Source organism: Mirounga angustirostris, unplaced genomic scaffold, assembly GCF_029215605.1.
Source record: "Mirounga angustirostris isolate CCGP_5_RB_7025 unplaced genomic scaffold, mMirAng1.0.hap1 SCAF_16, whole genome shotgun sequence".
Taxonomy (NCBI): Eukaryota; Metazoa; Chordata; class Mammalia; order Carnivora; family Phocidae; genus Mirounga; species Mirounga angustirostris.
This window is the reverse complement of record NW_026991724.1, coordinates 42,435,610-42,710,413: the sequence shown is the minus strand read 5'-3', so window position 1 is coordinate 42,710,413 and position 274,804 is coordinate 42,435,610. Positions and strand designations below refer to the sequence as shown.

Sequence of the window (274,804 nt, the reverse complement as noted above, 5' to 3'; positions counted from 1 at the left end):
CCGCGGTCCCGGCCCGAGAAAGAAATACGAGCAGTTGACAAACGGTTCCCACATCCTCCCATCTTACTAACCAGCGCCGCCAGGGTTTCAGGCGCTGGGCCGGGCTAGTTCAGCCCGGGCCAGAAGCGCTGCTCCCGCTCCGGGACCCGGGAGGACCCTGTGCGTCTCGTGCAGATGGGCCCCCAGGACTTCGAGTGACCCCCCGGCCCCCCCAGCCCGCCCCGGAGCCATGAGGCTGCGCATCGGGGCCGCGGGGCGGGGGGTGGGCTGCCTGGTGGGGAAGGCGCCGAGTGCTGGAAGCCGGGGCTGGTTGGGGACTGGTCCTCCCGCCTGGTCGCTGTGCGCGGGCCCCCAAGGCCAGGCCAGGCCGGAAGCAGGCCTCAGGCTAAGCCGGTGGACCGGTGAGCCCCAGATGTGGCCACCCAGACAGGCAGTCACGAAGAGCTGCGAGGACACCCCCTTTTTCCAGCACCTGCCTTCAGGGGCTCGGGTGAGGCACCAAGGAGGCTCCTGAAAGCACTTGGGCTGCCACAGGTACTGGGACACGGTGGGGCCTTGGGAACCACACTGGGAGGGAGGGGCGGTGAACGACAGGTAACTAGGGCTTTGTCCCCCAAAATACAAGCTACAAAGTCCGTGTATATTTCAAACAGCTTGTAGGGAAAAGCAAACCGTTATCTGCCATGACCTGGTGGATTCGGGAAAACGACTTGAGTGGAAGGGTTTTGTCTCTTTGGAGGCACCCCCCTCTGCTCAGAGAATTTCAGGAAGATGCCCACGGTGTGGCAGGGAGCGGGGATCCTGAATGGGGGATTGTGTTGGCGCAGCTTGACCACAGAGGACCTCTGGCCTCAACATTGCTGAGAAGCCTGCAGTGTGGCCCATTCTCCTCAGTGGGCGTTTGAGCAGGGTCTCCCCCGGCAAGTCCTTCACAGCGCCCCTCGGATCTTGCGGAATTCCAACCCACCCACCCACCCAGCCAGTCAACCAACCAACCAAGCTCAGGGTGCGGGGGGCAGGCACAGGTGGATGCATACGTTTGGGGGAGCAAATACCCAGAGGAGCCATCCCACGAGAAATGAGCTCCACTCTGAGAAAAGAGGAGCAAATTAAAATCGACAATGAAATATCACCTTTCACTGACCACATTATCTAATATTTTAAAATGGAAACATTGGGGCGCCTGGGTGGCTCAGTTGGTTGGCTCAGTTGGTTAAGCGACTGCCTTCGGCTCAGGTCATGATCCCGGAGTCCCGGGATCGAGTCCCACATCGGGCTCCCTGCTCCGCAGGGAGTCTGCTTCTCCCTTTAACCCTACCCCCTCTTGCGCTCTCTCTCTCTCACTCTCTCTCTCTCTCAAATAAATAAATAAAATCTTTAAAAAAAATGTTTAAAAATAAATAAATAAAAATAAAAATGGAAACATTGGCAAGACTGTGGTGAAACGGCATATTTTGCTGGTATGAATGTAAGTTGGTACATCCTGTCAGGAAGAGCAATTTGGTGGTATTAACAGTGTCATGAACAAAAACACTGTTCTACACAGTAATGCTTCAAGAATCTGTTCTAGAGAGGGCGCCTGGGTGGCTCAGTCGGTTAAGCGACTGCCTTCGGCTCAGGTCATGATCCTGGAGTCCCGGGATCGAGTCCCGCATCGGGCTCCCTGCTCGGCAGGGAGTCTGCTTCTCCCTCTGACCCTCCTCCCTCTCATGCTCTCTGTCTCTCATTCTCTCTGTCTCAAATAAATAAATAAAATCTTAAAAAAAAAAAAAAAAAGAATCTGTTCTAGAGAAGTAATCCAAACTGCAAATAATGATGCAAGCATAAAAGTGTTTATCGTGTTATTTATGTAATCTATACAGTCCTAGGATGTCTAGCCTCCTGAAAAGGCCTCTCTGCCCTGAGTAGTTCTTAAATAACTGTTTCATCCCCACCTGCCCAGTTAGAGCTTTTAACAAGATTTTAACAGTCTATTGGAGTCCGCTAAGTAACAATATATAGGGTCAGCTAAAACACATTGCTTACCCTAATGGTAATTAAGTAATTAATAACAAAGACCCACCAACAGAAATGACCCAAAAGGCTTGCTTTCTCACTCGCCAGCCTCTGCTGATGCCTTTTCCCTCCTCCACTGATGGAGGGATGTTCTCCGTGTTCACCTCTTTCTTTGGCCCTTTTCTTCCTCGGTCCAGTGGTGTGCTGATAGTTGATTAGCAAGCAGTGCTCTTGGGGGAGAATTGTACTAATCAGGAGCCCTGGTTTATAGCATTTACCAATACCATTGTGGTGAATTTCAAACCACCAACATGGTATTACTGCAGAGAGCGGGGAAGAAATGGATATAATCAGCTCTCAGAAGCTCGTATGAGCTGGTTCTAACTACCTGGGTTATGCTGTTAAAGTTTCACAACGGAATTGTGGGGCCTCTGGTCCTATCATCCTCTCAACCAGAATCTTCCCATTGTCTGGGGATGGGGACACACTCAGGAGGCTGGAACAGGACATGTTCAGGCTAGTCTCACACTAAGTCCTAAACCATAGTCTTTTCCTTGTAGTTCTCCAGAGGCCAATCCTACCCAGACTGTCTACACTAATGGTGGTTTAAAGATTCCCCCTCCTGTCTCTCCTTGTAATCTGGCTTCCATCAGACCCCCTTATCTGTCTGTAGTGTTTGTATTGTCTGGACCCCAATTACGGACACGAGTCGGGTTTTCCCGGTCTTGGGACACACTCATGCCAATCAAGTGTGGCTGTTTACCTTGGGTTCCTAGGGAAGAGGGATGGCACACAGCCAAACACCATATGGGGGTTTCTGGGACCCACTCTTCTTTCTCTCCCTCAGCCTGCAGCAATCTTTACCCCTATAACATAGTACTTCCTGGGGAGAGCAGCGGGAAGTCTTTCCCCTGAAGCCCACTGCTACCTCTCCCAGCTCAGCTCCTAAGGGCCAGTTTCCCCACAAGGTGTGCGGGCTCTCTGATGCCCCTCTACTGGCGGGACATCTACTGGGAGCTGTGCCCAGAGGGATTTTTCCATCCTCTCCTTTGAGGCCCAGCTCTCTCAACCAGATTGAGTCCGCCAATTTCCCCTGGTCCTGGTATCCCCTTTGGCCTCTTCAGGGGAAGAGAAGGGTCAAAGCATTGACATCTAAAGCCATGGACAGGCATGGTTCCCCGAATCTAAGAATTAGGGTTAGGATCAGATAATTTCAGCTTGCTTCCTTCCTAAGGGTGGGAGTGGCCACCTCGGAAGGACCTTCACTTCCTTGCCCTGAAACCTTATCCTGCATCCAGGAAAGGGAATTTATACACAAACTTTGTATGTGGTGGTCACCCCAGCGACCTGCAGTTCCATGGGGTGGGACATTTGGGAATCCTCATTTCTACAGCTTTGTTACTACATTCTTGAGCAGGAGGTTGGCGTTCATGACTTTTAGTGCTGCTGGAAGCTGACGCGGGGACTAACTGGGAAGCTGGGAGACACACAGGATCCCCATCCCACCACCTCTTGCTGCCATTGGTAAGAAGTTTCTGTGAACACCAGACCTTAGTGTCTTACTGCTTTCAAAGGTTTCTACCCAGGCTGGCAAGGTTGGCACGGTTTTCTAAGAAGTGTAGTAGCATGGTGCAGAGTAGGGATGCAACACACGTTTACAGAATGAGCGAATGGCAGTGTGCACAATGCCTACATTTTTCTGAGACTGACTGGAGTTTTTTTTTAAGATTTTATTCATTTGAGAGAGACAGAGCGAGCACAAGCAGGGGGAGGGGCAGAGGGAGAAGCAGACTCCCTGCTGAGCAGAGAGCATGACTTGGGACTTGATGCCAGGACCCTGGATCATGACCTGAGCTGAAGGCAGACACTTAACCATCCGAGCCACCCAGGGGCCCTAGGTGAGATATTTGTAAGTGAAGGGGCAAAGACAAAACTGTCATCAAGAACATTTCTTGTTTTGCCTGCTCAGCACTTTCTCCTTTCTCTGGATTTCCTCGGGGAGCCTTCCCTCCATCTGAGCCACCCAGGCGCTCCAGTGGATTTCTAAAGTAAAAGCCTGAAGATCTACTTGGAGTATTTGTACATTCTAGTAAAAATTTTCTGAGTCTTTCCCTATGTAAGTCGTCACTTGTTGCTAAGATTTAAAATTTTTTAAGCTGAGAGACATTTAACAAAACCCTCAAATTGTTATTTTACCAGGAAAACGTTTTATCTTTGGGATATAGTCAAACTTCAGAGCATCATCATAGTCCTGTAGTTCAACTCAGATGATCTTTTTATTGAGAACAGTTCAAAAATTTCTCAAATAAACTTTTGGCTGGAATTTATTTTAAATTAGATGCAGGGGGGAAAGTTCCCTGTGTGCAGAATGCAAATAATGTATTCCCAGTATGAAAGGGTCTATAAAAATACTTCTCTAAATATATCCTCCCGCAAATGGTCAAATGGAGATTCCAGGAGGCCTTTACCCCCTCCCCAAGTCACAGTGACTAGAAACATATCGTTTTTTCTTCCCTAACTTCTTTGGGTTTTCTTTTACTTACTTTCTAAGTTTCTATTTTCTGTACATTACAAAGGGCTAGTAGGAAGCTTAAATTTGCCAATGTTCCTTGGCCACCCATGGGCAATTTCCAGGAAGAGGAACATCTATTATGAACCAAATGTTTTCTGGAACTTCTAAGTGAACCATTAATCTACCGGGAGCAACTTGGCTCTCTTCTTAGTTCTCTGGAGGCTCAAATGAAAGAATTCTTCCTAAGTCACAGCCTAGCAACAAGGATGAACAAAGCGGACTTCATCAATGTTGGACCCAGGAATCACTGCAACACTTTTCCATGCCAACTTATATTTTTAATCTTTATTGCCTTTCTGATTAAAATCATAAGTATTCATTACAAAACTTGAAAGTCACATAGGCACAGAAGGAAAATACAGACTATATATATATCTCTCTCTCCACTTTTATTACGAAAGTTTTCAGAGAAAAGTTGGATAGTACAATGAACAACGTATATAGTCTCCACCTAGATTTAATAAATGTTATCTTTTTCTTCCTGTATTGTGTATTTTGCTGAGCCATTTAAAAATTGTTATGAAGCTTCATCCCTAATATTCGAAGAATAAAGACACTGGCCTACATAAGTACAAGGACATTATCATACCTAAGAAAATACTTCCATTATCACTTTATCCCATTTTCAAATTTCCAATTATCGCAAGAATTGCTAGTCATGTATTTTGCACTTGAGTTCAAGAATGTCCCACATTCTGTACTTGTTTCCTCCTAATGTTGTTTAGCTTGTTCCTCTACACCCTCTTTCCTGTCAGCTGGAAGTTGGGTCTAACTGCTGCATTAGGTTCAGGTGAACAGGTTTTTTTCTGTGCTGTTGTAGTCTTCGTATCATCTCACTGGGAAGCACACGTTAAGGTGTCCCTGATACCAGGTTTGAGTATGTGATTACAGCGGGGACAGATCAGTCCATTATCAAAGGTGGTTGTTTTTTCCTTGGTGAGTTATCTGTACAGCAACATTTGAACACTGTAAAGATTCTGTTCCTCAACAGCCTGTTACTGAAGGTTTTGGATGATTACACTGATGTCTGCCTGATTGATTACTTACGTGGTCAGGCTCCATATTAAAACACTGAATCCTCTCGTACATGCCAAGTATGCAGACTCATCTTTGGGACAACAGACTAGATAGGTAAGCTTGGGTCAGCAGACTGTTCCCATTAAGGCTGGAAGATGGTTTGTCAGACTGTATTTCAGGGTGGAGCTGCTGGGGAAAGGCCCCTGACGAGCTCTGCGTCTGGCTCCCCAACTGAGAAGACAACTCGCACGGGAAAACCACAAATACCAGGCCACATCTAAAGCGTGGCCATGCTCCAGGGGCGTGCAGGCAGCTTGGATCTGCTTAGTCTACATGGGCAAGACCCATGTATCGGACCTGCCTTGCTGATAAACCCTGATTTTATAAAAACAGGTTGAAAATGGACAGAACCTGCTGGAAAAGGTAGTAATAGAGTTGTTGCAGAGATAAAAACCACTGGTCTGCCAAAACAGAAACCGATCTCTGCAGATCAAACTGGCTCTTACTGCTATTTATGTACAAATGGGAAAAAAATAAAATATACAAAATGCTGGAAACCATTTTGACAATTGAGTCTACAAGGGCAGGGTTAGGTTTTAGGAATGGAATTTCAAAATTGAAACACGATCACCAGTGACCAACCAGTTAACTGAAACATTTCTGAGAGGTGGAATTCCAGAATATTTCACCATTGTCTGTTACACAGTTCTGTAATTTTGAGATTTTTTTTTCTGGAGGAAAATGGGACATCTAAAAATCTAAAGGCAAAGTGAACCTCACGGGCTCATATAGCTGTAGGTGGGGCTTCAGTTTGCCCAGTGCTGTATTGAAGGCTGGAAGTCAGTCCATCCTGCAGGCATCAAGCGGCATGCTCCTGAGGGCTGAGTCTTGTTCAACATTTTTCTGCAGGCTTTGATTACATGCTGAATTTACAAATGATACAAAACAAGGAGCAAGAGTTAATAAGCTAGAAGGCAGAGTAAGAATTATACAAAGTGAAACAAAATTTAATGAGTTAACAATTTGAAATTTAATTGACTGTAGCCACAAAACCACCAAAGGCTGAGGTATCAAATGGGGTGGTGGTGGGGGAACAGCTTCAGGGGTTTCTGTTATCTGAAAACTCAAGGCACATCTGTGTGAGGAGAGTACCCTAAGGGCCAAGGCCCTCTGAGGTCCAAGGCGGAGACATGGGTGCTGATCCATCCAGGGCTGGTCTGGCCACTTCTGTAGGCTGGAGTTGGACCCTAAATGGTATACTCAAGAAGGGACTCTGATGAATCGGGGGTGGGGGGGTGGGGAGGGGCAACCCAGAGAAGACTGCAGAATAAGGAAGACTCTCCCCTGCTCTGGAATCTCAAATCCAAAGTTCTAAGTTCCTGGGGCTGGGCAAAGATCACTTAATGTTCTCAACAGAAGGCCAGTTGTTTACAATCCAAACTTAAAAAGTAACACTGCCATAAAAGCTTTATTTTAGAAAGTACTTATCTATGGCAAACAGTGGAGATCATTTAACTTTCACATTCATTATGAGTTAACTCTTTAGAAGGAAAGAATTTCTCATGCCTGCAGTAATACATAAACCCAGTAAGGCAGCAGAGACGTGAACTATGCAGGCATGTGTAACAAGTATGCAGATGCCATTTATTTGGTCCATAAGTACAGTATAGTCGTATTTGAGTTCTACAAAACATCAAATATAAATAACCTGAAACTGTAACAATACACAAAAACTGGCTTCTTACACAGACATACCAGGCAATACAAGCTGAAAACTTGAGTAAATTAACATTGTTTTACATTAATATACATAGTGCCAGTTAACATTTAAAAACACATTTCAATGCATAGCACTTGATACTTCTTTGCATCTGTTTCAGTCAGTTAAGAGTATGAAAATGGTTAGATCTAGGCTAAAAATAATTCTTCTTCTAACCAAAAATAAAGGCATAATATTTATAACCAGGTATCAACTTTACTAAACGACAATATTTTAAAACTGTTAAATGATACCTAAGGGTATTTACATTAAAAAGGCAACATGCATCGTGTTGTTTCATCTCATGACTGGTTATGCACACACTTTGTTCAAAGGGCTTTAAAACTATATTCCTACTTTCAATACAGCATACTGCAGTGTTTCTAATTGTTCTAGCAAAATGAATGCTTGCTTTCAAAGGGAGCAGAATCATCTTCAAGTCACTGGTGTCAATTTTTTCCCTTTGGAACAAAGAACATAACAAATAACCTGGTTCTGCCCAGTAAGAGGGTTCTGTTTAGAAGCATTTCTGTTCAATCTAATGCTATAACATCATCAAGCTCTTCTGTCTGTTCTGTGCGGGACCTCTTTGCACTGACATTCTCTTTCTCATCTAATTTCCTCTTGCGACTTCTCTCTTCTTCACTGATGTCAGCATTATTTGAAGGACCTTCTTCATCTGAATCAACTATGAGCACATCATCTTGCTCTTGTGCTTATTTCAGAAAAAAAGGAAAAAATGGTTACAAGTGTGGGAGTTATGAGTGATTTACTAATATTTTATGAAAGTGAAAAGCTGGCATTTCTAACATACACCAAACTTAAGAATGGTAGGCTACCGTTAGGGAACCTTCACTTTATACATGACACATTTCTGTACTGTTTTAATGTTTTCTGTAACAAGCACCGATTTGTTTTCTAATCTTAACAAAAAATTGTAACAAGCATTATAGAACTCAAATTATTATAGCTCCTTGTTGCTATTTCTCCAACAGAAAAGGGGAGGGTGCATATCCTAATACTGGTAGTGGTAGTAATAGTAATAAAACAACAACAACAACAACATATATATAGCACTTACAATGTGCCAGGAACTGTTCTGAGCACTTTGCATATAACAACTCATTTAATCATCACAACAACCCTATAAAGAAGATAACATTATTATCCGTTTTCCAGAAAAGGAAACTGATGTACAGAGATTGACTTGCCCAAGGTCACACAATAGCAGAGGATGAGGCCAGGATTCAAATCCACGCAGTGGGCTCTACCGTGCATGCTCATAACCTTACACCACAGCTGGTTTCGTGTACCACCCCCAACCCACCCTCCACCCCCCGCGCCAAAGCAAAGGCAGAGTACCTACCTATCTTACTCGTTGCTATTGCCTCCCAAACCTACCCACAGTAAGGGATCAATCAATTCACATTTCAAATTATGGTTTCTGAAAAACTACCACAGTCCCTTCCTCACAGGAAAATGATAGACTTTTCTATTTTTGGAGAGGGAAAAAGGTCATGACCCCATGGCTCAGGTGGACCACACTCTAGCTAGTCTCAAAGTCCATCTTTAAAATTCTCAGAGAACGTAAGAACCAAGAACAACCATATTCCAAAGAACACCAAAGACACAGGGTTAAAGAAATGGAAACAAAGAAGTAAAAAAAGTTGGTAACTTTTAGTTTCCTGAGTAAAGAATGAAGGGAGGGGGGCTGTTGTGGGATGTGGGTAGGTAGAAAACATCCAAATCTGAGCACACAGTAAAGCACCAAGCACTAGTACTGAAAACCCAGGGAAACAGAGCCTCTGATGCACTTTACCAAAGTCATAATGGTTCTGAGAGACTGTGAAATGCTAAAAATCCTATACTTACAGCATCTGTTCACTCAAAATAGTCAGATGCATTGATTTGTTTCCCCTAAATAAAACAGGTACCCAAAATCCAAAACTACTACTACAAAGGATGAAGTATCTTCATGCACTAGTCAATTCACGGACATTTCCAGTTGTAAAAACCCACTAACAAAAACGAACAGTTCCTATTTTCCATAAGAATTTCCCCTAGTCTTTAAAGTCTTCATTGGTTCATATATTCAGAGCTCCATTAAAACAATCAACGCCAAATCAATACACACCTCTAATCGTCCTATGGATTTCTGTTTTATGGTCAAATTCATAAAATAATCATAGTTCGTTTCTATATAATGGCCTGCCTGGTGGATAATTAAAGTGCTGGCTGGCTGGGGCCATGACTCACCAGTGGATGTGGAAGGCTGAGCTCCATCGTCACTGCCATTGGTTATGCTTTTGGCAGCATCTTCGGCTTGTTTGGGCCCCACTTTTTCTGGGGCATCACCAACAACTTCAAATTCAACATCCTTCCCTAGGTCCTCACTGTTAAAAGAACAACACACTGTAAAACTGGGCCACCACGACTACTGACAAAAGCAAAGGAACAACAGAGACACTGCTCCTCAAAGCTCTAAGTGCAAGTACGATGTACACACCAAATAGATCCTGATTTTCAAAGAGCTAATAAAACCAAAAATAAGACTGCACATAACAAATTTTTGGGATAATTCAAATGGTCAATACCAATGCCCCTTCAAATCAAGGAAAAGGTCTTTAAAAAATATTAACACAACTTTTACTGCTAGAGCAGAAAATGGAGTTCAAAACTCTGTGGCCCAAACTAGCTCTTAGGCATTATTTCTTCAGCTACCATGTTTAAAGATTTACACACTCTACTCTGCTCTTGACCAGGGCCATTTGGTGTTTTAGGAATAGGGGGGTTACATGGGCTCTGGGTTTCCCATCTTTACCAGCAGCACCCTGCTTTGGTAATGAGTTCCCAAAAACATGTATGAAAGTTTAATGCATGAAAGTCAAGCAAAAGACTTACATGTTATAAGGGGGGGGGGGGGTTCTGTTCCCAGAGAGCTAAAAAATATGATAAAAAAAACCCTAATTATGCCTCCTCTTTAGACACCATCTGATATATTTCCATTTTACTGTACATGTCCTTCTGTTGTTTTTTCTTGTATAATTGAACACAAGCACACCACCGGCATCTAATGGTGTCTGAGGCTAGAGATCACTCCCTAGCAATATCTATCTTTGACTCAACTGTCTAACTTTGTGAAAGTTGTACTTACTACTACTAACTCACATTCAGTTTTTCCTGTCATTTTACGCTTTTTATAAACCAAACAAGTACATAAAATGTGATATTCTCCAAACAACTACACAAGCTTGAAGTTCATAGAGAGATGGCAATATTGGCAAAACTGGATGCAGATGGCAACCCCCTTCATGTTTGTTAGATGGTGCCCAAAAGTCTAAGTCACTGTGTAGTTTGGGTCTATCAATGGGAGCATGCACAAAAATGCACCTTATTCAACAGCTAACCATACCAAAGTGGAGGACCATCTCATTCTAATTGTTACATATACGTAAATATTCTGTAATGCAAGCACATGAATGCTTTTTATAAAAATAGCAGGACATTAAATCGAAAAGAAAAAAATACATGATTCAAAATTCTCTATAGGATAATTTTTAAATGTCTTGTTATTGTTATACACCACAAATGAAATATCTGTCTAATGGGAGGAAGATTTCTTCTAATGAATCTTTAAAATAATAGAAGTTTTTATTTTAGTTCAATTATCAAAATGAATTCACTTCTGATTCAAATGTCTGGATTTCTACCTTTTCTAGATCTTTCTGATTAGACACTATGATGACTTACCCTTAAATATTTTTTGCCTATCCCTTTTGTTTTTGAATTCCCAAATTCTTCCGTAGGTCAAGCCTCAGGGAACTTAGTAGCCAACTCAAGCAAATATACTGCATGGTTTCAAACAAACAGTAGGGCTTAAGGGTAAGAAAACATTTTTTCTTCACTTTAAAGTTTTTATATTCAAATAATTTCTTACACTTAAAATATTAATAGTTCCTACCTATGAAGGATGTTGATCAATAAAGTGTAGTCCTGAAGGAAGTCATCTGCTTGAAGCCGGCTGCCATTTCTAATTCCAAATTCTGACAGCTTTTTGTGATTATTAGCTAAGAAATTAGAAAGGAATTTAGATACTTCAGTTATATATTCCACTGGAGCAATCCTATTAATTTAAAAAAGATTAAACCCCTACTATGAGCTGAATTCTGGTTGCCCCCTAAAATTCCTATGTTGGAAGTCCTAACCCCAGCATCTCAGAACGTGACTGTATTTGGATGGTGCTTTTTAAAGAGCTGAGTAACTTGTAATGAGGCTGTTAGGGTGGGCCCTAATCCAACCTAACCAGAATCCTTGTAAGAAGTCCCTCAAGAGAAACCAAACCTGTGGACATTTTGATTTTAACGACCTGTAGCCTCCAGAATTATGAGAAAATAAATTTGTTATTTAAGTCACCCTGTCTGTGTATTCTGGAATGGTGACTCTACCAAACTAATGCACTAAAATATTAGGCACTTAGAAATTCAGTCCTGAATGAAGAATACTCCAACTATTAAAACTGCTTAAAAAGAACCAAACCGTGTGGAGTTCTGACAACATTCTCCCATTCAAACCAAATTAATCTGGAATCCTGGAGGAGTTGGAAGACAACTTTTAGAGTTGTTCAAAATATATTCTACTTGCAAAGAGGTTATCCATGACAACTCCAACAAACTACTTTTCAGCAAATTCTATAATTCAGAAAATGAGAAAACTTTGTTGATTTGAATGGATTTTCCATTTTTCAACATTTCTCAATGATGAGCCTACGGGACCTCCCCTATCACTCCAATCTAGTTTTAGCTTCTACATGTCATTTCTGCACAGTGCCTAATACCCACAGCATTTAATAAATCTTTGCTACATGGATTATAAATATTCCAATGAAGAACAATTCTTCCAATCAAACTTTTGATGTCACCACCTCCTCCTATTTCTGAGTCTTTCTGCCTTAATTACCCTTTCTCTCCTGCACGTTCAAATGCTCTTCTCTCGACCTGTAAAAGCACTCAAGTATCACTTACAAAACTGCTTCCTCACTTTGCTCCCAGTTTCACCCCCTCTTCACGACAGACTGCGCTTTATTGAGTATTTGCTCCATGAGGGGCACAGAGTGTATAGAACCTGTTGACCTATGTAGTGCCTGGCACATACTAAGTAAACTGTATTTTAAATTCTAGTTATCATTAAATTTACGTGATTTTTCTATATGATCTAGTAATCTTTTTCTTTGTTGGTTTTTATAATTTCTTTTGTCGCTTATAAGGAAAATGCTTAGAAAGGATCCTCCCTCCTTGAATCTGAAACCCAGAAACTACTGACAGTTTCTAATTCTTTTATAGATTTTTTTTAAATTTTATTATGTTATGTTAGTCACCATACAATACATCATTGGTTTTTGATGTACAATGTTCCATGATTCATTGTTTTCGTGTAACACCCAGTGCTCCATGCAGTAAGTGCCCTCCTTAATACCCATCACCGGGCTAACCAATCCCCCCTCCTCCCCCTTCCCGATTTTTTTTTTTTTTTTTAAGTAAACTCTATGCCCAATGTGGAGCTCCAACTCATGACCTGGAAATCGAGAGCCGCATGCTCTACTGACTGAGCCGCGGGGATGCCCCTGCAGGTTTCTTATTTTAACTTTTTAATCTACCTGGAATGCCTTCAGAGAATTATAATTCCTACCCACACTTCCATCCTCAAGTCCTTTCTCACATTCTCCACTCACTACAAACTCCTCAAACCCAACATGTTTGAAAAAAAAAAAAAGTTACTGTGCATTCATTCTATCCTCGTCAATTAGCACCATCTCTAAAGCCAGAGTCATGGCGGCAGTCCTGTATCAGCCCAACAATGCCACTTTTCCTCACCTGGCCCCTGAACTCTGACTCCAAATCTCAACCATGACATCTGCTACTGCCTCAGTAAAAATCCCTCGTTACCTTCATTTTTTCCTCCCTAAATAGCTCCCCGCTTCTTCTTTCACATGCCTAACCGCCCCCCCGCCCCGCCCCGGCAGACAATGCTAGAAGTTAATATATTACTTCCCTGCTTAGAAGCCTTGGTGGTAGCAGGGCACTGAGGGAAGAGGATGACAAACACATGTCACGTGTACGCCACAGAAAGCCCTCTAGCTGTGCCACCACTGCTAACCCGCAGCACCCCACTTTCCACTGAAACAAATAACCGGCCATTCCAAAAGCCGTTTACGTTTGTAAAGGCTGCTGATTCTGTGCAAGTGCAGATACTGCCTTCTCTGCCCAGAGGGCCTTTACATCTTTAGGAACTGGCCCAGGAGTCCTTTCTCCCGTGACCCTCCTCTCTTTACAAGGCTCTAATTCTTACCTTATACGTCTGTTCCTATAGTTATTTCTTAGATTGTACTAAATCCACTTGTTCATCATTTCTCCTCTCCTTCCAGGCTCTAAAGTACTTCAAGACAGGGACCATTGCCTTATTCATTCTTGAATTATAAACACCTAGGACTATACCTATAACACAGAAGGACTCTAAACATATTTGAATAAATGCTAGCCCCCTCAGTAGCACATGTATTTTGTGGAAAAGGGCCAGAGATTTAAGCCACAGAGATTCTTGACCTGTTTCCATTTTTAAAGTCCTAGCATTTGAAAGAGCTGGCCAGAACCACAGAACCAAGGAGAGAATGTATAGTCATGGATAAACTTTCTCTGTGTGTATGAAGACAGCTGGCTAAAATGGGGCTTAATAGTCAACTAGATTTCTTAAAATAGACTACTACCTATCCAAAACACGGCCTCGAATTACTCATGACCTAGTATCTCAAACATTTTCTTGACAAAATCTACAGTCAAGAATCCTGACACTAGGTTTTAATGTAAAGGCTTGACATTTGAATAACCTCATTAGGATAGGGCAAAGTGTCCTGAATAAATGACCAATGAACAAATGTGTGAATAAATACATCATGTACTTGGGGAAAACTGCCCCCAGGTTTTTAAAGTAATGGTACACTGACAAAATTGGGGATGTGGAGAAATCAACTAAAACAGGAGCCCAAAGAGATGAGCTGCCAAAGTGACCAAAGAGGTATGGGAACGTAGACTAGTGCAGTCTGAAGGGGACATAACCATAACTAATTCTAAGAAAGCTGAAAAAGAATCAAATGCATCATACTTTTTACAATAAATGCATTAAGGGATGACTTGCTTGCATTTTTAAAAAAAGATTTATTTATTTTAGAGAGAGAGTGCACAAGTGGGAGGGGCAGAGGGAGAGGGAGAGGGAGAGGGAGAGAGAGAATCCCAAGCAGACTCTGTGCTGAGCGCACAGACCAACACGGAGCTCAATCCCACAACCCCAAGATCATAACCCGAGCCAAAACCAAGAGTTGGACGCTTAACCAACTGTACCGCCCAAGTGCCCTGACCTGCTTAAACTTTTGAAAAGGAAAGCCTAGAAAACCAAAAGTGGGCACTGATTTTCAGCATTACTTTCTGCTCTATAACGGGCTATCAAGGCTTCTTTCTCTACTCTTGGACAAAACACCTAATAGCCTTAAATTACCCTTCCTACCGTAACAGCCAGAGCAATCTTCTCATTACTGATTCAGCTCCCAGGATCCATGATACAGGCAAGGTGGTTCCTTGTTAGTGAACAAGAGCATCATGGTCACTGTAAACCTGACTATGCACTGGGTTCTTGAGAAACAGTCCCTGAGATACCCTGACAACACGGGAGTCCCCAGACCTGGAATTGCAGTGATCCCAGCAAGGCAGTGCCACCTAGGGAGAGCACTTCCATGACCAAATATTGCCCCCATCAGCTGTGATACTGAGTAACATGTATAGTAAATGGACAAACTAATGTTACTTTTTCATGTATACAGTTTCCACCCAAATGAGGGGAGTGAATAAATGCAATGTATGATACCTTCGGTCTCTCCTTCTTCTGAAGATATTAGGATTGTTCCTTTCCCATCTTCAATTTGGACATCTGGTGCTACCATAGCAAATTTTTCTTTCACTATCTATAAGAAAAAAAGATACAAAATATTAATTTATATATAGCTAAAGACCATAAAAAAACTTAAGACATTTTTTCCATAAAGGCTCTTACTTTCCCCTTCCATTGGAAAGGGGCAAAGTCGTTCGTCAAGATACCTCAGGGCATGAAGGAAAGCACTGGAAATTCACCCAATTACTCCATGCCCATGTTGACCACTGATGAAGTTCAGATAAAACTTCCTCCAAATGGGAGATTGCGAACTCTTGATTGGCTTAGTATTTTTTCTTCCCTACAGATGAGGTACTGAGCTAGACACTTGGCATATTTCATCTTAGTCTCTATGCCAATCCTCTATTTGCAGATGTTTTATAGATGGAAAATTTCTCATTAAAACTGATTCTTGGATAGTCTTCCTCTTCCCAAGTTCCAACTCTTTCAATTCCAAGATGGATCAGGAGTGATGATAATCTGTCAAATCCTAGCTGCTCTTAAAAATAACAGGAATTCTCTAAAGGTCTGATTATCTCACATATAGCTGGCTTGCTTTAAGCTCAAGAATGACTACATACCAACTATAATTATTTCCTAAGAGAGCAGGGGGGGCCAATCACCCTCTGCTGGCCAGTTTACCAAATCCTGCTGCTTCTCCATCAAAACATAAGCTCAAATCAATCTGCCCTATGCAATCAGTTCTCGGAGAAAGGCTATTCCCTCTCAAGCAGTCTAGGCAGCAAGGGTCTATCGCCCCCATGTCATATAAATATGAAACATGATGATGGGGATTATCAGAGAGCAATCTGAAATGATCCCAAAAGTGGGAAGTGGCACCCATTTGGGCCATTTATAGAGAAACTAATCTAGCCAACTTAGAAGGAACCTAAGGATTAGACCACATCCTAAACTTCCATTTCCTTCACTCCAGAGCTCTACTACTGGTGAATCCAGATACCCAAACGCAACATTTCATAAAAGGCCAACTTAACACACCACAATCAGGGATATCGCCTGTCAGGAAACACAGAATTTACACACTATCTGGGAACAAAGTGTCTCTTGCTTGCCAAGAAACGGCATCACCTCTGTACCACCTGTGGTGCATATTCCATCCAAATTCATCTATTCCTTTCTGGGATGTGAGGCACATACTCTGGAACCACAGACCAAAAAATCCAGTAGCAACCCAGATAGTAAAGTAACGTAGAATATTAGAGCAACACACCTTAGTAGTCAGAATCTTTCAGAATAATTATGTGGCTTTTAGTTTGTTATCACACTATCAAGCAGAAGGGAACCTAGGTTTCCTGTTTTTAGAAGAGGAAAATGAACAAACCTTGTGGAAGAGAACCAGCCCCTGCACTTACCTTATCCTGTAATGTGAGAACAGTCACTTTGTGGACATTCAGCCGAACAGTCACCTCTGGCTTGCTGGCACATACATAACAATTAGGGTTAGGACGATCCAGTGCACAAGGCACAAGAAGCTTCTTTCTTGGGTTTGGTTGTTTATTCAAAAAAATCTTTGGAGGAGAAAAAATACAAGCAGAAACCACAAATCAGAGTTACAATACCACACAACCTGAAGTCTACCATCTTGTTTACTGTACAGCCAATAAAAAAATAAGTATTCCCTTCTAGATGGGAAAAAACATAAGGAAAATCATGGCCTTTTTAATAAGAGACTGATTTTTCAACTTTCTTTTCCAATTAGCTACCATGTGAAAGGCTGTGCTTACTGAAAAGAAATCTTGTACTAACGACTCTAAACTATTCTGCAAACTAATTTACAAAAGTAAAGGCCTACCTATACTCATCCCTGGTATCATTAAAACAGCTTTTGGGTGTCTTCCCAATTAAGGTTGTTCTTATCAATTTTAAGCCAACTTCTCAACAGCAATACACTTATTTCTCCAATTAATGGTAACGCTTTCACAGATGTTATGGAACCAATAGTGCTGCCTTTCTTTTCAAGTTGTCTATGATGATTACGATATTAACGTTTATATAATTATGAGAAAAAATAATGTACTTCAGGCAATATTAGCACCTATTTACCATTTCCCTAGTACCCAAACAAAAAATAAAAGCCAATGCAAATTTTTAAAATTGCACTAGAAAAAAAATGCACTGAAATTTAAAAAGGCCCCAACCTCGTATTTCTACAGAGTTTGGTGAACACTAGTAAGATTAATACAAACAAATGTCAGATGAACACTAGAAGCAGATATACAAATTCTCATTTCTTGATGACCATGTTAAGTGTGGCACCTGCTAAGATGACTTAATTCTAAAGAGGAACCCCATGGATTCCCCAACTTTAACAAAGTCAATCCTGTGAGAGGCAGTAAGTGCTAGGAGGAGGACTCCTGTAACAATAGTACTGCTAGCAGTTAATCACTGTACTGGCAGGGCCAGAGGCAGGGTCCAATGGGAGAACAGATTTGATTGATCTTAGGCTTCCCTGGGAAGGTAACTGTGCTAAGGGAAATCAACAGTCAGGAAAACAAATGCTAACACCATTAAAATACAGGCTAACACTATTACTCTGTCCTAAAATTCACTTTGTAAGTGTGAACCAAAAAATCCAGACATAAACATCATTAACCCAAGAGAGGGACAAAGCTAAGTAAGCAAAGAAACAAGAAGGGTATTATAGGGAACAGTAGACATTTTAATAAATTCAACGACAGACTGGCAGTAATTCTATAGTCCTTCACTCCAAAATTTCATGAAAACAATAAAAAGTTTGTTTTTTAAAGGAGACTCCACACCCAGCATGAAGCCCCAGCGTGGGGCTTGAACTCATGACCCTGAGATCAACACCTGAACTGAGATCAAGAGTCAGACACTTAAATCGAATGAGCCATCCAAGTGGTGTTAGTTTTAAAAGATAAACCTAGTCCAAATCTCACGCAACATAGCAACTCTTTAACAGGAGACTCTTGCGTAGAGCAAGGACCTAGAAGGGGAGGTGAATTAAGAAGAAAAATATCTTTCCCACAAAAATAGCAAGAAAAATTATCTTGGCCTTGGTGCTTAGGGGAAGTGGGGGGGGAGGAATGGCACATATCTTCCTTCATATTTCATTACAGTAGGACAGGGCTCATGCGGATTTACTGTCAGACATAGGAGTTGAAAAACTAAAGCTAAGAATTTAAAAGTAGTCCTGAATTGGTAAGATGCCAGGCACCCAGATCAAATCCTCTTTGAAGAAGTACACCTTCGATAAGTCCTTCAGAGTTACCAGACACAGGGGTGCCTGGGTGGCTTAGTGGGTTGAGCATCTGCCTTTGACTCAGGTCCTATGATCTCGAGATCCTGGGATTAAGCCCCATGTTGGGCTCCCTGCTCAGTGGGGAGTCTGCTTCTCCCTCTCCCCTGCACCATGCTCTCCCTCGAATAAATATATATTTTTTAAAGATTTATATTTTATTTGACAGAGCACAAGTAGGCAGAGCGGCAGGCAGAGGGAGAGGGAGAAGCAGACTCTCCGCTGAGCAGGGAGCCCGATGTGGGGCTCAATCCCAGGACCCTGGGATCATGACCTGAGCTGAAGGCAGCTGTTTAACCGACTGAGCCACTCAAGTGCCCCATAAATAACATCTTAAAAAAAAAAAAAAAATGATCAGACACAATTTTAACAAACACTAATTCAAAAAAAAAAAAAAATCATAAGCCAACCAAATACTGTGAAATCTAACAGAAATGATAGTAGACTCACCCATAAAGAGTTCAGACACTGACATTATCAAAGAACATAAACTAGGTTTAAAACAAAAAAGGAGACTAAAAAGCATGAACAAAGGAGAGGACTATAAAATGACAAAGCAAAATTTAATAAAACTACAGGGAACTTTTAGAATTGAAAAAAACGTAATAGAAGGAACCACACAGGGGCGCCTGGGTGTCTCAGTCGTTAAGCATCTGCTTTCGGTTCAGGTCATGATCTCAGAGTCCTGGGATCGAGCCCCACATCGGGCTCCCTGCTCAGTGGAGAGTCTGCTTCTCCCTCTCCCACTCCCCCTGCTTGTGTTCCCTCTCTCGCTGTGTCTCTCTCTGTCAAATAAATAAATAAAATCTTAAAAAAAAAAAAAAAAAAAAAGGAACCACACAATTAGTCCCTCTAAGAATTCAGTAAAACTGCAACTATTGAAGCAAACTAGCTTCTGCTTCCATTTCAGACAGAAATAAGAGAAGGAAGTGTTTTCCTTTTTGCTATAATTTCCAGGAAGCTTACTTACACATAAACTCACAAGGTAAGTGGAACATGGTTTTTCCACTGCTTTAATCAATTTTATTGTTTTAATTTTTTAAATGATCTGTTTAATGTGCTTTTTATAAGTTACTTTTTTTTCCCCCTAAAGTACATGACTATACTATTAAAAAGAGATTGGACGGGGGCGCTTAGCTGGCTCAGATGGCAGAGCATGTGACTCTTGACCTCAGGGTTGAGAGTTCAAGCCCCACATTGAGCACAGAGCTTACTTAAAAAAAAAAAAGAGAGAGAGGTTACATAAAGAATGCAAATAGAAATACTCACTGTTCTACACTGGTCTATTTTTCCTGATAAAATCTTCAATCCTTCCAATACTATTAACCCAGCAATCACTGCATTAGTAGTAGCGATAGCAGGAATAATGTTCCCTGCCATTGCTGAAAAACAAAGATGAATATGGTTAACTGTGAAAAAAGAGTAACAGAATTTTAGGTAATACAACTAAAGTATAACATAACTTACATTTTATATCAAATCTGCTCTTCATATTCATACTGAAAATATGCATCCTGAGGTTCGCAGCAGAGGTGACAAAATCCATTGCAGATGGGTCATCCTGCCAATATTTTAAACAATTTATTAAGTCTTCCCATAAACTTACTGATTTGGTTGGTATCACCTTCAAAACAGTACTTTCACACGTCTTGTAACACTGTAGACAGTCAACTAGAACAAGAGATGGCCTTGAGGAAGAAGCTAGGGTCTCATTATCAGATTCTTGGATCCAGGAATGTAGCCTGACAAGAACGCTAAGACCCACCAGGCTTCTAGGACCTCAGTCCTGCTTACAGAAATACAGCAGACACTAAGTGTATAGACCGCAACACCAATTCCATTCACTGACGGTGGCAACCCTCTCCTAGCCTGATGGCAGTCTGTAATGAAAGGTTGTTTGGTAACAGCAAAGAGATAAGGGCTTTTTAGAGAAAAGGGCTTCATTAAAGACTCAAACGTCTGGACTACACCTTTTGGTTTTCCTTCTCCAAATTCCCTTCATATACACCAGTCTCCTGCATTTGCGGTTTCTTTTCACATATGGCAATATAACAAAAGTTTTCCCTTGACAATTTATATTCTTCCTGAGATTGTATCTTGGTCACTTTAGATTTCAGCAAGATTTTCTGCTTCACTGAGAACATACTATCCCAGCCTATAATTCAGAAGCACCAAAGTACAGAAGAGAAAGCACTGACAGGATGTGCGTTCTCTATTTATTGGCTGGCTGGTTAACCTCAGGCAAATGAAATTCCTTAAATCTGTAATTCCTTAAGTAGGGAAAATTATATAAATATTTTATGAGGTTGTGATGAGGATCAAGTATGAATATTTAATAGTACCCAACAGTGTACATTAGGTACTTCCCTAGACAACTGGTTCACCATATCCATTAGGTGTAGATTTTAATCAGAGGGTAACAACTCCCAGTTTCAGTTTCATTATCTAGCCCCTGTGTATGGATGAAAACGTCCCAAGTCACTATTAGAACACCAACAATGAAAATATGTATTTATTAAATAGGTTAATATTTATACATAAACCCAAAAGAATAAGGTTTACAAGAATCCCCAAAAAATGAACTTACTAACTCTATTTTGGATGTCTAATTCAACCACAGTTCCAAAATTTGCACAAAATTATCATCTCAGCTTAGTAAAACTGACCAAACCTTTCCCCTTACAACTCACAGCAAATCTCTACCATCACTGAAACATATAAACTTTAACACAGCTAAATCACTTGTAGATGTAGAAAACACTGATTACAATTAAAAATCAGATTAACTCATTAAATTTCAAAATATGACATCTAACCACAAAATACTATTAAATATTATTTTAACTTGGTAAGAATAATTACATTTAATTTTTGTATTTAGAGGTCTCAGACCTTTCACTATTTCAATAGAAAGGCAATTTTATTACTTCCAAGGTTATTTAGGCTCATGAGCTGTTGTCTCCAAAAGGATTTTATGACTTCTATTAACAAATCTGTATTACACAAGAAAGTTTTTAAGTCAGTGAAACATTTTACTTCAATAAATTCACATTATTTCTCCAGTCCAATTATGTTCTCAAAACATAATTATAAACCACAAATCCATAACCAGAATCTGAAATCAAGTTCTGTATTACTTGAATTCACGTAGAGAAAATTCATAGTTCAATGTAGTAATTAGAAATGAAGACATCCAAGCAAACTCAACATTATGTCCTCAAATTCTGGTAGAATAAATAATATCCAAAAATTACTAGTTTCTGGTTACAGTTCAAGAACAAAAATATGCATGTGATATAGAATTGCCACATATTTTCAAAACAAACCTTGTCCCATATGAGCTCAGCTCCATCCCCTTTTTCTGCTAAATGAACTCTCAAAGTCTCAATGCTCTTTGAAAAAAGACATGCATAGCTCTTTACATCTAGAACTTGCTGGTCTTTCAGACCTAACTGCGGTTCATTTTGTTGATCTGATGCATTGGTTTCTTCTCCTAAGGGAAAAAATATTAGAAATTTCACTATTAAACATCATCCCTCTATTTTATTTAAAAATTCAATGCTTGACCAGTAAGAAAATCAAAATGAGGATCCGCCAAAATGGCGGCGCTCGGGCGTGAGGCTGGGGCTGACTTGAAGGATGCAGGTGTGGTGCCGGTGAGAGCTGGGGAAGTGCCCAAGGATATCAGAATGGCAACATACACACATGGTCAGCCCAGTCTTTCTCTAGGAGATGCAGAATTCAGAAGAACCAATGGTCATCGAAATCATAGAAAAAAAATTTGAATATCTTAGAAAAGAAAAGCAGTATAAGCCAGGAAAATTGTGTTCTGAGAAGTTCATTGATTGGCATAGTATGTGGCGTTTTAATTCCTGTGGTTTGGCTTTTTCTAAAAATGGACGCCTGGCAGTCAAGTATCATACTGTTCCACTGCCACCAAAAGGAAGGGTTTTACTTTACTGGCTGCTGCTTTGTCAAACAGAGATAAAAGCTATGATGATTCCTCTAGTCCTTCAGACGGTATTTGGAATATTTAATGGTCTACAGCATTATGCAAGATTTGGAAGTACACTTGAGAAAACTACATGAAGATTAATCAAAGTGAATGGATACTAAATCAGCAGAATGGGTTTTTTTTATGATGAGGACTCAGGCATTGCTGAAGCAGTTAAAAGTAACTCTGGACAGTTTGTTTCTGTTCCTTTTGCCTGGTATACAGCAGGTACTCAATAAATATTCAGTAATTCAGTAAAAAAAAAAAAAAAAAAAAGAGAGAAAATCAAAATGAAACAAATTCCATTAAGATAATTATTAGGATACTACAAATATTTGTGCAAAAAAATGGCTAATAGGAACCTCATAAAATCACTAGAGAATTCAAAGATACAATGTCGATAAGATAAACATTATGCCCAGCACACAGCACTCAGTAAGTGGAAGATATCAGAAGCATATTTTTTTTTTTGAAGATTTTATTTATTTGACAGAGAGAGACACAGCGAGAGAGGGAACACAAGCAGGGGGGAGTGGGAGAGGGAGAAGCAGGCTCCCCACTGAGCAGGGAGCCCGACGTGGGGCTTGATACCAGGACCCTAGGATCACGACCTAAGCTGAAGGCAGACGCTTAACGACTGAGCCACCCAGGTGCCCTATCAGAAGCATACTTAAATTTAGTCTGTAAAACCCAGCAATTGCACTACTGGGTATTCACCCCAAAGATACAAATGTAGTGATCCGAAGGGGTACGTGCACCCCAATGTTTATAGCAGCAATGTCCACAATAGCCAAACTATGGAAAGAGCCAAGATGTCCATCAACAGATGAATGGATAAAGAAAATGTACATACACATACACAATGGAATATTATGCAGCCAGCAACAACAACAACAACAACAAACCAAAATCTTTCAACGACGTGGATGGAACTAGAGGGTATTATGCTAAGCAAAATAAGTTAATCAAAGAAAGACATGTATCATATGATCTCACTGATATGAGGAATCCTTAATCTCAGGAAACAAACTGAGGGTTGCTGGAGTGGTGAGGGGTGAGAGCATTTGGGTTGCTGGGTGATAGACACTGGGGAGGTTATGTGCTATGGTGAGCATTGGGAGTTGTGTTAGACTGTTGAATCACAGACCTGTACCTCTGAAACAAGTAATACATTAGATGTTTAAAAAAAAAGATAAGCCACTCTGGGAAACAGGATGGAGGTTCCTCAAAAAGTTGAAAATAGAGCTACCATATGATCCAGCAATTGCACTACTGGGCATTTACCCCAAAGATACAAAAGTAGGGATCTGAAAGGGTACGTGCACCCCGATGTTTATAGCAGCAATGTCCACAATAGCCAAACTGTGGAAAGAGCCAAGATGTCCATCGACAGATGAATGGATAAAGAAAGAGGTGGTATATATATACAATGGAATATTATGCAGCCATCAAAAGGAATGAGATCTTGCCATTTGCAATGACGTGGATGGAACTGGAGGGTATTATGTTGAGCGAAATAAGTCAAACAGAGAAAGATATGTATCATATGATCTCACTGATATGAGGAATTCTTAATCACAGGAAACAAACTGAGGGTTGCTGGAGGGCGGTGGGGTGGGAGGGATGGGGTGGCTGGGTGATAAACACTGGGGAGGGTATATGCTATGGGGAGCGCTGTGAATTGTGTAAGACTAAAGAATCACAGACCTGTACCTCTGAAACAAATAATATACGTTAACAAAAAAAAGAGAGAGAGAGAATATAGTAGGAAGGGAAAAATGAAGAGGGGGAAGTCAGAGAGGGAGACAAACCATGAGAGACTATGGACTCTGAGAAACAAACTGAGGGTTCTAGACGGGAGGGGGTGGGGGAATGGGTTAGCCTGGTGATGGGTATTAAAGAGGGCACGTACTGAATGGAGCACTGGGTGTTATATGCAAACAATGAATCATGGAACACTATAGCAAAAACGAATGATGTAATGTATGGTGATTAACATAATAAAATAAAATAAAATTTAAAAAAAAATTTAGTCCGGGGGGCGCCTGGGTGGCTCAGTCGTTAAGCGTCTGCCTTCGGCTCAGGTCATGATCCCAAGGTCCTGGTATCGAGCCCTGCATCGGGCTCCCTGCTCCGCGGGAAGCCTGCTTCTCCCTCTCCCACTCCCCCTGCTTGTGTTCCCTCTCTCGCTGTGTCTCTCTGTCAAATAAATAAATAAAATCTTTAAAAAAAAAAATTTAGTCCGTAAAGACAAATAGTCATTACTGTAGAGAACTGCTCCCAACTGACACCCAAATCTCCTGGGACCCTTTAAGTTTCAATGTGCTAATCACTGCAGTGCATACATTAATCGTAATGTAACTTATCTAAGGCATAGACATAATGTGTGGAAGGGGCGGTAGGATAAGGAAGAAGTCACTACTACAATAGTTTTTCTCACATTTAAAATTATAAGTATGTCCCTAAATTAAATCCTAAAGAGATAATCACACAAAGGTACAAATATGTGCATGTATTCTTATCACAACACTATCTGAGGGAAAATATGAAACAAAGGTTAACCAATAAGGGACTAGTTAAATAATACTGACTGGAAAGAGCAAGTAACAATATATAAATGTGTATGATTCCATTTATGTAAAGCACATAAACAACTGCCCTTTATTTCTGTGCACAGATAGAGTTGACTACCAAGACATTCATTCCCTAAATGTTAATAGTGGCTATTTCTCTAGGTGACAAGATTTCCAGCCATCTTCCTTCTTCATATGTTTCTAAACTGAATTTCTTACCATGTAATTTAGGGTTATTTAAAGATTTTAAGTGAGAGAATTTCCAATTTAGGTATTCCAAAGACTAAAATGTATTTAAGTTTATTTATTTAAGTAATACCTACACCTAATGTTGGGCTTGAACTCACGACCCTGAGGGTCAAGAGCCACATGCTCTTCTAACAAAGCCACCCGGGCACCCCATAAAATGTATTCTTTACCTTGACTTTGTACTTCAGCCCAGTCCAATGGAACCGGAGGTTTCCTTTTCCGCCACAGTTTGTCCATTGTCAACAGATACCGGATATCATCTTTAAAAAGCTTAAAAAAAAATTAAAAAACAAAGATAAAATCCCACAAATCCTATAGTCCCTATGCTGATAAAATATAACAAAATTTCATTGATTTACTATAAATATTACACCATAAAATCTTCTGATTTAAAGATATGTCCTATACCAGCAGATGCACAATTTCCAAAAGAAAAACCCACAAAACGTAAACCTTTTATAAAAATATTTATACAGAACGTCTGCATTTGAAACAGTGAAAGCAGAAATGCTGAGAAAAAGAGTAAAGGAACTGTGAATAGTGCTCACGGCCCCTGCCCCGCTAAGTCACCTCCCCCAAGCATACCTAAAGTTCCAAAGATCGATCTGAAGCAAAATCATGCCAATCAAGAAGTTAAATAAACATACACCAGTTCCCTAAGAATTTAATTAAATCACTGAGCCTAGAGATACCAGTTAGCAGTATCTCCAAGTTCATGGGTATAATAGCAATAAAGCAGAAACATTTTATTTTTTAAAGATTTTATTTATCTATCTGAGACACAGAGAAGATGAGATAGAGAGCATGAGCAGGGAGGAGGGGCAGAGGGAGAAGCAGACTCCCCAGAGCAGGGAGCCTGACACAGGGCTCGATTCTAGGAGCCTGGGATCATGACCTGAGCTGAAGGCAGATTTTTTTTTTTTTAAATATTTTATTTATTTATTCATGAGAGAGAGAGAGAGGCAGAGGCAGAAGCAGGCTCCCCAAGAAGCAGGGAGCCCGATGCAGGACTTGATCCCAGGATCCTGGGATCATGACCTGAGCCAAAAGCAGATGTTTAACTGACTGAGCCACCCAGGCACCTCAAGCATACATTTTAAAAGTACAGTGCTCAAAACCAGAATTTAATCACCTGTAACATCTTTGAAATGTGGTCTGGCCCCCCAAAAGCCCAAAACCAAAACAATTTCTTTTTCAAAAATGTTATGGGGTGCCCATGTGGCTCAGTCATGTCCAACTCATGATTTCGGCTCAGGTTATGATCTTAGGGTCATGAGATCGAGCCCTAAGTCAAACTCTGTGCTGGACATGGAGCCTGCTTAAGATTCTCTCTCTCCTTCTCCTCCCACTCACATACACGCTTTTCTCTCAAAAACAAAACAAAATAAAATCATGTTGTAAGCAGTATTATATATAGCCTGAGAGAATATCACATGAATGGCACTATCCTGTGGTAGAATTTCAAATGATTTTATTGTATTTATTTTTTCCTCAGCTGTATTTTCTATTGTCAGTTGATTTAGTCAATACATTTATTTTATGTATCAGCTATGAACTTAAAATTGGTTTAATAAAAAAATTCAGAACCATTTCTTTTTAAAAAAGATTTTTATTTAATTAATTAAAAAAAATTTTTTTTTTAAGATTTTATCTATTTACTTGACAGATAGAGACACAGCTAGAGAGAACACAAGCAGGGGGAGTGGGAGAGGGAGAAGCAGGGAGCCCGATGCGGGGCCCGATCCCAGGACCCCGGGACCATGACCTGAGCCGAAGGCAGATGCTTTAATGACTGAGCCACCCAGGCGCCCCTATTTATTTTAGAGAGAAAGAGAGTGAGAGTGAGCATGGGGGAAGAGGGCAGAGGGAGAGAGAGAATCTCAAGCAGATTCACCCATGAGCCCAGTGCCCAACGCAGGGCTCAATCCCGTGACCCCGAGATCATGACTTGAGCCGAAATCAAGAGTTGGCTTCTTAACCAACTGAGCCACCCAGGCACCCCAAAAATTCAGAACTATTTCTATCAAAATATATTCAATTCAATCAGTATTTATGAAGCATTCTTAAATCTTTGGAAAACCAGCCAAATATACAAATAGTTAGAATACAAATTTAGTGTGAGAATCACACAGCTTCGAGTACTAGCAGGAATTTTGTTCTGAGGAATAAGGAGAGTTCAAGGAGATGGTAACATCTGAAATGGGTGCATAGGCAAGGAAATAAGTTCAGTATGACTTGGGTAACAAAACTGGTTAGACACATTTTATAGAAGACCTTAAGCACTTGGCTGAAAAGCCTCCCAGGCAATGGGAAATTAGCATGGTTTTCCATGCACAAGCTCCACACCCTTTAACCAATTATTAAATACTGGGAATCCCTCAGAGTTCTAAGATGGTACTAAACCATCTTCATGCTCTTTTCTCTTAGGCCTACAAATCCCAGTCTAAACCTCTCTGCTTGCCTTTAGAATTACCTGCCCTTACTCTAATATTCCAGAGGAATCTCAAATTGATTCTATCACCTTATCTCATCCTCTAAGCCCTACACAACACACCTGCTTCCCACCTTACCTACCTCAGAGAATGGCACCTTGTTCATTCTGCTGCCCAGCAGGAAACCAAGTATCATTCCTGATTCTTCACTGTTCCTCACTTTGAACAACCTAGTCTTTTATTTTTTTACAAAAAGATTTTATTTACTTATTTCAGAGAGAGATAGCATGAGCAGGGGTGGGGGAGTGGGGATCGGATCTTAAGCAGACTCCCCGCTGAGCATGGAGCCCAACGTGGGGCTCAATCTTACAACCCTGAGATCATGACCTGAGCCAAAATCAAGGGTTGGACACTTGAGGCGCCTGGGTGGCTCAGCTGGTTAAGAAGCTGCCTTCGGGATCCTGGGATCGAGCCCTGCGTTGGGCTCCTTGCTCAGCAGGAGCCTGCTTCTCCCTCTCCCTCAGCCTGCAGCTACCCCTGCTTATTCTATCAAATAAATAAAATCTTAAAAAAAAAAAAAAAAAAAAAGCTGGACACTTAATCAACTGAGCTACCCAGGTGCCCTAAACATCCTAAGTCTTATTAAATCTTCTTTTTCTCCACCCTCCACTGGGAATGCAGATAGGTTGTACTTCAGATTATTCTAGCACTGTACAACTTCAAAAGGTACTGTCCCATATTGATTACAATAGGAATATCAGGTCCTAGAATGGTGCACAGCATACCCTCTATATCTGATCCTATAGACCACCTTTTAATGGATTCCCATTGCCTTGGTATAGCATCCTTGTCATGATCTAGGAAGTCTTGCCTGATGTAGCCTCAGCTTATGTTTCGATTCCTCTTCCCAGTCTCCCCTTTAATGAGAATTATTTCAGTTTTCCGACCTGAGACCTTCTGTGTACATGTAGCATTCATATCCCCAACCCAATTCTTTAAAGTCTTGGGTTGAAATGTCACTTCCTCTGGAAAGCCTCTTTTGAAACCTCATATTGGGTCTAATAACACTGTCTAATAACAATGTTAAGTCAACTTAGTCTTAAAGGGTTCTAATGCATCTGATCTTAATGTCGTAACACTCTGATTTTGACATTACTTGTTCAATGTCTGACTTTCCCTCTCAACTATGAGTTACCTACAAAGAGCTGGGACCCTATTTTCCATCTTACTCACTGCTGTATCTCCTATCAGAGTGGTGACCAGCACACAGCAGATGTTTAGTTACCTACTGAACAGACTGGAGATGTACCTGAGATTATGTTGGCATTCAACACTGCTCAAACTGGAATGGGAATAGGTATACGGACACAAGTCTGGAAAATACTGTCACTATCCATAACGGAATTAAGTACATTTTAAGCATAACCAAAATTGATTTTCTAAAGAAAAGTCTATAACAAGGAAATAAATGCAACAGGTTTAAGAATCAACCTATGATATCTCTTGCACTGAGGAAAAAGAGAGGAAACATAAACTGGAGGGAGTAGTAGGCCATTTGCGTAGGACCTATGCATTTGGAAAGCAGACAGAAGCCAGGAAAGATCAAGATGCAGGGCAGAGAAAAAACACTGTTTGAAAACTAAGGTATAAAATTAAATTGGCAAAATACGGTGATAAAGAAAAAAATTTAAAAGCAGCAAGACAAAAGAAGACAGTAACTTACAAGGGAAACAAACCCCTTATGGCTAGCAGATTTTTCAGCAGAAACTTTTCAAGCCAGAAGGGAGTGACATGATATATTCAAAGTGCTGAATGGGAAAAACCTGTGGCCAAGAATACTTTATCCAGCAAAGCTATTATTCGGAATAGGAGATAAAGACTTTCCCAAACAAAAAAAAAAGTTCATGACCATTAAACCAGCCCTGCAAGAAATATTAAAGGGGACTCCTTGAGTGGAAAGGACACCAGAAGTGGCAGTATGAAAGGAAACACAAAAGCAGTAAGAATGAATATTTCTGTAAAAAGTCAGCCAAGGAACTCACAAAATAAAAGGATATAAAGTATAACAACATATATCTAAAAGGTGTGGAGAAAAGGCATAAAGAATGGGTTCAGAGGCGCCTGGGTAGCTCAGTTGGTTAAGCGACTGCCTTCAGCTCAGGTCATGATCCCAGGGTCCTGGGATCGAGCAACACATGGGGCTCCCTGCTCGGCCGGAAGCCTGCTTTCTCCCTCTCCCACTCCCCCTGCTTGTGTTCCCTCTCACACTGTATCTCTCTCTCTGTCAATTAAATAATTAAAAAAAAAAAAAAAATGGGTTCAAACTTAAAACCACCATCAATTTAACAGAGACTGCTATATGCAGAAGAGATTATATACAAATCTAATGGCAAAACCACTAATAAATATGCAAAGAATAATGAGAAAGAAATCCAAATGTGTTACTAAAGAAAATCAGCAAGCCATGAAAGAAAGACAAAAAAGGATCAGAGAAAATCTTCAGGAACAACCACAAAAAAATGAAAACACTTGATGGAATGAACAGCAGGATGGAAGAAGCAAAGGAATGAATTAGTGACCTAGAAGAGAGTGATGGAAAGTAATCAAGCTGAACAAGAGAAAAAAGGCATTATGCAAAATGAGGATAGACTTAGGGAACTCAGTGACTCCACCAGACATAACTAACATTCCCTATTATAGGAGTCCCAGAAGAAGGAGAGAAAGGGGGGCAAAAAATTTATTTAAAGTAATAGTTGAAAACTTCCCTTATCTGGGGAAGGAAACAGATATTCAGAGATCCAGGGGACACAGAGAACTCCCATCAAAATCAACAAAAGCAGACCCACACCAAAACATACTGTAATTAAACTAGCAAAATACAGTGATAAAGAAAAAATCTTAAAAGGTACAGGGGGGGGGGGGCGCCTGGGTGGCTCAGTTGGTTAAGCGACTGCCTTCGGCTCAGGTCATGATCCTGGAGTCCCGGGATCGAGTCCCACATCGGGCTCCCTGCTCAGCAGGGAGTCTGCTTCTCCCTCTGACCCTCCTCCCTCTCATGCTCTCTGTCTCTCATTCTCTCTGTCTCAAATAAATAAATAAAAATCTTTAAAAAAAAAAAAAAAGGTACAGGGGGCACCTGGCTGGTTCAGTCAGTAGATAGAGCATGTGATTCTCAGTCTCAGTTTTGAGTTCAAGCCCCCATTCAGCATGGAGCTTACTTAAAAAAAAAAAAAAAAAGACAACGGTACAAGGGGAAAGGAAAAGTAGAAGAATTAACCTTTACTTAGAGATTTCTCTCAAATAGCAGGGGGGGAAAAGTACGCACAAAGTGCGACCTTCTCTTGACATCTGTCCAATGGCTTCAAACCTGTTAATAAATCCTTAAGGTCATCTGCTCATCTGGTAGGAGTGTATTAGGCAGTTCAAGAAAAGCTGAGAAATCTTCAAGTATCTATTATGATAAACCTGCTAGGGAGTGAAGGCAAAAGAAGTAAAAAGACTTTTAAACATAGACATGAATACCTAGCTGGCCTATAAATTAGATAGAGCCAATTAAAACAATCTTGTGGATTTCTCTAGAAATATTCAGCAGGCAAATAATATATACTAATGAAGAGGGATCTGACCAAGAACGAGAGGATTAGGGATTCAAGAGTAATTAAGTACATGTCAGATTCCCAAGAGATTTAAGCAGGAAAGGGATATAAGAGAAGATGAAAAACAGCAGGAACCAAAGATCAGTTAAAAGGAAAATCAAGAAGTTCAGTGTAAGTGAGGGAAGGAAAGCCAACCAAGAGTGTATAAGTGAGCCTCTCTATTTTAATTTCTATGAAGATGCTATATTGATTTATCATTAGCGCTAAAATTACAAAACCTAGGGGTGCCTGCACGGCTGTTGGTTAAGCAAATGCCTTCGGTTGAGGTCATGATCCCAGAGTCCTGGGATCAAGCCCCGCATCAGGCTCCCCTATTCAGCAGGGGAGTCTGCTTCTCCCCCTCCCCCTGCTCATGCTCGCTCTCTCACTCTCTCTCAAATAAATAATCTTTAAAATTCCAAAACCTGCTTATCCTGATGATATCAATCAACTTATTAAGACAACATTAAGCATAAAAAGCATATATTTCATGTACTATTTTAAAACAAACAGAATAATAAATCTATCCATAATTATGAAGAAAGTAAATCTAACCTTGGTAAAAAGTTTAACCGGATCATATCCAGTTGATTTAGCCCATTCCTTAGTGGAAATACGTTTAATGTCACCATCTTCGTTAGATGCTCTGGCTCTGGCTTCAGCTTCCATTGGTTCCCCTATAAAATGAACACCATTTTATTCTCAGCTATAGTAAATGTAGAACTAAGCTCTCATCTACCTTTGGGGGAAAAAAAGAGTCATTTGTGGAAGTCATCTGCACATGACACATTCGGACCTCAAAGAGAAAGAAAAATAATATGCTCATTAGCATCTTTTCCTACCTCAGTTTCTTAAGGCCACATGTAGAACAGTTCAAAATATGGACCTGTAATCAGATCTGGAAACAACTCTCTGCTCTATTTACTACATTTGTGACATTTCTGCATCTTGTCTTCACCAGTAAATGGGACTACTCTTTTTTTAAAACATTGTTTTAAAGATGAAATAATCCATCTTAAACACATAATATACTGTCTAACACAAAACAGCAATTATTTTTTTCTCCTCTTTGCTATCAATATTAAGATAGCAAAATAAAGGCAGTCCTCATTATATAAGAGAACATATCCCAATCTACTCACAGGAAGCTTCAGGGTCAGCTCTGTCAGGGGATACTTCTTGATCAGCATCTTCTTCCCCAAACAACTGGCTATAATAAGAGTAATAAATATTTATGTTCAACAAAATATTGTGAACAAATATTTACTTTTCCTACTTCCCCTCAAAACAACTAACTTAGAATATTCCAAATCTATAGGAGGAATGAGGAATAAATAATTGGCAGGCTAAATTTTAGTAAACCTATATTCATTCCTATCATCTAGGTTCTGCAAATTCCTATGTTAAAATCTTTGATCAAGACACAGGTGAGCAGCTTTTACATTTTACTTGGATATCATTCTAATGCCAGAATGATACTTGTGAAATACACCTGCAGCTAGCTATTAGAAAAACATTATTACACATCTGCTACATGCTGGGCACTGATCTAGGTGTAAGAATAAGCAGTGAGTAAGATGTTTTTTTCATGGTACTGTATCTCTTTACTACTAAAAGGCCTTCAGAAACAATATATTAAGCAGGAATTCTCCTCTGTTAATCCAGTTATCCTAAAAACTATTTAATAACACAGGAACATAATGTTCCACCTTTCCTCAAGTACTTGACTTACAAGAAAGCTATCTTTTCAAAGGAATCCTTTGCAGTTAAAAAAAAAAAGGAAAAGCTATCATCTCAAAGTTTCTCAAAACTCCTGATATACTCTATAAGAAAATGTCCACTTGTTTCCCAAAGTCACTGTATCAATTTTCACCCCAATGGCATGTAAGAATTCCTATCGATTCACTTCCTCTCCAGACTTAACATTTTACCAAACTACTGAGTATAAAATAGTATCTTGTGATTTTATTAATTTTCCATGTTAGTCATGAAGTTAAACATATCTTCATTTGCTTACTGCCTATGTGAGTTTCTCTTTAAGTGAAAAAATGCCTGTTCGTATTATTTTGTCAGGTTGCCTATTTCTTGATTACAGGAATATATTCTAAGATGATATTTTTAGTTGACTTTATGTTGCAAATATTTTCTCATGTCTTTTGACAAGAGATATTTAATTAATTTCAATGAATCAATCCTTTCCTTTACGGTTAGCACTTTGTGTCGAGACATTGTTCCCTAAAGATTTTCCCCTATATTAGAAAGATTTTTTTTTTTTATTATTTATTTGACAGAGAGAGAGACAGCGGGAGAGGGAACACAAGCAGGGGGAGTGGGAGAGGGAGAAGCAGGCTTCCCACCCGAGCAGAGAGCCTGACGCAGGACTCGATCCCAGAAACCTGGGATCATGACCTGAGCTGAAGGCAGACGCCTAACCAACTGAGCCACCTAGGCGCCCCTAGAAAGTTTTTTTCTGTTAACATCTAAATACTTACTCCATCTGGACTTAATTTTTATATATTCTTTAAAGTAGAGAATGTAAGTTTTTTCCACATTGATAATGAATTGTCCTACCTTTTATTTAATCCCTTCTTTCATCTGGGATCTCGTATGCAACCTTGGTCATGAGCTCTGCATTGTCCCAATGGTCTGTGTTTCTATCTCTGTACCAGCAACACACTGTAAGTTACTTTTAGCTTATATTAAACCTTGACATCTATTAGAACAAGTTACCTCAAGCTACTCCTTTCCAGGAATGTTTAAGCCTTATTCCATAAATTTTATAATAGCTGAACAAGTTCCAGTACAAACCCTGATGAGATTTTGATTGGAACTGCATTTGAATCTATAGATCAACTTGAAGACAAGTGACACACACACAATATTGACTTCCAATCCACAAATACATTCTTTCCTCTTATTTTATCCTTCTTTTTATGTTCCAATGGTTACTATAATTTTCCATATTGGGTCTTATAAATCAAGATTTATAAGTACCTGAAAGTAGTACTTCATGCTTTTAGATGCTTTATTTTTAGGTATCTTTAATATTTAATTATACAATTTTATAGTGAGTTATCCATTTTTATATTTTTTAACTGCGTGATGCTGCATATAGAAATGTAATCTTTTAGTTGGCCATGCTGCTAAACTGTCATTATTTCTAATAATTTGTCTATAGATTCTTTGGAGTTTTTTATGCAGGTAACTATATTGTATACAAACAACAGTTTTGTTTCTTTTTTTCTCAACTCTTCTCCTGTATTTCCTTTTTGTCTTATTGTATGGGCTAGGAACTTCATTACAACACCAAGTAGAAGCAACAATAATGGGCATCCTCATGTCAACTCTGATTTCAAAGGGGATGATTTGTAACTTTTATCATTAAAAATAATGCTTGTATTGGTGCGCCTGGGTGGCTCAGTTGGTTGGGTGTCTGCCTTCAGCTCGGGTCGTGATCCCGGGGTCCTGGGATCGAGCCCTGTGTCAGGCTCAGCAGAGGTCTGCTTCTCCCTCTGCCCCTCACCCCCACTTGTGTGCACACTCTCAAATAAATAAAACTTTTTTAAAAATTTAAAAAATAATGCTTGTATTAAGTATATGGTTGGCAAATAGTGGAAATTTCTGACTGCTGGAGTGAGACTGTACAGATAATCAAGGGGAGGAAGCTAGAATGATCCCTGTAGTAATGGATTAGAGCTGGAGACACCAGTATGAATTCATATTTACCTTAATATACAGAAATGTTTATAAATTTGTGTATATATACAGATTAGCATAGATATATATTTGCTCCGTTGGCTAAAAGAGCCTAAAAGATACAACAACTAATAGCATGCCAAGCATTCAGATCTTGGTTTCTAATGCCATTCTTCAAAAAAAGGAACCAGGGCGCCTTGGAGAAAGGTCTGATTCTACGGCAGGAAATAACATAATGAGCCTGGAACATCTAGTACCAGAAAGCAAGGAACTGCTCCCCAAACACCCCCACTCACATCGATGGCAGTATGTCTAAGAGCACAGAGCTAACAGAAAGAGCTCCCAGTGGCCAAAGCTAGAACAATCTGAGCAACAAAATATACTACTGGACTTAAGCCGAAGTATAAAATATATTCAATATGAATGCAGACTGATATAAATGATGAAGAAATCAATAGATGGGTGAGAAAAGACAAACCTTCTAGGCAGAAGAACTCTAATTTATGTAGATACCTCTGCCCTCAAGGAAACAGAACACAGCTCCCATTCCTTAGGTGTGGGCTGCACACAGTGACTTCCCTCCAAAGTGTACGGTACAATAGAGAAGGGGGGATGGGGAGAGTAACTTTACAATGGAGAAACCTGACAAACACTACCTTAGTTAAGTGATCAAGGCCAACATTAACAGTTATAAATCATGTCAGTAACATATTTACTCTTCATACGATGTGATGAAAATGGCAATTTATCTACCTCTGTGATTTCCCTCCCAATAGCTCATAATAACAGTGTTAACATCAAAAAAAATTTCCCATAGTGGGCCATCCTACCTGACCAGCACTCTCAAAATTATCAGGTCATCAAAAAGGAGTAAAGTCTGAGAAACTATCACAGCCAAAGGAGGCCTAAAGAGACATGACAGACAACTAATGGTAATGTGGTATCATGGAACAGAAAAGGGACACTGGGTAAAAACAAAGGGCTTTCTGAATAAACTATGGACTTCAGTTAAATATGGTATCAATAGTGGTTCATTAATCGCTGCATATGTATCATACTAACAATGTTAAAAGGGAACTCTGTATTATCTTCTCATTATTTCTGTAAATTTGAAACTGTTCTAACAAGTAAAATCTGTTAAAAAGAAAAAAATGTTTGCCAAATAATGCTTACAAAATATATTTTTTATGAAATTTCATTGTTATACCATCATATGTGTACTTTTCTGAGTGCATACACATTATACCTTAATCAAAAAATAAAGAAAACCAATGTTTGCTATAAGTTTATAAAAGGTATCTTTTACCAGGTTGATAAAATGTTCTTATTTTATTAAGAATTTTTGGGATGGCTGGGTGGTGTAGTCGGTTAGGCGTCTGCCTTCAGCTTGGGTCGTGATCCCAGGGTCCTGGGATCAAGTCCCACATCCGGCTCCTTGCTCTTCTCCCTCTCCCTGCCACTATCCCTGCTTGTGCTCTCTCTCTCCCTGACAGATAAATAAAATTTAAAAAAAAAAACAAGAACAAGAACAAGAATATTTGTCATGAGGGGTGCCTCGGTGGTAATGGATTAGAGCTGGAGACACCAGTATGAATTCATATTTACCTTAATATACAGAAATGTTTATAAATTTGTGTATATATACAGATTAGCATAGATATATATTTATGTCAGTTAAATGTCCAACTCTTGATTTCGGCTCAGGGTTGTAATCTCAGAGTCATGAGACTGAGCCCGTCCGACTCTGTGCACCATGGGGAATCTGCTTCTCTCCCACTCTCCCTCTGCCCCTCCCCACACTCTCTCTCAAATAAATAAATTAAAAAAAAAAAAAAAGTCTTGAAATTCTCCTTTTATTCTGTAATGGCCTTAAATGGTTTTGTTATCAAAAACATGATAGCCCCATAATGCAAACTGAGAAGTATTCAGGTTTTAAAAAATGTCTCTGGGACAATTTACTTAACATTATTACGATATAGTACTTGCAAGTTCAGTGGAAATCACCAGTAAATTCAGATAGGTTTGGTGCATTATTCAGAATTCAAACCACTTATTAAATTCCCCTAAGGTATAGTACTGTTCAGGCTTTCTTATTTCTTTTTGAGTCCATTTTTTTTAAGTTTTTTTTCAAAATGAATTTATCCAGGAGCACCTAAGTGGCACAGTCAGTTAAGGATCCCCCTCTTGGGTTTTGGTTCAGGTTGTGATTCCACGAATCATGAAATCGAGCCCCTTATCTGGCTCCACACTCAGCAGGGAGTCTGCCTGAGGTTCTCTCTCCACCCCCCCACCCCGCGCTCTCTCTCTAAACTAAAAAAAAAAAAAAAAAATTTTATCCAGATCATTAAAAATTTCTGTATACAGGCATGGTCTTTTTATTGTCATCCTTTTGTTCTTTACTATCATTTAAATCTGTGCTGAGATTACATTCCCCATTTATTTCTCTCTCCTTTTCATGATTGAACTCACGAAGTACTTTTTTCCTCTTACCTCAATTACATCCTTCCCACTAATTTCCTTGGAGTTTATCCTTTTTCTAATTTAAATTGGGTCCTTAGCTCATTAATGTTCATCTCTCTTCATGTGTGTAAGCCTAGAACTTTTCTTCCAACTGCCACATTCAATGCATCCAAGTTTCACATGCAGTATTTTCATTATCATTAAAAAGTATTTTTAACTTCCATGATTTCTTTTTTAACCAATGAATTACTTCTAAGTATGTTTTTTGTAATTCCAAATACACAGACTTGTATTCATTTAGTTATATGCCTGTCTCCAATATCAGGCTTCCTAAATAGTCCATGGTATATAACGGACATGCATGCAATATTGGCTGAATTCCGCACAAGCAGTAACAAGAAAGTTAACGGAGCGTCTCTTTGCCCTATTTAAAAGAATATTCCTCATAAATACAATCTGAGATATAAAAATAAAAATGACCCCATTTCCCATCGTCAGTACTGAAAATACACCCAGAAATATATATACTCTTACTTGAACAAATACTTTGCCCAAACGATGCAATGAATAGGTTCAGAAGGGGTGTTACGAATTGTACAGCCAGGGAAAGTTCTCTGGGTAGGTTTGGGATGACATTCATAACACTCAGTTACACCCTGCAAAGTCAGAATACGAGAAAAGTATTTATCCCATGATGGTAATTTCTCAACATCATAAAGTAATCATCATAAATATTCATTCATCTACATTCTAACTGGGTTTTATACTGTCAAGAAAATTTTAAAATATCAGTGACTCCAAAATCCTTACTTTACAAACAAGGAACTGTAACAAAAGTGAACTGAATCAATCACAGTCACAGCTAAGTCTAAGCCAGGATTCCTCTGACTCCGGCCCAGGAAACAACACTTACAACAAGCCAAAAACAAAATCAAAAACAAAAAGCCACACTGCACCTGAATATCAAATACAAGAAGTTTATCTTAATCACACTAAACAAAAGAAAAACTACTAGAAAGACGAACAGCTTTCTAACCAATTATCTCTCAAAGGTGTGGACCTCAGTTACTTAAATATTATTCAAAGCCTTACCTTATAATCTCCTAAATATTAAGAAAACTAAAAATAATTAATAATTTCAAGAACCACCTAGATACACAGAAAAATCCTAGATATTACCAAACAAAATACTTTTCATTTTGTTGAGCTAGGGTTACATTTTAATTTGCAATGTAAGGAGTCCTTGAGAGAAGTCTATGGCACCTCAGACAATCTTTCAAAACCATCAAATGAACATTCCTCATTTCAGCAATTCTCAACCTCAGTATTAATACATTACTAGTACCTTAGGATCAGGTTAACGAACCAAAACCTGCAAATATTGTTTTAATATAAATGACAGCAGACCCAGGATTTTCTCCATAATACCATTTCTGGTGTCCTTTCAATAAACCTTCTTGGGGGCAGCCATATGACAAGCAGCCATCCCTCAAATCACAGTGGATAAGAGAACGACTGCTGTGACCTATAAACAGACCCTGAAGGGCTCCACTGATTTAACTAAATTTAATACACGTTGATATTTACAAATCTTTGTAAAAGGATACTAAATAAGCTTCCAAGAGTATTTATCAGCTAAAACAAAAGAAGCAGAGCCACAATTTCCAACATGGGTAAACTGCCAAATAATGGACAAAAGTAGCAAATTTAAGTGGTAATTCGAATTTTGGTTTCAAAACCTGCAAAATGACTCTTCAAATGTATCTATGTTTAATTTCCTAAAATAACTAAAAGGAAAAAGATCACAATGCTGGATTTTATAAAACTGGGTTATGAGTCCACAGGTATTTATTTGCTCTATTAATCTCTAGTTTTCTCTAAATGTCTGAAATATTTCACAAATACAACAAATAGTTTCAAAGTACTCTTCAGATCTTTGAAGTCCAGACTTCAGATAAAAAGTAACTTTGGAGAAGGCAGTTTTATCATACACCAACTATGGCATCACAGGTAGTTTTATAGCTACAAAGTATTTTAAAAGGCAATGTCATTAAGCTTACCAGTCTAATACATAAGCTACAGAAGCAAAGTAGCACAGAGCTAGAAAGATCTCTGCCTATATTCTTTGTATTACCTTTATAGTATCTAAGTTTTATCAGAGCACAAAAATCCCTACATCTTGGATGGTGACCAGCCCATATCATATAAATCCAAAGTTTACTTCTTCCCTCCTTAAGGTCCCAAATAAATATTTGGGAAGTAAAAACTTACTTTACCTTTTTGATGGTAGTTACTTGCCCAAGGTAACCAGCAGTTCCACTCTCAATAAGAGGAACATCAGCTGCCAGACACATCCTATTAACATGGTTGCGGGCAGCTGGAAGAAAAATACTAGTTAGCAGGAGTTTATGGGGGGAAAAATTAGTTACTTTAATTAGGATAACATTTACCCAAACTATTTTTTTTAATTTGTTATGTAATTTTCTTATAGCTATGACCAGTGTAATAAAACGGTTACACTTAAAGAGACTATTCACTAGCAAAATTCCAAACGTAAGGAATTTATATCACAAATTTACTCCAGGAAAAGCACACCTATAAATAATTTTTGGATTCTAAAGTGTCACCTTTCTCTTCTGTTGCTGTGTGCCTACTCTATAATCTTGGCTAAAACATTGTTTCAGTATGTTCTGAATCCTTACTATTATTCTAATAAAATTATCAGGTAACAAACACATGGAAATGAATGGAGAATGGAGAATATCAACTTGGAACTACTAAGGCAGTTTAAGGCAAGGGGAATAAAGAGGAGTCTAGTTAAAAGTCATTCAGGGATGCCTGGGTAGCTCAGCCAGTTGAGTACCCAACTCTTGATTTCGGCTCAGGTTCTCAGGGTCGCGGGATTAGGCTCTGTGTCGGGCTCCATGCTCAGCACAGGGTCAGCTTGAGATTCTCTCTCTCTTTCTCAGCTCCTCCCCCTTCACTCGGGAGCACACTCTCTCTCAAATAAAATCTTAAAAAAAAAAAAGTCTTTCTGACCTTTCCTCATGCTTTGTGTTTTTTCTTTGGTATTTCAAGCTCAAAATGGTTACAAACCACTCCACAAATGTTGTTTTACATGTAGAACAATGACTGGCTATGCAGCACTTGATTATAAGAAACATTACCCCCTATTGTGGAAAGCTTAAATGGTCTAAAATATGTACATCTAAATAGAATCCAGCCTGTTATCTTACGGCACCCACCTATACCTAAAATAATTCAAGATCCATGGCATCTATACTAACTTTGACATCCTCTTGCCTCAGTCTTGAAACAGTGGTTTTACAGCCCCGATCGCACTTTAGAATCACATGGGAAACTTGGAAAAAATATGCTCAGGTGCCATTCAGAGAGTCTGACTTAACTGGTCTTGAGATGTGACATACAGGCACAGATATTTCTTAGATCTCCATGTAAATGAAGGAAGTCACACTGTGCTTAAGTGATGGGATACTCTGAAACAAGCACACACCCACATACCATATGTAGTCACCCTCTTTAGCGATTTTAACAACTTCTATGTTCACACGTTTTGCTAGAACAGCAGAGTATGTGATAGCTAAATTCCTGCCTGAAACCAGTTCTAGTTAAAATTACAACCAACTGGCAAATTTTAAACCTAACCTTACTGCTCTCTAGATGTAACTCATAAGGAAATACTTTAAACACTAAAAGGCTGTGGAAACAGCCTTGTTACGGGGGAAGGGAAATACTTAGGAATTAAATGTATAAAATAATCTCACCTCTGTTATCTAAAGCATTCATAACCAATATAAATTGTCGAAAAAATTCCACATTATAGTCAGGGCTACAAAACAAAACAAAACAAAACGTCACCAAAACAACTGGCCTTATACCTGATCTTCACAGCAGAATACAGGGTCCTAAAAAGCATACTAAAGTAACAGTGCAAAAATAACTGATATTAGGGGTATGTATCATATAATAGGTTTGACTTTTTCGAAACACCAGAGCAGATTTCAAAGAAATAATTTCCCCTTAATCCCTGTGACCTGACATCCTTTTTGGTCAGCAATCTGGGGCCTAAGAGCACGATCTCAAACTGGCAGAAAGATGGCATGACTTCACCAGTCCCACCAGGCCTTCTCCAGGCAGCCTGGGAACATATAAAGAACACATTCCCAGGATCTGCCTGGCCTCTGGCTTCACCTCACATGGTCAGGATCAGGCAAGGTTCAGGCCTCTAGGGTCCCCGCTTTTAGCAGCACTGGGAAAGCAACGCAGGGTAAGGGGGTTATGGAGCTACAGGAAGGTTTGCAGAGCAAACATCCAGAAATTAAAAAAATTGGATACAGATTTCCTGAGAAAGTGTAAGACTTTCTCTAATTCCAGACCTCAAACAAGAAGTAATTATTTCTAATACCACTTACTTGTAAGTTAGGCAACAACTATAAAGGATAATTTAGACCCAGGGTTCCTTTGTTCCAACACTTCCAAAATTACATATTTACTCTATCTTTACTGAGATCAGAGCATATTTATGTATGGTGAAAACTATGGTCCCGTCACAATTCCTACCGTTATATTACAAAAGTCATAGTCCAAATAAACAAATTATTTTGGGAAGGAACCTTTTAAACTGAAAAAGACCAGAACTGAAATCAGTCAGAATGAGAGCAATATATTTAGAAGTCTGAATCATCACATACAAGGATTTTTCATGTTTAAGTGTATCTGTATTTAAAACAAAACTATAGGGGCACCTGGGTGGCTCAGTCGGTTAGCCGGCTACCTTCGGCTCAGGTCATGATCCCAGGGTCCTGGGATCGGGGCCCGCATCGGGCTCCCTGCTCTGCAGGAAGCCTGCTTCTCCCTCTCCCACTACCCCCTGCTTGTGTTGCCTCTTTCACTGTGTCTCTCTCTGTCATACAAATAAATAAATCTTTAAAAAAAAAACAAAAAACAAAACTATAAGCCCTTTTATGTTTCCAAATAACTTATTTATTTAAAGTATTAAAATATCTTTTTTTTTTTTTTTAAAGATTTTATTTATTTATTTGAGAGAGAGACTGAGATAGAGAGAGCATGAGAGGGGGGAGGGTCAGAGGGAGAAGCAGGCTCCTCGCTGAGCAGGGAGCCCGATGCGGGACTCGATCCCGGGACTCCAGGATCATGACCTGAGCCGAAGGCAGTCGCTTAACCAACTGAGCCACCCAGGCGCCCCTAAAGTATTAAAATATCTTACCTCTTATTTCCTCTTATCTAAATCATTTAAATCATATATATAAACTGTTAATAAAACTCGGGCACAAGCTACCACATTTTAATTTTTCTAGAAAAATCATTTTTTCTTTTCTAAGTTTTTATTTAAATTTCAGGTAATTAACATGCAGTATAATATTAGTTATGTAGTGATTCAAGACTTACATACAACACCCGGTACTCATCACAAGTGCCCTCCTTAATCCCCATCACATATTTTACCCACCCCCCACCAACCTCCCCTCTGATAACCATCAGTTTGTTCTTTATAGTTAGGATAGAAAAATCATTTTTAAAAACCAGAATGGGGCACCTGGGTGGCTCAGTTGGTTAAGCGACTGCCTTCGGCTCAGGTCATGATCCTGGAGTCCCGGGATCGAGTCCCGCATCGGGCTCCCTGCTCGGCGAGGAGCCTGCTTCTCCCTCTGACCCTCCCCCCTCTCATGTGCTCTCTGTCTCTCTCATTCTCTCTGTCTCAGATAAATAAATAAAATCTTTAAAAAAATAAAAATAAAAAAAAAAATAAAAAGCAGAATGACTTCAAACTCCTGTATCTGGCTACTAAAAATACGTAACGCTTTAGAAGTTTAATTGACAACAAACACAATTTTGCAACATAATAATCAGAACATACTTCATGATGCTGTCATGGTAGGCTATGATATTAGCCTTTGGGTAAAACTGCAGTACACTTTCTTTAGCAACCTGGAAAAACAAACAACAGTAAATTACTAATTTACTAAATAGCTACAACATTTCTCTCTCTATGTCAAGTTTATGGCACACAACACTGCCATTTCACCTACTTACATATCCTATTTATATTAAAAACTAAAGAAATATAAAAATGCGACAAAATTTCATTAAGATTAAGTTATACACATATTTATAAAATAACAGGAGAACTGGCCCCTTCCCTTATACACATCTACATGAATGGCAAGCTTCAACAAAAACATAAAATGCAGTAACTAAGTGTGATTTGTTCATTCATTCAACATTTACTGAGTATCTTCTATGTGCCAGATCTGCATGAAGCACTTGGTGAGCCAAGGTGACACTGATCAATGTTGATAAACAGAACTACAAGCTATGATAAATGATACCTAGAAAAAGTAGAAGCTACAGGGTGCCTGGCTGGCTCAGTCAGAACAGGCTACTCTTGATCTCAGGGTTGTGAGTTCGAGCCCCGCATTGGGTATAAAGATTACTTAAATAAGTAAAAAAATTTTAAAGAAAAAGTAGAAGTTGTTAGGAGAGGAAGGTCTGACTTAGTCTACGAGGTTTAGTCAGAGTGTATCCCTAGAGAATAAAGCCAAAATTTGAAAACTAAAAACGAGAAAACAGTGGGAGTTTGCCAAAAAGGTTGGGAGAAAAGCGAAGTGAAAAGATGTTTTAAAACACTGAATCAAGGGGCGCCTGGGTGGCTCAGTCGTTAAGCGTCTGCCTTCGGCTCAGGTCATGATCTCAGGGTCCTGGGATCGAGCCCCACATCGGGCTCCCTGCTCAGCGGGAAGCCTGCTTCTCCCTCTCCCACTCTCCTTGCTTGTGTTCCCTCTCTCGCTGGCTCTCTCTGTCAAATAAATAAAATCTTTAAAATCAATCAATCAATCAATCAAACCCTGAATCAAGATGGAACACTCAAGGAACTAACGAAAGGTCAAGGTGACTAGAACCTCAGGGAAGGCCACCCTTTTAGAAAAAGTGCAACAAGAGCATAAGGCTGTAGCTTCTCTTGCCCTCAAATACAGCAGTCAACCTCTGGGGAACACTGGAACAATGCTCATCCTAAGCAAACAATCAGAAATTTAAATATGAAGGGGACACCATTTACTGGATTGGGTAGAGCGGGTCTACTTCCTCAGCAGACCAAAACAGAGGAGGGTGTAGTCCTTTACATCTTTATTCTTCACAATCTCTCAAGTAAAAAGAGGTGGCTTCCCCCATATACGCCCTCCTACTGAAAAGTCCCAATTAATCTGATAACAGAAAGAGAAGATCCATCAAAGTGCAGAAATATTAATGAATAAATAGAAATAGTATATTAAGAAAAATGTTACCTGGGCCTTTGATCTTCCAACATGTTTCTTTTGAAACAAAAACTGCCTGTTGAGGTTGCTGACATCGATAGTATCCAGATCAATCTACAAGTGCATAAACTCCAGATAAATCACAAATTTTCTGGTATGTTTGACCAAGATCACTATCCTCAGCATCCACAAACCAAAACTTTTGCTATCTGTTACATTAGCAGAGAAAATGCTTTTCATTTTCAACCAGTAATAGCAAAATTATTAAACTGATAAAAATAATTTAACACATATTTTAAAGAACTTGGGATTTAATTTCAGAGATAACTTTCTCAAAAATATTTTAGAAAGGACATATCTTTTTGTTTGTTTAATCATTCTGGAAAGTATGTTTGGAAATTCCTTAGATGCCATAAAATTATATGTCTGTTGAAAATAAATATATAATTCATTTATCTATCAATCTAATTAATTACTCTTTCAAATCGAGTATGTTAGATTTAACTGTGACTTCTTTTCTTAAATGATACTTGGCAGTTACTGAATGTTTGCTGCTTTAGTTCAAAGTCTTCATCTACACAAAACTCCATTTACAATTATTATTAACCTAAGGGCTGTTAAAGGAAATGTCTACACGAGGTTAAAAATGTGTCACTTAAGTTTTAAGTTTTATCTAATTGCTGCTTAAATAAATCTAAGGGAAGAAAATAATAATGACTTAAAGACTTTCATTCCATTTCAATAAATTTATATGAAGAGTAATCAAACGTTCTAATCGTGAAACAGCTTAACAGTTTGGGTTATAATTTCTGAAAATCATTATATAACCACCTAATCATTTTCTATTTGTACTTTCCACATTTATTACAAAAATTAAATCAAATAAAAAAGAATGAGCATTTTTCAGGTGCCCAATCCACGGTCTTGTCTATTACAAAACGTTTCTTTAAACATGCAGCAGTAGTTACCAGCTAAAGCACAATCGTATCCGGATCTGCAGTACAGAACTGGATGGGAAGACTAACCTTTTAACAGCCAAAGAAAAAATGTGTAAATTCTTTTCCCTCCAGTCACTCATTTATTAGTTCAGTCTGCTACTTCTACTTTTTCCATTCCGTGCTTCCACCACACCTTAAGACAATTTAAACTCACATCCAACTTCCTAACATCCCCAATCTCTAAAAAGTTTAATATAAATAATTTAAAATTACAGCCACTCTACGTGAGTGCAAAAGTTAAAATCTTCACCAACATCTTTAACGACATAAGCGAGTGTGTCTACGGAGATAATGACAGTCACGCAGACTGTAACGAGAGGAGCGCGAGTCCCAAGAGTCCTGCCACTTGCTTCGCGACCCAAGTAAGTTACTAAAACCCCTCTAAATCTCACTTTTCCTCTCATCTGTTAAAAAAAGGGATGAAAATGGCGTTTGCAACCTTACGGAGGTAGCGAAGATTAGATGCGTTAATGCAAGCTAACCGCTCGGAACTGCGCCGGGCTCGGGACAAGCGCTCAGTATGTATTGCCTCCTATTACCGCCACCCTCTGCTCTGGACCAGTATTTCTGAGTTAAGGGAGACCGCCAAAATGAAGTCACAACATCCACGAGACTCAAACAATCACCTCCGCCTCCCACTAAAGCTGGGGAACTGCTCTGAAGCGAAAAGACACGAGGCCGCTCCCACAGCCTAGAGCCGCCACAAACCGGCGCTGCCAGGGAGGCAGGGGGCGGCCGCGCGGCGCGACGCCCGGAAGACCCCGGCCCGCGGCCTCTCTGGCGTCCCGAGCGGACCGGGCGTGCAGGGAGGCCCGCTCCGGCGCCGCCGAAGAGCGCCCTCTCCGCAGGCAGCCACGACCCCCGGACTTCCAGGCCTGCTGCCACCACCCCCGCCACCTCAACTCTGGTCCCGACCTCCGGAGCCCGAGCCCCCGGCCCCGGCAATACGGCCCGCCATTCAGCCCGCGCGCACGCCTGGCCCTCACCAGGTCGATGTGGGAGAAGCCGGTGAGCACAAGGTTCTTGAGGAGCTCGCAGCCGATGCCACCCGCGCCCACCACCAGCACCCGGCCCCCGGCCACGGCCTCGGCCAGCTCCCGGGGCAGTCCCCGCGACAGTGCCATGGCGGGACGACCACGAGCCGCGGCGGAGGCGGAGGCGCGAGAACTGAGCCGCGGCCGGAAGCAGGTGGGGGAAGGGCGGCCCATCTTCCGTTCCTGCGCACTGCGGCCGCCGCTTGGCGCCGAGCGGGCGACGCCCGGGACCCGTGGAGTGAGCTGCTTGGGGCCAGGCTGGGCTTTGCGCGAAGGAGCTCCCACACCTCCCGCCGTACTCCAGCCGGTCGTGTTTTTCACGCGCAAAGAACCGCTGTCTGGCTTTAGGAAACCTAAGGGCCACCTTTTAGCCTGGGGTTTGAACTCGCAGCCAAGGCTTACAGGTTAGAAAACAGATGCCCCTGTATGTAAAGAGCTCCTACAAATTAACAACAAAACAAATACCACCCAAACAACAAATATAGGCCAAGGATGTGAACAGGCACTCACAAAGAAAATGAATATGATCAATAAACAAAAAATTTAAAGAAAGAAATGTAAAAGAGTACTTAAATCATTTTCACTTATGAAGCCAGCAAACAGAAAAGTGCAACATTCCGTGTGGTCAAGAGATGGGAAAACAAGCATTCCCGTAGCTGTAAGTAAGGATTCTAAAGCAAAGCTTTTCTAGAGAGTGTTAAAAGATAAACTGAGGCATATTTAAAAATTTTTGTTTGAGCAAAACTCGATTTGAATTGGGCAGCATTCAGTCTAGGAGATAAAAAAGCTCTGAGGAGCTGTACCAAATGAAAGACTTTCATGGCTAGAAGAGAAAAGGAGCAAGGAAATTATACAAAAGTGGGTTGGTTATTGCAAGGTTACTTTCCTTTAGGGGATTATCAGGTAGATTACCTTTTTAAAATTTTAAATATTTAAGTAATCTCTACACACAATGTGGGGCTCAAACTCACAACCCTTAGATCAAGAGTTGCACACTCATCAGACTGGGCCAGCCAGGCACCCCCAATCAGGCAATTCCTGATGGACTGGTTTAAAATTCCATTTCTGGGAGAACCCTAACTGTAAGTCTCTGCTTGGTGATGTGAGGCTTAGCCTAAGCAACTCCATTTTGGGCTTGTCTTTTTTTTTTTTAAACAAGGGTAATTTGGAAATATGATTCAAAAATCCTCACAATATAACATTAAATAAAAGATACAAAACTATTGGGGCATCTGGGTGGCTCAGTCGGTTAAGCGACTGCCTTCGGCTCAGGTCATGGTCTCAGGGTCCTGGGATCGAGCCCCTTTCCCACTTCCCCTGCTTGTGTTCCCTCTCTCGCTGTCTCTCTCTCTGTCAAATAAATAGAAAATCTTTAAAAAAAAAAAAAGATACAAAACTATTTGTAAGATTAAATTTTGTAAAAACAAAAATATATTAAAAAGCAGGCAGAAGGGCGCCTGGGTGGCTCAGTTGGTTAAGCGACTGCCTTCGGCTCAGGTCATGATCCTGGAGTCCCTGGATCGAGTCCCGCATTGGGCTCCCTGCTCAGTGGGGAGTCTGCTTCTCCCTCTGACCCTCCCCCCTCTCATGTACTCCCTCTCTCTCCAATAAAAATAAATAAAATCTTTAAAAAAAAAAAAAAAGCAGGCAGAAAACCACAGTTAATATTTTGTGTATCTGTGTGTGATGGAATCGTGGATAATTTTTATTTATTTTTTAGGATTTTCTGTATTTTCAGATGTTCATGCTTCTCAAAGAAAATGCTAACTCTGAAATCAGAAATTATCCCAAATACTAAAAAGAAAGATAATTATGTAATGTGATCGAGGTGCTTATAAAAAAGAAACAAAAAGCTAAAAATGGAGTCACTTGTGCTAAACCAAGGTTAATACCTAACCTAATTGCAGTTTCAGCCTTTCTCAGGAGTGGAATTTCCTGGTCAGCACTAGTGATTTAATCTGCCTGATAAGACCCTTGTATGGTTAGGTAACCTTGCCTGAAATAATCTACTCTTCTAACTTCCTGTCCCACCATCCTTCTGCCAATAAACACCTCCCATTTTGAACACCTCAGAACTCCTTTCTACTTGCTAGATGGGATGTTGTCAGAATCATGAATCATTGAATAAAGCCAGTTAGATCTTCAAACTCATCAGTTGAATTTTGTTTTTTAACATACTAAATATTGCTACAACAGCAATCATATTACAATATGTAAATGTATGAAGTTAACATATTGCACACTTTAAATTTACACAATATTATATGTCGAATATATTCAGTAAGAAAAAAAATTTTTTTAAGTTTTTTTTTTTCATTTGAGACACAGAGATAGAGAGAGAGAGCATGAGCAGGGGGAGAAGCAGAGGGAGGGGGAGCAGCAGACTCCTCACTGAGCAGGGAGCCCGATGCAGGGCTCAATCCCAGGACCCTGGGACCATGACCTGAGCCGAAGGCAGACACTTAACCATCTGAGCCACCCAGGTGCCCCTCAGTAAGAAAAAATTTTTAAAAGAAAAAAGGTAAAGATAGAAAACAGAGGAAAATGCTTTTGACTTCTGTGGTCTTTCTCATCAGCTGCTTGGTTCACCAACCACACACCAAGCTGGTCTAGTCTCTGAGGAATACTCAGGCTGCTGTCCTGAGGCATGAGAGCAGGAAGTGCCGGAGTACTCCCTGGGCGGGGGTGGGGGTGGGGGGGGAACCCCTGCACAGCCGGCTGCTGATGTTCCTTCCCTACATAGGGCTGACTTTTACAAAAACCCCATCCTGGCAGTTAAATTTAAAGGAGACCCTTCCCAGGATGCTGATCTTACTTATCCCTCTGGACACTCAGCGAATGGGAGCCACCTTCCTTGGCTTCTCTCCTGCCTCCCTTCTCTTCCCCTAGACGGGGCTAGGCTTAGTTACCTAATTCTGAGGGCCTTTGCTTTTCTTTGTGGATTTGGATTTGTGTGTGTGAGTTTGAGTATAAAGTGTAAAATGCTTGCCCACCTTAACAAATTCAAATAGGATACAAGTGCAGGAAGTGAAAGCTCAAAGTCCCACCCATACCTAATCCTACTCCTTGGGGCCCTTGATGGCCTTTGTCTTTCCTTTTTTTAATCTCTACTCCCAAGTGGGGCTAGAACTCAAGAGGTATGCATGCTCTTCTGACTGAGCCAGCCAGGTGTCCCTGTAGTTTTACATTTAAAGGGGTTCACACTGGGCTTATATTCTCATTATCCTATTTCCCTGACAATATATAACAACCTTACCGTTGTTTGCTGTGCTTTGCCTGGTAACTTCCTGTGACTGGTTCCATGCACCCCACATGTCTTTATCTTCAGCTGAAGGTGGTATTTGAAGTAATAGCTTGGGACATTTCAAGGAGTTACTCAGTTTGTCTGGGTATCTCCCATCTATATAGGAGGTACACATAAACTTCTGTTTTTCACCTGTCAATCTGTCTTTTCTTATGGGGGGGGGTCTCAGCTAAGCACCTAGAAGGGTAAAGAGAAAATTATTCTTCCTCCCCTACGTGCCTAAAGCCTCACTGACCAGCAAGTTCAGTTTGTACACAGCCAGCCACTTTCCCTCGGGTGCCCCGGGAGGCAGGATCAGGTGGTGTTCCCACCAGTCACACACTGCCCAGGAGAACCCCTCCTCATGATAATCTGGACCCTAATGTGTTATTTGCCAGAGTAGCAAATCAAACTGTTTAGAGCAGTTTCTTCATCTCTGCAGGCAAAAAGCAAGTCTGTATAGATGGTGGGCATGTTTTCATACTGCTGTCCAAGTGTAGCAGAATGGAAGGGGTTAACATAAAAACCAAAAGGAGAAAGGGGAGATTGGAAAAGTGACCACCTGGAAGAAGGGACAATGTCCAGAATAGAGAAGGGGCCCCTTTGCTGTGATACTGCAGGGGCAGAAGGTGGGACGGGGTGAGGGTGGGGACCATGAGTAGGGAGAACACAGGGCGGGTCTAAACAGCTAGGCGGCCCTAGCTAAATAGCAGGGTGGGAACCTCAAGAAGCCAGGGTGGGTCGAGTGGTTCGGTCAACATCCAGGGACTGCAACAGAGCGCAGTGAAGCACGGAGGCAGCAGAGGTGGGGTAAGAGGCTGACCGCTGCCCTTGGCTCTTCGGCCGCTCTCCCTCCGACAAAGCCCATTAGGTTGCTTGTGCAGGGAACACCCGCAATCTGGGCTGGAGAGGAGCCACATTCTGAGCTGCCTCTGTGGAGACAAGCAACTGGCCCTGGGAGGGTAGACGGGTCCACAGCCAGAAGCTTCTAAATCTCACCGCAGCCCCAGTACAGGTGCCAGAAAGCAGAAAGGACCACACTTACAACAAAGAGTGGATAATCTGTGAGTCAAAATGAAGTAAAAATACACAAATCTGGACACTAAAATTTACTTTAATTTATATAAATAAAGGGAAATGCTCTACTTAAATAATGATTCATCTGGGTCTTCTTGTAGGATACAAAGTTCTTCCATGGGAGTCTGATGATTTTGAGGCCAGCAACTCTTCTTACATGTGTAAATTAGAATTGTTCCAAATTCTACAGAAAGACCTGAAAGACACAACATATTCAGGATTCTTTTTTTTTTTTTTTAAAGATTTTATTTTTTATTTATTTATTTGAGAGCGAGAGAATGAGAGAGAGCACATGAGAGGGGGGAGGGTCAGAGGGAGAAGCAGACTCCCCGCCGAGCAGGTAGCCCGATGCGGGACTCGATCCCGGGACTCCAGGATCATGACCTGAGCCGAAGGCAGCCGCCCAACCAACTGAGCCACCCAGGCGCCCCATATTCAGGATTCTAACAAAGAGGAAATGTTAGGAGATACACTCACTATTTAAAGGTTTGCTTAGTGGATAGAGCCCAGACTCTGGAGCAAGACTACCTGAGTTTAAATTCCAGTTCTACCACCTGAGTAAGGGACTTCACTGCTCTGTAATAATGACCGCATTTATCATGATTATAAGATTGTTGTGAAGAGGGGTGCCTGGGTGACTCAGTCAGTTAGGAGTCTGCCTTCGGCTCAGGTCAGGATCACAGGGTCCTGTGATCAAGCCCTATGTCGGGCTCCCCACTCAGCAGGGAGTTGCTTCTCCCTCTCCCTCTGCCCCTCGTCCCTACTTGTGCTCGTGCTTGCACGCTCTTTCAAATAAATAAATAAAATCTTAAAAAAAAGTAAAGATTGTTGTGAGGATGATTAAATAAACTAGTGCATGTAAGATACTTAGAACAGAGCCTGGCATATCTTAAGTGCTCAATGTAAAACAAAGAGGTTAAGCAATGAGAAGATAATAGAAGGAGAATGATGACGCAATATCAGGGTAGCTGGTGTTGCTACAGGAGTGATTTTACCCGATAAGCTGAAAAAATTAGGAAACAGGAAAACCAGTGTTCACTACCTTTCAGCCACATTCCTCCCCACAGTAAGTGACCGCTGATGATAAAAAGCAGATTTAACAGGAAATATACTTTAAAGTCTTTATTATAACTGTCTAGGATACTGGACACTGAAAATCAGGGTTTTTTTATAGATTTTATTTATTTATTTGACAGAGAGAGAGCACAAGCAGGGGGAGCGGCAGGCAGAGGGAGAAACAGGCTCCCCACATAGCAGGGAGCCTGATGTGGGGCTTGATCCCAGCACCCTGGGATCATGACCTGAGCCAAAGGCAAATGCTTGCTTAACTGACTGAGCCACCTAGGTGCCCATCACTGAAAATCATTTAAAAATATGTCACAGGGCTGGGGGCACCTGGGTGACACAGCTGGTTAAGCATCTGACTCTTTTTTTTTTTTTTTAAAGATTTTATTTATTTATTTGAGAGAGAGAAAGCATGAGAGGGGGGAGGATCAGAGGGAGAAGCAGACTCCCTGCTGAGCAGGGAGTCCGATGCGGGACTTGATCCCGGGACTCAGGATCATGACCTGAGCCGAAGGCAATTGCTTAACCAACTGAGCCACCCAGGCGCCCCAAGCATCTGACTCTTGATATCAGCTCAGGTCTTGATTTCAGGGTCGTGAGTTCAAGCCCTTGTTGGGATCGATGCTGGACACTGAGCCTACTTAAAAAAAAAAATGGGGGGGTTCGTGGGTGACTCAGTCAGTTAAGCGTCCAACTCTTGATTTCGGCTCAGGTCATGATCTCAGGATCCTGAGATCGAGCCCTGTGTCAGGCCCCAAGCTCAGCACGGACTGTGCTTGAGGTTCTCTCCTTCTCCCTCTGCTCACACTCTCTCTCTCTCTCTAAAATAAATAAATAAATAAAATCTTAAAAAAAAATTTCATGGGGCTCCTGGCTGGCTCAGGCAGTGGGTTGGGCATGTGACTCTTGATCTCGGGGTCATGATTCGAGCCCCAAGTTGCGTGTGGAGCTTGCTTGCTTACTTAACTTACACACATACATAAATAAATATCACGCTAAGAGAACACACTACCTCCAAAAAAGGATTCTCTCTCTCACACACACACACACAAATCCTAAGTGCTTACAGAAATTTATCAATGTACAGAGCCATGAAGAATAACACCAAGAAAACATGATCAGCAAGAACTCCTGCTGATACCAGAACGGTGAAACAAGTCAACATGAGGAGCTAGACAACTGGTTTGGAGCAGCAAAGGAAAACCACTTGTTTTTTTTTAAGATTTTATTTATTTATTTGACAGAGAGACAGCGAGAGAGGGAACACAAGCAGGGGGAGTGGGAGAGGGAGAAGCAGGCTTCCCGCGGAGCAGGGAGCCCGATGCGGGGCTCGATCCCAGGACCCTGGGATCATGACCTGAGCCGAGGGCAGACGCTTAACGACCGAGCCACCCAGGCGCCCCAGGACAAACACTTTGAAAAGAAAATGCAGGCAGGGATAATGGAAAGAAAAGCACCAAAGACAGAACTAACAAGGCCAAAACAGAGCTGATTTGGGAGAAATGACCTGGTGAATTTGAGATAACTTCCAAGCAGAATATGCAACATGTACTTTGCAGAGGGCATAAGGTGGCTGCAGTCTGGGAACTGGTAGCCACCAGGGTAGCAAAGGAGCAGCGGCAAGGAACCAGATGGAACAAAATACCAAACAGCGGAGTACTGAACATGAGGCCTGAGCCCAGGGCCCTGGCATAGAAGGGCGAGGGAGGGGTAGGAGAAAGAGGAAACTGAGAAAGAGGAAACTATGTGGAGGTCAAAACAGCCCCAGTATGCATCTAATGAGAAACAGCATAGGCCACAAGGAACAGGAAAGACAGGTGAAATGTAATTACAGGTAGAAAGGGAAGGCTTAAGAGAATGGCAGTGAACGCAGAGGGAAAGAGGAAAGATGGGAGTACAGGAGAAGAAAGGTGACCAACACAACTGTTACTGCTTCTCAGAAAAGCTACACGTGCAACAGAAAAAATATTCAGAAATTCAAAAGAAAGAAAGAAAGAAAGAAAAACTAAATGCAGGTCTGAAAATCCACCTTGTCCCAGGATGAAAGGATTATGGAACAATGCAACAGCAAGATACGCTAGTTCAGAGACTGGACTTCAGGAATAAAGAACAATCTACAGGTGCTAGCATAAACGTTGGTTACAAAGTGGGGGGGAATCAGGCCACCCTCAGACTTCACTCACAGCCTAAAGATCTCAATATAAAGGATCTCAGGGATTGGGAGAAAAATGTACTTCTCTGTGAAACGGGGCCACGGCAGATGACAGGAGAGCCAGAGGGGCTCTCACTGTGAGGACATGACGGCAGCAGGTCTACCACCGTCGGGAGGAAAGAAAACGGGACCTCAGGATTTTATACATGGGTTGTCCTTCAAAACAAAGGCAGACATTCTGAAGTAAGAATAACCACTATAAGCCCTCCTTAAGGCTATCACTTGATAGAATGTAGCTGCCAGAGAAGAATCAAAATAAAAGATTCAGGAATGGAAAAGCTCACTGAAAAGAATGGTGTGAACATACAAACCACTGAAACACAGAACAAAAGCTTATTAGCTGTGACAATCATGGTGACAGAGTACAGACTTATAAACCTCAATGAAGTACAAATAATACTAAAATGGGGCATGTGGCTGGCTCAGTTGGGGGAGCATGTGACTCCTGATCTCGGAGTTGTAAGTTCAAGCCCCACAATGGGTGCAGAGATTACTTGAAGAAATAAAAAAAAAAAACTTAAAAAAAAAACAAACTACAATATTTGGAGGTAGAGCAGGACATAAATTTCCTTATTATAGTAAAAAGCCAAATACATATGATCTCAAACTGAAAAACGGAATGAATGTAATTCTCTTAGCTTCAGAAGGATCGTTTAGAAACTAGGTAAAAGAACCCACTGCCTAAATCCAGCAACTGCTTCACATACACTTACTTTTCCTTATGTTGAATTTGCACACATTTATTCCAATATTCTTAATTAGTATATACTGAATTTTCCTGTCTTTAGAATTTTTTCTTTTTTTTAAGATTTTATTTATTTATTTATTTGAGAGAGAGAGAGAGAAACAGCATGAGAGAGGAGAGGGTCAGAGGGAGAAGCAGGCTCCCCGCTGAGCTGGGAGCCCGATGTGGGACTCGATCCCAGGACTCTGGGATCATGACCTGAGCCGAAGGCACATGCTTAACGACTGAGCCACCCAGGCGCCCCGTGTGCTTCCTTTTTAAAAGGAAGTACATGGCAAGGATTTCCTGAATATAAAACCAAAAGCACAGGCAACAGACGTAAAAATAGACAAACTGGGCTATATCAAAATTAAAAACTTAGGTGCACCAAAGGACACAACAGTGAAAAGGGAACCTACAAAATGGAAGAAAACATTTGCAAAAATCACACCTGATAAGGGGTTCATATCTAGAATATAAAAAGAACTCTTATAACTCAATAACAAAAAGTCATATAACCTGACTACAAAATGAACAGTAAGACTTGAGTAGACATTTCTCCTAAAATGATATGTAAATGGCTAACAAGCCATTCGGATGCTCAACATCATTAATCATTAGGGAAATGCGAATTGTAACCACAGCAGATACGTCACATCCATTAGGATGGTTATTATCAAAACAAAACAAAACAAAAAACAAAAAAACGGAAAACAAGTGTTGGTGAGGATGTAGAGAAATTGAAATTCTTGTGCGCTGTTGACTGGGAATATAAAATGGTGCAGCCACTATGGAAAATGTTATGGTGGTTCCTCAAAGAATTAAAAATAGAATTACCATATGATCCAGCAATTCTGCTTCTGGTATATATATCCAAAAGAACTGAAAGCAGGATCATGAAGAGAGATTTGTACACCTATAATCATAGCAACAATATTCACAATAGCCAAGAAGCAGAAGCAACCCAAGTGTTCAACAAATGAACAGATGAACAAAATGTGGTAGATCCATACTACAGAGTATTATTCAGCTTTAAAAAAGAAGGAAATTGTGGGCGCCTGGGTGGCTCAGTTGGTTAAGCGACTGCCTTCGGCTCAGGTCATGATCCTGGAGTCCCGGGATCGAGTCCCGCATTGGGCTCCCTGCTCGGCAGGGAGTCTGCTTCTCCCTCTGACCCTCCCCCCTCTCATGTGCTCTCTCTCTCAAATAAATAAATAAAATCTTTAAAAAAAAAAAAAAAGAAGGAAATTCTGACACATGGTATGACATGGATGAACCTCCCTTATGCTAAGTGAAATAAGGCAGTCTCAAAGGACAAATACTATGATTCCACTTATATGAGGTATCTCAAGTAGTCAAATTCATAGAAACAGAAAGTAGAACGGTGGTTGCCAGGTGCTGAGGAAAGGGGGAAATGGGGAGTTGTTAGCGGTCATAGAGTTACAGTTTTGCAAGAGGAAAAAGTTCTGGAGAATGGCTGCATAACAATCTGAATAAACTTAACATTACTAAATTGCACACTTACAAATGGTTAAGATGCTAAATTTTATGTTATATATGTATATATATATATTTTTTTTTTACCACAACTAAAAAGATGAATAAAGTACACAGTTGAAGAAAACTGGAAAGTGAAACAAAAATCAAAACAAAAAAGAACAGAATCAAAACAGAAGTTCCCATAAAGGTACAACAAAAAAAAAAAAAGGAAGAAAATCATCAAGGAAGTTGAAGGACATGAGTTTCTGAACTCAAAACACCTATCAAGTACTCAGCACAATATATACAATTTCAAAATAACAAGAATAAAGTGAAGATTCTAAAAGTGACCTGGAAGCAAGAGTTCCCATTCAAAGGACTAACAGTCAGAATGGGACTGCTTTCTATAGCAACACAGGATGCTAAAAGAATGAGGTAATATTGGGGCATTTGGCTAGCTCAGTAGGTGAAGCATGCAACTTTTGATCCTGGGGTTGTAAATTCGAGCCCCACGTTGGGTGTAGAGAGTACTTAAAAATAAAATCTTAAAAAAAAAAGAGGGCGCCTGGGTGGCTCAGTCGTTAAGTGTCTGCCTTCGGCTCAGGTCATGATCCCAGGGTCCTGGGATCGAGCCCCACATCGGGCCTCCTGTTCTGCGGGAAGCCTTCTTCTCCCTCTACCACTCCCCCTGCTTGTGTTCCCTCTCTCACTGTGTCTCTCTCTGTCAAATAAATAAATACAATCTTTAAAAAAAAAAGTGAGGAACAAAGAAGTATACAGAAGCAGAGTGTTTGTATACTATTGAGAACAAAGTTGGTATTATTCAACTACATTGTTATAATTTTAAGATGTTAACTGTAATCCCCAAAGTAACTACTAAATGAGCAACTAAAAAAATGAAAAGGAATCTGAATGTTATACAACCCACCCCTCCAAAATCACCTAAATACAAAAAAGAAAGAAACAGTCAGTCATGGAAGAATTAATTGAGAAACAAAAATATTATAAGACATACAGAAAAGAAATAGCTATAGGGCAGAAGTCAATCCTTCTTTACCAATAATGGCATTAAATGTAAATGGATTAAGCTCCATTAAAAAAGGGCACTGGCAGATTGGATATAACAAGAAAAAAAAAAGATCCATCTGTACACTATCTATTAGAGACTCTCTAGATACAGGGACACAAAGAGAATGAAAGAAAAAGGATAGAAAAATATATTCTAAGCACATAGTATAACAATTATAAACATATATACTTCTATATGAAGAGGCCCAAAATGTATGAAGCAAAAACTGACAGAATTGAAGGGAAAAATAGTGCTACAATAATAGTTGACTTCAATACCCTACTTATAGTAATGGATGAAACAACCAAACATAAGATCAATAAAGAAACAAAGGTTTTGACAAGGCTATAAATCAATTACCACTAACAGGCACATGCCCCCCCCCCCAAAAAAGAACAGGCACATACAGAACACTCCACTCAACTACAGCAGTAAACACATTCTTTTCAAGTGCACGTAGAATATTCTCTGGGATATACCATATGTTAGGCCACAAAGTAAGTCTCAATAAATTAGAAAGATTGAAATCACACAAAGTTATCTTTTCTAATCACAATGATATGAAACTAGAAATAAGTAATAAAACTGGAAAATTCACAAATATGTGGAAATTAAATAAAACACTTTTAAATAACCAAGAGGTCAAAGAAGAAATCATTAAGGGCAATTAGACAATATTTATTTGAGACAAATGAAAACAAAAACACGACATACCAAATCTTATCAGATGTAGTAAAAGCAGTGCTAAGTGGAAAATTAGAAGCACAAACACATACATTAAAAACAAAGAGGGGTGCCTGGGTGGCTCAGTTGGTTAAGTGCCTACTCTTAATTTCAGCTCAGGTCATGATCTCAGGGTCCTGGGATCAAGCCCTGTGTGGGGTTCTGAGCTCAATGGGGAGTCTGCTTCAGGATTCTCACTTTCCCTTTGCCCTTCCCCTTACTTGCTCACTATTTCTCAAACTAATAAATAAAACTTAAAAAAAAAAAAAAGGACAAAGATCTCAAATCAATGACCTAACTGTATACCTTGAGGAATTAGAAAAGACCACCAACCAACCAAAGCTAGCAGAAGAAAAAATAAAAGATAGAGATTTTAAAAATGCAGACTATAAAACAATAGAGAAAAATCTAGAAAGTCAACAAATCTTTACCTGGAATGACTAAGAAAAAAAAGAGAGAAGACTCAAATCACCAAAATCAAAAATAAAGTAGGGACATTACTACTAATTTTATAGAAAAAAAAGTATTATAAGTTGTATAGCAATAAATCAGATAACCTAAATGAAATGGACAAACTACCAAAACATGCAATCTACCAAAACTGACTCAAGAAATAGAAAATTTGAACAGACCTGTAACTAGTAAGGAGATTGAACCAGTAATCAAAAATCACCCAACAACACAAAAGCCAAGAACTAGATGGTTTAACTAGTGAATATGACAAAACATTCAAAGAACACCAATCCTGGGACGCCTGGGTGGCTCAGTTGGTTAAGCGTCTGCCTTCGGCTCAGGTCATGATCCCAGGGTTCTGGGATCGAGTCCCGCATCGGGCTCCCTGCTCCGCGGGGAGCCTGCTTCTCCCTCTGCCTCTGTCTCTCTCTCTCTCATGAATAAATAAATAAAATCTTTAAAAAAAAAAAAAAATAACAAAGAACACCAATCCTTCCTAAACTCCACCAAAAAACTAAAGAGAAGGGAATGATCACTAACTCATTCTACAAGGAATTTATTTTCTAAGTAGACACTACACCCAACATGGGGCTCAAACTCACAACCCCGAGATCAAGAGTTGAATGTGGGGTGCCTAGGTGGCTCAGTCGGTTGAGTGTCCAACTCTTGATCTCAGCTCAGGCCTTCAGCTCAGTTTTGAACTCGAGCCCCATGTTGGGCTCCGTGCTGTGCATGGAGCCTGCTTTAAAAAAAAAAACATACAGAAACATACACACAAAAAAACATAAAAAAAACCCAATTAGATAAGTAAATAAATAAGAGTTGCATGCTGCATCAACCAAGCCAGCCAGGTGCCCCAAGGCAAGCATTATCTTAATACCAAGTCTAGACTAAGACACTACAAGAAAATTATAGACCAATATCCCTTATAAATGTAAGATACAAGGTGTCTGGCTGGCTTAGTGGGTAGATGAGGATCTCGATCTCGGGGTTGTGAGTTCAAGCCCTACACTGGATAAAGAGGTTGCTTAAATAATCTTAAAAAAATAAATAAATATAAGATACAAAAATACTCAACAAAATACTAGCAAACAAAATCCAAGAGCTTATTAAAAAGATTTATACAGCAGGGTGCCTGGCTGGTTTAGTTGGTAGACCCTGTGACTCTTGATCTCAGGGTTCTGAGCTTGAGTCCCATGTTGGGTGTAGAGATTACTTAAAAATAAAATCTTAAAAAAAAAAAAGATTTATACACCATGATCCAGTAAGATTTACCCTAACACGCAAAGGTGGTTAAATATACAAAAATCAATGTAATACACGCTAATAAATAGAACTGCACGATCATCTCAATTGATGCAGAAAAGGCATTTGACAAAAATCAACACCCTGTAGTGATAAAAAGAACTCCAAAAACAGAAGGGAAATTCCTCAATCAGGAACAAGATTAGGATGCCCACTTTTGCCACTTCTAATCAACACAGAAGTTTTAGAGGAATTAAGCAAAAAAAGAGAAATAAAAGGCAAAATTGTAAAGGAAGAAATAAAATGATCTCTGTTGCAGATGATTTTACCTTCTATGTAGAAAAACCTAAATATCCACACAAAAAAATTCGGTTTCATGTATTTTTCCTATTGTGTCTATATTCTCCTTTGAAATCTCTGCTTTAGCCTTTATTTCTTCCTTTCTTTTGCCACCTTTGGTTGGTTGGTTGTTCTTAAGTTCCTTGCAATGTATGTTAGGTCACTGATTTGAGATCTTTATTTTTTATTTTTTTAAAGATTTTATTTGGGGCGCCTGGGTGGCTCAGTCGGTTAAGCATCTGCCTTCGGCTCAGGTCATGATCCTAGGGTCCTGGGTCTCTCTCTCTGTCAAATAAATAAATAAATAAAATCTTTATTTTTTATTTTTATTTTTTTAAGATTTGACAGAGAGAGACACAGCGAGAGAGGGAACACAAGCAGGGGCAGTGGGAGAGGGAGAAGCAGGCCTCCCACGCAGCAGGGAGTCCGATGCGGGGCTCGATCCCAGGACCCTGGGATCATGACCTGAGCCAAAGGCAGATGCTTAACCGACTGAGCCACCCAGGCGCCCTGGAGATCTTTGTTTTTAAACATATGTGTTTTCAACTCTAACTTTTTCTTTGAGCATTGCTTTCACAGCCTCTCATAAATACACTCAGCAAAGTTGCAGGATAAACAATCAATCCAAAAAAAAAAAGATTAAAAAAATAAAATACTCAGGAATAAATTTAACCAAGTAGGCAAAAGACTTGAAAACTGAAACCTATAAAACACTACTGAAGGAAATGAAAGACACAAATAAATGGAAAGACATCCATGTTGATGAATTAGAAGAATTAATACCGTTAATATAACAGCTCAGTCAGAAGAGCATGCAACTCTCAATCTCGGGATTATGAGTTCAAGCTAAAATCGGGGATAGAGATTACTAAAAAAATAAACTTAGGGGTGCCTGGGTGGCTTGGTTGGTTGAGCATCCAACTCGTGGTTTCAGCTCAGGTCATGATCTCAGGGTTGTAAGAGTGAGCCCTGCTCTACGCCCAGTGTGTGGCCTGAACTCATGACCAAGATAAGAGTCACATGCTCTACTGACGGGGCCAGCCAGGTGCCCCATTACTTTTATTATAAAAACTTAATTTTTGTTTAGAAAGACTATATAATGATGACAAAATAATAACTATAATCACGTAAAAGTTATTTAAAAAAAATTTTTTAAGAGATTTTATTATTTGAGAGAGAGAGAGAGCACTTGAGCATGAGCAGGGGGAGAGGCAGAGGGACGAGCAGTCTCCCCAGTGAGCACAGAGCCCAACGCAAGGCTTGATCCCAGGACCCTGAGATCATGACCACAGCCAAAATCAGACGCTTAACCAACTGAGCCACCCAGGCACCCCTAAGTTTATTTTTAAATTTTTTTAAGTACGCTCTATGCCCAACATGGGGCTTAAACTCACAACCCCAAGATCAAGTCACGTGCTCTACCAACTGAGCCAGCCAGGTGTCCCAAATTATTTTTTAAAACATTTTTTAATTTTTAAAGTTTTTCAAAATAATTTTTAGTAATCGCTACACTCAACATGGGTCTCAAACTCATGACCTCAAGATTGAGTCACATGCTCTTCCAACTGAACCAGCCAGGTACCCCTGTAAAAGTTATTTGTCCCCTCCGCCCCCAGTTTTTTTAAATAATAATAAATTTTGACTATAGTACAATGCTATTTAAGTTTTTTGTTTGTTTGTTTCTTTTTTTTAAGTAAACTCTACCCCAATGTGGGGCTTGAACTCACAGCCCTGACATCAAGAGTCACATACTCCACCAACCTAGCCAGCCAGGGGCTCCCGCTATGAAAATAATTTTAAGGACAGAAAACAGCTTGGCCTTAAACCGACAAAATGGGGGCACCTGGGTGGCTCAGTCAGTTAAGCATTTGCCTTCAGCTCAGGTCATGATCCCAGGGTCCTGGGATCAAGCCCCCCCGGCCGGCTCCTTGCTCAGCAGGGAATCTGCTTCTCCCTCTCCCTCTGCCACTCCCCCTGCTTGTGCTCTCTCTCTCTTTCAGATAAATAAAATCTTAAAAAAAAAAAAAAAAAGCCGACAAAATGGTATCAGTGTTTGTGTTGGATTGGTTGGATTATAAATTTCCCAAATTTTTTGTAATATGCTTACATTTTATAAGTCAACAAAAATGAAATGATAGCCTTTCCTTGTAAAATAATTCCATATTAGTGCAATAAATCCACAAACTCAAATTAATAAAGGGCTTATTGGGGCGCCTGGGTGGCTCAGTTGGTTAAGCGACTGCCTTCGCCTCAGGTCATGATCCTGGAGTCCCGGGATTGAGTCCCCCATCGGGCTCCCTGCTCGGCAGGGAGTCTGCTTCTCCCTCTGACCCTCCCCCATCTCATGTGCTCTCTCTCTCAAATAAATAAAATCTTTAAAAAATAAAAAATAAAAAAATAAAGGGCTTATTACCTAAATTAGTGCTTCTGAGCATGCTGACCAGTGCTGGCATAAGCTGAAACTCAAATGTCCTTTGGACTCCACAGTGGCTGCAGGCTGGGAGCTCAGTGACTTCTGATGTAGGGCAGGTCAAAAAAAGTGGTTCTCCACTCCAGGAATACCTAGAGCAAGGAAACAATAGACCCTGAAGAAGGACCATACACAAATCACATTTCAACATCAGAGACCATGCTTTGCAAACTTTGCTTCCTTCTTGCAGAGTACCAGGAGCAAAACCAGAGAGCAAAGAAAATCCAAAGGCCCAAAACCTAGCAGCAAGCCTGTAGAGATCAGCAAGATATCTGAAGTCTTGTCAATGTTTGATTCAAAGTCTGGATGAAGGCACTAAAGCCAATGTTGAACCAAATCTAACTACAACTGCAACAAAGTCCAGACAGAGCTCAACCACAGAGTAAGCAGACTTGGATCTCCATACTACTAGCCTTACAGAAGAAGGGACACACCCTTCTAAGGAGTAAATATTTACTTCAGTATCTACTGTTCTTCAACATACAATGGTAAACAATAAAAAGAAATTAGATATACAGAACAGCAGAAAATTAATTTATTTATTTGAGAGAGAGTGTGTGCATAAGCTGGGGGGGGGTGCAGAGGGCAGAGCAAGAGGGAGAGAGAGAACCAGAACCCTAAGCAGGCTCCACACTCAGTGCAGAGCCCAACGCAGGCTCGGTCTCATGACCTGAGCCAAAATCAAGAGTCGCACACTTAACTGAGCCACCCGGGTGCCCCAAGAGCAGCAGAAAAATTTAAGCCACAAAAAAAGTCAATATAAGAATACCCACAGGGGCGCTGGGGTGGCTCAGTCGGTTAAGCATCTGCTGCCTTCAGCTCAGGTCATGATCTCAGGGTCCTGGGATCAAGTCCCTCATGGGCTCCCTGCTCAGCAGGGAGCCTGCTTCTCCCTCTGCCTGTCCCTCCCCCTGCTTGTGCACTCTCTCTCTGAAATAAAGAAAGAAAATCTTAAAAAAAAAAAAAAAAAATACCCACAGACAAGAGTGGAGTTACCAGAAGAAGACTTTAAAATGTCAGTGGAAGGGGGATAAAACAAACAAATAATAAAATATCCATAATAAACATATAGGGGCGGGCGCCTGGGTGGCTCAGTTGGTTAAGCGACTGCCTTCGGCTCAGGTCATGATCCTGGAGTCCCGGGATCGAGTCCCACATCGGGCTCCCTGCTCACTGGAGAGTCTGCTTCTCCCTCTGACCCTCCCCCCTCTCATGCTCTCTCTCTCTCATTCTCTCTCTCAAATAAATAAATAAAAAATCTTAAAAAAAAAAAAAAAAAACATATAGGAGCACCTGGGTGGCTCAGTTTGTTAAGCATCTGCCTTCGGCTCAGGTCATGATCCCCGGGTCCTGGGATCGAGCCCCACACTGGGCTCCTTGCTTAGCGGGGAGCCTGCTTCTCCCTCTCCCTGCCGCTCCCCATGCTTGTGCTCTCTCTCTCTCTCTCTGTGTCTATCAAATAAATAAATAAAATCTTTAAAATAATAATAATAAACATATAAAAGAATCTAGCAGAAAAGGTATACATGCATAAACAGATAAGGAAGTCAGCACAGAAATGGAAACTGAAAGAGAAATGCTAGAAATGAAAAACACTGTAGCTGAATAAAGAATTTCATTCAATAAAAGTTAACAGCAGGTAGGAAACAACAACAAAAAATCTGTGAATCTGAAGAAAACAGAAATATCCAAAATGAAACAAAAAGTGAAAACAATTTAAAAAAAGAAACAGGGTCTTTAAAAACCATGGGACAATTTCAAATTGTATGTCTAAACATACAAGTAACTAGAGTCCTAGAAAAAGGAAAAAGGACAGAAAAAATATTTGAAGAGATAATGGCCAACATTTTCCCAAAATTCATGAATAGACATCAATGCAAAAATCCAAAAAGTTCAGCAAATCCCACGCAGGATATATTAAAACATACAGTCACTGAAGTACATAATAGTTTAATTACATAAATATAACAAACGTAAGAACAACAATAAGAATTACAGCTAATTTCTAACAGAAACACTAAAAGGCAACAAGTCAATGGAACAAAATCTTTCCAGTGTTGAATGGAAAGCAATAAAAAACAAATTGTATATCCAATAAAATGTCTATTAAAAGAAATATTAACAAATACATTTGTAGACAAAACCTTCATGGCTATCTCCAACAAACCCACACTTTATTTTTATTTTACTTATTTACTTACTTACTTACTTATTTTTAAGTAGGCTCCACGCCTAATGCAAGGCTTGAACTCACAACCCTGCAATCAAGATCTGAGATCAACAGCCCGATGTTCAACCACCTAAGCCACCCAGGCGCCCTAAGCTTGCATTGTAAAAAAAAAAAAAAAAAAAAAAAAAAATCAGAAGTCCTTCAGACTTAAGGGATATACCAGATGGAAGCTCAGCATGAAGGAATGCAGAGCACGAAAAGAGTAAACAGGTCGATAAATATAAAAGACCTTCTGATCTTTATTTTCATTATTTTTTAAAAGATTTTATTTTTTGTTTTAAGTAATCTCTATACCCAATGCAGGGCTTGAACTCACAACCCTGAGATCAAGAGCTGCATGCTCTACCGACTAAGCCAGCCAAGCACCCCCAATCATTATTTTTAATTTTACTGTATATATATTATCCTTAAAAACTATTATTTCAAACAAAAATAATAATACATTATGGGATATAAAGCACATAGAGAAGTGAACATGTGAAAACAAGATCACAAAGGGCAGGGGAAAGGTAAACAGGATTCTGTGCTATGGTTCTTAGTTCATAAAGTAGCACCTACTGTGTGAAGGCAGACTGCAGGAAGTCCAAGATGCACATTATAATCACTAAAGCAACACTGTTTATGGCAACAGGAAAGACATAAAATCATAAATTAACAATATTCAATTCACTGAAAATAAGGTTAAAACAAAAGGGAGCAGACGGACAAAAAAACTAAAAAGGAAAAAAGGCAATACCAGAGTGACAAAATTAACCCACCGCCACCAATAATTACATTAAATGGACTCAAGACCCTATGTAGAAAGCAAACAGTCTGGATAAAATAAACGCAAGACCCATATATATAAGCTGTTTAAAAAGTATACTTTAAATATCACCTCACCCCTGTCAGAACGGCAATTATCAAAAAGACAAAAAATAACAAGTGCTGGCGAGGATGTGGAGAAAAGGGAACCCTCGTGCACTGTTGGTGGGAATGCAAACTGGTGCAGCCACTGTGGCAAACAGTATGGACGTCCCTCAAAAAATTAGAAACAGAACTACCATATGATCCAGCACGCTCATTTCTGGGTATTTATTCAAAGGAGACAAAAACACGAACTCAAGAAAGAGAACTAGCCTCATGTTCACTGCAGAATTATTTACAATAGCCAAGACATGTAAGCAACCCAAGTGTCCAACGACAAATAAATGGATAAAGAAATCGTGGTCTGTGTGCGTACGTGTGTGTGTTGTGTGTGTATATACATGTACACATACATATACACATACAACACACAACAGAACACTCAGCCATAAAGAAGGAAATCTTGACATTTGCGACAGCATGGATGGGCCTCCAGGGCCTAGTGCTAAGTGAAATAAGCCAGACAGAGAAAGACATACTGTGTGAAATCACTTACAGGCAGGACCTAAAAAAAACAAAAAACAAACCAAACTCATAGAGAAGAAATTGGTGGTTTCCAGAGTTGAGGGATCAGGGTGGGAGAAATAAGTAAACTGGTTTTTTTTTTTCTTTTTTACTTTAAAGAAATCAAATAACTTAAAAAAAAACCACTCTATATTTAAAAGAAGAGGCTAAAAGTAAACAGTATAAAAAAGATCAACCATACAAACATTAAACAAAAGAAAGCTAGTGTGGCTATACCGACAGGAGATCAAATACAATCCAAGGAAGAAGCATCAACAAATAAATAGCAACATTTATTTATAATTATAACAGGATCAATTCATCAGATAAATAATCCTACAAGTGCATACATCTTAAAACAGTACCAAAATGCATGGGACAAACTTTAACAGAATTAAAAGAAGACGACGTATCTATAATCATAGCTGAAAGTTTTGACACTCCTCTCTTAGTAACTGAAAGGCGAGACAAAAGTGATCAGTAATAGAAACTGGTGTTGCAACAATTGCATATTCATACAAAAAAAGAACCTTCACCCTCATACATTATATACAAAAATTAACTCAAAATGGATCACAGACCCCTAAATGTAAAAACTAAAACCAAAAACTCCTACAAGAAAACACAGGAAATCAAACACAATAAATTGTTACCTTTGGTTAGAGAGAAAGTTCTGAGGAAATAAAAAGTTGAGGGCAGCTGGGTGGCTCAGTTGGTTAAGCCTCTGCCTTCGGCTCAGGTCATGATCCCGGAGTGCCAGGATGAGCCCTGCATCCGGCTCCCAGCTCAACAGGGAATCTGCTTCTCCCTCTCCCTCTGCCCCTCCCCCTGCTCATGCTCTCTCTTTCTCCCTCTCCTCTCAAATAAATAAAATCTTTAAAAAAAAATCTTAAATAAAAAATCAAAGTTCTCAATGTACTGAAAAGATATTGTAGAGATTACTTTAAAAAAAAAAAAAAAATCATACTAGGGCACCTGGGTGGCTCAGTCAGTTAATCGTCTGCCTTCAGCTCAGCTCATGATCTCAGTCCTGGGATCGAGCCCAGCTGAGCAGGGAACCTGTTTCTCCCTCTGCTGCTCCCCCTGCTTGTGCTCTCTCGCTCTCTCTGTCAAATAAATAAAATCTTTAAAAAAAAAATCACAGTATATGATCCAAATTATGGGTTTTTTTTTTTTAGTTTTTAAGTAATCTCTACACTCAACATGGGGCTCGAACTCACAACCCCGAGATCAAGCGTTGCATGCTCTGCTGACTGAGCCAGCCAGGTGCCCCCCAAATTATGTTTTTTAAAAACACATATTTCCTGAGGCGGCTGGGTGGCACAGTTGGTTAAGCACCCAACTCTTGGTTTCGGCTCAGGTCTTGATCTCCAGGTCATGAGATCGAGCCCCACATCAGGCTCAGTGCTCAGCCTGGAGTCAGCTTGAGATTCTTTCTCCCCCTCCTGGCTCATGCTCTCTCCCTCTCTCTCTAAAATAAATAAATAAAGCTTTAAAAAACAAACAAAAAACCCCACACAAGTCCTACCCATGTACATACGTCCAAATGTATAAAAAATAAGCGAACATAATACACTAAAACGTAGCCTCTCAGTTTGTGGAAATTAGATTTTGGTTTTCTCATTATATTTCCCAGTATTTTCCAAACTAACATGTATTGCTTTTGTAATCAAGAAAAACAATAAAAGAAAATGTGCCTCTACCTCAAAATCTGCTCCTGACAAGCAGCAATTCTCTTCATGAATTTGTAAAATATCTTATCTCCACTTTTAATTGTGGTCTTCTCATATTTTTCATCACCATCACTAGGAAGACTAAAAAAAGAAAAGCAAAAAACACTTCTGAGTCTCTATATCCAGAGAATTACAATATTTAGAAGAGCAAACAAGATAATGCACATAATTTAAAAATCATAAATTTAAGCAGCGCCTGGGTGGTGCAGTCAGTTAAGGGTCAGACTCTTGGTTTTGGCGAAGTTCGTGGTTTCAGGGTTGTGGGATCAAGCCCCACGTCAGGCTCTGAGCTCAGTGCAGAGTCTGCTTGGGATTCTCTCTCTACCTCTGCCCCTCTCCGTCCCGCCTCGCTCACTCTAAAATAAAGAAACCTTTTTATTTTTTATTTATTTTTTTAAAAGATTTTATTTATTTATTTGACAGAGACACAGCGAGAGAGGGAACACAAGCAAGGGGAGTGGCAGAGGGAGGGGGAGAAGCAGGCTTCCCGTGGAGCAGGGAGCTTGATGCGGGGCTCGATCCCAGGACTCTGGGATCATGACCTGACCCGAAGGCAGACGCATAACCATCTGAGCCACCCAGGCGCCCCAAGAAACCTTTTTAAAAAATCGTAAATTTGGGGCGCCTGGGTGGCTCAGTCGTTAAGCGTCTGCCTTCGGTTCAGGTCATGATCCCAGGGTCCTGGGATCAAGCCCCACATCAGGCTCCCTGCTCTGCGGGAAGCCTGCTTCCCCTTCTCCCACTCCCCCTGCTTGTGTTTCCTCTCTCGCTGTGTCTCTCTCTGTCAAATAAATAAATAAAATCTTAAAAAAAAAATCGTAAATTTAATACCTTGTAATATCTAACAGTAATCCCCTACACACCCTTCTCCCAAGCCCTGCTCCCTTGCCATTTTCAACTCTGGGATAATTATTTGCAATTTTAAAAGTCTTTATGCCCATTGACTATCTCCATGTCTTTCCCCACTATGGATTATTTTTCAACACCAACCAGTCTGCAAGCAGTCCAACATTATTCCGAAAAGCTTACAAAGGAAACAGCTCTGGTATAGAACCAGGTCAGGAAGGAATAAATGAAGGGGGCGGAAATTGGAGGGGGAGACAAACCATGACAGACTATGGACTCTGAGAAACAAACTGAGGGTTCTAGAGGGGAGGGGAGTGGGAGGATGGGTTAGCCTGGTGATGGGTATTAAAGAGGGCACGTTCTGCATGGAGCACTGGGTGTTATACGCAAATAATGAATCATGGAACACTACATCAAAAACTAATGATGTAATGTATGGTGATTAACATAATAGTAAAAAAAAAAGAACCACGTCATCTCTCCAAATATCCTATCATAATTCTATTATAATAGCAAAAATGATCATTCTTATTTCTTTATAGAGCTTTGGTTTATAAAGCCTTTTAGGACCTATTCTCTCAAGTGACTCCTAAAACCATCTGATAAGACAGACAACAGAGATATCAACACGACTCTCATTTCACTGGTGAGGCTGAAGCTCTGGGCGGGTCTCTGACGTCCCAGGCCAGTTCTTGAGCCACAGCCAAGAGTCAAAAAACAAATGGCATTTTTCTAACTTACCTGTCTGAGCCAATCATTTAAAGACAAAAAATAAAGTTAAAGAGATAGTAAACACACGTTCTTCTGTACAAGCTGTCACCCCTAACTTCTTTGTTCATCTTCTTGAGGGTACTTAGAAACAGAGCAGTGTTTCCCAGCTAACTCAAGGGTGGCTGGTAAGATTGCCTTGTCTCTGTTTCCCTTTGTCATCCAAGAGGAGCAAAGCAGAAAGGTCCTACACATACAAGCTCTGCTTGAAAAAGTTTCCCCAAGTACTAGAATCAAACCAAAGGGTACCTACTGTGGCAGCTTCCTGATCAAGTCCCCTCTCAGACTCAGCAGCACACGTTCTCACCTTTGGGAAAGCAACTGTTCCATATCCATTCCTTCTTTCTGTTGATACTCCCTCAGAAGGCTATGAGCGTGCTCTAGGCTGACGAAGTCCCTGTAATCCTCCTCATCCACAACACAGATGTAATATGGCAGGAACTGTGGCACCTCAGAAGGCAAGGCCATCTCCTCCCCAGGAGAAACAGGAGAAGCAGCACCCGGGACAGCATCCTGCAGGTGGAGATCTTGCAGCTGGGCAGTACAGTCTATGTCTCTGGCACTACTGGAATCATTTCCAAAATCCAAGGTAAGCTGTGGTGGCGGCGCCTCCTCACTGTCACTTCCCCAGTCACCTGCACCTTCACACCAATCCTCTGCGGCAAGGCCATTTTCCTGTTTCTGGAAGAATATTCAGTGAATGAAGCCCAAGCACACTTGAGCGATCTCACCTATTCCCTTGGCTTGAGCTACCACATTCCTTCACCTTCTCGAGGGAGCCTTCACACAGCACCTTCCCCTCTTGCACATTCTGATTCAACTTCCTGGTCCCCATGCACTCAAAAGCATGCTGGAGGTAACAATAAGTCTCTTCCCTTTCCAGGGGCAGCGTGGCAAATGTAGTACAGTGGTTTCTTCAACCATCTATTCCCAACTCTTTCAGCTGTGCTTCATGTACTACAGAAGCTAGCAGGAGAGAACTACATTTCCCAGACTCCTTAGCAGCTAGGGGTTCAGATATGATCAAGGGCTGGCTAATCAGGTCCATTAGGGAGACACAAACTTGAAACAGAATGAGGTGGAAAGAGAGGCCAAGAAGCAAAAGTGATAAAGCAGGGACCTGGAGCCAAAAGATCTAACAAGGGCAGCTTCCGCTTCACCAGATCACATCTCAGCTTTCTGACTGCAGGTGGGGTAGGTGGTATAACAGCTCCTTGACAGGCCAGTTCTGAGGTGTGGTTCGTTCCTGGAGCGGCCCCCTCCAACCTATCCAGTGATAGTAAAAACCTAATTCTGTCTCGGCTTTAAAAAGTCAGTGTTTTTCTATTACCTGCAACCCAACCCTGACAAATATAGGCAGACATCATTGGTTTCATCTTTTCATTCCTGGTACTGCTGGTACCATGCCTGGCACACGTTTAGAACTCAGTGTATATACATACATAAGCGGACATTTACAGGCAAAAGGAGACTGAATTTTGTTCTGCAGCTACCAAATTGCCCAACCTTTTAATTCAATAAATTCAAACTTTTTTCTGATTGTGTGCTATATACATGTACAGGTATCACAGGAACTATGTTTACTATAAACACATATATATGTATTACACACAAACACATATATGTATACATCCATACTTTTTTCCCAAACAGAAACAGCGAATTATGTGCCTCAAGGCCTCCAGTGTATATTAAAAGAAAAAAAGAACAAAATCTTAAGGAGATAGCACTTCACAGTTCAGAAAAGTGCAAAAACCATTCCAACGTACTTCCAAAGGCCACGGCTGAAAGTTTATCTTAAACAATATTCTAGAAAATACCCTCAAATTACAGCAAGTCATAATATGCTTATCACAACCGGTTTACCTGAGCGTCCTGCGCCTCCCTCTCTCGCATCTGCAGGCACTGGGAACGAAACACCTTCCAGCTTCGGGGTAAGAAATAAATGGCAGTGAGGCTCCATCGCTGACCACCAGCCAGCTGGCCAGCCCTATCCGGTACGGCAGGTGCGGCCCCCAAGCTCCCGCCCACTCGGCATAAAACCCCGAGGCAGCTCGGAACTTCCCCGCCTACCTGCGCGTCCCGCCGCGGCCGCACCTGGGGAAGGGGCAAGCGAACACGTGCAGTAGCCGGTGAAACGGGGAGCCTTCCAGCGGACAGTACACCTGCACGACCAGGGCAAGAGGCTGCCTGCAACGTTCACACACTGGCCTCGGCGCTGCTACCGCCGGCAGGGCGTCCTGAGGGCAGGGGAAGCGCTCAGACTCCGGCTCTGCTCAGGGACCTCGGCCCCTCCCTCAGCCCGTAGCCCTCACCAGCACCCGCCGACCCCGGCTCCGGCGCTCCACCTCACCGGAAGGCCGCCCAGCTTGCTAGCAGTCCAGGCGCCCGGCCCCGTGGGGCGGCCGCGCACTGCAGTGTCTCGAAGTCCGAGCAGCACTGGCTTCCGAAAAGCCGCCATGACTACGAGGCACCCACGTGGGAAGGCGAACTACGGCGGCCGAGGCGGTGCGCCTCTCCGCGCACGCGCACTGGCTACACCTGCGAGACGGCCCCGCCCCCTTAAGATTATGTTTAGGAGGATTAGATCCCCTGAGCTGCGCAGGGCTCAAAATCCGGGAGCCCCAGACCTTCTGTGCCTCCGAACGCGCCGAGGTAGGAAGTACGCACCATCTAGTATGAAGTAGTCTTGCCAAAAGATTTTACCTGAAGTGGAATAATAGTATTATCGTTAAGACAAAAAACAGTTTTGATTTTTCAAGGTACACGTCAAAATGCTTACAGAGGAAATTGCGGAGCGGGCCATGAGTTGGTAACTTGAAATTCGGCGTCAGACAGAGATCCTTGACTTGTATGTTTGGGATTTTCCATAAGGGATTTTTTTTTTTTTTTAAATGCCTGTGGCACAACCTCGGTGAATTTTGAAAACATCATGCTAAGTGAAAGAAGCCAGACACAAAAGGCCAACTTCTGGAAAAGGTGAGCTTCAAAGGAAGAAATCAGATCAATTGTTGTCAGGGTTTGGGTTCAGAGGGTAGGGATTGACCATAAAGGGGTGCCAGGAATCTACCTCTTCAAGTGATGAAATGCTGTATATCTCAACTGTGGTGGTTATGTGACGTATACATTTGTCAAAACTCAAAACCGCACACGAAAAGAAGGTGCGTTTTTCTGTATGTACATTATACCTCAACCTGATTTTTTAGAAAATGCAGATTTCGGGGTTGCCTGGGTGGCTCAGTCGTTGAGCATCTGCCTTCGGCTCAGGTCATGATCCCGGGTTCCTGGGATGAGCCCCGCATCGGGCTCCCTGCTCCGCGGGATACCTGCCTCTCCCTCTCCCCTTCCCCCTGCTTGTGTTCCCTCTCTCGCTGTGTCAGATAAATAAATAAAATCTAAAAAAAAAAAAAATGCAGATTTCAAAGGCACTCTTGCAGTCTTCATACTATAGTGTGCAAAGGAAGTGTATGTTTTCAAGGACTGACACCTTCAAGCAGGGTATAAATGCCTCATGATGTTTGGCTCCAGCCCCAGCACAGACCTGGAGATGAAACCAGTTTGCTGCTTGGTTTATCACTGCCAATCTGCTTTAAAAGCTTTAGAAGGCACTGTGAAGTCTGACCTTGGTGTTCATTTCAGGTCTAGCCAAAGAGGGTGCATGAGTTGGCAGATACTTGTTATTTTAGGTAAGTTTCCCAAGATACGTATTTTTGGTTATGGCAAAAAGAAACAAACTTCAACTGGTATTCTTGCTACTACAGCAAAACATCTTCCAGCAGTTACTGAGCTTTTTCCATCATCAGTCACCTGTTTATATAACACTGCTGACTAGAGCCCCTTGATCAAACTCTGATCACAGCATGAAGGCTTATTACTTAAGATGAATTTTCAAGATGTTAATTGCTGCCCCATTGTGGAATTCCAGAGGCAACAGAACATCAAATTTGAAACTGACGTTATTGTGGGGTCCTTGGAACAGTGTTAACAGAAAGGTGTTTGCATGTGTGAGATTTGAAGCATTCCACTTAATGATTTTATAGGGTTTGGACTTCCCTGGCAGACACACAAACCAAGTTGATAGTATTTATGTCTGTATGTATGCATGTAATCTCTGCCCCCAAGGTGGGGCTCGAACTCATGACCCAGAGATCAAGGGTTGCGTGCTCCACTGACCTAGCCAGCAAGGCGCTCCCAGTTTATTTTTTAAAGATTTTATTTATTTGACAGAGACACAGCGAGAGAGGGAACACAAGCAGGGGGAGTGGGCGAGGGAGAAGCGATGCGGGGCTCGATCCCAGGACCCTGGGATCATGACCTGAGCCGAAGGCAGACGCTTAACAATTGAGCCACCCAGGTGCCCCCCACCCCCCACCGTTTGTATTTATTTGAGCAAGTACAGAATGAAGACTTTGAAGGCTGCTTGAATCTCACACTGAAGAGTTCTTCATGACAGTTAATTTTATGTACCAACTTAACTGGGCTAGGAGGTGCCCAGATAGCTGGTAAAACATTATTTCTGGGATTGTTTGTGAGGGTGTTTCCAGAAAAGAACAGCATTTGCATCAGTAGACTGAGTAAAGATCTGCCCTCACCAGTGTGGGTGGGCATCACCCAGTCTGTTGAGGGCCCTAAGAGAACAAAAAGGTAGAGGAAGGGTGAATTCTCTTTCTTCTTCAGCTGGGACATCCATCTTCTCCTACCCTCAGACTGAAACCTACCTGCCCTGGTTTCCCTGGTTCTCCAGCTTGTGGTAAACAGCATATTGTGGGACTTCCCAGCCTCTATAATCAGGTTTGCCAATTCTCATAATACATCTCCTCGCATATATCTGCATCCCACTGGTGATATTTCTCTGGAGAACCCTAAATAACACACTATTCAAGAACTCACAACCACTGGCAGCCATAGGACAAGGGGAAGCCACAAGGGAGGACAGTGGTGGTGATGGGGGGAGGAGAGCAAGGCAGGGCCAAGGGACATGTGGCCATCTAACTGATATGCGCAAGTTCCTTCTGCATAAAGCATGACAGGAGACTTGGCGGCTGGCCTAGAGGAGCAGTGGTCCCACTCCTAAGAGATCCCTCATGTAAAGCCAAGTTAGCCTGAGGGGCTCTGCCACCTAGAATTTTTCTCTCTACAGACTTTTTTTTTTGTGCTTGCTCTTTTGTAATAGAGGAGGTGCCTCTGATGGGAAAAGACCTTCACTTTTCATCAGTTACGTTAAGAAAGCAGGTGGGTTGGGACTCCTGAGTGGCACAGTCGGTTAAGCATCTGACTCTTAGTTTTGGCTCAGGTTGTGATCTCAGGGTTATGAAGTTGAGTCCTGCGTTGGGCTCCGTGCTCAGCACAGAGTCTGCTTGAGTTTCTCTCCCTCCCTCCTGCTCTCTCTCTCTCTCTCAAATAAACAAATTAAAAAAAAAAAAAAAGGCAATAAAACTAAAGGAGGTCGGTTACCAGGAGCCTCAACAGAGCCCGACTGTCAAAAAACATCTTTACGTCACCTCTACCAAAGTGAGAAGTGGGCATTCGCTTTTGGAATTAAAAAAAAAAAGCAAAACAAACAACAGAGAAGTGCGAACAATTTCTGAGTATTATTTTAAGCAGACGTTTGCACCCGTATGGTCACTTTCTGTAAGTAAGACATTCCTCCCTTTGAACCTCCATGGGTGCAGTTTGCCTTCTCCATATGGGAGCAAAAAATACAAATCCTGTCTTTTCTTGTCTTGAGGAAGGCACATGACCAAGCCACAGTACAACCCATAAGTGGGCGACCCAGGAAAGAATGGGGTGAAGGCAGCTGTGATGACAGGGTCTGGGACAGCAGGGCTTTGTGCAAGGGGAGCAGTCTTCCTGTCCAGATTCTGTATCGTGATCTAGGGTGTAGATCCTGGAAGCTCAGCCTCTAGTCTACCCGTCCATTCTGCTCAACTTTTTTTTTTTTTAAGATTTTATTTATTTATTTGAAAGAGAGAGAACATGAGCAGGGGAGGGTCAGAGGGAGAAGCAGACTCCCCACCAAGCAGGGAGCCCGACGCGGGACTCGATCCAGGGACTCCAGGATCATGACCTGAGCCAAAGGCAGTCGCCTCAACCAACTGAGCCACCCAGGCACCCTCGACTTTTTTTAAATAAAATTCCCTTTCTGGCTAGTTGGCCAAAAATATTATTTGGTATCTCGAATAGAAGATAAAAGGGTGGTTTGTTCAAAATCCCTTTTTTCAATGTCTGTCTTATAAAAGGAAAGAATTACCTGAGCATCTGGCCAGAAGATGAGCATCACCCTTGACCCAGACTGGGTATTCACCCAAAATAGACCTAATCTAACGCAGCTTTTTAGAACTATCCGGTGAACAGAAGTGTGCAATTCCTCCGAAGTCACAGAGCAAAGGAGTGGACGAAGGAGAAGGAATTTGCTTACAGAAGCCAAGCTGCCCCTGTGACACTGACTGTGCCCCAACCCCCTCCTCCACTCTCTTCTCAAGGGACCATCCTCCACTCTGGACCTACTCACCACTTACAGTCAAGCCTCAATCAAGCAAGGCACATCACTCCTACTGGGCACCTAACTCCTGTGTAGAGCACCACTTCTGGAGATGAGAAGAGGCTGAGCCTACAACCTCCTTTGTGGCATCTTTATTTTTCTGTCTGGTACATGAACAAAGTGAACATGGTCAATAAAATCAACTGCACTGAAACACTTCAGCTGACTGTAAAACAGGGGACACATGGACATGGAAGGGCGGGGTAGCAATTCCAGACTAGCTTCCCCCAAAGGGCTTATGCTCCAAGCCTGCAACCAGAGGCTGCTCTGGGCAGGACTGTGCAGGGCATCTCTGGGGAGGAGTGACAAGAAGGACCAGTCACAACAGGGACTGCAGACGGGCATGAGTTTATTGGCTTATGGCCTCACGCTCCTGCTTGATGAAGTTGATGAGCCCATTGGTGGAAGAGTCGTGAGAGGTCACTGGGCTACTGCCGTCAAGCTCAGGCTCGATTTTCTTGGCCAGCTGCTTTCCCAGCTCCACCCTGCCAGGACAAGGAGAAAAATGGTTAAGAGGAAGGTTCCAGCATCACGAGTGAAATCCACAAGCCAACCCATAGGCATTCTCTACCCTCCCCTTGAGGAGGAGCAACTCACCCCCACTGGTCAAAGCTGTTGATGTCCCAGATGATACCCTGAACGAAGATCTTGTGCTCGTACATGGCTATAGGGGTGGCAGATGGGGCACATTAAGGCTCGACCGGCTTTGTCCAACCTACCCTAGGCCAGGACCTTCCCCACTCACTCACCAATCAAGGCTCCCAGAATGAATGGTGTGAGCTTGGTGAACACAATAGAGTTGGTTGGCCGATTTCCTTCAAAGACCTTTAGAAAACACCCAGGAATGTCCCCCGGTTAGTCATCACCCCCAAATCCTCACAAGGGATGTGCACCCTATCCCAGAGACTGGGATATGCCTATCTGTAAGGACAGTCCCTCCTACTGGGTAGGACAAGCCAGGCACGCCATGAATCCCTACCCGGACCCCACAACTTTATCCTTCTGACTCCAGGATGCCAGCCACAGCCCACTTCAGGAGAGGTGCAGACCTTGTGTGGCAACAGCTTCTCCAAGGTCTCTGGACTCTTCCCCGCGGCCTGCAGCTCCTTCCGGGCCTCCTCTGTCGACTTCCCCTTCATCAGGGCCTCAGTCTGGGCCAAAAAGTTGGCCAGGAGGATCTGACAAGAGAGATACCCGGTTCCACTTGGAAGTCCTGTCTGAGCTCCAGGCACAGGGGCAAGACTGCCTGGCACTTCCCAGGTGGGGTTAGTCCCAGCCCCCAATGTAGAGCTAAAATGGAGCGAAGCGGGGATGGGAGGGCACACCGGACAACACGGCCAAGTAAGTGACAACAGTAACTGCCCTTTAAGGGATACGCATGACTTGCCAAGGACCCTGCTAAGAACTTAGCAATATCTATGTTTTTCTTTTTTTTTTTTTTTTAAGATTTATTTATTTATTTGAGAGAGAGACAGAGACAGAGAATCCCAAACAGACTCCCCGCTGAGCGTGGAGCCTGACTCGGGGCTCCATCTCACGACCCTGAGATGACCCGAGCCAAAACCAAGAGTCAGATGCTCAACCGACCGAGCCACCCAGGTGCCCCTACCATATCTATCTTATGGTCTTCCCATCTGCTGCTGTAGTAAGCACCATCTTGGCTCCATGACCTTTGCCCCCTCCCTGCTGTTATACCTGTGTGGGTTACATTACATGGCAAAGGAGATCTTACAGATGGAATGAAGGTAACAGACCTTGAGACAGGGATAGGTGGGCCCAATGTAATCACATGGGCCCTCAGAAGTAGAAGACGAAGACAAATGAGTCGGTCAGAAAGATGCAACAGAAGGGGCAGGACAGAATCGAGGCTGGAGCGGGACGCATCCCACCACTGCCGGCTCTGAGATGGAGGGCACCACAGGCCAAGGTGGCTTGTTGAAGTTGAGAATGATCCCTGAGCAGACACCCAGCGGAGCCTGCTGGACTTCAGACCCACAGAAACCGAGATAAAAACTGGGTGTTGTTTTAAATCACTAAGTTTGTGTAATTTATTATGGCAGGAACAGAAAACTAATATAACTGCCAACTAATGCATCAGCTCCTAAGCAGCCTGGGTGAAGGCGAGCCTAAGAAAGTGTGAGGAGAGGCAGGACAAGGCTCTTACCTTGTGATGCAAACCCTTCCTTATTGGGTGCTGGGTCTGGACTGGGATGAGGAAGTCACAAGGTATCATCTTGGTGCCTGTAAAGGGTACAATGGTCACCCAAGCGCCTACCTCAGCCCACGGGAGCCACCCGAGGGAGAAGTCTCTGCTGGTGGGCCTTCCACGTCCACAGCAGCACCCCTGCCCCGGGCAGGGGGCCCTACCTTGGTGGATGAGCTGGTAGAAGGCATGCTGGCCATTGGTCCCTGGCTCCCCCCACACAATGGGGCCCGTCTGGTGGTCCACACGAGTGCCGGACTTGGTGATGTACTTCCCGTTGGACTCCATGTCACCCTGGAACAGGGACAGAAACCCAGCCCTCTAGCTGCAAGTCTTGCTTTTCTTCATGAACTGTGCCCAAATCCTGCCTGGGACGTAGCACACATACCTGCCCTGCCTTGTGTGGTGTCCATAGGCAGGACCCTTCTATCTCCCCTCACCTGTGAGGACACAGGCTCATAGCTTTCTGGCTTACACCACCAAGGGAAGGACGTATGACTAGGAGAAGGTGGGTATGGAGGTCTGAGGAGGACCTCCCTAAGAGCAGAAATAGGTCACAGTATTTTTAACTGATGTCCTTTTTTTTTTTTAATTAATTAATTTATTTAAGTAATCTCTACACCCCACGTGGGGCTTGAACTCATGATCCCAAGATCAAGAGTTGCATGCTCTTCCGACCGAGCCAGCCAGGAGGCCCTCTTCAACTGATATCTTAAGAGAAAGGCTGGCTGGGGATCCAGGGTGTAGAGCCTTTGACATCTGCCACCTCAACCAGATGGTGGGCTGTGGGGAGCCCTGGCCCCTTCTTTAATCAGCTTCAGGTGTTGGTGAAAGTCTGCTGTGCCGGCCCAAGGGCTGCAGGGCACAAACTAGGTTCACGCCAAACAAACTGGGGACAGATATGGAAGGGCTGCCTGGAAAAGAATCTAGACTAGGAGACAGGCTGCTTGGTCCCCAAGGGTTCTGGAGATTTGCAGAGGTGCAGAAGGCCAAGAGTAGCCTAAAGGGGCACCACAGACTGGGTGTGAACTTGCTTTCCTGGAGGGATGAGGGCAGTACAAGCCACAGGGGTCCCCGCTGGCAGCCCCACCCTCTGGCAGGCACACAGAGTGATGGCCAAGGAAGAAATGACCCAGGCGAGACACATGCCCTGAGGGCCTGACAGGCCACCACGACAACTAGTCATGCCCTCCCACGGTGGTCAAACTTGGCTAACACTCATCAAACGGACCCTGGTGACAGGGATTCACCCTGAGATTGGAACACGAGTAGGCTCTGGCTGCGCCCAAGGGCAGTCGGGGGAGAAAGCCGCTGGAGGGGCAGGAACCTGACTCCAAGGCCTGGCCTGGCAGCTGGTACCTGCTGGAAGTAGGCCGCAAAGCGGTGTAGATACTGGTCATAGGGCAGCATGGCCTGCGTCTCACACCCGAAGCAGTTGATGTACCAGACACCCAGCAGAGCCAGCAGGACGGGGGCGTTCTTCTCCAGGGGTGTCGTACGGAAGTGCTGGTCCTGAAACCAGAGCAGGGGGGGTGGGAGCTGAGCAGCCACCCTGGAGGGAGGGGCGGAGGGAGCTGGGCCAACCAAATGTCTCTGGCAGAGAACACAAGCCTCAGCTACTTACCATCCAGTGGGCCCCTGAGAGCAGCTGCTCGAAGTTGTCAAATCCTGCGACACAAAAGCAGCGTCAACAGAAACGGTCATGCCCAGTGCCCTCGTGGCAGCGGACACAGCTTCTTTTTGCAACCAAGGAAAAGCTGACGCTGACGAGCAGCCAGAAGAAACAGGACCTGGGAAGACCTGGGCCTACAGAAGGCTCTCTAACCAGAGTCAGCCTCGAGCGCAAAGGCCGATCTAACTTCACCTACCATGGGAAACGACGGGACAGCAGGCGTGAGGGGTAGAGAGAAAGGCCAACCTGCAAACGCCAGAGAAAGTCAGGCCCGCCCTCCTAACCTGAAAGAAATGTTCCAGCCAAAGGGACAGAAGCCAGTGGCCTGTGGGGTCAGAAAGGTGTTCAGGGGCATGAGACCCCCACCCCTGACCGTAGACTACAACATGGTCTCCCAAGACTGAAACACACACTCACCCACATGCAGTGCAATGGAGAGTCCAATGGCTGACCACAGCGAGTAGCGTCCTCCTACCCACTAGGAGAGACAGGAAAAGGTGCTGCAGAAGGGTTGGCACACCCCGCCCCCCACCCTCCTGCCACAAAACTTGCCCCCTGAGAGCAATGCTCTTCCACAGTACAGCATGGAGGGCCTGGGCCCAACCCACCTCTGGGAAGCAAGACAGCAGGCCAGGCGCTGGCAACTCTTTGTGCTGACCAACGGGGCAGACTATGTGGGACTGATCAGAGCCACAAGACTCAACTGAAGACCTTACCATGGCTGGCCCTGTCTCCTCAGACACAGACAGACCCAGTACCTCATACTTGCACCAGGCCCGGCCTCCCCCTCAGACAGACAGACCCAGCGCCTCATACCCACGCCAGGCCCAGGCTCCTCCTCTGACAGACAGAGAGACCCAGCGCCTCATACCTGCGCCAGACCCCACCTCCTCCTCAGACAGACCCAGCGCCTCATACCTGCGCCAGGCCCAGGCTGTTCCTCTGACAAACACAGACCCAGAGCCTCATACCTGCGCCATGCCCAGGCTCCTCCTCTGACAAAAACAGACCCAGGGCCTCATACCTGTGGCAGGCCTCCGCAGACAGACCCAGCACCTCACACCTGCACGAGGCCCAGGATCCTCCTCTGACAGACCCAGCGCCTCATACCTGTGCAGGCCTCCTCAGACAGACCCAGTACCTCATACCTGCGTGAGGTCCAGGATCCTCCTCGGACAGACACAGACCCAGGGCCTCATACCTGCGCCAGGCCCAGGATCCTCCTCTGACAGACAGACCCAGCACCTCATACCTGCGCCAGGCCTGGCCTCCTCCTCAGACAGAAAGATAGACCCAGTGCCTCATACCTGCACCAGGCCTGGCCTCCTCCTCAGACAGAAAGATAGACCCACTGCCTCATACCTGTGCCAGACCTGGCCTCCTCAGACACAGACCCAGCGCCTCATACCTGGTACCAGGCCCAGTTTCTTCGGACAGAGACGCAGTACGTCATACCTGTGCCAGGGCTGGTTTCCTCAGAAACAGACCCAGTGCTTCATACCTGGTACCAGGCCCCACTTCCTCAGACACCAACAGACCAGCATCTCATACCTCGCCAGGTCCAGCCCCCTCAGACACTGACAGACCCAGTACCTCATACCTAAATCCAGCCTTTCTAAACACTGACAGACCCAGCATCTTGCACCTGCAACTAGCCCACCTACCTGGATGCTAACAGGTCAGAATCTACCTGTGCCTGGCCTGGCCTCCTTGGGCAGTGACAGACCCAGCACCTCATACCTGTGCCAGGCCCTGTATCCTCAGACTATCAACCCAATGCCCCATATTTGTGCCCAAGCACACTTCCTCAAACAAGAAAAGATCCAGCACCTTCTACCTGGGTCTTGGCCCTGCCTCCTCAGATACCAATAAACTTGGGTTTGGCCTTGCCCCAGACAGACCCAATGCCTCCCGGGACAGTGACAGTGACAGGCCCAGGGCTCATACCTGATAAATCTCAGCCTCAGCCCCGAGACCTATCTAGTCACACTTGCAGACTCCACTCTGTATCATCTAAATCCTCAGAAATCCATTCACATCCTTCTAACAGCTTTTTATGGAACACCTACCACATTCCCAGCACAGGCAACAGAAGCAGCCCATGGGGGCTCCCCAGAGATGTAAATAATCATGCCAATACTGAAATACAATTGCTTGGGTGAATGGAGATACAGCAGTGAAATCAATTATAAAAGGAATCTGAGGCGTGCTTGAGCTTGGATCTAAAGAATGAGCAAGCATTACCCAGGAAAGCACTGGGGGGGGGGAGAAGCATTCCAGCAGCCGGTATAGCATATGCAAAGGTCCTGTGGCAAGAGCAGCCTTTCTCAACAGTGAGAGAATTAAGCCCCACAGAAAATACTTTCAGGGCGCCTCGGTGGCTTAGTCGTTAAGCGTCTGCCTTCAGCTCAGGTCATGATCCCGGGGTCCTGGAATCGAGCCCCGCATCGGGCTCCCTGCTCCGTGGGAAGCCTGCTTCTCCCTCTCCCACTCCCCCTGCTTGTGTTCCCTCTCTCGCTGTGTCTCTCTCGGTCAAATAAATAAATAAATTTTTCAAAAAAAAGAAAATACTTTCAATGACTTCACTTCTCAATTCTCCCAAGGATGGTCCAAGGCTAGTACCCTCCTAGAAGCAAGGAAGAGATGCTAATTCATGATATCCATTGGATGTCTTGGGGCATGAGGGCTTAATTCTCTACCGGAAGCCCGTTGAGATAGGTTGGGCAAGAAGAACCACAGCACATTCTAGATGAAAGAAGGGGTGGGAGCTGGAGGGTAGAAGCTGAGAGGCAATGCTGGAGGATGAAGCAGGGATCCCCAGTGGTCATCAGGAACATGATTCTACCCTGGATGGGGAAGGCAGAGGACTGATTCAAGAGCTTCAATCAAACAGGACGAGTTGAAAGAACGAGAGAACTAAGTGTGGCCCAGAGGTTTCTGGCTTGGGTGATGAGATGAATGGTGGGGCCCTTCGCCTGGAAAGAGTCCAGGTTTGGGGGAACCTTACCAGACAGACACAGTCCCAGGAGCCACACCATGCCTGACACAGGCTCTCAGATCTCACTGAACAGACTCAATTATAGAAACTGGACTGCCAAGATGCTGATTTTGGCTGCCCCAGGTCATCAGACCTCACTTTTGGGAGCCCAGCAATGCCAGCGTCTGACATGAGCCTCTGACACCTCCACCTACAGACAACGATCTCTAGAATTCACTTTACCCGCAGTGGCCCTTTCAGATCGCACCTCACGGATGTAGCTCCTCATCAATTCAGCGTTCTGTGCCTCCCCTGCTCTGGCCCCAGACCTCACTTGATCTAACCAGTTATAATCTACTTTTTTCCCACCTGAGTAACTCAGACCCTATGCCAATCAGACCCCAATGCTACAGACCACACCTTGGCCTGGCTATAGATCCTCAGGCTATAGATCCTAAGGCAATACCATGAGCTCTGCCCATCATGCCTGACCAGGGTACTGAGAACAGGAGTTCTGGCTCAAGGCATTCTATCTGTGCTACGTGATCCTAAGGGTTCCTGAGACCTCCCCAGGCCGACCTGGGTACACATACCTAACGATGACTCTGGCTTTCCCTTGAGGAGAGCCCATACCTGATCCTACCACCAAGGATCCCACCTGCACCTGACCCACGTTCCCAGGCCTCACCAGCCACACCAGTTATGCATTCCTGGGCTAGAGCATACCTACTCATTTCACCTAACAAGCCCGGGATGCCACTTGTCCCTGTACCCAGGGGACAAGAACCCATCTAAGATCCCATTTATATACCTCTGTCCATGTGACTCTACATCCATGGACTCAAGACAAAGCCAACACGGATGGATGGATACAATGGCTTTGTCTACGAGGTCAGCTCTGCCTACCTGGGTCCTCCTCCAGGACACATACTGCAGAGTCATACCCTGTCGGAGCCAGGCTCCACGCAGCTGCGCGGATGCAGCCGGCTCCACAGATCCGTCTGTGCCTGATCCTGACTCCTCACATCTCAACCGGAAGACCCAGGTCCACCTTCCTAAGCCCAACTCAGACTCCTCACACCTTCCTGAGAGACCCAGCTCTAGCCTAAACAGGCCTGACCTCAACTTCCCCAGGCCTAACTTGAAAAAAAAAACGGCTCTCTATCCTCATCTGACTTGGCTCTTCACATCTTGCAGACAGATCCAAAGCTAACCACCGCTGTCTGACCTGGCACCAACACCTCACTGACGAGCCTCAGCTCATCAGATACGAGTATCTCTGCAGACCTATGCTCTAGAGAACCCCCCAACCCCGTGAGACGTGGTTCTCCCTCCCTGTGACTAACCCGTGCTCTCCAAGCCTCCCCTCTAAATTTAAGGCCTGGGTCAGCACACCTGAGCCAGAACCATGTTCCAAGGACCTCACCAACGAGACCCACGTAGGTACCTCCGGCTCCAAAGTCCGTGCTTGAGAGAGCAAGTCCACCTACTGACGTCTAACTTAGGGCTCGCAGACCTCTGAGCCCCACGGTGGTCTGCCTACCTAAAGACCCTAGTGCTGCGGGACTCACCTGTGGCCACTCCACCCACCCAGGCTTAACCTTCCTTCTTCAGGCCTCCCCACAAAGATCCCAGGGTGCAAACCCTTGCCTGAATCCAACACCTGGAAGTCAATCTCCCTACCTCACTGACCTCAGACCACACCTGACAGGCCAGCCCTGCCTATCTATGCTGGACCTTAGTTCCTCAGTTCAGCCCCAACCCTTCAGGCCTCCTCAAGACATTACACTTGGCAGACGGGCTTTGCCCTCCTGCTTCTGACCCCGGCTCCTCAGACCACATCTGTCAGGCCAGCTCCACCGACCTGTGCTTGACCCTGGGTCCCGAGACCACACCTGGCAGGGCGGTTCAGCCAACCGTACATGCCTGTGGCCCCTAACACTGCGGCTGCTGGGCCGGCTCTCCCGACCTGCACAGGACCCCGGCTCCTTATACTGTACCCAGCAGGCCAGTTCGCCCACCCGTGTTTGCCCCTGGCACTTCAGGCCACGCCTGGTGGGCCAGTTCTGCCTACCTGTGCTGGACCCTGGCTCCTCAGACCTTGCCTCCTCAGACCTTGCCTGGTAGGCCAGATCTGCCTACCTGTGCTTGACCTTGGCTCCTCAGGCTTCACTTGACAGACCAGTTCTACCCACCTGTGCTTGACCCTGGTTCCTCACACCTCACCTAACAAGCCAAATCTGCCTACCTTGATTCCACTTCCTTAGACTTCACCTGATAGGCTAGTTCTACCTACCTGTGCTTGACCTTGGCCCCTCAGATCATACCTGGCAGTCCAGTTCTACCTACCTGTGCTTGACCTTGGTTCTTCAGACCTCACCTGGCAGGCCCGTTTGACCTACCTGTGCTTGACCCTAGCTCCTCAGACCATACCTGGTGGGCCAGTTCTACCTACCTTGGCTTGACCCTGATTCCTCAGGCCTTACCTGGTGGGCCTGTTCTACCTACCTGGGCTGGACCCTGGTTCCTCACACCTCACCTAGCAAGCCAAATCTGCCTACCTGTGCTTGATTCCACTTCCTCAGACTTCACCTGATAGGCTAGTTCTACCTACCTGTGCTTGACCTTGGTTCTTCAGACCTCACCTGACAGGCCAGTTCTACCTACCTGGGCTTGACCTTGGCTCTTCAGACCATACCTGGTGGGCTAGTTCTACCTACCTGTGCTTGATCTTGGCTCCTCAGACTACACTTGGTGGGCCAGCTCTTCCTACCTGTGCTTAACCCTGGTTCCTCAGACCTCACCTGGCAGGCCAGTTCTACCTACCTGTGCTCGACCCTGGCTCCTCCAACCGTACCTGGCAGGCCAGATCTACCTACCTGTGCTTGACCCTAGCTCCTCACACCTCACCTGGTGGGCCAGTTCTGCCTACCTGTGCTGGACCTTGGCTCCTCCAACCATACCTGGCAGGCCAAGTCTACTGACCTGTATTTGACCTTGGCTCTTCAGACTTTATCTGGTGAGGCAGTTCTACCTACCTGTGCTTGACCCTAGCTCCTCAGACCGCACCTGGTGGGCCAGTTCTACCTACCTGTGCTTGACTCCAGCTCCTCAGAACTCACCTGGTGGACCAGCTCTACCTACCTGTGCTTGACCCTGGCTCCTCAGACCTTACCTGGCAGGCCAGTTCCACCTACCCGTGCTTGACCTTGGCTCTTCAGACCTTAGCTGGTGAGCCACTTCTACCTACCTGTGCTTGACCCTAGCTCCTCAGACCATACCTGGTGGGCCAGTTCTACCTACCTGTGCTTGACCCTGGCTCCTCAGACCTCACCTGGCAGGCCAGTTCTACCTACCCATGTTTGACCTTGGCTCTTCAGACCTTATCTGGTGGGCCAGTTCTACCTACCTGTGCTTGACCTTGGTTCTTCAGACCTCACCTGGCGGGCCAGCTCTACCTACCTGGGCTTGACCCTGGCTCCTCAGACCTCACCTGGTGGGCCAGTTCTGCCTACCTGTGCTGGACCCTGGGTCCTCAGACCTCACCTGCCAGGCCAGATCTACCTACCTGTGCTTGACCCTAGCTCCTCAGACCATACCTGGTGGGCCAGTTCTACCTACCTGTGCTTGACCCTGGCTCCTCAGACCTCACCTGGCAGGCCAGTTCTACCTACCCATGTTTGACCTTGGCTCTTCAGACCTTATCTGGTGGGCCAGTTCTACCTACCTGTGCTTGACCTTGGTTCTTCAGACCTCACCTGGCGGGCCAGCTCTACCTACCTGGGCTTGACCCTGGCTCCTCAGACCTCACCTGGTGGGCCAGTTCTGCCTACCTGTGCTGGACCCTGGGTCCTCAGACCTCACCTGCCAGGCCAGATCTACCTGTGCTTGACCCTAGCTCCTCAGACCATACCTGGTGGGCCAGTTCTACCTACCTTGGCTTGACCCTGATTCCTCAGGCCTTACCTGGTGGGCCTGTTCTACCTACCTGGGCTTGACCCTGGTTCCTTACACCTCACCTAGCAAGCCAAATCTGCCTACCTGTGCTTGATTCCACTTCCTCAGACTTCACTTGATAGGCTAGTTCTACCTACCTATGCTTGACGTTGCCCCTCAGATCATACCTGGCAGTCCAGTTCTACCTACCTGTGCTTGACCTTGGCTCTTCAGACCTTATCTGGTGAGTCAGTTCTACTTACCTGTGCTTGACCCTAGCTCCTCAGACCATACCTGGGGGGCCAATTCTACCACCTGTGCTTGACCTTGGTTCTTCAGACCTCACCTGGTGAGCCAGTTCTGCCTACCTGTGCTTGGCCCTAGCTCCTCATACCTCACCTGGTGGGCCAGTTCTGCCTACCTTTGCTTGACCTTGGCTCCTCCAACCATACCTGGGCAGGCCAGGTCTACTGACCTGTACTTGATTTTGGCTCTTCAGACTTTATCTGGTGAGCCAGTTCTACCTACCTGTGCTTGACCCTAGCTCCTCAGACCGTACCTGGTGGGCCCGTTCTACCTACCTGTGCTTGACTCCAGCTCCTCAGAACTCATCTGGTGGACCAGTTCTACCTACCTGTGCTTGACCCTGGCTCCTCAGACCTTACCTGGCAGGCCAGTTCTACCTACCCGTGCTTGACCTTGGCTCTTCAGACCTTAGCTGGTGAGCCACTTCTACCTACCTGTGCTTGACCCTAGCTCCTCAGACCATACCTGGTGGGCCAGTTCTACCTACCTGTGCTTGACCTTGGTTCTTCAGACCTCACCTGGTGGGCCAGCTCTACCTGTCTGTGCTTGATCCTGGTTCCTCAGACCTCACCTGGTGGGCCAGTTCTGCCTACCTGGGCTGGACCCTGGGTCCTTAGACCTCACCTGCCAGGCCAGATCTACCTACCTGTGCTTGCTCGTGGCTCCTGACACTACGTAGTGGGCTAGCTCTGCTTACCTGTACCTCCTCTCAGTTGCTTACATCTAAGACATTTGGCTCTTACCTGGACTCAACTGTGACTTTTTAGATCTCACTGGACAGACCAAGTATTATGCACCTGCCCTGATCTTGGCATAGAGTTTACCTGACAAACCCTGCTGTACGCACCTGTGCTTAACTCATATGGACAGTACCAAGGATACAAACCCGTGCCAGATACAAACTCCGTAGACCTTACCTGAGAAACTCAATTCCACATATCTGTACCTGACCACAACTCGTCAGCCTTGCAAGACAGCTCTACAAGATAGGCAAAGCTACAGGTGCAATTCTGTCTGCCTACCTTGACCTTAACCTAGGAGATCCAGATCTAGGCACTTGCACTCAATCCTGGCTCCTGAGCTCTCACCTGAGAGACCAAGCCCTACCTTCCTGATGTCACTTCATTACCTCAGAAATCATCTAAGACATAGCGTTCTTTCTAGATAAACCTTACATGGCCTCCTTAGGCCTTACCTGACAGATCTGATCTACCTACCTATACCTAAACTCAATGGCAAGACAGAATTAAGTGAACCTAACCATGGTTCTTCAGGTCAACCTACCTCTGCTCACCCTTGGTTTCACAGATGTTACCTGAAAAACTCAGCTCTACCCATCTACGCTTGGCCCCAACTCCTCAGGTTCAGAATACAAACCAGGGCCCGACCTCAGCAATTCAGACCTTACCTATTCGAGATCCAAAAGTACAAACCTGAATCTCACCTCCCCTCTCAAGCCCCACCTGACAAACCTGTTCTACATACCTGAGCTAGACCCAGAACTCATACACCTTTCGGATGCATGCAGTTCCCCATCCCTCTGCCTGACTCTAGCTTTTGTCTTTCCCCAGAGGACCCAGGACCACGTCCAGGATCATCAACCTACGCATCACCAGAACCGCTAGATATCCCCTGAGGGCACAGTTCTCACCTGGACCCAATCATGGATTTCTAGTCCTCACTTGTCAGACTCAGCTATGTCTGCCCTTCTTCGGCTCCAGTATCCTTACCTGAGCAACCCATTTCTACCTATACGTACCTCATCTTGGCTCCTCAGGCCTCCCTAAGAAACCTAGTTATATAGACCTTGTCTGATTCCAGCTCCTGTGACCTCAGACGGATGAGGTTCTGCAGCCCCCGCCCTGCCCCCCCGGCAGACTCCACTGTACAAACCTAACTTGAACGGACACCTCCCTCAGACCAGACTGCTCCTGGCTGCTTACCTCAGCCTGAGGGAAAACTGGTGAGAGCCCCTTGGTGCCTGAGAGACTTGAGCCTCAGACATCTCACCCTGTAGACGTGGTTCTCGAGGTCTTTATCTACCACAAGCCTCTCGGACTACACCTTACCAATGTAGTTCCTGTCTGTTCTTCACCTGCCCCCCAACTCCCCAGTCCTTACCTTTTATAACTCAGTGTATTCCTACCTTTTACTCATCTGGGCCCCTTGAGTCCCACCCCAGCCAGAACCCAGTGCCAGAACCTTGGGCTGGTTGTAGGTCCTCAAAGGCCTCTGCAACCCCTGAACTCTGCTTATCACACCTGGTCAGGATGCCAAGAGCCAGGTAGCTGACGTGACTCGGGGGACTATCTAGGTTTGCCTAATTCTAAGTTTTAATCACCTCATTTAAATAATCAGACACCCATTACCTGACACTCACTTTGCAGAACCAGCTGGACAGACCCCAGTGTATACACCCGTCCCATGCCAGGGACTTCAACTCACAGATCCAGGTTAAAGTACCTGTATGTGACTCTGGCTCCTCAGAACTTATGTGATAGAACCATCTCGAAATACCTGTGTCCTCCAGAATTCACAGACCTCATCAGTACCTTTACCTGTTCTGGCTCCTCAGAACTCACCTGTACCTATCGTGGCTCGTCTTCAGACCCCACCAGCCAAAGTCAGCTCTCCCATGTGTGCTAACTCTGGCTGAGCCCTGAGAAACCCCACAATTTACTACTAAATTATTATTACTGCCTGATCCTGACACGAAGCTACCCCATGACTGACTCTAACTAACCAGGCCTCCCCACTTGTATGTTCCCCTACCAGACTGGCCTCTTCTGATCTTACCTCAGAGCCAGCACAATATCCCTATGTCTGTCCTGACCCTCCATCTCGCCTAAGAGATACTAGCTCCAGAAATTTCACCTGTCCCAGGCTCCTCAGATGTCACCTTCTTGATTCAAAACAATATACATACTTAGCGACCCGGGCAGGACCCTCTTCCAGCCACTGTGTATGTAGTTTGTCTGGCCTGGCCCAGGAGGCCTTCATTGTGCCCACCTCGGCCACTCAGGCCTCACTATCCAGCCCCAGCCCCACATTCATGTGCCCAACTGTCATTCCCAGGCTTTACCTGAGAGGCCTGGGCCTCGCCCTAAGCCGCCCCCTTCCCCATCACCTCTACATGCTGGGCAGTTATGGGCAGTGAGAAAACCCCACACAGGGTTTTGGCTAGCAGGAGACCCTCTTGTTCCTGACCACCACCTGTTGAGGCTCCAGATCCCAGAGAAGAGGTAGCAGGTGCCTCCCCTACTTTCTTAGACATGCAACATTTGTCAGAAGCTGCCCGATCTCTCTCGACCGGGGTTCCTCATCTGAGCCACAGGATGCAGAAAGTGATTTGAGTGACTTCTCGATTCTTCCAAGGATGGTACATAATTAGTCCCATTCTAGAAAGAAGTTAACTCATTACACACAACAGTTGCCTCAGAACATTTAGGGCTTAATGTTCTCCCAGACTCCAAGGCCTTTCGAGTTTTCAGAGGAGATCCCATCTGTGGATGCTGCCACCAAGCAAAGAGCTTCCGGTCTAAAGGCCTGGAAACAGCCCCAGTGGGAAACCCCCAACTGGACAATGGCCTCCCTGGTGTGCCTGCCCCAGTCACGTGTTAGAACAGTGCCCCCTGCCTTCCCAGCACCCACACTGCACCCTGCATCCCACAGCCGGAGCCCCTCTCCCAGGGCCAGCCGCAAGGCAAGGTCCCGCTCGCTGCTCGCTGCCTGACACCAGCCGTGGCTGTTGCAGAGAGGAGTCTGTGACGACCCCCCGCCAGACTGGCCCCAGCTCGGTCTCTCAGGCACGGTTTGCTCTGCAAGCTGCCTGACAAGGCCCCAGGCAGGCCCCAGGCCTGGCGCCACCTCTCTGCCACCTTGCAGCTGTTCCCACACCTCCTGACCGGGCCTGCCCAGTCGCACCTCCTGCCTCACCCTGCCCTGTGGCCTTTAGAGACTGCGGCTACAAGTTCGGAGAAAGGCCATCACTGAGAGTAACTCACAACCTCAGTTTAGTAAGGGGGGAGGGGTGGCTCCAGTTACCCCCCCGGGGGTGCTGCTGGCAGACACCCCGGGGAGTGTTGGCCTGGCCCTGCAAGCTCAGCTCGCCCTGCTGGAAGTGGAGCCCTCCTCCCGACGGGGCTGGTCCTGCCCACAAGCCTCCCTGAGGGCCTCTCAGCCCTTCCCAAAGCCAGGCATGCAGCAGGTGCTCAATAAAGGTTGACCTGACCTCACAGGCCCCTCATCTGTGGCACGGTGGTCATGCCATGACCCAGGACACATAATTCCCCCAGCGCAAGGAAGTGCCTTTACTTACATCCCAGAACTCGAACATGTTTTGAGGGTCAATCCCAAACTCCTTCACTTTGGTCTAAAAAGGGGCAAAGGGAGAAAAGGAAAAAAACCTACGTTAGCTGGATGAGAACAGGAGCTCCAGGGTGCCAGGCGTCACGCTGTCCACGCTGCGGACGGACGGGGTGGGACTGGAGCGGCCTGTCAGTCCGGGGCAGGAACCGGCAGCGGCCACCCCCAGAACTGGACACAAGGCCAGCTCCCATCCAGCAACACCCACGGCCTGGTGCCTGTGAAGCCCCTCACACTGCCCTGCGAGAGGAGCCACCTGGACCTGTCGGGGTACAGACACTGACCCATGCAGGACATGTGGGAAACTGAGCCCAAGGCTGGAGCCCGAGCAGAGCGGGGGCCACATCCCAGGCCAGCTGTCACCCAGCCAGGACACCTGTCCAGTCCTTCCAATAGCAGAGATGCGGACTCTGCCCCAGGAAGCCTTCAGGAGATAACCAATCCTACCCCGTGGGTGCCCTGTCCCCTGGGCAGACAGGGTCAGCGACCCCTTATGCCGTCCCTAAGGAGACGCCTTAAGATGTCCTCCTGTCTCCCCTCCCTGGGCAGGTCAGCACTGGAGGCAGGGGTGGGGGTTGGACAAGAGGGGCAGAGGAGGGGGGAGGGAGTGGTCAGGACAACCTGAGAGTGGTTCCAGTTCTGACACAGCCCCGTACAAAGCCCACCACACAGCAAGTGTTCACCTGGTTTGTTACCCCGGGCACACAGCTCCGCCCAGCCCCACAACCCCACCCCACACCTCACACAGCCTCAGGCCAGGCAGACCGGGACAAATGGCAGGCAGGGGACCTCGTCCTCCTCCCAGCTCCACTGACTCATGCAGTCACCGGGCAAAAAATCCTTCAGTGGGGCTTAACCTCCTTATGTAAGAAATGGGATGCACCCCCACCCCTACCCCACACATCCCATGCGGGGAGAGGCCAAGGGCAGGCTGGTAGAGGCCAAAGGAGGTCATGTGTGTGGGTATGTGTGTTCTGGACATCAGTCAGGCCTGGGAGGTGGACACAGCCAACCGGATCCCTCTTTGGAGCTACAGAGATTTGATGGGAGGATGCAAAAGGGATGGTTTGCAGCTCACATCCCTCACAGGCAACCGACCCTTCTATCCCATCAGCCGAGCCAAGATCCCCAGGCCTGCGAACCACAACTTGACTTGAATATTCTGATAGGCCATGACCTTGACGTGACCAGGACGTCTGGGAGCCCACGTGGGCACTTACCGTGTTGGTAGACAGGGCAACAAAGTGCTTCGCAACTGCAGAAGGCTACAAGAGACAGAGCCAGGTTACACCAAACCCATCCCAGGGGGCCACCCAAGGGTAGTGAGCCTCCCATCTCTGGAGAAACCGAGGCCCTGGGTGGCACTGATTATTCCCAGTCCTTGGCTCTGAGGTTATTAGAGGAGCCCCATGTCAAGGTCAAGAGGACAGAAGAGTCAGAGGCCCATCCTACCTCCCAGGCACACAAGGCCCAGGTTCCCTCCCCTGTAAAGTGGGTGTGGCAGGGGGGTAGAGAGGATCCTCCCAGGCCAAGGGGCCTTGAAGTGCCTTCAGCTAATTTGAGCGGGTTCTGGCACATCTGACATGTCTGGGACTGGCAAAGCCAAATGCCTAAACGAAAAAGCAGGCACCAAGAGAGGCTGCCTCCTGCTGTCAACTTTGGGAGAAACAGGGCGACAGCATTAGCTTGGCCACTCAGGTGGATGGGAGCCCTTCCCAGCACACGCACTGCCCACCACCCACCCCAGCACTCACGTCCTTGGCCGACAGGAGAAACCACTCCTTCGCTGTCTCCGCATTCGTGATGGTCTCCTGGGTGGTAAAGGTCTGCGGCCAGAAGGTATAGCAGTCGGTCCCAGCTCGGGCTCAGTGTGGCCTAGAAGCCAGGGCCCAGTGGCAGAGGCCATGGGGGTGCCCACGAGCAGTGACAGTCACCCCACATAACCTCCACCCACCTATCCACAAAGCCACAGTGAGTGGCTGTGTCTGGGCACGGGCCTGGAAGGGGTAATACCACCATCCTGGGATTCCAGGACTTCACAAGCAGAGGAACAGGAATCCTAGTAAAAGCCACAACCCCCACCCGCAGCCCCATTCCTCCACCACAGGTCAAAGGCCAGAGCATCTGCCAGGAAAGGGGCTGTGGCCACACCTGGGGCTCCCTTCAGCCCAGGCTAGGCTGTGATCTCAGAATTCAGATGGAATTCTTAATATTTTATGTGCATCGATGTGAGTAAACAGGGCGTAAATGACAACAAACAAAACCCTTATGTTATCTGGGCATGGCTCTGCAATCAGAAAGGAGCAGACATTAAGCACAGAGGTCTCAGAAAGACAAAAACAGTCCCAGCCTGGGCACAGATCCCAGAAAGCAAATGGATGTGGTCTTAAAATGAAGGTTCTAACTGACTAGTTCAGGCTTCCATCAGGAAACTTTGTTTGCCACCTGCCAAGAACAGTCTGAGGGCAGCGGGGCTGACCCGATCCACAAAGCACAGTGAGCCTGGGGATAGCGGCAAAGCATCCACCCAGCACCGCCCCCACCCAGGGCTGGGGAGCCAGGCCAGGACCAAGGCCCATACCTTGGAGGCAATGATGAACAGGGACGACTCAGGGTTCAGAGTGGCCAGAGTTTTGGCGATGTGGGTCCCATCGATGTTGGAGACAAAACAAACCCGGGGACCTCCTGAAGAGTACGGCTTAAGGGCTTCAGTCACCATGAGGGGTCCCTATGGGGAACCGCCGCATCAGAAAACAAGATTCCAGGGCCCACAGAGATGGGGAAGCCAGGTCTCACCCTGGAAAAACCAAGGCTCTGGGTAGGCCCCCTCACCCCATCCCTAGGGAGTCCTCCTCACCAGGTCAGAGCCGCCAATGCCAATGTTAATGACGTCCGTGATGGGCTTGCCCGAGTACCCCTTCCAGTCACCGCTCCGGACTCGCTGAAACAGAGTGGGAAGGGGGGATGCGTTCAGCCCAAAGCCCCCAGGATAAACCGCTGCTCAAAAGCACCCTTGCACCTCAGGTCCGACGTCCAGGTGTTCGCGGGGGCTTCCTGAGACCACACCAGCAGCTCCCTGCCGCACTCACCCCCAGCTAGACCCCATTTCATCATTAGCAAAGTGGGGGACAGTCCCACCTCTCAGGAATTCGCAAAACAAAGGCAAACTCTCAGCAGAACCTAAGGTATAAGAGACCGAGAAAGGTGAAAGGCCAACTCCTGGGACTGGTCTGTGCCAGGGACAGGGCTATCAGACATGCAGCCAGCCCCTACGTGGACCCCACCGATTCCTGTCTCCTGGCATATTTTCCCCTCCTTATAGCACCCCCAAGCTGAATAAGGCCAACCTCTGCACCCACTGGGATACAATAACCTGTTAGTCGTGTCAAAGGAACCGCCTGGCTTCCTGGTGCTTACAATAAAATGCAAGAAAAGAGAAATAAAGGAAGAACTTTCAAGCAAACAAACAAAAAAAGCCAGGGGGATGCCTAGGCGGCTCAGTCGGTTAAGCGTCTGTCTTTAGCTCAGGTCATGATCCCAGGATCCTGGGATTGAGCCCCGCTTCCAGCTTTGCATTCAGTGGGGAGTCTGCTTTTCTCTCTCCCTCGCTTCTCCTCCCTCTCATGCTCCCTCCCCTGCTCAGCGGGGAGTCTGCTTCTCCCTCTGCCCCTCCCCCCAACTTGTGCGCGCGCGCGCGCGCTCTCTCTCTAATAAATAAAAAATCTTAAAAAAAAAAAAAAAAAAAAAAGCCAGAATTGTTGGGTTTAGAAATTCCCAGCTTCTTTAGGCAACAAGAGATGCTAAAATTAAGAGATGGCTCCTTGGCAAAGATCAAACGCAGGAAGCTGTAACAAAAAGCAAAGTATGAAGAGGAAGCAGAGGATGTAGCTGTAAAACCTTCCTTTGCTTGGACCTCCAAAAGACCTAAGGTGGTAACACAGAAAACATTTTGGTCAAAGATAAGGCTTCTGGGCCACCTGGGGGGCTCAGTCATTAAGTATCTGCCTTCAGCTTAGGTCATGATCCCAGGATCCCGGGATCAAGGTCTGCATCGGGCTCCCTGCTCCGCGGGAAGCCTGCTTCTCCCTCTCCCACTCCCCTGCTTGTGTTCTCTCTCTCGCTGTCTCTCTCTCTGTCAAATAAATAAATAAAATCTTAAAAAGATAAAAAAATAAAAATAAGAGAAATGCAGGAACTACTATGTTTGTACCTAATTTACATGAGGAGGCTCTTGACTTCTGGCTGACACTGTAATGGGATATGGCCTTAGGAGAAGGTGAGGAAGGTATTCTCCATGTGGAAGGAACATGAATCACTGGGAGCCTGAAGGCAGGCTATGTAGCCAGCTTCCAAGATGGTTCCCAATGGTCCTCACCTCTTGGCATTGCATTCATGTCCTTGTGCTGTCCCCTCCTACTTTGATCAGAGGTGACCTGTACAACCAACAGGGTATTACAGAAATGACAGATGTAATTTCTGATGCTACTTCAAAGTAATAAAGGACCTTGAGGCACTCTGCCTTGCTAAGCTCTCTTGGATCCCTCATTTGGGGAAATCAGCTGTCTTGTGATGAGGACACTCAGCCTCTAGAGAGGTCCACAAGGTAAGGAACTAAAGCCTCCCAAAAGCCAGCACTAATTGCTAGCGAGTCATCTTGGAACCGGATACTCCAGGCTCCATCCATCAAGCCTTCAGGGGACCGCTAACCTTGGCCAACATCTTGTCTACAACCTTAGGAGACCAGAACCAGCCTGCACAGCCACGGCCAATCCTGATCCACAGGAATGTTGACTTTTGTTGACAGACGCTAAGTTTTGGAACCATTTATTACACATCAATAGAAAACTAGTAAATAGATCTTTCCCAAAACCAGTAACAGCCAGCAACGTTTTTTGTTTATTTTTGTTTTTTTTATATACGACAATCAATTGCCATGGGAAATTTTCCATCAATACAGAAATAAAGTTGCTCAGCTTCTCAACCCTTAACCTCACCATTAAAGTTTCGGTACATTAAAGCATCCCAGAGAAGAAAATTGTAGGTCTTTAATAGGATTACACACACCCGGGGCGCCCGGGTGGCTCAGTCATTAAGCGTCTGGTCTTCGGCTCAGGTCACGATCCCAGAGTCCTGGGATCAAGCCCCGCATCGGGCTTCCCGCTCTGCGGGAAGCCTGCTTCTCCCTCTCCCACTCCCCCTGCTTGTGTTCCCTCTCTCGCTGTGTCTCTGTCAAAAAAAAAAAAAATCTTAAAAAAAAAAAATAAGTTTACACACACCCTTTATCTGACCCAATGGCGTTTTACAACACGTGCCCATTCGGCAACTTCCACTTTGAACTTCATAGCACATCCTGCACGGTGTGGCAGCTCAATGTAACCACAGCTGCCTCATATCTGCTGGTGCCTGGGACCACACCGTGTGAACATACGCTGACGTCACTAATCAGTACTCTGATAAATGGGCTCGGGTTGTGTGTTTAATTTTTATTTTATTCTATTTTTAAATTTTATTTATTTATTTGACAGAGAGAGAGAGAACACGTGCACAAGCAGGGGGAGCGGCAGGCAGAGGGAGAGGGAGAAGGAGGCTCCCCACTGGGCAGGGAGCCCGACACGGGGCTCGATCCCAGGACCCTGGGATCATGACCTGAGCCGAAGGCAGACGCTTAACCGACTGAGCCCCCCAGGTGCCCGTTTGTTTAATTTTTAAATAAAATTTTTAAAAAGATTTTATGTTTAAGCCATGTCTACACCCGACGTGGGGCTCAAACTCACGCCCGAGATCAAGAGTCACATGCTCCACCGACTGAGCCCGCCAGGCGCCCCAAGCTCAGGTTGTTTTTGATTTCTACCACTAGACAAGATCATGGTGAACATCCTCAACCCAACCTTGGCGAACTTGTAAGAGCACAGCCACTGGGGAGTGTTCCTTACGTGTAACTGCTGCCACTCAGTAGCATTTTTTGAACTATAAATACCCCATTCGCCGAGTCAGGTATCTTGAAGCCAGCTGTAAGGGCGGGCTTTCCTGGAAATAGCTTCCCAGACAGCCAGGACCACGCTCTCCACACAGCCGACCTGAGCACGCACACGTTCGATGAGCTTCTGCCGCACGTCAGCTCCACCACTCGCCACCGATGACGGGGAAGGCCCTTCCCTACACCCGGCACACAGGCGCTGACCAGCGTTAAGGGACATTCTGGAATCCAGACTCCCAGCAGGCTGCCAACCTGTCCTCACCCGCGGGAGTCCCGCTCACTTGGCTATCAGGCCTCCAGGACTGACGGTCAGATCACTGCTGCCATCTGAGGTCTGAAGTGGCTCTGAGCCAAAGCAACCAGACTTGGACCAGCCACCGGCAGGGGCCGCTGGTTCCAGGGACAAGCGGCCTAGAGCCCAGATTATCACTCCCAGAGCGTGCACAGCCCATACGTACAATGTGCACATGCACACACATGACCCCCGACCCCAGGCTTGAGGATGGCCCCTAACCCTTGCAGAATCACCCCTGGGATAGACACTGCAGTAACAGTGGTTGACATGGGGAAATAGCTAGCTGGTCTGAGGCAATCCCTACACCACCACCCCCCAACAGGAAAAGGGGGCACGGTTATGAGCATCAACACGGACCCAGAGACGTATCTTACTTATTTATAAGTACAAATAGGCTGCAGGAGAGTAGGTAAAAATGAACCCGTGTGTGTGAATACATGTGCACACGTGTTTCAAAGAGGAGGACACAGATGTACACATACATAGCACACGCACAGGAAGCTTCCAGAAGATCTCACAGGAAACCCTATAAATGCGGCTTCTGGAGAGTTGGCTGGGGGTACGGCCAAGCAAATGTTAACACACTGATTTTATCTAGTTCCAGCCTAGAAAAGGAAGGCATATCGCTAAAAAGATTAGAAAAGGCAAGTCTCTCCCCTACTATCCCACCCCTCAGGGGCCTCGCTTTTCTTTTTGGATCTCCGCCCTGGCTGGCTGGTCACCACGAGCCCACAGGTGTCTAGAGTTCGGCGAGAAGGCTGCTCTGTGGCCGCCCGCGGTAGGTTCCCTCACCACAGGGGCAGGGAAATTCCCTCAGAACACGGGGTGATCCCGCAGATCGCCTCCACCTCAGGCTGCAGTGAGGCCGTGGGTCCTCTCCAAGCAAGGCCCCCAGATTCCCAGACCCACGCGCACACGCGTGGCCAAAGGCACGTCCAGCGCAGCAGTGGCCTACCTGGCAGAAAGACTTCATCTTCTCCAGGACCCTGTTGACCTCTGGCATCACATCCTTGCCATCTACCAGAATGGGTGTGTTCGCCCGGTTCCGCAAGGCCACGTGCAGCACCGCCCGATCCTGGGGACGACAGTCAGTGCGTGAAGACCCCCACCCCAGGGCAGCCACCCCGGCTGGGGCAGTGAGGGCCCGGTGCAACATGGCCCTCACTCCACTGGACACACACCCCCGAGGTCTACTGACAGTCACAAGGGGAGGGAGACCTGGAGAAGCCCAGAACAAGCCCAGAGGGCCCGTAGCTGTTCAGGGCATGAAAAGCCAGGGAAAGAGGAACAGAGTGAGCAAAGGCAGAGAATGGGGACAACACAGCAATAAACAGCTTCAGAGGACCAGGGTTCGTTAAGGCTGGTCTCATTGTCTCCATGAGAGCACATGGTGTCTTTGCCAGCCCCTTCTAAAAAGTACGCCCAGCCGCCTGGATGTGGAGCAAAGCAGGCAACTCAAACGGCCCTCGCCAAGCAGCCCCATCATGCTAACTGCCAAAAACCAAATGCACCTGTAGGCCTGTGACAGGTGCCAAGAAGCTGGCCTTGTCATGTGAGAGCAACAGTCCCATCAAGCTGAAGCCGGGAGAGGAGCCCTTGAAGGAAACAGATCTAAAGACTCCAGGTGGGCAGGAAAGGGATGGTCGCTGGACTCCAAACCAAGGAGAGGCCCACTAAGGTGGAGAACTTCATGCCACTCTGCCCTCACCCTGCCCAACTTCACTCCTGTCCCCCATTCCATAGGAAAATGCACTCCTCCAGGAAGCCCTCCTTGACTGCAGCCTCCCTTAGCCAGCAGCAAGACAAGTGGAGTTTGAAACCTCTGTCTCTTACAGATATGATGTCTCGGGTAAGTGATTTGCCCTCTGAACCTCAGCTTCCTGGGGCATAAAAAGAGAATGCTAACCCTGTGAGTAAGAGACTCTGAGCACCCAGTGATTATTATGCCCCCAGGCTGCCACAGCAATTCAGGAACAGGGCCCCCAAGCCCTGGCCTTATCGCTGCTTCTTACTGACTGTACCACAGAGGAAGCGGAGCTTATGTCCTAAGATTCCTCTTTTCACTAAAAAAACATGCAGCAAAGACAGCCCCGAGGTAAGTTTTCTAAGCATGCCTTGAGAAGCCATCTCCCTGCAAGCCTGAGACGTGCTCTCCCCAGGCAGACACTGGGAGCCATTCCACGCTCACCAGATCGAGACAGCCAGTCCCGGGGAGGATGCACCCCACGGCCCTGCAACCCACCCTAGGAAACAGGCTTTCATGCCCCTCGTTAGGCAAAAACATTGCTTAAGAGGAGAGATGAAGACACAGTGTGATGCTGTCAGTCAGATGAACCCCAAAGGGAAGGAAGAGGCCCTGAAGGGTAGGCAGTGTCTGCCGTCCACAGACCAGCTCACCTCTGTGAAGTTGATCTTCTCGCCGCTGAACATGCGCTCCCGGGCAGCCTCCACACCCCTGGACTTGGCCTGAGAAGAGAAGATGCTAAGGCTTGATCCCATCCACACTGGCGACCAAGAGCGCAGGCCACCAAGCTCTGGGCTTGATGCAGCCCCCAATGGGGCTGACAGATGGCTGCAGCCTGCTGCCCTCCCCCGCTGCCTGCAAAGGGTCTGCCCTGGGTCCCCTGGGATGCTGGTCAGAACCTGAGCCAGGGGGCAGGAGCTCAGAGCCCTACACTGGCACAGAGGCAGTGACCGAGGTCCAGCGAGAGAAGGAAATAAAGCTGCTCAAGGACCGGGGGCTCCCAGGAGCCCAGCTCACTTGCCAAGCCGTGGGTCACAGGTCAAGCCCCCCACAGCAGAACATTACCAGGTCCACCAGCATCTGCATCACAGTTTCGGTCACAAGGTTCTTTGAGTAATCCACCAGAATATGCCCATGGTTGGTGTTCAGGTTCAAGCTGAAAAAGATGGCAGAAACCAATGGCCACACCCCAGTTCTCCCCTACCTATTCTCTGACCAGAGCTGCCTCCAGAGAAAAACATCCCCCCGAGCCACACCCCAAACAAGCCTCAGCTGCCCAGCACCGTGGTGGTGTCCCTCACCTGTCTGCCCACCAGCAGCGGCAGCATAGTGAAAGGGACCACCCTCGCAGAAGGGAGGTGCAGACCCCTCCTGAGGAGCCATTCCTCTGCTAAACCGGCGACGACAAACAGCTGGGTGCACAGCCCCTGCCTAGCCAGGGGAGTGACCATTCCCTCCTAGAGCCTCCACGCTGCGACTCTCTCAGGGGCGGACTCAGAAGGCAGGGCTGGCCATGGGGACTTCCAGTCCGGAGCCACAGACGCCCCCTCCCCAACACACCCGCACCAGTCACCAGAGCACCCCGAGATTCCTGCCCCCCCAAGATTTCCTCCAACAGACTTCCTTCCATTTCCTGGTCGTTCATGGGGCTCCACACCGAGCCTCTTTCGCAGAAATCATGCCCCCTCATCTCCACCCTTCCCCCACGGCTCCCTGCAAATCCCCCAGGCCTGTGCAGCCTGATGGCACCTCGCGGACGTCCCCACCCGCTCGGGGCCAGGAGCGGGGGGAAGGCGACAGCCCTTACCCCGCCTCCTGCGTCAGCGAGGGCCCCTGCCCACAACTGCGGAAGGAGTCCCTTCTCAAATGGCAGGGGCTAGGAGGACAGGGGCGGGGGGGGGGGCGACAAGAGGTGGAGAGAGAGAGATCCCTGCAGAGACACAGTCGCGGAGGAGCCGGCTTCTCATGACTAAGCAGCCCGGGTGCCGAGCCCTCCGGCGAGCCCGCGAGCCCCCCAGGAACCTCCTTCAAGGAGGCGTCAAGGACGAACGGAGGCCTGGGCCCCGATCCGTGGCGGGGGCGGCCGAGAACCCCCGCCGAGGACGGCCGAGGACCCCCGCCAAGGACCGCCGGCCGCGCCGTGCCGACCCCGGGCCTGCACACCTGACCCCGTGCGCCCGGATCCAGCTCCCGCCCGGCCGCGCCCCGCCTGTGGCCCCGCGCGCGCACCTGAAGTGGCTGAAGCGTTCCTTGTCCCCCTCGAAAAGGCGACGCAAGTTGAGATCAGAGCCGTGCTCGCGGTGCCATTTCAGCAGCTTCTGGAACTGCGGATTCTGGGTGAGCGCGGCCATGGCGACAGCAGCGGGGTACACGGGCTTGGACGAGCTTGGAGGAGGAAGAGGGGGTGGGCGGTGCGCAGCTAGCGGAGGCCGGGTGCGCGCAGCGGCCTTTATGGCGCAGGCGCAGCGTCCGCCCCGCCCCGCCCGCCCCCTCCCCCCACGCTGTCCGCGCCCTCGGGGCGACCTTGGCAGCATCTGCAGCTCTGGGGCCTTAGCTCGTCTCTCCTTGCAACAGGTCAGCCACTTGGTCGGCCAGCCTATGATTGGAAGTGACTGCGGTAAAGAGGCCGAGCTCCCCATGCCCCGGCCAGCTTCCTTCGTCCATTCATTCATTCAGCACCTTCCACATCCCAGGTCGTGCTCCAGGTGTTGAGGATACAAAGTGATAAATAAAATATATGGGGGGGGGTGGGTCAGAGGCTGGTAGGTGCTACTGACAAAAGAAAAGCTGGAAGGGGTGATGGGAATTGGGATTGCAATTTTTTTTTTTAGATTTTATTTGAGAGAGAGAGCATGAGGGAGAGAGAGAGCAGGAGCAAGGGAGAGAGGCAGAGGGAGGGGGAGAAGCAGGCTCCCTGATGAGCAGGGAGCCCAATGTGGGGCTTGGTCCCAGGACCCTGGGATCATGACCCGAAAGGAAGGCAGACGCTTAACCCATGGAGCCACCCAGGCGCCCCAGGGTTGCAATTTTGAATAGAATGGCCAAGGGAAATGACAAGTGGAGGTGACTTTTTGAGCAAAAGCCTGAAGAAGGTGAGGAAGTCAGCCAATTAGATGTCTGGGGGGAAAGTGTTCAGGCAAAGGGAAGAACGGCCGGAAAATTCCCCTGCGAACATGCTCTGGTGTTTCAGAAGCAGAAGGAGGCACGTGTGGCTGGAGTGGGGTGAATGAAGGAAAGAGAAATTGAGGTCAGAGAGAAGGAAAGCAACAAAACCACATAGAACTTGTAAATCCAGGTTGCCTGCGTGGCTCAGTCGGTTAAGAGTCTGCCTTCGGGGGCGCCTGGGTGGCTCAGTCGGTTAAGTGTCTGCCTTCAGCTCAGGTCATGATCCCAGGGTCCTGGGATCGAGCCCCACATCGGGCCCTCTGCTCAGGGGGAAGGCTGCTTCTCCCTCTCCCACTCCCCCTGCTTGTGTTCCCTCTCTCACTGTGTCTCTCTCTGTCAAATAAATAAATAAAATCTTAAAAAAAAAAAAAAGAATCTGCCTTTGGCTCAGGTCATGATCCCAGTGTCCTGGGAGGCATCAGACTCCTTGCTCAGTGGGGAGCCTGCTTCTCCCTGTCCCTCTGCCTGCAGCTCCCCCTGCTTGTGTGCTCTTGCCCCGTCTGTGTCAAATAAATAAAATCTTAAAAAACAAAAACAAACTTGTAAGTCCTTGTGAAAATTTTGGTTTTCTGAGAGAGATAGGAAGCCATCGAAGGGTTCCAAGCAGTGGAAGGACATCATTTGACAAGCTTTACAAAGGATCAGACCCACAGTGTAGCAGGAATGGAAGTAAGGAAAACAGGTAAGAGGCAGGCCAGGGAAGAAGGTGACTGGGTCAAGGTAGTAGGAGTTGGGCATGGTGATCTAGACACACTGAGTGAAGAACTAAGAGACAGAAAAAGAACAGTCAAGGTAAACATCCAGTTTTTAACACAAGTCCCTGGAAAAATGGAATTGTCCTCACATCTTGGAGAGATGAAAGTTCTTTTTTGCGGGGGGGAAGATCACAAAATCTGTTAGAAATCTAAGTGTAGATATCGAATTGGGTGTTTCTGACTGGAGTATGGGGAGAGAAGTTTCGAGCTGGAGGAAAAACTTGAGAGTCATCAGTGGATAGATTGCATTTGAAGTCAGGAGCCTCGGTGAGAGTCTGGATGAGACAGTATGTATATATGGTTCAGAGGAGCAGAGGTCCAAGAACTGGGCGCCCAAATTGAGCTTCTCCATTGTCTGCTTCCCCTAGAGAGGCCAGCCATCTGGGACTGAGCCCTGTCCTGCTGCCACCCCAGCCACCTCCCAGCTCCATGGAGTCACTGCCCCCTCTGACCTCTGCAAATGGCTTTTCCCTTCCTGCCCAGGAATATCCTGCCCAGGGGTCCTAAAGACTCAGGAAGAAAATAGGGAAAGGCTGAAGACTGAAGAAATGAGTGGTCAATAGGACTTTACAGGGAGCCACCCTGTCCACATGGGCCCTTACTCACCCAGAGTTTTGAGTCAACTGTCAACTCTGAGATGTAACTGAACTTTCCATACTCAGCACACCCGACAGCACTGAATGGCATCTGTTCTGGAGTCCCTGAGAAATACTCCAACCAGAGTTTCCCATGCAAGCCAGTGCCTTGTCTACACAGAATAGCACATCCCATCGCTAAATCCTGTGTTTCATAACCTCATCCAAAAGGAAGGCTAGCCTCAGTAGCCACCGCCCCATCATCACTTGCCCTGTGATTCCTCAGATGACCCTAGCCCAACCATAGCCACTGACTGCCTTTTTCTAGTAGGCTCTTTCTGGTGACCACAGTGGATGTCTGTTGTCTTTATCCAAAACCACTGCATCCCACTCCCGTGTCTCTTTCTTTGCCTCCCCGATTGCATCAGCATGACCTAAATCAGCCAAACAAGTACCAGCAGGAGAAACTCAGTTTTGTGTAGGGTTAAGTTGCCCCTTCTGGAAGAGTAGGCCGGAGGATCAGTCCGGTCTGAAGGAAAACAATGCAGAGAGCAACCCCCGGAGAGATGCCAGAGTCAACTTCACAGGGCCCGAGTTCCTGGTGCCAGGCCACCTCCGTCTGTGGCTGGAGCATAAGTCAGTGATTTCCCTTAGTGTTGATGTTGTTTGGAGCTGGGCTGTCATTTATAGCTGCAAGTCTTTCCAAAGGTTTTCTGGGTGTTCACCTAAGTACTGCCACACTGCTTCTCTAATGTGGTCTCCTGGCCACTTGAACCCCACAGGTACTGCTTTGGTTATGAAGAAGAGGCTGGACATAAGGCCTGATGATTGCCTTTTTGAAGGCTTTATTTTCTCTTTGACATTCTCTGATATACACCTCCGGCAGTTTGGCCTCTGTGATTCCCAGCAGGTTCAACTACTCCAGATGTCCCAGTAATATTTTAAGTTCGACATTGTGCTTTGAAAACCCAGTTACATGCATTTTCTTTCTTTCTTTTTTTTTTAAGATTTTATTTATTGGGGCGCCTGGGTGGCTCAGGGTTAAGCGTCTGCCTTCGGCTCAGGTCATGATTCCAGGGTCCTGGGATCGAGCCCCGCAACAGGCTCCCTGCTCCGCGGGGAGTCTGCTTCTCCCTCTCCCACTCTCCCTGCTTGTGTTCCCTCTCTCACTCTCTCTGTTAAATAAATAAAATCTTAAAAAAAGAGAGAGAGAGCGATAGGAAACAAATATGAAGAGACAAAGGAGATCATTATTACTTGAAGGTCATGCATCATCCAACTACTAGCATTGTTACTGCTTCTGCTAGTTGACTGTGTTTGGAGCTCTGCGCCAAATGCTCTCCCATATAATCCTTACAGCAGCCCTGTTATCCCGCTGTCCTCCCCACTTAACAGACAGGTTAAGAAATCTGAAAATAGCCACTCTGTTGCTACGTGGAGCAGCAATCCAAGGTTGCCTGATTTCTTTATCACAAATAAGAGCCCTGTTCTTTATCACAACCCTGTCCTGCCTGCCACTTTCTGGCAATTCCCCATCATCCCAATTCTGTTTTAACCTCAATTAGGCCTCTATGATATTAATTCCAATTGACAGGGTAGAATTTTACAAGTGGAAAAGACCAAGAATGGCATCTCAAACAGAAAGGACAGGAGCTTAATCATAGGAAACAAACTGAGGGTTGCTGGAGGGGGTGGGATGATGGACACTGGGGAGAGTATGTGTTGTAATGAGCACTGGGTATCATATAAGACTGATGAATTACAGACCTGTACCCCTGAAGCAAATAATACATTACATGTAAATTAACTGAATTTAAATAAAATAAAAAGAAAGGACAGCAGCATGGAAAAAGTCAGAGAGGTAGGAAAATCCAACCACTGCGTTAGCACTGGTCCCTTTGTACCGGATCTAAGGATTTGCGTAGGGCAACAGGGAGAAACCCTCCAGGGAAGGTGCTGTGTGTGGGAGGGTGATCAGTTACTGGAGTGTGAGGTTAGCATCCCGGATCAAATCTCGCGGGATGGTTTGGGATTTGGAGTTTGGAAAATTTTCAGTGTAAGGTAATTTTACGTTCCCACAAAAGTTAAACCCTACTGTTTTCTACCACCATGACCACCATCGCCACCACATGTTGTGCCAAAGCCCTGTCTACAACTACCCATAGTGTTCAGATACCTTAAGATCCTGAGGGCAGTGAAGCTTGGAGGGCTGGACTAAGCCACAGACGAAAGAAAACCGGGCTCAGAGCCTAGTGCAGCCTTGGAAAACCTGATGGGTCCCACTGAATATTTGCGAAACTAGCACTTAGTGAGCCCGTGGCGAGCGAGCAAAGTTCCAAACAAGAGCCCTGTTCTGTAGATGGGGAAACTGAGGCATGGGCGTTTAGATAAGTCAGGCCTTAATTCGGGACAGCTGGACAGGAGTCAGGCAGGATCTGGAGCCTAGGGAATCACCCACTAAAGTCGGAGATGGTGCGGGGGGAGGAGAGGGGAGAGGCAGTTCTGCGGCTGAGTTGAAGGAGCCCACGGGAGGTCGGACGCGGGGCGATCCACACCGACGGATTTTCGCCAGCTGCTCTCGGGAAGCGCACCCACCGGGATGCCGAGTCATGGCGGCCCGGCGAGAGCCAGAGAACTGCGCCTCCGAGGAGCCGCACGGAGCTCCTACCACGGTAGCCACTCTCAGGAGAGGGCGGTGCGCACGAGCCTACGTGCAGCCAAGGCGGGATCGGCGCAGGTCGGGGGCGGTTGCGCGCACGCGTCTGCGTGTGGGCTCGCACGTCCGGGGTGCACGTGTGCGCATGTCCCCGCGCTTAGGGGGTTGGGGGGCGCTGGGGCGCAAAGAGAACTAGCAAACGTCTCCGTCCGCACGTCTGGGATGGACGTGCGCGCGCATGTGCGCAAAGTCTGAGTGGGGCGGGTGTGCGCGTGCGCACGCGAGCAGAAACGCGAGTGGGGTCGCCAGCGCCCCCTGCAGGCCGCGGGCTTGTTCTGCGTCGCGATGTTTGCCTGCGCGACAGAGATTTGTCGCTTCGGGATGTCGCCCCCAGATTTTCCCTGTGACTCCATGGTTAGGTGCTTGAAAAAAATTCCTTACCGCACAAAGGCGTGGGTTTCCACGAGAATAGAAAACTATAGTTACTAAAAAGCTATATAATCCTGCTTGCAGTTCTAATGTCAATTTCACGTCACAGTTCTGGTACAAACTCTGGTCATCATATATTATTCTTTTAGATGTGAGAGTTAATTCTGAGTCATTTTTTTGTATTTTTTTTTTTTTTTTAGCATTAGAATTTGCTCAATAATTTGCCCATCAACACCTCGTTTGGTCTGGCTCCTCTGGAATTGCTTCGCACTGCTCTGCACCCCGGCCATGTGGCCGTGAACAAGACTTGTCCCCTTCTCACAGGAGGCCTTCGTTCTAGTGAGAGGGATAAAGGCAAACTCAATTCCAGGGGAGGGCTAAGTGCTGTAATGAAAAACAACGCGAGGGTGCCTGGGTGGCTCAGTTGGTTAAGCAACTGCCTTTGGCTCAGGTCATGATCCTGGAGTCCCGGGATCGAGTCCCACATCGGGCTCCCTGCTCGGCAGGGAGTCTGCTTCTCCCTCTGACCCTCCCCCCTCTCATGTGCTCTCTCTCATTCTCTCTCTCTCAAATAAATAAATAAAATCTTTAAAAAAGAAAAACAATGCGAGTAGAGGCTGGGCTCTGGCCCAGAAGAGAACAAATGGAGGCAGAAGCAGGGAGCACTGTGGGAACAGAAGGCAGGTGGGCACTGGGGGAGGGATGCTGAGGTTGGCAGAAGTGTATGGGAAACCCTGAGGCCAGAGAGGGAAAGGCAGGAGCCAGGTGAGGACCAGATTGTTGGTAGAATATTTAAGAAAATGATGGAATTCAAATGTGCTTGAAGATAGATTTGTGGGACCTGCTAGATGAGGAGAGTAAAGAAAAGAATTAAGAATGTCTTCTAAGATTTCTGCCAGAGCAGCTGGGTGGATGGATGGTGGCACCTCTTAGCAAGGATGGACAAGATGGGGCTGTTGCCCCTAAAAGACTGAGTTTTCTTCTCCAAAGAAGACTGAGTTTTAAAAGCAGAGACTGCACCTTCTTTTCAGCCCTGGCTCCTAGCAAAGGCCTTGCCCCTAGGTGACTTTAGATGTTGAAAGGAACATGACCTCCTAAAACAATCCTTCCTCCTCACTTAAGCCTATATTCCAAACTCAGCCCCAGTACTAGCCACACGCAGTCCCCCCACCAGACATGCAGAGGCCTGAGCCCAGCCAGCCTACCCTTGTGGAATCAGAAGGCCAGCTGTGTGTGTTACTTCCAGGAGGCTGCCCCTGGACGTTCCTCAGCATATGTGGCTGGGAGGCAACCAGTCATGCTTTCCATGTACATGGCTTCTTGGCATTTGAGGAGCTGGCCATTGGAGGGGTCTATTTTCTCTGTGTCTCCAGATCAGAAAGCAGGTCACAACAGTGGTCACACAATGCACAAAGGGCCATCCCCTCAGAGTGCCACATCTGTTCAGGTTTCCACGCTCACCCATCTGGCACGTAGCCCGGCCCCAGGACTCCTCTTCTGTCTCCACCACTGCTGGGAATTGAAGTCCGTGAACAGCACCACGTACTGGTGTCGAACAGGCACATGCTTGAATAAAAGGCTAGCATTTTAATATGCACTTCTAGTGTATTTCCTAGCACACTCATACAACACAGCTGTTACTAAGTAGCCTTGTCCTGAGGTGCATTTTGAAGGCTCTGGGTCTTGGTCCCCATGCTCAGCTTCTGGGCATTTCAGCAGAAAGAAGCCCAAGTGGTACTATGTTCATATCCATTTTCCTGAGTTCATGAAAGAAAGTTTTGATCTGTCTTGCTGTAAGTGAAAAGAAGTTGAAATTCCCCTGTAACCCACCCTCCTTTTGTGGTTCCCACTGAACAAGCTTTCCTTTTACTAAGCAGGATGACATCATCCAATGAGACGAGTCCTCGTCCTTGAAAGATATGGGCTCTTTGCCAGACATGGGGTCCCTGGCAGAGCAGGGGGAGAGCTTATCCCTGGGTCCGTTCCTTGGAAAAGCGAGCTGGGCAGTTCACAGTGCCCATGGTTGGTGGAATGTGGGTGCTGGCAGACCACAACCCAAGGAGAGAACTTGCATCCTTCCAGATGGTCTCCTTCACCACGCCATTGGCTCTGGCCCCACAGAGGCCTCTCCCAGCTTTGGCTTTAGGAAAGCCGACTGGAGAGGTGTGGTAGGTTGTCTGCTTCCTGCCCAACCACCGCAGCTCATCCTAACACTCTCGGTGGTCTTTCCTCTCGCAAGGCCTCAGAACCAGAGGACGAACTGACCTAAAAACCAATGTGGGTGCAGCTTGTCAAAGTCATGAACCAGGCAGGGCTTCTGGCCTGTCTGCTGCAGTTCATTTCAAACAGAGATACAAAATATTATTAAATGTATATTTTTAATAAAGCCAATAGTTATTTTACTTATAGGAGCTTTAAAAGGAAGATACAAAATGTAGAGTTCCAGTTTGGAAGCGTTTAACTATTCACACGATGTCCTGCTGATGCCCGAGCAAGGCAGTCACGCCCGGCCATGCAAAGGACACACACACACACACACACGCACACACATGCGCTTTGGCGAGACCCCTCTGCCCAGCGCAGCACCTGGAATTACCAGTGTTCAGAGCAAGGCGGTGCCGAGAACACAGCACCTACGAGGAGACCACACAAACAGCTTCACACAGTCTCACAGCCCACGGAGATGGCGATTACAAAATGTCCCGCTTAATCGAGAAAAACAGACTGGAGAGTGACAACGTGGCGGTATCAATGTCACCTGCACTGGGGCGTCAAGGGCTGACCTCCGTCCAGGGTGAGGTCTTTGGGGAGGCACTATGAAAACAAGAGTACTTCAGTATAATCGAACTTGAAATACAAGGTACTGTGGACACGTTACGGAAGGAGAACAGAGAACTATCCTACAAGGAAAAGAGCCACAGACGTCGGACAGATTAGTGCACACACTGGGACAGCGAACAGACAAGAGCCACGCAGGGTCAGTGCAAAGCACGGGCCTGAAGAAGTCTATGTACAAAAGAGTTCTCTGTAAACATGGTGAGGTGAACGTTCGGAAGCCGCGGTGAGAGGATCGTAAGTGCAGGCAGCAACGACATCCCCACACAGCACAGAAGACGACACCCGAGGCCTGGAAACAGCCGGGCAACACAGTACTAAAAGGTCAGGTGGCTGGGCTCAGACACCCGAGGGGGCCTCTCTCATTAGTGTGTATACATACATATACATATATATTTTTTCTTTTTGGTATTTTTAAATATAAATTTACTTATATCCGTAGAAAAATGAGAACATAAATGTGTTATTACAATGTCTGCTGGAAAAGCTTATATGGAGTTAGAAAGAATAAACCATTTATTAGTAGTTAACATATATATTAAAATGGTTTAATGATTTAAGAAAATATAAAAAAAATATTAATACTGTCAAACTTTCATACCAGAAAATATTATGGATTTTTCTCAATTAGACTTTTTCAAAGATGAAATATGAAAAATTTAAATAAGTTTTATATAAAGAACTTCTGAACCTCGATTAATATACAGTGGGATGTCTACTCTATAGAGATATATGTATCATTATTTCTCAATTTAAGCACCATTCAATTCTTCTGGATCCATTCTGGCTGGAAAATATCCCTAAATCCACAGGATGTTATCTCTTTAATGGCACATGTTAACTGAAAATGAGGTGGTTTTGTTCTTTTTTTTAAAGAAAAGACTTTAAATTAATTCCTATCTACATCTTAATTGGTTTGTCTTGAGCCAGCTCACAAATGTTACTGCAAGTTCAAGTGCAGGTGTCTCTGTGCAGCCTCTTGACCACACCCCCATGTTTGGAGACTGTGTCAAAGCCTCTGGCCACGTGTGGATCTGAGGGCAGCAGGTGCAACTTTATCCTGCACACGGACGCAGCCAGCTGGCTCATCTCCATGCACCATCAGGAATATGCCCCTGACATCAGTTTTACGATCCTGCTTTTGTAAATCCGGTCAGGACTGCACCCCTTGGGTGCTGCTTGGGGTGGCGAGGGGCTGCCCACCCACAGAAAACCCCAGTGATTGCTTCCAATCACAAATATTCTGTATTTTGCCCGTTTTGTATAAGCTTAAATAAAGATAGTGTTGAACAAACCTCCAGCCTCTATATCTGTTATCTTAAAATATTCAATGCTTTTTAGGCGGGAGATGTTTTAACTAGAAACCTATATGAAAAATAGCTATAAAATACAGTGATTGATGTGGTCATCACTCAACATGTTAAGAAGGGGGAGGGGGAGGGTTTCAGAAGAATGGTCAGTTTTGCTCTCAGCCTTCAGGCCTGATGCCTTCCCAACACACACAGTGGGACTACAAACTCGAGAGCCGTGTTTCTCAAAGTGCGGCCTATGGCCCACCTGCATCAGAACCACTGGGGGAGCTATTTAAGCTCAAAGATCCCCCAGCATCTCCCTGAGGGTCAGAAACCTGTTTCTAGCTGGCCCTTCAGGGCTCTGATGCCTCAAAAGTTTGAGAAGCCAGGCCTTAAAGGCTTGGAGCTGCCAACTACCCCCATGCCCAAGGATCCCTGCCTGGGACAGGGGGGCACTGGTCCTCTGGGGGGCTGGTGCCAGCTAGTCAGCCCTGGGGTGGGGACACTGGCCCCGACAGCTCTGGGCAGGCAGGCAGGCAGGCTGGCCCTGGGTCAGTACTGGGGCAAGTAGGCCGGCCTGCGCTCAGCCTTCCCAGGGAAGGCCTTGAAGCCCTTGGGTGCTGCCTTGTGTGCTGGTGGGGGCGGGGGCTGTGGTGGGGTCTGCACATAGGTGAAGGAGGCGGTGCTGCAGTCGCTGCTCGCGGCCCACACTGGTGACTGCAGCATCTGCATGGTGTCGTTCCACTGGCTGCCAGGGCCGGCAACTGCGTAGAGTGGTGCGCTCGGGCTAGGCAGTGTGCTGGGCAGCGGGGAAGGGTGTTGCCAGGGTGCTTTGGGTGGCCACGTTTTGGTTTTGTTATCCTGAGAGACAGAAGAGGGTTCTTAGTGGCACTGCTGGCAATTCGTCATCTTTTCCCACCTCCCCAGGTCCCTGGGCCCATTTCCACTAGGAGACAGGGTAGGAGCCCCAGCCCTCCCACAGCCTGGAGCAGCGCTGTCCAGCTCAATTTGCAGTGATGGAGGGGATCTGCGTCTGCGCTGCTCCCACGCAGTGGCCACTCACCACATATGGCCAGTGCCACTAAGGAACTCAATTGGTATTTATATTTGATTCATTCCAACTTAAATAGACACATGTGGCTAGTGGCTATCACAGTGGATGGCACAACCCCAGGGCTTCCTCTACATTTGGCTCGGAGATGAGATGGTTAATCATGGCGGAAAAAAGTTGTTCACCACAAAGAACCCGTCGTTGCTCTGAAGCCCTCTTAAAACTTAAGCTTTGGAACCTCGCTCATGGTCTGCACCCCATACAGCTGGCCCTCCGTGGCCAGAGCAGGGCCCACGGTACCTGGTTCATGTCCTCCACTGCGGTAAGAAGAGGTGGGGAGGGCAGCGTGCTGGTCTCCTGCTCTCCACTGCTGTGTTTCCTGAAAGAATCAAGAGCGCAGTGCAGTGGGCACCTGGCTTGCTGCCCCACTGACCTTGACACGCTAGCCACCTGGTTCTGGGCGCTGGTTCTAGGTGGGGAGACCTTGGGCCCAGTGCATGCGGGGGGATCGGGTGGGCGGCCAGTGAATGGAGCACTCCCAGAAGCCATTCCCGGGCTTGGGGAGGGGCGGGGTGGCAGGTGGTGGCTGTTTCAGCTGCTCTGATCTACTGGCTCGGGCTTTTAACATATTCAACAGATACTGTTCACCATACCCTGGGGAAGTGGGACTTAAAAGACTGTTAGTTTTAACTACAAACATGAAAAATTTCTGTTACAATGTTGAATGAAAAAGGCAGGACGGAGCAGGCTCCGAGCCAAGTAAATGAGTCTGTCCGTGCTCCCGTCCGTGCTCCCGTCCGTGCTCCCGCCTGCAGACAGCAGTCTCTGTAGAGGCGGTTCTACCATTGGCTTCCTCGGCATCTCATCGGCCTCTCCGACTGCCCTTGTCTAAAACAGACATCTTAGCCGCTACCCCTGGCTCAGTCGTGCTCCTACTGCATCCTCCTGTCTCAGTTCATTGGCACCCCCTTTCATATAGATGCTCCAGCCAAAACCTTACATATCATCCCCAATTCTTCTCTCTCACACATACCCCATTGCCAATTTCTCACCAGGTCCCTCATTTTGTTCAGCTGTCTGCTCATCAGAGGCCTCCCTGACTCCCATGTGTGTATGTGTGTGTGTGTGTGTGTGTGTGTGTGTGTGTGTGTGTATATATATATATATATATATATATATATATATATAATTTATTTTTTTTTTTTTAAGTAGGCTCCATGCCCAGTGTGGAGCCCAATGTGGGGCGTGAACTCATGACTCAGAGATTAAGACCTGAGCCAATATCAAGTCGGATGCTTAACCGACTGAGCCACCCACGTGACCCCCATATTTTTCTTCATAGCAACTAACCCAACCTGACATGTTTGATTTTTCCTTTTTCCTTTTCCTTCCCTCCCTTTTTTTTTTTTTTTTTGGGAGTAGCCTTCATGCCCAACATGGGGCTTGAACTCATGACCCTGAGACTAGGAGTCTCCTGCTCTATCAAATGAGCCAGCCAGGCACCCCTACTTTTAAAAACTTCTTAGACCTGAATATACTCTATTATGTTTTCTTTTCAACTTTGATGAAGAAACTAAGGATCAGAGAGGGCCAGGTTCATCTCCAGGACCCTCCCTTGCCTCATACTGGTATTTTTGGCTACTACTTGCGTGAGACTGTTCTGCCAGCAAAGCCTCAACCCAACGTTAAGTCACCTGGGCTACAAGCAAGCCTGCATGGTAGCCGCAGAAGATTCAGCAAGGCTGTGCTAGCAGAAGCCCTCTGCCTCTCTCACACCAGGCTGACAGGGAGCCATGAGGTTCCTGAGCTTTCCAGAGGAATAAGCTGGGGATCACATTCATGTACCCCTCTGTCCTTTGTCTTTAGAAATCTCTTCCTACCTTCTCTGCTTGACAGCGGCCACGAGGTCAGGCCCTGAAAACATGGAGAACAAGCTGTCCCCGTTGGCGGAAGACGTCTCATCACTTGAACTGGCGGAGTCCCCCTGAGCACCTGACCAGCCGCTGTGCAGACCGTCCCTGAAAGCCAGAGAGAGAAGCTGATCCCGGGCCTCCTGCAGCTAGCCTGGACACCAGCCGGACAAGCCTGAGGCCGCCCCCACACCACCAGCCCAAAAGGAACAATCTTTACCCTGCACCCATCTAACAACCAGATGACAGTCTCTTGTCTCCCCTTCTAAAAATCCAAGCTTTCCTTCCTGTCCTCCCTTGTTTCGAAAATAACATGTACTCGTCGCTGCCCTTTATTCTTGCCAGAAGCCTGTGCTTTGCATGTGAAATTCATGTTAGAGCAAAAAGCTGAAATGGTCTTTAGCTGTCCAGATTTATTAACTGGGTAGCAATAAGAGATGTGAAAAATCAACCTCCCGTTGTCTTTGGGATGCAAATCCGCAGTTCTCTGGGTACACTGGCATCTGAGCCATACACCTTTGCTTTTTGGAGGCTACAAGGATCCCATTCCATGAATCGCATGGGTTTCACAGCCATGCCCATTTCAGCATAGAGACCATGTTAAACGCTCAATGACCTCACAAACATCGTCAAATAAGTTCCTGGTTCCGGGAAGAAAAGTCTGTGCTGAAAATCATCACTTCCTACCAATAGTGTGTTCACAGGGACCCATCATGCCACTTGGCATCTTTGGGTCTGTCGCAAAACCGTGACCGCTTGAAGATCTGACCAGATGTCACTCTCTCACAGGGGGCCTCGGAATCAAGTTGCCTGATAAGAGTGCACGAGGGCCCCCTGGGGGATACCCAGTCCCCAAACTCAGTTTCCCTGCCACCCCCAGCACTCACCCTTCTGTGAAGAACTCCGGGAAAGGCCAGGTCCGATGGGCATCGTCCATGGGGGGCCAGTGGCCCCGGGGGTGGCCTGGGCGGCGGCCGTGTTGCACTTGCCGCTTCTGCTGCATTGCCTGGCTCACTCCTGCCACATAGCGAGCAAACTCGGGGTCCGAACCCACTGCGTTAAGACAAAGGGACAGAGAGGGGCTGGGGACACACTGGCCTCTCGTTTCCTTCCCTGCCTCCCGAGCATGTGTTGGTCACACATGCAGTGACAAGCGGGGAGGTGCTGCCAGGCTTGTGGCCTCGAGAGCCAAGGAGCTGGCTGCAGGATTGGGGCTTTCAGCCAGGTGTCTGACCTGGGGTACAGGGTGTGCACAGGGACTGTCAAGAAGGGTTATGCCCAGGACAGAGGCAGCTGAATGCGACCGAAAGACCGAGAGAGAGAACACAAAAGAATCCATGATTAAAGTTTAAAGACAAATACCAGATACTTAACAATGTTCCAATGTCTGTTGCTACGTACATAACAACTTAGAAAATCACATGCTTGATGTCTTTAGCGAACTGATAACCTGCAAGTTGTAAAAGCATCAGGGTCAGCCAGAGAGAGGTATGTCATTGCCACGTGACCCAACTCGAACCCAGGATTTTCCTGGATATTGGATGGCAGACCTACTCATTCCATGTGAAGATAGTGAGAGTGGTAATGAATGAGATGACATTTCAGAATTTCAGAGGTATTAAGAGGTGACTGGAAACATACTGGCCAGAGCTGAGTAAGGATGGGCAGGACAGTACAAGTGGGAGAAAAAACAGCATAGAGGACATTGAGAGAAAAAGTCAAACAAGAAGATACGGCAGGAGGGCGCCTGGGTGGCTCAGTTGGTTAAGCGTCTGCCTTCGGCTCAGGTCATGATCCCAGGGTCCTGGGATCGAGCCCCGCATCGGGCTCCCTGCTCCACGGGAAGCCTGCTTCTCCCTCTCCTCCCCGCTCATGCTCTCTCTCAAATAAATAAATAAAATCTTTAAAAAAAAAAAAGATGCCGCAGGAAGGTATCTATTGCTCACAAGCTGAATATGACTCAGCAGTGTATACTTCTCAGCTTCCGGCTGGGAAAGATACTAGGACAAAATCTCATTCTTAGCTCATCCTCAGGGCACTGCCACAGGACTGCTGGTGAGTCTGCGCACTGCACAAAGATGCCCACACCAGGGGAGGGGAGGGGCTGGGCCAAAATCAAGGCCCCCTTCTCAGTGGGTCAAGCCATGCCTCCAGGGGCTGTGTGCCCTGTCCAGACGGGGCACTCTGCTCTCACTGGCCCTGCCTGAGAGGGGGCTTTCTGTGATTCATCTATCGGGAGGAGTGCCCTTCCTTTATTTGGGGAAAGGGCAATGTAGATCTTATGCCCTCAGGGCGGGGTCTGCAGGAAGCTACATTAGGGACCTGCAGGTCAGATAGGAACTAACTCACGGAAGATAAAGCTAATAGGATTTGTAGCTTAAAGACAGAGAGGCCATCCAGGCCTCATCAAAGATCAAAGACGGTAAAATTCTGCCAAACACTGTTTATACTCTGGATTTAATTACATGACTATCAAAAGATGTAGACTGTTGAATAGCAGTTGAAAAAAATGTGCCGTGCCACGCCCACCCCAGTCAGTGGCAGCTGGGTGGGGCCTGTTCTTCTGGATGGGTGGGGGGAACCCTGGGCCCTTCCTGTGCCCCAGGGTCCAAGGATGCTCACATCTACCACCCATGGGGAGCAAGAGCAAGAAAGCGTGAGCAGCAGCATGAGGGATTCTTAGAAGACCTAAGAAAACATTTCTTTTCATTCGTAGCTAATGCTGGGTTGTTTTAGTAGGGAATTCCTCTTCTGCTGGTTATTTATATAAATATTTGCAATAATTATATATTTCACAGTATTCTCCTTAAATGAAATATATTTTCCACCTGTATACCTTTTGCTAAATTAGAGAAAAGAGTAACGGATTTCTACATATTTATCTTGTATCGACCCACCTTATCAGATTCGCTAATTCTAGGGGTTTTATTTTTTTATTTTATTTATTTTTATTTATTTATTATTATTATTATTTTTTAAATTTTTATTTATTTGACAGACACACAGCGAGAGAGGTAACACAAGCAGGGGGAGTGGGAGAGGGAGAAGCAGGTCTCCCATTGAGCAGGGAACCCGATGCGCGGCTCGATCCCAGGACCCTGGGATCATGACCTGAGCCGAAGGCAGACGCTCAACGACTGAGCCACCCAGGCGCCCCTAGGATTTTTTTTTTTTAATCAAGGAGTCTCGTCGAGTTTTTTCCCCCCCTCCAATTCTATTGCCAGCAAAGAGATGTGCTTTTCAATGTATCTTTTTCTATAGCTTATACATGTCTTGCTATGTTTGCTAGCAAGTCCAGGACAAAAAGTTAGTTACACGCTATGGGCAGTAACAGTTGCCACCCTGTCTTGATTTTAACTGGAATGATTTTGTTTCACTATACAGAGTAATACTTGCTCCCGGCCCTTGGGACATAGTCTTTCTTTAATTGAAGAAATTTATTTCTATTCATGTCTTAGTTGGAGGGTTTTTTTTGAATCACTGGTGGCTTTTACCAAATGTCTTTACAGCATCTGTTGTTGTCTGGCCGCTCCTGCAAGTGGGGTGATGCCAGGCATTACTGAGCAGCGGCAGAGCTGGTCCGCTGCCCCACCTGCCACCCCCGCAGTACCGGAGCAGTAACGGAGCTGCTCTTCCCATCACGGCTCCGGGGTCCAGCCTCCATCCACACTCCTACAGAGAGGACTATGGTTTGCTTTTTAAATAACCCTTATAACGTTTTTAAATCTTTTTTTTTTTTTTATTTGGCAGAGAGGGACACAGCGAGAGAGGGAACACAAGCAGGGGGAGAGGGAGAAGCAGGCTTCCAGCTGAGCAAGGAGCCCGATGCGGGGCTCGATCCCAGGACCCTGGGATCATGACCCGAGCCGAAGGCAGACGCCCAACGACTGAGCCACCCAGGCGCCCCAACCCTTATAACGTTTTTATGGTAAAACCATGTTGGCTTCATAATTACTGTTCCAATTTCTTCCACTGAAACAGATCTGGGCAGGTTTTCCACTTCTTGGTACAATTTTGGTGATGTGCATTGTATTAGGAAAGAAGCCATTTTTCCAATCAGTTTTCAAAGATGTTGTCATATGTAGAAACGTCTTAAACTTCTTTTACTCTCTCCTGTTTCTGGAATGACATCTTCTTTCTCTTTCCTTTTTTTTAAAGATTTATTTATTTATTTATTTTAAAATTTTATTTATTTATTTATCAGGGGCGGGGGGAGAGCGTGCACACAAGCAGGCGGAGCACCAGGCAGAGGGAGAGGGAGAAGCAGGCTCCCCGCTGAGCAGGGAGCCCGATGCTGGACTCAATCCCAGGACCCCGGGATCATGCCCTGAGCCGAAGGCAGAGGCTTAACCGACTGAGCCACCCAGGCACCCCTCCTTTCTCTTTCCTAAATCTCGTTTCTCTTTGCTCTCTCTTATTGAGGCTTACAATAAATTGGTTTATCTATTTTGTTGGTCTTCAAGAGACCCTTCTTTTAGATTTTTATAATTTATACTATATTTTTCTTTTAAATTTCATCAATCTTGGCTTTTCTCCTTAATTATAATTACTTCCTCCTCCTAGTTTATTTTTGTTTGTTTCTAAGTTCTTTTTCTAATTTCCTAAGATAACTCTGGTGGTATTTTCACACTGTTCAGGCCAGGAGAAGCCATATTCTCCGAAGGCAGGAGGGTGCTCTACCACCTTTCATAGGTCCTAGTGTTTAAGCAAAGAATCACAGAACAGGTTATGTAATCAGAAGTGCAGCTCACAAAGGGCCTGCCGCCTTGGCTCCCACAAATAGGAGGGCCCACACAGGAGCCCACTTGAACTATGAGACATGGAGCCATTCAAGGAACTTCTCTTAGCCTCAATCCAAGCTTCTGTACAGTGAGAGAAATAATGGTCCTGACCTTCTTAGCCTCACTCTCACCAAGGCTGCCTACCTTTGCTGGATGTGTCCCATACTTACCATCCGACAGCGAGAAAGGGTCTTTAAAGAGAAATTAGGTCACTTGCCAAGTGTCCTAAGTAAGTAGGCTGTGTCGGATGGGCCCTATGAAGTCCTCAGTGATTATACTGATGTGAAAACCCCAAGGGGAGGGGAGGCGGGTCCACATACCTGCAGGATCAAAAGGCAGAATCTCTCCCAACATCCCAAAGACTCCATCACTTTGGTCACGGTTTGGCCAGGTGTTATTTCTAGGTCCCTGCGGCTTCTGCCCCAAAACCTCCGACATCACATTATCCATATAGCTGCTCACCAGACCCAAGCTGTACAAGTCAGAACTGAGATCAGATATGCCAGGCCACTGGCCAAGAGGAGACAGACCTGCTCCGACAGGCTGGGCTGGCTGCTGGGCTGAGCCGTGCAGCCACTTCCCCGGGGCCCGAGGCTGGGGCGGGGGCTGCTGAGGTCCAATGGGCTGGAGCAGGGGTTGGTAGTACTGGACCTGCGGTTGCTGCTGCTTCGGGGACTGCTGCTGGGGCGCCAGGCCCGGCTGGGGGGTCAGAGGTGTGTGGGCCCCAGCCGGGGGTGGCCGTGGAGGAGGGGGCACTGGCAGTGGCGGCTGCATGGCTCCGGCCTTCTGTTCAGTCACTGTGGCTGCGGCAGCGGAATTACGCCTTGTCACCAACGGGGAGCCCTGATGTGACTGGCCCATGTTAAAGCCCGAGAGAAAATCGATCACCTCCTGCATTTCCTGATCGGTTGGTAGGTTCATGCCCTTCTCGTCCTTGCCATCATCCCCTGGCAGGAAGCCATCACGCCTCTCCAGGAGAAAACCATTGGCCGTCTGGTTACCGGAACCCTGCGCTGACTGTGAAGGGTCTGTAGTCCTAGGGAAATTACCAATGTTCAAAATGCTTTGTAACCTTGAGTCAATACTGCTGGGCATTTTGGCCTTCTCTTCTGAACACCCAGCTACGAAGAGGTTTTTGGAAGGGGTATTTGGGATGGAATAATTTGTGCTGCTGGAGCTGGTGCATGAAGCTTTCTTGGTGAAGCGGGATGTCAGTTTGGAGAAGGTCTTCTGCAGGCCGCCTGAAGATTTGTTTCCGTTCCCAGAAGGCAGGTCGGCCTGATTCCCAAAATCGCAGATCTCCCTCTGAAGCTGGATCTGTATGCAGGGTAAAGCTTGTTCCCTATTTAAACAGAAACGTATTGAAAATTACAAAAAAGACAAACATACAAATTGGACAATGAAATGGATCTCTCTGCATCTAAGAAAGACTCTAAGGACAAAAACAGTCTCTCTGGTTGGTTGGTATCAGGTTCACCTATTTTACAGATAAATAAAATGAACACCCCAGACTTTTAAGTGTACGTAAGACTGATCCAGCAGAGGGATGTGGGTAAATACACACAGCAAGGGTGGGGGTAGTGGTGAGTGGGACTCAGTGACACCACGGGGAACTGTTGACCTTGGAAGGAACTTATGGACAGTGCCAAGAACAGACGCTGGTTACTTCCAAGGTTTTCCAAGCACTTTCCTAGTACTGAAAGAGAGCCCCAGGGATGGAAAGTGGTTGGGGCTGAGGCAGGCAACGGCTGCTGTGACCCGGGACAAGCCACCGCAGTGTTCTGGGCCTCAGAGCTCGTGAGTTCAGAAAGGGGGCCCATGGCTGGATGTTCGAGGTCCCTACCATTCTGAAGTTCGTAATTCCCAGAGACAGTCTCGCAACTGTCAGCTGCTTTCAGATAGAAATAAATTTCATGCAGGATATAAGTAAATTTTCTACACATTTCTCTGGTCTTCGTTCATGAGAATATGAGTTGGGCTAAAAGCCCCTTGATGGACTTACTCTCAAATGATAAAACAAATGAAGACAAACATGGTAAGTAACTGAGGAATCTGGCCAAAGGTCAGAGAGCAATTCTTGTTACTACTGCAACTTTTCAGTAAGTTTGAAATGATTCCAAATTTAAGTGACCAAAAATTTCTTTTTTGCCTTACTTCCTCACATACAGTCAGTGATGTGAGCGCGCAGGAGACTGTACGTGGTCACACTGACCCTGAGTATGGGCCTGAATGTAAGCTACTTCAGGTGACCGGCAGGGACACCCACCTCCCTGCCCTCCAGCGGCTGAGGTCCAGCACGGCTGTGTAGAGCACGTCCACCAGCCCCAGGGTCTTCTCAGGATCGAGGCTTCTCTGCAGCAGGGACATGGTAGCGGGGTCTTCTTTCAGGCACCTAGGCAGGAGGCAGGCCGCATCAGTCTGGGCGGCTCTGCTCTGAAAAAGTGTCTCAAGTAGGCCTCATACAAAAGGTGACAATGTGTACATGCTTTTGGCACCAAATAAAAATTCAGTAATTAAAGACCAGTTAGAGAAAGACAAGGCTAACATTGGAACGTGCTGCTCTGCAAGAGGAGGAGCCACAGGGGCCAGGATCTCCCTGGATTTCTAGTCATCTAGAGTCTGTTTGGTAGGAAGAGAAGGGTTCGGTGGAAGGGCTACCTTCTGGGGCCCTGATGCCCTCTTACTGTCCACACTGGCTCCAGCCTTGACTTTCTGTTCCACTGTGTTCAGAGTCTGGGATCAGTATCTACTCCTCTGCAAACCCTTCCCAAAACACCCCTGCCCCCAGGAAACTAAAGGTCAATGGAGGGAAAAACCCGGACTTGCTGCAAACTTCCGGTAAGCCGCAAACATAGCCTTCTCACGTTAAGTGACAGTTTTCCCTTTCCAAGCTGACCACTTGAGCCCGCATCCCCTCTCCTCAGAGCTCGGCCATCCCTGCCGCTTCTCCTCTTCTTTCCCATCACAACTCTCACATCACTGAGAGGAGGTCTGCTCCCCACCGTCCCCACTAATTCACCAGCTTGAGTGCCCGTGCTCCCGATGTGCCTCTCTGGTCACGGTCAAGGTGGAAGACAAGCCCCACTCTGCCACCGGCTGCCCCTCCAGCCGAGCACTGCAGGCTCTTGTACCCTCCTGCTTTCCCGAGGACCCCGCTCCCCTAATCTCCCCTCTCTCCCCGTGACATTCCCCGGGGCCAACAAACAGGCCTCACGGACCAGCTTCTTTCTCTTGGCTCCACATTCCCCTCCAGATACTGCCGAGTTCTCTGCTCCCCCTTTTAGCAAAACACTTGGTCTCCTCCTCTTCCTCCTAGTCTCCCCTCACCCCACTCCCACTGGGCTTTGGTCCCTATAACTGCACTAGAATGGCTTTGATCAAACACCTTTGATCTCGCCAGTGTCAAAGGTCAATTACCTGTCTCCACCTTACTCAATCTCTCAGCAACGTGGTGCAATGCTTCTTTCCTGCCCGAGCACTATCTTCTGTAGCTTGGCGACCCCAAACTTGCTCAACTTTCCTTCCACCTGGCTGGCAAGCGCCTTCCCGGTCTCCTCTGCTGACTCTTCCTGCTCCACTTCCCCACTCTGTGTGGCGGCGCGTCCTAGGCTTTGTCTTTTCTCCCCACAAGGCTGCATCTGGGCCTGCAGCTGTATAGACCATCCTCCACTCAAGACTCAAATTTCCGGGCGCCTGGGTGGCTCAGTTGGTTAAGCGACTGCCTTCAGCTCAGGTCGTGATCCTGGAGTCCCGGGATCGAGTCCCGCATTGGGCTCCCTGCTCAGTGGAGAGCCTGCTTCTGCCTGTCTCTCTGCCTGCCTCTCTGCCTATTTGTGCTTTCTCTCTGTGTGTCAAATAAATAAATAAAATCTTTAAAAAAAAAAAAAAAAAGACTCAAATTTCCTTCACCAGCCGACCCCCTCCCCCTGAACCCCACTCTCCTGTATCTGACTGCATACTCAACATCTCTTGGGTACACCTAACAGGCAGCTTGGTCAGCACGACTGCTTCCTCTCCTCCCCAAAAACCACTCTGAACCTATACACTTCCTCCATAAGTCCACACACAGCTGTCTACCCCAAACTGACACATCATCCCTGGCTACCTACAGCCCACGCCAATCCATGAGCAAACCAAGCACTTCTCGCCACCTCTCTTATTATGACTCTACTCCAAGAAACCACCAGCACTTGTGTCTCAGGCCCAACCTCCCAGCTGGTCTCCTGTCCCTACTCCTGTCCCTCCCAACCCTCTGCACAGAGCCAGAGTGAGTCCCTGGTAACACAAATCAGAACACATCACTCCCCTGTTAAAAACTCTCCAGTGGCATCCAGTCATGATCGAAATAAAATCTAAACAGCCCTCGAGGGTTTCTGTGACCTTGTCCCTCCTGCCCCTGGCCACAGGTCTCTCCACTGTCACCTCCATTACCCTTGTCCCAGTCACAGGCCTTGGCTTGCTCCCTGAATATATTGGATTTGCCCACATCTCAGGACCTCTCCTTTTGCTGCCTCTGCCCACAATGCTCTCCCGAGAGCTGCTTCCCACCATTCAGGTCCTCACTACCCATTCAGGGTACCTCCACCAAGAGGACTCTTCTGAGAGGCAGAACCAGGAAGATGTTGTCTGCTGCTAGGCACTCTGGGAGTTAAATGGTGAAATCGACACTTGCAAAGCCATCCTAAGGAGGCAGCAGCACTCCCCAACATGCCTTAGGGCTTGAGAAGAAATAGGTCTCTGAGGATATGAGCCAGCCAGCCTCAGAAACACTGCAAAAGGCAAGCTCTGCCAGTGCCCAACCAGACCCTGGACTCCTGGGAGAGAATCTTGGTCAGCAGACCTGGCCAGGGTTCACGGACCCGATTCTCTCAGCCTGGAATTGCTGATTATTAGGACATCCTTGCTCTGAGCTCCCAAGCCACTGATGGCTGTGATTTGGCTGGTCACATATGTTTGCCCACTAGGGGAGCATTTGCTGGTCATGCGGAAAGAAGCACTACACTTGCTGGTGAGAATAATTTCTCTTTCTGAAAATCAACAAATCAGCACTTTTATTTAATTCATCAGTCCTGAGAGTTGATCAACAGAATCCCCTTAAGAGACTAAACCCATTCTTTTGCAAATCATGTAGACTTGCTTAAAACCCTCTACCTGCTCTTATATAAAAATCCAAGTCCCTCGGGGACCCTGTAAGCCCTGGTTTCTATGACTCTCTCTTTACGACCACCTACCACATCTCCAGCCATGCCAGTTCACTCCCCAGAAATCCTTTCCTCATCTGCTCTCTGCATGGCCGGCTCCTCTCCAATGTCATATCTTCAAGGAAGGACCCTTCGTGACTGACCTCATCCCAAACAGCCTCCCCTCCCCAGCGCCACCCCCGTTATTCTCCATCATATGACATCATTCTGCTCTTATCCCCTCATACATGTGCTGGGGTTTGAACTGAACTCTTATGCTTGCTAGCTGTCCCCTCACTCTCCCTCCCATTACAAAGTCAGCTCTATTAGGGGCAGAGACCCCATCTGTCTTGTTTATACTTAAATTCCCAGAGTCCAGGCAGTGTCTGCCACACAGTAGGTATTTAGTAAGTATCTGTTGAAAGAAAGAATGGATGGACTAAACTTAAATAAGACAGTTTAAAAAATCTAAATAAGGTATTACTTTGTTTGGGAAAAAAAAAACACATCTGGCAGTGGGACACTCCATTTTATTAAAAGCAAAGCATATAATAAATTCTTGACTGCCTTTGCTAACAATTTCATTTTTCCGAAGATGGAGTAAAGCAATCACTTCTGCTTGCATTCTTCTCAACAAGCGTGTAATTTATACTTTGAAAGAAACAAAAACATGTATTTTGGAAACTTTGTATTTTTACTAAAAGCAACCAGCAGAGGGAGCCTCTCCAAGAAATTATAGTTTATAAGGTCTTTCGTGGAGGTTCAATGAATTACAAAGGAAATCAATCATACATGGAGAGTTCTGGAAGTAAACTGCAGTGTTAACCATTTTAGTACTAGTCGTTTGTATTCACCCAATTATTCAAAAGTTCAAACTATTTTCTCTGCAATGAGAATCCTGGTTAAGTTTAATATTTTTCAATAAGAACCTGAATAGGAAAACAAATTAAGAATTCAGGGACACAAAAATCTTACAGAAAAGTGAGCTTTTGGTAGGAGTGAAGATATGTGTATAAATTACAGGTATGTCATCTCGGGGTGCCTGGGTGGCTCAGTTGTTAGGCGTCTGCCTTCAGCTCAGGTCATGATCCTAGGGTCCTGGAATTGAGCCCTGCATCGGGCTACCTGCTCAGCGGGAAGCCTGCTTCTCCCTCTCCCACTCCCCCTGCTTGTGTTCCCTCTCTCGCTGTGTCTCTCTCTGTCAAATAAATAAATAAAATCTTTAAAAATAAATAAATAAATAAATAAATAAATGTATGTCATCTCAATAATCAAAAAACTCATGGGGGGAGGAAACTGAAAGAAGGGAGGTTTTGGGACATGAAGTGAACTGCTCACCCTTACTTGATACATCAACAAGTCCTAAAACTTCTGGCAGCGTCTACCACTGGACCCTCACATTTCAGGACAAATGGTTTAAATACAACTCGAACGCATTATCCAGCTACCATTTTAGTCCACAAAGGCACCAAGATGCCATCATGCCTTACTATCTCTCTCTCTTCCTACCAAAATGTTTCAAAATTTTTCTATATGGTTAAATACTCATTCATATCATAATCTTACTAACAGAAGTCTTCCAACACATGCTCAATTTTTATTTTTTTTTTTAGATTTTATTTATTTATTTGACAGAGAGAGAGACAGTGAGAGCAGGAACACAAGCAGGGGGAGTGGGAGAGGGAGAAGCAGGCTTCCTGCCGAGCAGGGAGCCCGATGTGGGACTTGATCCCAGGACCCTGGGATCATGACCTGAGCCGAAGGCAGACGCTTAACGACTGAGCCACCCAGGCGTCCTTCAATTTTTACTATTAATAAAGTTATGATGCTGCTCCTTTAGCTGGATTCCTATGCATATCACAAGGATAAATCCCCAGAGGAGGAACTGTGGAACTCCTGAGGTCAGATCTCTTATTTTAGGCTTCTCATACACTGAACCCCTCCAGAAAGGCTGTGTGATTTATCCACCTCCTGTGCCTGTTTTTGCACAGTCTGGCCGAAACCTTATTTATTTTTTAAAAATTTGTTTATTATTCTAAAACAATTTAACAACATCTGGGCAAAATAACATCATATTGTTTCTTTACTCCGCCTTTATTGGGTGAGGTTACTCATTTTCTTCATCTATGTGTTGACAGCTGTGCTGTTTACTATATTTTTTCGTTACCTATTCATGCATCTTGCCCATTTTCTTACTAACTTGTAGGAGCTTCTGTTTTAATAAACTAAGAAGAGGGGCGCCTGGGTGGCTCAGTCGGTTAAGTGGCTGCCTTCGGCTCAGGTCATGATCCCGGAGTCCCGGGATCGAGTCCCGCATCGGGCTCCCTGCTCGGCGGGGAGTCTGCTTCTCCCTCTGACCCTCCTCCCTCTCATGCTCTCTATCTCTCATTCTCTCTCTCGCAAATAAATAAAATCTTAAAAAAATAATAATAAAAAAAAAAATAAGCTAAGAAGAATACTTTATCTACTGTAAGTTTATAAATGTAATTAAATAATTAAAAATAAAAATGGCTCAGTCTGTCCCCACACTTGTAATGGCATGAGCTCAAGATCATCAGGGTTGTTACTGGAACAGAGAAGAAGGGATTCTATGTTCTGTGCTCAGCTTTAGAGAAACACTGGTGACTTAGAGAAAATGATGGACTCAGTAACAAAGAGAAGATAATATTGCTCATTATGATCCATGAGTACATAACATTTTACTTACATGATTGGTCAAAAAGACTATTTTTCAGACATCTTGGCTTCCTTATCATGGCCTGAGAACCAGGACATACCACTGCACGTGTACCTGCCCAAGTAGCAAGACCTGATGTGCCACCTAACATGGGGTTTGTCCAAAACAAAGCAATCTTTTCAAAGATGTGCAAGCTTTAATCAGAGCCTAGGCTTGTGTTAATATAAGAGTCACGTTACCATGTGGACGGGACTTGAACCACAATTCTGGAGCCCTCTAAACTGATCTGGGGGGCATAGGCTTCTTTATTTTCAATCTGTGCTGTGTCAACTACCACCTAAGAGAAAGAGAGAGAGAGAGAAACAACAATCAGCTTTCCGAGAGGAAAATGGATCACAAACAAATCTAATACATGAGCCTGCTGATGCTGAGTGAGTCTGGCAAGAATGATTCCCATGGCAAGGAAGTTGTACAGAGGCCAGTCAAGAGCCCCATGAAGACAAATGCAAGTAATAAAGATGACTGAAGACAGTAATACTTCAATGAACAGAAACCAAATTCTGCGTGCAGGATGTACTGAACTTTGTAAGCACTTTCAGTACTTTTTCCAAGCCATAAATATGTTAATTAGGAATTATTTTGTTTCCTCTTAGTTTTTTTTTTTTTTACTTTACGCACTGGAAAGAAGTAAAACCGTTTTTAAAAATCTAACCACAGCTTCAGAAAAGGCCATTTGTAATGCCTGAACACAAACTAGAAGTGGAGGAAGCTTTTTTAAAAGATCATTTTATCCTCAGCCATCAATAAAAACAGAACTAGCTCAGAAAGGTAAAGATGATTCTTCTCTCAATGATTTATTTTCTTTTCCTTTTTTTTTTAAGAGACACAGAGAGAGAGAATGCATGAACAGGGGGGAGGTAATGAGGGGCAGAAGGAGAGAGAGAATCCCAAACAGGCTCCACGCCCAGCATGGAACCCGACATGGGGCTGGATCTCACAACCCTGAGATCATGACCTGAGCCAAAATCAAGAGTCAGAGGCTCAAGTGACTGAGCCACCCAGGTGCCCCAGTGATTTCTTCTTATTTGGAGTAGAGTCTTTAATATTACACAGATGATGTAGTAGCCTAGGTAATTTAGAGACTTTGACAAAACCATGAATATATTTTCAAATAACTAAAAGAATTTAAGAAAATAATCACAGAGTGCTTTAAAAATAAATCTGTTATGGCGTGCCTGGCTGGCTCAGTCGGTAGAGCATCCGACTCTCTTGATCTCAGGGTCATGAGTTCGAGCCCCACACTGAGTGCAGAGATTACTTAAAAAGAAATAAATAAATCTGTTAGATTTCAAAAGCCATGCAAAGCTGCTTATTATGATTCCAAATTCGGCCTCTAATGGAGCTGATTTCCACTGCTGTAAACAGAGTTCCCACAGCTGGTCTGCAATGTCCTTTGGAAAAGACTTCCTGTCCACGTAATAGCCATTGTTGGACCAGGCAGGTGTTTCCTCTCTCCGCCCATCTCTAGAGCCATAATCTAAAGGTTCTTTGTCAGTCACACACAAAGGTGCCCTGGGAGCAAGGAGTAAGGAACTGGAAGAAGTTTCTGCTCTCTCAATAACATGGGCCTTTTTTTTTTAACCTACAATGTTTTCCCAAAACAGCCTGTGTGTCCTTCTGCCTTACTTTTTACTCCTTTCTGGAGAATTTACGCCATGTTTCTCCTAGTTTCAGCTAAAATGATCTCTGGGAATATGGATCAATTTCCTAGAGGCAGCAGGCTCTCACATACTTCAGCAGGGAGCCTCCAGCTTACTCCTTCTCTTAGGGTGTTTCTGTATCAAGAACTACATCCTAAAAAAGGTATAACTTACCACTGTGGACAGGCCCTCACCTGGCCCTACATAAGACAGCACCACCCTGAGCTAGGCCACCTGAGCCCTCATCCGCATGAAACAAAAGGACAGCATCCTCCCCACAGTTCCATTCACGAATAAAGTAGGAATTAGAGTAAGAAACAGTTTTTTAAAATTTTCTTAATCTCGAGTTAGTTTCCTTTAACCACTGACTGAAATGCTGTATCTTTTCAAAAAGTAGTCATTTAGTTCTAGAAAGTGGGATCAAGTATGTAAGGTTATATGGGTCTTAGATGCCAAACAAAAAGCTAAATGGTGCTTTCAGATGCTGATTTCCTGATCCCATGCAACTCTGGCAAAAAAGTCACTCTTCTCTCCAAAGGTGAAAAGACTAAACCAACTTCTGAGTTGATGCCGTTATTTTATGGCTAAGAAGGAGATAAACAGAGAGCTGGGATACAAAGTGACTGGTGGGGGGACTACTTATACCATGGAGGTTTCTCAGAGCTGACATCAGGGAGCTAAGGAGTGAGTCACATAGAGACTAGAGAGGAGTATTCTCAGGTAAAAGGGGCAGCCAAGTGCAAAGGCCTGAGATAGGAAGAAGCTTGGCATGTTTGAGCATCAGAAAGACATCCACTGTCACTCCAGGGTAGGCAAGCGAGGCAAAGAGGCCTTCCCCATCAAATCATTATTAATGTATAGGTGTCTTTAAAATGAGGAAAACCTGCAACATCATTTTGCAACTAAGATCCCAGCAAATACATATTATATTATCAATCTATAAAAGAAAACAAAAAGGCTTTTTAATGCTGCTGTTCCTTTACCTTCTCCACGTGGTCTGCACCCTGCAGGACCGAAGAACTTTTTAAATTATTCAGTATTTCCACACCTGTGCCCACACCACATGTTCCCCTGCTGGAGGCATGGCTCCCGGATCTCTCTCCCATGCATCCCACACGTCTGCTCACCAGTCCAGCCTGGCCAAACAGCAGCTGCACGGCAGTCTTGCAGGCGCCCCGCCACGTGGACGGGCACACCTGGTTCAGTACTTCGGTCACAGGAAGATCATCCCTGGGTGTGATTCCATTGTAGCAGCCCGCCTCCTTGATCAGCTGTAACATCGTATGCTATGGATTGAAAAGACGAGAGCTCACTGCTCAAGATAAAGCTGTACAAGATTCTAAAATGTGTTGAAATGAATTTACAGGCACACAGTAGCCCTCAAGAAGAAAGCATTTTGTTTCAGTCCCCACCCCCCCAAATCACGTCATTTTAATGTCTCAAGTAATTATCATCAGATACCCTCAGGGAATACGGATACATGTACATTAATATGTACATGTGATTTCTATACTAGCAAAAAATACAGCATCATATAGCCATTTGCTGATGCAAGTTGGTTGAGGAATTTTGAAATTCTGAATCCCTCTAAATAAGGAGACAAAATCATCTGGTAAAAACAAATACCAATGAAAACCTCAACTTTATTTTGGATGACCAAGTGGTCAGGTATGCAGGCTCTGGAAACAGACTGCATAACCTCAAATTCCAGTCTACTCCTTTCTGGCTGTGTGAGCTTGGGCCTTCGTCCTTCTATCCGTCAAACAGAGAACAGAGCAGCACCCACTTCATGGGTGAACATTAAACAAGACAGTGCACATGGAGCCCTTGGCTCCATGCCTGGCACACATGATGCCCCACGAATGTGCATAGTTACTGCAGTTGTATGACAAGACTTCTCATTTAATTTGTGTAAGTCCACTAAACCATCAATTGTAAATAGCATTTTATAGTGCACTTTCAAAACACTTCATGTTAAACATTTAACAAAATTATGAATAAAACTTGCCAAATGTCTCATAAGTTACCATGGTCTGTTTTTAGACACCAATTTACTAATACCACCTGCTTTGACTTCAGTTTTGTTTAACCTATATTCTTTACAAGCCCTTAGGTGTCCCTGAAGCACTGTTTCCACATTCACACCCGGTTGCTAAAACCCCATGGAAAGCTACCGTCTTAAGTTTCAGGTTGTCGGCGGCTGATTCGTTGAAGGAGACGCCCTTCAGGAAGTGGGATCCTATCTGCACGGGGACGGTGGGAAGCTCACACTGCATGGGCTGCGGCGGGGTCTGCCGCCGCCCCGTCTGCTGTGCCTCAGCCTCGCTGCAGCAGCCCTGCAAGAGGTTTGGAGAGGAGAGGTGACCCACGGCACACCTGCCCAGATACCTGGTTCACTTGGGGTGGCGCATCTGCCATACCACAGCTCAAGAGCAACCAGAGAGAAAAGCATACCTGTAAACTGGCTTCAATTGCCTTTGGATTCAGGTGGAAACCAGCTTTCATTGCATATTCACAGTGGCCTAAGCTTTCCAGAGCTATTTTATAAGCCTGCAAAGAAATTGTTTTTTTAAGAATCAAGATTATACGGCAGATCATAAAATGACAACGTCCAGTGACAACAGAAATGGAAAATTTCTATAGTTAATTAAAAGACTTCAGGTCAACTACCATCTTACTAATCTTTCCAACTGGTTCAACATCACAACTCTACCTCCCTCCCATGTTCCTGTCCTCGGATAACTATGTGCCAGTTCTAAAACACTTACTTGCAAAGCACTGTCAATTTTCACGTTCAGTTCTTTGAGCTGGTGTTCAGGAATTGCTGCGCTCTGAGAACAGAAGAGCTGCTGAACTTCAATGCCTGCCAGGTGGCCGTCGCAGCCTCTTTCCCTCAGTCTGGATGTTGCCTGCAAGAAACAATGGCAGGTAGGTGACAGAGATGTGACAGACATTAGCAATATTTAAAAAACAAGAAACAAAAAACAAAAACAAAGTTAAAGCGAGGAACTATCTAAGCATTAGATGTACACCAGACTTTCCGGATTGTCTGTATTACCAAGTGAGCAGCCAGAAATTTAGGAAGATGAAATCAAGCATCTTTTTTTTTTTTTAAAGATTTTATTTATTTGACAGAGAGAGACACAGCGAGAGAGGGAACATAAGCAGGGGGGAGTGGGAGAGGGAGAAGCAGGCTTCCCGCAGAGCAGGGAGCCTGATGCGGGGCTTGATCCCAGGACCCTGGGACCATGACCTGAGCCGAAGGCAGACGCCTAACGACTGAGCCACCCAGGTGCCCCCCCCCTTTTTTTTAAGATTTTATTTATTTATTTATTTATTTGACACAGAGAGAGAGACAGCGAGAGAGGGAGCACAAGCAGGGGGAGTGGGAGAGGCAGAAGCAGGCCTCCCACAGAGCAGGGAGCCCATGCAGGGCTCGATCCCAGGACCCTGGGACCATCACCTGAGCCGAAGGCAGACGCTTAACGACTGAGCCACCCAGGTGCCCCGCTGAAATCAAGCATCTTGAAGAGAAAGCAAAGCTGACACAGCACCACTTTACTTAAGAAACCCTCGAAGGAAGATGTACCCGTCTGTTACTAATTTTTTTTATATGTCAAACCTTCATTTTTTTTTTTAAAGATTTTATTTATTTATTTGACAGAGAAAGACACAGCGAGAGAGGGAACACAAACGGAGAGTGGGAGAGGGAGAAGCAGACTCCCTGCCGAGCAGGGAGCCCGATGCGGGACTCGATCCCGGGACTCCAGGATCATGACCTGAGCCGAAGGCAGTCGCTTAACCAACTGAGCCACCCAGGTGTCCAAACCTTCACATTTTTTATTTCTTTGCTTTAAAAGACAGAGAAGCTAGAATATTGGCACTTGGAGTTTCCAGAATAATAATAATAAAAAAGAACACATAAGGTTAGGTGCTCCTCTACACCAAAGTAAAAAGCCACACCAACACAGAACAGGAAAAAAAGGTACATTGGAATGCTAAAGGAAAAACAGTACTTCTAAAATCTGCACAAAAAATTAAATACTTATTTTTCGGTCATTAAATATTTATGAAGAGCACATAATCAAGACAGAGAAACAAGAAAAAAACGAATCAATGTTTTGTTGCGATGAAATGTAAGTTACCTATCCATGTGGGTCAGGACCAGAGACTACAGAAAAAAATATATTTAATTTCTTAGACAGGAGGAAGAATTCAGGATGAACTGTCTTTCAATTTTTCCATGTCTATTTTTGTTGCAACAATATCTGTGCCACAAATGACATTTTTTAACAGCTAATTTTTGTTCTTCTTCTGTTCTTCTGGTGTAGGAGTTGTAATATTTAACAAGATTGCAGGAAGGTCATTAGTAGCTATAATGCTATAAAGTTCCCAAAGCTCCACAAATTACCTATGACTACCATTCCATCCAGTCCCTGAACTCTAACAGTTTCACAGTTTAAAACCATTTGACTCTCCTTCTAAGACTGTTTCACTCAAATATTTAACCCGCAAGGTCCTGTGTTGGGTGTCGCTGGATAGGCAGTCAGGTCCACAACCTGGTCCCTGCCATCTTGGAGCTGACAGCCTCATGGGCCAAACAAAACATTTACAGCATCTAAAATGGAGGAAAACACACCAAGGAAAACAGAACTGTAACAGGGAGCATCCTAGACACTGAGAAATCAGCATTTTGGTTATGAGTTTACGGAGAAGGAGGCAGTCAGCGGAAGTGTGGGATGGATGAGCAGACATGTCAGCGAAGAAACTAGAACCCAGTGAGCAAGGAGGAGAGTGGCCACAGATAAGGCTGCTGAGCAGGGCAGGAATCAGACTCTGTGGGACGAGGTAGGTCAGGGTGAAGGGTCTATACTTTACCCTAAGGAAATAGCAACATCATCCACTTTTTTTTTTTTCTTATAGAATATATATATTTTTTATTTTATTATGTTAGTCACCATACAATACATCATTAGTTTTTGATGTAGTGATCCACGATCCATTGTTTTCGTATAACACCCAGTGCTCCATGCAGTATGTGCCTTCCTTAATACCCATCACCGGGCTAACCAATCCCCCCTCCCCTCTAAAACCCTGTTTGTTTCTCAGGTCCGTAGTCTCTCATGGTTCATCTCTCCCTCCAATTCCCCCCCCACCATTTTTCCCTTCCTTCTCCTAATGTCCTCCATGTTATTCCTTATGTTCCACAAATAAGTGAAACCATATGATAATTGACTTTCTCTGCTTGACTTATTTCACTTAGCATAATCTCCTCCAGTCCTATCCGTGTTGATGTAAAAGTTGGGTATTCATCTTTTCTGATGGCTGAGTAATATTCCATTGTATATATGGACCACATCTTTATCCATTCATCTGTTGAAGGGCATCTCGGCTCTTTCCACAGTTTGGCTATTGCGGACATTGCTGCTATGAACATTGGGGTACATATGGCCCTTCTTTTCACTACATCTGTGTCTTTGGGGTAAATACCCAGTAGTGCAATTGCTGGGTCATAGGGTAGCTCTATTTTTAAATTTTTGAGGAACCTCCACACTGTTTTCCAAAGTGGCTGTACCAACTTGCGTTCCCACCAACAGTGTAAGAGGGTTCCCCTTTCTCCACAACCTCTCCAACATTTGTTGTTTCTTTCCCTGTCCATTTTTGCCATTCTAACTGGTGTAAGGTGATATCTCAGTGTGGTTTTGATTTGATTTGAAAGGCCCTTTCTCTTGGATTTACAGAGACTGTAAAATGCTGATGGTTAATGATGATGAACATTTTTTCATGTGTCTGTTAGCCATTTGTATGTCTTCTTCAGAGAAGTGTCTTTTCATATCTTCTGCCCACTTTTTGATTTGTTTTTTGGGTGTTGAGTTTGAGAAGTTCTTTATAGATCTTGGATACTAGCCCTTTATCTGTAGTGTCATTTGCAAATATCTTCTCCCATTCTGTGGGTTGCCTCTTTGTTTTGTTGACTGTTTCCTTTGCTGTGCAGAAGCTTTTTATCTGATGAAGTTCCAAAAGTTCATTTTTGCTTTTGTTTCACTAGCTTTTGGAGATGTATCTTGAAAGAAGTTGCTGTGGCTGATGTCAAAGAGGTTACTGCCTATGTTCTCCTCTAGGATTTTGATGGATTCCAACATCATCCACTTTTAAATGGAGAGTGATGGAGGATGGCAAGACAGGGAGGACAGAAGGGAGTTCATTTATTGCAGGGGTCAGGGGAGAGTAGTGATTCCCTAAATAAGGGCAGTGACAGAAAAGGACAGATCTGGGATAATACTTTGGGGGTGGGACCTTCAGGGCTTATGGACTGGATGTAGATATGACACAAAGAAAGGAAGAGAACTCTCAAGTTTTTTGCACAAAGGACCCAGTGTGGGATAGCAGCACGTGCTAGCCTGGGGAAAATCTGGGGATCCCCAGGGGTGTGGGGAAAAGCTAAGCCTGAGCCACCTGGATACCTGAGGTAAGCAAGAGCTGAATACAGAGGCCTGAAGCCCACAGAAGTGGACGGGTCACACATATTTGCAGGTCCCCAGCACACAGGCAGTTCTTAAAGTCCCAAGGGTAGATGGCGACCCTATAGGGAGAAGGGCACCCAGAACTGAGCCTTGAGAAACTGACATTCGTAAGTTGTGTTGGAGAGCGGAAGCTAGCGAAGTAGATGGAGAGGATGACCCAAGAGGTTAACACTTGGCTCAGGGAGGCCACAGGGAGAGAGAGTCTCCAAGGGCCCATATTGCCGAGAGTGCCGACTGGAGTCAAACGGTTCCCTGGATTTGGCCACATAGAAGACACCAGTGACCCTGACAAGTTAATGCCTGTTCTTGTGTAGGAGTGGAAGTCAGATTTCAGTGAGCTGAATGATGCCATTTATATAAAGTTTTGTACTGGGCAAAATAATAACTTATGTTATCTATGGATACATGCAGAGTAAAAATACAAAAATATGCACAGGACTCACAAACTCCTAATTCAAAAGAGGCTATCACTACAAAGGAAGGGATGGGAGTAAGACTGTAAAAAGGTACAAAGGGAACTCAGCTGCATTTGTAAATAATATTTTTTTTCTGTTAAAAATAAAAGGCATGAAAGGGGCACCTGTCTGACTCAGTTGGCAGAGCACGCAACTCTTACTCTTGGGGTTGTGAAGTCAAGCCCCATGTTGCACATGGAGCCCACTTAAAAATAAGTGAGTAAGTAAGTAAATAAAAGGCATGAAGCAACTGGTAAAAAGTTAAGATTCACTTGAAGAAGCTAAAAGAAGACAAGAGGGTATATGGGACATTTCCTAAATGCTTGAACTGTTTCATAATAATGTCTTTTAGAATGACTCAAAGGTGAGGTGGACAATTCCTCCAAGAAGCTGGCTATGAAAAGAACAGAAAAACAGAGGCAGGACATCTCCAGACACCAAGGAGTATTAAAATGCCTACAAGAAATGTGTTGTCCCTGACCACATCCCACCTGGCTGCCTGGCTGAGCACTTACCCTCCGCAGCCAGCTCTGGCCCGTCTTTCCAGACTGAGGCTCCAGCCTCTTCTCCCTGGCCCCTCTTCCTTGAAGCTCTGCGGCCCTGCTCCTAGTTGGAGGCAGGGCCCCTTCTCTGGGCTCCTGCACACCTCCATTACAGCCCTTTCACCCTGTTTTTGTAGGCCCTTTCTCTTAGGAGGCTGGGAGTAGAGGCTGTCACCCCGGTGCCTGGCCCGCGCCCGGCACAAAGTGGGCATTCACAAAGGCATTCACTGTCAAATGAATGAACAAGCGAACGGTAACAGTTTAAAACTAACACCTCTAAATAAAACACCTCTTTTAGGAACCAACAGGCAAAGGTCCTGTGGAGCCTCCGCTATTTGAACACAGGGTTCCCATCTCCCCCAGGTCAGGGTTACCTCAGCAGCCCCCCGCCAGGAGCGCACAGCTTCCTCCAACTCAGGCGTGTGGCTCATGCTGGAGAAGCCGCCGCCACCGCTGTTCTTTTTCTCTGGCACAACCACCTCGGCAAAGCAAGAGTGAGCCACCGGCTGGACCTTCTGTAAGGCCTGGGTCAAAAACTGGAAATGGACCTGCACCACTGTCAAGAAACATCGCCCCAACACCTGTGAAAACAAGAAAGCCAGGGGGTTTAGCTTGTGTGTGCTACTGCATTCGTGCGATACACTGTTAACTACCAATGTGGGCAGAAGGTAACAGTCCCCGGAAACCTGAAATCACAGGGAATTAGAGAGTCACCATGCTTTAGAAGGATCTTTGCGCTCATGTATGCACCTGGGTGTCAGATGTCTACAAGACAAAATGCTTCAACCAAATAGCAAACCCCAAGGTTCAAATGGGTCTTCCCAGTTCCCACCCAGCCCCCCACTCCTCGTCTCCATTCCCCTCACGTGCACTCTGGCTCACGCTAACCCTGGTTGCCTTTGGGCTCCCAATGAACCAGAGGAACTCACAGTTCCAGTTATATACACACAGCATTCAGAAGGCACAGTAAAAGCCATGTGATTGAAAATCTGAAAGGTCAGTTTGACTCTAAGAATTCTATTAGAAATGGAATCCAAAGATACAAGTTATTTTGGTAACAGTGTTATTAACATAGCTCTATGTCATAATTTCAGTCTTAGGAAACAAAGCTGACAGACCAGTCTTCTAGAAGTCAACAAAACATACTGGATGACTCTATTTATCACAACAGTATAAACTCACTCTCCTGATACATATCAGTAGTTAGTTGGTCGATGGAGCACTCCATTAAAGTAGGGAATTCATTAAAAAAAAATACTATATACAAGGGCGACTGGGTGCCTCAGTCGGTTAAGCGTCTGTCTTTGGCTCGGGTCATGATCCTGGGGTCCGGGGATGGAGCCCTGCCTCGGGAATCCCTGCTCAGCAGAGAGTCTGCTTCTCCTTCTTCCTCTGCCCCTCTCCCCTTCTGTGCTCGCGAGCTCTCTCTCAGGTAAATCAATAAAATCTTTAAAAAAAATACTATATATATAATACTATGCTAATATACACTGTTAATATGTAACTATAATAATTTATATGCCAAAAAAACTATATACCATAAGTATTTTAAGATACAAATGTGCATTTATCTGCCACCCTTGGCAATCGCCAAAACTATTCTCTGAATTTTTTTTTTTTTAGATTTTATTTATTTATTTGATAGAGAGAGAGAGCGAGCACAAGCAGGGGGAGCGGCAGGCTGAGGGAGAAGCAGACTCCCCGCTGAGCAAAGAGCTTGATGTGGAGCTCGATCCCAGGACCCTGGGATCACGACCTGAGCCAAAGGCAGCCGCTTTAACCAACTGAGCCACCCAAGGTGCCCCTATTCTCTGATGTTGTTATTCCCTGTTTGCTTTCTTGAGGTAACCCTAGCTACAAGGTGTTCTCTATGATTTCCTACTTCTTTTTCTTTAAAGGAGAGCAAGAGAAGTGCCTGGGTGGCTCAGTCAGTTGAGCATCTGCCTTCGGCTAAGGTCATGATCTCCAGGTCCTGGGATCGAGCCCCACATTGGGCACCCTGCTCAGCGGGGAGCCTGCTTCTCCCTCTGCCCCTGCTCTCTTTCAAATAAACAAACAAACAAATAAATAAAACTTCTCTAAAAAATTAAAGGAGAGTAAGAACTTGTCACTCACAAAGCAACTTGAGCAGAGAACTTCCAGATTATTGACATCTTCCCTTAAATTTTTAGTTGTTTTGCCCATACAAAATTTGACAACAATAACAAAACTATCTGCAACTCTTCTATCATGTTCCATAACATTCACATTTTTTCCATGGAGGGTCTATCATATTTCATTGGCTCACACAGTAGATTACTTACTCAAGAAATTACTCTACTGAGTTTGCAATTTATTCAACTGTTAGGAGCACAGCTGAGAAGGCCCACTTGCTGCCAGGACTCAGTGCACTGCCTTGGGGAGGCAGTAACGGTTGGGGAATGGTTTCCATTGCTTTTACAAGGAACTAAAATCCGACCCCAGTGCCCACCCTCCGGCCTAGTCCTGTCCCTTGAAGCACCTAAAAATAAGACCCAAGTCGGGCCCTCTCACCTCCCAGCACACATTTTTTAGATGCTGTCCTTTTCCATCCCCACTGGTCAGAGCTCTGCTTCCTGGAGAAAGAGTCAGGCAAGTCTCAGGGGTAACTTGTAACCACTTGTTCCCTCTGATTTTCCCCTGTGGAAGTCACCAGGGCCAGACTAAAACAAACAAACTCACACAAATCTCACACCAAAGCATCAGCCCTCTACGGAGAACAATTAGAATTGGAGGCTGAACTCTCACCCAAACCTCCTGGGTCTCCACTCATACCTGCCTCAAGGCTCCTCCCCATCAGTGATCTGTGCCAGACAGGGCAGGGTGAGGGACACAGAGGAAGCGGCCCTAGCAACCTAGAGTCATGTGACAGGAACAGAATAAACAGCATATATTTTGTCTTGTACATACTAGCAGCCAGCCTTCATTGAACACTCCCCATGTACTTCACCTATGCTAAAGGTCTACCATGAATTATCTCATTTCATCCTAGGAACAACTGTATGAAGTCATTCCCATTTTACGGACAATAAGACCAAGGCACAGAAAGGTTATGAAACTTTGTCACGGGAATACAAATTGGATGTAACAGAGTGGTCACTTGCCTCAAGTGTCTGTGCCCTTTGCCACTGTGCCCCACTGCCTCCAACAGGCTCGAAACAGCTGGGTACAGCTGTGGGCTGGCAGCGCTGAGACCAGGCACACGACAAACTCAACCTTAACTGGCCTAGGCCAGAATGAGGGTATCCCAAAGCCCCACACAGTGCAAACACAGGAGGAGGAGTGGAGCTGGCTCCTAGGACACACAAACTCTTCCTCAGCCTCTTGGCAGGCTATGGGGAAGAGAGGAAGGGGGAAGTGGAGATGCCGGGTACCATTTGCTCTGGGGTCACATTCTTATGGCTTCTGACCAATACAATTAAGTCATTCATTTGTTCAATAAATATGTAATATGTGAATGCCTGATATGTACAAAGCACAACATCTACTGCCAATGGATACTACAAGAAAGACAATGAGCAAGTCCTTGTCCTCATGAGGGTTTCTTTCTTTGTTTTTTTTTTTTTTTTTAAGATTTATTTGTTTGTTTATTTATTTATTTATTTATTTGAGGGAGAGGGAGAGAAGCAGACTCCCTGCTGAGCGTGGAGTCAGATCCAGGACTCAATACAGGACTCGATCTCACGACCCTGAGATCACGACCCGAGCTGAAATCAAGAGTCGGATGCTCAACCAACCAAGCCACCCAGGTGCCCCATGAGGGTTACTTTCTAATGGTGGGGAACAAACTGCTAAGTTGATATGCTAAGTCAGAGGCTAATGGAGAAGGAACACAAAGGGGCGAGGTGGGAAGGAGAGGCTCTCTGAGGGAAGGACTAAGGGAACAGGAAACTACCCCTCCCCCTTCTAAAAGGGAAAATTCTGGGAAAAGCCTGATGCAGGGTCCCCGGCTCCAGAATAGGACAGTGCTGCTTGATGGGAGGATGAGGCTGGGGCGGGTGTCCCTCTTGGTAGGATGGTGGAAGGAGGATGCTGCTGCAGGAGTAAGTGGGGGAAAGATGCAGGACAGTTTAAAAGGCAGACATTTGGTATGTTGTCTCTACTGTTTTTACATGTTTGACCTTGGATGAGTCATTTAATCTAAATTTCTTCCCTGTAAACACGGAATGATGAGAACCAGAGCTCAGCAATCTTCCTCCCCACCCTTCCTTCCCCCACCACCACGATACATGGAGCATCAGTTCTAATTACAGCTGCAACAAAATATCCGTGTTGTGAACAATTCACTAAAAGCCAATCAAATCAATGGCCACGCTGGACTTTGGAAAAGCTATTTCACAGGATATCTGCTCTAAAGGCTTAAAGTAATAGATGCATAAACACTACTTTCTCTTGAGAGAGGACAGAGCTCAACCTCCAGCCTGCCTCTGCCCATCTCCTGTCACAGCCCAGGTCTCCTCCTGTAATAGACCCCACCGGCCTCCCCCCAGACCTGGGCCAGTCCCTGGGGCCTCCTGACAAACCTGGAAGGAAATACAGACTCTAACGTTGTGAATTCAAAAGCATGCGACCGCAGGGCCGTGGGCAGCTATTTTGTCCTTCATGTGGAGAACACTGCCTGGACTGCGGGATTCCGTGAGGCTGCAGAACAGATGTGACAACCTGGGGAAATGGGTGAGTGGGGCGGTCAGAGACACCGGAGCTTAAAATGTCAGCAGACAGGGCGCCTGGGTGGCTCAGCTGGTTAAGCGACTGCCTTCGGCTCAGGTCATGATCCTGGAGTCCCGGGATCGAGTCCCGCATCGGGCTCCCTGCTCAGCGGGGAGTCTGCTTCTCCCTCTGACCCTCCCCCCTCTCATGTGCTCTCTCTCTCTCAAATAAAAAAAAATAAAAAAAATAAATCTTTAAAATGTCAGCAGACACCTGCAGCTCTATCAGCAGCTACCATTCATTGAGTGCTTAAACCCATACCAAGCACTTTACTTGCAGTGAAGCAACTCTGTGGGGAAGAGAAATGCATCCATTTTACATATGGTAACACTGAAACTTCGAGAAATAAGCCTGCTCCAATGCCATGCAGGTGATAAGAGGTGGAACAGAGACCTGATGCCAGATATGTTCCAAAAGCTGTGTTCCTAACCACCAGGCCACTCTGTCTCCCTAGGATAGGATCCAGGATGCAGCCATAATAGTGGTGGCTACTAAGAAGAGGGGAGGAGCCCTGTGCAGTAACCCTGACTTCTCCTGCATGGTGTCAGGCCCTGGGGTGGGAAGAGAGACTGACAGGCATGGCTCTGTTTTCTCTGGCAGTGGAAAAGGGCCTGGGACAAAAGTATCAAGTGGGGTAGCCTGTGGCACTCCTGGATGGCATGAGTCTCCAAGTTTATGATTCCACAGCAGAGCACAGCTGCAAAGACTGGCTGGAAACAGCAATGGGTGAAACAGGGAGAGGGTACAGAGGGCTTGGGAGAAAGAGAAGCTTCTCCCACCTCTTTTTTTTTTTTTTTTAAGATTTTATTTATTTGAGAGAGAGAGAATGAGAGAGAGCAAGCACATGAGAGGGGGGAGGGTCAGAGGGAGAAGCAGACTCCCTGCCGAGCAGGGAGCCCGATGCGGGACTCGATCCTGGGATTCCTGGATCATGACCTGAGCCGAAGGCAGTCGCTTAACCAACTGAGCCACCCAGGCGCCCTTCTCCCACCTCTTGAGGAATTCCAAACCCAAAAACATCTGTTCAGTCCTTCAGCACATCAGTCTCATTTAAGAATTATGAATAAAGCAATTGGAATTAATTGGCATTTGCATTTTTAAAAGATTAATCTATGGGCGCCTGGCTGGCTGTCGGAGAAGCATGCAACTCTTGATCTCAGGGTTGTAAGCTGGAGCCCCAGGTTGGGTGTAGAGATTACTTAAATAAATAAAACTAAAAAAAAAAAAAAAAAAATTAATCTATCCATAGCATCTCGAGTTGATGGAATTTCAGACTTCTGCATTAAAAGAAACCTTTTACTGTGACTTAAATTCCTCATAAAGGCCCAAATCCTGAATAGAAACCATCAGTGACCTTACCACTCCTGTTTATCAATGTCCACGGAGCATTCTGGATATAAACAGCCTCAAGGATCTACCAAAAGGAAACCTTGTTTTCTGGAACTCCCTGATGGTGGCGGGAAAGGGTATGAGTTCACTTTCCCATATCCATGTACACATACCACATCTACTGCTAAGAGTATTGTGTTGATGGACAGAACCAGAAAACCTTTTCTTTTTGGTGATGTTTACATTTTATTAATTAAAACAGATTTTAGTTTAAGGTCATCCTATTTTGAATCCCAAAAGACCATGCTTTCTACATCACCACTGATGCGGAGGATCAATGGAACTCTACCTTCTTAGAATATTTCAAAATTTGGTTTTAGTTACTGCTGTTCTATGGCCAAGCAAGGCCTAACTCAGCCCTGAATATACGCCTGTGGTGGGATGATGGAATGCCCAAATCTACTCCATCCTCCAACATGCCTTGTGATTTTCACATTAAAACACACAGTGTCTCACCAAGTTCATTTTCTACTTAACCTCACTTAACAATCTGTCTTTCTCACATCCCCAGAGTGAAGAACAAATAAAACTGTCACATACACCACACTGTCAAACATTTCCAGGAATTCTAGCATTTATTTCTGATCAGTTTAAAAATCTAGAGTGAATGGAGTCGATCTGGACTGGCTGCTTTTATTAGAAATTCCAAAGTCATTCAATCATTTCTTTCTCTGTAATATTTACTTTTACCTTAAACATAACAGTTGGTTCCAAGTATCCTCAACCTTGCTCTTTTGTTCATATGATAATTCCAGAGTTATTACATAATGACCTAACCAATAGACCAGAATGTGATATAGAGACCTAAATGTGTCTCCAGAGAAATAGAGAATGCAGTGGACCATGCCCAGGCTATGGAAAGTGCTCTGCAAAGATTAGATTACGGTATAAAAATGTAAAAAACAAACTTACTGAAACTATGTATAGTCTGACCTAAAAACCGATTACAGCGAGTGTTTAAATATTTAAAAAATTTTAAAAAGGCAACTAACAAAACAACAAAGATCTCTTTGCAGTCGGTATTAACCTAGAGCAAGCTGCCATGCTATGTATAGGAGAGAGAACAAGGAAAGGAAAGAAAAGCTAACACGTGCCCAAGGGTGGCTGAACTAACACCAAATGCTAATTATTCACACAAGATTATATATATTCTGCCTCTGGACATGCTGCTCTCGCCTGCTGGTGAAAATATCAACAGAGACAGTTTCAGAACTCCTACTTCATGGGCTGAGCACTCTGGTGCACAAAACCTTTCACATCAGTAATACACAATCACTGCAAACAAATTAGAGGAAAAAAGATCAGCTAAATAAAAATCTACCAAATAGCACTAAACAGATATAACCACTGAATAAATGTTTCCTATACAGCCTATTATTGTACCTGTAGATGTTTGTTTTTGTAAAAACTAGATTATGTTTATATGTTCTGTTTTATAGCCTGCTTTCCAAAAGAAAATGTATCAACAATTTATTACCATGTCAACACACATAGGAAGTTTTATATTTTAGCTACATTGCTATAAATCTTAACATAACTAATAAGGATAATTATAAAATATCATTCAGGACATGAAAACGTGAAAGGCTACTCAAGGTAACTAAGTCCACATTAATTATGGTAAACAAAGGACTCTGCTCTTCTAGTAATTTTTCATTGAAAATGCAAGTTTCCTCCATAAACAAGCAAAGTAATAACTGTGGGTTTCTACAGGGCAGAGATAAAATATATTTAAGTCACCCAGACAAGTTTATGGCCTGGGAGCCTATTAGAGTTCAGGAAATTCTTTTTGTTGATATGAGTGTATTTTTCATTAAAAGTTGTCACTTCAGGGACGCCTGGGTGGCTCAGTAGGTTAAGCGTCTGCCTTTGGCACAGGTCATGATCCCAGGGTCCTGGGATTGAGTCCTGCCCGCATCAGGCTCCCTGCTCAGTGGGGGCCTGCTTCTCCCTCTGCCTGCCACTCCCCCTGCTTCTGTGCGCTCTCTCTCTCTGACAAGTAAATAAAATCTTAAAAAAAAAAAAAAAAGTCATCACTTCAATCAAGAAGAAAATATTACCATTGGGACATCCGAGTGTTTAAGGCACTGGGACTTAAGAAAATACTAAACTATCTCAACTGGGGGCGCCTCGGTGGCTCAGTCGGTTAAGCATCCGACGCTTGGTTTCAGCTCAGGTCATGATCTCGGGGTTCTGGGTCGGGCTCTGCGCTCAGTGTGGAGTCTGCTTGAGATTCTGTCTCCTTCTCCCTTTGCCCCTCTTGCTCATGCTGTCTCTCTCTCTAAAATAAATAAATCTTAAAAAAAAAAATTTCTCAACAGATAAAATGATTAAAAAGACAAATGGGGAATTCACAAGTGGAAATCCACTCCGTCAACATTATCTTCACCCTACAACACTGAGCGGAAGCCCTCTGCATCCCAGTGACATGTCAGTACAGGGCAGTACATGCCTCACCTGTTACTTCACTGAGCTAGGGTTCACCATGCCCATGTGACCGACAGCCTCTGTTATTCACGTGGTATTCCTCCTACCCTTGAGCGTTGTGGCAAGTGTTGGGCTGAGGTGGGGAAGCGGGTCTTCCACCTCTTCCCAGCAGCATGGGAGACAGTGGGCCGCTCCCCCCGTCCTGAAACACTGGCTTCTCTTGGCTTCCAGGACACTGCACTTGCTCCATCTCTACCTCACTCTCTGGCTGCTTCCTCAGCAGACTCCTAGGCTGCTTCCGAGTCATCTCCTCACCTCTAAATACTGGAGTGCCCCAGGGCTCACTTGTCCTTGGATTCTCCCTCTGGCTCGCTAGTTACATTCACTTCCTTGATGACCTGGTCCAGTTTTACAGTTTTAAATACAGTCTATTGACTCAACTGTTCCCAAGTTCCTATCTCCTGACTGGACCTCAGCCTTGAACTCCAAATCTGTATATCTGACTATCCACTTGACATTGCCCCTGGGATGTCTAAGAGGCACTGCAGACCTTTATTCCAACACACTCTTGCCCCACGGCTCCCCATCTCAGTAAAGAGCACGACCAGTGGTCCAGGTGCTCACGCGGTAAACCCCGGAGTCATCGTCGACCCCTCTTTCTCTCATGCACGCACACACATGTCCCACAGTGCTATATTCAAATAAAACTGCTAGAATATCAATCGGCCTTAAAAAGGAGAGCAACTCTGACACATGCTACGATATGGATGAGCCTTAAAGACATAATGGTAAGTGAAAGCAGCCGGTCACAAAAAGACAAATATTGTACCATCCCACATATAGGAAGTACCTAGAATAGGCAAATTCAGAGAGACAGAAGGTAGAAAGGTGGTTTCCTGGGTGGAGGAGGGTGGAATGGAAGGTATTGTTTAAAGGGAACAGGGTTGGGCGCGTGGGTGGCTCAGTTGGTTAAGCGGCTGCCTTCGGCTCAGGTCATGATCCTGGAGTCCCCAGATCGAGTCCCACATTGGGCTCCCTGCTCGGCGAGGAACCTGCTTCTCCCTCTGACCCTCCCCCCTCTCATGTGCTCTCTCTCTCTCTCTCTCGTTCTGTCTCAAAAAAAAAAAAAATCTTAAAGGGAACAGGGTTTCAGTTTGGGAAGATGAAGACGTTCTGGAGATGGATGGCCCTGAGGGTTGCATAACAGGGTGAATGTACCTAATGCCTCCGAGCCATACACCTAAAAACAAGTCCAACTGCTTCCAGTCACCTCCTCTGCTAGCATTCTGTTCCAAGTTATGATCATCTCTTGCTCGGATTAATTACTATAATAGCCTCTTAACTGATCTTCCTGTTCCATTCAATTAGGATTAGGTCTGTCTACACACAACAACCTATGCAGTGGCTTAAGCAAGAGTGATGTTTACTTCTTTCTAAGGGAAAAAATAAACCTAGGTTTCGGCAGTCCAGAGCTGGGATGGGGACTCCCGGGCATTCCAAGGAACCCAGTTCCCATCTTTCTGCTCTGCATCCTCATGCAAGGCTGACATTCTTCCATTGCCTCAGGTCTAAATGGCTAAATGACCTTCAGCCATTCGCCTGCATTCTAGAGAGCAGCAAACTGGGGCAGCAGACTCATCCCAAACCTCTAGTTACATCTTCACAGACCAGAACTTATTCAAGCGACCCCTAGATGGAAGGAAGGCTGGGAGCATACTCCCTTTTCTGCGCACAATATGCCTGAAAACCAAACAAAACACAAACAAACCCAGAGTTTTGTTGCTAAGGAAGAAGGGGAGGCTGGATTTGGGGAGGCAACTAGCAGCATCTTCTCTCTCCCCTAGAGTCTACTTTCCACACAGGAAACAGATTATTATAAAACAGAAACCAAACTGCACTCGCCTGCTCAAAATCTTCCAATGGCTTTTCACTGCCATCAGAAGGAAATCCATAGTCCTCGTTCTGTCCTACAATACCCTCCATGATCTGGCCCCTGACTGTTCTCTGAACTTATCTCCTGTCCTTCTCTCAGCCCTGGCCACCCCGCTTTTTTGCTGTTCCTCAGAAATTCTGAGCACAGCCCCTGTCTCAAGTCTTTTGCATAAGCCAGTTCCCACTACCTCAGGGTTTCTCAACATCAATGCTATTGACATTTGGGGCCAGAGACATCACTGTTGTGGGGGGCTGTCCTATGCAGGGCTGTGTGTTGTCAGCGGCACTCCTGGTCTTTACTTGGGAGACGCCAGCAGCACTGGTTGGAGGTGCAGTAACCACGACCTCTCAGATCCCATTGTTTTGAATACATTTTCAAATCTTTACTTTTTTTTTTTTTTAACAAAAAGCAGAGGGAAACCCCTTCCCCCTACAGTGACTTCTGAGAGACCAAGAGCTGCAGAAGAGCACGAATGCGGCAGCAGAGGGGAGCTTTTGAGTATCCACACTTCTGCTCCGCTGCAGGACTGAAACACAACCTGATGGGTTATGAGGAGAGTAATACCAAGATTCCGCCTTCTCCAAATAAATTTGAATTGAAAATCAGATAAATCGAAGAGCTTTGTGCCCCTGCAAACTTATGTCTTTCAGGATCTGGGGCCTGAGTCTGGTTGCCTAATGTTCCATGGTTCCTTCAGAAACACCATCCCACCATGGGTGTGTATGTGTGGGATAGGAAGGATGGGATATTGGTCAGAAGCAGAGAGGGAAACTGAAGTCTTAAAAGATGGCAAAAATTTGTTCCTAAAATATACAGTGAGTCAGTGAAACTCTGACTCCCTAGCATGCAAGTTCAAACCTGCTCCTTCAAACCATTCTGGGTCTGGGGTAACAGTCAAGTTCTTCTCAATGAGTAAGACTTCTCTTACCCTACCCCTAGCATGGAAAAAAATGGGAGATGTCATTTTTGTGACAATCAAAAACACTGCTAGACACTGCCAAGTGTCCTCTAAAGGACAGCCTATCCTGACCCACTGGTGAATGAACCACTACTCCATCTGGAGCATACTGGCCCTTGGAATTCATATGGTCTGATGGTCTTTGCTCAAATGTCCCATCCTCAGCCTTTCCTCTACCTCTCTCTCCCCCCTTATCCTTCTTCATCTCTCTTCACAGCACCCCCTACTACCTGACATTACCTTTGCATGTGCTATTTATTTTTCTATTTTCCCACCTAGGAGCTAAGCTGGATGAAGGTAGGGTCTTTGTTTTGTCTCTGTTGCGTTCTCAGTGCCTGGTGCATAGTAGACAATCCCTCCTATGTATTTGTTGAAAGAAGGGAAGAAAGCAGTTGCTACCCTCCACGTAAAAGTGCCAAGCCAAGGGGTGCCTGAGTGGCTCAGTCTGTTGAGTGTCCGACTTTTGATTTCAGCTCAGGTCATGATCTTGGGGTCCTGGGATCTAGCCCCACATCGGGCTCTGCACTCAGTGCGGGGTCTGCTTGAGGATTCTCTTTCCCTCTCCCTCTGCCTCTGCCTCTACCCCTGCTCACACACATGCTCTCTCTCAAATAAATAAATCTTAAAAAAAAAAAAAAAGTGCCAAGCCAAGCCAGGAGCAGCATGATGACTACAGGGCTGAGGGCAGGGCATCAAAAATGCCAGTATCTTTGTGCAAATGACATCGGATTCTTCCCCCCAAAACTCTTCCTGCTTTCTTTCCCTGGACAGCTCTTCAGCAACCAGCTCGCCGCAGACACCAGCTGCAAACCTTGAGATGACTTTGAGGGTGACACTACCAATAGGCATAGGAGAGATCACAACTATTATGCAGAAAGGAAGTCTGTAAACCATGCAAGGCTTTCCTGTAAACAACACACTCATCCATGAATGAACAATCAGGTATAACATTTGTTATGGCTTGGAACTGTATGCTTATTCTTTCAAACTAAGAGCCAGTATGTAATTAATGGGTATGCTGTTTAGAGATATGCATAAGGGAATAAAAAGATGTATTTTCTCTATATGTTTCTGTGTACATATCTATTTGCTACTACCTACATAGATACATAAGACAATAGTAGTTATATCTGGCACTGGCATGGAGTTGGAAGGGAGAGTCAGTATTTTTGAAGAAGGAGACTTAGGTCATTCAGAAATATTTGAATTTTTTACCATAAGCATGCACCACGTATAAGAAAAATTAATTTGTTAAAATCAATAACTAACAGTAATATATCCAATGTATTTCCATTAAAATAAGGACCAAAACAAGGATGCTCACTCTTAAAGCTGATTATTTTATATATTAAAACTTACTGGGGTGCCTGGCTGGCTCAGTCAGTTAAGCATCTGCCTGCGGCTCAGGTCATGATCTCAGGGTCCTGAGATGGAGCCCCACCCAGTGTTGGGATCCACGCTCTGCACTCAGCAGGGAGTTTGCTTCTCTCCTTCTCCCTTTCCCTCTGCCCCTCCCCTAGTTCATGTGCTCTCTCTCTCAAATAAATAAATCTTAAAAAAAAATTATGGGGATACCTGGGTGACTCAGTCAGTCAAGCATTCACAGATGAATAAATAAAATCTTTAAAAAAAATTATGGTCAGCACAACAAGATATATAACTATTGGAAGGGAAGAGATATATGCAGATGGCATGACTACATATGCCAAAAAACCCCAAGTAAACTAATTGAAACATCAGAATGACTGTATTCAGTCACATGGAAGGAGACAAAATCAAGACTGTTTCCATAGCATAGAAAAAAAAACTTTAAAATATTATTTCATTCATTATAGCTACTGAAATATAAATTACTGAAGATTTTTTTTTTTTAAGATTTTATTTATTTATTTATTTGAGACAGAGAGAATGAGAGACAGAGAGCATGAGGGGGAGGAGGGTCAGAGGGAGAAGCAGACTCCCTGCCGAGCAGGAAGCCCGATGCGGGACTCGATTCCAGGACTCCAGGATCATGACCTGAGCCGAAGGCAGTCGCTTAACCAACTGAGCCACCCAGGAGCCCCTGAAGAATTTTGTTTTAAAGATTTTATTTGTCAGAGAGAGCACACAAGCAGGGGGAGCGGCAGGCAGAGGGAGAATGAGGCTCCCCGCTGAGCAAGGAGCCCGATGTGGGGCTCGGTCCCAGGACCCTGAGATTATGACCTGAGCCGAAGGCAGACACTTAACCAACTGAGCTACCCAGGTGCCCCATAAAAATCCCATTTCATTCTCTATAAAACCTAAATTCTTAGCAGGGCCTACCTGGTTCTCTACCCTGCCCTAACCTCTTCAGGCCTGGGTAGGAAGGTCTGGGGTAGGGGCCTGGGTCCTGTCAGGGTGAGTGGAGCGTGAGAACACTGAACCAACCGGCAGTCAGCCTTGAGGCTATTCTCCACCTGCATCCCACAGCATCACATCTCATGTCTCAGTCTACACATTTATGTCTCGCCCACAAGGCATAGAGCACTTTTTTTTTTTTAAAGATTTTATTTATTTATTTGACAGAGAGAGTCACAGTGAGAGCAGGAACACAAGCAGAGGGAGTGGGAGAGGGAGAAGCAGGCTTCCTGCTGAGCAGGGAGCCCGATGCAGGTGTCCTGGGATCATGACCTGAGCCGAAGGCAGACGCCCAGCGACTGAGCCACGCCGGCGCCCCCAGCCTAGAGCCCTTCTGACTGCCCTCACTCATTTCTGCCCGCTCGCAGCCAGCTCCTGTGTATTTTCTTCCGGAGGATGGGCGGCAGCAGCTAGGGGAAGAGGAAAGCAGACCAGGGCACTGAGGCCTTCTCCAGGGGCTGGTGAGGCCTCAGGAGGGGTCCTGGAGTGAGCAGGGACTCCCGGGGGTTCCTTCACACCAGGCTATTTCTACTTTCCTGGCTCTGGGTAGGTCAGCATTAGCGAGAGGGCCAGGAAATGCAGTCTCATGGAGGAATGGACAGGGCAAGCCAGCCCCTCTGCTCAGAGACCGCAGTGGCCTGAGGCAGCGGAGGGGCAGGGGACACAAGCCCTGTCTATGCGAGTCCCAGCATTGCCGGCAAATGTCATTTCACGCAGATTCAGAATCCTGATTTGTAAAGATGAGGGAGGCTGCCAAAAGAGACTGCTATCCAATCCTGTGAGATCTCACAAGCCGACCAGCAACCATAAACATTTAGAATAAAGAATAATTCAGGAAAGCTAGTTCTATGTAAAATTATACTCCACGAACTCTTTTGTTTCTGTCTCCTTCTAATTCACCCACCAAACCTAGTATTTCCCTTATGTTCACTCAAACCTTTTTAGCAACAATGAAATTTTAAATCTCCTCCTCCTAAGGGAAAGCAACCTTGCCATTTTGGTCACCAAAATTAGGAGCACACCTGACCCCTACCTGCTACTGGGGTCCTGCCCAGGGGATGGGGTGGGTTCTCTGTTCTCCTTTTCTTCCTTGATTCACTTTTATTTTCTTAATTTTTCTGGAAAGTACCTGCTTTTCTTTTCATCACTACAACTTACTCAATAATACACCCTGTGATACTGTGATTTACAGCAAGAAATGTCTCTTTTGGTCTTCTTCCAAGGTTCCCGGCACAGAGCTCCTAAAACCGTTGGAATTTTCTCGGTGATAAGGGAGATAAAGTGTGCTTTGTTATTCATAACAAGCCTCTCTGAACTATACCTGAGTTTATGTTAAGGAGGTGACTTTTGAAAAGCCCCTAAGAATGGGGGCTGGTTGTTAGGGGAACCAACCACTGATTAGAGGTTTGGAGCTTTCAGCCCCACCCCTTTGGGGACGGGAGAGGTTAGAGGTTGAATCAATCACCAATGGCCAATGATTGAATCAATCATAGCCACAGATTGAAGCCTTGAGAAAGCCCAAAGGAGGGTTCAGAGAGCTTCTGGGTGGGTGAACATTTGGAGGTGCTAGGACGGTGGTGTATCTAAAGAGGGCATGGAAGTGCCACCCCTTCCCATATACCTGGCCCTATGCATCTCTTTCACCTAGCTGTTCCTGAGTTAGATCCTTCTATAATTAAGTAAAATGTTTTTCTGAGTTTTGAGTTGCTCTAGCAAATTAATGGAACCCATGGTGGGGGTCGTGAGAACCTCTGCTTCTTTACAGCCAGTTGGTAAGAAGCATAGGTAATAGCACCCTGGCCTTGCGACTGGTGTCTAAAGGGTAGGAGGACACTCCTGTGGGACTGAGCCCTTAAACTGGGGAGTCTGATGCTAGCTTCAGGGAAATAGTGTCAAAACTGACTCACAACTGCTTGGCATGGAAACTCCCCACCACACATTTAGTGATCAGATGTGCCAGAAGTGGACTATTTTGTGAGTAGACACAAAACAGAAGAGTCTTCCTAAATACTCCCATTTCTGTTACAGACCACTTGGTATGCACAAATCCTCCACGGAACAGAACCATTTACGGGATATTCCTGATACGCTACTCCTAAGTTTCTCATTCCCTTTTTTTAAACTTGGAAAATACCCAAACAAACACAAAAGGAGAGTATAACAAATCCTCATATACCCATCAAAAAGCTTCAATAACCACCAACATTTTACCATGTTTTTTTTCACCCTTCTCCCCACCACCACTTTTTGCTGGAATGTTTTGAAGCAAATCCCAATTAACCAAGACCTAGTACATGTTCAAACTTCCCAAATTATCTTTTAAAATGTACTTTGTTTGAATTTCAATCCCAAAAAGCTCATCTTATTTGGTTGTCGTATCTCCTTATATATATATATTTTTTTTTTTAATATTTATTTTTTAAAGTAATCTCTACACCCAACATGGGGCTCGAACTCCCGACCTTGAAATCGAATTGCATGCTCTTCCGACTGAGCCAGCCGGGCGCCCCTGGTTGTCATATCTCTTAACTCTGTTTTTAGATGCCTTGTACCTCTTTTTTTTTTTTTCCTCTTATGCTACTTGACTTTGTTAAACAAATCAGGTCAACTGCCTATAGAATATGCTACATTCTGATTTGTCTAATGGCTTCCTTGTGGTGTTACATAATTTGCTCCACTACACCCCATATTTTATGTAGACTGGGAATTCGTTCTAGAGGACTGATGAGATTATTTCAGGTCCCCTCCCACCCTGGGGAGAGGGAAGAAATGTGAGAAGTACAAGAACATACTATGGGGGTACTGTGTGGTTCTTAGGATTCATGATCAACTAACTGGCTGTCTCATTTTCAGTGATGTTGAGGTGGACCAATAGATTTGGGTGGGAAAGGCCTGATCTTTCCCTTATGAAGTTCCCCAATGACCTTTTATCAACTGGTTTTATCCTCCATTGTTGACCACTTGCCTGAGTCAGTTAATTCACTATGGTGTGCAAAATGGTGATTTTCCTAATTGTATCATCCCTTTTACACGGAAGAATACTGAGATTCTTCTAAAAAGAAGAAACTTCCCCCATCCATTAGGGCTATTTGGTTACCCTGAAAAACAGCTGTACTAGAGAAGAAGGAAATTTGCTTAATTCCTTATTTTTCTTTTAATTAGCAATTTTCAGAATAATGAGGTGGTGGCATAGTGTGTCTTGGCCAATCAAAATCAAAAGATCCAGTGCCTCCAGAAGGGCATATGCCCTCTGGCCCCAGTGGCTTCCACCCACACAGAATGGGCTCGGCAGACAGTACATCTTGTTCCACATGAAGTTTACAAAATCACTCAAATTCCAACTGCTTAAATTAATTATAGGTTCTTCTAAAACCTAAAATCTGAAGACAATTTAAATAATAGAAGAGGCACCTCAATAAAAGAATAAGCCAAAAAGAGTGGTTAGAAATTAACAACAGCCTGAAAACCAGAACTATATAAGCTATTTTCAGTTTCTGATTAATAGCAGCAATTTGGATTTTCATTTGGCACATACAGTTAGGAAATATTTACTCCACAATCTATTATGGAAGATCTACTAGTCAAAACAAGAAAGGAAAGAGAGAAGTAACACTGAATTTTACCTTTAGGCAAAAAAAAAAAAAAAAAAAGAAAGAAACATGCAAATTTAATTCCATTCAGGTTAATGAAAATTGTATTTTGAAACCAGTCCCTAATACTTTCCATTACTGTTGCTCTACAGTATTTCTGGCATATATCTACCCAAAATAAATTATTATTTGGGTCTTATGAATTAAGGTTCTTAAGAGTCAGTGAGTACTCACAAATGAATTATTTCAAACAGATTCATGGGTAATCACACAGTTACACAAAAGACATTTGTCAGTGCATCAAACTAAGAGCCAAGGTTCAATTACATAAAGATTTGATTTAAGGTCTGCCTGCCCATTTACAAGGTGATGATACTTGGAAGGCAGCTAAAATCGTAAGAACTACAACTCATGGGATCCCTAGAGCTGCCCTGGGCTTCTGGAATGCACAGCACCTGCCCAGAGGGCCACACCCTCCCAACCCTAAGGCCCCAGAGGGAGACCAGAGCCCTGGAACAGTCAAAGGGTGGAGGCCAGAGGAGAAGTGACAGCACTGCTCACTCACACAAGGATCCTGTCCAGCTGCCCGCCCTCCACCTTCCCTTGAAAGGCTGACCCCACCCTTTTGCTGTTTCGGCCACAATAGGTCCCCTCTGCTCTCCATCAGGTTCATTCTGCCTCAGAAACTCCGCAGTAGCTGTTTCCTCTGTCCGGAATCCTCTGTTCCTGGTCATCAACAGGGTTTATTCCTTCACCTGCTTCAGGTCTTTATTCAAAAAAAGAAACAAGGAGCCCCAGATGGAGTCACTTGTGCTAAGCCCTACATCAGCAAACAAAGACTGAACACTTAACCAAACTGCAATTTCAGCCTCTCCCAGGAATGAAACCTGTAACCTGTCACTCTGGAATGACCTGGTGAGGTAATTCACTGGAGAGACCCCTTCTGTCTCCTATAGGAAGGTGGACTTGACTGAACCAATCCACTCTGCTCCAAACTTTCTTTTCCTGCTCCCTTCTGCCTATAAAGGCCTTTTATTCTGAACAGCTCTTTGGAGCTCCTCTCCATCTGCTAGATGGGATGCTGCCCGACTCATGAATAGTTGAATAGAGCCAATAAAATCTTTAAAATTTACTCAGTTGAATGTTGTTTTTTAACAACTCAAATGTCACCTTAGTGATGCCTTTTCTAACCCTCTTATCTAAGATTGCAGTCCCCTTTTAACTACCTGAAGGGAGGGATTTCTATCTTGTTCACTACCATATCCTTTGTGCGTAGAACGGTACCTAGTACAAATAAAGTGTGCAATAAATATCTGTGGAATGAAGGCATGAATCACAAGTCAATTTGATTCTTTTACTTACATATCCATTGAAAAAGAATTCTATTTAAGACAAGTGACAGATGCTTGTAAAAAGAGGTGGACATTTGTGACTTTCTAATGAATAGAAAACCACATTATAGGGCTGTCTATACTGCTTTAATATGAACTACATGGTTTAATTTGCAAAGGATAACCCATTTCTCTGACAAATGATACTGAGGTAGATAAAAATCTAAGAGAAATCAGCCACTCAATTTAGCTAGCCTGGCATTTTACAGGAACACTGGAATTAACACAATCCTAACGACCACCAGTGGAGATGCTCCTAGACTCAGAGAAAGGACAGATAGCAGGTCCCGTGCAGTCTATTTCTAAAAAATGTGTGGGTGGAATATTCAAAGCTTTGTATAAAGAACAAATGCAGCATGGGAAACCATAGTTTTCCTGAATTCACATTCGGCTGGACTGATAGTTTGAGACATACAGAGGAATTCCCATGAAGCACTTAATTATGATCACATTTCTTATTTCGACAAAAATCTCACTCCATATACAATGTAAACTATGTATTTTCTTTTTTAAAAAACATTATTTATTTATTTGAGAGAGAGAGAGAGAGAGAGAGTGTGCTCATGAGTGGGAAGGGCAGAGGGAGAGGGATAATCTCCAGTTGACTCCATGCTAAGAGTGGAGCCTGACGCAGGGCTTGATCCCAGGACCCTGAGATCATGACCCGAGCAGAAACCAAGATTCAGACACTTCACTGACTGCACCACCCAGGTGCCCCTATATGTTTTCTATAAATCCAGAGGAGGAAAAATCCTACCTAAACTGTCACCTGGCTTATCCAAAGGTTCTTGGTTACTGCAAGGGTATTTGCTGGATACCCTACCCCCTACCCCAATGTCCCATTCTAGGCACAAGGCAAACAGCAATGACTATTGGTAGAAGAGGTCCCCTTGGGCTTTTATGATGAAAAGGCCCTCGCAGTTGCTACATCAGGCAGGTTGTACTGCGGCTGCCGTATAAGGGAGGTGCCTACTTCAAGAACCAGGGAAGAAATGAGCAGAGCTAATGTTCTGGGAGTGGCAACTCTTTCCACCTAAAAGGGTTTCAGTTAGAAGAATAACTTGCTGGAGTGCCTGGGTGGCTCAGTTGGTTAGACATCTGACTCTTGATTTCAGCTGAGGTCATGATCTCAGGGTCGTGAGACTGAGCCCTACCTCAGGCTCCCTCGCTTAAAAAATAAATAAATAACTTGCCCAACATTTCTCTCTGATGTTGGGTTTGTACATAATTGTGCTCTGCACTTCAGAGAAGGGCTCATAGCGCCTTCTTTTTTTTTTTTTTTTTTAAAGATTTTATTTATTTATTTGACGGAGACACAGTGAGAGCGGGAACACAAGCAGGGGGAGTGGGAAAGGGAGAAGCAGACTTCCAGTGGAGCAGGGAGCCCGACATGGGGCTCGATCCCAGGACCCTGGGATCAGGACTTGAGCTGAAGGCAGACGCCTAACGACTGAGCCACCCAGGCACCCCTCTCAGCACCTTTCAAGCCATGTTGGAAGCAATAAGAATGATGATGGCAACTAACTGGGTACAGCCTTTCAGACACACTAACCACATCAGATTATCACGAAAACTTGAACCCACAATCCCGAGATCAAGAGTCTCACGCTCTTCCAACTGAGACAGCCAGGAGCCCTGATAATTCCATCTTATAGATGGGCAAAGTGAGGATTAGAGACGTTGGGAGCTTTGTTCAAGGCCGTACAGATGGTAAGAAGCAGAGTCATTTTTTTTTTTTTAAAGATTTATTTATTTATTTGACAGAGAGAGAGAGACAGCTTGAGAGGGAACACAAGCAGGGGGAGTGGGAGAGGGAGAAGCAGGCTTCCCGCCGAGCAGGGAGCCCCATGCGGGGCTCGATCCCAGGACCCCGGGATCATGACCTGAGCCGAAGGCAGACGCTTAACGACTGAGCCACCCAGGCGCCCAGCAGAGTCATTTTTTAACCCAGATCTTCTGACTCCATGCCCCCTAACAGTGTCATAGGTGCCCATTACCTAGTGAAACACCATGGTCACAGCTCATTCTCTGAGAGTGAGATTTTTATTTTAACAGTGAGATTGTGAGGGTGAAGCACAAGGGTAGGGGCAAAGTCACTGAAAAGTACAGACAAGACAGGACCCACGTACACCCTGCCTGCCCCAGAGCACAGAGTGAGCAACTGGAGTTCCTAGAGATAGGCACCGGGATCAACGAGCATATCCCAAACCTGGCTGTAAGTAAGGGAACATGAGAAGCATCTCTGGCCCCCCCCTCAGGGGTGGGCCAGTGGGATCAGTGCTTTCTCTTAGGTGTAAAATGGTCAAGGGGCACCTGGGTGGCTCAGTCATTAAGCGTCTGCCTTCGGCTCAGGTCATGATCCCATAGTCCTGGGATACAGCCCTGCGTTAGGCTCCTGCTCAGCGGGGAGCCTGCTTCTCCCGCTCCTCCCCCTGCTTGTGTTTCTTCTCTCGCTTTGTCTCTCTCTGTCCAATAAATAAAATCTAAAAAAAAAAAAAAAAAGGTCAAGCATTTAAGGGGCACTTGGGTGGCTTAGCTGGTTAAGTGTTTGCCTTTGGTTCAGGGTTGAGCCCCGTGTGGGGCTCCCTGCTCAGCAGGGAGTCTGCTTCTCCCTCTCCCTCTGCCCCTCCCCTCTGCTCCTGCTCTCTTTCTCTTTCTCTAATAAATAAATAAAATCTTTAAAAAAAAAAAAAAAGAAAAAGGGTCAAGATTGGAACACTGAGTTCAGGTTTTTCCTCACTCACAGTCCTGGACTAAGCACCTCAGAAGAGGTCCGTACCTAGTCAGTCAAGTTCAGCATCATTAGGCCTCAGGGATGAATGTTAAAAAGCCTCTCAGGGCCCTTCTGATAAAACCCTAAAAAGACCAACAGGAAAAAACCCAAATGCCCAGTCTTTCCATCTGAACTGGTGAATATTCTGAGAGTAAGACCCTTATTGGCCTAGGGCAGCACATAAGTTCCAGAAACAACAAACACTGCTCTGTGGAAAAGGTAAAATGTTAAGTCTGCAGGCCGACACTTGGCATCACATTTTAGAATTTACTTATAAGTCAACTGTTTGAAACTCAGAATATACTCATAGAGTCTAAAACGCACCAATAGCACTGAGTTTCCAGTCTAGCCTCCAAAGCCAGTTTAGCCTATTATGTACAAAAACATGGTAGTATTCCAGCTCTCCTAATCGCATTTCAGTGGCAAAAGCCAAGTCAAAATTCCAAGCCACAACAATCAGAAATATTTCTCCTTCTCAGCTCAAGTGGTCCATGCTGGTCTTAAGAAAGCAGAAGGGCCAAGAGAGGTGCAACTTCAGCCCAGTGGCTTCCTAAACCCCCAGTCCTCAGGGTCGGTTCATCCTGCTCTAGTGGTCCTGACTTGGGGGACAAGAGCGCTTGCCAGGCAGGGCTGGAAGGCAAAGGGCCACGCATGTCCAGCTCTGTCTCCACCAGCACCTGGAGGCATAGACTGAAAAAGAGCTCAGTGATGTTCAGGTTAAAATAAAAGCATTTGACCTTATTTTTCAAACCACTCTTGCCTGAAATTTTATTTTTTTTTTTAATTTTTAAAAATTTTTTAAAGATTTTATTTATTTGACAGAGAGAGACACAGCGAGAGAGGGAACACAAGCAGGGGGAGTGGGAGAGGGAGAAGCAGGCTTCCCGCGGAGCAGGGAGCCCGATGTGGGGCTCAATCCCAAGGACCCTGGGATCATGACCTGAGCTAAAGGCAGACACTTAAAGACTGAGGCACCCACTAGCTTGATTTTAAATCAAGCTAAAAGTGCTGATGTCACAACAGGAAAGAGCTGTAACAGGCTGGGTCTAATACGGTATAACCCTTTCTGAGAGGGCAGAGTCCCTAACTGCTCTCTTGCCACATCTCTGCAAAGTAGCGAGGAGGCACACTGGTGGCTAAACAACACGGTCCTTTCTGTAGGACAAACAAAAGCTAAAGCTGTCCATTTGTGCATGCGCATGCATGTATCCAGACAGCAGTCTGGGAAGGCACACGCCAGCCAGCTAATGGCAGCCACTTCTGGGAAATGGAATGGGATGGGAGAGTAAGTCGGCACTTTTACGTTTCACCCTTTGAATTTCTTTTGAGAAGTCCATTTAAAAAAAAAGCTTTATGTATGCTTTACACGTGTTAACTCAAAAAATACTTTAAACTATCACAACCCATTTTAAAAACACTTCAAAACGGTAATTTCCCTGAATATAAAATGTGATCATAGAAATACTCAGAAATTTAAAATATACTTGGGATAGATTCAAAACAGAATGACCCATGGAGGCTATTATACATTTATACCAGCAGGTTCAGCAAACGACAACCCGTGGGCCAAATCCAGTTCAACAGACAGGTCCACAAAGTAAGACTGGTTTTTACATTTTTAAAGGGTTATTAAAAAAAAAAAGGTGACAGAGACCACATGTGGTCCACAATTCCTAGAATTTACTATTTGCTCTATACAGAAAAAGTCTGATGATCCCCAATTTACACCAATAGTACTATGTTTTTTCAAGTACAGTTCTCTTCTTTTTCTTCTTCTTTTTTTTTTGTAGGCTCCATGCCCAAAGTGGGGCTTGAACTCATGACCTTGGGATGGAGAACTGCATGCTCTGCTGACTGAGCCAACCAGATGCCTCTCAAATATAGTTCTAAATTCTCTTGGAAATGCCTTCAAAATAACTTTTTTTTTAAGATTTTATTTATTTTTTTGACAGAGAGACACAGCGAGAGAGGGAACACAAGCAGGGGGGGTAGGAGAGGGAGAAGCAAGCTTCCCGCGGAGCAGGGAGCCCGATGCGGGGCTCGATCCAAGAACCCTGGGATCATGACCTGAGCTGAAGGCAGACACTTAATGACTGAGCCACCCAGTGCCCCTCAAAATCACTTTTAAACACGATAGAAATTGGTCATATTACTTAACAGCCTACGTTTTTTCCCCCTAAACCCACAGCAGTATAAATTAGCTTGTTTAGCTACCCAGCCATCAGAGTTGGCTCAGAAGATGTGATTTCCTAAAATCAAATTCACCCCCAGGATGGGAAAGGGACATTCTCTCTTCTAGCATTCAAGAACCTAACCTCTGATGTGCTGCTAAAATGTACAAGGACTCATGACATCAAACTCAGAAGAATTCTCTGAGCAAATAACAATAATTTTTAAAATTTAGCAGTTACACTAGTGACACTAATCTGGCAGCAGATCAGTTGAATAAATGATTTCTTAAATGAAGGAAGGAAAAAGGTCATCTTTTATTCTGAATGAAAATTGTATTCTAATCTTACATTCTAATCTAGAGCCCTGAAGGAGGGAGGATATTTCACTTTGATTATCAAAGACCCTAAGAAATGTACTGAGTAAGAATCAAACACAACAAAATGGGAACAACTATGAATGTAGAACTGGAAAAATAATTTATCCTGTAAACATGGGTGAACTTTCTACATTAAACCAATGGTTCTATAGAATGACAACTCACAAATACAGTTCATAATCATATTTAGAAATCTCAGTCCCCACTAGGTACTTTTAGCAGGATGTTATTTGGAAATTAAGTTTCACCTTCAAAATGCAAAGAACATAAAATACCGGCTGATTTGCTGGGTTTGTTTCACAGTCTTTGAACCTACTTAATTTGAAACGAAAGCAATTCAGAACCTGGAGTGCACCAATTTTATTTTTTTATTTTTTATTTTTAAAGATTTTATTTATTTACTTGACAGAGAGATAGAGAGAGAGCACAAGTAGGCAGAGTGGCAGGCAGAGAAAGAGGGAGAAGCAGGCTCTCCACTGAGCAGGGAGCCAGACGTGGGACTTGATACCAGGACCCTGGGATCATGACCTGAGCCGAAGGCAGATGCTTAACTTGACTGAGCCACCCAGGCGCCCCAACATGCACCAATTTTTTACAAGGACAGAGTATCAACAGAAAGAAGATGGAGATCACGACTATAGTAATTTGGGAAACCACGAAAACGACACTCTCACTTACCTCTGGGACACGTTTTCCTACCCAAGTATGACACAGAAGATACCCTACCTCAATGTCCTGGAGGCTGAACTCCTTCTGGTCTGTAAAGTTTGCGGCCCCAGCGCTAAGTTCCATCAGCATCTTGGCGATCTCGGGCTTTATGGCTGAAGTCAGCCGACTGGCTGCTTCCATGACGTGCTCCTGCACATCTTTAAGCTGCATGGCTGCCTTGGAGTAGTGAGAGTTCCTGAACACAGTGCTGAAGAGATCTGTGAGGAAGGTGCTGGCCCGGCAGAAGACGTTGAGGGCATCCAGGTACTTGGAGATGCCCTGCTGGATGTCGGCGATAGGCGTGGAGTGGGGCATGGCATGGTGGCAGCTGCCTGCAGCGGTCAGACTGCCCAGGGGGGCCGCGGGGGCCGCCGACGCCAGGGGAGCACTCAGCGCTCGGCCCAGCTCGGGCATCGGGTACTGCTGGTGCTGCTGCACCTTCTGCTTGGACCCGCCAAGCAGGAAGCGCCGCTTGTAGTCCATTTTACTGTCCTGGGCACTGCAGCAATACATGCGGGAGGGGGAGCTGTCCCAGTGGGTGGGGCACGGTTCGGATTCCTCTTCTTCCCCCCGAAACTGTAGCTAGGTATAAAAATAGTGGAGTTCTGCAAATCTAAGTTTTGAAAAAGGCATTTCCATGAGGCAGGTGACCGTGTGATCCAACGTCGATGGGAGAACGACGGGTTTATGTAAGTAATATTTTCAGGGTAGGCGAGACCTCTGACAAAAAAATAAAAGTGTGTCCAAAATGCTGTATAAGAACTGTTAGCATTCCGCTCTCTTAATAAAAAGATATGCTTGCGGAGAAAAATGTTTACCTATCATTGCAAGAATATTTCGATACTTGTATTTACAATGGCAGAAAAATAACTTAACTTTAAAAAATGTAATATAATGTAATATAATGTATCTTCAATATACCAGAAAAATTAGAACCCAAAAACCCACAAGCTGATCAACAGCAATTCAAAAAGCAGTACAGTTACTTCACACTAAGTCCTTAGGAAGGAAGATCAAACTGCTGCAGAGTTTGACAGAGCCCGCCTGCCAAATCCATTCACCTGTAAATCTTATTCTCAATGCAAAAAATTTCCAAGTTTCCTTTAACGTTTTCTGAAAACAAGTGTTTTTCTTAAAAATGGCATTTGTTCTTATAAGTCTTCTCCTCCTTTCCTTCTGTTTGCTGAGGTAGCAGTTTCCTTGTAACAGTAATGAGAGGTGCTTCCAAGACTGGGTTGGCCCTCAATTGTAAAGTCTGAAGCAAGAATGCACAGATGTATTTGTAAGGCCTCTAAGTCATTTCCTGTGAGGGGGGAAAATAAGATAAAGTTAGGAAAGTTACAGGATGACGAGTAATTCCAAAACATTAACTCCTGAAATGCTACAATCCACAAAGGCGGGCTTGAAGTAAGAAATCATATATAACCTTACCAAAGCAGGTGCGACAGTGAGAGTTCAACTATGACATGACGACTACTAGAAAATTCCTCAAGTCGTATAAAACTAGTGCAACCAAAAAAGTTTGATTCCGCACCAACCACTCCAAAGCTGAGGCTAATGGGGCCTGAACTCATGTTTGTGTTCGGCATACCCTTGACTCCTCCTAAAAGAGCTCATAAATCGGCAAGAGGATCAGGAGAGTACCCAGATCGTGGGGAGGGCTGTCAGCAACCACAGCACTCCCAACACTTTAAGGGGGACTAGAACAGAGAAGGAGAAATCGGGAAGGCTGTGATAAAAGAAATGTTACTTTGAGGGAGGCCTCAACCGTAGGATAGGTTTTGACAAGTGCAAAAGGGATGGGTGGGGCTCACCAGGTCAAAGGACCACCACAGACAGCAAGGCCCTGAGCAGCATGGCATGGGGTCCACTCAGGATTCCCAGCTCGGCCAAAGTGCAGCGCACGGACAGAGCCTGGAGTGGTGAGTGGCGGACAGGAGGTCTGCAGACAGGATTCTCCTCACCCTCTCCCAGGTTCCCTCTGGATGTTCAAAGAGAAGCCTGGCAGGTGTGCCCGTTCTTACACCCGGGGGTAGCTCCTGTAGAACCCCTGGCTCTGGAGAGGTTCAAAGAGCAACGTCTGGACATGTGCGGTAATAGTTTGATACCTCCAACAGTGGAGTGGTGGGATTCTTCTCACAGAGCTACTCTTGGGGTTCCCATTTGCCTGAACTCTCAGTTCTCTCAAACATACCACGAGTTCAAGTCTATTTTACTGAGTGTTATATTTAGTCTACACTGAACTTAAAACCATGTGATATCTCGATATAGTTTGGACTACTTATTGATAACTAGGTTTTCTTTCTTTCCATCTTCCTTTTTGGTTGATTAAAAAAAAATACAAGTCACACTTTGTCCCTCATCATGGCCAACTACCATGCCTCTATCATCAATCGCACAAGGAACCCAGGAAGGTAGGGGGGTTAAAAGAGGAAGAGATGAGAGATACAAACACGTACCCTGAAAGTGTAGGAACCCTAACCTAGCTAGCATGTAAATGCGACTAAACTGGCCATCTGCAGCTCCAATTCAAGAGGATCTTGACTCAAAAAAATTTCAAAAACTTTTCAAGAAACAACATATCAAATGACTACTTGTAAGAAATCTGTTCCCAAAAGGTCTTTTTTCAAATTTATGACAATAAAGAAATCTTATCTATCCCTACCCAAATGCTCTGTTGTAATCAGTGTAGCTTTACAAATTCTGATGTACAACAGATGCCCTCAACAGGAATGTTGTTCATACAGAAACTGTGAAGTATCTGAAAGAAAACCATTGCCTTGAGCTGGCTAGAATGAGCATCTTGAGCAGTCCTGAGGAGCACTTTCTTCCTTCTGTGTTGCACACCGCTGCCTTTGGCTCTGAGAGTCCACTCCCACTGCTCTGTTAGTTGGTCCTAGAAGGCCAAGTAAGATGCATCTACTTACCTAATTTTAAAGAAGGCATCGTAACATTATACTTTTTTTCACTTTACATGTTTCCAAAATTTATTTGAATGAAACTTATAATGCTTAAAAATATACGTCACCAAATTCACCTACAAATTCAAAATCAAAATCTGAATCACCTTTTTTTAATAGAAATGGGCAAGCTGATCCTAAAATTCATATGGGAATGCAAGGGACCCATGATGGCCAAAACAGATATTGGAAAAAAAAAATATGTTGGGAGGATTCACACCTCCTGATTTGAAAACCTACTACAAAGCTGTAATAATCAGCAGAGTACTGGCATCAGGAAAGAGAAATAAATCAATGGAATAGAAATGAGAATCCAGGATAAACCATACAATTATGGTCAAATGATTTTAGACAAAGATGCCAAAGCCACTCAGTGGGTAAAGAATAGTTTTTCAATAAATGGTGCTGGAAGAACTAGATACCCACATGCAAAAGAAAGAAGGTGGACCCCCACCTATATCATATGCAAAAATTAACTCAAAATGAATCAGACCTAAAAGGAAGAACTCAAACTATAAGACCCAGAAGAAAACACAGGTGGAAATCTTTGTGATCTTGGATTAGGCAATGGTTTCTTAAATATGGCATCTAAAGTACAAACAACAAAAAAAATAGGTGGGACGCCTGTGTGGCTCAGTTGGTTAAGCGTCTGCCTTCGGCTCAGGTCATGATCCCAGGGTCCTTGGATTGAGTCCCAAATCGGGCTCCCTGCAAAGCAGGAAGCCTGCTTCTCCCTCTACCTGCCGTTCCCCCTGTTTGTGATCTCTCTCTCTCTGACAAATAAACAAAATCTTTAAAAAAAAAAAATAGGTAAGTTGAACTTCATCATAATTAAAAATATTTTGGGATTTCTGGGTGGCTCAGTTGCTTGGGCGTCTGACTTCAGCTCAGGTCACGATCTCATGGTCCTGGGGTGGAGCCCTCTGGCGGGCTCCATACTCAGCAGGAGTCTGCTTGTCCCTCTGCCCCTCCCTCCACTCATGCTTTTTCTCTCTCTCAAATAAATACAATCTTTAAAAAAAAATTAAAAATGGGGACACCTAGGTGGCTCAGTCGTTAAGTGTCTGCCTTCAGCTCAGGTCATGATCCCAATGTCCTGGGATCGAGCCCCACATCTGGCTCCTTGCTCTGTGGGAAGCCTGCTTCTTCTTCTCCCACTCCCTGCTTGTGTTCCCTCTCTCGCTATATCTCTCTCTGTCAAATAAATAAATAAAATCTTAAAAAAAAAATTAAAAATGTAAAAAAACGTTAAAAATGTTTGTGCATTAAAGGTCACTATCAAGGTGAAAGGACAACAATATTTGAAAACCTGGGGTACCCGAGTGGCTCTGTCAATTAAGCATAGGACTCTTGGTTTTGGCTCAGGTCATGATCTCAGAGCCCTGGGACTGAGCCCTGCGCTGGGCTGTGCACTCAGCAGGGAGCCTGCTTGAGAGTCTCTCTCTCTCTCTCCCTCGCCCCTCCCCCTGCCAGTGCATGTACGCATGCTCTCTCTCAATATATTCGAAAATCATACAACTGTTCAAGTTCTAGTATCCAGAATATACAGATTCAATTCAACAAAATAACCTAATTAAGGGGCACCTGGGTGGCTCAGTCGGTTAAATGTCTGACCCTTGATTTCGTCTCAGGTCATGATCTCAGTGTCCTGAGATTGAGCCCTGTGTCAGACTCCATGCTCAGTGGGGAGTCTGCTTGAGATTCTCTTCCTTTCCCTCTCTCTGCCCCTCCCCTGCTTGCACACTCTCTCTCCCTCTAAAATAAATAAATAAATAAACCTTAAAAGCAAATGAAAAGATGTGCAACATGATTGGTCATCAAGAAAATACAAAGCAAAACCATTTCACACATGCTAGGATGGCTGCAATAAAAACAACAACAACAACAACAGCAACAACAAATAAATGTGGACAATGTGGAGAAACTGGAACTCTCACACATTGCTGGAATGTAAAATGATGCAGCCACTGTGAAAATCAATTTGGCAGTTCCTCAAAACGTTCAAGAGAGTTGCCATATGACCCCAAAATTCCACTCCTAAGTATGTACCCAAGAAACCTGAAAACATAAGTTCATATAAAAACTTGCACATGACAACTAAATAAAATCATAAATGAAAAACTTGTACATGAATGTCCATAGTATTATTCATAATAGCCAAAAAATGGAAACAACCCAAATGTGTATCAACTGATAAATGGATAAACAAAATGTGGTATAGCCATACAGCATTATTCAGCCATAAAAAGGAATGAAGTACTGATTAATACTACACTGTGGATGAACCTTGAAAATATATGGTAAGTGAAAGAAGCCAGACACAGAAGGCCATATAATGTGAGATTCCACTGACATCAAACCTTCAGATAAAGCAATTCCACAGAGTCAGGTAAAAGTAGATTAATGACTGCCAGGAGTTGAGGAGAGGAAGGGAATGGGGAATGACTGCTAATTAACACAGCGTTTCTTCTTGGGGTGATAAGGATGTTCTGGAACTAGATGGTGGTGATGGTCATACAATTTTGTTAATACACTAAAACCCACCGAATTTCACACTTTAAAATGGTAAATTTTTTAAAAAGATTTTATCAATTCGAAAGAGCGAGCAAGCGCACAAGTGGAGGGGGAGGCAGAGGGAGAGGGAGGGAGAAGCAGACCCCCTGCTGAGGAGGGAGCCCAGGACCCTGGGATCATGACCCGAGCCAAAGACAGATGCTTAACTGACTGAGTCACCCAGGAGCCCCAAAATGGTAAATTTTATGGCATGTGAATTATGTATCAATAAAAAAAGAGAGAAATAGGAAAACATATATACTACTGGCCTCCAGAAATGTTTACTTAGAATAGATGAACAAAGGTCTGATATGCTACTTCTGAAAAATGACCCACAGTTACTGGGCAGATCTGTAGCACTGTGGGTAGCTCTTGACTAACCAGGGTGGTGATTACCTGCATGTTTACTTGGAGGTAAAAAAAAAAAATCAAACATTGTTAGTATACTTTGTGTACTTTCCTACATTATTCTTCAGTAAAAAAAAAAAAAAATAAAGGAAAAAACAAAGAGTTAACTAGCACAGAAAGGAGGGAAGCTTGGGTAGGGAAACTGTCACTCCAAGCGGAACGGCACTGAGGGTGGGGGAAGGGGGGACCTGAGAGGGAGCAAGACAGAGATTACTGAATGGCCAGTCTCACTCAAATCTCCTTCCTTCTTTACAATAAAGCAGTGGGGCCAAGAATATGTGCACTGCACTACTCAGAAATGTATGTGTTTACATGACTAACTTGGGGTGTAAGTAAAAGTCCTAGATTAAAGGCTTTGGCAAACTCTAAGATTCAGACCTAATCTAAACTGCAATTTCACTATTAGGAAGAAAGCAACAGATTCATGAAAATAAAAACCTGAAAAGGAAGGGGAGGGGAATGATGTCATCAAAAATGGCAGAGCAAAGACCTCAAAAAATTCTCTTCTCCATAAAAACAGTAAGAAAACTAGCAAAAATGGTCAGAATCAACTTTTTCCAAACTCTGGAAATTAGGAGACTTGCAACAATTTGGGGGAATATTTATTCTAGAAAAACAGCTGAATTTCAGTAAGAATAGTGAGCTTTGCAAGCATTTTAACTTGACCTAGTTCCCTTCCCTGTTCTCTAACTCTGCAGTAGCCTTGAAAACTAACAGCAGCATTTGCAGTGAAAAACAGAAGGCAGGCGGCCGCCAGAGGGAGAACTGGACTAGAGCTCCTTCAAAGTTTCATTCCCAGGAAATTATCATTATTTGACCTATCTGGTGGTTCCCTGGAAGATCCCACTTCTCTATTTGAACGGACATGGAGCTCACTTGGAAAGGGGAGAAAATCTGCTTTCCAGAGTTCCCCCATTATATCATTTAAAATTTTCAATTTTCAAGTAAAGTTTACAAGACATGCAAAGAAACAAAGTATGGCCCATACACAGGAAAACAAACAACAGAAACAATTCCTGAGGAAACTGGATTTACTAGACAAAGACTTAAAATCAGCTACTTAAAAATATGTTGAAAGAACATGTAACATATGTAGCAGATGTAAAGAACTAAAGGAAAGTATGATAGTGCTGTCTCAGCTGATACAGAATACTAATAAAAGATAAAAGGTGTATTTAAAAAATTGATCCAAAAAGAAATTCTGGAGTTGAAAAATATAACTGATATTCTTGTGTTCCCTCTCTCGCTGTGTCTGTCAAATAAATAAATAAAATCTTAAAAAAAAAAATACACTAAGTGGTTCAACTGCAGATTTTAGCAGGAGTCAGCAAATCTGAACATAAATCAAGATTATTCAGTTTAAGGAGCACAAAGAAAGAATGAAGAAAAAAGAAATCAGCCTCAGAGACCTGCGGGGCACCATCAGGCATATAATGTGATTCCCATAAAGAGAGGAGAGAAAGGCACAATCACTGAACTCTACCTCTGAAACTAATAATACATTATATGTTAATTAGTTCAATTTAAATAAAATAAAAAATTTTTAAAAGGTACAGAAAGAATATTTGAAGAAATAAGGGCTAAAAACTTCTCAAATTTGATGAAAAATATGAATCTACACATCCATGAAGCTCAACAAACTCCAAGTAGGATAAACACAAATTATAATCAAGTTGCCTAAAGTCAAAGAGAATCTTGAAAGCAGCAAGAAAGCAACTCATCACATACAGCTGACCTCATTATTTACAGTAGTTATATTATATAAGGTCACCACGTAAACTGTTATTCGCAAATACTGAATCAGTTCCCTTAGAAGACATAGAGAGTTAAATTCCTATGAGCCTCTGGTCATAACATTTTCATCAAGCAATCAATACATATGCGTGTTCTTTTCAAAGATATTTAATATATATTGTTGATTCATTAACACTGAACTCACAGCCAACAGCACTATACCCCATACCTGAATGAAGCTTATCTAACACACACATTTTCTCCATATGGCACATTACTGCTTTCTTGAGCTTAGGAACACTTAATAGCCCTTCAGCTCTATGCTGAGGGGCCATTTTATTTTATTATTTTTTAAATATTTTATTATTTGACAGAGAGAGACACAGTGAGAGAGGGAACACAAGCAGGGGGAGAGGGAGAGGGAGAAGCAGGCTTCCCACGGAGCAGGGAGCCCGATGCGGGGCTCGATCCCAGGACCCTGAGATCATGACCTGAGCCGAAGGCAGACACTTAACGACTGAGCCACCCAGGCACCCCTGAGGGGCCATTTTAAACAGTGAAACTGCCAACATAAAGCATAAAATGTAAAAAAACAAAACAAAAACAACCCATGGCAGTAGATAGACTATGGAAAGGATACTTGTTTATAATCTGAGTTGAAATAAGAAGGCAGAATATCACCTTGTTTGACCTCAGCCAAGGGTGTGCACATTGGGCAATTTAAAATTTTCTGCCGCTCTGCACATGTTCACCAACGATCATGAGAGGTTCACAAGTACTGATTTTGTGTTACAAATAAATTTTAGCCAGTAAGCTAATCCACAAATACAGAATCTGAGAATAATGAGGATAGACTATATAAATACATGGCTTGAAATACTTGTATCTCCAACATAATGGGGTATGCCTCTTCTTAAAAAATCCTAAAAATACAGGGGTGCCTGGGTGGCTCGGTTGGTTGGGCATCCGACTCTTGATTTCGCCTCAGGTCATGATCTCAGGATCATGGGATGGAGCCCCACGTCAGGCTCCCTGCTCAGCGCGTCTGCTTGTCCCTATTCCTCCCTCTCCTTCATACTCCTTCTAAAATAAATAAATGGATAAAATCTTTTTTTTTTTTAAGATTTTATTTATTTATTTGACAGAGAGAGACACAGCGAGAGAGGGAACACAAGCAGCGGGAGTGGGAGAGGGAGAAGCAGGCTTCCCGCTGAGCAGGGAGCCCGATGCGGGGCTCGATCCCAGGACCCTGGGATCACGACCTGAGCTGAAGGCAAACACTTAACGACTGAACCACCCAGGCACCCCATAAATGGATAAAATCTTTTAAAAAAATCTAATATACAAAAACATCAACCTTTGAAACAAATAATCAGAGAGTTACTGAACATCTTAAAAAAGATACACAGAGGGTGCTCTTTAAGTAGTGAACCCTGAGTATATTTAATGTAATATTATCAACAGTTCCATCATGTGTAACTTGTCAAGATTTCATTTTGATTTTTAAAGGCTCAAGCCTATATATTTAAGGTACAATCCATGTGATAATTTAGAAGTGTGTAGTTTACAAAGACAAACTTATGCTTTAAGAGAACAATTACATCTGGTGAATCATTTACTCCTTTTTCCCCTTTAGGAATGTATTATTTTAATTTTTATTTATTTTTAAATTCAAGTATAATTAACATACAGTATTATAGTAGTTTCAGATATAAGGAACATATTAATTTATTTTTTAAAGATTTTATTTATTTATTTGACAGAGAGATAGAGAGAGCACAAGTAGGCAGAGCAGCAGGCAGAGGGAGAAGCAGGCTTCCCACGGAGAGCAGGAAGCCCGAAGCGGGGCTTGATCCCAGGACCCCAAGATCATGACCTGAGCCGAAGGCAGACGCTTAACGACTGAGCCACCCAGGCGCCCCATCATGGAACTGAAATACCATTCAAGTTCTATCATTTTCAAATGGGATTTTGCCAAGAAATAATAAGCAGAAAAGGTGGTGACATCCATTTAAGGAGTTGTCTTCATGGCAGTGATCATTTCCCCTGACAAATACTGTTGGAAGCTGGGTGATGGGTACACGAGACCCATCATATAATTTGCTCTACTGTTGTGTATGACTGAACATTTCCATAACAAAAAGTTTAAAATGCATACAAACATGCACAGAAGCACCCCTTTTGTTATTTTTTTTTTTACACAGAATTCTTCTCAATGCTTAATATTTTCCTAATGCTTTCCCCCCATATTTATCAGCATGAAGGGCTAAAATATGTTCAATCCATTCAAGGACATTTCTGTATTTTTTAAAAAAGAATTTTCACTGGGAAAATATTCATCATGTATATACCCATCATTCATATATATTGTGGAATCAATATACATTGTGAAGACCCCAGAAATTAGCTATAACCAAGACTTTTGAGAGTTAAGTATTTATTCATAAGTTTTAATGATGCCTGAAGAGTCACAAACACATAGCTAAAAAGGACATTTTAGGAGATAAGTCACATTTTTTCAACACCACAGCAGTTTGCTAAAATTCTCAATAGATTAAAACTGAACTCAGACCTGATTATGTCATTTAAAACATTCCTTTCTGCAACCAAAGTCATCAGCAATCTCAATTTCACACAGTAACAAAGAACATGCTTGAAACTAGACAAAGATTAAGTATAAAAGGGTTTTCTTATACCCATAACTGACAAGATATAAAAAGTGGTTTGGTCAGCCTGAGAAAATCTGAAGAGCTTCCCTTTATAGAGAGTACTGTGGATAAGAGAGTGACCTTGGGGTCTGACTAACTGGGTGGGATCCTGGCTCTGCCACTTACCAGCTATGTGACCTTGGGCAAGTTCTTTAACCTCTCTGTGCCTCAGTTTCATCGTCTGTAAAATAGGGATAATAACAGTAACTACTGTTATTGAGTTCAATGAGTTTATACATATAAAGCACGTAGAATAATATCTGGCATATACTGAGCACTGAGTGTTAGATGATCTTGTTATTATCATTCCCATACAATAAGTGAAAGTAAGCAAGCCTTGCTAGCTCTGCTTGTCTGGAAAAAAGTATAGACAAAGGTCCTGTAAAGTCACCTGATCCCTGAACTAAGTAGAAATCTATGTATTCTAGGGTAGGAGGCATCACATGCTTCAGTGATGTGATAGCTATGACTTGTGAACACAGAGAACAATTTTAAATCCATTTCAGTCATTAAGCCAACAGAGAAAATGGGAATGAGAAGCAGTCCTGTTGTCCGCAATAGGAATGGCACAAAGTAGCTTCATTTCAGGATGACAGGCTAAAGAAACAGGCACATGTACTTACCTTCCCACTGGCCCCAAATCCTAAAGACATAATGGTAAAGACATTCACAAGGGAATCACAACATAACAGTGATGAGAAGGGCTGAGGGATATAGTCTCTTTAAACGCTGTTTACTTTCTAGAAGATGAAGAGAAAGCAGAGGGAACTGTATGATACAACGACCACAGCAGAGTTGGACACTTCCCAGAACATGCAGGGCCAAAGGCAGGCAGAGAGGCAGAGCCCTTTTTCCTGGGGAAGCTGGAGAGACGCCCAGCTCTAAGTAGGCAGGTACAGAAATCAGGAGCGGGAAATAGGTTCATCAACCTGATTTCCTCCACACTTCTCACTCCTGGTCACTCACTCAACCAACTCTTACCAAGGCAAAAAGACTGCTAGAAAAACAAGAACATTTTCTCAATTACCTGTATCATCAACCCACTTTTTCATTGATAAGGATCACCAAACAGTAGGAAAAAAAACCCAAAAACCAAAGGACAATAAAGGACACCTAAGATGAAAAGCAGATCAGACTCCAGAAGAAACATATATTTTAGGTCCCTGAAAAGAAATTCCAACTGGTATCCTCAGAGAGATATAAGATAATGCAACCTTAAAACAATAGCAAGCAAACCATAAACAAGAAAGAATTCTTGGAAATAAGAATTATGATTGCTAAGGTAAAAAAGAAGGGAAAAAATAAAATGAGAGTGGAGTAGGGTGCACACATTTGCTTATATATTTTAAAATAAGCAATGGAAGAATAAATCAAAAACCAATAAAAATTTTACCTATGTGGTATAGAGAAGAACAAAGGCAATGAAAGGAAGCCAAAATTCTCTCAATCTACCTTGCTTTATAGTTTTATCTTTAGAATCAAGTAAATATTTTATACAATTAAAAAATAAAAGTCAAAAAGAAAACAATCCCTAAAAATAAAAAAAACAGACAAATGAACCTGAACTATTTATCAAATTGGTGGCATAACCACACAGAGAAGGATTACCTGAAGTTTAAACAGTGTTTTTTACTATACCTCTCCGGTGTTAGGAGAACAGACATAAATATAAAATCAAAGAAATAAAAATCCTTTAACCCTTCATTTGAATTTGAAATATCAGTCTGAAATCATGATTTACCTTTTAATTTCTCTGAACATATTTACTTTACTGAAAAGACCTAGAAGGATTCAAATTCCAGTTGTAATGAATGCCCCTAATTCTTTTTCCCACCAAAAAATCAGAGCTCCTAATAAAAATGGCTGATTTTAGATCTGGGGTAAGAAACAAAAAAAGATAAGCCAGGAATTCTTATCAGGTCAGAAAGCAAAGAACCCCTCTAATCTGGCTTGTGTCAAAAGGACTCAGAGTGAACCTGAAGAGTAAGCTGTCCTAATGACCAATAATGGGACAATTTAAGCATACAAACAAAACAAAACAAAGCAAAAAACCTCCCCTGGAGCAAAAATCATTAAATATATAAAAATTAATGAGTTTGGGGGTGGCTGGGTGGCTCAGTTGGTTAAGCGTCCGACTCTTGGTTTCTGCTCAGAGCCTGATCTCACGGATCTCATGGGTCGTGGGATCGAGCCTTGTATCGCGCTCCGTGCTGTAGGAGTCTGCTTGGATATTTTCTCCCTCTGCCCCTTCCCCCACTCATGCTCTCTCTCAAATAAATAAAATCTTTAAAAAAAATTAATGAGTTTGGACTTGGCAATAATTTCCTGGATAAAACACCAAAGCACAGGGACGCCTTGGTGGCTCAGTCCGTTAAGCGTCTACCTTCGGCTCAGGTCATGATCCTGGGGTCCTAGGATAGAGCCCCGCATTGGGCTCACTGCTCAGCGGGGAACCTACTTTTCCCTCTGCCTGCCGCTCCCCCTGCGTCTGTGCTCTCTCTCTGACAAATAAATAAAATCTTAAAAAAAAAAAAAAAAAAACCCACCAAAGCACAGGCAACAAAAGAAAAAATGGACAAACTGGACTTCATCAAAATGAAAACTTTTGTGCATCAAAGGACACTATCAATAGAATGAAAAGGCAACACACAGAATGGGAGAAGATACATGTAAATCGTACCTCTGAAAAGGGATTCATATCCAGAATATATAAAGAACTACATACAGCTCAAGAACAAAAAAACAAACAATCCAATTTTAAAATGGGCAAAGGACTTGAATAGACATTTGTCCAAAGAAATAGACAAATGGCCAAGAAACACATGAAAAGATGCTCCACGTCACTAATCATCAGGGTGAAGCATGATGATTTGATCAAAATCACAATGAGATACCACTACAAATCCATTAGGATGGATATTATAAAAAGAAAAAAAAACACACACAGAAAATAAGCTGTTGGCAAGAATGTGGAAAAACTGGAACCCTGAGCATCACTGGTGAGAATATAAAATGGTACTGCCACTGTGGAAAACAGCAGGGCGGTGCTTCAAAAATTTAAATATATAATTACCATATGATCTAACAATTTCACTTCTCAGTATATACACAAAAGAAGTGAAAGCAAAAATTTGAACAGATATCTGTATACCAATGTTCTTTGCAGCATTATTCATAACAGCCAGAAGATGGAAATAAGACAAATGTCCATCGATGGATGAATGGATAAACAAAATGTGGTACAACCATAAAATAGTATATTCTTAAGCCTAAAAAGGAAAAACGTTCTGATACATGGTTCAACATGGTGGCAATATCAATGGACTTAAGAAGGCGGAGATCATGCTCTCTACTTCCAAAGTCATAGCTAGGTAACAGGATCTCAAGCACCCTGTTTCTCAAGCTCAGGTGTAGAGTGAAGAGTATAGGTGGGTGGAGAGTGCTGGCTATTTCTCTGGGGGAGCCTGTCCTTTATCTTCTACATCTGTTTATAGCATCTTTCACTACGTGTGCACATGCGTGCACACGCGCGCACCCCCCCCCATTTCTCTAGTTAAATATGTTCATCTGTTCTTTCAGTTTCGGGTTTTGCAACTTAATTCACCTTGCCAAAATTAATGATCAAATGTAGATGAACCTTTCAAAAATGATATATAAATGGTCAATAAGCACACGAAAAGATGCTCAACATCACTAGCTATCAGGGAAATGCAAGTTAAAACCACGAGATACCACTAATCACTGGGATGGCTTTAATAAAAACAGACAATACCAAATGCTGGGGAGGATGTGGAGAAACTGCCTGTGAGGATGCAAAAAAGGTGCAGAGACTCTGGAAAACAGTCTGGCAGAACTTCAAAAGGTTAAACATAAAAGTACCATATAACCAAGCAAGAGTATACCCCCAAGAGAAATGAAAAACATGTCTACACAAAAACCTGTGTATGAAGTTTACTATTCATAACTGTGAAAAAAAGTGGAAACAACCCCAAAGTCTATCAACTGATGAATGAATAAACTAGATATAGGAGAGCCATGCAATGGAATATTATTCAGGCATAAAAAGGAGAGAAGCACTGATCCATGCTACAACATGTATGAGCCTTGAAAACACTGTGCTGAGTGAAAGAAGCCAGACACAAAAGTCCACATACTACACATGATTCCATTAATATGAAACGTCCAGGACAGGCAAATCCATTGAAATAGAAAGTAGATGAATGGTTGCCTGGGCTGGGGTGGATGAGAAGAATGGGGAATGACTGCTAATGGATACAGGGTTTCTTTCTGGAGTGATTAAAAATGTTCTAAAATTGATTGTGGTGGTAGCTGTAGAATTCTGAATATACTAAAAAGCACTGAATCATATACTTTAGATGGATGAGTTGTATAGTATGTGAGTTATGTTTCAATAAAGCTGTTAAAAAAAAATAAAGATGAACCACTCCATAAACAATTCCCTCTTCAGAGCAAAAAACACAGAAATTTTTTCTCCCCTCCAGTCTGTAACAATGTAAATCTAAATCTACCCTTGATAATATGGAGACGCCACAGGAAATTCTTCAGGGAGATTAGTGAAGTTATTGTCTGTCAAGTTCAAAGCCCAACCATTTCCATGTTTTTTGTCGGTTCAGAATGACACGAGCCATATTTAGAAATGCACTCCAGAAAAATGCTTTGAAGAATTTTATTCTCAACATTCATGAATTTAAAATATCTATCCAGGCAAAAGAAAATGCCTGAAAGATTTAGTTTTGTTCTCTCAGTCCTAGGACGCTACTTTTTTGGCTCCCTTTGTAATATGTTATCACACTAAAAAGAGTGAGGCAATTCTGTATGGGAAGATGCCTGTCCTCCTTGCTCTCCTCCCGCCCCTCTGGCCATTCTTAGTTGCCTCTGGGAGCCACTCCTGCTCTAACCTGAAGCACGTGGTTCCCCAGAGCTCTATGCTGTGCTTTGTCTGTTTCTATGATCAACATGGTCTCCCTAGGAGGATCCCCCAATCCATCTCTCCAGCCCAGATCTTTCTCCTGTGCTCCACATCCCAAATATTCAACTGCCTACTGGACAGGTCCCCGAGTCAAGTGCCCATCACCAACCCTCCCCAGGCTCTCGTTCCTTTCCTGCCTTGATCTACCATCTGCCTGTAAGCCAGAAACCTGGCAGTCATCCTCTACTCCTCACTCTCCTTTACAGCCACTTAATCATTTAGTCATACACCTCCTGCCTCCTTAATATGTCTCAAGTCTTTTCCCTTTTCTCTACCTTCACTGCCAATCCAAAGTTCACACCTTCTTTTCCTCTTGCTGGAATTACAAGAGGAGCCTCCTGAGTGATCTTCCAAACTCCTGGACTGTTCCCTTCTGGTTGCTGTGTGATTGTTCTAGAGCCAATGTACTCACCAATGTAATCACCTATTCTCCTGCTTCACATCTGTTACAGCTCTCCACTACCCTTCCCAACTGTTTTCCCCCACCCCTCTGCCCACCACTGCCCACTTCTTGCTGCTGCCGTCTTCCCACTCACCGTCTACATGCTCAGTTCCCTCCACCTGGCATGCTCTTCTAGTTTATTCTCACTCCTCCTGGATGTCTAACCTAGAAATCACCTCCTCTGGGACACGACCTTGGCAAAAAGTGAACTAGGAGCCCCTCTGTGTGCTACTGGAACACCCTGTTTTTAGTCCCCATCTTGGCCGAATTGTGGCCGTACTGTAACATACTGCCTCATGTCACCAGTTTCCGTGTTTCCCCGCCACCTCCAGCCCTTGGGATCACCGAGCTCATTCAGGATAGTCAAGAGTGCTAAGCACACTGTAAACATTCAACAGGTATTTGTTGAATGATTAGCTCATCCTCAGTATTTATTTAATGGTGTTTTTTTTTAAACAAGATTTTTATTTATTTATTTGACAGAGAGAGAGACAGCGAAAGAAGGAACACAAGCTGGGGGGAATGGGAGAGGGAGAAGCAGGGAGCCCAATGCGGGGCTTGATCCCAGGACTCTGGGATCATGACCTGAGCCGAAGGCAGATGCTTAACAAATGAGCCACCCAGGTGCCCATAATGGTGTCTTTTTTTCCATACAGTGTTTCATACAGTCAGTGTTGCCATCCACAGAAGCAGTAGTTAAGTGCTAGAACTAAGCCTCTGCTTAAATAAATAAATCAATAAATCAATAAGCGACTGACAACGTGCCATGTTCACACAAGTACTCCTCAACAAAACAGACCATTCATTAAGGGCCGACAACCTGTCAAGCATTAAACTGAGCTTCAGATACCTAAACTCATTTAATCCTTGCTAGAACCCTAAAATAAAAACAGCTGACATTAACTGAATGGGTACTTGGGGCCAGGCTCTGTGCTATGCACTTCACCTGTATTATCTAATTTAATTCTCACAATGACCCTGTGAGGTAAAGCATCTAGAGAGGTTAAGTGAGTTTTTCAAGGTCTTGCCATGTGGTTGAGGTGGTTGTCACCAAGAGAACTGGGTTTGGGGCTTGGTAATCTGAGGCTGAGCTCTCCACTGCACTAATCTACCTCTGTCAAATATCTAGACCTTGGCATTCAGTTTATCACTCTTAGAGGAGATGGCTGAAAGCTGTAGTCTTCTTGGAATTGACAGGAAGTTGAGTTGGAGTAATGAAAAGTAAAGTGACCTCTGTTTGGGAGATCATACCCATACCTATTGCTGATGACACCCAAATTCAACTCTTTGGTCCTCTCCCTGCCAGGACTAGACTCATGAGACATCTCCTCAGGTCCTTCAAACTTTACCTAGTCACCCTTCCATTCCCTGAGCCTCCTGCTGTATGTACTGTTTTGGCTAAAGTCACTACCAACCCTGAACCCAAACCTAAGATGTTGTCCCAGATGGTCCCTGTCCTGTTCCCTCGGCTTTCTATCCCTTACAGTCAATCCTGCCAATTCTGTTCACCTGGTCTACAGCAACTGCTCCATGAATGTGAGCTACTGTTACTGTTACATTCTAGATACCTTTCATTTTCTCCTTTATACCCACAGTGTTCAGCTTCCCAGGAACTAGCCTTCTGGAGCAAGCAAGATCAAGACAGAGAGAATGCTTTCCATGAGGATCAGAAGCCAGGCTGTCAGATGCTCAGGCCCCAGCTCTTTCGATGGAAGCACACAGAAGGGAAGATATACTTCAAAGCTGACTGATAGACAATAGCAAAATCGAAGAGGCAAACCAAAAATGTATGAGAATGTTACATATTGGAATAGAAACTAACAAATGGCTCCAATCCCAAGGAACCAAACATTCTTTTTTATTTCTTTTTACAAAATTAGAAGTTAGCCTTCAATCCTTTAACACAGTGGTTCTCAACAAGTAGAGGAGAGGATGCTTCACACACATACACACACCCAGCTCAGGGGACATTTGGCAATGTCTGGACACACTTTTTGGTTGCCACAACTGGGGAAGTAGGGGAGTGCTAATGGGTAGAGGCCAGAAATGCTGCTAACTATGCTACGAGGCACAGGACAGCTCCCTTGTTCATCCAAAGCCAAAGAATTATCCAACCCAAGATGTCAATAGTGCCACTACTGAGAAACTCTGCTAAACAAGTGCTTTGAGCACCTTCTGTATTCAAGTTACCTAATGTATAAAAAGTTACTTCTTTCTGAGAAGATGATACAAACTTCTCCCTAAGCGAAGCTCCCACAGGTCCACAATACGATAAGAGTTGTCATGGGAAAAGAAGAGGGGTAAATGCTAAATAGTGGTTTAGAAGACAAATGCCGGGGCGCCTGGGTGGCTCAGTTGGTTAAGCAACTGCCTTCGGCTCAGGTCATGATCCTGGAGTCCCTGGATCGAGTCCCGCATCGGGCTCCCTGCTCGGCAGGGGGTCTGCTTCTCCCTCTGACCCTCTCCCCTTCATGTGCTCTCTCTCATTCTCTCTCTCTCTCAAATAAATAAATAAAAAAAAAAAAAAGAAGACAAATGCCATGAGTTCAGAGGAAGGAGAGCACCACGAAGGCTGAGACCCTCTTCAAAGATCTCAGAGAGCAGACAGGGCCCCTACAGTCAGGGCTCCCACCCTGGGAGGACCAGAGTCCACCTTCCCAGCTTTACTTTTAGAACAGGTCCCTTCAAGCCACCCTTTGCTTCTGCCAAACTATTCACCCACGACAGCAGCTGGGCCACATGGCTACGATGTCCCACTCCTACTGTTATAATGGAGAAAACCTCTTACCTACTATTTCACCAAAGCGCCGCCCTCCAACTGAGCAGCACCCAACCCCACCAAGGGTGAGGAGGACATGTCATCATCTCAACCCAATCACAAAATCATGTTCCTATGATTCCTACAGGAAGGAGGTAGTGAAAAGACCAAGGAGGAAAATGTTTTAAATGGCTCAGGCCCTTGTCCTCTGCCACCTAAAATCAGTGCTTAGGAGCAGTCAGCCAGGAGCTGCCTCATTTCCTGTAGTTGCTCGGTAAAAATAGGAAGTGGGGGAGGAAGTTCACAAAGCAGAAACAAAAGTAATCACTGCCTCGCTTCCTGAACACAAATCACCGAGCAGGAAGGGTATCATTAAAACATCAAAATGGAAAGGCAGGCATGGAGAGCCAAAGCCAGAGCAAAGGAAGTGACACTTCTGGGTCCACCAAGCCTGGATTATTTCTGCGCCCGGAGACTGCTCCCAAAGAAAAATTATGTGCAAAACTGAACGCTAGCCTATTATACAGAAACAGTTCTCAAGGAATTAATACTAAGCATGTTAATTTAAAGAATCGTCCAGGGGAGCCTGGGTGGCTCAGTTGGTTAAGCGACTGCCTTCAGCTCAGGTCATGATCTTGGAGTCCTGGGATTGAGTCCCCCGTCGGGCTCCCTGCTCAGCAGGAAGTCTGCTTCTCCCTCTGACCCTCCCCCCTCTTGTGTTTTCTCTCTCTCTCAAATAAATAAATAAGAAAAAAAAATTTAAAGAATCATCCAAAAACCCTGGAGACACTAAAGTTCTATCAGAGTAAAAAATGTCAATGAAAAAGTTTAAGGAGGCCAAGATTATTTTTTTCTGTTCAAGAAATTACTAAAACTGCTGTTAATACAAAAACTAAAAACTTAGTAAATAACTGCTCAGTTGACGAAATCTGAAGCCCATTTATCCTAAACTGAGCTCTGAAAACTCAAGTACATAGGAAAATGAACAAACCCTACTAAATAAAAATTTTGATCAACGTTCAATCTACCATAGTTAAAAGGAAGACGTTTCTATACGCATCCTCCAGTAACACGGTCAACCCTACGAGTGGTGCCTGAATGCTGTGAATGCTCGGGGCACTCAGGATGCAGAGGGAGGGTATCTGTGCCTGCCCTCAAGGAGCTTCTGGTCTAATGGGGGAACAAACTGCCCCCACATGGTGACATCTGACTGCCTCTTGTCGTGACACTTGCTCTGTAACATTTATCACCATAAAATAGGACATTCCTCTATAATAACAAAGCAAGATACCATTAGTGGATCTGAAAAGCTTTTTTATTCAGTAATCTACAAACAAGTAATAATTTAATCTAAGCAGAAGAAAAAATGTTCTAACCATAAAGTCAACAGAGTTGAAATGTAGTTTCAAAATAGCACAGGTTTAAAAAAAAAAAAAAAAAAGGCCAAATGTGTTAAACAGTCATACAGATGAAGGGCAATTTTGTTTAAATTGAGGATATTTTGGGGTTAGGGAGAGAAAGAGGAAGATCGAAGGCTATTTTTTAAACAGTCAACACATAAATAAGTAGAAAAGTAAATGAAATGGATGGTAATCACCATATATTCAGTTTCATACCAAGAAAAACGGTGAACATTTAGTGGGGGAAAAAAAAATCTATTGCCAGTCCTGTGGAGGGCTGATCTAGCTATCTGTCAAATTTTCTGGTGATAAATCAACCTGCTGTATTCTAAGACTTGTGTTTAGTTTTCTTATAAAATCAAAAGAGTAACTAAAAAAAAAAAAAATCAAGAGTAACTCAAACCTGTTGCCTTTAAAACAAAACAAGTATTAGAACTTTTTTTTTAATATATATATTTTTAAAGATTTTATTTATTTATTTGAGACAGAATGAGAGAGAGAGAGAGAGAGAGCTCATGAGAGGGGGGAGGGTCAGAGGGAGAAGCAGGCTCCCCGCCAAGCAGGGAGCCCGATGCGGGACTCGATCCAGGGACTCCAGGATCATGACCTGAGCCAAAGGCAGTCGCTTAACCGACTGAGCCACCCAGGCGCCCCCAAGTATTAGAACTTTTGAAAGAATTTTATTAGAGAAACACTCTGAGCCAAAACACTTTATTAAACAGAAATCTTCAAAAGAAGTTAAAGCAGGAGACGGGAAGCAGTCAGCAAAGGTTTATCTACAAATGACTACCACACATCACCAAAGGATAAATGAATTTGGCTCTGAAACTTCTGAAAAAGTTTGCTCAGGTAAAACTAGGTTTTTGATAAACTAAAATGGCGTTGGACCATTAGAAGTTTTCACATCCAATACAGCCAAGCACGATGAAAATATTCACAGCAAAAAATTGTGACACTGATGGAAATTTGGGTATAAATTAAGGAGAATGACTTAAAGTAAATCTTTTTTTTTTTTTAACTGAAGTACAGTCGACTGAGGAAAATCATTTTTTAGAAGTCACAAGCATTGATGTGATTTTTTCAAACCCAAATTGTTAAAACATTCCAAAAAATCTACATCTATTAAAAACCACTAGTTTATTTTTGTTAGTATGTTACAGCATGAAAAGGCCTTGATCCACTCAGCTTTGTTTGAGCCTAGTTTTAGCCTTCATTACCCAAAAAGTTTCCAAACATAAAAGCAAGTTGAACTAATGAAAACTAATGTATCCATTAGAAAGTTATTTAAGAAAACTTAATTATGCTACTTATTCTTAACAATTTACACTATGGAATCTGTCTAAAATTAACCTCAAATGGGGAAAAACAAGTACTTATCAAGAAGCTTACATACAAGGGCGCCTGAGTGGCTCAGTCGTTAAGCGTCTGCCTTCGGCTCAGGTCATGATCCCAGGGTCCTGGGATCGAGCCCTGCATCGGGCTCCCTGCTCGGCAGGAAGCCTGCTTCTCCCTCTCCCACTCCCCCTGCTTGTGTTCCCTCTTTCACTGTCTCTCTCTGTCAAATAAATAAATAAAATCTTTAAAAAAAAAAAAAAAGAAGCAGCCTACATACAGTTAAATCAAACTGTAATGTATAAATTATTTCTCTTACTATGGAGAGGAATGATATAAACTTTAGATATAAGCACTTCAGATTCGGGACCATTTCTGAGAATTTAAGGCACCCTTGAAAAATTTGATCAGTGGATAATTACAGCAGCTCCTGCCTCCAGGCTGGGAACACTGACTCCAGTTCTGCACACCCAGCAAGCCTTCCCATCTCTCAGAAAGAACAGCAAGTCAGAGTCAAGGCGAGGGAGCCCGTTCTTCCCCATAAACATCGCAGCAGGTCAGGTACTGAGCAGTAAGGACATTCAAGAAGCCTCCTCCCCATCCCTCCTGTTATTCCCCAGGCAGAGAAGACAGCCCTACAGTGCAGGCCTGCAGTGGCTTACCACCATATTGACTTCCAGGACCTCATTTACTGAGGTCCTACTACGTGCCCGACACTGCTCCAGGCACTGGGGGTACAGGGGTGAATGAAACAGACACAATTCCTGCTCTCCGGGAGCTTACAACCTCATGGGAGAAAAACCTCATGCTTTTACCTTGTAGGTAAGATGCTACACAGTACATGGGACGCCAGGATGGCTCAGTCAGTTAAGCGTCTACCTTCGGCTCAGGTCATGATCTCAGGGTCCTGGGATTGAGCCCCGCATCGGGCTCCCTGCTCCGTGGGGAGTCTGCTTCTCCCTCTCCTTCTGCCTGCCGCTCCCCCTGCTTGAGCTCTCTCTCTGGCAAATAAATAAATAAATAAATAAATAAATAAATAAATAAAAATAAAATCTTAAAAAAAAAAGATGCTACACAGTAACAAAGAGATTTCCTGGAAACAGGCAGTGACAAAGTGCAGCAGTTATGGGTATGGGAGTCAGACTGACCTAGATAAGAATCCCAGTTCTCAGTAATTATCAGTTAAATGAATGGCACTTATTAACTCTATGCCTCTGTTTCTTTGAACTCTGTGCCTCAGTTTCTTCAGTACAGTGGTGAGGCTTAACCCCATAAACCACAACACTTGGCACACCTTGAGTCTCACTCAGAAACTGGAGCTCTCTGCTCTGAAAGAAGCTGGACACTAGTCAGAGAAAAGCATTTTATCTTTTTTTTTTTTTTTAAAGATTTGATTTATTTATTCATGAGAGACAGAGAGAGAGAGAGAGGCAGAGGGAGAAGCAGGCTCCCAAGGAGCAGGGAGCCTGATGTGGGACTCGATCCCAGGACGCTGGGATCATGACCTGAGCCGAAGCAGACGCTTAACCATCTGAGCCACCCAGGCGCCCAAGCATTTTATCTTCTAATGAAATACTTCACGCTAGCCTACTATTAGTGAAAAAAAACCCAAACAAACCCAAACTCTTCCTCCTCGAAATACCACACAGCTACCAAATTTTTCAAAAATATTACTTACCTTCCTGCTGCTCTGGCCCCAACTCTCAAGGTCCTGGCAACAAACTAAAAGGAGGGCTGCCCTGTGTCCTCCAGAGGGGAAGGAGGTCATGGCTCCTCCCATTTCCCTGCCCACCACTCCCTCCCCTTTCAGCCCCAAGCTGAAGGAAGACGGGCAAGAACAAGGCTCAGGAAGGGATAACCTCGCACTGTAAAGTACAAAGCTACTGTGGCCGCATTCTCTGCTACCTTGAGACCCAGGGGTAGGATAGGTCTTTGGGAGCTGGGGAGAGGGACCAACTGCTCTTGCCTCCCCTGCCTAGGTTATCACAGCCTGCAGCACTCAGGTCTGGGAGCTGAGTCTGGGAGCTGAGCCAGCTTCCCTCTGCCTCTGTTCTCAGGCATACACCTGGGGGTGGGGTGGGGGAAGACTCAGGTATTCCCAGGTTCCCCGACGTAAATACCATCTCACTGACACCTAATCCCAAAATTATTTCTAATAAGAAAATTAGATTTTTTCCCCCCAGGTAATCTCTAGCTCTAATTCTGCACTCAAAAACTATCCCATTAAGATTCTTTGCACAATTTGAAAAAGCACAGATTGGACAGCGACCCAGACACAAGGAACACAGTCAAAAAAAAAAAAAAAGTGATACCATCTAGGAATGAATCCTAGAAATAGACTCAGTAAATGTAGAGGCCTATATCAGAGACACTCACTGGCAGCACTGTCTGCAAGCTTCCATCTGGAAGTAACCCACATGGGCTGCATTAAGGGATTCATTAAGTAAATTACACAGGAACACCTCATGGCCATTTCAAAGAGCAAGGTCCAGCTACCCCGTCTCATCAAGCTTAAGATGTCATTTATAAATCATATCATTATTTTATATAGGCTAAAAAACTCTGCCATATAACAATGACCTGTCATCACACGCTATATCCCAATTTCGGGCTCCCCTCAGGCTCTTTCCTGTCTCATTTCTCCATCTATCTGGGGCACACATCACCCCTGGAACAAGTCCCTGGGTGCCCTTTTCTCCCCTTTCACTTTTTCTAGAAGTTACCCATTTTTAAGAGTCACTGTTTGGATGACACCATCCTGGGTCCCTTTAGTCCCCACGAAGCCTGTCCGAGCTCCACTGCCATTGCTTGTCGCTAGCTCTGTATGCCTTCCCCTCCCAGAGGAACTGTAAGCGCATGGAGGCAGGCTGGCCCCCTCTTGGTGCGCACTGCGGTGCCCAGCACTGGGCCATAATGACTCTGCCGCCAACAAAAAAAACATACCAGTCGGGAACTCTGGATGTGTCTAAGGACTTCACAAATATTAAGTCACTAACGCCTGATTATTAACTCCAGGAGAGAGCTCGTGATACCTCCCCCATTTTCAGACAGGGTAAAATGAGGTAAAGAGAGGCTGGGTGACTTAGAGATGAATGACTAGTAAGTGGCAGAGACAGAAACCGAACCCAAGCAGTCTGGATAGAGTCCTTGTTCTGAGAGTCTGTGCTACATTCCCTCTCTAAATGACTGCTTACGTACATAGCAAACACTTAAAAATTTGTTTTTATTATCTTCAAACTGAAACTATAATACACATATATAGTGAAAAGAAAACCATCCTGTACAAAAGGGTACGCAAAACAAAGCTAGTTCAGTCTAACAGGCTAGATTTCTGGGGCCTCATCCCAAAGGCAACCACTGTTTCTTCTCTATCATTCCAGAAATTTTTTTCTACACTTAGAAACCTATTTCATGTGTATCTGTCTCTCTCTCATTTTTTACACAAACGGGCCATATACGCATCGTTCTGCATCTTACCTGTCTCACTGACTGACATTTCTCTGAGCTCGATGCATATCTGCACCTATACTGTGTTTATTCCATTCTAAGATACACATATTTTCACATTTTAACCCAAGATGGTTCCATAAAGCCAGAAGATCTTGGTGGGCTTGGACTTCACCAGGTAATAGGAGTCACAAAAGCTTTTAAATGTATTTAAGAAGGACGCCTGGGTGGCTCAGTCAAGTTAAGCGTCTGCCTTCGGCTCAGGTCATGATCCCAGGGTCCCGGTATCAAGTCCCACATCAGGCTCCTTGCTCAGTGGGGAGCCTGCTTCTCCCTCTGCCTGCCACTCCCCCTGCCTGTGCTCACTCTCTCTCTCTCTGACAAATAAACTCTTAAAAAAAATTTTTTTTAAAAAAAGGTACAGGGGCGCCTGGGTAGCTCAGTTGTTGAGCGTCTGCCTTCGGCTCAGGTCATGATTCTGGTCCTGGGATCGAGCCCCGCCTCGGGCTCCCTGCTCTGTGAGAAGCCTGCTTTTCCCTCTCCCACTCCCCCTGCTTGTGTTCCCTCTCTGGCTGTCTTTCTCTCTGTCAAATAAATAAAATCTTAAAAAAAAAAAAAAAAGGTACAAAAGATATTAAGTGTTAACCTTGCAACCGTGTGCAGGCTGAATCACCAGGCAGAGACCAGCAGCTGACACTGGACACTAACTTCTCCTGTAACGTAAGCACCTACATCACAGGGTTGTTGCGGAGATGAAACAAGGTAATATACACAAAGCACTTGGCACCAAACCTGGCTAGTACAATGAGTGAAGGGATTAACATCACACCTGACACATTGTTAGTGCCCAATAAGTTACATATTGTCATTAATTATTTCTTCAAGAGCTGGCCCCGCTTTCCTCTCCAATCTCATTTCCCTCCACTTCCATATTCATACCTGTCCACCCTTTACCCTAAAACTCCTTCAGCTCACATACCACCTGCTTGCTCACCTATTCCTCTGTACCCATCATGGCCTTTCCCCTTACTGTGGTGCTGTACTACCACTCTCCCAGCGTACTCAGCTCAAGCTCGTCCTTCTCCAGGAAACCTTCCCTGACAACAGCAGTTGGATTCGCTGGATGAGCAGCCTGGGCAAAGTGTATCTGTCATGACTTCCCCTCCGGTTCTCAGCTTTGTCAATGCACCCAGGAGCAAGCAGGTCCAGGGCAACTGAGTCAGGCCACCTAAACTCAAAGATGACTGTGTACTAACCAGAAGACCAGTTACTAAGTTTATAAATACTGATGAGGGCTAATATTTACTAAGCACTTAGCAGGTGCCAGGCAACAAAGAGGTAGGTCCTACCATTCTCCCCATTCTACAGAGGGGCAAACAAAGAGATTAGCCAGCACCCCAAGACGAGGATCTGATCTGAGCGGTTTGGATATGGAGTTCTCAACCATTCACATTCTCTCCTTGGCAGGAAATCTCCATGTGAAGCCACGTTCTAATCAGAAGGTATTAGGAGTGTGGAAGCAAAGCAAGGGAAAGATTCTCCTGGCTAGAGGCATCAACAGAGATGCACCCATCTGTTTGGTGGTGCAGAGGCTCACTGGCGGACTGCACACAGCTCCTCTGGCCAGGGCCCCCAGGCAGTGCTCCCAGGCAGTGCTCCAGACATATCACCCAGTTCCTCTCTTGGACCCGTCACCCCAATTTCCATAGACACCATCCCAACCCTCTTCTAGAAATGCAGTCTTTCTTCTGAGGATACAAAATTAAGTTTAAGCATTCTGGCTACGAACACATTCCAAACATCCCTTCTTGGGGTTACAACCGGGTCATTTTGGTTGAACTTAAAGTTTTCCCTGAAATTCTCCAAACTGCACTTAAAAAATGTCTCTTGGTTTATATCTTTTCTATAGACAGCGTTTTATTCTCATTTCATTCTCAGATGATCACTGATTCATTCAACAAATACTTGATTGTTCCCAGAACACTGTGTTCTAGGTCCTGGAGCAGTGAACATGCAAGATCTCTGAAACCTGGGGGAGCTCATTACGTGTCCCCCCACTTCTAAGCACTTAGGATACTTTATGGCAATTGCTTTTTTGGCCTTCTTGTCCAGACTGTGCCTTTCAGCTCTGTATTTTACTTTTCCACTACAGTAACTAGCTCATACTCAGAGTACTCCATCAATGTGAGTTAACTAAATTAATGAATAAAACCACTGGGTCTCATCTTTCTCATCCAGGGTGGGACCAGATGATGTCTGAAGTCCCTAAGAGCAAAGATACAAAGTCTAAATCAAGTTGTAGGGACAGAAAGCAAACAGCAAATACAGCCCAAATCAAGAAGGAAAAGGAGATGGGCTAGGTCCTTACAGTTATGAAGGACAGGCCACCTTGGCAAGCAAAGAAGGGCTCCCTCAGCTGGAGAAAATATGGCCTTGAGAATATGACCAGGGGTCAGCTGGAGATAAAGAAATGACTTGCAGGGGCGCCTGGGTGGCTCAGTTGGTTAAGCGACTGCCTTCGGCTCAGGTCATGATCCTGGAGTCCCGGGATCGAGTCCTGCATCGGGCTCCCTGCTCGGCAGGGAGCCTGCTTCTGCCTCTGACCCTCCCCCCTCTCATGTGCTCTCTCTCTCTCATTCTCTCTGTCTCAAATAAATAAATAAAATCTTTAAAAAAAAAAAAAAAGAAAAGAAATGACTTGCAGCAAAGTCTGACTTGGGGTCACTGCATGCAGACAGGAGTGGGGGGGGTGAAGCGGTTCTCTGCCCAGAAGTCATATACTGGATGAGTGGGAAGGAGCATGTTTTTTGGGAAAAGAGGTAGAGGCATGAAGCTAGGCCTCGGAAAATGCTCACAGGCAGTGTGGAAAGAGAACAAACTCAAGTGAAAAAGCACAGTCACAAAGTTAAGAAGATGACCACAATAGCTCCAACTCAAGAAGGCCAACCAAGAGGAGATTGACAACAGCAAGAAAATCTGGCTCACCATGCCAAATATTTATGGTCAACGTCAAGGGAAAGAGTAAGCAGCAGCCACTGCATCCATCAATTGGACCTTAAGAGCAGTTTCAGTAGAGATAAAGACATTTGAAGCATAACCCCTCACAAGTTCAGGCTGTGAACTTGTACTAAGAGAAAAAGGCATCCCCCCCCCCCCCAATAACTCCAAAGTAAAGCAATTCCTTTTCAAACCAACATTCTTTGTCCACCTAGGAAGGTCACCATTTTCCACAAAGGACAACATTTCAAGAGGGAAAGAAAGAGACTGGACACTTAGTCCATGTGATGCCCCAGCCTACTAGCTCCTAGATACAGTTACTTTCCTACAGACTTGGAAGACTCACTTGACATAAAGCTTCTGGTGTATTAGGCTCCAGGATTGAAACAGAATAAACATTTAGTAAGATTTCAGCAGAATCATGTGCAACTTGTTTAAAAAAATTTTTTTAAAGGATGCTTAAAACATGCTGTCTTCCAAAAATCCAGAGATAATTTTAGATTGAAAAAATGTAGGCTTGCCAAGGGAATCTGAGAGCTTTTCTATCTTGGTCTCCAATGCTAACCTACGTATTCGTGTGCAAAAATAGAGGAAGATTAGAATCTCAAATGCCAGACTGAAAAGTTGCCACAACAAACCTGAACTCTTCATATGGAGTTTGTTATCTTGTCAGCAAGAAAGCAAATGAAACAATAAACTTTTCACTTTAAAAGATAAAAAGAAAAAACCCTTCAAACATGAACTATTTCCTAGACTTGTAAAGGAAATGATTAAGAAAAAAAGATACTGCGAATGAAATGTAAAAACAGCATATACAAAATCTAAATATCAATTTTGTGAGTAGTCCCTTATAAACACATACTATGTCATATAAATATGACAAAACAGCAGTCATAGCTTATTCAAAAAAACTGGGTCAACTAACCATTTGGAAAATATTTCGTCTCTTACACCGAGACGAAATTTTAAGTAGAAATTTTTAAGCTGGAAGTTAAAAAAAAAAAAAAAAAAAGGCCATGAAATGAGAAGCAAAAATGAATGGAACTTTTTATAACACCGGGATGGAGAAGAATTTTCCAAACAGGTCAACAAAGGAAACAAATATAAAGCTATTTTTTAAATGAATGTTACCTTTGACCTCTTTTGTAAATTTATCCTAAAACAATCAGACAAATCCCTTTGGCAGAATTATCTTGTGACGAACTGGAAACAATCTACATGTTCATCTGTAGGGTTTGGTTACATTATGGTATACGATGGTAACTATGAAGTCCATACAAGTGATTATACAAGTGAAACAGACTATTTATCGGTATTAACAAAATGTTAGCAACGACTGTCACTAAGTGGTAGGTGGGCGGATGATTGTCATCTGAAAAAGTATTGTCACGATACTTTTTGTGTTGTCTCGAATGCGAAGAGGACGAATTGCTTTTATAATGGGGGTGAAGGGGCGGGAACAAGCGACTTTCAAATTGGGGTCCCCCAACCGGAGTGTTCATCTGGCAAATTTTGTGAGGAGTATAAACAGAATTCTTATCGTGCCAACCAGGCATGCTTCTTTCCTCGCACCGCGCGGAGCAGGAAGACACACCCCTGACCCTGCACTCGCCCCCAGGCGTGGGTCCTTCATCCCCGGCCCCGGCCCTGGCCCTGGCCCTGGCCCTGCCCGGTGCCCGCAGAACCTCCCCCGGCCCAACTGCGCCAGCAGGCTCCGGAGAGCCGAAAAATCGTGTTCCTCGGCGGCCCCGCACGGCGGGGAAGGTGCGCGCAGCCGGCCGGGCAGCCGCCGGGCGGCGTGAGGGCCGCGTCCCCAGCCAGTCCCGGCGGACCCCGGCCGCCCACAGGCCGCCGTGCTTCGGCGGACTGCTCCGCCGGCTTCCGGGAGCGGGTGCCCGCGCCAGCCCGACCTCTCCGGCCCCGGCGGCCCGAGGGAGCGCCCCCCGCCCCTCCCGCCCCGCGTCTGCGGGGTTCCCCCCCCACACCCGGCGCCGCCGGTCCCGGGCACGAGCCGGGAGGCCCCTCCGGGCTTCCGTCCGCCCGGCCAGCGCCCCCAGAGCCCGGCGTCCTCCACCGCGGACGGGCGAGGGGCGGGAGCCCGCGGCCCCGCGCCCCGCGGCCCCGCGCCCCGCGAGCTCGTCCAGTCGCCGGCCCCGGCCGCAGCCCACCGGCCACCCGCAGCCCTCCCGCCTGCGCCAGGGAGCGCCCGCTCGCGCCCTCTCCTCACCTGCGACGCGCCCCGGCCCTCAGCGCACCGCCCGGACCGGCTGTGTACACCGGAAGTGACGTCTCCGGGCCGGCCCCGCCCCCGCCCCAGGCGGACGCCTGGGTGGCTGCGGACCCCGGGGTTCGAAGCCAACCCCTCTTGCGCGAGCCGGGAGGGGGCGGCCCTGAGCTTCCTACCTCAGGCGCCGAGGACCTCCCTACGGGACCGCGTTAGGGCGGGGGTTGAGGACGGGCGGCCAGAGCCCGCAGGGCCACCCCGCTCCTCCACTTTGGCTTGGCCCCTGGGCGGGAGGGGTTGGCTGCGTCCTCACGTATTTATTATTGAAATAGATGGCTGAAATATTGAGTACTTACTGGATGCCGGGTCCTGACGGGCACCGTAGGGACCAGGGAATGCATGCCCTCACCCTCATAGGTTGATTCTCTAATGGAAACACAATAACGTTGTCACAAATACACATGATGAGATACTGCCAATTGTGACAAGCGGTAGGAGGGGAAAGTGGAAGAGGGAGGGGGGGAGAGTCCCCTGACCTAGTGTAGGAGGGTAATCAGGGAATTCTTCGCCCAGGAAATAGAGCGGGAGTTGAGGTCCTAAACGGAAGAAGGAAGAAAACAACTTGGAGAAGCAGAGAGGAAAGCACGGTTAGGGCAGAAGAAACAGCAGGTGTTTTCAATGGCTTTGTGTTCAAGAAACTAGGGTAGTAAGATCTTGCCTGAGAGCACTGGGGAACTAGTAAGTTTTAAGCAAGGGGTGGTTTTACCATACTTGTGGGCTTAAAGGGATTACTTGGGCTACAGTTGCAGGGAAGGACTAGAGAGGGGGAGGCAAGAGTGGATGTAGATTTCTTTACCCACGTTCATAAGCAGCATTATTCATAATAGTCAAAACGGTGGAAGCAACCCAGATGTCCATTGATGGATGAGTAGATAAACAAAATGTAGTCTATCCATGCAAGGGAATACTATTCAGCCTTAAAAAGGAAGGAAATTCTGACACATGCTACAAATGTATGAACCATGAAGCATTATGCTCAGTAATAAATAAGCCAGTCACAAAAGGACAAGTATTCTACAATTCCACTTATATGAGATACCTAGAGTAGGCAAGTTCATAGAGACAGCAAGTAGAAGGTAGTTGCCGGGAGTGGGGAGAGGGGAGTATGGGGAGTTCGTATTTAATGGGTATAGTGTTTCAGTGGGTGAAGATGAAAAATTCTGGAGATGAATGCAGTGATGATGCACAGCCACATCAAAACCATACACTTAAAATGGCTAAAATGGTGAATTATATGTATATTTTATTTTTATTTATTTATTTTTAAAGATTTTATTTATTTATTTGACAGAGAGAGAGACAGCGAGAGAGGCAGGACAAGCAGGGGGAGTGGGAGAGGGAGAAGCAGGCTTCCCATGGAGCAGGGAGCCCGATGCGGGGCTCGATCCCAGGACCCTGGGATCATGACCTGAGCCGAAGGCAGACGCTTAACGACTGAGCCACCCAGGCGCCCCTATATGTATATTTTAGATAGACAGATAGATAGACAGACAGACAGACACCAGGAAGCTATTTTGATTGTCCAAGCAAAAAAATTATTCTGATTTAGAACAGGGCTTTCCAAATTTTGTTGTTGTTGTTCTTTTTTTTTTTTTTTAAGATTTTATTTATCTGACAGAGAGATAGAGAGCACAAGCAGGCGGAGTAGCAGGCTGAGGGAGAGGGAGAAGCAGGCTCTCTGCTCAGCAGGGAGCCCGATGTGGGACTCGATCCCAGGACCCTGGAATCATGACCTGAGCTGAAGGCAGACGCTTAACCGACTGAGCCACCCAGGCGCCCCCAGAAACAGCATTTTTTACAAATTCAAGGTTCGTGGCAACCCTGCATCGAGCAAGTCTATTGGTGCTATTTTTCCAAAGCATTTGCTCACTTTGTGTCTCTGTGCATATTTTGGTCATTCTCCCAATATTGCAAACTTTTTCATTATTTTATTTGTTATGGTAATCTATGATCAGTGATTATGACTCACAGAAAGCTCAGATGATGGTTAGCACTTTTTAGCAATAAAGTTTGGGCTGGTTTTTTGTTTGTTTGTTTGTTTTGAGAGAGAGAGAGAGAGAGTAGGAGGGGAGAGGCAGAGGGAGAAGGAGGTCAAGGGAGCATCTTAGGTTGTCTCCATGCCCATGTCCTGAGATCATGACCTGAGCAAAAATCAAGAGTTGGATGTTTAATTGACTGAGCCACCTAGGCACCCCAGCAATAAAGTATTTTTTAATTAAGGTATATACATTGCTTTCTTAGACATAATGCTATTGCACACTTAATAGACTATAGGCTTGTATAAACATAACTTTTATATGCACTGGAACAAACAAAAATTTCATCTGACTCACCTTATTGCAATATTAGTTTTATTACAGTGGTCTGGAACCAAATCTGGAATATGTCCAGGTATGCCCATATATCCACTACACTACTCATATACTATTTACATTATGAAACAGAAATAAAGAATTTTAAAAGATTAGAAATAAAACAGTCTATATAGAAGTTCTAATATTCTCTCCTGTACTCTAATAGATTGCTTTCTTACACTAGTGGGTATGTGAACCTCACTTGGAAAGCCACTCACAGATTATGGTGGTGGCAGTAGGGAGTAAAGCAGATGCAAGTCAGTGATGAAATGGATATGGAGGGTCAGGAAGAGAAGGGAATCCTGGATTTCTCCTGAGTCTCTGGGACAAACCATTGTAGTGGTGATAGTGCTGGGAAGTTCCTGAAGACCACATTTGGAAGGGTGGAAGATAGAAAGAAGGCCATGAGTTCCGCTGTGAATGTGATATCAAGGAGGCAACTGGGATGAGGGTCTGGAGCTTAGGAGAGTGCTGGAGATGTCACTGGAGCTTCGGTGGTCGTCCAAGCTGTGGGGAGGAGCTGAAGGTGGGTTTAGATCGAGGGGAGGCTTTTTAGTGATTTAGTTTTGTTTCATTCTGTTTTAAGTAAGCTCTACACACAATCCTGAACTCACGATCCTGAGGTCAAGAGTCCCATGCTCCACCGGCTGAGCCAGGCAGGTGCCCGTTTGGAGATTGGTTTTTTAAAGTGGAAGAAATTTAAACACATTTCATTGTTAGAGAGGAGAATCCAGTTAACAGAAAGAGGCTGAGTATACAGTAGAGACATCTGGTCATTTTGTGAGGTTCTGACAAGGTCTAAGATGCTTTGCAGCAAGGGGCACCTGGGTGGCTCAGTCAGTTGAGCATCCAACTCTTGGTTTTGGCTGGGGTTGTGATCTCGGGGCCGTGGGTTCACACCCCCATCAGGCTCTGTGCTGCTGGGCATGGAGCCTGCTTGAGATTCTCTCTCTCCCTCTGCCCCTCCTGCGCTTTCTCTCTCTCTCTCAAAAATTGCTTTGCAGCAAAGAGAGAAGGGAGCTTGGGGACAGAGGTGTGAGGAGAGTGAGAAAGGTCTGAAGGCAGAAAGGTGAGTAGAAGGAGAAATGTGGTAAAATTTACAACTTGCACTGAGGATCTATTTCAGGTTGATAGTCATTAATTCAGAGTAGAGCCCTCCTTCCTAGAAAGCGACTTCCTCCGCAGCCTTCAGGTCAAAGTGAGGAAGGTGGAGTGAGGATTCACCCGGCAGTTGAATACAAAGAGTGGGGCAAGAGTGTTATCAACGTGATGGGCTTGAAACCCAAGCTACAAGAGGAGGGATGTGAGGCGGGAGAAGACACTGGGTTGGAGGAAGTGTCTCTGGGTGCTGGGGTCATCTTACCTGTGGAGGCTTCAGAGAAGGGACAAGGGATGATGGCTGGCTTCTATGTGGGCCAACTGTGGTTCCTGCAGTCTCAGGACAAGCCCGTCCACCATGCGGAGGTCCTCCTAGCTCCTAGGATAGGCCCCAGAGACCTCCAGTGGCTATGTAGGAGACCTCCAGTGGCTATGTATCACACTGGATGGGACTTTAAAGAGGCTCCCTCTGCACGTGGCAGGCTCTGTTCCATGTGCTTAACTACTGCTGTTCACTTCACTCCCAACCTCATGGTCCCAGAGTGATGTGCTGGAAACTCCTTGTGCCTGGCTCCGTCTGGGCCCCTTCTATAGACTTCAAGCCAGGACCAGGAGGTTCTAGAGACCCATTCTGCCACGCATGTGGTTCTTCTTTTTTCTTTTCATTGAAGTATAATTAATGTACAGTGTTATATTAGTTTTGGGTCATATGTGCAGTTCTTATTTGGGATTGGTGTGAACCTTGTCAACCTTGGGGCCCTTCTGGTGACTTCTGTGGTACTCTGAGCACCAGGCCGTCTTGGACTTCTCAAGCTTCCCTGAGGACGTTTTGTATCATGCACATTTCAAGTCTGCTTTGCCAGTACATCTACAGTTCTCATACCTACCTCCTAGAGGTTTGAACGATTTGTTTTCCTTCATCAAATACACATACATATGGAAAAGGAGGGAAAAAACATCCACGTACCCACCACACAGGTCTGAGACATTTGTCATGTCAGGTCACCTCATCATTCCAAGCTCCCTTGCACAGGAGTGCCAAGAAAAGAGAAGGGAGCCCACGGGGTCTAGAGATGGAGGCCAGGCCCTCCTGGAGCCCCCATGTCTTTAGGGACAGGCGCTGTGATCCTCCAGCTTTGCAGAGAGGTCTGTGATTGGAGGCTTAACATGCACATAGGGATAGGATGGCAGTCCAGAGACCACCAGACCAGCACCTCAATTTGCCACGCAAGAGGCCAAGAAGGCACAGGCCGGGAACAGGGTCTTTCTCTGAATCTACCTGACCCCCTGTGTATCTGGTTAGAGGCACAGTTGGTGGGAGCCAGATCCCGCGGAAGGGAGGAGACCTCAGAGGTCATCACCGTGGGAAGTGAGAATGAAATTTCACGAGTTCCTCAGTGACAAAAGAGCCCTGCATTAGGGAGATGGGCCAGAGATGCACCTTGACCTTGGCATGAGATGCCTCTCTTCGCTGAGGGGAAAAAAAAAGCAGATTCACATTCCTAACGTGAAAGGCTGCAGAATACAGATATCCACACCGAGGGGCCCATGAGGAATGAGAGAACTAATTTTCTTAAGCAGCCAAGGTTATTACTGTTGGCTTGTGCATTCTTCATGGCAGTAGAAGCCAGGGCTCCCAGGCTGGGCTTTTCCGTGTTAGTTTTAGTGGGCATGTCTGAAAGAAGAGCCTTCAGGGAAGGGGTTATCCCAGCCAAGTTTTGGGGGTGGGGTAAGGGGCAATGGAGTTGGTTTGGAGAGAGTACCTTTTCTCCTCTACTTTACTGGTTTCCCCTGGGCACAGTGTGAAAGCTGCAATATGGACTGGGAGCCCCGGGAAGGGTAGCTGCATTCCAGAATCCACAGGATTGGGGAGCAAGTCTGGAGAGGGCTGGCCAGACGTTCTGGACACAGAGCAACCGGCTGTCTGCTGGGCATGGAGAGAGGCTGGGGCGAGGCCAGTCTAGTCTAGCTTGAGTGGCATGGCCCAAGCAGGAAAGGGGGTGAAGGTGGTGTGAGTCACGTGCTGAAGGGGAAACTTCTCCCCCAGTCTCCAGATTACCTCCCTGAGGAAGTCACTCCTCACTCCTCCCTTTCCCCTGTGTGTAAGCATCTGAGCATCCTGTTGTCCTTTCTTCACTGGTTGTCCTGTGGCCAAGAGGCCCTTGCCGGGCAGAGCCATCTGCTTCTGTCCATCCATACCCTAAGATCCCAGGTTGCTTTTCATTGTTCTGAGGGGCTGGGGCTGGCCAGGGTCCTGGGAGATCCCTGATGGGGAGGGGAGCTGAACCCCAGGATTCTAGGCCCTTTCCCCTGAAGCCAGGACAGGAGGTCTGGTCTCATCTTAGGGAAATGCAAGATACAAGCAGAATGAGCTGCTGGGGGCTCCTTGGGGGCTCTTTGGGGCTGGGTGAAACAGAGATATCTGGGTTATGGGGAAGGTGCTGGATGGATTAGGCTATGCCCACCAGAGTGATCAGCTGTGAAAGTCTCACAGTGGAGAGGGATATAATCCAGGCCCCACAGACTTCCAGGGGTTCCCAGGGCTCATGGGCAGGAAAGGATGGTGTGCTGGGGAGGGAACCAGGCAAGGTTCTGGTACTGGTGAAGCCATAGGTGTTACTGCCTCCAGGTCAAGTTACCCTGAAAGCCGTGGGCAGCTCCGGTCCATTTCATAGCTGACAGAGTCAAGGCCCTACTCTCCTCAGGTTCCCGTATGTGAACCCGACCATGGGCCTTGCTCAGAAGGTCTCTGCTGTGGTTCTGGTCCGGCAAGACGTGTCTCCCGAGAACTGCGAGAGAAGAGTTGCAGAGTCGATTCCATGGCCTTGTGGAAAGTTCGGCCTTGAACACTTGTTGGAGTTCTGAGCAGTTACATTTATGAAAATCCCCCTCAGATGTGTACACCCACCAGGCACCAAGATGGAGGGGCCTGAGAAACCTTCTCGGGTCCATCTGGTTGAAGAAGGCAGAACTCTGTCCCCTTTCCTGAGTGCGCGCGACTTTCTTTTGGTTATCAAAACGTAATAACCCCAACTCCTTGTCATGGAAACAAGAGGGGATTTATTAGCCCTAACAAAAAGGGCACTGTGGCCACTCGAATGGCTGTCCTTGGCAGCCGTCCTGATGCCCGGGAATAACTCACAGACTGCTACCCTGCAGCTTGCGTGCTCCCCCCGGACACAGTGGGGAGGAGGGCCTCGGGAGCTGGGTCTTCGTTTCTGCAACACACGGTGCCAGAGTCCTCCAACCCGACAACTCTGACGTTCCTGTGTGGCTCCACTTAGAGATCTCTCCATGTGGTTGCCCCTAGTTACAGGCCAGTTAGGGCACTTCAAGTGGGTCTCCACTCGCTAGCAAGCAGGGGCAGGGAGCTGCCACCGGCGGAATTTCTAGTGGTGACGGTGATTTATGAGACCTTAGCAACTGGCCGCAGAACCCGGACTCCCTTCCTTCCAAGGATATGTGGGGTGATGGAGGTGCCGGAGGGCAGGAGCGCCTAAGCATCAAACAGCTGGCTGCTCCCCACGTGCAATTTGGACAAGCAGGTGTTCCAGCCAGGTCAGAGAGCAGTGGGGGTTTGAGTGATGAGAGGCGAGAAGGGGCTTCTCCGCTCCAACCCCCACTCACTCCACGGGGAGAGATGGGCTCAGGGTCCAGACCCCCAGGCTTCTCACTGCCAGGCAATGTTGTACCTGACCCTAACACTAACCTGCACAGCTGCCAAGTACTCGTGCCTTCCATTTAGGGGCAAAGCTGGGCAGAATCAAATCACAGTTTTAAGCCAAGTTATTAGAAACATTTGGGGAAAGGCTGAGTGGATACACTACAATTTGGTTCTTTTTAATTTAATTTAATTTAATTTATTTATTTGACAGAGAGAGACACAGCAAGAGAGGGAACACAACCAGGGGGAGAGGGAGAAGCAGGCTTCCTGCTGAGCAGGGAGCCCGATGCGGGGCTCGATCCCAGGACCCTGGGATCATGACCTGAGCCGAAGGCAGATGCTTAACGACTGAGCCACCCAGGCGCCCCTACAATTTGGTTCTTAACCTGCAATGATTTCACGACCACGAAACATTGCTGGTAAAGTGCAAAACAGTGAAGCACGGTCACTCTACACGACACCAAATGAGGGTGCGGTAGCATCCAGTTCTGAGCCAACAGTGAGGACAGAAGAGGGAGCCGACAAAAATTAAAGCCACCTTTCCCTTGCCATAGCTCCGAGCTTCCCACCAGAATCACCAAGGAGATTGGGCTGATGCCCTCAGCATATATGGAGAAACCCTGGAAGCAAAACATCACCCCACACAAAGCCTATCAGATCAGTAAAAAGAAAGGAGATTACCTGTGATCCCATAAAATTGGCAATTCAAGCTGATTCCACATCTGCCCAGGTGCAGTCACTGGCAAATCCAAGGGGACCATGAGTCCCAAAGCTGTCACAAGTTTGGCCCCCTCCCAGAACAAGCCTCTGGTGGTGGGGCTCTTTAAAGCATGACCTCATGGGCCTCCTCCTCCAGGAAGCCTGCTCTGAAATCCCCAGCTGTTTACTGTCCCATTATAGTATTTATCCCGCAAAACTGTAAGTTTTGACCTTTCAGGACTGTGAGCTTAGACAATGTCCATCTCATACTCAGCTCTCTCTCCAGCACTGGGTGCTTGCATATAGCAAACAGCAGGCATTCACGAAGCGGCTTCATTGAGTCAACACATTTCTGAGCACCTACTATGGGCCAGGCACTGTGCCAGGTACTGGGGATGGAGTGGTGAATACCACAAAAGTGATCCTTCCACTCAGTTGAGGGGGAAGACAGAGTTGAACAAACAAAACCCACAAAGAGAAACATAATACAAACATGCAAGCACAATGAGAACATATTGCAGTGAAGAAAAAAAAAAATACCAGGAGACTATTGCAAGGAGAGCTTAGCACTTTCTGGAAGGTCCTAGAAGGCATCCCTGAACATGTAATGTTTAAACTGGCATTTGAAGAATGAGAAGCAATTACAGTGGACCCTTGAACGGCACAGGTTTGAACTGTGTGGGCCCACCTACAGGTGCATTTTTTCCCAACACAGTTCTGGATTTTCTTATGATTTTTTTTTTAAGATTTTATTTATTTATTTGACAGAGAGAGACACAGCGAGAGAGGGAACACAAGCAGGGGGAGTGGGAGAGGGAGAAGCAGGCTTCCCATGGAGCAGGGAGCCCGATGCGGGCCTCGATCCCAGGACCCCGGGACCATGACCTGAGCCAAAGGCAGACGCTTAACAACTGAGCCACCCAGGCGCCCCCTCTCTTATGATTTTCTTAATGACATTCTTTTCTCTAGCTGTATTGTAAGAATATAGTATATATAGTATCTATAGTATATTGGGGCGCCTGGGTGGCTCAGATGGTTAAGTGTCTGCCTTCAGCTCAGGTCATGATCCCAGGGTCTTGGGATCGAGTTCTGCATTGGGCTCCCTGCTCCGCGGGAACCCTGCTTCTCCCTCTCCCACTCCCCCTGCTTGTGTTCCCTCTTTTGCTGTGTCTCTCTCTGTCAAATAAATAAATAAAATCTTAAAAAAAAAAAGAATATAGTATATAATACATATAACATACAAACTACGTGTTAATCAATTGTTTATATTATCGGTCAGGCTTTTGGTCAACTGTAGGCTATTCAGTTTTGGGGGGGGTAGTCAGAAGCTGTATGTGGATTTTTTATTGTGTGTGGGTGGCCAGCACTCCAAACCTCCGCAACGTTCAAGGTCAACTGTAGTTGGGGAAGACCTGCAGGTGAAAGGACCTGCCTGTACAAGGGCCCCGGAGCAAGGACTGTGGCTTATTTTAGGAACTGAGGGAAGGCTAAGGGAATTCCCCAGGGACTAGATCATACAAGACAGGCTGGGCAGCATGGCTCTTTCTTAAGAGAAACAGGAAGTCACTGGAGAGTTTGATGCAAAAATTTGTTTCCATAGCACTGTGCTGGGGGAGGGGGGGTGGGGGGGTGGAGACACAGAGGTGAAGGCAGTTAGCAAGGTTCTCAGGGGCCTGTGTGTGGTATCAGAAGGCCAGAGCAATGGAGAAAATCCAAGGTCCCCTTCCATGGATCTTTAATACTGATGTTCATTTTACATCAAGTACACAAATCTTTTTTTTTTTTAAAGACTTTTATTTATTTATTTATTTGACAGAGAGAGACACCGCGAGAGAGGGAACACAAGCAGGGGGAGTGGGAGAGGGAGAAGCAGGCTTCCCGCGGAGCAGGGAGCCCGATGCAGGGCTTGATCTCAGGACCCTGGGATCATGACCCCAGCTGAAAGCAGACGCTTAACAACTGAGCCACCCAGGCGCCCCTCAAGTACAAAAATCTTAAGGGCAAGTTTAAATTCCTACTCACGTATACATATGGTACCTCCCATCCCAATCAAGATATAAAACTTGAGCAGGCCCTGCCTCCCCCAAAGATAACTGCTACTTCATCTCTACTATTATAGATTAGTTTTGCCTGTTTTTGAGTTTCCCGTCGGTGAAATCAGGTAGTATGTACTCTTTGTGCCTGACTTCTTTCACTCATCACAATGCCTGGGAGATTCATTTATGTTGCGTAGAACAAGTTTTAATTTTTTTTTGCTGTATTCCATTGAGGAACATACCACTACTCATTCTATTGTTGTTGAACATTTGAGTTATTTCCAGGTTTTGGCTATTATGATTACAATGAACATTCCTGTCGGTCTTTCGGTGGACATAAGCTGATCACTGCTACTGGGTACATACCCAACAGTGAAACTGCTGGACCATAACTACGTATATACTTAGCTTTAGTAGACACTACCCATTAGCTTTCCAAAGTGGTTGTACCAATTTACATTGCCACCATCAAAGTGTGTCCATCCCAGCTCTCCCACTTCCTCACCAACACTTGACATTCCGGTCTTCAAAAAAGTCTGTCGTTTTTGTGGAGGTAGAATGGTATCTTGCTGTGGTTGACATTTGCATTTCCTTGATGACAAAATGTCAAGGATGTTTTCACATGTTTATTAGATATCTGAATATTCTCATTGTCTGTTCAAGATGTTAAAAATTGAATTGTTGGTCTTTTTAAAAAAAATAAAATGGACTAAAAAAATAAATAAAACAGACTTGTAGTTCTTTATATATTCTGGGTTATGAGCCCTTTGATGGCTAATATTATATGATGTAAATATCTTCTCCCAAGCTGTGGCTCCCATTTTCACTTTCTTTTGATAATTTTTACTCTTAATGCAGTCATTTGTCAACATTTTTTCTCTTTTATGGTTATCATTTTTTGCTTGGTAGATCTTCGCCCAGTCGAAGGTCTTAAAGTTATAACTCTATTTTCCTCTTGGAAATGTTCTGTAGATTGCAGTGTGAAGGTCTTGCACATCTTTTCTTAGATTCCTAGGTATTTGATTTTTTTGGGTAGGGTACTATCATAAATGGTAATATTCTAACTTACCATTTTCTAATTACTTGGTGCTTGTTTAGAAAAACATTTTTGTCTATGTTGATAATTCACTTATTAATTATAGTAGTTTGGATATAGGTTTGGATTTTTTTTTAAGATTTTTATTTATTTATTTATTCGTAAGAGACAGAGAGAGAGAGAGAGAGGCAGAGGGAGAAGCAGGCTTCCCGCTGAGCAGGGAGTCCGGTGCGGGGCTCGATCCCAGGACCCCGGGATCATGACCTGAGCAGAAGGCAGATGCTTAATCGACTGAGCCACCCAGGTGCCCCTCTTTTTTTTTTTTTTAAGATTTTATTTATTTATTTGACAGAGAGAGAGACAGCGAGAGAGGGAACATAAGCAGGGGGAGTGGGAGAGGGAGAAGCAGGCTTCCCACGGAGCAGGGGGTCCGGTGCGGGACTCGATCCCAGGACCCCGGGATCATGACCTGAGCCGAAGGCAGACGCTTAACCATCTGAGCCACCCAGGCGCCCCTAGGTTTGGATTTTATACATATCCCCTCATGTCATGTTACAAATGACAGTTTTCTCTTTTTCCCAATCTTTGTAACTTCTTTCTTTTTCACACCTTATTGCACTAGCCAGGGTGGCCAATACAGTGCAAAATGAGAGCGCTGAGAGCTGACACCAGTCTCAAGATGAGAGTTCAATATTTCACCATTACATGTACTATTGCCTGACATTTTTGCTAAATATCCTTTATTAGATTAAGTTTCCATCTATTCCTAATTTGCCAAATTAAAGAAAAAAGTCTCTTTCTTTTTTGAAAGGCTGAAGACTGTGTGCACACCCAGTTTGTTCATGGTGGAAGGGGGTGGGGAATCAAATGTGAAAAGATGTCAGCCTGCTCCAGAAGGCACCCTGGGGCTCACGTCAGCGGTTGCTGGGGGTATTTCTGGCCTCTCCACCAACAGTCTGTGTGGGCTCCTGCTTGCTAGGTCATCTGTAGCCGGCTGTCCTTTTCTGGTAGTTGGCTGTGACTGACATTACTTGGGCTAATATTTGGTTCTATACTTCCCTGCCTCCTTAAGTGAGAATGAGGTAAGTTCAAGTTGGGATAATGCAAAAGTGAGCATGTCTGACAGCTCCGTTCCATTCCTGGGAAAAGAAAAAAGCAGCCATCTTCTGACCACTAGGGATAGACACCAGGACAGTGGCCCATCTCTGTTCCATGGAAGGCTGACATCTGCAGGATCTCCAGATTTAAACCAAGTAGAGCTGCAAGAGAAAAGTAAGCCGGCCCAGACACTGGGGTATGTTTTAAGCATAAGTCATCATCTGGGTTGATGAAAGCTGCAGAGCAAAACCACTGAGTCTGGAAACGGAAGCACAGAGAGGCCTCTGACTCATGGACCCAACCAGGGAGATGGTAAAGTATGAGCTGGCCTGGCCTTTCTTGTTTTGTCAAGAAGCCCTTTAGACACTTGCAGAGAACAGGTCTGAGGTTCTGGCCACTCACAACTTTAAGATAAGTCCAGCACATGGTTAGGGGCAGCTCTGAGGCCTCGTCCCTGTGGGAGCCGAGCCGAATCTCCAGGCTGTCCGGAGCCTTAGCAGTGCTGGACGTGGGGACTCGCTGCCGCGGAACACCAGCTCGCCAGAGAACCAGAGGTGTGCAGACTTGTGCCTTATTTTTAGATCTGTGACTCAGAGGCCTAAACCAGGACCAAGGCCTTGGGGAGAGAAGAGGCCCCGCTCAGGGGCTGGCTCTTGGGAGTAGCACGGGACTGGCTGCTTCACACCATGACCCTGTCCATATCAGACCACACGTAGGTCCAGCGATAGAAGTTCCAGTAGGACACAATCTCTTGAGGCCTTCCCCTCAGCGGCCCTTCTCTAAGACATGGGATATCATTTGACGATCAGATTTGAGTTCCCAAAAATTCATTCTGGCTGCTGCATAGAAAATGAATTGGGGGGAGTGCAGTAGGGATGGAAGGGGACCAATGAAGAACTTACTGCAGTAATACACGCAAGAGGTGAAGGTGCTTCACACTAGAGGTCAACAGATCTCTGGTTCAAGATGGTAAACCAACTATAAATGTTTTCTTCTTTTTTTTTAAAGATTGTATTTATTGGGGCGCCTGGGTGGCTCAGTTGTTAAGCATCCGCCTTCAGCTCAGGTCATGATCCCGGGGTCCTGGGATTGAGCCCCGTGTCGGGCTCCCTGCTCTGCGGGAAGCCTGCTTCTCCCTCTCCCACTCCCCCTGCTTGTGATCCCTCTCTCGCTGTGTCTCTCTGTTAAACAAATGAATAAAATCTTAAAAAAAAAAAGATTGTATTGATTTCTCCCTCTGCCTGCCGCTCCCCCTGCTCGTGCTCTCTTGCTCTTTCAAATAAATAAAATCTTAAAAAAAAAAAAGGACATTAAAAGGTCATTAAATGAGTAAACTACTATTTGTAATATAAATAGAATTGGGCAGAAAGGAATCTGTGAGGTATTTTTCGACAAATTTCTAGACTGATAGAGCATATGGAGTCGGCTTGGCGACCCAGGGCAGAGCAGAGGGTGCAGCCACCTGGACCACGCCTGAGGGTGCCGCTGTGCACGAGGAGCCACTTGGCTGAACTCTGAAATGCTTCAGACTCTGAGGCAGCAGGTATGACAAGAGGGCAAGAGTGAGGAGGAGGCTTGAAGACAGAAAAACTAATTTTAGGTCTGTCTGCACAATAAGCAGTGAATAATCCTCTCGCTGCTGCAATTAGAACGACCTATAATTAGGGAACAAATTGCTGGGAAAAACAAACACAAGGAAGATTCTTCTCTGCAGATATCTGTGGGATCTGTGAATATTGGCACCTCTGGACAAAACCTTCTGGAATTCAGAGATCTCAAGTATAAAGAGCACTCACTACCTTAAAGCAAACCCTGCCAGATGACAATTCTGGCCACAAAAAAGGCTCCTGGCAACAATTCTGCCTCTTTCTAATGAGATACAACCAAGAATCTTCAGTTATTTGAATAAAGTATGTTACAGGAGGGAACCCAAGATAGAAAATGAGGATAAGGAAAGAGAATACGAGGAAAAAAAAAACCACAACAACAAAGACACAGAGGATGCATCTGAAGCTCTCGTATCTAAGAGGGAGATTTAGTGAAAGAGCAGTGTGGGTGGCATTAAAGAAACTACCCAAGAAGTAGTTAAGAAAGAGTTAAAGGAAAGACAAATCTTTAAATCCAAAGAGTCTACGAACTGTTCAGGATAATACTGGGATAAAACAGAAAAGACCCATACCCAGAGAAGTCATTATAAAGTTTCTTAACAAAAAGGACAATGCTCAGTTTCCAGAGAGGAAAAAACCTGTCCTCTCTAATGAAAAAGAATCAGATTGGCATTGGACTTAACACTATTGCATCAAGGGTCAGCAATTGAGCTAAGAATGGTCTTTATATTCTTAAAGGGTTATTAAATTTAAAGAAGATGATGTAACAGAGACCATACTATCTGGCCCTTTATATATACTTTCTTAGAAAGCTCCCTAAGGAAGAATTCTAGCAAACAAAGGGATGGAAAACATGGCATCCATGAAGCTCTCTCATCCATGAGAGCAATGAAGAGAAATTCCAGAATCATCACTTTCCTGAAGATCTTGAAAGCAATGTTTGGATTTTAGTAGGATGGCAGAAAGTTACAGAACAGCCTCTAGGAAAAAAGACGACTTCACAGACCAAATTCGAAAGATAGTATGGCTGAGGGTTTAGAAAAACTTTATTATATGATAAAAGCAACAAATACAAGCAAAGAAGAACATTCAGGGGGGCACCTGGGTGGCTCAGATGGTTAAGCGTCTGCCTTCGGCTCAGGTCATGATCCCAGAGTCCTGGGATCGAGTCCCGCATCAGGCTCCCTGCTCCTTGGGAGCCTGCTTCTCCCTCTCCCTCTGCCTCTCTCCCTGCTCATGCTCTCTCTCTCTCTCTGTATCTCTGTGTCTCAAATGAATAAATAAAATCTTTTAAAAAAAAAAAAAGAAGAACATGCAGCAATTCCAGGAAAAAGAAAAAGCTGTAGAGAAAGTAATGGTCCAAGGAAAAAACTGTCTAAAGTCTATTAGAAAATTGTTGAGCTCAAGAAGAATGAGATTCCAAGTAACAGAGAATATGAGAGGCAGTCAGAGGGAAAATGAGACGAGAGAGAGAGAGAGAAAGAAAGAGAGAGAGAGAATATTTGCAAAACCAACCAGAAATTCTAGGGATAAACATTGTAAACATAACCCAAACCCAGAAAATAATACACATAAAATTCAGAAGAGCGATTTCCTTTTGTGTGAAGCACAAATGAACAGGGGAGCTGTACACAGATGCAGGTTGTTGTAACACTAGTTTTTGGGTTAAAAGACTTACAGTTCCTCATCATAGTACAATTACATATTCTTTTGTGTACATTAAATGTGAAAAGGGAAAAAGATAAAGGAAACACAATTTAAAAATTGGAGAAGAAAGGCAAAGTCCAATCATGAAGCAAATTAAAATGTGGATGATTTTTTTTTAAGCTTTTATTTATTTGACAGAGATACACACCAAGAGAGGGAACACAAGCAGGGGGAGTGGGAGACGGAGAAGCAGGCTTCCCGCCAAGCAGGGAGCCCGATGGGGGGCTCGATCCCAGGACCCTGGGATCATAACCTGAGCAGAAGGCAGACGCTTAACCGACTGAGGCACCCAGGTGTCCCTGTAACCTCATATTTTACTACTCTCCTCCTTTGCTCCACTCCAGCCATATCAGGTTCACTCCTGTTTCAGGGTCTTCGCAGCTACAATTTCTTCTGCTTGAATATTCAGTCACTTTCTTGAGTCATTTCTCAAATGTCAGCTTCCCTAATTTATTATCTTTTTTTATATTCGCTACATCAAACGTGGGGCTCAAACTTACAACCCCCTACTGACTGAGCCAGCCAGGCACCCCTCTAACCTATTTTATTTTTTTAAAAAGATTTTATTTATTTGACAGAGAGAGTGTGAGAGCACGAGCAGGGGGAGTGGCAGGCAGAGGGAGAGGGAGAAGCAGACTTTCCGCTGAGCAAGGAGCCTGATCCCAGGACCCTGAGATCATGACCTGAGCCGAAGGCAGATGCTTAACTGACTGAAACACTCAGGCGCCTCCCTTCTAACCTATTTTATTTTATTTTTAAAAAGATTGTATTTATTTATTTATTTGAGAGAGAGAGAAGGAGTGAGAAACGGCATGAGAGGGGAGAGGGTCAGAGGGAGAAGCAGGCTCCCCACCAAGCCGGGAGCCTGACGTGGGACTCGATCCCAGGACTCCGGGACCATGACCTGAGCCAAAGGCAGTCACTTAACCAACTGAGCCACCCAGGCGCCCCCTTCTAACCTATTTTAAATCGGAAGCAGAAATCCCTCCTCCGGTCCATATGCCCTTTCTTGTCCCCCTTTTCCTTCATAGCACTTAATGATTTTCTTAATATATTACATATTTTACTCATTTATTTTGTCTCCTCTCAGTAGAAACAAGCCCCAGTAAGGGCCGGGTTTATTTTGTTCACTGCTGCTTACCCTGCAATTGCAACTATACCTCTTCCACAGTAAGGGCTCAATAAATATTCGTTGAATAAACAAACTCTTTCCCTTTTTCCATAGAGAATCAGCAAAACTAAAAACAGAAGACTAGGTGTAGAAAGGGTTAAGATTGTGAGCATGATTATTGCCTTTCATTAAAATCCTGATTTAGGGGCACCTGGGCTGGCTCAGTTTGCTAAGCATCTGCCTTCAGCTCGGGTCGTGATCCCAGGGTCCTGAGATCGAGTCCCGCATGTGGCTCTCTGCTCAGCGGGGAGTCTGTTTCTCGCTTTGCCTTTGCCCTTCCCTCCTGCTCATGCTCTCTCAAATAAATAAATAAATAAAATAAAATCTTAAAAAAAAAAAATCCTTTCTGATTTAAATAAAAACACAAGGGGCGCCTGGGTGGCTCAGTTGGTTAAGCGACTGCCTTCGGCTCAGGTCATGATCCTGGAGTCCCAGGATCGGGTCCCACATCAGGCTCCCTGCTCAGCAGGGAGTCTGCTTCTCCCTCTGACCCTCCTCCCTCTCATGCTCTCATTCTCTCTCAAATAAATAAAATCTTAAAAAATATATATGTATATATGTACACACATATATCTCCTATCTAAACAAATTTTTTTTAAGAAAGAGGTTATCATAAACACTTAGGAAGTAGAGTAGACAAAACTTGGTAACAGGTGTGATGCTGGTACAGAATGGAAGGAAAACGGAATGTCAAAGATAGGACTGCCAGATTTCTGGTATACTCCGCTTAGTAGCTGGTACTGCTCCATACTGGGATCAAGAATGCTGGATGAGGGCGCTTGGGTGGCTCAGTCTTTGGGTGTCTGTCTTTGGCTCAGGTCATGATCCCAGGGTCCTGGGATCGAGCCCTGCATCGGGCTCCCTGCTCATCGGGGAGTCTGCTTCTCCCTCTGCCCACCCCCCACTTGTGTTCCCTCTCTCGCTATGTCTCTGTCAAATAAATAAATAAATAAAATCTTTAAAAGAAATGCTGGAAGAGGGGCACCTGGGTGGCTCAGTAGGTTAGGCGCCTGCCTTCAGCTCAGGTCATGATCCCATGGTCTTGGGATCGAGTCCTGGGTCAGGCTCCCTGCTCAGTGGGTCAGGGTCCTTGCTATCTCTGTCTCTCTCAAATAGATAAAATCTTAAAAAAAAAAAAAAAGAATGCTGGAAGAAAAGTATAGGGGCGATCACTTCAGTTTGGGGACACTGAATCTGACAGGCTACTGTTAAGACATTCAAGTACAGGTAACAATAAGTCAGATCTAGACTCAGAAAAGAGATCTGTGCTAGGTATGTGAATCTGAGAATAACTCCGTATAGTTAAGGCCATAGAAGTTGAGGCCAGAGAGTATGCAGCTTTAAAAAAGATCATGACCTGAGCTGAAGGCAGACACTTTTTTTTAAAAGATTTTATTTACTTATTTGACAGAGAGACACAGCGAGAGAGGGAACACAAGCAGGGGGAGCGGGAGAGGGAGAAGCAGGCTTCCCGCTGAGCAGGGAGCCCGATGTGGGACTTGATCCTAGGACCCTGGGACCATGACCTGAGCCGAAGGCAAACATTTAATGACTGAGCCACCCAGACGCCCCAAGCATCATTTTCTTAAAAAAGGAGTTTGTCACATAATAAATATGCTACATACTTTCAATTATATATTAATATATATTAGTACAATGGGATATAGTATGCCAGCATATTATTAAATGCAAGTGAAAGGATCCCTTATCAAGAAAGATGTTGAAGACACAGGAAGAGAGAGGCAAATCAGTATTTTATGTCTGGGAATGGTAGGAGTTAGGGAGCCTGAGACAAGCTGTTTTTTGACAGGTGTTTCTTTATAGGGCCACCAGGAAAAGGCTGGATGCAGATGGGGTTGGCTTAGGGTGTGGTTTTAAGTATTGGGAGTAGTTTCCATCCAATGTCCTCTAGTATTCTTTGAAATAGATGGCAAGGCCTATTGTTGACTGCAAAGAGGTGATTCAAGGAAAGTACTCAGTTTTGCTGGCAATGTTGAGGGCCTAGTAGAGAGCAGTAATGAGATTTGCAGTGGTACCAATTTACTCCATTGTGATTCTCTTCTGCAGGATTCAACCAACCCTCTGGGTGAATACTGACAATGTGCAAGGATGGATGCTTTCAGAGTTGAAGTTCCTCTAGGCAGGAGCAGAAGCAGCTCAAGAGGTGTAAGGGGGTTCAGGGTAATTGCAAGATAAAGGATGGATCAAGGAGTCTAGGCTGCTGGGAGATGGTGGTGGGGAAAGCAAAAGAGAGGAGGGAGCTAAATGAGTTCAAAGTAGAAATATCCGTGACCTGGAGATTTCCACCAGGCTAAGAACAGTTACTGAGCAAGGGAGTGGTTAGGTCACTATGATATTTTAACTTTTTATTAGAAGATTTTATCTTATTATTATTAAAGATTTTATCTATTTGAGAGAGAGAGAGAGAGCGAGCATGGGAGTGAGCAGTGGGAAGTGCAGAGGGACAAGCAGACTCTGTGCTGTGCCTGGAGCCTGACGTGGGGCTCGATCCCATGACCCTGAGCTGAAATCAAGAGTTGGACGCTTAACCCACTGAGGCCCCCAGGTGCCCCTTATTTATCATTTTAAATTTATTTTTGAAGATTTTATTTACTTGACAGAGAGAGAGAGAGAGAGAACAAGCAGGGGGAACAGGAGAGGGAGAAGCAGGCTCCCTCAATGTGGGACTCAATCCCAGGACCCCGAGATCACGACCTGAGCTGAAGGCAGACGCTTCTCTGGCTGAGCCTCCCAGGCGCCCCTCCTTTATTTTTACAAGATTTTATTTTTTTAAGTAATCTCTACACCCAACGTGGGGCTCGAAGTCACAACCCGGAGATCAAGAGTCACATGCTCCACGAACTGAGTCAGTCAGGTGCCCCTAGAGTTATTTCTTGTGTAAGCCAGTTGGAAGATCAGTGTGGGGTGTCTAAATCCATGATTCAGAAGTGATGCAATTGATCTTGATGTGCAGGGTCCAGGTGTGTCCACACCTCTGGGTAGGAGATGGAGGGTGAGAGGAAAAGGTCACAGGACAAGGAACAGGAACCAGGGTGTGGGATGGGCCCAGAAGAGTTAACATACTAGGCCTGACTGCTATCCTTTATAATTCCTGCTTACAAGTTTGGTCCTTGGCTGCTATCTGGAAACTTGGATTTCAGGAGGGTTTCTACCACTCCCAGACCTGTAAGAGTGGCTCACTGTGCCTGAATTGTTTGTACAATCAATATGGTTTAATTGTGCTTTACTTCTGGAACTCTGGGATCTGGGGATGTGCCAAGCAGACGGTGCCTACATAGCCAGCCCCCAACCAAAACCCTGGGCACTAAGTCTTGAATGAGCTTCCCTGGTAGACAACATTCCACACATGTAACAACTTGTTGCTGGGGGAATGAGTACATCCTGTGTGGTTCCACTTCAAAGTCCCCTCAGAAAGTTTGAGCCTGGTTTCCTCCAGATGTTGCCCCTCTATCTTTTCCCTTTGGTAACTTTGCTTTGTATCCTTTAGCTGTAAGAAATCATAGCCTTTATTAGGATTATCCTGGGGTCTCTCAATGCAAATGGGTAAACAACACAGAAGCTGGACACTTGGAAGAATGGAAGTGTGGAGGAAGAGAAAGGCAGGCATCAGACTTTTTAAGAGAATGGGTAGTAATGAGATGATTAGATGATCATAACCAGGAGGGTGAGAGGATCACATGAGCCTCAACAAAGTACGTAGGGGTTTCACCACGAGGGGAAGGAACAAGGACACCAAGGCCACATCCTGAACACTGGTTTGCAGGGCAAGAACTACCCTAGTGCCCCTACTGGGAGGGTGGTGGGGGGAGCAGGCACAGGGGAGGATTAACCCTCTGTCTGCTCTAATCTATACACCTCTCTCTGTCTACATCTATAGTACATCAGGGTTTTCTAGTATTTCATGGTCAGTAGCAAACTACTTGCAGTAGCACGCTGGTGTGGGGTGGCACCATAGTTGGGCACTACCATCTTTTACCATACTCCAAGTCCTCAAGAGGTGTAAATCAGTGTTCCTCTCACCTCCTGCAGCTCTGGCTTCTCTTGCAGAGGAAAAAACAGTGCTAGCATGATTGCCAGCCAAAAGGTAGAAATTACCTGAATATGGCACCAACGGTAGAATGGCTAAACTGTGGGCTATTAACACAATGGAATATTACGTTGCAATGAAAACAGTTCACAGCCAAATGCAACAATATGAACTAATCCCACAAACAATGTTGAGCAAAGCTAAGCACAAAAAGAATATATAGTGTATAATTCAATTTATATAAAGAACAACAAAAAGCAAAAGCCATCTACGCCGTTTTAAGTCAGGATAGTAGCTACCCCTGAGGGGCAAGGGGATACTGGAAGGGAGTTATGGAGGGGTTTCTGGGGTACTGTTAATAAGCTGAATCCCGAACTGGGTGCTGTTTACAATGATGATGCATGTACTTCGCTGTATATATTGTACTTCAAAACTAAAACAGTGCTATTCAATGTATTAAGTGACAAGAGCAAGTTTCACCGTAGTACATATACTGTGAATCCATCTTGGCTGAAAAGCACATGGCTGTACAAACAATGTCAGGCAGAATATACCCCATAGTGTTGACGATGGTTAGCTCTGGGTAATGGGACTGTAAATTTCCTTTTCTTCTTACCTGTTTTTAAAAACCATTTCCATACTGCCCATATTCTTTTTTTTTTTTAAAGTAAGCTCTATGCCCAATGTGGGGCTTGAACTCACAACCCTGAGATCCAGAGTTGCGTGCTCTGCTGACTGAGCCAGCCAAGAATCCACACTGCCCATATTCTTTCTAAATGTATGACTTTTACAAAAACAAAACAGCAATACCTATTTCCATTTTATAAACTGCAACCTGCAAGGTTCCACATACCCACTTTGGGACAGAGCAATGCTATTAAACACTGAGGAATGGAGCAACCCATAAAGAAAAAAACTTACAAAACCATTTCAGCACAAGCACTGAATTGCAATGTTGGGATTTGCATTCTCATCAACAATCCTGTGTGAGTCTAGCACTGAAGGATTACCAGGATTAGGCGAGCATCAGGATTACAGAGGCACACTCCAGACATCTAGTAAACATGTTCCCGTCCTCGGTACTGGGATGACTGTCAACCAGCCACTGGAATTCATTACAGTGTTACCTGGGGCCCCGACTTCTCACACCCCCTCAAGACTGGCATTCTTTCCTCTCTCCTTCCACTTTCAGACTACTCTTCAAGTCTGGAGGCAAAGGCAAGGCTTACTAAATGGGAGTCACTCTAAGAAAGCCTTATTATTGAGCTGAAATATGCTTTGGCCTCGCAGTGCTACTTTGTTTCTTTATGAACCACAACATGGACATCAGTGCATTTTAAAGCATTTCCTTAAAATCAACATTCATTATGAACTGGAGTCAGAATCAGGTTTATTTTGACATGTTTCTGAGCTAAACCTGAAAACATTTTTACCAGTCAGCCAAGTTCGTTAAATATGAGCCAAGCTGGAATTTAAAGGACACCCACACCACTGGCTCACAGCTCTGCACCATCACTGAGAACAGACACCACATTAGATTCATAGTCTCCCCACGTGCTCTTGGGAGCCAGGTTTATAAATGTCTCAAAACCACAAGTTGGCTTTTGCTAACACTGGCTCTGAAAAACACAAGAACCTTTGCATCACTCCTCCTCAGAAGTTTGGGATTATCCCAAGACCAGTGCCTGGGACCTGTACCTCTAGCTTCCCAGTGCACACTAGCTGGCTGCCTGGCTGCCACTGGCCTCCAAGCCACTGTTGCTCAAAGCTACACTCCCTGGCTTCCCTCACTTGACCAACTCCTAGTCAGGGAATACCTCTTCCAAGAAGTTGTCCTTGTGTCTCCTTCTTGGGAGGAGCTAGGGCAGCCTGCTCTGAGCAAACCCCAATTTAGCATCCTCAGATTCTGAGATTAACAGTGCTACTTTACTTCCCTAAATTGACTGCCAACTGTATTAATACTTATCTTTTAAAAACACAGTTGAGGGGCGCCTGGGTGGCTCAGTCGTTAAGCGTCTGCCTTCGGCTCAGGTCATGATCCCAGGGTCCTGGGATCGAGCCCCGCATCGGGCTCCCTGCTCGGCCAGAAGCCTGCTTCTCTCTCTCCCACTCCCCCTGCTTGTGTTCCTGCTCTCGCTGTCAAATAAATAAAGTCTTTAAAAAACAAAAAATAAAAATAGAGTCGAAATGGGTAAAGTGACATGCACATGTGGGCTCCTAAGAGAGCTCACTCACTTTGATTACTTTATCCCATAATCTCTCCCAATAGTCACAGTTTAAACCAGCTCTGAACTAATAGGGCCGGGGCATCCCATCACACTGCATCTGGGCATGATTAGACCCAAGTGATTAGCACACAGCCGTGCAGAAGGTGCAGCTTCTCTTTCAGACAGATAACCCACAGAGACAGGGACAACGGCCATGTAAAACTGAGACACAGAAACAACACACACCCTTTTCCTGTATGCTAGGAATAAAAAACTAAGTCTTAGTACTCAAATCAGCCAAACCCATAGGAAATTTGAATCTCTGTCTCCGTTTTCCCCTGGATTCTGTCCTGCAGAAATGCCCCCTCCCTCCTCTTAGTCCTCTCTCCCTTTTCCTACAGCTGTCACAGCCTGGACGTACTGGATTTGGAAGGATGGGGAAATGGAAAAATAATCCAGTGAAAACTTTACCAAGGCCCTTTAAGGAGGGGGCTAGATGAGGTGAGCTGGCTGTGCTATTTTCCTAAACCTGCTTATCAGAACTACCTACGGGCTCCTCTACAGAACTTCAGACTCGGACTCGAGGTGTGGGGTATGGGAATTTGTACTTTACAAATGCTACTGAGCAGATCTGGAGAAGAGATTTGTGAACCATTTCTTGAGAGAGACTGGGATGAAGTGGTAATTCCTGTGATAATGGCTTTCCAAAACACTGTGCCACTGGAAGTAAGGTCCCTTTATACCTTGTCCTTTCATATTCCATGTAGACAATTTCTTCAGTAAATGTTTTCAAATTAATTCCCCACTCATCGTCTTTTCTTGTAGAGGAACCTCAGCTAGTATTTCTGAAATTGGAAGGGTCACCATTGTACTTTGGGCTGGATAACCGATGATGTGGCACCATCGAGCATAGTGTACAATTTTGCCACCCTGGCCCTTACTCTTAAATGCCAGTGGTGGTCCCTAGTCACTGTGACAACCCTCACACATCCCCTCATACTCCTAAATGCTCTCGGGATGTCAGTTCAAACCCTGATTAAGAGCCATTGAGCTGGATTAACATTCCTGACCCCTCTCCCTACCCCCTGCTAAGTCCTGCTTTTTCAGGGGGAGACACGGTCTAATCCAACAAATGAAGTTAGGAGTCAGCCCTTCCCTCTCTCCTCTTTTACACCTGCCTGCCCACAGAGGGAGCATTTTAGCCTGAGGCTTCCAGCTTGGCCTGTGCGTGGCTGGCTCAGTCTCCTCAAGATGCCAACTGCAAAGCACCCTAGTGGGGGACAAAGGGGCTCCCAGCTTCCTAAGCACCTACAACAATCAATCAATCTTAGGAAAAATGTTAGAAATTAGTTACTTTAGGGAATATAAACATAACCATAATTCCATTCCTATATTTAAAAGGTCTTTCATTATGTTTCTTTCTATGGTAAAATGATACTACTATTTAAAGAGAAAGAACTTTGACGAACATTTTTTATTTAACAGTTTTATTCTGTCTTAGAATAAAAACCTTGCTTTAATATTGTAAGGTGCACTGCAGGTATGCCATGCTGCCAGTTATTATTGGGGCACCAAATGCCTTAGTCAGTGACCCAGAGGGCTTGGAAAACACGTGAATTCATACTTTCAGAGCACGTAGAACTGGTATTTACAGCTTTTCTTGAAACTGGCCCGGGACATCTCAAACAGTCTACGTAGGTATTATCATAGCACTTGCTTTGATGTTCAGAATGCTTCGGAAATGTGTTCAATATCATGATTTGTGGGTCCTCCAAAAGGTTTTGTTGTTAACATGCAAGCAAACAGTATTAAGCAACATTATCTAAACTACGGCTGCCAAGTACTGGACCTTAAACGAAACCAAATTACAAAACATTTCCTTGTAGAGCTATACAAAAGATATAAAATTAAAATTAAAAATATCAACCATCTTTAAATATTCCAATTGTCCTACAGTGCAGTTTTCCACATCTTTATCACTATTGAATACTTTAAGGAGAAAGTTAACAAAAATCAAAATAGATAAAAATATTTAAATCTTTGGATCCCTTTATTCCATGGCCTTCATAAAAACACAAAAGTGGCCAGATTTTTTTTTTCCACCCTAGCTTAAAATATCAAAAAGATTTACTAGTGATTTATAATTAGCAATGAACTCTATTACTGAGTCATTTGTGGGCCATGGGCCCAAGGACCAGTGTTAGGATATCTTATAGGTTGCCAAAATAATTTCTAGCACTCTGAATCCTCTTGAAATATAATGGAATGAATCAAGGTATCACGACAAAATTCCAGGCATATCAGGAAGAACAGGTTAATCGATGCCCAGTTTTATTATCTTAAAAAAGGGGAGGGTGCTTATTTGAAAATACAGCTAAGTATATTCTTATCTATGATTATTTACATTCATATACTGAAAATATTTATTATTTGGACAAATCCTGTGATATGCCATTTGTTAAAAAATGAAGCTCTTACAATGAGTATGAGTAATTTATCCTTTTCAGATTATGGAAGAATGTATCAAATCTTCATTTATGTTCCAAACATTAAAAAAAAAAAAATAAAAATAAAAAATCTCAAGCCTGGAAAGCTATGAAAAAAGACCCACCACCCACAGCTCTGCTCCTCAGCACATCAACTTCTGCAAGGACACAGTATGTTTGCTGACTTTAAAATGTTTATTCTTTAAAAAATTAGTTGCTTTTTATACAGCTATACAAAGTTCTTAATGTTTCTTTGGCAATGGAATATAATGGAATTTTACAACTATATAAAAAAGATACCTTTGCCTAAGAAACAGTATTTACTGTGTGTACATAGTTGACTGACAAAATTCTCTACCATCCAGCACCCTAATTAATTGACCAAATAAGCTACCTCAAAGGGGATATTACAGGATTTCCAAAAAGAAAGAAAGAAAGAGAGAAAGATACAGACACACACGCGCGCACGCACACACACACACACATACACACACAACCTTCTGTGGCTCAAAACACAGTATCACGGCCCTATCTGCAGGCAACTTACAATAATTGCCAAATACAATTTAGTGATAAGAAAAATCCTTTCAGTGATGAAAAAATACTTATAAGTCCCATTGAAGTACTGCTGTAGTTTAACTATACATAAGAAATTACTTAACCTTCTGCTATCCAAATATATTTAATGCTCATTTTTTAAGATGAGCCTTCCCCCCCAAAAGTAACTGCATTGTATCTTTGAAATTAAGCAGAAAAACAAACAAACAAACAAACAAAAACCCAGTGCTGGTGACAAATATACAGCAAATTCACTTCTTCATTCTTCTCAAAGACTGAAACCAATTCTCAGGACCATGAAGAGCTAGAAATTCACCTATTTTCAAAGACTTGTTTGTAGACTATGCAGCAACTTTGTTGTCTTTCTAAAAAGGAAAAAAAAAATTAGCTCATGTTTCAAATTATCGGTTTATTAAGTACTTCTAATTTACTTAAGTATATTTCCCATTACTTTCAAATATACCCTCCTTTTCCTTTCATGTATAAATCCATTTCACTAATTTCCAGGAAACATTTTATGACTTCCACACCCAGCAGTAGCTCATTATTTGTTAACTGCATTTTCCAGTTACTAGAGGTTACAGCAGTGGTGTGGTGTGGGCTGGTTCCAGCAAGAAGGCCCCTAAGATACAGGCATACCTCACTATCTTTGGTTGCATCTTAATAATTTTTAAACACAATGATTTAAACCTTCAACTTAGCAGTCAAGTTCATCAAATACAATTGACAACATACCCTGGAAAAGGATTAATAAAATCCTGAAGTCTTTGATGTCTTTACTAAGCAATAAAATATCCAGACAGTAAAATAACATTTCTCTCCAAAGTTTCATGCCAGGAGAAAGCAATGATTTAGAAATTCATTTTAAAAGGATAACTTTTAAATTCAAAATAAGTTCTGAAAATCAGAGTTGACTGGGTAGTAATTTTTAAAAAGTAACCAGGGAAAAAACAAAAATCTCAAGGAGCCTCTAGCTTTCCAGTGAGACTAAACCTAATCAAAAGTCCTGTACATAACACCAGAGCCAGGGGCTACTGTTTTCCTCAGGACTAGTTGTTATCACATTCCTGATTTTTATTGCTGATTCTCATCCTGACTGTTAGAAATACATTATTTCCTATGTTAAAGACTTAACTTTATCTGTGTATACAGCACCAAACCATTTGTGCAATGCCATTAAACTGGATACATGTGGCATGGTGTGAACTGGTGCAGAAAGAAATAAACTGAAGATAATCCCACCCCACAGTTCCCCACCGAAGCCAACCTTCACATGCCCCGATTTTTTTTTTTTTTTTACCTTTCAGAAAGTTGTACGATCAATCCAGACCTACTTTAGGGTCCAAAAGCTGTGGTTTTCTGAAAGGTAAAAAAAAGAAAGCAAGAAAGAAAGGGAAAGAGAAGGGAGGGGGAGAGGGATACAGAGAAGTAGAGGGAAAGAGAGGAGAAAATAAAGGGGGAAAGGGAAAGAGAGTACCATGCTGAGTCATTTTGGTTACCTCTTTGTTTCTGGACCCTATCTGAAAAAACAGACTCAAATGGAAGGTAATCTGTCTCACCTACCATGGTGTTTTATTTAACCTCCTTAGCAGCAGCATATAAAATAGGAGCTGACTATACTCTTATTACACACCCAACTTGATCTCCTCATCCCCCAACCCCACAAAGCGCCACAGGACCAAGCTTAACACAAATTTATCTTTCTAACATTATCCTTAAGGAAAACTAGGCGAGAAGTCAAACAGACTAAGTTTTGGCTTTACTAGCTTGTACCCCGATCAAGAGAGTTAACTTCTCTGGGTCCTTGGTTTCCGATCTATTGGGGGTAGGGTGAGAGAGAGCTTATAGTTCAGCTGGTATTTTTGAGGAGTTCTAAAAATCTATAATCCCACTTTGCCCATGTTTTCATTAAACAACCAGACTTGCTTATGCTCACCTCAAAACTAGTGATTCATGCCAACAGAACACAAAGAAGAAAGCCAACCCATTACATGAAGGCTGCTGTAAATGCCAATGACCTCCATTTCTCTAAGAAGTATTAGATGTAGTTTTAGAAGGGAGTTTAATCCTTGAAGGTAAATTTCCTTCATGTAATAGTGATCACTCACTCTTTCTGCCTTTAAAGGTACCAGGTGATATGATTTAGAAGACATAGAATGCGGAGAAGGTCAGGGCTCTAGTGCCAGACTTCAGGGTCATTTAACTTTGGAATGGACAAGGAAGGACTAGCCACACTGATGGACCTTCTGCCTTACTGAAGGCTGAAGTAGTGTATTCCTAATCAAAATGCTGAGCACTTACTTCAAGCCCACTATGGTTCCATGTCCACTGGAGGAAATGAAAATAAAATACACGTTCACTAATGCCAAGAGGCTCATATCCAGCTGGAAATGCAGAACAAAACACATGAAATACGGAACATGAGTGTATTTAAAATGTGTGATGAAAGCAGATACCATAGGAGTCAGAAAAAGAAGAAATCAGTGTAGGAAAGAAGAGAAGTTTCCAAGGACAGAGCAAACCTTGGACAAGACTGTGAAGGGTGTGAAAGGGAACCGCTTGACTTTTAGCTGTGTCTATCTCTCCACTGGACTAAAACACCAAGAAGGCTGGGACTGCATCCGTTTTGCTTACCACTAATATCCAGCACAGTGCATGCCATATATGAAGAATGCAATATGTCTGGTCAACAAACGAGGTCAAAGTCGGAATCAAGGACAGTGCATATAAGCATTGACCATGAGTCAACTTGCTTGAACCAGACAGCTTAAAGGGCAATGAGAAATGGGGCTGGAAATAGCAGTGGGATCCGCACAGAGTAAGAAGAGCAGGCAGTACAATGTCACATGAGAACCTTCTTACCACCAGGGCAATATCTAGGGCCCAGTCAATCTATGACGCCTTGAAACACCCAAGCAGAGGCTAGTCGGACTATCTGTCAAGGATACACTAATGTGGGTAAAGACTCATGCAGACAACCTCTACAATGCACTCTAATTCTGCAATGTGTGGGATAGGGGTTTTCACTGGAGGCTCAAAATGACTGAACAGTGAGACAGAGCTTCAGAAAGTCTGAATTAATAAATAAATGCATGTACCATGCACTCGGCAGTTATTCAAAGGCTTACTGATGACTGTCAGGTAACGGGAAATAACAGTCCAATCTTGTAGACAATATGACCGCGGTTTTGTCAAGTATCTGCAGAATTATCATGAAGAGGAGTATGTATATTCTGTTTGTTTACAAGGGTAGAGTTAAACTAAGACTGAAGATATAGGGGAAAAGATCCTCACCCACATTGTGAAATCCTACTAATTAGACCATCCCTGGGGTGGGATGGATGCTCTTAGTAAAAGTAAGCTGCCAGCCCCTATAAGGGATACGTCAGGACTCCCGGCTTGGCCAGGAGCTCAGACCTCTCAGATGCTTCCCAACTCTGAGACTTTAATGATCTTTAAAATGTGTATTTGATAAAATGTGTATTTGATTTGTTTCCAAAAATGTAAAAACTGAGGGCCTGAAAGGTTTAACGACTCAACTGAAGTCACATTAGCAACAATCACTAGAATTCTCATCAGGATCCAAGTTTAATTTAAATGTACTTTTTCCTCAAGCCAAGTTGAGTCAATGTGGTCTTCAACAAGGAGCTGTCACAGGTTCTTCAATAGGTAGCTGATATGCCTTAAGTGAGGTAAAGAGACTGAATGTCTGCAGACCAATCAGTGGGTTATTATGGTAGTGGGCAGGGACATCGAATAGGAACAAATGTGGTAATGTGGAAAGGGGCTACGCCACACTGTCAGGCAGTGTGGATGCTGGGGTGGTGGGAAGGCAAGAAGATGGTAAGGTCATTTTGAAGAAGGGCAAGTTTAAGTTAGTCAAAGGACATAAAGCAGATAAAGATGGAGAAATGTAAGTGGAAGCACACAAGGTCCAAGCTGAAAACTGATTAAAAGCTACGTATCAACAAGCTCACAAAAGGGAGGAGGAAAGAAAGGGGAGGGAAGAGAGGTAGGGACAAGAAAGAAGGGGGAAGAAGAGCAAGCACAAACATCAGCATGAAAGCTTTATTTTTTATTTATTAATTTATTATTTATTTATTTATTTATAGAGAGTGGGGGGGGGGTCAGAGGGAGAAGCCGACTCCCCACAGAGTGAGGAGCCCAAAGCTGGACTTGATCCTGTGGACTCTGGGATCATGACCAGAGCCTAAGGCAGATGCGTAACTGACTGAGCCACCCAGGCACCCCGAGCATAAAAGCTTTTAAGGAGCAAACCGAACATTCTAGGCAGAAGGAATGGGTGAAAAGGTCCTGAGATAAGAATAAGCTTGGCACTGAACAAGAGCAAGAAGGTGGTCCACATTTCTGCAGCAGACTGAATATAGAAAAGGGGAGTCTCAATGGCAAAAAGGACAAGAGCCAGTACAAGACTTCTGAACTGGAGAAGCAGATCATGAAGTGTTTACAGGCTGTGTTGAGGAACATGTATTATTATTATTTTTAAAGATTTTATATATAAAAAAAGATTTTAGTAATCTCTACACCCAACATGGGGCTCAAAGTCACAACCCCAAGATCAAGAGTCACATACTCTACCAACTGAGCCAGCCAGGTGCCCTGGAACATGTGTCATTTTTAAAAAGAAAAACAAAACAAAAACACCCCAAATAACAGTATTTTTAAAAAACTAGAAAGAAAGATTCCAAGTTGGGTGGGCAGTTATCAGTGTCAAATACTTCAGAAGGGTTAAGGGCAAATATTTGAATTCTATAAGCAAAAGGCCCCACTGGCAAGGGCAGTAATAAGAACAATAATAGTGACAAGCAATGGGCTCTCCCAGCTAGAATGGCAATTTTGCAAGTTACAAGTCCTGCAGCTGCTGCACCAGGCCACGGCGGCTGAATAGCCTGAGTTAATGACTTGAAGCTAATTTTCAGCAGTCTTGGCTGGATGATACAGTATCAGAGGTGTCAGAATTAACAGACCAGACCCCAAAGCCACTAACATCGATCCTTCAAGAGGGATCTCAACAATGGCCACTTTCAAGTAACGGACAATAAAATTCCTGCCAGCAGGTCTTCTTGTTTCCAGCTGCCCTTTGTTCTAGTAGATCTCTTTACAAGAGGATTTTGATCCTTTCTGTGATTATATAGCCTTCCTCTCTACTGAACCTAAAAATCAATAAACTAGGAGAGTGACACTGACTTCATCTACCGACTCCTTTCAATAAATTAACTACACATATAAACAAACTATACTGAGCTACATAGTTTTCTAGCAGCAGTTCTCAAATGCCAATATATCACAATATTTTCAAGGCCAAGGTAAAATAAGAAAACCAGGGAAAATGCAGTTGGATTTTCCATAAAAGTAAATTAAGAGCACTGACTCAGGAACAAACTTACTAGGCTCACGAACCTGCAGCATCACTTACTAGCTGACCTTGGACAAGGTATTTAATATCTCTATACCTATTTCTTCTTCTGTAAAATGGTGATAAGAACAGAACTATCTTATACAGTTACGTTAGATTTAGAGTTAGTATGTGAAAAACATTTAGAACAATGCCTAATACATGCAAAGTACTATATAAATGTTGGCTGCTATGGATGCTTTCCATTCTGGAGTATGTCCTTCCTAGACTCTTTTGGTGTGAAAACACACTTTGTAATATAAAATAAAGGTGATATGATATAGTTTTTGGTATAAATACTTTAGTAATCCCCCATGCCTCCAAAAAAAAGAAAAGGAAGGAAGAACAAAAAAAACACCCTAAATCAATTTCTAATACATTTTTGGGGGAAATTTTACTAGTCCATGAAATCTAAAACTATGGTTCTACAATAAAAAAGACCCCTTCCACCCCAATCTCATTTCTATCTCTTACTTCCTCCAATTGAAAAGAAAACAGTTAAAAACTTTGGACTCATCAGCCGAGAAGTTACTGCTCCTTAAAATTATATAAACAACCTAATCCCCCACTGAACAGTCAAATTGGAAGTTATACAAATGTCTTAAAAATATTCACTCAAAATAAAACCATTTTGAATTTCATAAAACTGCATGCCAACCCCAAAGCATGTAATACTTACCCTGTACTCAAAATCTGCAAACTCCCTGCCCCCACGACCTCCTCTGAATCCACCACGAAATCCTCGAGGGGTGGTGAAGGTACCACCTCTGCCACCACCACGCCCTCGGCCACCACGGAAACCAAGACCTCCTCTGCCTCTATACCCGCCACGGCCACGGTTTGGACGAAGTGGGATTCCAAATGTTTCGGCATTTAATCTTCTTTCTTCAGCCCAGGTTGGTCTCCGTTCTCTGTTATAAGAACAAATCATCTCTAGTGTATCGGGTTTAAGAACATTTTCCAGCAAAACAATGTGGCACGAATTCCCAAATTAAGGATAAATAAATCCTAGATCAAATAAAAATAAGCACCTTATCTAAGTCATCACAAACTGTCCATGGCAGTATGTTCCCATAATATTCTATTAAACTTCATGTGAAAATATGACTGGTGTTAGTTTCTTTCATGAATACAGCTGATGAAGCAAACATCGTAACAGCCCCCAATATAATGGGAATTCAAATATAGTAGGATTGGCAATTGACTCTACTCTCCCCTCAGCCCCAATGTGAGAGAGCGCAAAGCCAGGAAAGGGAACTCTGTCTCAGAAAGCTGGGAGAAGGAAAGTAAGTCCAAGTCTGCTAGGAAAGTAAGGTCCTAGTATGCTCCTAGCCCAATCCCTGGACCTGATGTCAGAAGCAAGTGTTTAAATTGCTACTGCTGTTGTCGTACAGCCCAGTCCTACAGCAGGACTCAGATCAGATCATCCCCCTCCATGTTTACGCTGAAGCAGACAACTGCCACCAGGTGGCACCAAACTACAGAGAGGAGAAGGAAAATTTGGAACGGGTAACAGAAACTCTAGAACTCCTGTTATGCTGGCTCCTTTAATTAACCTGACAATTTTCTGGATCCACATTTGCTGCGATATGGCGAAGTTTTACTGTATCAGCAAACTTCAAAGTAACATTAGCATATTTGGCCGTGACTTCATTTGAACTACACTGTAGAGGAGTAAAGTAAAAGGTCTTACTTAGTTGTTAGATGAATGCTTTTGTTTTAATTACGAATTTTTTTTTTTTTAAGATTTTATTTATTTATTTGAGAGAGAGAATGAGATAGAGAGAGAGAGCATGAGACAGGGGAGGGTTAGAGGGAGAAGCAGGCTCCTCGCCGAGCAGGGAGCCTGATGCGGGACTCGATCCCGGGACTCCAGGATCATGACCTGAGCCGAAGGCAGTTGCTTAACCAACTGGGCCACCCAGGCGCCCTAATTACTAATTTTCAAATGTCAGTGCATCCCTAAACAAAAGTATATGGTTATTTCTTCTTCATAAGGAGTAATGTTACTGAAAATTTTAGTACGGATTATTTTCTTTTAGCAAAATAAAACATTAAAAAATTGTAGTCCTTAGATATTTTTAAGTATTCATTAAACTATTTGTGAATTTATAGGAAATCATTTCATACTTCAACCTCCCAAGAGCATAAGAGAAGCTTAAAAGACTGTACCTATTATCATCACAAGAAATATTATCAAAGAAGGATTTGGTTTTGTCATAATAGCAATTAGGGCCAAGTGGATCTTCTTCATCTGCATTTCCTTCACTGTTTTGGGTATCAACTCCTGAGTCTCCTTTATCTTCACCATTTACAGGCTTCTCCTGCTTCTCAAGTTTATCTTCTAGTGAAAAACAAGCACATACCAGAAAGTCAAGATTTTTATTAAACATCCACAATTCACAAGCCAAATAAGAACATTTTCTGAATAGAAAAATGAACTCACCTTTCAATTTAAGTTTATTATGAAATTCTCTGTCTATTTCCTCCTTGTTAAATTGTGCATTTGCACTTTCAAAGTCAAAGTCTTTCTCAAATTTCATTGGACCATCTCGTCGAATACCAAATCGTCCCCTGCCACCTCGATGACCCCCACGCCCTCTCCTTGGAGCTGAAGGAGCACCTGGAACTATGTCAATAAAGGAAGAATAAGCTGGTTTAAGACAGAAGCTATTACAATGGTCTTTATTAAATGGGCAACAACAAAAATGCTTCTTAAAAGTCTCTATACACATTACTATATTTGTAGTTTTTTTTTTTTTTAAAGATTTTATTTATTTATTTGAGAGAGAGAGAATGAGAGAGAGCACATGAGAGGGGGGAGGGTCAGAGGGAGAAGCAGACTCCCTGCCGAGCAGGGAGCCCGATGCGGGACTCGATCCCGGGACTCCAGGATCATGACCTGAGCCGAAGGCAGTCGCTTAACCAACTGAGCCACCCAGGCGCCCCTATTTGTAGTTTTTATAAAAATAAATTGGGATGCCTGGGAGGCTCAGTCGATTAAGTGCTTGACTCTTGGTTTTGGCTCAGGTCATGATCTCATGGGTTGTGAGAGTCTGCTTTCAGATCTTCTCCTTGTCCCTCCCCCCACTCACACACACACTCTTTCTCTCTCTCTAAAATAAACAAATCCTCAAAAAAAAAATTAAAAAAGAAATGAAATTTCACTAACCTAATACATAGTGAACTGAGAACAGTACACATGAAATTTATACTTATGGGGTCCAAACTCATACATGTTTCTCACAAGTACACAACCAAACTGTTTTGAAGACTTCTATAGTAATTACTGTCATACTCCTTGAGGGAGGGGCTCTGCTCTGCTTATAGTTCTAATTCCTACAAAGTGCCAAACATGTAGTGGGTTCTCAAAATTTAGGAAGTCTTCCATGAAAGTATCACAAGAACCAAGATTTATAATAAGAAAATAAATGAACACTAATAAGCACAAATATCACAGAAAACAAAAAGCACCACCACGTCAACTACTCCAACCACTTCCTCTTTCACCTTTCTTGTCTCCCTCTAAATGGCTTCATATTATTCAAATCTTCCTGTATCTACTTTCTCTATTGTGCTAAAAGGATTTATGAAGTATGATAAAGCAATAGCAAAATAGCATAAATTACAGTAAAAAGTTGAGAACCCAAATATCCAACACAAGAGAAAGAGTTAAGAAAAAAATAAAAGAGGAATATGGAACAGTAATTCATGTGAGTTAACAGAAACTGAGCACAAAGGAGTATGAATTCAATGATTATAATTATGTGAAATGTTTAATATATAGTGACAAAGATCAGAAAGTGACTACACAGTAACAGACAGGTTATGTTCAGTGTTTGCTGAAGTTTTGCAAATTGCACACATCTGAAAAAACAAACCACAAAAACCTACAGCAGCATATCCAGACACTTAAATCTAGATAAGCAGGATGTTTAAAACATTCAACTTCACTATTAAAAACACCTTGGCCACAAGCCAGGAAGTAAATATAGCACAATCTTTCCGTCTTAAAAAAAAAAAAAAAAAAAATTTTAAGTATAGTCAATGTTTATAAAATCGTTAAGAAAAAAAGTCTGAAAGAATAGTCATTGTTCTGTTAATGAACCTTTGGGGGAGCAATTTTGAAGCGCACTGTAAGGTACTTTTATTTATTACTTTATATGATTTTTAAATGATGGTAGTATGGCAATTATCTTATTTTGAGAGAGAAGTTCTCTTTTCCAAAATAAAAAAAAGTGAAATATAGCAAATCAAACCAAAACCCCTGAATTCCACGGGACATAGCACATACAGCAATGTACAGGAGAAATTCAGTATACATTTTCTGAAATTAAGTGAAAGATCATTTTCTATTATCTAAATAAGGTGATTACACCTTGCCTTTATTTTTTAATTTGGACGTTTAAAATAATAAATTTATTCTCTGGTAATATATTTGAAAGTATTGATAAAATAAATGAATCTGGGGATAAACGTTATAGATTACAAAACACAAAGTGTACGGTCTTATTAATTCAATAACCATGAAAGAAAATTAAAGTTCTTGAACAATTACTTAAAGGAAAAAAAACTCAGGGCTTAAATAATTATAATGAGAAAACCTCAAACCTTCGAGGTACAGATAAATCCACTCTTAAAAGCTCCCGAAAACAATAAAAATTTTATAATGTTAACCAGAAACTGACATAAAAACGTAAAAAAATACAAAAGATAGTACTAAAGAGGAAACCACACAACAATGTAAATATAAGTGTATAAATCTTAATGGCAGATAAATTCAATATACTGAAAGACAACTGCCTCCCATCGAGTAGAGTTTATTCCAGAAATGTAACAGTGATTTTTTTTTTTTTTTTAAAGATTTTATTTATTTGACAGAGACACAGTGAGAGAGGGAACACAAGCAGGGGGAGTGGGAGAGGGAGAAGCAGGCTTCCCGCTGAGCAGGGAGCCCGATGCGGGACTCGATCCCAGGACCCTGAGATCATGACCTGAGCCGAAGGCAGACGCCTAATGACGGAGCCACCCAGGCGCCCCGAGAGAGAGAGAGTCTTAAGCAGACTCCCTGCTGAGCAGAGCCTGACATGGGGCTTGATCCCACAACCCACAAGATCATGACCTGAGCCAAAATCAAGAGCTGGATGCTCAACCCACTAAGTCACCCAGGTGCCCTGCAGGCTTTCATTTTTTAATAGTAATTATGCATCAAATGTTCTTTTTAATTGAGAAGCCCAGAATATGGCTTTCAGATTCAGGTAACTTACCTATTTGTCTCTTGCTATCATTTCTGAGTTGCTCATTTTCTGGTCTTGAAACTTTGTGTACTTCAGCTATAAAAGATATACAAAATCAGGAATGAGCTCAGGACACAAAATCAAAAACTTCCGTAAAGTTCAAAATGGGAAAAACAAAGGAACCCAAAACAAAAGCAAAAAATCTATACCCCCACCACCATCACTACTTTTGAGTCAAGTTTGAAAGACTGAACATTCTATCAAGTTCAGTTTAAACCTTCTAGGATCATTCATATACAGTAAATCTTTTCAATAAAAAATAAGGTGAATGGAAAATGTTGATCAGTCAATTAATGAATAGTAAATAGCTAAAGTTCTACCTCGCCTGTGCTCTTGATTCTCTATTGCTTTCTGGCTGGTAGATGGTAAAGGCCTGGTTGATACAGGGCTCCTTCTCCCAACAGGTGCTGGAGCAGGTAAGTGGGCCGAGGCGGTCTGTACTGCTTGTTCCATGGTTGGGCTTTTTCTCAAAGGGTCTAACTGAGGGCTTGAACGACCTAAAACGTAACCAAAAGATAAGAAACTACCCTATCCTCTGGGGATTTCAAAATTATCTAGACCCTCAAAAAAAAGGTCTACAGTTTTATTTCTACCAATTTAAATCCTTAGCACAAATCTGAATTCATCTACTTACTAGACCAGAGTTTAAAAGGGGGTTATCTTTAGTGGGCTGGGTCACTAGGCTAGGAAAGAAACATTGAAAAAAACCCCCAAAACCCCAACAACCAACCAACCAACCAACCAACCAACCAACCAAGGGAACTTTTTCTGTATTTCTACCTGGTGGAATAAGATTTAAGTAAGTTTTTAAAAAATTTGCTGCCTGGGCAAGACTTCCCAGGAATATTATCAAAGATCATGTTGTATGCAGGTAGGATGCAGGCTTTCCCCAATAATGACAACCACAAAATTATATTGACACTTCAGCCATTATTTCCAGAGGCTGTAACCTAAAATTTTTAGTACTTTCTGAAGATATGTCCAAAGTGGTACTTTTTATATTTATAGGTATTATCTCCATTACATTTCCATTATAAAGGAAGTAAAGAACTAGAAAGACAGGTGAAGTCCTTCAATACCCTAGGGGCTTGGGAAATTTTATGTCAATACTCAAAGGCCAGCAACAAATACACCCTTCATAAAATAACAGAGTAGCCCCATATTCATTTCTGGCCATTTGAAAGATCTTTTGGAAGCTTCTGCTAAATATGAGTTGTGCACTTACAAATTCCATTTTTCCTTTTATGAGTTCAGAGCCTGGTCACAGTACAAACAGAAGAATATAATATCGGATGCTCCCATCATGTTTTGTCTCTATGTATGCTGTAAATCTCTTCTCAAGGTGCTCTCATATCTCATGATATTGCATGGGATATGTTTTGCTTAAGAAAATTATGCTCGTTTCATGTAAAAAAAAAAATTCCAAGTACGCTGCAAATGTTACTCCCCACCAGTGCAGAGCTGCACAGGCTCCGACCACTGGTGAACTGGTGAGTGCTGACAATGCACTGGTTATTATGCACCAGATGCTTCAGGGACCGTTCATTAGCAATTTTCCCACGTTTATAGTTATCTAAAGTACGTAATTACAAATGTGTATCACCATTTCCAGCCATTAATGCCAAAGTTTACTCTACCATTAAGAGAAACAGTGCAATGTTCCCATTGATTATAACGGGAATCATGGTGGTTTGTAGAAGTTCTGGCCTATGAGAAAACATTTTGTGATCATTTATCACCTTGTACAGGGATTTACTTATAAAACAAGTGCTAAGTTTTTTGAAAAGCCTATTGTTCAATTTTATAATATGACATTAAATGATCTTATAAATTTCTTTTTCTTTCTTTTTTTAAAAAAAGATTTATCAGGGAGAGAGAACATGAGCAGCAGGGAGGGGCAGAGGGAGAGGGACAAGCAGACTCCCCGCTGAGCAAGGAGCCCGATGTGGGACTCTATCCCAGGACCCTGGGGTCATGACCTGAGCCAAAGGCAGATGCTTAACCAACTGAGCCACCCAGGTGTCCCCTGCTGTGTACTTTCAAAACCTTTGTGACTGAAGTCTCCTAGTCTTATTGGCAGCTGTGTCATCCACAGGGAAATACAGGTAATGCTAGATATACCATTAGGATAAACACAGAAGCTGGTTTCGGCATAATAAAAACACAACCCCCTGACTTATCTGCACATTCTTACCAGTTCGAAGAAGACTCTAGGTATTTTGTTAAGTTCAGTTTTCACTGATGAAACTTAAATGCAGGGTCCCAGACTTTCTCCATTACTGCTTTATATAAATATATCTTTCTTATAATATGTACTTGAAGAATTTAAAAATATTTTAATCTATTTAAAATTTATCTTAGTCCGAAGTATGAGGGAAGGAATCTAGATCTATTTTTCCCAAATGATCAGGCAGTTGTCTGTCCCGATATCACTTATTGGATAGCCAGCCTTCCTCTACTAATTTAAGAATATCTTTATCATGTATTAATCACTTATTTATATTTGGAACTATTTCTGGCTTTTATTCCTGCACTGCTTTACTTTATTATCAAGTAGGTAAGCCCTATGTCATTACTTTCATTTGAAAAATATGTCTAACTATACTTCCATGTTTATTTTTAAGACTGTGTATCTTTTTAATTAAGTTCTCCTACTATTTCATGTGGATTTATTAAAAGTATAGTAAATTTAATTAATATGAGACACAAGGTCTTCCTAATACTAAATCTTTGTATCTAGGAATAAGATTGGTTTCTCTGATGACCTCTGACTTCTTTTATGTCCCTCTACTACATTTTGTATTTTCTACAGAGGTTTGCCATATTTGTTATGTATTTTATATTTAATTTCTATTTCTTATTATGACATCTTTTATCTCCATTACATAATCAGTGGGTTAGGTTTTAGAACAACTATTGCTTTTTATACGTGTGAATTTAAATACCTCTAATTTCAGTCCTTTAGTTCTAGGTTTTTCAGTGAATTCTCAACTGTCAATTCTCAATTGCACTGGCAAATAATACCAATTCCAATATTTATGCTTCATATTTCTTTTCATGTGTTCCTGATTTAGCTAAAAATTCCCAGAATGATGCTGAGTAGTAATGATAACAGGCATCCTTATGATTTTAGTAAGTGCTTTAATATTAAGGTTAATGTTCACTATTGATTAAAAAATAATTAACATCCCACACACTATGCTAAGGGCACTGCATACATTTTAAAAAATGTAATTCTCACAATAAGTTACTTACCCATAGAGCCCCATTTTATTTTATTCTTATTTTTTAAGGTTTTATTTACTTTAGAGTGTGTGAACGTGAGTGGGGCGGGAGGAGGGAAAGGGTGAGAAAATGTGAAGCAGATTCCACACTCAGCATGGAGCCCACTGTGGGGCTTGATCCCCCAGGACCATGAGATCAGGACCCGAGCCAAAACCGAGTTGGCCACTCAACCAACTGAGCCACCCAGGTGCCCCTTTTATTTTTTATAAAGATTTTATTTTATTTTATTTATTTGACAGAGACACAGCAAGAAAGGGAACAGTGGCAGGGGGAGGGGGGAAGGAGAAGCAGGCTTCTTGCTGAGCCAGGAGCCTGATGCGGGGCTTAATCCCAGAACCCTGGGATCGTGACGTGAGCTGAAGGCAAACGCTTAATGACTGAGCCATCCAGGCGCCCTTATAAAGATTTTATTTTTAAGTAATCTCTATAACCCAACACGGGGCTCAAATCCACAACCCCAAAATCAAGTCATGTGCTCCACCAAATGAGCCAGCCAGGTACCCCTAAAGTCCCATTTTATAGTTTAGAAAACTAATGCTTAAAAAGGTGAAGAATTTTATTTAAGAAAGAATTCTTTTTTTTTTTTTTTGAGAATTTATTTATTTATTTGACAGAGAGAGAGAGCACAAGCAGGGGGAGCGGCAGGCAGAGGGAGAAGCAGGTTCCCCGCAGGGTAAGAAAGAATTCTTAAAAGAAAAAAAGACCCAAAGACCTATAGAGAAATATACACTTCTATTAACCTAGAAAAAAGTCTGCCGTGTATACAACAAAAAGTAATTATTTGTTATTTCTGAATAGTGGGACTATGGGGTGTTTTTATTTTCTTCCTTATACCTACTATATTTTCTAATTCACCTACAACAAATCTTTAGAATGTTAAAAAATTAAAAATTAAATATTTTAAATCAATATGAATGACTATTTCAAAATATCTAAAGTGAGATATATAGGATTATGTTTAGTATTAGCTTGATTTTACCCTCAACAGCTTTAAACAATATTATCCTGTGATTATAGCATCCTTCTGAAATGACTTTACATTGTTTTATTTAAAAGTGAACATCCATATAAAGCAACGAGCCAATAACAACCACTTCAGGGGTGCCTGGGTGGCTCAGTTGGTTGAGCGTCTGCCTTTGGCTCGGGTCATGATCCCAGGGTCCTGGGATTGAGCCCCACGTTGGGCTCCTGGCTCAGCGGGGAGCCTGCTTTTCCCTCTCCCTCTGCCTCTTCCCCTGCTCATGCTCTCTGCTCTCTATCTCTGTGTCTCAAATGAATTAAAAACAAACAAAAACACACAACCACTTCAGCTGCAGATAAAAAAGATACAGACTCTTGGGGCCACCGAAGATTATAAAACTGGCTGGTAGAAAAATAGATTTAAAAAAATTAAACAGGATCCTTTTTTTTTTTTTAAGATTTTATTTATTTGACGGAGAAAGACACAGTGAGAGCAGGAACACAAGCATGGGGATGGGGGGAGGGAGAAGCAGGCTTCCCGCCGAGCAGGGAGCCCAAAGTGGGGCTCAATCCCAGGACCCTGGGATCATGACCTGAGCCGAAGGCAGACGCTTAACAACTGAGCCACCCAGGCGCCCTAAACAGGATCCTTTAAGAAGCTAATTACAATGCACATTGCCAAACTCCAAGGATTCTGATATAGCAATTGTCAGGATCTACATTTTTAAGAAGCTCTCCACATGATTTGGTTGTGGGTGGTCCACACTTAGAACCACTGCTCTAGATCCTGTGAGGATGCTAGGAAAGATCCAACAGCGTAAAGAATAGTTTGGTTCTTTAAGCTGCTATTTCAAGTTCATCAAGAATAGTTCATTTTCAGTGGTGAGTCTGGGACTAATTTGATATATTTAAGTATTATATACAAGTCATATAATTGCCTTGCAAGAAAGTTTCAAACTTAGAGAATGTTCACTGGTTCCCAGTTTTATGATCTCAGAATTGCAGAGTCTAAATAGTGGATGTCATTCAATAATATACTTATTGTAACAGCAACTAGGAGAAAAATCTTAAAAGGACCAAATAGAAAGTATACATGTGATTTGCAAGCTGCAAAAGCTCCTTACATTCAAAGAGAAAGACAAAAACGACTAAAGATGTTAGGAATGGAAATATATGAAAGAAAAAACAGCTTACCTTGAGATAACTGTGTTTTTAGCGATCTTGTATCCTGTGTAAAGGCAGAACCAACTGCAGTACTTTGGGATAGGGTACCACTGTTTGATGTTTCTGTTCCAAAGGATGTCAAAGAACTTCCAGCTTTAAGAGATTTTTTTTTAAATGACAAAAATATATATTTTTAAATTTAAACCTTTCAATTATATAAAGTAATACACCATTTTAACGATGATAATAACTTGCCGCCCCTCCCCCCTGCAACATGTGTGCAAATTAATAATCCTGGAAATTAATTCTCAAAAATAGTTTGAGAAATCTTTTACACTGTATGGAAAAAACAAACCAATATATACTCCAGCATCCTTGGATGCAAACAATTTTTTAACAGCAATACTGTCCTAGGCAGTTACATAGATAGGACAGCAAGGACTGATGTCAGATAGAGAAGTAGCAGAAACGGTACATTCTACACCAGTATTAAGGTGTAATTATTTTAATACAGAGTATCTGCACAAACAGCCAAATTAGCAGAGAGGTCTATGAAGAGCTTGTCCAGCATTTCCAAGGAGCCAATGGACTACAGTTCATTTTAATGCTTCCCTCCAGGATGGTACCATGGGGCTGCATTTTGCCTAAAGCAACCACAAAAAGTCTGGTAACATGAATAACAAATCCCTAGAAAGGGCCCAAATTCTTTGCTATATGAGCTTATGTCAATCTCCTCTAAATGTCTATAGTCCTTACAGATCATTTCTTATGCTGTGTTCCCTTCTGACTTAATATTTAATTTATGTAGGTTTTCTCCAGCAGGAACTATTTCAGTAGCCCTTCCTCCCCCACCTCTAAATCCAATCTGAAGATGGCAGTCAGAACGATCTCTTGTGAAATACAGATATAACCACATTACCACAGCGCTTAGGACCCTGTGATGGCTTTCCACTGCCCTTAAGATAAAAAGTTCAGATTACTTACCTCAGTTTATCAGGCCCTCCCCTTATCTGTCTACTTCTTTTCTCACCACTTTCCCTCTTTTCACCAGTCTGCTTTAAATATTTGAACATCATGATCACGCTTCTAGGAATCTTCTGATTTCCCAGCTAAGCAACCCCAGTTCCTTCAACCACTACTTACCTTCCCACTTCCCAGTCTTTAATACTGTCCCCTCCAATTTAATAAATCCTAGTTATTCATATCCCTTTTTTTTTTTTTTTTAGATTTTATTTATTTATTTGAAAGAGAGAGAATGAGAGAGAGCACATGAGAGGGGGGAGGGTCAGAGGGAGAAGCAGACTCCCTGCCGAGCAGGGAGCCCGACGCGGGACTCGATCCCGGGACTCCAGGATCATGACCTGAGCCGAAGGCAGTCGCTTAACCACCTGAGCCACCCAGGCGCCCTATTCATATCCCTTTTAAAACAGGGCATCAGAACCTAGTACAGAATCTCATAATTAGATTCATGGGACTCCCCTGAAGGTGTGGAATCCAGTCAGGCTACAGTCCTGGCCAGTTCAGGAGAGGCCTAACATAACTTTCTACATCTCCAGAAATGTGGGGACTAATGCTCTCAATGATTGTGGGAAGTTAAATCCATCCCATTATCCCTAGTTATTTCTGGGCAATGACCAAGACATAAGCCCCAACACAGGGGTTGAACTCACGGCCCTGAGATTAAGACCTGAGCTGAGATCAAGAATCGGACGCTTAACTCTCTGAGCCACCCAGATGCCCCCTTTCTTCAAGACTATTTTGGCTATTCTAGGTTTTGTATTTCTACCAAATATTAGAATCAGCATGTCAATTTCTCTCCCTCTCTCTTTCTTTCTGAGAGAGAGCAGGAGTGGGGATGGGGGGCAGAGGGAGAGAGAATCCCAAGCATGCTCTGTGTCCAGCGCAGAGCCCAACATGGGGCTCGATCTCACGGCCCTGAGATCATGACCTGAGCCAAAATCAAGAGTCAGATGCCCAACCGACTGAGCCACCCAGGCGCCCCCTGTCAATTTCTATTTTAAAATGTCTACTGGGATTCTGTTTACTCTGTAAATCAATTTTGGGAAAAATATCACCTTAAAAATAATACTGAATTTTCCAACCCACGAGCCTGGATCAACTCTCCATTTATTTAGAACTTTAATTTCTCTCAGCAATATTTTGTGGTTTTCATTACAGAGCAGTTTTCTCAGCTTCAGCACTACTGACATTTTGTGAGGAGTTGTCCTATGCACTGTAGGATGTTAGGTAGCATCCTTGGCCTCTACCTTCTACATACTAGTATCCCCCAGTTGTGAGAACCAAAAAGGTCTCCATACGTTACCAAATGTCCCCTGCAGGAGGAAGATAAAATTAACCCTCCTCCACTGAGAACCACTGTTGTAGATGTTTTCAAATATCTTCTGTTATATTATTTCCTGGGTATCTAATGTTGCTGGTGCTAACTGCAAGCTGTGGTGCACTTTACATTTCACTTCTCAACAATCTGTTCTAGATCACATGTCAATAAACTTCAACTACAAGTGACCAGATATAAATATTTAGGCTTTTCAGGCCATATGGTCTCCATTATAACTACTTAACTCTGCCTACGTAGTGTAAAAGCACCCATAAACAACATATAATAAATGGGTGTGCCTGTATTCCAATAAAACTTTATCAAAACAGGAGGCTGGTTGGATTCAGTCCACAGATCACAGTTTGCCAACCCATCTGTTCTAGAATAAAAAATATAGTTCATTTTGTATATTTACCATGTATTCCCTTACCATGCTAAATTCACTTATTCATTCTAATGGTCTGAATATTCTTTTGCATTTTCTACGTACACAATCATACCACCTTCAAATAGAGACATTTTTAGTTCTTCCTTTTCAATCTTTGTATCTTTCTTTCTTGCCTTTATGTATGTAAACTTTTCATTTCACTGATTAAATTTAGGAAATTCCCTCCCATTCCTCAGTTGTTGATAAGTAGGTGCTGAATTTTATCAAATGCCTGTTCTGTATCTCTTGGGATTACAGTTTTTCTCCTTTATTCTGTTAATGTGGTAAATTACTAATAATTTTCAAATGTTAAAACAACTTTGCATTTCTGAGATAACTTTGTCATTATGTACTATTCTTTTTATGAATTGCTGACTTTCACTGCTAATATTCTGTTAAGGATTTTTAAATATATGTCCACAGAGATGGTGGGCTGTAATTTTCTTTTCTTGTAATGACCTCATTAGATTTTGGTATCTTAGTTAGCCAGGATATCATGTTTTTATCACCTCCTGTTTGGGTTTAGGAAAGTTGTATTTTTCAAGGAATCTATTTTACCTAAGATGTCAAATTTGTTGACATAAACTCGTCCATAAGATCTGTTCTTTAAGGATCTATAATGATATCTACTCTTTCATTCCTCATATTGGTAATTTGGGTCTTCTTTTTTTCCTTGATCAGGCTTTGCTGATGTTATGTATATTTTGGCTTTTCTTTTTTTTGTTTATTTAAAATTCTTTATTTAAATTCAGTTTAGTTAACATATGCTATATTACTAGTTACTGGGGTAGAATTCAGTGATTCGTCAGTTGCATATAACACCCAGTGCTCATTACATCAAGTTATTTTGGCTTGTTTCTTTTCATTGATTTATGCTTTTAATTTTTTCTCCTTCTACTACATTTGGACTAATTTTCTTTCCTTTTTTCTTAGCTTCTTAAGCTGGCAGTCTAGAGCACTAATTCTAAAACATTCTTATTTTCTAATACATGCATTTGAAAGTATAAAATTTTTTAAAGGTGTAAAATTTCCTCTAAGCTCCACTCACAAATTTTGATATGCTGCATTTTATGATCACTAAAAAGTCTTTTCTAATTTCTCTTATGCTTTCTTCTTTGATTCATTAGTGATTTATAAGTTTGCTCAATTTCCAGTTATTTGGAATTTTTCAAGTTATATTTATTTATTTTTTAAGATTTTATTTATTTGACAGAGAGACAGAGAGATAGCGAGAGCAGGAACACAAGCAGGGGGAGTGGGAGAGGGAGAAGCAGGCTTCCCGCGGAGCAGGGAGCCCAATGCGGGGCTCGATCCCAGGACCCCGGGATCGTGACCTGAGCCGAAGGCAGACGCTTAACGACTGAGCCACTCAGGCGCCCCTCAAGTTATATTTATTTAACTTATGGTTATGAGAACATACCATGTATGATTTCAATCCTAAATTTATTTTTTAATAGAATTTTATTTATTTATTTTTAAGATTTTTATTTATTTGTCAGAGAGAGAGAGAGAGAGAGAGCACAAGCGGGGGAGCAGCAGAGGGAGAGGGAGAAGCAGGCTCCTCACTGAGCAAGGAGCCTGATGTGGGATTTGATCCCAGGACTCTGGGATCATGACCTGAGCTGAAGGCAGACGCTTAACGACTGAGCCACCCAGGTGTCCCTTCAGTCCTAAATTTAATGTAACTTGTTTCATGGCTCAGGATTTGATCCCATTAAGTGGTCCATATTTACATGGAAAGAATCTATATTCTACAATTTTGGGGTGCACTATTTTATCAAAGTTACATCGAGGATTATTAAAGCTTCCTGATGAACTGTCCTCTGTACCATTAGGAAGAATCCTTCTTATCGCTGGTAGTACCCCTAATCTTTCAAGTTTCTTTGTCTGCTGTTAATTTGTCTAACATAGTTTTGTTATTAGTATTTGTATGATATGCCATGCTGTTTTTTGTTTTCTCCTCTTTCAGTGTATTTCTTACAAACATTACATAGTTAGGTCTTGTTATTTTTCTGAGTTCAGTTTGATGATCTCTGCCTTTTAACTGGAATGTTTAATTCCCTTACACTTTATCAAAGTGGATCTTGAACAATCCTTAGTCTGTCAGCCCCAATGTATGAAATACTCAACTGGCTTTATGCTAACTATAAAGTTCATAAGCCTGCCTTCTAAATGTTCATCAAAATGATCTAAATTTTCATTAAAAATTAATCTGTATGAAATACTGGAGACCTAAGAGAATCATTGTCTAATTTGGCTTGACTATGTTTAACCAGCTAAAATGTACCCAATTTGTCTGTCTATTCAGCCAACAGCTCTCAGTCTTGTCCACAGGGTATTATGAGACTTAGCATGCCATGGCAGTTTTGCTGTTTCCTTTATTGTGGGGTCATTAATTTTTCCTAAGGATCCATCAATTAAAGTCAATAAAGACCTAATCTTTGCACTTAAGAATTATTTTAGCATCAGCTTTAAAAAAATAATGTTTTAATTCCGTCTGGTGTATCATTCTTTTCAATGTATGAGAGTATCTGTTTCCTCACTATCTTGCAAAAATACCATATATACACACTCAAACTTTTGGGCTTTTGCCAAATTGATAGTGAGAAATGGTGCCTCAGTACAGATTTAATTTGTGTATCTCTTATCATAAGCAAAACTTAAGCATTTTTCCACATTTGAAGGACATTTGTATTACTTTCTTTCTGAAAAAGGCAAAGTTAGTTCCTAACACCTGCCTCTTTTTCTGTTGGGTTGTAGGTCCTTAGTTTTGGAAGCCCTATAGATGTTACAGATATTAATCTTCATGATATAAACTGCAAAAAAAACCTGTAAAAAGACTATAACATATAAAAATTAAAACGGAAAAAAATTTTCCCAAATAGCAAGAGTTTCCCTGATTTAAGCTTCCTTTTTAAGTCAGAACACTGTACTGTATTCTTACAATAAAGTAAGCTAAAGAAAAGGAAATGTTATTAAGGAAATCATACGGGGGCACCTGCATGGCTGAGTCATTTAAGCGTCCTACTCTTAGTTTCAGCTCAGGTGATGATCTCAGGGCCGTGAGACTGAGGCCTGTATCTGCTCAAGATTCTCCCTTCCTCTCCCTCCCCCTGCTCAGACATGCTCTCTCTCTCTCAAATAAATATCTTAAAAAAAAAAAAAAAAATCACACGGTAGAAAAAAATACATTTACTAATGTATTTATTGGAAAAAACCCACGTGTAAGTGGACCTGTGCAGTTCAAATACATTTGCTCAAGGGTCAACTGCATTAGGGATCAAAAACAAGAGGCTTGGATTAAAATCTGGCTTAATTCATGCTAACACAAACCATACGTGAGTTAACTCCTTTTCTAAAAATCACCTACCACCTTAATCAGTGCAGTAATTTTCTTCCTCCTCCTCATTTAACAACTTCTGAATATTATATATAGCTCTCTAGTCACTCCACAAATTATCCTACCAATATGGAAATCAACAAATGAAAAATAATCATCTACTGCAAAAATTACTCAACTGACATGGAAAATACAAATAAAACCCTCTACCTTTGTGACACCCAAAGAACAGTAAACTAGCAACTCCCAATAATATCAAAATTAGATAAAAGCATTTGTAAGAAATAGACACTCTGATTAGAAAAGCAGGCTCTGAAGAATGGTAGAAGCAGTATTTACTATGTAACACTATATGCTAGACCCTATTCAAATGCTTTACACATATTAAGTCATACAAACTTCACGGTAATGTACGAGGTAAGTGCAGTAATAATCTCAATGTTAGCCAACTACTCAATTTAGTGAAAGGAGTCTCAAAGGATAACTTGCAACTGCCCCTTATTTAAGTCCTCAGAATAGGATTCTAACAGTTATAGCTAACAGGGTAAATCGGGATTTACCAACTTCCTACATCATCACATTAGGAGACATTTAATTAGTTAACTATGGCAATGCCAAACTTTAAGACTTGATTAAAATGGTGACTATGAGAGGTCTCCATTATAAAGGCACAATGTCGTCCCCTCTGTAATTAATTAACTGTGGGATGATATTTTAAGGCCATTTTAATACTCTGTCCAACACTGTTCACCCAATGATTTTAGCATCCACTGATAATCCTTGCTAATTAATACACTGGATATTACAAAAATGGTGATTTTTTGTATCTACCATTCCTTCTATTTATTAGCTGGGACTTTTCTGTTAAAAAAGAGCATTGTTGGGGCACCTGGCTGGCTTGGTCGGAAGAACATGTGACCCTTGATCTTGAGCCTCACATTGTGTGTAGATTACTTAAATAAATAAACTTAAAAAAAAAAAAAAAAACCAGCAGTGTTTCCCCTTCTTTTCTCAAGGGGCCCATGTTCCTTCTAGTGGGGAATGGTATTTAGAAACCAAGAACTGGGTCTACACATATTCTTTGCTACAGGGTATCATTGCTTCTAAGTCCTTTCTATGAACAGAGTTGGGAAATAACCAGTTTTTAAAAAGTTCACATTCATGCTTCCAATTCACATTCAACATCACAGGGTTCTTCCTTACTCCTATGTTTCTTTCTCCCTTCTCCAAGGAAAGAACAGCATTTCCCAACAACATCACTATATTAGTCATTTGCCCTTTCCTATAATACATACAAAACAGTTTCAAAATTAACACCAATACCACTACCAATTACAAACCCTAAGTCAAGGGATTTTTACAGTTTCATTTGTTCTTATAATATACCCCTACTAAGAGTGTAAAAGTTACTTAAATTCTTTTTTTCTGTGTGGTTATACTATCAATTTGATATAAACTTAACACCAGTTATTTCTGTTTATATCCATTCAATTTTAGGATTTATTTTTTCCCATCCTTTTTGATTTTGTGAATAAGCAAAACATTTACATACTTGAAAAGTCACAACTACATAAAAAAAGTATATTTATAAAAAGGAATTAATTTTAACAAAACTTGTTAACATGCTAATGGGTTTCAAGATACACCTGAAACTGGATTTGTGATGCAGAGAAACAAGGTAAACTGATAAATGGTTATTTCAATTGAATTAAAAAAGATTTAAGGGCTAGAATTTGAGATTTAAAAAGTTATTCTTAGGGCGCCTGGGTGGCTCAGTCGTTAAGCGTCTGTCTTCGGCTCAGGTCATGGTCCCAGGGTCCTGGGATCGAGCCCTGCATCGGGCTCCCGGCTCCATAGGAAGCCTGCCTCTCCCTCTCCCATCCCCCCTGCTTGTGTTCCCTCTCTCACTGTCTCTCTCTCTCTCTGTCAAAATAAATAAATAAAATCTTTAAAAAATAAAATAAAATAAAATAAAGTTATTCTTTACTATGAAAATTTCTACTAAAGAGCTAAAATGCATAGCTATAAAAACAAAAAAAACAGAGCTGATCTGATTATATCTAGCTTTCTCTTTACAGTGTTAATGTTTCTAAAACATTGTTACAATAAACAAAGCATCATGCCCTCAAACATGCTATGTGTGATTATCTTTTCACATTCTACCTAATATAAATACTCGTTAATGGCATTATTATTCCCTAATAATAGCATTATCTCCAACCCCCTTTTTGAAAACCCATCCTGTTGGAAAAAAATGCTTATTTTATGACTTTTTAAGATTATTTTTCTAGTAATCTCTACACCCAGTGTGGGGCTCGAACTCATGACCCCGAGATTAAGAGTTACATGCTCTTCCAACTGAGCCAGCCAGGTACTCCAGAAAAAAAGGCTTATTTTAAATGGAGATATCTTACGTAAATTTAAAATAACATTCAATGATATTTGGCAATTGAATAGATCTAGATTTAAAAAAAAGTGACTATTCTGACAGATGACCTTTATAAAACCACTAGTTATTAAGGACGTTAAATAAAACCTTTAAATTAATAGGTTACAAAGGAACACCAAACAACATGTCTGTAAATTTATGGTAAAGACAGGTAAATTTAAGAAAAAAAAAAAAAAAAAGAAAAAAGCATAACATACCAACACCGACAGCACCAAACTGCTGCCCGACTAATGAACTTGGACTGAACTGACTGTATGTCGACATCCTGCCAAAAGGTCCATAGGAACCCACTGACTGGAATGAAGAAGTAGATGAGCCTAGTGAAGACTGAAGAAAGATCATGGGTTATTTTTCCAGGCTCTATACAACATGTATATAACGAAAAAAATTCGAATATTTACATTTTTAAAGGTTTTAAATTATAACTATTAGGTACAAAAGCAATTATAATAACTTACAACATGCACTTAATATCAAAACAGTTTAACAACCTCCTGATTTCAATATTTGTATATGTGCCAATTATACTTGATGTGACTTATAAATATATTTTTCTACAGTTAAGTAGAGTTAAGAGTTTTATAGCAAGTTTAGGAAAGAATGAAAGAAAAGTTACTTGAATAAGTAAAGTAACTTTGTTTTAAGAAAGAATATGGGAAAAATTACATTTGGTTATACTGAGTTTTAGTCTGGTGCTGACAAAAATAAGGTATCTCACTTGTGATTTTGCTCATATTTCAATCATTTGAAGTACACTATTAAATTTACAGGAAAGAGATGAAGAAACAAACTATCCCACACAAGACCATTTACATTTTTATTTTTTATTTATCTTTAAAGTAGGCTCCATGTCCAGCATGGAATCCAATGTGAGGCTCGAACTCACAACTCTGAGATCAAGACCTGAGCTGAGATTGAGTCAGATGCTTAACCACCTGAGCCACCCAGGTGCCCCATGACCATTTACATTTTTAAAATATATTTTTCATCAAGTTAAAGAACATTTTACAAAAATTTCAACTTACTAAACCTAAAATATATTATAGAACGTATATACGCATATTATATATTCATTTATCTTCATATAAAATATCTCATAATACAAATATGAAGTGTACTAATTACCAAAAGGATATAAGCTCATTGATGGTAGGACCTTGTCTGTGTGTTCACTGCTAGTATCAGGCACATGGCAGGTGTTCAATAAATACTTTTGGATGTAGGAATCAAAAGGTCAAAAGTCAAAATTATGGTGACTGGAAGAAGTTATTCAACACCAGTTTGACTTCTGTTTTCTTGGTTCTTGGGACTCCATAAAGCTGATAACTTAAATAACTATTTCCCTGGAGAATTATCAAAAAATCTATACAAGAGAGAGTCAGATAATACCACTCTTTGGTGCAGGCCATCTCTATTAAAATGTGTTTCTTCTCCCTCCATTTAAGAAAATTCACATTTTCTCAGGATTCCTTCAGACGTATTTCCTTAAAAGTTAGACTTAACAAGGGCGGGGGGGAGAAGAGGAGAGAATTTCTCCAATTTATAAGAATAAGTTTAATTATTTATTTAAAAACATATTCAGGAAAGATAAATATATTAAATAAATATTAAAAGGTACTTTCTCTTTTTTTCCCATTTTTTACAAGATTTTATTTTTAGGGCGCCTGGGTGGCTCAGTCAGTTAAGTGTCGGTCTTCGGTTCAGGTCATGATCCCAGGATCCTGGGAATGAGTCCCGACATCAGGCTCCTTACTCAGCAGGGAGTCTGCTTCTTCCTCTCCCTCTGCCCCTCCTCCCCACCTGTGCTCGTGCTTTTTTAAATAAATAAAATCTTGAGGAAAAAAAAAAGATTTTATTTTTAAGTAATTTCTATGCCCAACATGGGGCTCAAACCCATAACCCTGAGATCAAGAGTCGCACACCCCACCAAATGAACCAGCCAGGCACCCCTCTTTTTTTTTCTATTTAAAAAAGATTTTTAAAAAATGTTTTTTTTTAATATAATTTTATATACCACTTATTATTTTCTTTAGAAGAGTTCATTAGGTATTTTAATATTGGAAGTAAGACAAATCTTATGCAAGATAATATATATTCTAAGAATCAGTTTTGTGGAAAACTAAGATTTCATCACAGCATAAAACAAAGTTAATTTTAAAAAATCTAAAAGTATTACAGTACTTTAAAAAAATCAACAAGCATATTTTAGTGCAAATGACCAAAGACTGACAAGAAAAAGGGTTGAGAAGAAAATGGATCCAAGAGGAAAATCATGGGAGCCATAAGCTTTTAATCAGCTATGCCCTAAAATGAAAACACTCCTACATCAATCTGCTTCCTCTCCTGTTATAACTAAAATTCAGGCAGTTTCTATATACTTCCAATTATCATGTAAACAAGCACTGTAATAAATATCCTCCTTAATTCATAACATAATCTTTTAGAAATCATGTATTTCTGTTTTTAATAAAATATAAATTTTTTATTTCTTTTACTGAGAATACTTAGGGTCTTCTTTTTTCATACCTTATTTTATTTCTTTATTTTAAGATTTTATTTATCTGTCAGAGAGAGAGCACAAGCAGGGGGAGCGGCAGGCAGAGCAGGCAGAGAGAAGTAGGCTCCCCGCTGAGCAGGGAGCCCGATGTGGATTAGATCCCAGGACCCTGGGATCATGACCTGAGCCGAAGGCAGATGCTGAACAGGCTGAGCCACCCAGCCATCACGTTTTATACCTTACTTAGAGAATCGAGTAATATACCTATGTGTGTTAAAATCCCTTTATGTTTGTGCTGTATTATACAATACTGCATGCGTATTATGTTATATATATGTATGATACCAATATGATTTATTACTTTTTTTCATTGAACCTAATAATCTCACCTAAGAGTAGCCATTACCACCCTGGTTTGTAATATGAACCAAATGTGAATAACATAGTAAGTGACATGGATCCTGGATTCCAGAACCAGACTATCTGGTTCTGTCCAAATTGTGGCTCTATCTTAATTTACTCACTTGTAAAAAAAGGAGAATTATATAGTTATACTATAATTATAGTACCAAGTTCAGAGAGTATTGTGAGGATTGACTTACTGTATGTGCAGTAGTCTGAATAGTGCTTCTCATACAGTTAGACCTCAATAAATGTAAGCTATTTTAACTTGCTAAAATTAGAAAATATTTTATGATAAAAATAAATCCCTCTATTTCTTACTTTATTTTTAAAATTATTTTGTTTATTTATTTGACACACAGAGAGAGAGAAAGAGCGAGAGCAGAACACAAGCAGGGGGAGTGGGAGAGGGAGAAGCAGGCTCCCCGCTGAGCAGGGAGCCTGATGCAGGGCTCCATCTCAGGACCCTGGGATCATGACCTGAGCCGAAGGCAGATGCTTAACGACTGAGCCACCCAGGCACCCCATATTTCTTACTTTATTTAGTCCCAACTTATGATCTAAAGAAAAAAAGCCTAGATGAAAACATTATCCAGGTATTTTAGGTCTAGGTAACTAGGAAATGATAAGCACACGAACATTCAATTGAGGAAAAACAAACAAAAACACCCCAAAACCAAAATAAAAGAGAGGTAAAAGCCAAGACTAGCCATGTACTTAAAGTTTTCTTGCACTCCAAGACAAATTTACTATGAGATACCTGAACGATAGCTGGGTCCTGAGGCAAAGAACATTGTGGTTTTGGTGGCTCACAAACAGTGAGGTCTTTAATATCACTCCCACGGAATATGATGTATTCAAAGACTTCATCTCGAGGTGGTATTGGACGATCTGTTGGTCTGTCTTCTGTACCAAAGGACCGAACTGGTGAGAAAACAGAGGATATGAGAGATATGTCTACTCATCATATTCAAGTAGTGCCTCTTAGAAATGCACTCTTCCAAATACCAATAAACAGCAGTTCTTAAATGTCATCTGTGAGAAAATATTCATTAATCTGTAGCTCAAGAAATTTTGTTTAAAAAAAGAGGAAAATAGAGTGGGTTCTGCCTAGAGCTAAAAGAGCCAAATGTACTCAATTTAAAAGACAATCTGTATTATGAGGTCATGTTCTTCCTACGTTTTTATTTATTTATATCTTTGGTGGTTGTGGTGAGAGGAGGTGTTAAAAATGTACTCTTTCATTGTTGATTTATTTTTAATATCATTCAGCAAAATAAAAAATTGGCAAACCTATGTGAGATTTCTTGTTGGGGGGTGGAATGGCAAGTGAAGATTTCCCCGTCCACAAAATCCCAAAGTTTGGGAAATTAAGCTTTTGGATTAAGAGAAGACAATGAAGGGAACATCTATCTCAGTGAGTGGTAGGTCCTCTAGAAGCCAAGCCAAGCAGCTGTCAGGTATTCAGCCCCAGGGGACAGCCTGAAACGCCCTAGTTACCTAAAATACCTATCTCATAATTAAATCGGATTATTTCAACACTTAAGATAGCATTACTCAAAGTTAAACTGTGGACCACCTACACCAGGGTAAGCTGGCTAAAAAAGATTTTTTTTTTTTTAAAGGTTTTATTTATTTATTCAACAGAGAGAGAGATAGCGAGAGAGGGAACACAAGCAGGGGGAGTGGGAGAGGGAGAAGCAGGCTTCCCACTGAGCAGGGAGCCCGATGCGAGGCTCGATCCCGGGACCCTGGGATCATGACCTGAGCCGAAGGCAGACACTTAACCGACTGAGCCACTCAGGCGCCCCTGGCTAAAAAGATTTCTGGGATCCTATTCAAATACACTCAATCAAGATGTTCTGAGGAATGGGTCTGTAAATCTGCATTTTATTTTTTTTTATTTTTTATTTTTTTTAAAGATTTTATTTATTCATTTGAGACACAGAGATACAGAGAGAGAGAGAGAGAGAAAGCATGAGCAGGGAGAGAGGCAGAAGGAGAGGGAGAAGCAGGCTCCTCGCTGAGCCAGGAGCCCGATGTGGGGCTTGATCCCAGGACCCTGGGATCATGACCTGAGCCGAAGGCAGACGCTTAACCATCTGAGCCACCCAGGCGCCCCTGTAAATCTGCATTTTAAACCAATTCCTCGAGTTTCTTAGGAATACTAAAGTTTCAGGTTCACTATCTTAGACTTGTGAAAACGTCTGCATCCATACAGAAGTTTCAAATAAGAAAGTTTGAAAGATCATGTATTATCTATTTAAGAATGTCCTAGAGGGAGTAAACCCCTTAAGACTGTGCAATGTTTTGAATGTATGCATTTTTCTGTAGAACTGGTCCAGGATTAGATTAAATATGAATATCATTTCATTTTAAATAATGCCTCCCTCCTAAAAAGTCTTTCTATTACTTATGATACTTCCAGAAAAGATGGTGGCATAGATGTAGGCTTGCAGGAGGATATCCTTCCCTAAAACTAAATAGCCAAAAAGAGTTAAAATATCCCTAAACTAGGAGATCTCACATTTATAGCCTGAAATTTTATTAAAAAGTATCACTCTAATACTGAATGAGTTAGTCCAAACTGGAAGACCAATCCGAGAATCCATATGCAGCATGACCTGAGAAATGCTCATTGGTACCTCCACATTAGCAGATGGGGACAGGAGCATGGATGTGGTAAGGGAAAAGATGTGGAATACCCTAGTTGAAGTTCCTCTTCCCCTAGTGGCCAGAGAGTACTTTATAACAGCAGGAGTAAGTGACAAGGTTCTATATTTTGTCCTTTATCTTAAAGGAAGAATAAAGAGCTAGAAAAATCAGGATTAAGAAAATTACATACAAATCAGCATCAGTCCTAACCTCAGCAGCGGCAGCAGCATCACCAGTACGCCATATACAGCCTCAGGCCTCATTAGTAATACACTAGTTCATCTTGAAGCAGAGGGAGGAAAAGTCAAAGTCCTCCTTTTTTTTCCTTAAAAGATTATTTATTTATTTGAGAGAGAGAGAGAGAGAGAACAGAGCGCGAGAGAGAGCATAAGTGGGAGGGGGGAGGGGCAGAGGGAGAGGGAGAAGCAGGCTCCCCACTGAGCAGGGAGCCCGATGCTGGACTCGATCCCAGGACCCTGGGATCATGACCTGAGCCGAAGGCAGACGCTTAACTGACTGAGCCACCCAGGCGCCCTCTCAAAGTCCTCCTTGTACAAAAACCACCGACAAGCTCCATTAGGTTTTCCAAGGCCTAACGAAACCATTCAAAGTATACCCATGTGTTCACTAGACAGATGAAAAATCCATTCAGGATTAATATTTGTCACAGGAAATAGAAGAAAATTTCAAAAAGAATTGCTTTACCTTCTTGAGAAAAATAAAATTCTTATGATCAAAATGACACTGAAAAGAAAAGGTAGCACACAGAGTTAAGGAAAGAGAACAAACAAGACAAATGTAACAGCAGAATAACTATATCAACAACACAACAGTCAAAGCAGTAAAACCAAGTCATTAATAGAGAACAATTCTGAGAAAAAGGAAGTAAGATGGAAAGAAAAAGTACAGAAATAAATGGTTGAAGATGATTGTTATGCAGATCCAGACAAGAGAATAAGAGAAAATATAAAGATGTAACAGAAATTTCCTGACATGAAGACCTAAATTTGATCAAAAGGTTTTGCTGTATTTCCAGAAAAAGATCTAGTGCACTATAAGCTATAGAGAATTATCCTTTGCTATATCAAATTAAAGAACTCATAGAAACAGTGGTATCAAACAAAATTTAAAAGATGATGAATACATTTGCAACAATGTGGATGAGTTCAAACTAGAGGGTATTATGCTAAGTGAAATAGGTCAGAGAAAGACAATTATATGATTTCACTCATATGTGGAATTTAATAAACAGAACAGGATCACAGGGAAAGGGAGGAAAAAATAAAATAAGATGACATCAGAGAGGGAGACAAACCATAAGAGACTCTTAATTCTACAGAACAAACAGGGTTGCTGGAGGGGAGATGGGTGGAGGGATGGTGTAACTGGGTGATGAGCATTAAGGAGGGCACTTGATGTAATGAGCACTGGGTGTTATATGCAACTGATGAATACTAAACTCTATCTCTGAAACTAATAATAAACTATATGTTAATTAATTGAATTTAAATAAGAGATGAAGAATAAATTCTTTTTTTTTTTTAAAGATTTTATTTATTTATTTGAGACAGAGAGAATGAGAGAGAGAGCACATGAGAGGGGGGAGGGTCAGGGAGCCCGATGCGGGACTCGATCCAGGGACTCCAGGATCATGACCTGAGCCGAAGGCAGTCGCTCAACCAACTGAGCCACCCAGGCGCCCGAAGAATAAATTCATTTAAGCACACAAATGTGTATGACAACTTACTATGGTCTTAGAACAGAATGTAAGTTTAATGTTCCGAAAAAAGCTACTAACTTACATACTGACAAAAGTCAGGATGGCTTATCACATAGTAGTCTAACAAATATTGGAAGACAAAGATGAGTGGAAATAGAGGAAAACACAAAAGAAAATACATAAATTGATACTCTCATCTGTTATAGCAGGGAGTCACTTGATAAAATTTTTTGGGAAGTTGATAAATTAATATATGTAGGCTTAACATTTGGTTATTTGAGGGGTGCCTGGGTGGCTCAGTCAGTTAAGCGTCTGCCTTTGGCTCAGGTCATGATCCCAGGGTCCCGGGATCGAGTCCCACACAGGGAGCCTGCTTCTCTCTCTGTCTGCCGCTCCCCCTGCTTGTGCTCTCTCTGGCTCTCTACCTCTCTCTCAAAAAAAAAAAAAAAAAAAAAAAAAAAAAAAAAAAAGGTTATTTGAGGTCCTAAAGGTAACCAACATTAAACTTTAAAACTAAGGGCATATTTTCCAAAATGTGCTGTGAAGAAAACCTGTATCATACAGCAAAAGAGGAAAATGAAAAAGTATGAAAACAGAGACCATGGAGAATGAATTACACACACCAAGAGTATGAAAAACATGCTCTAATGATGGAGACTGGTTTGATCAGATATAATATTTCCAACAGACAATTCTTGTACCATTGTAAAGAACAAATTAACAGAGATCGGAAGGACACACATGACTGGAAGATAATACAACCTGGGCATTGAGAGTGGAAAGAAAGGCATGGTGAGCACAGAAACGGTAGAAAATCACCACTACTTTTCAGCTACAACACATTTCAACACATGAATTAGCTTATGTGCAAATTAAGTAAAGGAACTGTTAGTACAGTGAGAAATCACATTGATTCATCCCCAATTTTTCTTGTTTAAAATTTAATTTTTGCACTTGGAGGTAACAGAAGCTAAACACAGCAAACCATGGAAAACTAGTATATGATATCCACTCACCCCAAGTTTCCTCTTGGCTCAATTCGGCTACATAATTAGTCTTAAAAGTACTTATTGCACGGTTCTCCCTGATCTTGATGCACTCTTTCCCTGTCTCCAGCAACAAGCCTCAATTCTTGTATCTTCTTCCATCAGGCTTTCAATTTTTTCTTTGAAGCTGACAAACAACTTTATTAGATATAATTCACTACCAGCACTTTTGTTAATGCTATCATTTTAATTTTTAAAAAATCATGGTAAGAACACGTCTTAAAAATTTTTAAAGCAATATAGTACAGTATTTATATAGCAAAATGTTGTAGAGATGTAGAACTTTATTATCTTGTTTAATTGAAACTTTATACCCACAGAACAATGATTCTTCATTTCCACCCCCCCTAGACCCTGGCAACCACCATTCTACAGTATTTGTCCTTCTGTGATGGTGGGAAACAAAATGAAAATGGAAGAAGACCAGTTTGGAAGTTACCAGACAAGTAACGGTGAAGAGGAACTTAAAAGAAAGGCAACAGTCTTGAGACTCAAACTCACCAAAAGAATATGATTTATTGGATGCAATTTCTTACTTAGAATTCTACAACTCTGGTCTTTTTTTATTTTTCAAAATAGGTATACTATTTGTGATATCAAAAAGTTAAGTAGATATAGGGGCGCCTGGCTGGCTTAGTTGGAGGAGCACGCAACTCCCAATCTCAGGGTTGTGAGTTCAAGCCCCATGTCGGGGGCTTTTAAGCCCCTACTTAAAAAAGAGAATTAAGGAGCACCTGGCTGGCTCAGTCAATTAAGTGTCTGCCTTCGGCTCAGGTCATGATCTCAGGGTCCTGGGATTGAGCCCCGCTTCCAGCTTTGCATTCAGTGGGGAGTCTGCTTTTCGGTCTCCCTCGCTTCTCCTCCCTCTCATGCTTGCTCACTCTCTCTCTCAAATAAATCAATAAAATCTTCAAAAAAATTTAAAAATCAGGTGAATATAATAGTAACATTAAACATGTTATATGGGGCAGACTACAAAACTGTAATTTTCTTTTCTTTTTTTAAAGATTTTATTTATTTGACAGACACAGTGAAGAGAGGGAACACAAGCAGGGGGAGTGGGAGAGGGAGAAGCAGGCTTCCTGCCAAGCAGGGAGCCCGATGTGGGGCTCGATCCCAGGACCCCGGGATCATGACCTGAGCCTAAGGCAGACACCCAACGACTGAGCCACCCAGGAGCCCCTAAAGCTGTAATTTTCAAAAGATTACAACTACCTAAAATAAAAACACAGAGATGACTGACATGAAAGATGGCAAAGTAGAAGATCCAGGAATCAGTCCCAACACCGAAACAACTACTGACTCGGCACGTGAAGTCTGAATAAACCATTTTGGAATTATGGAGTCTAATCACACACTTGTAGCATCCATGGGAGTACTTGATGAAGTAAGGATGTTAACTTGTGGTAAATTTTGGCATTTTGCATAGTGGCTAGCTGTTACTATTCATTAACTCCCATCTCCACAAAGGCAGATATGGGGGTGGTGGCTCATGATCCTGGTGCAGCTTTGCTAGTCCTAGGTGGGCAACAGGAAGCATATCCCACAAAAATCAGGGTTGTATGATTTGAACTACCTGGTAATTCACAGAGGGACTGTTGTTTCAATCCTCAAGCGCCAAAGCACCTCCCCAGCAGTGTCCTGAAAGTTTTTAAAAGCAACAGATTATCCTTTCCCCCCTCAACAACAGCAGAATATACATTATTCTCAATTGCACATGGAACATTCTTCAGGATAGACCACACGTTAGGCTAAATTCAATTCTCAATAAATTGAAAAAAACCTGAAATTTTACAAAGTATCTTCTCTGACCACAATGGAATAAAACTAGAAATGAATAATAAAAGGAAACTGGACCTGGAAATTAACACACTCTTAAACCACCAATGAGTCCAAGAAGAAATCACTAGGGAAATTAAGAAAAATTGAGACAAATAAAAAAGAAAACACAACATGCCAAAACTATGGGATGTAAAGAATGCCATACTCAAGAGGGAAATTTATAGCTATAATCACATTTAAAAAAAAATCTCGGGCGCCTGGGTGGCTCAGTCGTTAAGCGTCTGCCTTTGGCTCAGGTCATGATCCCAGGGTCCTGGGATCGAGTCCCACATCGGGCTCCCTGCTCGGCGGGAAGCCTGCTTCTCCCTCTCCCACTCCCCCTGCTTGTGTTCCTGCTTTCGCGCTCTCTCTCTCTGTCAAATAAATAAATAAAATCTTAAAAAAAAAAAAATCTCAGGGTGCCTGGATGGCCCAGTCGGTTGAGAATTGGGACTCCTGGTTTCAACTTAGGTCATCATCTCACGGGTTGTGGAATTGAGCCCCACGTCAAGCTCCACGCTCAGCAGGGAGTCTGCTTGAAGATTCTCTCCCTCCGCTTGTGCTCTCTCTCAAATAAAAGAGTCTTACAAAAAATTTCAAATCAACTTTGCACCTTAAACATTAGAATAAGAGCAAACTAAACCCAAATCCAGCAGAAGGAAAGAAGAGTTTGGAGCAGAGATTAACAACATAGAGAACAGAAAAACAGAATCAACAAAACCAAAAGTAGGTTCTTTGAAAAGACAAAACTGATAAACCTTTAGCTAGAATGACTAAGGGAAAAAGGTGAGAAAATGCAAATCACTAAAATCAGAAATGAAAGTAAGGTCATTACTACCAACCTCATTGAATTTAAAAGGTTTATAAGAAAGAAACTACAAACAAATACCAACAAATTAGAAAATCTAGATAAAATAGAAAAATCCCTAGAAACATCAAATTACCAGAATGACTCAAGAAGAAACAGAAAATCTCAACAGATCTACAACAAGAGACTGACCAGTAATCAAAAGCCTCCAAACAAAGAACTAGGACCAGATGGTTTCATTGGTAAATTCTAGCAAACATTAAAAAAAAAAAAACACCAACCCTACTCAAACGCCTCCAAAAAAGAGAAGAAAAGGGAATATGTCCTAATATATTCTTTGAGACCAACATTACTCTGACACCAAAGTCAGACAAAGATACCATAAGAAAACTATAGACCAGTATCTCTTATGAACACAAATACATTAAGTCCTCAACAAAATAATAGCAAACAGAATCCAAGAGTATCTTAAAAGGATTACATATCATGACCAATGGGGATTTCATCCTAAGAAAGCAAGGTGATTCAACATAAAAAAAAATCCAATGTAATACATACCACATTAATAGACTAAGGGGGCAAAATACCTGACATGATCATTTCAATAGATGCAGAAAAAGCATCTGACAAAATTTAACACCCTTTCATGATAAAAACACTTAGTAAATAAGGAATAGGAGGAAATTACCTCAACAGGATAAATGGCATATATAAAAAACCAATAGCTAACATCATATTTAATGGTAAAAGATTGAAAACTTTACCCTTAGATCAGAAACAAAATAAGGATGTCCACTTTCACCACTGCTATTCAATGTACTAGAAGTCCTAGCCAATATAATTACCAAGAAAGATAAATAAAAGGCATCCACATTGGAGAGGAAGAAGTAAAACTCTCTTTTGGCAGATGACATGATTCCATATATGGGAATTCTACCTATACTGAATCCATAAAAAAAACTAAACAAAACTAGAGTTAATAAATGAATTCAGCAAAGTTACAGCTGCAGTATCAACACACAAAAATCAGCTGTTTCTATAGACAACAATGATCAATTAAAAAGAAATTAAGAAAACAATTTCACTTACAGGACCATCCAAATGAATAAAACATCTAAGAAAAATTTAACCAAGGAGGTGAAAGACTTGTATGCTGACAATTATAAAAGACTACTGAAACAAATTAAAGAGCAGCTAAATAAATGGAAAGTCATCCCATGTTCATGAACTGGAAGACTTAATATTAAGATTACAATGCTCCGGAGTGCCTGGGTGGCTCAGTCGGTTAAGTGGCTGACTTTGGCTCAGTCATGACCTCAGGGTCCTGGGATCAGGCCCCACATCAGCCTCCACACTTGGTGGGGAGTGTGCATCTCTTTCTCCCTTCTCCCCCTCTGCCTCTGCGTGTGCATTCTCTCAAAAAAAAAAAAAAAAAAAAAAAAAAAAGGATTACAATGTTTCCCAGAGTGAGCTACCGATTCAGTGCAATCCCTATCAAAATTACAATCCACCACCCCAAACTGGAAAAACCAAACTTCAAATTCATGAAAAAGTTGGAAGACTTGTACTTCCCAATTTCAAAACTTACTACAAAGTTACAGTAGTCAGTGTGTACTAGCATAAGGATTTATGGAATGGAACAGTCTAGAAATAAAGCCAAACATCTATGGCCAATTGATTTTATTTTTAATGTATTTTTAAAAGATTTTATTTATTTATTTGACAGAGAGAGAGACAGCAAGAGAGGGAACACAAGCAGGGGGAGTGGGAGAGGGAGAAGCAGGCTTCCCGCCGAGCAGGGAGCCCGATGTGGGGCTCGATCCCAGGACCCTGGGACCATGGCCTGAGACGAAGGCAGACATTTAACTGACTGAGCCACCCAGGCGCCCCTGGCCAATTGATTTTAGGTAAGGGTCAAAGAATATTCAACAGGGGAAAGAAGAGTCTTCAAAACATGGTTTTGGGACAACTGGATGACAATATACAGAAGAATAAAATTGGAACTCTACCTATTCCAAAACAAAAACTAACTCAAAGCAGATGTGATGTTGTGATATAATAATATATATTTGGTCTTTGTCTCCAGCTCCTGGCCACAGTTCTTAAAACCTTTTTAACTTCCTAAGAAATAAAGGTACTAAGAGCATCTTTTGTTCTAATATTTGGTCTTTGACCCTGGTTCCTAATGCAGAGCTCCTAAATCTCTTGGAATTTCCTGGGCGATAAGAGCATATTTTGTTCTAATGAGGAGACTCTTGGTGGGCTCCTGGATAGCTTCAGAAAAGAGGCTGGTCACCAGAAAGACCATCCTCTGGGGAGGGGAGAGGGACTGGAGATGGAGTTGATCATGCCACCCATGTGACGAAGCCTCCGTAAAAACCCCTAAACTATGGGGTTTAGAGAGCTGCTGGGTTGTTGAACATGTGGAGGTGCTGGGAGGATGACTTGCCCAGAGAAGACAGGATCACTATACTCCTTCCCACATATCTTGCCCTATGTATCTCTTCCATCTGGGTGTTCCTGAGTTGTACCCTCTTATAATAAACTGGTAATTCAGTAAGTAAGCTGTTTTCCTGAGTTCTGTGAGCCTTTCTGGCAAATGATCAAACCAAGGAGGGGGTCGTGGGAAGCCTCAATTTTTAGCCAGTTGGTCAGAAGGACAGTTGATAATTTGCAACTTGAGACTGGTGTGTGAAGTAGGCTGGTGTGGGTTGTTTCATGGGACTGAGCCCTTAACCTGTGAGATCTGACACTAACTTCACGTAGATAGTGTCAGAACTGAATTAAATTGTAGGATACCCAGTTGGTGTCTAGGGAGCTGGGAGAATTGGTTGACGTGATGACTGAACATGTGGTGGCCAGAACTATTGAGTAAACTTGCGAGTAGAGGAAAAAGCACAGGTTTTTTTTTTTCCTTTTTAAAATATTTATTTATTTGACAGAGAGAGAGAGCGAGAGTGCACACACACGTGCACCAGGGGGAGGGAGAGGAAGAGGGAAAGAATCCCAAGCAGACTCTGCACTATGTGCAGAGCCCAATATGGGGCTCAATTCCATCCACGATCCCAAGATCATGATCCGAGCAGAAACCAAGAATCTGACACTCAACCAACTAAGCCACCCAGGCATCCCACACGGTTTTTCTTTTAGTCGGTCAACAATCTACATATAAGCCAAAACTATAAAACTATTAAGAGAACATAGGAGTAAATCTTTATGACCTCAGATTTGACAATGGATTCTTAGATTTGACACTGAAAGCAGAGCAACAAAAGAAAAAATAAACTGGAGTTCACAAAAATCAAAACATTTTGTGCATCAAAGAACAATATTGAGAATGGTAAAAGACAAGCTATGGAATGTGAGAAATATTTGCCAGTCATATCAAAGGGCTTAATATCTAGAATATATAAAGAACTCCTAACAACTAAACAACAGGGATGCCTGGGTAGCTCAGTTGGCTAAGTGTCTGGCTTTGACTCACATCATGACCCCAGGGTCCTGGGATCGAGTCCTGCATCAGGCTCCTTGCTAAGCAGGGAGCCTGCTTCTCCCTCTGCCTACTGCTTGCTCTCTCTCTCTGACAAATAAATAAAATCTTAAAAAAAAAAAAAAAAAAAAAACCCAACAACTCAACAACAAAAAGACAAAGCACCTAATTAAAAATGGGCAAAAACTTGAAAAGATATTTCTCAAAAAAAAGATAGACAAGCAGTCCACAAGCTTGTGAAAAGAGGCTTAATATCCTTGATCATTATGTTGTTGTTGTTGTTTTAAGATTTTATTTATTTATTTGACAGAGAGAGACACAGCAAGAGGGAACATAGGTAGTGGGAGAGGGAGAAGCAGGCTCCCCACGGAGCAGGGAGCCCAATGCAGGGCTCAATCCCAGGACCCTGGGATCATGACCTGAGCCGAAGGCAGATGCTTAACGACTGAGCCACCCAGGCGCCCCTCCTTGGTCATTATGTTAATACAAATCAGAACTATCATGAAATGCCACTTCGAAACTACTAGAAGGGCAGAGCAGCAATGTCCACAATAGCCAAACTATGGAAAGAGCCAAGATGTCCATCAACAGATGAATGGATAAAGAAGATGCAGTGTATATATACAATGGAATATTATGCAGGCATCAAAAAATCCCCAAGAAATCTTGCCATTTGCAACAATGTGGATGGAACTAGAGGGTATTATGCTAAGCGAAATAAGTCAATCAGAGAAAGACAAGTATCATATGATCTCACTGATATGAGGAATTCTTAATCTCAGGAAACAAACTGAGGGTTGCTGGAGTGGTGGGGGTGGGAGGGATGGGGTGGCTGGGTGATGGACATTGGGGAGAGTATGTGCTATGGTGAGCGCTGTGAATTGTGTAAGACTGACAAATCACAGACCTGTACCTCTGAAACAAATAATACATTATATGTTAAAAAAAAAGAAGATAGTAGGAAGGGAAAAATGAAGCGGGGGCGGGGAATCGGAGGGCGAGAGGAACCACGAGAGACTATGGACTCTGAAAAACAAACTGAGGGTTCTAGAGGGGAGGGGGGTGGGGGGATGGGTTAGCTGGTGATGGGTATTAAGGACGGCATTGAATGGAGCACTGGGTGTGATACGCAAACAATGAATCATGGAACACTACATCAAAAACTAATGATGTAATGTATGGTGACTAACATAACATAAAAAAAACAACAAAAACAAACTACTAGAAGAGCTTTAATAATAAAACAAAATAGACCTCTACCTCTGAAACCAGTAATACATTATATATTAATTGAATTTTAATAAAAAAACACAAATGTATAAAAAATAAAATAAAATAACAAATATTGGCAAGGATATAGAGAAATAGGCATCCCTGACATTGCAAAGAGAAATGTAAAATGGTACGGTTGCTGTGGAAAACACAGCTTGGTGGTTCCTCAAAAAATTAAACGTAGAATTACCATATATATTACTCAGCAATTTCACTCATATGTGTAAAAACCTATGTCCACACAGAAACTTGCACATGAATGTTTAAAGCAGTATTACTCATAAAAGCCAAAGGCCCAGGGGTGCCTGGGTGGTTCAGTCGTTGAGCGTCTGCCTTTGGCTCAGGTCATGATCCCAGGGTCCTGGGATCGAGCCCCGCATCGGGCTCCCTGCTCGGCGGGGGGCCTGCTTCTCCCCCTACTCATGTTCTCTCTCTCTCTCTGTATCTCTGTGTCCGGAATGAATAAATAAAAAAATCTTTAAAAAATAAAAAAAGGGAGTGGGAAATAGGGAAAAACTTTTCTCTATTAGTCTGAAAGAATATAATCAATTCCTTATTTCTGACTACAATTTACTGAGATATGCATCCCATGATTGTCTTTTAAAAAAATACATAAAAAGGGTTAAGGTTCTGGCAAAATCATTTATCTAAAAAAAAAAAAACTCTATTTCTAATAGATCAAGTTCAAACATCACACTAATATCAAACCTAGTTACCAGTATATTAATACCTGAACATACAGTCATACTACATGGATGGAGGGAAGAGCTGTAATGACCAACTTCCTAATACAGTATCTCCATTATAAAATACCAAACCTTTATAAGTTTAAACTTGACAAACATATACATAGTTAAATACAGTCAGTATGCCCAAAATGACATCATTAGTATTTTCCAAAAGACTTCACTTTTGGACACAAATTAAAAATTGTAAATTAGGCTCTAATACGGATTGGTAAGGAAGAAAAACAAGTCTGTTGAATACCAAAATGAGAGAGCAATAAATGAAAGGTTGAATTATTCAAGAAATGCCCAAAGTAAGTTAGAAATCTAAGCCTAAATTCAAATGTAAATCTAGAATAAGATTTTTTAAAAAGATTTATTTATTTGTAAGAGTGAGAGAGCGAGCGAGCAAGTGAGCGGGGTGGGAGGGGCAGAGAATCCCAAGCAGACTCCGCACCAAGCACAGAGCCCGATGCTGGGCTCAATCTCACGACCCCAAGACCACCACCTGAGCTGAAACTAAGAGTTGGACACTGAAGCGACTGCGCCACCCAGGCGCCCCTAGAATAAGATTTTTGATGTAGCCTTAAAGTTAAAACTTTTGTCAAGCATCACTTGTAAGACCTAGTCCCATCCCACTTATACAAACTTAAGTTCTAACAAAGCTCATTATTCTCTATAGCCAGAGCAGGTTCTCTGTCCTCTACCATAGCTTCTCCCCACACTCAACACACCCTAAATTTCAGCTTATATGCTACTTGTATTCATCAACTTTCTCCAGGGAAACACACACACCCCACAGATTTACTTTAAGGAACTGGCTAATGTGAAAATCCAAAATCTGCAGAGTAGGCTGACAGGATGGAGACCCAGGGAAGAGCTGAACTCTGAGTCCAGAGGTGGTCTGCTGGCAAAATTCCTTCTTGCTCAGAGGAAGTCATTCTTTGCTCTATTAAGGCCTTCACATGATTGGATGAGACCCACTCACATCATGGAGAGTAATCTACTTAAAGTCTACTGATTTAAAAATTCATCTCATTCAAAACCATCTTCACAGAAACATCCAGAATATTTGACGAAATCTGGGCACTTGGCCCAGCCAAGATGACACAAAATCAACCATCACACAACTCTATCAATAATACTTCCAGGTAGAAGACATTCTTCCTCTAAAAATGACAGCATTCTGTCACAGTGTCTATACCTGCCCCATCCTAGAATTTAAAGATCTTCAGGAGGGGGGCACCTGGGTGGCTCAGCTGGGTGAGCATCTGACTTTTGGTTTCAGTTCAGGTCATGATCTCATGGGTTGTGGGATCAAGCCCCGTGTCGGGCTCTGAGCTCGGCTGGGAGTCTGCTTGAGGATTCTCTCCCTGTCCCTCTGCCCCTCCTGCCACTTGCTTTCTCTCAAATGAATAAATCTTAAAAAAAATTTTTTTTCAGGAGTAAAATCTGTATCTAAATAATCTTTGCAACTCCCTCACATCTAACACTGTATCTTACATATTGCTCACATTTGCATATTTCTTGAATAAATTCCGCAGTGGAAAAAGCTATTAAGTAAGCAATTTCCAAAATTACTGAACATTGTTTAATATCAAGGGAATTGAATTAAATTATACAATACTACTTAGAATAAAATGGGAGAATGACTACATCAAAAAGAAAGAACAACTGGATATCAATAGGATGGGAAAATAGAAAAACAGCATTACTTAAAAAACAGAATATATGCAAAAGCATAGAACCAGGGGGAAAAAAAGTGGAAAGTTACACTTGGCATTTTTCTTCTCTTTCTGATATTTATCCATAAGTACAGTTCTTGTTGCACAACTAGTATCATACACTAACTATCGTTGAAAAAATCTGAGATACTGCATATTTGGAATATGCTGTTACATATGGTTTAATTATTTAAATACGAAGAGTAGCTTTATAAAGCTATCTCTTCTACAATGTAGTACCGTTGCAGACCCTGATGGGAGGATTTAGTAAGCACCCTCCTGATTTTTTACTTGGGAGGGTCACAGGACTGTTTGTGTATCACATCAAAAACTGCCTCCACAAAGCTTCACTTTCTTTCTTTCTTTTTTTTGTGATAAGTTACATCTATTTAATACCACAATCATTAATAAAGTTATACAGAGATGCTCAAAAACAGAATAGATATATCAAAATGGAATTCTTTTTTAAAAATTTTATTTTATTATGTTATGTTAATCACCATATTGTGTTATGTTAATCATCATTAGTTTTTGATGTACTGTTCCATGATTCATTGTTTGTGTATAACACCCAGTGCTCCATGCAGAACGTGCCCTCCTCAATACCCACCACCAGGCTAACCCATCCTCCCACTCCCCTCCCCTCTAGAACCCTCAGTTTGTTTCTCAGAGTCCATAGTCTCTCATGGTTCGTCTCCCTCTCCGATTTCCCCTTCCATTTTTCCCTTCCTACTATCTTTTTTTTTTTTTTTAAACATATAATGTATTGTTTCAGAGGTACAGGTCTGTGATTCATCAGTCTTCCACAAGCTTCACTTTCTATACACCTGCACTCTCCTCTTTGGCCCCTTCTTCACCCTCACCCACACTACTTTCTGTTAGGGAATATTACTGCACTGAGTGAAAACATCTGTCTCTGGCCTCTATCACCTTTTCCTTTACCCAATTACAGACCTGTCACCCCAACAGACATCTCTAGCAACCTTCTCTCTGCAATATTGTCAATCTCCTCAGCACTTATCACACACCAACCACTGGCAATCCGAAGATAGAAAACCACCTCCACTTCGAGTTCAAAATGCAGGTGACTTTCCTCTCACCACTCAAACATTCTCTTTTTTTCCCTAAAGATTTATTTATTTGAGAGAGAGCATGAGCAGGGTAAGGGGCAGAGGGAGAAGCAGGCTCTCTGCTGAGCCGGGAGCCCAGTGTGGGACTTGATCCCGAGACTCCGGGATCATGACCTAAGCCGAAGGCAGACACTTAACTGACTGAGCCACCTAGGCGCCCTTGTTCAAACATTCTTAAATATTTTTATTTTATTTTTTTAGAGAGGGGGTAGAGGCAGAGGGAGGGAGAGAATCTTAAGCAGGTTCCACACCTAGTGTGGAGCTCGATGCAGGGCTTGATTTCATAACTGAGATCATGACCTGAACTAAAATCAAGAGTCTGATGTTTAACTGACTGAGCCACCCAGGTGCCCCTCACCTTCCAAACATTCTTAAAACCAACTCCTTATTACTTTGACTCTAAAGGTTAAAGTAACCTCTGGTTTGTCTAAAAAGATCCCAAAGCATCTTGTCCTTTTCATTAATACATTTCATCATCTTCACTCATTTTCTTCCCTCTTGCTTGCACTCAGAGGAGGAAGGATCCTTACATTTCTTTTAACCTAAAGTCATCTCCCACAATTACAGATTTGAGACCTTGCTCAGTTCATTAGCTCCTTTCATTTGCAACTTCACTTGCTTTCCCCATGCAAGATTCTTCCCCTTGAATTACTAATATTTGCAGATTTTACCTGACGTATTTTTCTCAACCATGAGAATTGTCAGGCTAAGCATAAGGGAATAATGACTTGTGAGAATAAGAATTTAGGAAGAGTGGCATGAAGAGAGAATTGTACAACCAAAAAGCAATTCAAAAATTAAGATGGTGAGGCAGTAACAACAAAACAGCAGTAATAATGCTAAACATATTTACAAGGACCCTTTTGAAACTGTAGACAAGAAAGATCCTGAAACATTTCTATAAAGCACAGGATGGCAAAAGAAAACTGAATTACACTCATCATTATTAATCTGAGAGAATAAAATATCTTTAATACTGTCTTCATTTATCACACGGTCTTTTTCTATTAAATATCATGCTGTTCAACTACACATTTTCAGACCAGGTAAATTTTCAGAAACAATAATGCTTTATGTGTTCAACAAATAGTTAATTTGCTATGTACAATGAACACAAGGGGGAAAAGATGTTGATGTCTAGTTGTGAAACATAGTAAGACAGGCATGAAGCACAAGAAGAAAATAGAAGACAAAAAGAGAACACAGAAGATACATCTAGCATTTCTTGGCTTACGGGAATCAGAGAAGGCTTTGCAGGGGTGATGATGCTCAAGCAGACGGAAAAATAAACCTAATTCCCTCCTGATCCATTCCCAATTTCAGTTGATAGGAACCACTATATGTACCATCACTCATTTCTTCCCTGTTCCTTGCCCAATGTTTTTAAGGCCAACCCACTTTCCTAATTTCTCATATATCTGGTTCTTCCCTCTCCTAACTAGTTTAGGCCTGTATTTCCTCTTTCCTAAACTCTTAAAATACTCCCAACTGACATCACTATTGTCAGCCTCTCCCCTCACCCGCAATCAGTTTTTTCACAATGCTATAGCATAAACTTCCTAAAGCTAGACTCTGACATGTTACCTTATTGGCTAAAAAACTTTCAATGGCTCCCTAAATCCACCAAGAAAATTCAGACTTGTTAGCCTGTCATTCAAATGACAAATTGAATATATTAAGATAAACTTAGCAGTGGAAGCAAAATAAAAGGGGAGGGGACAGTGCCTGAGCTTGTTATTTGACACATTTTCATTGTCACTTAAGCCTTCCAGAGCTCTTAGTTTTTTTCTTTCCACTGTGACTTCTTAATCTGTTGCACTGTTCATTTCTTCAACCACAGCCATATAAGGAGTAGGGGAAGAGAACTCCAATTCAAAGGCACCTTGTGTAAAGGCCTCAAATCTGAAGGAACTTGACTGACCTGAGGACCTGAATGAGAGTTATGTGTGAGCTGCAAGGTGTTATGGGTCAGGATAAAAGTTTGGGCTCTAGCTGTTCCCTGATAGACTGCAAACTCTCTGTGGCCTGGGACCAGACACTTACTCCTAGATATCCTCTTCATGTGGCTAACTGTAATTATCTGTCAGGCTGCATCTTAAATGCTACGTTCTCAAGAATCTTGTCTCTAATGCTCTTTTGTTTCCTAGCACCTAGCATACTGTCTAGCATGTAGCCATAGTAGGTGCACAGTAATTCTCCTGAATGAATAGCTTATTAAATAATAAGCACCAGGCAGATGCAAGCTGCTTCTATGCCCCATTTGCTCCAAGCTGTTTTTAGTGTGGAAATACCTCTGTTCTTAACAGTGCCCACGTTTTCCCAGAAACTCTATTTTACCCTCTCCAGAGAGTCCCAGTTTTGGAGAAGAATAGCTATCCAGTTGTGTGAAATGCAAAAGGGGATTGGAAATCTGACCACCATTAAAACAAATTTTGAGTTAATCCTCCAGTTTTGAACTCTCATCTTCAGTCCTCATTACTTCATAGTCTTCTAGTTTCCATTGCAACTGGTGATGCCAATTGCTGAGCCTTTTAGGAGTCTGGGTATAAATCAGGTTAGTTCTTGGCTTAACCCACTATCTACTTAGGCTGTAGCTTTCTCAACTCTTCTAAGTCATTTAAATTCATCCATTTGCGGGCGCCTGGGTGGCTCAGTTGGTTAAGCGACTGCCTTCAGCTCGGGTCATGATCCTGGAGTCCCGGGATCGAGTCCCACATCGGGCTCCCTGCTCAGCGGAGAGTCTGCTTCTCCCTCTGACCCTCTTCCCTCTCGTGCTCTCTGTCTCTCATTCTCTCTCTCGCAAATGAATAAAATCTTTAAAAAAAAAAAAAAATAAATAAATAAATTCATCCATTTGCTTTTCAAATTCCAGTATTTTGTTGCTCTTGTCTCCTTTCCAAATCTACCTTGTCCTTTATGGTTTTATGCCTAAAACAACAAAAAAGTCCCTCGCATATAGTTTTAGCTATATGGATTTATCAACAGCAAGTAAAATCTTGTCCAACCTGCAGTCTAAATTTAATCTTTACTCTTTAAGCTGCTTTCAGTTGTGATTTCTTTCTTGTAGTTGGTTTTTTATTTTTTAAAGATTTTATTTATTTGACAGAAAGACACAGCGAGAGAGGGAACACAAACAGGGGGAGTGGGAGAGGGAGAAGCAGGCTTCCCGCCAAGCAGGGAACCCGATGCGGGACTCGATCCCAGGACCCTGGGATCATGACCTGAGCCGAAGGCAGAAGCTTAATGACTGAGCCACCCAGGCGCCCCTTGTAGTTGGTTTTATATTTTAATCTCCCAGACTATAAAACCAAAAGACATAGATGAAAATAACAGAAAAAAAAAATATATACACACACACACACTATTGCTTTCAAGAGGAATTCAAAACAAACATGGGTGAAGAACAGAGGAACAGAAACTAATCTAAGGCAGACAGAGAATTTATTAGGTTAAAGATACTTGGAATCTTTGGATTTATAAGGTCCACAGAGAACCACCCAGGAATCAGTGTGGTAACATTTCTGAACTCCAAGAATAAAGCTTCTGGAGAGAAAAGTGACTAAGAATCAGATTGGCATCAGCAACGCCAGAATGTTAGAATACAACAAACCAACACCCTCAAAGTTTTATAGAAAAAGATTCTTGGGGTGCCTGAGTGGCTCAGCTGGTTAAGCTTCCAACTCGGTTTCAGCTCAGGTCATTATCTCATGGGTCCTGGAATCGAGCCCTGCGCCAGGCTCCCTGCCCAGCAGGGAATCTGCTTGAGGATACTCTCCCTCTCGCCCCCACCCCTCGCAGGCGCTCTCTCAAATAAATAAATCTTGAAAAAAAAATTCTGAATTTAGAATGATATAATCAGCCAAGTAATTAAGAAAAACACAGGCTCACTAAAAAAACTTGCCACCCACACATTCCATGTAGTTTGTTTTTTTATTTAAATGGTAAAGATGCACTCCAAACACAACTGGGGGTGAAAAGAGAATCAAATAAGAGGCCAACATTGAAATACGAGTGCTTGAGGGTCTCTGAAGTCTGGTGAGAGATAATAAACCAAAGTAGGGCAGGAGAGGCAATAAGAGGTCAAATTTTGGATGTATTTTCAAAATAGAGGTGATAGGGACTAGAAATGCATATGAAGTGTGAGAAGAACAGAAGAATTAAGGATGATTCAAAGGTTTTTGGACGTACCAACTAAAAGGATGAACTGTCATTCAATTAGATGGAGAAACAGGTATGTGGATACCTACTGGACATTTCTCCAGGTGGTGGTGTTAAGGAGGCAGTTGGGTATACAAGTGAGGAGGTCCAGGCTGGAGATAGGAGTCAATAATGTACAGAGAGTATTCAAAGCCAGGAACTGCACGAGATTATCAAGAGAAAAGTGCAGATGGTAAAATAAATTTTTAAAAGATACAGTGAAAGACACACACACACACAGAAACAGAGAATGAGACCTTGAGCTTGCCAATATTTGGAGGTTTAAGAGTTGAAGAATCAACAAAAGAGACTGAGACGCAACCAATGAGGTATGAGAGAAAACCAGGATAATGTCAGATGAATAAAACATTTCAAGGAGAACAGCCCAACTGTGCCATATATTGGTGACTGGTCAAGCAGACTGAGGATAAGAACCAACCTCTGGATTTAGCAACACGGAAGTCTTTGGTGATCTTGGTAAGAAGTCTGTCATCTGTGCAAATAAAAACCTAAATAAACTGGGTTCAAAAAGTAATATAAGTAAGTGGTGTGGACAGTTCCTTCAAGGAATTTAGGTGTAAAGGGAAGGATAGAAATGGGGTGATAGAAGAAACAGTTAAGAGTAGTAGTGTTTAAAAAAAAATAGTAGTGTTTTCTTGTTGCTTGTTCTTAAGATGGGTGAGTTGGCATCATATTTCCACACAGACAGGAAAGATCTCGTAGAGAAGGAAAAACTGAATTCACAGGAAAGAGTAGAGAATTGCTAAAGCAACGACCTCGAATCAAGAGGGAATGAAGTCTATTGCATAAGGGGAAGGGTGGTCTGATAGAGAAGAAAGAACACTTTCTCTACACTGACCAGTGAAAAAGTAGAGGTGTGGAGCACAGATGTGAGTAAGTGGGAATATGTGGGGTTGTGGGATGAGTTAATCAAAATTCTCTTCTGCTTGCTATTCTTTCCTCAATTAAATAGGAAGCAAGGTCCACAGGTTGAAAGTGAAGATGGGTAGGAGGTATTGGAGGAGGAAAACAGAAGGAATGAAAGATTCATGCAAAAAAATGGAATGAGTAGACTATGGAAATACAGTATGACTGCAGGAAAGTAACCATGACTGATGAGGTTAGTGAAGGTAAATTTAGAGTAAAACTGGTCAGCATGTCTGTGTTGATATAATCAGGACTGTGGTTTCTCTAAGCTTGTACAAGAAAGCAGAAGTGCAGAGGGGTTATGGTAAGTACTGATTGTAACTGCTCATGGAATTTAAACAGGATAAAGAGGGGAGTAAAGTCATGAGGGGGATGTGGAACAGTGAAAGGTAGTAAGTTCAACAGACTGTAGATTACAGCAGGTCTGAATGACTTACGGAGTTCAGATCTAGAGAGACAGAGATGGAGATGGCGGCTGGAAAAAACAATGAGTTACTCTCTATTAAGCACCTACAATAAACTAGTCACTTTTGATACTACCTCATTTAATTCTCAGAATGACTGAATGATGGGCACTATTATCTGTAGTTAAAAGAACAAGTTAAGGGATGCCTGGGTGGCTCAGTCGTTAAGTGTCTGCCTTCGGCTCAGGTCATGATCCCAGGGTCCTGGGACTGAGCCCCGCATTGGGCTCCCTGCTTGGCGGGAAGCCTGCTTCTTCCTCTCCTGCTCCCCCTGCTTGTGTTCCCTCTCTCACTGTGTCTCTCTCTGTCAAATAAATAAATTAAAAAAAAAAAAAAACTTAAAAGAAAAAACAAACAAGTTAAAACTAGGGGTTAAATAACATCTCCAAGGCCAAAGAGCTACTAAGCATTCCAAATGGCCTTTTGGGCCACATTTTCTTTGAGAAATAAACACCCCACAAAACTAGAATAAGAGGGGTACCTGGGTGGCTAAGTTGGTTAAGCGTTGGACTCTTGATTTCCGCTCAAGTCATGATCTCAGGGTTGAGATCGAGCCCTGCAGGGAGTCTGCGTGAGATTCTATTCTCTCTCATTCTCCCTCTCCCTCTGCCCCCCACCCCAAATAAATAACTAAATCTTAAAAAAACTAAATCTTAAAAAAAAAAAAACAAAAAAACAAAACTAGAATAACATCCCCGTGAATAAAATATTTTACTAACTAACTCACACTTTAAACATTAAAAAACTTACTTCAATGATATCTAGATTTTAATATGGCTAATTAAAGTATTACTTCAGGGATGCCTGGGTGGCTCAGTCAGTTAATTGTTGGACTCTTGATTTCCACTCAGGTCATGATCGCAGGGTTGTGAGATCAAGTCCCGTGGTCGGGCTCCAGGAGCTTAGAGCCAGCTTAACCTCCCTCCCTCTGCCCCTCCCCCACGTGCACACATGTGCCTCTCTCTTAATGTAAAGCATAAAGAAATAAAAAGGTAAATTGTTCCTGTAGAGGGCATCTTCTACCATGGAGTAGTAAACTCAAGTTAAACCATCTGCAGTTACTGGTATTATTACTTTGGCACTGAGTTATAAACACTATAAAACTCTTGCTATGTGTCAAGCACAGATAAAATTTCTTTACTCTTCCTATTTCCTTCCTTCTATTATTTTCTTCAGGCTTTATGCTGTTTTCTCTACTTCTGATTCAGAAAGCCACAGCTTATCTTACTCCACTGGAAAATGCAGTTAGTTTCTGGCACTGACTTCAGACTCCCCAAATTACTAAATATTTCTGTGGACTGTATAGCAACAATAAACTGTTTCCAAGGCTCCAAGTTCTGGCAACCTCACTAAACAGGGCAACCAAAAGAAACTGCAGCTTGAAGTGTTACCAGATCTTTGACATTCTAGGTAGTGATTGTGTGAATTGCTAGATTAGGTCCCCAACTCATGTGAGAACACAAAAAAACAATAAAGCGCTTCACAGGAATTTCATTCATCCTACAAAGCTCTCTTACTCACTCAATGGAGTTTATGAGTATGTGGCTAATTAACAATCAAGAAGTGGCTAATATACCAATGGGCAGGACTTAGCAGCTGACTTAAGTAAATAATCCATGACCAGCTTTGATAGTCCTCTACGAATGCCTTGATTTTAAGGACAAATCATTTTAAAAGCAGCTGGCTTATTAATCATTCTTCTTCACAAAGTCTCTTCTCCTAATGCAGTGGCAACCTGGTTTTCATTTGAGTGGTGAATTATCCCGGTATAGCTAACTTAATATATATTACATAAGAATTTCACTCATTTTAGCCCATTTTATTTAAATATTGTAGAAATCTACAAACATAACACTTATGGGAAATATGTACTTTCTCCAACTTTGAAATTCCCATAATTAGAAATCTTTGATAACTACAACTATCCTTTCATTTATTCAAATATTTACCGGGGGATTGCTATGTCAAGGCACTGTTCTAGGCACCAAGGATAGAGCAGTGAATGAGACAAAAACTCTGCATTCGTGCAACTTCCATTCTGTGGGCAATCTCTTGGTATCCAGGCTCTAGTATGTGCTTGGGCATCATATTCACAGACATAGGTTTGAATATACAGTAATCGGAAATATTCTACAAACTATTCATGCATGCCACCACTTCCAATTCCCTCAAACATCCTGAACTAATTCTTCCCTTAAATTTTAAATGAAAATTATAACTGAGCTTGAGTCATAAGGTAAAAACTCCATCTCCCTAACAATGTCAGTTTTGTTGTAAGATTTTATCCTCCTGCATTTCTGTTCTCCAAAATCTCTCACTATTGGGGGCGGGGTGGGGGGCAACATATCTTAAGCATTTCAATTTTAAAGAGATATACAATTGTGAACATGGAAAGTACTATTTGGAGATTCCCCCAAGAGATTTCTACAAGATTAATAAACTAAAACTAAAATGTTAAATCATTTCCATTTATTCATTAAATAAACATTCGTTCTCCCAGGAGCTCAGACTCTAAGGGGGGAGGGAAGGTGACATAAACACGTGCAAATGAGCAAATAAGATTACATGCAGGTCATAATCAGTGTTAGGAAGAAAATAAACTCAGAGCTGTGACAAAGACTCCAAGAGACAAACTACAGACCAAATGATCTATTAACATACTTAATAGACTGACATCAGTCTCTTACCAGGTTGCCTTTAAGACTCCTTGACATTCATATAGAAGATTCTGTGTATCAAAGCCCATCAAACTTACTTCAATGTTACCTTTATAGAGCTAGAGCTAGTCTGTGAAATCTCTAGCAGAAAATAAAGGACATCACCCAGTTAGTTACTACCTCTGGGACTGGGCTTTTGATTATATTTAGTGTGATCATACAATTTATTACCCAAACTGGAACATTTTCAAGAGAGAAAAGGGATGCTTTATTTTTATTTTTTTAAGGTTTTTTTAATTTTTAAAAAAAGGTTTTATTTATTTGAGAGATAGACATATATAGCAAGAGAGAGCACAAGCAGGAAGGAGAGGGAGAAGCGGGCTCCCTGACGCAGGACTCGATCCCAGGACCCTGGGATCATGACCTGAGCTGAAGGCAGACGCTTAACGACTGAGCCACCCAAGCGCCCGAAAAGGGATGTTTTAATAATTATGCCACAACAACAGGCACAAACAAGGACCTTCCACCAGGGTAAACCAGGCCTTATGGTCAGCATAACTATATGCCATATCAAATATAACTAATCCAAAATTTTAAGAGCATTGTATAGTTCCACATGAATTTAAATTTTAAGTAACATCCAAGCAAAGGACCTAAGTTTTAATCTGGATCATGTAAACCAAGTGAATCCCTTACTAAATTTAAGTGAAAAGGGAAAACAAAAAAGTTCTGAAAAAGTAATCAAAGTATCTTCATGACCTTGGGGTACGGGAAAATTCCTTAAAAAAAAAAAAAAAAAGAAACACTAGCCATAAATAAAAGAGTAATAAACATGCCTACATTAAAATGAACTTCTGTTCACCAAAAGAAACCATTAAATGGAAAAAGATGTTTGCAACAGATATACCCAGCAAAGGATTCGTACTCAGAATACTGAACTCTAGAAAAAGACCCATATTTCAGTAGTAAAATGGGCAAGAGATTTCAAAGGCATTTCATGAAAGGTGAAATCCAAATGACTAGGATATGAAAAAGTGTTCAGCTCATTAGTAATCAGGAAGTTTAAAGCCAGGCACAATCACACTCACCAGACTGGACAGAATTAAAATATCTGGTACTAAGTATTATTGTTGGTAAGGGATGTGGAACTAGAACTCTCATATACTAATAACTGAAATAAAAACTAGTAAACAACAACAACGAAACTGCTTGGCATTACCTAATAAAGACACACCTTCCCCACGATCCTTCAATTCAAATATACACCCTCAAGAAAAGTACACAAACAGGCATCAGTGCACTTAAACACAAATGTTCATAAAGGCACTGTTCACAATAGCAAAAACTGTAAACAACTTAAACATTAACTGTAGAATATTAAAAACAAATGCAGAATAAACTTGTTATATGCCTGATGAAATAATATACCACAACAAAACAAAATCAAATATATACAAGATGATTCCATTTATATAGAGTTCAAAAAAGGACAAATGTAAACTCTATTATTTAGGGATGTAAACTTAAGTGATAAGACTATAAATGTTAAATAATGTTTATATCCAGCTTAAGTGGGTAGTAGTGGTGATGGGAAGATGCAGGGAATGGGAGGATTCTGGGATGCTGGCAATGTCTGTCTTGCCCAGGGTGGTAGTTACAAGGATCTCTGTTTAAAAATACTTCATTCTTATCTATGTATCTTTTCAACATGTGGGGTATTTCACAATAAAAGGGGGAAAAAAAAAACCCTTCCCAGAGGGGAAAAAAATTAACTTCCAAAAGAGAATTCTAAGAATGTCATTTGAAGAGATTAACTCAAATGATAGTTCACAAAGATAACAGGGATCTCTAAATGCAAATACACATTGTATTCTAAACTCCATAAACAAACTTTGGCTTTAATCTGTTAGAGTGCCATTCTTCCTCCAAATTTTGAAAAAGGTGGAATATCAGAAAGCAAATTACTTCACAAGTCATATAAATTCTAAAATTTTAAGACCAAATACCCCACTTCTAATTCTGAAATTTGAAGTGCCCAGTGTTGACTGGATAGCTATGTAGGAGTTTTAGATTAGATACTGCTAAGTAGAATAAGCTACCAAAATTTGTAACTTCAGTTTTTGCAAATACAATTGGATTCCCAAACCTCTGTTACATATTAAATAACTCCTACTGCTTAAGAAAAGCATATATTATGTATGTGGGATTAATTATCACAGCCATAAGTACGGATATACATTCAATGATTTAAAAAAATATTTTCATTGCTATATTTATCAAGTCATGATACAAGGAACAAATTGGCATATGAACTGAACTATTACAGACTAATAAAACTGCAGTTTATTGACTCTAGAAGCTGAAAAGGATTTTTTTTAAATGTGGCTCATTAACAATACAGACTTTTTGTTTTCTTATATAAAATGATACATTCAAAGATTTTTAATAATTTCATAAAGCCATCAAAACTAAGACACTATACAGCTAAATATCCATGAGGTGGGAGTGGAAAAGAAGCGAAGATTTTAAAAAAATAATAAAATTAAGACTCCTTACTCGGGTATAAAATTTGTCCCAACACGAGTGTCATTAAAAAGGACCCCAAGGGGCGCCTGGGTGGCTCAGTCGGTTAAGCGTCTCCCTTCGGCTCAGGTTATGATCCCAGGATCCTGGGATCGAGCCCCGCATGGGGCTCCTAGCTCAGCAGAGTCTACTCCCCCTCTCTCTGCCTGCCTGCCGCTCCCCCCCGCTTGTGCTATCATAATAAAATCTTAAAAAAAAAAATAAAATAAAAAGGACCCCCAAAATGTCACTAAATACTTGTGTGATACTGTGAAATGACTCTCCTACTAGTTATAGATTAAATTTTTCTTTTTACAGATTTAGAAAATTTCTTCCTAGCCCTGAACCTCTGTCTCTACGCCGGTATTCATTCCATAATTCTACTAGATGTACTGGAAAGCTACCTTCGTTATCTCGCCACCCTCTCCTAAGCATTTCAAACTTGGGAGATTTGTTTTAAGAGCAGGAGCTAAAGTTTATTTTCTTCCTGGTTTTCTGGCGGAGCTAAGGCACAGCACGTGTGAACGGAAACAAAACCCACTCAGACTGTGCGACGCTTAATGAAATACTACGCGTACGACACTTTCCTCCTCAACGCCCAGAACTCGCCATCCCAGGGAGCCTCCACAGCGACCGGTCAGCGCCCACCGACTCCTCAGATCTGCCTTCGGAACAAGGCTCCTGGATCAAGCTTGACCCCCCCTCCCCACCGGCTTTCCAGAAACAGGGTCGATGCGAGAAGCGCAAGCGTTTCTAAAGAGATGGTTGCACAACAGTCTTTGAGGATTCCGGTTTAACAGGTAAATACCACGTAGGAGACAAGTGGGATGCGATCTGCTCGATGGTACCCGGTGGCATCTGGAGACCGTCTGCGTCGCTGGGCAAACCCAAAGTTTTGGCACATTACTTAACAGTTCACCTGATGAATACCGCAACGAATCGAAATTAAGAACGTGAGGAAATAGGTGCCTCAGAATCAACAAATCACTAAACTCGAGCTAGGCGGAAAAATTCTTTGAATACTCAGGCTTTGTTTTGTGGCAAGACGACAGAACCCCCGAATTTCGGAGTTGGAAGACACGTCTCTCCGTGTTCTCCGGCCCGTCCTCGGACTTCAGGGCCGGGCCGCCCCGCCCGCCCCGCTCTCGGTCCTGTAGTTCCCGGATTGAAGGCGCGGACCTTCGGGGTAGAAGCCAGGAAGCCCAGGGGAGGCCGCGGCCCGGCCCGCGACGCCCGAGCCCGGAGGGAGGGAAGGGAGCGGCCTCCGGGAGGACCACGGCGGGGGCAAGGAGGGAGCGAGGAGGCCGCGGGCCGAGAGCCGGGCGCAGCACCCCACCCCGAGGCCCGCCCCGGCGTACCTTTGGCGAGGGCTACGGTGGAGTTCTCGGTGTCGATGGTGTAGAGGATGCCCTCGTAGCGGATCTCCGCCTTGGAGATAAGGCTGATCTTGCTGCCGATGTAAGGGGTGCCCCCGCTCATGGCGCCGCCGCCGCCGCCGCTCCGGGCCGCTCGCAGAGAGGCAGATCCCACGCCGCTGTCGCCGCTCCGCAAGCCCGCTCGCTCCGTCGGCGCCTACAGCAGCCGCCTCAGACCCAACATGGCGGCGGCGCCGGCTCCGCTACCCTCCCCCAGCCTCCCGCCCTCAAGCCGCGGCGCGGCGGCGGCGGCGGCAGCGGCGGCGGCGGCGCGGGGCATGCTGGGCTGGCGAGGCCGCGCTCTCGCGAGACTCGGCCGGCTGCGGGCGGCTCAGCCTTCCCCGGCGGTCGCAGTAGTCCCGTCGGTGCTGCTTGGCCTAGTTCAGGGCGGCGGTGGCCGCGCCGCTTGAGAGGCGTTTCAGGGAGAGGCGAAGTACCTTGTGTCGCCAGGACACGGTGGGCTGGAGTGGAGGCGCGCGCGGCCCTCTTGACCTCACCTGCGGCCTCCGCCATTTCCAGACCCGTCGTATTTTGTCTTGCGTCCCGTGTCTGCTAATGCGGATCTCTCAGCCTGGAAAGTGGCCCATCCGCCTGTGAGCTCCTGGCGAGCCCTTTTAAGACCCGGTCCTTTCCCCTTTGAGGCTACTGTGCCCCTCTTGAAGCTCCCAAGACCCCATTACAGCATCCCATAACCCAACCAAGTCCCCTCCTCTACTCCCCTTCGCAGCTGCTGGAGCTGGGACTCTGTCCAGCACTTTTGAGATGGTCTCGTCTAGACTCGTGGCTTTCAGTGCCACTCTACACAGACCAATCCCAAGCATTTGTCTGCTGCTGTGATCAATTCTGTGAACTCTGGATTCATATAAGCCATAGTCTCCTCAGCCTCTCTAGTGGGATGTCTAATCGGCATCTAATTAACTTTGTGTCTCCAAAGCAATGCTCCCTATTTTCCCTCTAAAATTAACCTTTGCCCACTATTCACCACTGAGGTAACTGGTACCATTTATTCAACTGCTCATCCTTGGAGTCATCCTTGACTTCTCTCTCACCCCGAAATCTGTTCTGATTGCAAATCCTGTCCTTTCCAGCTATAAAATATAAACTGAATCTGATCACTTCTCACCATCTCCATCCCTACCCCTCTACAACAAACCCCACTTACCCTGCCCAGGGTTACCACAATTGCCTCCTAAAAGGTCCCTCTACCTCTGTTCTTGCCCCAAGTAGTTAATTCTCCACACAGCAGCCAGAGGGATCTTGCCAAAATCTAAGTCAAATCACATCCTTCCTCTACTCAATACTCCTCTCCCCAGTGATCCTTTGTCACACCGAGTGAAAGCCAGACTCTTTACTTAGGCTTATAAAAACATGTATGATTTAG

General features: G+C 43.6%; 5 protein-coding genes, 1 long non-coding RNA gene and 1 pseudogene across 26 annotated transcripts; 2 read left to right on the top strand and 5 right to left on the bottom strand.

Moving 5' to 3' along the window:
- Positions 1-4,837: 4,837 nt before the first annotated feature.
- On the bottom strand, positions 4,838-47,128 carry UBA2 (ubiquitin like modifier activating enzyme 2). 4 transcript variants are annotated; one of them, XM_064581288.1, is made up of 18 exons: positions 46,916-47,126; positions 44,962-45,045; positions 43,536-43,606; positions 41,422-41,486; positions 39,913-40,013; positions 38,171-38,292; positions 32,623-32,690; positions 32,036-32,157; positions 25,584-25,683; positions 21,924-22,090; positions 20,065-20,158; positions 19,867-19,979; positions 16,691-16,846; positions 15,255-15,351; positions 11,305-11,410; positions 9,600-9,736; positions 7,833-8,058; positions 4,838-6,507 (listed from the first exon to the last, which is right to left on the bottom strand). In XM_064581288.1, the coding sequence occupies exons 1-17, from the start codon at positions 47,051-47,053 to the stop codon at positions 7,877-7,879; spliced, it is 1,923 nt and encodes a 640-aa protein (XP_064437358.1). In that variant the 5' UTR covers positions 47,054-47,126; the 3' UTR covers positions 4,838-6,507; positions 7,833-7,876. The 4 variants fall into 4 exon arrangements, with proteins under 4 accessions (XP_064437358.1, XP_064437359.1, XP_045747192.1 ...); XM_064581289.1 differs by lacking the exon at positions 7,833-8,058 and having other exon boundaries at positions 46,916-47,128; XM_045891236.3 differs by lacking the exon at positions 4,838-6,507 and having other exon boundaries at positions 7,026-8,058; positions 46,916-47,125.
- Positions 22,192-22,894, top strand: LOC123855529 (complex I assembly factor TMEM126B, mitochondrial-like; annotated as a pseudogene).
- Positions 47,129-51,346: 4,218 nt separating the features above from the next.
- On the bottom strand, positions 51,347-72,751 carry PDCD2L (programmed cell death 2 like). 6 transcript variants are annotated; one of them, XM_064581683.1, is made up of 8 exons: positions 72,443-72,751; positions 72,163-72,329; positions 71,956-72,016; positions 70,397-70,770; positions 68,446-68,556; positions 65,891-65,947; positions 63,046-63,194; positions 51,347-51,519 (listed from the first exon to the last, which is right to left on the bottom strand). In XM_064581683.1, the coding sequence occupies exons 1-8, from the start codon at positions 72,548-72,550 to the stop codon at positions 51,389-51,391; spliced, it is 1,158 nt and encodes a 385-aa protein (XP_064437753.1). In that variant the 5' UTR covers positions 72,551-72,751; the 3' UTR covers positions 51,347-51,388. The 6 variants fall into 6 exon arrangements, with proteins under 6 accessions (XP_064437753.1, XP_045747190.1, XP_064437757.1 ...); XM_064581684.1 differs by lacking the exon at positions 51,347-51,519 and adding an exon at positions 58,044-59,787; XM_064581685.1 differs by lacking the exon at positions 51,347-51,519 and adding an exon at positions 59,827-60,917.
- A 155-nt stretch (positions 72,752-72,906) lies between these two features.
- LOC135362882 (uncharacterized) lies at positions 72,907-76,786 on the top strand. Its single transcript, XR_010408274.1, has 2 exons — positions 72,907-73,068; positions 76,329-76,786. It is a non-coding gene; the product is annotated as an uncharacterized LOC135362882 (long non-coding RNA).
- A 176-nt stretch (positions 76,787-76,962) lies between these two features.
- Positions 76,963-102,547, bottom strand: GPI (glucose-6-phosphate isomerase). The gene is made up of 18 exons (XM_045891233.3): positions 102,335-102,547; positions 101,171-101,261; positions 100,759-100,827; positions 99,317-99,436; positions 94,947-95,030; positions 94,671-94,817; positions 93,844-93,915; positions 93,310-93,354; positions 92,043-92,096; positions 80,923-80,983; positions 80,458-80,501; positions 80,193-80,345; positions 78,998-79,127; positions 78,795-78,871; positions 77,680-77,808; positions 77,380-77,455; positions 77,228-77,294; positions 76,963-77,115 (listed from the first exon to the last, which is right to left on the bottom strand). Exons 1-18 carry the CDS (start codon positions 102,454-102,456, stop codon positions 76,980-76,982), a joined length of 1,677 nt encoding a protein of 558 aa, XP_045747189.1. The 5' UTR covers positions 102,457-102,547; the 3' UTR covers positions 76,963-76,979.
- Positions 102,548-110,044: 7,497 nt separating this feature from the next.
- GARRE1 (granule associated Rac and RHOG effector 1) lies at positions 110,045-191,786 on the bottom strand. Of its 9 annotated transcripts, XM_064581676.1 has the most exons (16): positions 184,417-184,513; positions 183,554-183,739; positions 171,943-171,997; positions 161,472-162,756; positions 137,007-137,213; positions 131,880-132,020; positions 131,566-131,661; positions 131,286-131,447; positions 130,239-130,397; positions 127,651-127,748; positions 121,821-121,946; positions 119,875-120,896; positions 115,661-115,826; positions 114,744-114,881; positions 113,164-113,242; positions 110,045-112,673 (listed from the first exon to the last, which is right to left on the bottom strand). In XM_064581676.1, the coding sequence occupies exons 4-16, from the start codon at positions 161,964-161,966 to the stop codon at positions 112,365-112,367; spliced, it is 3,198 nt and encodes a 1,065-aa protein (XP_064437746.1). In that variant the 5' UTR covers positions 161,967-162,756; positions 171,943-171,997; positions 183,554-183,739; positions 184,417-184,513; the 3' UTR covers positions 110,045-112,364. The 9 variants fall into 9 exon arrangements, with proteins under 9 accessions (XP_064437746.1, XP_064437745.1, XP_064437749.1 ...); XM_064581675.1 differs by lacking the exons at positions 171,943-171,997; positions 184,417-184,513 and adding an exon at positions 191,410-191,531; XM_064581679.1 differs by lacking the exons at positions 183,554-183,739; positions 184,417-184,513 and adding an exon at positions 191,410-191,458.
- A 25,067-nt stretch (positions 191,787-216,853) lies between these two features.
- Positions 216,854-273,657, bottom strand: LSM14A (LSM14A mRNA processing body assembly factor). 5 transcript variants are annotated; one of them, XM_045869873.3, is made up of 11 exons: positions 273,367-273,657; positions 245,571-245,734; positions 242,109-242,238; positions 233,388-233,510; positions 228,269-228,445; positions 227,919-227,984; positions 225,098-225,280; positions 224,824-224,992; positions 223,331-223,562; positions 218,536-218,594; positions 216,854-217,600 (listed from the first exon to the last, which is right to left on the bottom strand). In XM_045869873.3, exons 1-10 carry the CDS (start codon positions 273,485-273,487, stop codon positions 218,571-218,573), a joined length of 1,389 nt encoding a protein of 462 aa, XP_045725829.1. In that variant the 5' UTR covers positions 273,488-273,657; the 3' UTR covers positions 216,854-217,600; positions 218,536-218,570. The 5 variants fall into 5 exon arrangements, with proteins under 5 accessions (XP_045725829.1, XP_045725826.1, XP_045725830.1 ...); XM_045869870.3 differs by having other exon boundaries at positions 224,824-224,995; positions 273,367-273,655; XM_045869874.3 differs by lacking the exon at positions 228,269-228,445 and having other exon boundaries at positions 224,824-224,995.
- Between the last annotated feature and the right edge of the window lie 1,147 nt (positions 273,658-274,804).

Excerpts from the sequence above, each read along its gene's own strand:
- UBA2 (XM_064581288.1), bottom strand. The coding sequence starts at position 47,053 with ATGGCACTGTCGCGGGGACTGCCCCGGGAGCTGGCCGAGGCCGTGGCC. Across the intron at positions 45,046-46,915 it reads GCTTCTCCCACATCGACCTG|ATTGATCTGGATACTATCGA; the intron begins GTGAGGGCCAGG and ends ATGCACTTGTAG. Across the intron at positions 38,293-39,912 it reads AAGTAACTACCATCAAAAAG|GGTGTAACTGAGTGTTATGA; the intron begins GTAAAGTAAGTT and ends CTGACTTTGCAG.
- PDCD2L (XM_064581683.1), bottom strand. The coding sequence starts at position 72,550 with ATGGCGGCTTTTCGGAAGCCAGTGCTGCTCGGACTTCGAGACACTGCA. Across the intron at positions 65,948-68,445 it reads TGTCAGGAGCAGATTTTGAG|TGTTGCTTTAGTGATTATAA; the intron begins GTAGAGGCACAT and ends TGCCATAAACAG. Across the intron at positions 51,520-63,045 it reads GCTCAGAAGCACTAATTTAG|GTCTTTCTGTAGAATTTGGA; the intron begins GTAATAAGCCCT and ends TGTGTCTTTCAG.
- GPI (XM_045891233.3), bottom strand. The coding sequence starts at position 102,456 with ATGGCCGCGCTCACCCAGAATCCGCAGTTCCAGAAGCTGCTGAAATGG. Across the intron at positions 92,097-93,309 it reads TTGCCCTGTCTACCAACACG|ACCAAAGTGAAGGAGTTTGG; the intron begins GTAAGTGCCCAC and ends GCCCCTTTTTAG. Across the intron at positions 77,456-77,679 it reads AGAAGCTGTTGCCACACAAG|GTCTTTGAAGGAAATCGGCC; the intron begins GTCTGCACCTCT and ends TGTTTTCTAAAG.
- GARRE1 (XM_064581681.1), bottom strand. The coding sequence starts at position 161,966 with ATGTATTGCTGCAGTGCCCAGGACAGTAAAATGGACTACAAGCGGCGC. Across the intron at positions 132,021-137,006 it reads CCTGGCGGGGGGCTGCTGAG|GCAACATCCAGACTGAGGGA; the intron begins GTAACCCTGACC and ends TGTTTCTTGCAG. Across the intron at positions 120,897-121,820 it reads AGCCGCTGGAGGGCAGGGAG|GGAACAAGCTTTACCCTGCA; the intron begins GTGGGTGTCCCT and ends CTGTTTAAATAG.
- LSM14A (XM_045869870.3), bottom strand. The coding sequence starts at position 273,487 with ATGAGCGGGGGCACCCCTTACATCGGCAGCAAGATCAGCCTTATCTCC. Across the intron at positions 227,985-228,268 it reads GAATCAAGAGCACAGGCGAG|CTGAAGTACACAAAGTTTCA; the intron begins GTAGAACTTTAG and ends TATCTTTTATAG. Across the intron at positions 225,281-227,918 it reads TGATAGCAAGAGACAAATAG|TTCCAGGTGCTCCTTCAGCT; the intron begins GTAAGTTACCTG and ends TTATTGACATAG.